Source organism: Oryctolagus cuniculus, chromosome 13, assembly GCF_964237555.1.
Source record: "Oryctolagus cuniculus chromosome 13, mOryCun1.1, whole genome shotgun sequence".
Taxonomy (NCBI): domain Eukaryota; kingdom Metazoa; phylum Chordata; class Mammalia; order Lagomorpha; family Leporidae; genus Oryctolagus; species Oryctolagus cuniculus.
In genome coordinates, this window is record NC_091444.1 from 83,495,670 (window position 1) to 83,784,027 (window position 288,358).

A 288,358-nucleotide genomic window follows, 5' to 3' on the forward strand; every position below is an offset into this window, starting at 1 on the left:
GGAGTCAGGCCTTTGGAGCTTCTTCTGGGTCTCCTACGTGGGTGGCAGAGGACAAAACAGTAAGGCCATCTTCCACTGCTTTCCCAGGTCTTTGGCAGGGAGCTGGATCTGAACGGGAACAGCCAGCATACAAACCAGCACCCATATGGAATGCCAACATTATAGGTAGTGGTGTAACCCACTGCACCACAATGCCAGACCCTCCATCACATCTTTCCTTGAGTGTCCATCTGTGCCTGCATCCCAAGCCAGCTGTCAGGTCCTCCAGCCCCTCTGCATGAAGCCGTGATCTCCCATCAGTTATCTGCATCTCTACTCCGGAGTATTATCCTGCTACCCTGGAGTGACTTCATAGCCTGAGCCTTCAGCTCATGGCAGCCTTCAGATACCTCTCTGCCCTTTGCTTGAAGTCATTGTCTTCCTTGGGCTTCTAGATCCCCTATGACTTCAGCCTCGGCTTTTTTCTTGTGTCCCCATGCTAAATGCCTGCACCCTAAACATCTCATGTGTCTTCATCTCCTGTTCTCTTCCCAGGGTTTCCATGCACTTTGAAGGTTTGGTTATGTGGTTAACTGTTGAGGAACAATGTGGTTTTCTATGAGATTTAGCCATTGTGAATAAAGCTGCTATATATATTTTCATGTCAGCTTTTATCAAGGCATACGTTTTCACACCAGCTCTGTAAATATATTAGAACATGTATGGTGTATGACACGGTGTTGGATTCCTAATAACATGCCAAGATGTCTGATAAAGCATCTACCCCATGATGCATTCTCACCAGGAATGAATGAGATGTCCTGCTACTCTATCTTTGAAAGCATTTTTAATGTGTGTTTTTAAGTGTAACCATCCTGATACACAGTGTATCCATCTTGTTGCTGTCTAAATGTGCTCTTCCTTTATGTACAGTACATTTCTTTTTCTCAGAATTCTCTAATATTCAGATTGGTTTATATGCTTTTTTATTTATTTGACAGATAGAGTTAGACAGTGAGAAAGAAAGAGAGAGACAGAGAGAAAGGTCTTCCTTCCATTGGTGCATCCTCCAATGGCCACTATGGCTGGAACTATGCTGATCCGAAGCCAGGAGCCAGGTGCTTCCTCCTGGTCTCTGATGTGGGTGCAGAGCCCAAGCACTTGGGCCATCCTCCACTGCACTCCCAGGCCACAACAGAGAGCTGGACTGGAAGAGGAGCAACTGGGACTAGAACCCTGTGCCCATATGGGATGCCAGCACTACAAGTGGAGGATTAACCAAATGAGCCATGGTGCCAGCCCCGTATATGTTTATTTTATTATGCATTTTACGTGTGTCTCTATGTATTCTGGCAGTAGTTAAATTTGAAGGCATTTATTTTCCTGTTACTGAGTTCTCCAAGTTTTTGTTAAATTTGCATACAATTCCTTCAAGTGTGTATTTTTCTTTTTTATACGATTAATTTATTTATTTGAAAGGAACAGTTACAAAGAGGGAGACACATAGTGAGACAGAGAGACAGATCTTTCATCACTGGTTCACTCTACAAATGACCACAATGGCTGGTCTGTGCCAGACTGAAGCCAGAAGCCTGGAACTCCATCTGGGTCTCCCATGTGGATGACAGGGGCCCAAGCACTTGGGTCACCTTCTGCTGCTTCCCCAGACACATTAGCAGGGAGCTGGATGGGATGTGGAGTTGAACTAGTGCTCATATGGGATGCCAGTGTCACAGAGCATGGCTTAACCTGCTGTGTGACAATACCAGCCACTGTTTTGCCTTTGATAATAGGCATTCTAACTGGAGTAACTTGGTGTCTAATTGTGGTTTTGATTTGTATTTGTATTTCCCTGTTAATTAGTGATGCTGAACATTTTTCATGTACTTCTTGGCCATTTGTATGCCTTTCTTTGACAAATGAGCATTTATATCTAATGCCAATTTTAAAATCTGTTCATTTTTCATTGAGTTTTTAAAATGTCTTAAAGGGTGTATACACCTTAATAGGTGTATATTTTCTAAATATTTTCTCCAATTTCATATTCTCTCTTTGTTATGTTGATTATTTTGTTTGCTTTGCAGAAGTTTTTTAATTTGGTAAAATTCCAGGGCCAGTGCCGTGGCTCACTTGCTGCAGTGCCGGCATTCCATATGGGCACTGGGTTCTAGTCCCAGTTGCTCCTCTTCCAGTCCAGCTCTCTGCTGCATCCCAGAATGGCAGTGGAGGATGGCCCAAGTGCTTGGGCCCTGCACCCATATGGGAGACCACAAGGAAGCACCTTGCTCCTGGCTTTGCTCCTGGCACGGCGCCAGCCATAGTGGCCATTTGGGGAGTGAACCAATGGAAGGAAGACCTTTCTCTTTGTCTCTGTCTCTCACTGTCTATAACTCTACCTGTTAAATAAATAAAAAAGTCCATTTGACTATTTTTGCTTTTTTCTTCTAGTGCTTTGTTGTCGTATCCTTCAAATACTTACTCAATCCAATGTCCTGAAGCATTTTTTTCCTAGTACTTTCAGATCTTACATTTAAGTCTTTAAATAATTTTGAATTGAGTGTAAAATTATTTATTTGAGAGCAGATAAACAAAAAGAGAGAGCTCTCATATTGATTGACTCCACAAATGCCCACAAAGGACAGGACTGGGCCAAACAGAAGCCAATAGTGTGGAATTCAACCCAGCTTTCCTGCATGTACTTGAGTTATCCCTACTCCCTCCCAGTATCTGCATTAGCAGGAAACTGGAGTCAGGAGTCAGAGCTGGGTATCTACTAGGTACTTTTATATGAGACACTAGCATCTTAACTGACATCTTAATGCCTAGGGTAAATGAACACCTTTGAGTTCAGTTTTGTATATGATGAGAGATAAAGTTTAAATCTTCTATGTGTGAATATTCAATATTCAAAGCACCATTCGTTGAAAAGACTGTCCTTTCTGCAGTGAATATTCTTAGCATTTCTGCTGAAGATCAGCTCGTAGGAGATGTTTACCTTTAGGCTCTCCAAAATTTTTTATTAATATAAAGAGAACAGATATCATGTATTTTATAAATACAATGCTAAGAAGATATCCATAGTCCCCTCACTCCCTCCATCAATCCCCACTCACCTTTCCTTTTTCTCTATAAGTTTTGCAAAAACATAAATTCAAAAAAACATGATTTCACAATTTTCTTTTGAACCTTGGGTTTAGTGCACCACTAACCATACTATTGAACAAATAAAAAAAAAATCCAAAACCACAGTTTGACTAGAGTATCCACAAGGGCTTAAAACAATAATCAAATCATAAATCCATTTCATTCTTATCTATTCTTGTATCCTATATTAATCAGAACTTATCAGGGAAGAAATGACATTTATCTTTCTTGAATTGCTCATTTCAATAAGCATAATGGTTTGCAGTTGCATTCATGTATTGCAAAGACAGGGTTTCATTCTTTTTTATGACTGAGCAGTATTCCATACTACTCATTTTCTTTTTCCAGACATCAGTTAATGGGAATCTGATTTGATTGCTTATCTTAATTATTGCCAATTGAGGTGCAGTAAACATGGGGGTTATAAATAACTCTTCCAAAGCCTGATTTCATCTTGTTTGGGTAAATTCCCATGGGTGGGATTGCTGGGTCATATAGTAGATCTATTTTCAGATTTCTGAGGAATATCCTTACTGTCTTCCATAATGGTTGTACTACTTTACATTCCTATGAACAGCGTATAAGTGTGCCTTTTCTCCAACATCCTTACCAGCATTTATTATTTTTTTCATTTTTGGATGATAGACATTCTAACTGGGATGAGATGAAACTTTATGGTGTTTTTGCATTTCCCTGATGGTTAGTGATGTTGAGTATCTTTTCATGTGTCTGTAGGCCATTTGTATTGATTGCATCCTTTGAAAATTTTCTGTGCATGTCCTTTGCCCATTTCTTAACTGCATTATTTTATTGAAGTTGAGTCTCTTAAGATCTTTATGAACATCAGATTGTTGTACCTGAGTGAGTGCAAACAAAAGAGCTCCACAGATTGATAAAATTTGGTGGTCCTTTATTGCGGGTGGTGGAGAGTGGGCTCATGCCCTAAAGAACTCTCGACCCTGAAGCCCAAAGCAACAGGGTTTACAAAGGCAAAAACCACAAAATCGGGAGGGGAATTCATGGTTGCTAGGAATAGGGGGGAATACATGGTTACTGGTTACTGGTTACTGACCTAAAACCTATGTGAAACTAGTATCAATTATAATCTAGTATCAATAAGCTAGTATCAATAAGCTAGTATCAATTATAATATTGACAATACCAGTTACAATCTTAACAATTCCAATTATAATCTTGACATTAATCCAGGTATTGGTTTTAATCATACATAGGACTTAGACAAATTACATTTTTTATCATTAACCCAGGTGTAGTCTATCCACTTCCAAGCTTGAGCGATCATGCTAGGGGGTTTCTGTGCTCTGCCAAGTGAGATGTAGTAGACTGCTATTATTCAACTGTTTTAGATCATAGTCTCAGACCAGAGTCTCATGGTGTGGGGGGGGCACCTTCCCAGAATGGAGTCTCAAGTGCTCCAAAATGGAGTCCCTACTGTCAAGGTGTTACTTCAAGATATTAACCCTTTATCAGTTATATAGTTTGCAAATATTTTCTACCACTCTTCACTTTGCTTAGTGTTTCCTTTGCAGCACAAATCTTCTAAGCTTGATGTAATCCCTTTTGTCTCTTTCTGCTTTCATTGCCTGTGCTTCTGGGGTCTTTTCCAAGAAGTCTTTCCTATGCTAATATCTTGCAGTTTTCCCAATATTTTCCTCTAGTAATTTGTTGATATCAGGCCATAGATTTAGAGTCATGATCAGTTGTGAGTTGATTTTTGTATGGGTGTAAGTACAGGTTTTGTTTCATATGTCTGCATGTTGAGATCCAATTTTCCCAACACTATTTGTTGAAGAGACTGTCCTTTCTCCAGGGATTGATTTTAGCTCATTTGTCAAAGACTAGTTGGTTGTAGCTGCATGGATTAATTTTTTTGGTTTATATTTTGTTTCATTGGTATACATGTCTTTTTCTGTTCCAGTCCCAGGCTGTTTTGTTTGTAACTGCCCTGTAGTATGTCTTGAAATCTGGTCTTCTGATACTTCCAACTTTTTCTTGTTTAATGTTGCTTTAGTTATTTGGGGGTCTCTTGTGTTTCTACACAAATTTAAGCATTCTTTTTTTCTAGATCTGAGAAGAATGTTCTTGGAGTTTTGATTGGGGTCTCATTGAATCTATAAATCGCTTTGGGTAGTATGAACATTTTGATGATATTATTTTTTCCAGTGCACAAACATGAAATATTTTTCCATTTTTGTGTGTGTTCTTCTATTTCTTCCTTTAATATTTTGTAATTTTCATTGTGAAGATCTTTCAAATTCTTAGTTAAATTTATTCCAAGGTATTTAATTTTTTAGTAGGTATTATGGTTGGTATTATACTTACAAGTTCTCAGCCTGAATTCATCAAATACAAATATATTTAGCTTATCCAATTCCCAAAGGATTCAAAGTTCACTTTTTTGGTACATTATAAAAATTGTATAAGGAGTTGTTAATTATCCATCCCAGATAATAATTCCTGTCAGATCCTTCATAGAAAGATACAATTATAAATGTGGATGTTAGTTATAAGTGTAGGTGTTGATGAATCTGCCATAGTTTACTGTGGTATTTTTGGTTAAATTTTAAGTCATTCCTGATTACAAACTGATGAGTATCATAACATTTGTGGCAGTGAAGTGTGTTCATAACTTACATTCCTACTTTCTCTGAATTCTGAATGGTTCAAGCTGGACATGGAAAGAAGTCAAAATGTAAGCTTTCTAGCCCACAGAGTTGTTGGTCTTGGTGCTTAGCAACAAAAATTCCTTTCCATTGCCCTAGTACATTACATTGCATCCTTACCTAGTCACTTACAGAGCACAGGTTTTTTGCTAAATTTACAATATAAAAAAGGGCAGACAAGAACCCATGTTCTCATAGGCATCCTAGAAAAGTGCTAAATAAAGAAAAAGGGGGGTGGTAGCTCATTGCCTCTTTCATCTCTCCATTCATGCAAGTCATTCATAAATCCCACATAGAGGAACAAGTGAGCAGGGGTCAGGAGCAGTGCTCTAATGTTTAGGCATTTTACTTTGTGGTGGGGGTTGTATCCTTGTCAGCCTACATTCAAAAAAGATACTCTGTCCCAGGAAAACAAGAAGACTAGGAAAGTCAGCATACCCAAATTGTTTCTTTTAATTTTAAAGACTCTCTTGTGTCCAACTGTGGTCACTATGCTAAAAGGAATATTTCGAAGACTGTGAACATTTTGAATGTTGAGCAAGGAGTTGCTCTCCTATGACATGGGTGAATCTATTGTAAGAACAATATGCATGAGTACATTCTTATAGAATATTTCTGCAGTGGTTTTTGAGTTCTTACAGATTTGAGTTTTATAAAATGATGCCAAATCATTATATTTACTTGTTTACTCAAGAGACACAAATATTTTTCTTTAAAGTGAAGAAACAAATTGTAAATGTTGAGAAGCAATTAATTTTGGGATGTGGTAATTTGCAATAACCAGTAAGGATGGCTAATATATATATATATATATATATATGTATGTACAAATTTAAAATGCAAACCAAGAAGTGAAAAATGTTTTTGTTACTTTAAAAATGAACGTTATAAATTCTCTCCTTAAACTATATTTCACTGGGTACGTGGCTCACAAGGCTAATCCTCCGCCTGCAGTGCTGGCACCCCAGGTTCTAGTCCCGGTTGCTCCTCTTCCAGTCCATCTCTCTGCTGTGGCCCAGGAGAGCAATGGAGGATGGCCCAAGTGCTTGGGCCCTGCACCCACATGGGAGATCAGGAGGCCATGGTGGCCATTTGGTGGGTGAACCAATGGAAGGAAGACCTTTCTCTCTGTCTCTCTCACTGTCTAACTCTGTCTGGCAAAAAATAAATAAATAAATAAATTTTGCCTTGTACACTCTCAGTTCTTATTCTGAAGATGTTAAAGTGTATCACATTTTTATTGAGAAGCAAAGAAAAATGTTCCATTTTAGAATATTGAAAACATACAATTTAAATTTTGCTGAACAGCTTGTAATAGTTGAATTTGTATTTTTAGGCATAAATATGTGTTCTTCTTGATGTATCATGACAGATATATTATTTTCATGGTAGTGGAATGTATGAGGTAAATGATCCAACAGATTTGCTTTCATTAGATCAAACTTTCCATGGGGTACCTAAACTTAGAATGAGTTTGATATCACAACACTATTTACATTCTCTGTAAGAAAAATAAAGGACATTTGTCCCTAGATTTCAAATCACAGAATGAGATAGTCCAATTTATTTTTGGTTCTCAGTGAGGTATTGCTCTGTTTTATAACACCATGCTTTCATGAAAAATAGATTTTTATTCAAAAGTTCACATTTGTACCACATTTTTTTTCTGTAGGTCTAAAATTTTTCTAAAGGTCAATCTTTCTATAAAAAGTTCATATGTGTTGCCTGATGTAATCAATTTCTTTTTTTCTAGATTTATTTTTATTTATTTGAAAGACAGAGTTATATAGAGAGGTAGAGACAGAGAGAAAAGTCTTCAATCTGCTGGTTCACTTCCCAATTGGCTGCAAAAGCCGGAGCTGAGCTGATCTGAAGCCCGGAGCCAGGAGCTTTTCTCAGGTCTCCCACACAGGTGCAGGGGCCCAAGGACTTGAGCCATCCTCTGATGCTTTCCCAGGTGCATTAGCAAGGAGCCAGATCAGAAGTGGAGCAACTGGAACTCAAACCAGCACCCATATGGGATGCTGGCACCCTAGGTTGGGGTTTTAACATGCTGTGCCCTGTAATCAATTTCTAAAGTGTATACACTGACAAGAAGAATTACACAAAGTACACTCATCTAACAAGGCATATCTTTGCTAAATTTAAAGACAATGGCTTTACCTGCTACACATAATGCTAGCCTCAAGTATTTGCTTTGGAGCAATACTCCTCTGCAGTTTTCATAGGTTTTATCAGAAAGTATCATTTGATAGTAAATCCTTTTAGTGAATATATGAAATAGATCAAACATTGAATTTGTGAAAAAAAAATGGCTGCCATTCAGATCATGCCAAGTCTAAGGCTTTGCCACTTCATGATTATATATCCTTGGGCAAACCAGTTACTTACCTCTTCATGCCTCAGTTGCATTTTCTTTAAAGTTAAAATAACAGGAGCTACCTCCATTTTTCTGGAAACATAAAATTCAGGAAACATCACCTGGTATAAAATAAATGTTAGCAATTATTATTATTATCTATTCACATTTTCCTAAATAAAGGTATTTAAATATCTGTGCCTTTATGCTTAATGTTGTAGTGTACACATTTAGATACAACTCAAAATTTATTTGAAATTATATACATTCAAGTTTTGTAAAACTTCATATTTTGCTTGACATGGTAACTCAAACTAGATTCAATTCCTTTTAATTTGATGAGTGAGCCATTTCTTATCTAATTCCCTGGATAATGTAACTTATTCACTCATTTGTGCTTTGTGATGATACCTGCCTCTTTGTCAAAACAATAACTAAACTGCATCATTTTTGGTCAAAAATAAATCAATAGAGTAAATTGGTATTTAAAGAAAGGGACCATTCTTTGGCAGTAATCTTAAACTAGCACATTGATGCACTTTGGTAAATGCATTGGAGACTTGCTGATTGTGTATGTACATTTGTGAATGTATGTATGGTACATGGGTGTGTGTGTGTGTGTGTGTGTGCTCAATTTAAAGCTACAATAAAATTGTAGCATTATCCAAAGAAATAATTCTAGAAAATCATAGTTTGCAATGATTTTTGCTCTTTGGAGATTATGATGTTTAGATGATGCCTAAAGTTTCTGTGAATTTTTTTCAGAATTCTAGTAATATACAACACTGAAATTCATAAAGAAGGGGAAAATAGTTGGGTTCAAAGATATCATTAGACTACAGAACCAATCAGCCATAATTCAGGCCTCCAAATTAAACTACTTGTATGAGAAAATTTAAGTAGTTGTATTGATGTCACATATTGTTTGCAAACAAATGTATCTTTTTAAAAATTATTTATCTATTTACTTATTTATTTGAAAGCCAGAGTTACTCAGAGAGAGAAGAGGCAGAAAGGAGAGAGGGAGGTCTTCCATCTGCTGGTTCACTCCCCAATTGGCTGCAATGACTAGAGCTGCACCGACCCAAAGCCAGGAGCCAGGAGCATCTTCTGGGTCCCCCATGCGAGTTCTGGGGCTCATAGACTTGGACCATCTTCCAGTGCTTTCCCAGGCCTTAGCAGAGAGGTGGCCCAGAAATGGAGCAGCTGGGACTCAAACTGGCATCCATTTGGGATGCTAGCACTGCCAGGCTGCAGCTTTACCCGCTATGCCACAGTGCCAACCCCAAATGTATATTAACATTACTGTATTTGGTAAATACATAACATTAGTGTTGAAAGAATAAATAATTATAAACCTCAGTGAAGGCAATTTGTCATTAGGTAACAAAACCATGCAACGCATTCAATTGATTTCTAGTCTAGATATTTTTTCATAAAGAAATTTTAAACAAAATTATATTGATGCCAAAATATTCACAATAGAATGATTCCCTGAAGTGCAAACATATGGTAATCATTTACATTGGATGATTGCTTGATAAAATACATCGATAAATTTCATGTAGTCTATCATTTAATAAATCCTTTAAATTAATTGAATTAGTTTGAGGATATGCTTTGAAGAGTGTCTATAAAAAGTGTAGGGCAATAATTTATGCTGACAATCATAACTTCCCCCCCACCCATAACCCTCCTATTTCCTGCTCCCTCTCACATCCCGGAATATTACAAAATTGTATGAAGGACATTTGTACAGTAAACAAATATACTGATTTCTAATGCAATATTTGAATACTTGAAGCAGGAAGGCTAAGTACTTCTTTGCCAAAATAACATGTTTTCTCCAGTGTAAAACCCATTTACCATCCCAATACACAAAGAGATCTGGGGCAAGAAGGAAAAAAGAAGTCCACACATGCAGAAATTTTAAGCAAAACAAAATAGAGAATGTATTTAGTTTCATGAAAATCACACAAGAATTAATAGTATTCCACCCATTTCCAACAAATATTTTTACTTTAATGAATGAATGAATTTTCAGTTACATAGCAGAAAACTTCTACCCTCTCCCATAAAACTGAAAGAGAAATTTTTTAAAAGTGAAAACTGATGAAAGAATTCTGCAATACATGTTAATGTTAAGTAGCCCAGCAGAGTTTATTTAGAAATACAAACACAAACACAGAAAATAAATACAATAAAATCTTACTGAATAGGTCAGTAATAGTTCAGGATCCAATATAGTATGCAAAAGATTCTGGATTTCCCAGTCACTTTGTATAGGAAATGATGTGCTTTGCTATGTAGCATGTACCTTTAGATTCCTGAACACCTCCACTTTGCTTCTTACCCTGAGTCCCAGCAAATACAGGAACACCGCTGTTGAATCATTCATTTTCTGGATTTGGGAATATCAAAGAATTAATGAGTACAGAAAGTTGTACAGCAGAGACCAAGAATGTCCAAGGGAGGTCACGTAAATCAATTGAACAAGTCAAACTACTATGAATGTATACTGAATGCTCTGTGTTTAATATGTCTTACTTACCTAAAAAGACATGAGGGCTATTGCTCTCTCTCTTAATACAACTAAGGAGAAGATATCACCAATGCTCGAGAAAAATGAATACACAGCAGAGCTAATACAAAATCCCAAAATTCCAAAATAGAAAAACTGGATATGCACTCTTTACACACACCCTGAAGTGACAATGAAGGAGAACAATTCTAAAATTAGAAAAAAATCTTTTTTTAAAGATTTATTTATTTTAAAGTCAGAATTACACAGAGAGAGGCAGAGAAGAGAGAGGGGTCTTCCATCCACTGGTTCACTCCCCAGTTGGCTGCAATGGCCAGAGTTGTGCCAATCCAAAGCCAGGAGCAAGGAGCTTCTTCCAGGTCTCCCACATGGGTGCAGGGGCCCAGGACTTGGGCCATCTTCTACTGCTTTCCCAGGCTTTAGCAGAGATCTGGATCCATATGAGCTGCCAGCACTGCAAGTGGTGGCTCTACCCACTATGCCACACCACTGGCCCTGAAAATTCTTGTCAAATTAAGAACATTTAACCTTTGTTTTAGAGTGCATTATTAAAATATCTAAACTGGGGGAATACATAATTTCTTTCTTTAGAAATCAGAAGAGAAAAAGAACACTTCAAGCCTACTGTGACACCACACAGAAGGAATGGAGAATCATGACCTCAATTAGCCTAGGGACAGAATAAAACGGAGGGAAATAGGAACAACAGAATTAAGATGAATAAGCTTTGACAGCTGAGAGAATCTGAATCTAAAGAAAAGACATGCAGTTAACTGAAACAATAGAGATAAGTCTGAGAGGAAAAGACATTGTTAAGACATATTAATGGGGCCAGAGCTGTGGCTTAGTAAAGTCAAAAAAAATCTAAAATTTGTTTTTAAATTATATAATTAAAAAAGATAAAAAAGATGTTCAATCTTAAGTCTCTACAGCATAAGATATACATCAATTTTCCCAGGTTCTATTTGCATTAATTTACAAAGTTTCATGGGTATAATCACTAGAGTGGCTCCAATAAGTCTTTTTTATAAAAATTATTTTTTATTTTGACAGGCAGAGTGGACAGTGAGAGAGAGAGACAGAGAGAAAGGTCTTCCTTTTTCTGTTGGTTTACCCCCCAGTGGCCGCTGTGGCCAGTGTGCTGCGGCCGGCACACTGTGCTGATACAAAAGCAGGAGCCAGGTGCTTCCTCCTGATCTCCCATGCAGGTGCAGGGCCCAAGCACTTGGGCCATCCTCCACTGCACTCCTGGGCCATAGCAGAGAGCTGGACTGGAAGAGGAGCAACTGGGACAGAATCTGGCTCTCTCAGCAGGACTAGAACTCGGTGTGCCTGCACCGCTGGTGGAGGATTAGCCTATTGAGCCATGGCACCTGTCTCCAATAAGTCTTAACCTGGGATGCAACTAAATTTAACAAGGATACTCAATAGGAATTTTAGAAGAATTCCAAAATATGTATCAGAATAAAAATAAATACTTTACTTGGTACATCTCATTTTAACTATACTACTGTCTAAATTTCCAAATGTCAGATGTACTAAAAAAATCCCCAAAGCAGCAGAGTTGGTCCGACATGATGAGGAATAAAATAAAGAAAATGAGAATTCGCAGATCCCAGATTAAAATAACCAAGAAGGCCCAATAACAGAAAACTCAATGTCTTCATACACTAACATTTATTACCTCAGATTTATTTAACAAAAAGGTGATTATTCCAGCTACATCCCATTAGGTAGCCCAATTTTACCTGCTAAATCCACCAAAAATAAAAGCACCTCATGATATATTACTAAAATCATATTGCTATATGCCATCCACCATGTCCCCTGTACCTTATACTTAATGTTAACAGATCTGATGAAATCAATAGATAAATGATGTGTCTTAAGCAAGTGTGGCAAATGCATTTTGTTCCAAGTTTTTCCAGAAACCCCTCAGTCTCAGTTTGCCTTCACCTTGAAAAGACACTTGTGAGGTTTACAAATCAGTCCAGCTTTATTGGGCTTCCCTCCAATGAAAGGGGCTAAAATCCATCAAAATAAACTCTAGGCACTGTCCTTGTGCTCCCAGCAGTCATTAGGGGAGTAAATAAGCATATGGAAGACCTTTCTCTGTCTCTTCCTCTCACTGTCTGTAAGTACACCTGTCAAATACATAAATAAATAATTTATATATATATATACATTTATTTATATATTTATGTATATAAATATATTCAATATAAAATATATTATAATTTAACATACAATATATTATATAATATATAATAATTATAAACAGATATTATATAATTTATTATTAATATTATATATATAATATACATATATATTATTGAGAAGACTTCAAAAGCCAGCGTGTGGCCAGTTTGAAACCAGGAGCTTCTCCTCCGCTCTGTGTCACAGTAACCCAGGCACTTGGACCATCTTTCACTGCTTTTTCAATCCATTGGTAAGGAGCTGGATCAGAAATAATTATATATTTTATATAAATAATAAATTCATATATAATTATATATTTATAATAATTATATGTAATTCTATATTATGTATAGAAATATATAATATAATATATATTATAATATATAAATATATATATGATGGACCAAAATGTAGTATTCTCCATTTGGCAGAAGGGACAGGCTCCAACATCTACTGTCTATGTCAGTATGTCAGCATAATGCAGGAGGTAACCCCTCTACCAAATAAGAAAATCTATTTCAGTTCAGCTGGACATCATTCTGCTGACTGTTGACCTTATTACTGTTAGTCTGGATGCTTTCATTGGTTGCAATCCAGAGACCCAATTTTCCCATAGATATAAACATCAGCAAATATGAAAATTTGGTAAGAAAAGCTTAAGCTCAGAGTTATGATTAATAACTATTTTAACAAAATTTCTCAGAACCCATCTAATCCACATCTTGGACAATTGGAAGCTGTTGTACTTGGCCCACCCATAATCGAAATGGATTCTAAATCCTTCAACTGCAAGGAGAGTATCATAGACATTAATGCTCCAAATGGATCCAGTTCCCTGCTAATGTGTCTGGAAAAGCAGCACAGGGTGACTCAAATATTGGGGCTCCTGCACCCATGTGAGAGACCTGGAAGAAGCCCCTGGCTCCTGGTATCAGTCTGGCCTAGCCGCAGCCATTGCAGCCATTTGAGGAGTGAACAAACCAGGAGGAAGATCCATCTCTCCCACTCTCTCTTTCTAGTGCTGCCTTTCAAATTCATAAATAGATCTTTAAGAAAATAGATCACTTCAATAAATTTGCCATTGCTCAGTCATGATGACTTTTACTACCTTAAGTTCTTTTTCAAAAGATTTATTTATTGGAAAGGCAGAAAGAGGAGCTGGTGGTTGTGGTGCAGTGGACAAAGTTGCTATCTGTTACATTGGCATCCTGTATGTGCACCAGTTCAAGTACCAGCTATTCCATTTCTGATCCAGCTCCTTACCAATGGACTGAAAAAGCAGGGAAAGATGGCCCAAGTGGCTGGGATGCTGCCACGCACATCAGAGGAAAAGCTCCTGGCTTCAACCTGGCCACACTCTGGCTATTAAAGTCATCTCAAAAATGAATTAGGTGGTGGAAAATTTCTGTCTCTCCCTCTCTCTGTAACTCTTTCAAATAAGTAATTAAATATTTTAATATGATAAAAAAGGCAGAGAGACACAGAGACAAAGAGAGAAGGAAAGAGAAGCAGAGAGGTCTCCCATCTGCTGGTTCACTTTCTATATGGCTACAACTGTGCAAGACCAGGTTCTCAAGTCCCCATTGAGGTTACACTTCTCCAAATTAGATGACAAGAAGGAAAGAATTTGAGGTATTATCCATTGCTTCCTAGGGGTATTAACATGAAATTGGTTTGGAAGTGGAGTACCCAAAACTCAGATTAGCACTGCAATATAGGATGTGGGTATTTGTTGTGATGGCTAACAAATTGGAAATCCTAGAGGAAAAATCAACAGATTCCTGGACATACACAATATACCAAAATTAAGTCATGAAGACACATAGAAAAGCTAAACAAATCAAAAACCAAGACAGAGATGGGATGAGTAATAAAGACCCTCCCAACAAGGAAAAGTCCAGGATCAGACAGCCTCACTATTGAATTCTACAGGACTTTTAAAGAACTAATTCCAGTATTTCTGAAACTATTCAACTCAATTGAAAGAGAGACAATCCTCTCAAACTCCTTCGATTAATCCTGCATCACCTTAATTCTTCAACTAGAAAAAGATACAGTGGAGAGAGAGTACTATAGAAAAATATCCCTGATGGGGGCCAGTGCTGTGGCACACTGGGTTGATCCTCCACCCATTGAGCTGGCATCCCCTATGGGTGCCAGTTCTGGTCCCGGTTGCTCCTCTTCCAGTCCAGCTTTCTGCTCTGGACTGGGAGGGCAGTGGAGGATGGCCCAAGTGCCTGGGTCCCTGCACCCACTTGGGTGACCAGGGAGATGCTCCTAACTCTGGCTTCCGATTGGACCATCACCACCTGTTGTGCCATATGGAGAATAAACAAGCAGATAAAATACTTATGTCTCTCTGCCTCTGCCTCTGCCTCTCCCTATAAGTAACTCTACCTTTCAAATAAATAATTCTTTGGAAAAAGTCAACAAACAATAAAGGCTGGTGGAGAGGGAGAGAAAAAGGTACCCTAACCCACTGTTGGTGGGAATGAAGCTAGTACAGCCATTATGGAAGGCAGTATCAAAGTTCCTCAGAAATCTGAAAACAAACATACCATATGATCCTGCCATCTGACTCCTAGGAATTTATCCACATGAAATGAAATAGAATATGCATAGGCATGAGTTATCTGTACCTCATGTTTATTACAACTCAATTCACAATAGCTAACATGGAATCAACCCAGAAGTCCATGAACTGGTGACTGGAAAAAGAATATGAGCTATAAATACAGTGTAAAATACTATTCAGCCATAATTGAGAATGAAATCCTATCTTTTGTAACTAAATGGATGAACTGGAAAGAAGTATGCTTCATGAAAGAAGCCAGTCCCCAAAAGACAAATACCATATGTTTTCTCTGACTGGTGGTAATTAATATATAGATAACGAAAAGTAGCATATGAGTTAATATGACATTTTGAGATTTGAGTATTGTTCATAGCACTTTTCTGTACTCTTTGATAGAGTAAACAACATATACTCATTGATATTTCTTCTACTACTTGCTGAATTCTTTATTTTGTAGAGGGTTAAAGCTTGTGATTCTAAAATAAAATCAAAGCATGCAGCTGTCAAAATTAAAAGAAAATAAAACGAGAAGGAGCGAGTTGGAAATATGAGACCAAGGGAAGACAGGATAGGATGTTATCAGTTTGCTCTTCAAACTGTATATGTAAATTACATGAAATTTGTTCACTTTATATGCATTTAAAAATATAAACTTAACACTGGAAGAAAAAGACCTGAGATCAGTGTTTTCTGGATCACCACTAATAAAATTTAGTCTTCATTTATGTCTGACCATATTTAATTTCTTATTTATTTATTTTATAAGAAAATTAACATCACCATTCCTAACAAGTCCATCCTGCTTCATCCATATCTATCAGTTCCCACAATGCTAATAATTTCTCATGAACTTAAATCCAAATCATCTTAAAGAGATGCAATGTGGAGCTGGTGCTGTGGCATAGCAGATAAAGTTGCTGCCTGCAGTGCTGGCAAGCCATATGGGTGCCAGTTCAAGTTGTGGCTGCTCCACTTCTGAAGCAGCTCTCTGCTATGGCCTGGGAAAGCAGTAGAAGGTGGCCCAAGTCCTTGGGGCCTTGCACACATGAGAGATCCAGAAGTAGCTCCTGGCTTCGGATTGACACAGACCAGCCATTGCGGCCAACTGGGAGTAAACCAGCAGATGGAAGACCTCTCTGTCTCTGTCTGTCTGTCTCTCTCTCTCTACCTCTCCTCTATTTGTGCAACTCTTTCAAATAAATAAATTAATATTTAAGAAAAAGGCCTGATTCATGTTATTATTTATGTGTTTTAGAGGCTTTGCAGATGTTGATTACATGTGCCATGAAAACCCATCAAAATACAAATCCTATAAGAGGCAACACACTGTGCCCTAAACTGGTAAAATCCAGTGCATGTGTTGAGAAAAACACACTAGCAATACATTTCAAAAAGCTGTGAAATATTATAAGTGGCTGTCAAAAGCTAAAAATCTGACAATGACTCATTATCTCATTTATTTATACATAATGCTGAGAAAATCAGAAGTATTTGTTAACACTTCTGCTAAAATGCACTAGATTTATAATTTTTAAATGCATCTTTCCTAGATATAATGCAGTCCTGTGCTACTTTAGAGTATCAGAAATTTAAAATGTTGGACTGGTGCTGTGGTGGAGCAGGTTAACACCCTGGACTGAAGTGCCAGCATCCCATATGGGGGCCGGTTCAATACTCAGCTGCTCCACTTCTGATCCTGCTCTCTGCTATGGCCTGGCAAAGTAGTACAAGATGGCCCAAGTCTTTGGGCCCCTGTACCCATCTGGGAGTCCTGGAACTGGCTCCTGGCTCCTGGCTTCAGATCAGCACAGCTCTGGCAGTTGCAATCAATTAGGGAGTGAACATCAGATGGAAGACCTCTCTCTTTCTCTCTGGCTCTCCTCTCTGTAACTCGACTTGTAAATAAATAAATAAATGAATCTTTAAAACAATTAAGAAATTTAAAATGTGAAAGGTTTTTAAAAAATGCATTTATTTATTGTGAGGCAGAGTGACAGATATAGAGAGGAAGAGAAAGAGAGGTCTTCTATCGACTGGTTCACCCCTAACTGGCCAGAATGGCTGGAGCTGGGCTGATCTGAAGCCAGGTGCCAGAGGCCAGGAGTCAGCAGCTTCCTCCAGGTCTCTCACATGGGTGCAGGGGCCCAAGCACTCAGGGCATATTCCACAGCTTTCCTAGGCCATTAGCAAAGAGCTGAATTGGAAATGCAGGAGCAGGGACTCAAACTGGTGCCCATGTGGGATGCTGGTGCTGCAGGTGGATGCTTAATCTACTATGCCACAGAGTGGGCCCAGGGAAAGGTTTTAGGAAAACATCTTTCATGTAGACTAGGCTGCAATATTGCAAGGTAAGGTTTAGCTCTTATTTCCACACATCAGTATTCATCTTTTAGCAACTATAAATACTGAATATCATACATATAGACATAAATATAGGTAACTGCAGATTTTGTTGTCATTCTTTCTAATTCTCTTTTTAATGTCTGCTAATAGGCCATCTTATGGATTATTATATTGATGTTACCTGTACACAACCATCAGGCATTTCCACTGTTGAATGTGTTTATGTGTACAGGTAGTTTTGTTTGTGTGTACATGAATGCACATTTGATGGAGATAGCAGACAGTAATACTGTGAGAACTCCTAATGCTGATTTCAAACTTTCTGTCCTCCGCAGAGATGGCTGTCATTGAAGTAGACCACAGGGACCCTTTTGCTGTTGTGGACTGAAATGTGCCTCCCTAAAACTCAAACACTGAAGTGCTAACCACCAACATGACTCTACCTGAAGAAAGTACTTTTAAGTAGATCAAATGATAGATGTGTCTGTCACATCGGAGAAACGCTTCTGGAAAAATCGAGCCTATTTAAGCACCTTGATCTGATATTTTCAAGCTCTACAACTCTGAGAAGTAAAATTCCATGATTTACATCATATTCTCTGTGGTATTTTCTTAGCAAATTAATATATCCTCATTTCTGCCAGCATTTTCTGCTGTCATCTAGAAGGTCCTTGTGATAGCAGAGAAATATAGAAACTAAAAACTGTGATTTTAGATTACCAAGTATCTACTAACACAAAAAAGATATCCCAGAAGCAACCTACTGGCATCCTCCAGAACCCAGAAAAAAACAGGAATGAGTCAAGATGCAGGGCAGTAGAAAAAAGTGAATAATGAAAGATCACAGCAGAAGTAAATAAGGAAAGGTTTGGTGCTGTGGTGTAGTGGGTTAAAGCCTTGACCTGCTGTGCATGCATCCCATATGTTGCTGCTAGGAGACCAGGTGCTCCACTTCCAATCCAGCTCCCTACTAATGCACCTGGGAAATTGGTGGTAGATGGACTGTGTTCTACGGTTTTGGCACCCACATGAGAGACTTGGAAGAAGCATCTGGCCTTTCCAATAAATAAATAAATCTTAAAAAGAATAGAAGCAGTGTTAGCACTGTTGGAAAAAAAGACACATAGTTCAATGGAAAAGAATAGGCATCTGAAATAAACCGACTTTTCTACAGGCAACTCCTATTTAACAAAGGAAAGAAAACAAACAGGAAAAAGAAAAATCCCTTTAGCAAATGGTTTAAAGGAAAGTGATTATCCATATGTAGAAGCCTGAAAAGATACCCCAACACCTCATACACTATGTAAAAGCAACTCAAGGTGAATTAAAATCTAAATATAAAACCAAAAACTAAGTAAACATATGAGAAACTGTAAAACATTAGCAGAGACAACAGTTTGCGTAAGATTACAAAAGCACAAGTAACAAAATAAAATATACAAATTTGAGCATATCAAATTAAGATACACCTTCACAACAAAGTAATCAACAGAGTGAACATACAATGGACGCAATGGCAGGAAACATTGAAAACTCTGACTATGACAAAAGATTGATAGCCAAAACATACTTATATAGAACTGGAAAAACTCCAAACAAGAAGCAAAATGTACAGTTCAGAAATGGAGAATGATCTGAATAGATGTTTCTCAGAAGAGGAAATCTCAATGGTCAAGACATAGATGAACATGCCCAATATCACTAGCCATTAGGGAAATGTAAATCAAAACCAATAGCAGACTCCATCTGTGGGAGAAGACAATGCTTGGGTTTTCATTTGTGCAACAAGTGGGTTTAGAGGACGCCTTTTAACATTATAGTGCAGAGTCTACATGGAAGTAAGGAAACCTTAATATTTCCTAATGGGCTTGTTAAATTCTTGACCAGTGCCTATTTCCTTTGCAGCAAACTTCCCAGTCTCACTACTTTCCTTCTTCTTCCTCTTCTCTGTGGCTTGTAAAAACAGTATACCTTCTATACACGGAGGATACTTTTGTTTTGTTTTATTCCTTCTGTCTCATGATGTTCCTCTAAGAAATCACAACCCTCCAAGTATTCATTCATTTGTGCAGTCTGCAGTTTTCATGGGCTACTACATGGCAAAGTACTAGGTTAAAGGAAAGGTATAGGTCAGGAACTGAGCAAAGTTCACAATGATGAAGCCATTGGGGAAATGAACCTGATGGAAGACCTCTCTCTCTCTCTCTCTCTCTCTCTCTCTCTGTCTCTCCTTCTCTCTCTGTGAAACTTTGATTTTCAAATACATAAATAAATCTTTAAAAACTAAATATACTAATAACCTGGTGGCAACACCTTTCTATAAGAACATGTGAAGCACTCAAACACAGTTTGTCCCAGAAAGTCAGCCATAGTTTTCAAGGGCACATCTTCTATTCCATTTGTGGACACCTCTGTGTGGCGTAAGGGGTACTTATTTCTTCCATTCTTCTTTCTTACCACTCTCACAGTTATAACTTCCATCGATGCTTCCACAGACCAGTCTCTATGAAATTGTAGAACTAATATCCTCCCATTTCAAAAATGTCATGGGTTTAAACACAGAACCCAAAATAAGACAATTAACTGACCTTCTTAATTACACAGTGTGGAAAGTAAGATTCTCAGTGGATCACTGGGTAACTGTAAAGTACTGCGCAGAGAAAAACTGTAACTTATATGTATTTATGATGCTGTAATTCTCCACTTTATGCATACTCAGATTAAAAGAGCTCCCGTTAGTGGGCAGCACTGTTGCATAGTGGGTAAAGCTACTGCCTGCAGTGTCAGCATCCTATATGGGTGCCGGTTGGGATCCTGGCTGCTGCACTTCCCATCCAGCTCTCTGCTGTGGCCTGGGAAAACAGTAGAAGATGGCCCAAATCCCTCATCTCCTGCACCCACCTATGAGACCTGGACAAAGCTCCTGGCTTCTGGTTTTGGATCCAAACAGCTCCAGCCATTGATCTCTGTTTCTGCCACTCTGTAACTCTGCCTTTCAAATAAATAAATAATTATTTAAAAAAACAGCTTCATCCCAGAAGAAGCTCCTGGCTACTTGCTTCAGACTGGCACAGCTCCAACTGTTGCTACCAATTGGGGAGGGAACAATCGGACGGAAGACGTCTCTCTCTCTCTCTCTCTCTGTCTCTCTCCTCTCTCTGTGTAACTCTTTCAAATGAATAAATAAATCTTTAAAAAAGTAGTTCCAGTTATTGACAACACAGTAGACTTGCATTAATTTTAGTTCCCTTCTCACTTTGCAAAGGGATCAGCGTCAGGTAAAAACAGTTGAGAGCCTTGCTAACAGGAGAAGAAATAGCTGAAGACAGAAAATGAAAAGCAGCCAAATACATCATCAAAGAAAGAGAAGTGGACCTCATCCAACACAAACCTTCAAAAGTGGATGCTCACAATTAACGAGTGAAACAGCTGCCCACTGAAATCTTATCTAGGGAGGGAAGATGTCCTAAGTTCTGCTTCTGTAAACTCCAGTCATAAATCTGTCCTAATAAATCTGTCCCCGGCATCTCTTCTACAAACATACTGGACCCACTGACCATTGGAAATGTGGTCCTGAAGGGTTAAAAAGTTAAAAGCCGCTCCCCCCACCAACCTCCTCTGGTGAACTTTCCTGACCTCCTTAGACTTGCTCTGCATAGCCATTCTCTATAAAGTTAATTAGTCAGTAAATTACCCCAATGTGAGCGTAACCTTAGTTTCACCTAAGTAAGATAGAAGAAGTCACCATATATCTCTTTGCCTCCTGGACCCCTGACCCCACCATGTGTCCCTTATCGCCATTCAGCTGCATTCCTAGGTATCATCAAGGCAGTTCCTGCAACCTTGTTATGTTTGTTGTGTGGCCCTCCCTTTTGGCAATAGGAGGCTTTTTGATACTCCCTGTATAGGCCATATGGTTCTCTGAGGTCTAATCGGTCCCTTACTCGATATCCTGTACTCCCTGTATTCATAAATCAACTGGTTGTAAAATCACTTAACTTGTATCAATTGTTTACTCTATACCTCTGTCTGATCTATGCAATGATTGATTTTCTTTGTTTAAACATGTATAAAAACCCTAACCCAAGACTATTTGGGGCCGCTCGCCTGTACTGGGACGGGGGCCCCGACATGTCAGCTCATCAATAAACCTTACCCTTTGTTAATTGCATGAGAGAAGGTCTCTTGGAGCGTTTTGGGGGTGGCAAGAGCAATCCAACTCTAACAGTCCTAAGTCATGTAGGCTGCCATTTAAACCTACCAATGCTGTAACAGCTAAGAAACTTGAATTTGATGCTCAGTTCTCAGGAAATCATTCCAGCTGAGCCTAGGGCCATTAATAGAGACTCCTTGGATCCTCCCCTGTCTCTGTGCCTGTTTGAAAGAAGGGAGTTTTCCCACCCCAGGTTTCTGTAACAGCTTCAAATTCCACATTGGAAAAGTCTGATAATTAATACTTGAGAGGGATCAATGCGCAAAGCAGCTATTCACGCTTCACACTGCTCCCCACCAGGAAGATGAGGTGCAGGATGAGAGCAGTGGGGCAGATCCTTGTCAGATCCTTCTTCCCACCCCTCTGCTGCCACAGGCTCCCTGCTGAAGGCCATACAGCCCCACCCTGCAGGAACCAACAGCCCAGAAAACATCAAGAGGCCCAGCCCAACTGCATTCTGAGACCACCCACAGTGGGAACCCAGCTTATTTAACTGTGGAGAGTGGGAGTCTTTCCGCCTTCCTTCTCTGCATGTTCAGGTTCCCAGAACGCTGCCCTCTCTCTCCTGTAACCACTAAATAAAGCACATTAGGGACAGTTTGGGTAAGGTTCTGCAGGAGAGAGTCCAGGCACTGGGAGCCTGGGAAGCAGAGGTGGGAGACAGAACAGCCCAGGTCCCAGCCCTGACCTCGGGGGAAACTGCCAAGATCTCTGGTGCCCTGGCACCCACCCTTCTCCCACACATGTTGCCGCCCCTTCCTGCATTCCAAACCTGCAGCAGAAAGTCCCAGAGCAGGTATACTTTCTTCCAGAAACACGGGGAGCAAAGCAGGGAGTGTGGGGAACAGAGTCCCTGGTAACTGGGACCCACAGGTGGACAATGAAGAGGGAAGAAGCAGCAGGAGGCAGGCTCGGGGTGAGCACTCAGAAACTGCCTGGGATTGCACGTGCAGAGCAGGAGATGCAGTAAATGCCAGAGAAGGAGCACCACAGCCCCCAGGGCTGACCCTGATCAGGGAATGAACTCCCTCTGGTCCAACTTAGAGCCCCAGCGACTGGCTGTAGCAGGCGAATGGGCACAGCCATTCAGAAGGCAGAATATGTTGGAGCTCCTGGGAACTCAGGGAAACTGAGTCCAGGCCGCAACATCCATAGAGACACCAGCTGGCCCTCCCCAAAGGCTGCAGTCAGGGGTGGGTGCCCACAACCAGAGGGCCTTTGCTTTTATTCAGTCCCTCCTTCCTTTCCTTCCCAACCCAAAATCTCAGGGATCAGTTGCTGTTCTTCCTTTCCTGAATCAAATCTGAAAGAGTGACACTGACTGCTGCTAACTGACCCCAAATCCTGGCTCCCTCATAACCTCTGTCTCTTCCAGAAAAATCTTATTTACTACTTTGGCCCTAGAAATCATAAATGACTATGATAGAATGTAACTTTTAACAGAGGTGTAGAAGGCATGGTTTAATATCCAGTTTTGAGAATACAATTTTCATTTGTGTTTTATTGATGTTTATAGTTCTTTTAAGATTTATTGATTTATTTGGAAGTCAGAGTTACAGAGAAGGAGAGGCAGAGAGATAGAGAGAGAGAGGTGTTTTCCATCTGCTGGTTCACTCCCCAATTGGCAGCAGCACCACAGTACTGACCCCTTATAGTTCTTTTCAAATCATTTTACACTTTCTTTTTATTTATCTAGTACAGAGACAGAAGAATGGACACAGAGCTAACATAGCTGAGTATTCAAGGAGACAGGTTAAGGGGTTAAATGCCTTATATCATATCATTTATACCTTAGATTAATTCTGGGGACAGTATTATCTGGAATTTACAAAGTAGAAACTGAATGGAAAGAGCTTAGAAAAATACGGTGTTTTTTAATATCATTAAAAAGTCTAAGATAAAGGCTAATCAAGGGTCCAGCACTGTGGCATAGCAGGTAAAGCTACTGCCAGCATGGACATTCCATATGGGTGGAGGTTGAGTCCCGGCTACTCTTCATTTGACCCAACTCTCTGCTATGGCCAGGGAAAGTGGTGGAAGATGGCCCAAGTCCTTGGGCAGCTGCACCTGTGTGGGAGACCCAGAAGAAGTTCCTGGATGCTGGCATTGGAGCAGTACAGCTCCAGCCATTGTGACCAATTGGTGAGTGAACCAAAAGATGGAAGATGTCTCTCTCTCTCTCTCGCCTTCTACTCTGTGTAACTCTGACTTTTAAATAAATAAATAAATCATTTTTAGAGAGCCAATCAACATATAACACTAGCTTAAAAATCTTTCTTTTCTCTTGGGTCTCAGTTTTTAAAATCTGATTTATCAAATGGAAAAATGTGAGAGAGATGAAGTTTACCTACAAAGGTAATTTACTATAGTTACTTACTGTAATAATTTACTGTAATGATGTACTGTAATTTACTGTAATAATTTACTGTATAGAACCACATAGGATTATAACTTGTCTAGAAAACAAAGGAGATTCAAAGTTGCTATTTTTCATGGTTATTTGTTCTTATTTTTAATATCAAGATAGTATATAAATATTATGCACTCCTAGGTATTTGTGTGTTGTTTGATATGTTTTATTTTTTAATCAGAAATTCAAAGAGATAACTGGGTAACATGGAGTTCTGTGTTTCTGATTACTTCTCTCAATTAGAGATCATGGGATTAGAGTTGGTGCTAGATTAAGAATGCTTCAATCTTTATCCACTGGCTTCACACCAGCATTTACTATGTTAAACAATATTCTTTGGGTAGATTGCTCTTTCTTGTCAGACTGTAAACTTCATGGGGTCTAGAAACATATTTGCTTTGACACTAAAACTCAGCATCTTGACAGTCAGTCTTTTAGTTGAATAAATACATGATATACAAAATAAATATTTCTGCCCCTCAAGAACTGCCTAAGAGAGAAGAAAATAGAAATCAATTTGATGACTCTCAGTATTAGGTGAATATATAATTTGTCGTTCTGACATAAGCTTGGTCATAAAAAGGGCATATGAATAATAACACAGAGTTGAAGTGTATGAACACCTAGGGCCAGCGGGTTAAATGTTCACCCTAGCTATGTAAGGCATTCCATGTCAATAGGAGAGGAAGGAGGAAGAGGGGAGAGAGTGTAGGTGGGAAGGTGGTTATGGAGGGAAGAATCACCATGCTCATTACTTAGCAGCAAAGAGAGAATCTGTGATCATTTGTTGCTTAAGAAAGGGTGATAGGCATTCTTTAATTAAAATGCAGGCATCAGTGTTTTCCTCTCTGAAATAGGAAGTCTATAACTCAGAATTCCTTGCTGTTTCATCAAAAACAATTCAAAACAAAAACCTAATTAAGCATAAGAGGAAGTTACGCATTAGAAGTCTATTCCAATCTCTAGGAGGTTCAGGGGTTGGAAAATTCATTCAAAATCTTGCTGAAAAATGTCCCATACATTTTCCATGACCACTATCCATCAGCATAAGCTCTTTTAAAAAAAAGAAAGATTTATTTATTTGAAAGTCAGAGTTACACAGAGAGAGGAGAGGCAGAGAGAGAGAGAGAGAGAGAGAGAGAGAGAGAGAGAGAATCTTCCATCTGCTGGTTTACTCCCCAATTGGATGCAATGGCCAGAGCTGAGCTGATCCAAAGCCAGGAGTTAGGAGCTTCTTCCAGGTCTCCCATGTGGGTTCAGGAGTCCAAGGATGTGGGCAATCTTCTAATGCTGTCTCAGGCCATAGTACAGCTGGATCAGAAATGGAGCAGCAGGACTTGAACCAGTGACCATATGGGATGCTGGCACTGCAGGCGGCAGACTTACCTGCTACACCACAGCACCAGCCCCCATAAGCCCTATCTTCTGCAGAACCAGCACCCCAGACACCAGCCACCACATGGCATCCCATGGCACACTCAACCCTGGCAATGTTCTGCAGCTCTTGCTCCTCTCCACTTTCACTGGAAGAATCTGCAACTCCTTTTTTTCATGCAAGTAATTCTGATTCAGATGATGCCCCTGACACAATTGGCTGGCAAGTGTCATGGCATGTGTCCACGGCCTAGCTAAATGCAAAGCTGGAACATTTTAAACTTTTCACTGCCATGGTGAGACACGGACTCCATCTAATGAAGTAGGGGATTTTTCAGGGAGTCTAGAGAATCAAATATGACAAAATGACAAATCTTAACCAAAGAGTGCCGTGGTACAGATGAAGAGAACCCAAAATGTATTTTTCTATCTTTTCTTTTCTGAGTTAAGTGCCTAAAAACAAAGCCAATGAGGGTTAAACAGACCCATTCTGAAAATTCCTTAACATCTTCATTTTCATCCAAATTAATATATTGCTTGAAGAAAATAAATTTTACATAAATGAAAATGCAGTACCACAGACAAGTGTACAGAACATAGGCCCTCAGCTTCAAACCATCTGGGTCCATTAATGTGTTCTTCCAGAACCCAAGCTGCAGTACAATAGAACCACAGCCTCTGACATTCCTCCTCCACCCTGATGGATCTTGGGTTTTCCTCCCACCTCCCCTCTCCTGTGAATACATCAGTAGCAGGACAAATGGAATCCAAAGATAGGCTGATGTTATTTAACATGGAATAAACATAGTGTTTTAGTCAGTACAATCCTCAATACTACAATAATAATTCCGAGTTCACTGATTATGAAAGTAAGTATATAAAATCTATTCCTAAGTAATCACACCATCGAGAGCTGAATGTAGACTTTCAGAGGGAAAGAAAGAGAGAATTGTGTAGAGATGTGTATCTCTATAATACAGATTTACCGCTGTACTTTATAGACAGTACACCATGTTTGTATTTTTTTTTTTTTGCAGTCTGGCATAGTTTATTACATCCAGCTTTTCACTTTGGAAATTTTATGATTAGACACTAATATACAACAAATTTTGAATCCTTACAGACAATATAGAGCACCCTAGGCCCTCCCAAGGGCAGAAAACAGACCAAGAGCTCACAGATTGGCTGCAACTGCAAGAAGCAGATGAAGATATCATCAGAAAGATACATATTCCTGCATTGTGGCTGCTGAGCAGTTCTGCCCTTATTTATCTCATCTCTGTTTCAGATCGTTAAAGAAAGTTATATGCTTTCTGACATTTCTAAAGATTTCACTAATGAGAATCTAAGATATCTTCACTACCTTAAGAGCCTCAGAACAGCCCAAAGACTTGGGCCATCTTCTACTGCTTTCCCAGGCCATAGCAGAGAGCTGGATCAGAAGAGGAGCAGCTGGGACTAGAACCGGAGCCCATATGGGATGCTGGCACTTCAGGCCAGTGCTTTAACCTACTGTGCCACAGCACTGGCCACAACATAGTATTTCTAATAGAAGAGATGGTTAAGTCATTAACTCCTCTAAAATACAAGTTAAGTATTAGTTTTGAAACTCTGATTCAATCATGAGAAAAACAAAAGGTTAATTTTCTCTCTTTGCTTCTGGGTATGTAAATTTTCTTTTAAGAAATTAATCATGACTTTTACATCTCAGACCCTATTATGAGTAAGTAGAGAATATTGTGGGGTTATACACTCATTTTATCAAAGGAACATTTCTCCAATTAAAGAAAACATTATGGGCATCCCATATGGGCACTGGTTTGAGTCCTTACTGCTCCACTTCTGATCCAGCTACTTGCTATGGCCTGGGAAAGCAGTAGAAAATGTCCCAAGTGCTTGGGCCCATGCACATGCATGGGAGGCCAGAGCTATGGCCCAGCAGATTTACAACCTGGCCTGAAGCACTGGCATCCCATAAGGGTGCTGGTTCAAGACCGGGCTGCTCCACTTGTGATCAAGCTTTCAGCTTATGGCCTGGGAAAGCAGTAGGAGATGGCCCAAGTCCTCGGGCCCCTGCCTAAGTGGGAGACGTGGAAGAAGCTCCTCGTTCCTGGCTTCAGATCAGTGCAGCTCCAGCCATTACAACCAGTTGGGGAGTAAACCATCAGATGGAAGACTTCCCTTTCTCCCTCTCTCTCTCTCTCTCTCTGTGTGTGTGTGTGTGTGTGTGTGTGTAACTCTTTCAAATAAATAAACAAATCTTTAAAAAAAAAGCCAGGAGTCAGGGAAATTTCATCCAGGTCCCAGCTTGGGTGCAGGACCCAAGGATTTGTACCATATTCTGCTGCTTTCCCAGGTATGTTAGCAGGGAGCTGGATCAGAAGTAGAACATGTAATTGGTGCCCATAGAGAATGCTAGTACTGCAGATGTTGGTATAACCCATTTTGCCACAGTGCTGGCCCTGACAATTTTTAATTCCTAGGAATTAACAGGAAAGAAAGAAGTATGGCAGGATACCATTTTTTTTTAAAAATTTATTTTATTTATTTGAAAAAGTTATATAGAGAGGTAGAGAGTGAGGTAGGAGAGAGAGAGAGAGAGAGAGAGAGAGAGAGAGAGAGAGAGAGAATCTTCTGTCTGCTGGTTCACTGCCCAAATGGCTACAATGGACAGAGCTGAGCTGATCTGAAGCCAGGAGCCAGGAGCTTCTTCTGGGTCTCCCACATGAGCAAAATGGTCCTTGGGCCATCCTCTACTGTTTTCCCAGGTGCATTAGCAAGAGGCTGGACTGGAGGTGGAGCAGCTGGAACTCTACCAGCACTCATATGGGATGCCTGTATTTCAGGCCAGGGCTTTAACCTGATGTGCCACAGTGCTGGCTCCAACAGGTGACCTTTTACTCTCAATAATCTCTTCTTGGTATTGGCAGCAGTTTGTAATTTTTTGTTTATTTGCCTTCTTCTTAATCTATATTTTTAAAAAATTACAAAAGGTTCCAGCACCCTGAGAACCTCCATCACAAGGGCATACAATCAGATGTTTGTCCAGAAAAGGGTGGTGTAGATGCAAGGTGGAAAATGCAAGGTGAGTTGATTCATCTTTCTCAGGCTGTGGTTTCCATGGGCAACTTTTACAACCAACTGCCTTATTTGTTCCTCTTCCACAGAGTGGAAAACATGTTAAGTCATCCTATTTAGCCAAAAGCCAGTGGCAGCACTTAAACATGTCATCAATCTAGGGCCAGCATTGTGGTACAAAGAGGTAAGTTGCCAACTGCAACAGCAGCATGCCTTATGGCACTGTTTGAGACTCACCTGCTTCACTTCTCGTCCAGCTCTTTGCTTGGGAAAGCAGCAAAGATTACCCAAGTGTTTGGGTTCCTGCACCCACATGGGGGACTGGGACAGAGTTCCAGGGTCCTGGCTTCAGCCTGGCTCAGCCCCAGCTTTTGTGGCCATCTGGAACTGAGCCAGCAGATGAAAGATAAAGATCTCTCTCTCTCTCTCTTCCTTTTACCTAAGCATACATTACATACATAAATGAAGATGCATCAATGTAGCAACTTTTTGAGGAAAAGTCTTCTGATTATTGCAGGTATTGTCTCAATGCATAAAAATATTCAGACACAAAAATTATAAACTGATTTATATTTATATTTCTCAACCACATACTTTTCAGAAAAAATTGTCTGCCACTCAGCATCAGGTATCAGTCTGAAAGCATTCATTAAAAAATCAAGTAATTTTACTAAGCACAAAAACCTCTAGTATAGACTGCATATAAACCAGTGGCTTCCATGGGTATACACAGATTGATTTTTGTTAATTTACAGGGATCACTGCACTTCCCTGGCACGGAGCTCTCTGAAGAGTTTAAACACTGATGGGTGTGGCATTATTTCTGATATTTGCTTATTATCCGGAGTGCATTTATTCAATATCTATCATGAACTCCACACTCTATAAATCTATTTCGAATATGTAGATATTTAATGGTACTTACACATTTACAAACTGAGCTAATCCTCCTAACTTCTCTCTGGAATAGCTATGCCTTTGACATTGCCTTTTTTCACACATATGGAAATGCATAATATGCTTCTGTATGGTACTTCAGAATTTATAAAAGGCTTTTCAGGTTAGATTTACATAACATCATGTGAAAGTGTCCAAAGGACACAGTCTTCTCATTACAGAGGGGAGAGGTATGAAGTCACTCTCTGAACAGTTACTCAGATTCTGTCAGTCAGGTTCAGAATCTTATTAGGTATCAGATACACATCTAGATTTGTTTCCCTACTGTCTCTTTGTCAGAATTCCCAGCCTATGAGTGAACTTCAGTCTGAATGAATGCTAATATTCAAGGTTCTAAGTGAAAAAATTACTGAGGTTTGTATTGGTGAGTAAAGCATGTATCTAAATGTTACTTGTATTTAATAATAAGTATTGAATCATATGAAACTGAATATAAGATTATGCAAATTTTTAAGATGAAGAGCATATATTTAAAACCACAGTCTTACATTTTGCAAACGTGTTGAAACACCTTACTGGAGCATGTGTTTGGCATAGTGGTAAAGCCTTCCACATCCCAGTCAGAATGCCCAGGCCTCAAGCCCTAGCCCTGCTTCTGCTTCTGGCTTCCTGCTAACAGAACCCTGGGAGGCAGCAGCTGATGGCTCAAGTACTTGAGTCCCTGCCACCTGTGTAGGGGACCCACACTGAGTTCCTGGCTTCAGCCTGACCCAGCTCTGGTTGGTGCAGACATTTGAGGAATGAGCAGTAAATGGAAGGGCTCTCTCTGCCTTGCAAATAAACAAAAATAACTATACAGACCTTTTCTTAAGGTGTCTTGCTCACATCTAAATGATTTCCCTTTTCACAGTAAAATGCCTAACTGTCCTCTTTAGTAACAATGCATGTTTTGCTCTCCATGTCCACTCCTGAGCTCCAAGTACTGGCAGCTCACCCTAACATGCTGACTGGTTCCAATGTTCAAGTACTCATCTCCCATTCTCTTTTGGTGGGTCTACCGGAAAGAAAGGAGAGTATCTACAGTAGTTAATATCTTACTGTTGCTCTTGCTGTCCACTTGCAGGCCTCAAGGATGACCACCTGAATACACATTGTGAAGTTCTGGACGTAGTTTCCAAACTTCAGTCACTTTGCAGTGGAGGGACTCTGTCCTCGTCAATCACTTGAAAGCCTGCAGGAGTAGGGAGAAGCTGTGTTTGAAGAATTCACAAATACAGTGCATTGAAGCCAACCACTACCACCCCCACCACACCCCTACTTCAGGGTTCTGGCAAATCCCAAATCAGGAGTTTGGAACCAGGAGTGGTTCAGGAGGTGACCTCGACTCCTTACTCTGAACAGCTCCAAAGTGCCTGGTGCACCCAGTGGGAGCTCAGCGCCTCGACCTCCCACCCTCCTGCCCTTGCCACCAGGACGCCCAGCTCCCAGAGCCTCCAGGAGGCCTGCAGCAGACCCGCAGGTCCAGGTGACTGGGATATGCATCTAGAACTAACCCAAAAATACAGGCCCAGCTCAAGTGTCACCTCCCCACAAAGTCACTGTCTCCTACTCCCTCCCGGAAGGCTGCAGGCCAGCACCCGGCACCGGGAGTCATGGCATTTGGGGTTTACCCGCTCTCCCACGAAGGAAGATGCCCCCGTGGGAACCCTGCTCCACCTGCGGGCAGGGCTGAGGAAGGAAAGGCCGAGCCATCCTCCACCCTAGGACTGCAGCCTGGGAAAGTCCAGGGCCCCGGTGCCCTTGCCAGGCATAGGGTCTCTCTAAGTGTACTCTGAGCCAGGGCCTCAGCCATCAGCAGCTCTCTTGCTTCCAGAATCTGCTGCAGGGCAGTTCAGGCTCAGTCCAGCAGGGGGCCTCAGGACAATCTTTGCTGCCCTGAGGCAGGAACAGTGCTGCAAGACCCGCCCCATGCCAGGCTGGCTATAAAGTTGGTGGACATTGGTGGGCAGCTGGTAGTTGCAGTGTGTGCGCGTGACATGGGTGGTGTTAGGTTCTTGGCCGTCCCGTTTCGTGCCTTGGGGCTAAAATGCCATCGGTGGCCCCTGAGTCAGGAGGGGCAGGAGAAGAAGAGACAGACCTGGTGAGTGCGACTGCTCACCTCTCCCGCCAGCCCTGCTGGCTGAGGCTTGCAGCACGTGCTGCACATGGGGAAGTAATGAAGGCCAAGTCTCAGCAGGACAACCTAGTGCACAGCGCTAATTTACTCACTGACACAGCATCTGTGTGGTCTGCATGGGCAGACAGGGGGAAGGGTTTGGTAGAAGGGTGCTGGAGGTGCACTGGGCCCTCATGCAGCTGCCTGCTGTAGGCATCCAGGGCAGCAGAGTCCTGCGGGGTCCCTAGGGATTCTGGCCATGTTGTGCCTTCCATCATCCACCCTCCTGCACTGCTGTTGGTGGCAGTGCTTCTGTGGTTGATATCTCATTGGAGTCCATGGTCATTTTCTCATGGTGGGCTGATCTCACACCGTGACAATCATGGAACAAATCACTGTTCTGCGGCATCTGCCTCCCAGGAGCATTGCAGGTGGACAGGGGGAAATGGGTGACTGGTGGCACCTCCTGTGCATGGTCTCTGTCCCATCCTGGACCGAAAGTGGAAAGGGAAGGAGAGGAGCTGGCTCAAAGCAGTCCCGCTGTGGGTTCCATCAGGTGCAAAATGTCTCCCGATTGCGGTTAACCTTGCAGGGAAACTGTCTCCTTTTGTGGGCAAGAGACAGCATCTGCTTTATTAGCTGTGCAGTGTATTGATAATTAAAATTTGGGTATCCCTATCTGTAGTCCTCACAGCGTAGTTACATTCTGAGGAACTGATGAAACTGCTCAGTACTTCGGGGCTGAGTGTAATATTAGGTGGGCAAGCCTGTTGTTGGCTTTTGGTTTATAGCTATTGGGCAACTTTATTTGGTAAAAATGCATTCAGGCTCAGTAGTGTATTCAAGAATGACCACTTAGTGAATTGTCTTTTTTTTTTTTTTTTGTAAGAATAAGAGTATTGAAGACTGGGTTGAGCTACCTATGGCAAAACTCCACCATTCCTGGGAAGGCCACAATTGGCAAGAAAAGCAGGTAGCAAGCTTTCATCAAGTAAGTTGAGATTCCTGTGTTTGCAATCTGAAGAGCTCACTGCTGAGCTGGGAGGGGAACTGCTCTGAGCACAACTCATTAGAGAACTGCTCTTGCAGACCTTCCCTGAAGGAGGCACTGTTGTGGTCAGAAGCATTCCAGGAGCTGCTGGCCAGCAATTGTGAATTAGGCTTGAATTGAATCCATTGCAAATATCACAAGAGTGCAGAAAGGCTGTGTCCTCAAATCAGCAGCTCACCAAGGAGAATTCGACTTAACCTAGAAGGTCTGTTTATCTCCGCTTATTTCGCAGCATATTCATACCAGGTGGGGAAGATAAATCAGCCTTCAGCTCTGCAATGGCAGTGCTCTTGGTTGAGGCTGAGGATGCTTTTCATTGCATGCAGTGTTTGCAAGAGACTTAGTTCCCTGAGGATTTATGCCTCTCCTGTAAATACATTTTTGGCACTAAAACAAACTGAAGTATTTCTGTTTTAGTAGTATGGAACCAACTTAAGTATTTTGCCTACAGGCATCTTTGTCTTTAAAGAGCTAAATCCGCATGATTACAGGACTGAGTAAAAACGAGAATAGCTAATCCTAGTACTAGAAAAGCACAAGGGATTATTTGATCATTAGCTTCCTCATATTCCTCATGTTTCTTTTTATTTTTCTGCCTGCTCTTCCCTACCTACAGATGTTCTGGCTGTATTGGAGGCTTTTCTAAAAACTGAATTCTGTGAAGCAAATATAGGCTACTGGCTAGCTTGTGAAAACTTCCAAAAAAATCCACCCACCCCAGAAGCTATCCTTATATTCAAGAAAAATATATACATTCTGCTTAGAAAAAGGCCCAAAAGAGGTTAGACACAATTCCTCATTTCAGCATAAAGTGTACACTTTTGACATCAAGAAGCAACAAAAGAAGTAAAGACATAAGACTAAAGCAAGGGCCAGGGAATCTGAAAAGCTTCCTCTCCTGGTGTCCTGTCTTTCAAATAAGTCTCCCCAGACCTGGCAGGTGGAGCTCATCACACATTACAGCTTCTGATTTTCACTTTCAAAGAGCAGAGCCCCCTTCTCTAACAAAGGATAATGAGTGATCTTTGTTTCAGATGAACATGCTTTCAAACCAAAACTCTTATTATCCAAAATATACAAGAAGCTATGACTCCCAGCTTTACAACTGCCTGGAAAAGGGTGTATTGCTTGATGGAGAATAACTTTCTGAAGTTGTATTTTTTTGCAAGGCAGAGTTACAGAGAGAAAAAGAGAGGGAAAGACAGCGGTCCATCTGCTGGCTCACTCCCTAAATGGCCACAATGGCCAGGGCTGGGCCAGGCTGAAGCCAGCAGCTTCCTCCAGGTCTCCCATGTGGGGGCAGAGGACCAAGCGCTTGGGCCATTCTCTGCTGCTTTACCCAGCAAGGAGTTGTGGAAGAAGAAGAGCAGCTGGGAGTCAAACCAGCATTCATGTGGGATGTTAGTGCTGCAGGCAGCAGTGTAACTTGCTATGCCACAACACCAGCCCCCAGAAAGAACTCTTATCCCTGGTCTTTCTTTTGAGTCAGAATGTTCCCAGGACTTGTGTTGAAAACCACAGATCACCACAGAACCCCATGAGAAGAAAAAGGAGCCCCAGAGTAGAGGACATGTTCTGTTTCCTAAGGCAGAAGTTTTTGACTGCCAGAGACGAACATTCAGTTCAGCCTGGGTGTTTGGGAAATATACCTCGCAATTGGGGATTCCAGTTCAGGTAGTAAATCAGGAAGCTGGTGACTGTCCAGGAGATGCCTGTATGAGAACAGCTTCCACCACCGTGAAGACACAGGCAGGAAATACGTGGTCTGAGTGGGGTGGGTCTCACTGGAAAAGCAGGACTCTGAGATGGAAGATAATGCAATGGAATGCTGTTGTTCCAGACTCACTTAAAATCAATAGGTCTGGGATTCTGTAGCCTTAGCTACCTAGCTCTACATCTTTCCTTAAATCCATCCATGTTGCCGCATGGTTTTAGTTCTAGTTTTTAAGTCCAAACTAATGTAACATGTTTATTATGTAGAATCATCCATTCTATTGTTGTGTATTGCTGAAGCTGAAGTGATGTTTGAATTGTTAAGTGGTATATAAAATAGTGAGTACTCATGTGTAGAAAACCACAGTGGCTGTTCCAAGTGCCAAACACTCTTGAAGGCAGTTAAGCTTTGAAGTGGTCTTTGAATATTTGAATACATTTATTTTGATAACTAATGTCATTGAATACTCAGAGTCCAGGTGTGAGTTGATTTGATTTTGGTAACTGGAAATATGACCAACATAAGATCTTTGTAGTAGAGAAGAAGCATGCATTACTGAATCTGTGCAGGGAGAACTGACAGCCCCCAGAGCTGAGATGAGGGTGGCAAGGAAGATGCTCTTTTCTAAACCTAAGTCACAGCACATCTTTAGAATGACCCAGGGTTAAAATTACTAACAGAATCTTTAATTAAACATAAAGGTCTTTAATGAGAATAGAACATTGACCTAAAACCCTTCTTGAGGATTAAGAACCAGCTAAAAAGGAGGCTGCGGTGGTGACCTCGAAGGGGTTGGAGCCTGGGGTCAGGGGTCGTGTGTCCCAATGGCTGGTCCAGAATCATCACGGGCTCCCTGGGTCGTGGGCCGGCACCATGGCTCGGGGCTCCAGAGGTCGGGGGAAGCCTGCTGGGCCCCTTCTTGCTTCCTTCTTTGGGCAGAAGTCAGGCATCACAAAGTGACCTAAAGTGACCAGTTTGGTACTGAAATCCCTGAGGCACCACTGGAGCCTGGGCCGGGCCTGCAGGCAGGGCAGAAGCAGAGGGGAGACACCGGGACCTGGGGGCCAAGGCTTCAGGTGTTCCTGTTGGCCCCCAGGCACCCACGGGGCCTCAGCCTCTCTCACAACAGAAACGCACATTCACCTCAGACCATTTTTACCCCTAATTCCACTTTAAAGAAAGGTTTATCGAGGACGGCACCGTGGCATGGAGGTGCAACCACAGCCTGCAGGGCCCGCATCATGGGCACCAGTTCCATTCCATGATGCCCTACTTCCTCTCCCACTCCAGCCAACGAGTGCAGTGGTGATGGACAGGTGGTTGGACCCCACAGGACATGGGAGATGGGAGGGGGCTCATGGGCCTTCAGCCTCACCCAAACATTGGGGAATCAAACCAGCAGATCGAAGACCCCTGTCTCTATGCCTTTCAAATAAATCTCTTAAAATAAATAAAAAAGAAATGCAAATAAAAAGAACCAGCTAAATAGACATGAACTGTATGGAGACAAACACCAATATTACATTACTCAACTCTCCACTGCTCCAATGAACAAAGAAGACAAATAAGAGGGATATAGGCCTCCCCTTTTTTGTTATGCTTCCCTTGGTTCCAACTAGCATGGTCTTGCAGAAAATGCACAAGGAATCCATTCTCTTCTGTGGTCAATACATGATCTCAGAATTTCCCTTATTCATTTGCCTAACAGATTTTGATTATGTTACTCTAGGTAAAGGGAAGGCAACAAAACTGCCCTTTTCCCCCATTTTAAAAATCTATTATTTATTTGAAAGGCAGAGTTATAGAGAAGGGGTAGAGACAGATCTTGCATCTGCTGGTTCACTTCCCAAATTGGCCTCAGCTGAGCCAATCTAAAGCCAGGTGCTTCTGCCAGGCCTCCCACATGAATGCAGTGGTTCAAGCACTTGGGCCACCTTCTGATGCTTTCCCAGGCACATTAGCAGGGAGCTAGATTGGAAGTGGAGCAGCTGGGACTTGAATCAGCACCCATATGGGATGCTGGCACAGCAGGCCATGGCTTTACCCACCATGTTGGTACTGTGTGTGTGTGTGTGTGTGTGTGTGTCTGTGTATGTATGCATGTATTTTTATTTCAAAGACTCATTTATTTATTTGAAAGGCAAGGTTAGAGAGGGAGAGACATAAGAAGAGAGATCTTTCAACCTCTGTTTCACTCCCCAAATGTCCACAACAGCAGAGGCTGGGCCAAGCCAAAGCCTGGAGGCTGAACAGCAGATAATCTTTAGTTGTTAATTTAAAATGAATAGGCTGTAGCTGGTGCTGTTGCATATAAGGTAAAGCCACCACCTGCAGTGCTGGCATCCCCTATGGGCACTGGTTCATGTCCCAGCTGCTCTGCTTCTAATCTAGCTCCCTGCTAATGTGCCTGGGAAAGCAGCAGGAGGTGGCCCAAATACTTTGGCCCCTGAATCCATGTGGGAGACCTGGAAGAAGCACCGGGCTTTGGATTAGCCCAGCTGCAGCTGCTTGCAGCCACGTGGGGATTAAAACAGCAGACAGATCATCTCTATTTATGTGTCACTCTCAATAATGCTGTCTTTCAAATAAATAAATAAATAAATCTTTAAAAAAGGTTTATTAATGTATGCTATAATCCAATCCAGGAACAGTAAGAGAAGCATTAAATATTGCTACCTATATTTTTATTTTTTAATATTTTTAAACTTTTATTTAGTGAATATAATTTTCCAAAGTACAGTGTATGGATTACAAAGGCTTCCCCCCATAACTCCCCTCCCACCAGCACCCCGCCCATCTCCCACTCCCTCTCCCATTCCATTTACATCAAGATTCTTTTTCAATCATCTTTATACAAAGAAGATCGATTTAGTTTATATTAAGTTTTCATCAGTTTGCAGCACACAGAACATAAAGTGTAAAATACTGTTTGAGTACTAGTTATAGCATTACTTCACATTGGACAACACATTAAGGACAGAGATCCCACAAAAGGAGTAAGCACACAGTGATTCCTGTTGTTGACTGAACAATCTGACACTCTTGTTTATGGCATCAGAAATCTCCCTAGGCTCTAGTCATGAGTTGCCAAGGCTATGGAAGCCTCTTGAGTTCACTGACTTCCATCTTATTTAGACAAGGTCATAGTCAAAGTGGAAGTTCTCTCCTCCCTTCAGAGAAAGGTACCTCCTTCTTTGATGGCCCGTTCTTTCTACTGGGATCTCACTCACAGAGATCTTTTATTTAGGTCCTTTTTTTTCTTTTTTGCCAGAGTGGCTTTCCATACCTAAAATACTCTCATGGGCTCTTCAGCTAGATCTGAGTGCCTTAAGGGCTGATTCTGAGGCCAGAGTGCTGTTTAGGACATCTGCCATTCTACAAGACTGCTGTGTATCGCACTTCCCATGCTACCTATATTTTATATAGTCTAAGTATTGTATAAACTAAAATATACAACACTAGGAGTATGCTATCAGTAATTACACTGCCAATCTCAGTGATTATAAATAAGAATTTTAGCAACTATACTGATTCTGAACAGTGATTCAATGATTCTGTTTTTAAATTTAAAAATGCCCATGAACTTGAATGTTTCTGTGTAGCTCCTCATAGAACTACAAGCCTTAGAAGTTCTATGCTGTTTAGCATTTCATCTTCAGTGCCAACTTGATTATTGCACTGCCAGTTTATAAAACACTTCACAGTCATGTGAACCTTACCATAAGATAGGACTGTGTAGAATAAATCCTTTAACTATAAAGACAATCTTCTCTCACAAGGGAGGAAGATCCAGAGGGGTCAAATGACTTGCTATGGTCACTTAGCTCTGTGAGCACAGAAACAAGGAAAGCTCTCAGCTTCCTGCCACCTCCCCTTACACCACCTGCCTCAACTAGATGAGCCTGTAATTTTAAGGACACTCAGGCCCCATGAGTTTAAATGAATTTTTCAAGGTTACATGACAAGTACCAAAACCAGAAGCAAAAATTATTGCTTCCATCTTTCTCTTCCTTGTCCACAATGGAAGTCCGATGTACAGTTATGCATTATTCTAATATCACAACCAAGAATCATTATTTTTCCCCAAATTTAACAATGAAACTCTTTTTTTCCATTGAGGAAGTTATTTTAATGGATGATACAAACATACTTGATTTGTTTTTTAATTTGAGATGCAAAGAAATGAACAAGTAGATAGAGAAGTGGTATTCACCCTCTAGTTCACTGCTGAAATGTCCCCAGTGGCCAGGGCTGTCCCAGGAGTAGGGAACCCAATCATCTGAGCCATTACTTGCTAGCTCCCAGGGTCTATATTATCAGGAATTTGGAGGCAAGTACTGGAACCAGGAATCAAACCAAGAAACTCCAAAGTGGGACATAGGAATTTGAACCACAAGGCTACACCCTGGCTTCCAGACTTGTTTTTTCACAAGTCCTCTGAAAAGGAAAGTTAATTACAACCTGAAATCCAAGACTCTGGAGTCCTCCGGTGTGTGTGTCTATGCAAGTTGATGCATTAGATTTACTTATGTTGCCCAAGAGTCTGCAGTTTAGAGAGAACATAAGAGTGAAACATGTGTCAGAGGACGTCAGCATTGGAGAGGTGGGTGTGCTCTAGTCAGAGGCTGAGGAGGACAAGTCCACAGGGAGCAGCAGCTTGATTTAGTCACAAGGAAACCGGCTGTTTCTGGATTCATCCACCCCTCCCAGCTGACTGGCTGTGGAATTCTGATTGAATTCACCTGAAAATCCCACTCCCACTTGATTTGGAGGGAATTAATATCTGTCCCCTCAGTAAAAGGGTTCCATTTCTTTTTCCAAACCACAAAAACTCATGTTGGTTGCGTTGCCTGTAAATTTCTAAGCATGAAACACCAATTTGTTTTTTTTTTTTTATTTCTTACTAGCTACTCTGTCTGAACTTTTGTTTGTATTGCATCAGAATACAAAATCTGGGGAGGAAGAAGGCAAAACCAAATCAGACCCAGAAAACATTTAGAAAATTGCTGCATAAGAAACCAAAATTAGCAGAGGCACACAAAACAGTGACAGAAAGCCAGAATTGGAGCAAGCCAACAGCTGTGCCCTGATTCAAAAAGACGATTCCTGCTGTACCCTGAACTCCTTATTCCAGCCTCCAAACCAAAGCTCACATCAGAAAATTCATTACAAATCATGATAAATAAGAAAACTGTGAAAAAAGCCAAAGAAATGCAAGAGTCCTTGGTGATATTGGGCTTGATTTAGTCACAAGGAAACCAGCTGTTTCTGGATACATCCACCCCTCCCAGCTGACTGGCTGTGGAATTCTGATGGAATTAACCTGAAAATCGCAGTCAAACTCGATTTGGAGGGAATTAATATCTGTCCCCACAGCAAATTGGTTCCATTTCATTTTCCAAAACACAAAAATTCATCTTGGTCATCCTGCTTGTAGATTTCTAAGCCTGAAAGGCCAATTTATTGTGTTTTTTATTTCATAATGGATCCTCTGTCTAACTTCTTGTTTGTACTGCGTCAGAATACAAAATTTGGGATGGAAGAAGGCAAAAGAAACTCAGACCAAGAAAATATTTAGAAAATTGCTGCTCAAAACCACAAATCGGCTGAGGCACCCAAAACAATGACAGCAAGCCAGAATTGGAGCAAGCCAACATCTGTGCCCTGATTGAAAGAGACCATTCCTCCGGGGCCCTGAACTCCATATTCCAGTCTCAAAACTAAAACTCACATCAGAAAATTTATTACAAATCATGATAAATAAGACAAATGTGAAAAAAGCCAAAGAAATGCAAAAGTCCTTTGTGATATTAGGCTTGATTTAGTCCCATGTAAACTGGCTGTTTCTGGATTCATCCACCCCTCCCAGCTGAATGGCTGTGGAATTCTGATTGAATTCACCTGAAAATCGCACTCACACCTGATTTGGTGGGAATTAATATCTGGTGCTGGTTCTGCGGGCTGGGGCTTTAACCCACTGTGCGATAGCACTGGCCCCTGTAAGTGGTTTTCTTAATTATTCCCAGCTTTCTGTCTGTTTTGTTTTTAGATTTATAATAATTTATTAATGAAAATGGATGTAGGAAGGTAAATTTTATTCTCAGGGAATATATAGAAACAAGATGTATGATGAATTTGTCATGACTATCAATCATTGCATTTATCCAAGAAAAGGCAATGTCATCTCTCATTTTCTGTTGCCATAGCAAAATATATATTTGTTATATGATTTCAATTGAAGTCAAGGACAATATTCTAAATTTTGGGGTCATAATGTCCAACACATTCTTTAGTGTTATACAGATGATGTAGTGGGCAGTGTTTTAGTTCCACCCTGGAAATAAACACTTAGCATTCTGCAAGAGAATTACTTACCTAGGGCTAAACCACAAATCAGTGACATTTATTATTTTTTTTGACAGGCAGAGTGGACAGTGAGAGAGAGAGAGAGACAGAGAGAAAGGTCTTCCTTTGCCGTTGGTTCACCCTCCAATGGCCACCATGGCTGGTGCACTGCAGCTGGCACACTGTGCTGATCTGATGGCAGGAACCAGGTACTTATCCTGGTCTCCCATGGGGTGCACGGCCCAAGGACTTGGGCCATCCTCCACTGCACTCCCTGGTCACAGCAGAGAGCTGGCCTGGAAGAGGGGCAACTGGGACAGAATCTGGCACCCTGACTGGGACTAGAACCAAGTGTGCCAGCGCCACAAGGCGGAGGATTAGCCTAGTGAGCCGTGGGGCCAGCCGCATTTATTTTTTTAATTGTTAGAGTAATGCAGTCCTTAATAGTTTGAGGAGATGAACTTGATTCCCAGCTAGAGTAAGAACACTGTGGGGAAAATAATCTACTGCATGTTCTTTCAGGTTTTAAGATTGTATTTAACAATTTATTTATTTGAAAGAGTTACACAGAGAGAGGAGAGGCAGAGAGAAAGAGAGAGAGGAGAGATCTTTCATTCAACATTTCACTCTCCAATTGGCTGCACTGGCCGGGCTGCACCCATCTAAAGCCAGGAGCCAGGAAGTTTTTCTGGGTCTCCCACACAGCTACAAAGGCCCAAATCCATGGGCCTTCTTCTACTGCTTTCCCAGGTCATAGCAGAGAGCTGGATCAAAAGTAGAGCAGCTGGGTCTTAAAACGGTGCCCATATGGGATGCTGGTGCTTTAGGCCAGGGCATTAGCCTGCTGTGCCACAGTGCCAGCCCCAAGGTTTATTTATTAACTTATTTGAAAGGCAGAGTAATAGAGATAGGGAGAGATGGGTAGTGAGAAAGAGATATCTTCCATCTGCTGGTTCATTCAACAAATGGCCACAATGGTTGGCCAGGCCAAAGCCAGGAGTCTGGAACTCTATCTGGGTCTCCCATATTTGTGGAATTGGCCCAAATACTCAGGCCATCTTTCACTGCTCTTTCAGCCACTTTAGCAGGGAACTCAATTGGAAGTGGAGCACTAAGGACTCAAATTGTCTGTCCACATGGGATGCCTGAATTGCAGGTGGAGACTTACCTGCTGTACCACAATGCTGGTGCCTACTGCAGGTTCTCAAACAAAGCTCTCTGTATTTCCCTCAGTCACAAATGCAGATTACAGTACAGAATTTCTCAGGTTCTGTTCTTGGGTAAATAACTCCATAGCTTTTACTTTAATTTGTTATCATGCTATTTCAGTTCTTTAAATGTTTATGAGTAGAATAATTATAGAAAAAGCAAAAGCTACTTTTTATTCTTTCTTGAATCTCCTCCCTTACTTAAAATATTTATGAGCCTGATAGAGAAAGAAATTGATGCAGTGAGAGAAATCTAGAGAGCTCCCATGCACTTCTTCACTGCCTGAATAAAAATATCAAGCAGAGGTGGGGCACAACTGAAGCCAAGAGTCAGGAATGGAATCTAGGCCTCCCTCTTGGTTGGCATCACCATTGCTTCCCCTGGTCTGCATTAGCTGGGAGCTGGAAACTGGAGCTGGCACTGAAATCCAACTTTGGAAATTTGATGCAGAGAGAGAGTATCTGAGCTGGCATCATAAACACTAAGTTAAATGCCTACTGTCTCTTTTAAAAAAATTTTTTTTCTGCCATAATTGCAAATCCCTGCATAACTTCCCAGATGGTTTCTTGTCTTTTTCCCTGAATACTTCTACATTCTTCTGAACATTGCTCATTCCAGAGTGACTCTTGTCCCCCTTTCAGCCTACTGTGCAATTGCCCTTGATATAGTCTGGCCTTTGTGAACAGAAATTCCTGTTTCCCTCCAGCTTGGGCAATTTTCACAGCCTTTATACCACAGGTTTGATCCCCTGTTGAATGCTTCTGTGTGGCTGCCCAAATGCTCACAAATCTGAAATGAAATGGCATTCTTGCTTCTTCATCCATACCCATGTAGAAGATATACAACTGCCATTGTTTGTTAGGTGACAGAGTTGACATGTTGACCAGGAGTGTTCTGTCACAGGTGATGATAGCATTTGAAGACCTGGCTGTGTACTTTACCTGGGAGGAATGGCAGAACATGAACCAAGCTCAGAAAATCCTGTACAGGGATGTAATGCTGGAGACCTACAGCAGCCTGTTCTCCCTGGGTGAGTGACACTCATCGCATGCCCAATGGTAACATTTTCTTGCTATTTGACAACTAAGTGAGCACTATTCATAAAGTTGAATGAGGGACAGGTATAGAATTTGAGTCCATGAAGAATCTGAATATCTACCACCTGGGAAGGATTTCACATTGGAACATTTGTTGCATAGCTCCTGGACCAAGCTGTACTCCTTTCATTAACCCAAGATAGTGATTTCACAAAGTCTATATTGTTTCCATTAGTAGGGCACTGCAGGACCAAACCTGACTTGATCTTCAAGTTGGAGCAAGGAGCAGAGCCCTGGATGGGGAAATAATGCCTACCAGGTCAGTGTGTACATAACGGGCAGGGAGGCCAAAGTAGAAGCAGTGCAACAGATATTGACTGGTGTTCTTTCCATGAGTTTTTCCCAAGTCTTACTCCTGAAGACAGCTGGTCCTGTGATTCAGACACAGACATTCTACAGTATCTATGGAGATCAGTATCTCTGGTAAAGGCAAAGGAAATGAAGTTTTCTGTGAAAATCAACAACTGATCAAAAACCTCCAGAAACTCAAATTATCACAGAGGAGTGTTTATAGAAAGAAACAAGAGGAGGTAACCAGGGATGACGTCTTCACAATGAGTTAGGAATCAATTTTCAATAATTGAGCAGACTCTGGGTTGCAGAAACAAATTATTTCAACTGGTGAGAATGCATAGCCAAGGTGGTATATTGGGACTTTCTGTAACTGTTGTAGTTCTAAGAAGATTAGGATGTCAGGTTTCCTTAGAAATATGGGGAAACTGTAAGAGTGCAGATAAAACAGAGATTTTCATCAAAAAATCCCACAAATGCTGTTTGCCTGGGAAGACAGAACACAAGACAACCACATATTCAAATCTTGTCCCATGAATGTGATCCTGCTTAGAGTATAGACACATTTCACTCTTTACCTTCAAGGAAATGATCTAGTAAAACTTCCCCATATTTATGGTTGAAATAGCACAGAAGTACAAAACCCACAATTTTTCTAAAAATGAATTGAAAAAGGGGCTGGCGCCATGGCTCACTTGGTTAATCCTTCCCCTGCAGCGCCAGCATCCCATATGGGCCCCGGGTTCTAGTCCTGGTTGCTCCTCTTCCAGTCTAGCTCTCTGCTGTGGCCCAGGAGGGCAGTGGAGGATGGCCCAAATGCTTGGGCCCCTGCACCTACAATGGAGATAAGGAGGAAGCACCTGGCTCCTGGATTTGGATTGGCATAGTTCCAAGCATATTTGCCATTTGAGGGGTGAGCCAATGGAAGGAAGATCTTTGTCTCTGTCTCTCACAGTCTAACTCTCACAAATAAATAAAGAAATAAAAATACATTAAAAATGAACTGAAAAAATGGACAGGGAAAAATTGGTTTCTAGATTACAGGTGAATATATTTATCAAATATTAGTCCATTCTGTGAAGTCTTATTCATTTTAGTGAAAGTAGAAAGTGAGAGAGAAACAGTGAGGAATAGATTTTCTATTAACTCTCTCCCCAAATACTATCAACAGTTATGACTAATCTGAAGCCAGAAGCCTGGAATTTCACCTACTCATCTCTATCACAGGGTCCCAAGCACATGAACCATTATCTGCTGCTTTCCAGTATCTATTATCTCAGAGCTGTATTGGAAGCAGAGTAGCCTCGGCTTAAACTGGCACTGTTTTGAGATACAGGCATCCCAAGCAGTGACTTAAGACATCTTACCACAAAAACCATTCAATCATACTTGGAAAAAATTCTGGTAGTAAACAGGATCATGGATGAACATTGGAAAATCTATGGATACAATTTAATATATTAATGTATAATGGAGAAAACCTGTATATTCATAAATATGTATCTTCTAATCATTTTTTGAAAATCTTATGATGGAATGAGGATATAAGCCTGAGCCATTCTCCCTCATTGCCCAAAGTAGATAAACTTTGGAATGTATTCCTTGCCCTTGAAACTCAATTGGGTCTCACAGCCTATTGCCTTCATACCCCACCCTGCATTATTTTCCAGGTTCCTAAGGCCCCCACCCAGTTCCTGGAATTCCCCTCCACTGCTGCCCCCTACCCTTGTGCCCAGCCTTAGCCCTCCTTAAAAAGGTCTGGCCCCTGGGAATTGGGGCCTTCATGCTCCATCTTGTACAGACAGGCAGTTGGTCACCCACCTCTGTAGATTAATTTTCTCTGAATAAATTCTGTCTGGCTGTAAATTCATACACTTTCTCCTCTATTCTACAACTCTTTTCCTAACATTTTGGTGCCCTGTGTGAGGAGGCACAAATGCAGAACTTTTCCTAACATCTTATCCCTCTTAAATACAAGTAACTTCATTCCTTTTACACGAGTATGCTAGAAGAAACAATTATATTTGATGTAGTGACATCATTTTTTTCCTCACTTCAGTTGCCATGAAACTGGATGAACTGATTAAGACCAACCAGAACAGTCTGGAGAAAAATCTGAATCAGGATGTTATGACTAACATGAATTCAGAAAAACACTTAATTTAAGTATAAGCCATATTCCAAAACTGAGTATCAAAAAGAGAAACTATTCAGGAATAAAACCTGAAGAATGCAGTATATGTCACAATATGTGTCCCCATTGTGGGCCTGATCAACTACAAGCTGGAGAGAAATTTTGTGCTACTAAGGTACCTGGGAACACTCTCCAGTTCTGTGAACCTCTTAATCAACAGCACAATATTCAGACCATGGAGCAGGCACTTGAACAAATTGGACAAGGGAAAGTCTTCAAAAGCAAGAATATATTCTGTGAATCTGAGAAGCTTTTTATGGTAGAAACCTGTAATAAGTCAATTGCCACTATTGGCAAGACAACTCAAATAGTACAAGATTTCCATAAGAATTCTAACCTCAGTATACATCAACAAAGTCCCAAAAGAGAGAACGTTTATAAGTATATTGGGCCTGTGGAACCTGTTATTTACCAATCACATGTTAGACTGAATCATAGACCAAATATAGGGAAGAAATCCTATGCATGTAAACCTTGTGGGAAGTCATTCAGTATTAAATTCTGCCATACCCTCCATCACAGCACTCATATAAGTGGAAAACCCTCATGTGTGTAATGATTGTGGAGAAACCACTCACCAGAAGTCAGATCTCATTAGACATCAGAGAATTCACACAGGGTTGAAATCTTATAAATGTAATGACTGTGGGAAGTTCTTTGGCCAGAAGAAACACCTCATAAATCATCAGAGAATTCACACAGGTGAGAAACCTTATGAATGTAATGACTGTGGAAAATCCTTTGGCCAGAAGGCAAACCTCCTAAATCATCAGAGAATTCACACAGGGGAGAAACCTTATGAGTGTAATCATTGTGGAAAAGCTTTTGGCCAGAAATCAACACTCACAAATCATCAGAGAAGTCACACAGGGGAGAAACCTTATGAATGCAATGACTGTGGAAAAACCTTGGGCCAGAAGTCAAACCTCATAAATCATCAGAGAAGTCACACAGGGGATAAGCGTTTATGAGTGCAATGACTATGTAAAACTCTTTGGCCAGAAGCCACACCTCATAAATCATCAGATAATTCACACAGGGGATATGCCTTATGAATGCAATGACTGTGGAAAAGCCTTTGGCCAGAAGCAAACCTCATAAATAATCAGAGAATTCACACAGGGGAGAAAGCTTATGAATGCAATTACTGTGGAAAAACCTTAGGCCAGAATTCAAACCTCAGAAAGCATCAGAGAATTCACACAGAAGACAAGCATTATGAATGCAATGCCTGCGGAAAAAGCTTTGGCCAGAAATCACAACTCAAAATGCATCAGAGAAGTCACACAGGGGAGAAACCTTATGAATGCAATCATTGTGGAAAAGCCTTTGCTGAGAAGTCAAAACTCACAAAGCATCAGACAATTTGTACTGGGGGGAAACCTTATGAGTGCAATGACTGTGGAAAAACCTTTGCTGAGAAGTCAAACCTCAGAAAGTATCAGAGCCTTCACACCATGGAGAAAGCTTATAAATGAAATGACTGTGGAAAAGCCTTTGGTCCCATCCTCGCATACCAAGGATAAATCCCACTTGGTCTGGGTGGATGATCTTTCTGATGCATTGTTGGATTCAATTGGCCAGAATTCTGTTGCAGATCTTTGCATGTATGTTCATCAGGGAAATTGGTCTATAATTACTTTCTTTGTTGCACTTTTTTCAGGTTTAGGAATGAAGGTGATGTTGGCTTCATAGAAAGAATTTGGGAGAATCGCTTCTCTCTCAATTGTTTTGAATAACTTGAGAAGAATTGCAGTTAGTGCTTTAAATGTCTGTTAGAATTCAGCAGTGAAGCCTTCCAGTTTTGGGGTTTTCTTGCTAGTGATGGTCTTTATTACTGGTATCATTTCCATCTGGTTATGTGTGTGTTTAGGTTTTCTATATCTTTGTTGCTCAATTTAGGTAGGTTTTATGGATGGAAGGATGGTGGAAAGCCTCTTTGCTGTACTTCATAACTCATAAGATATCAGAGAATCCACACAGGGAATTTTCTACTTGACCTTTTTGTGCAAGTTATATCTCATGAAATATTAGAGAATTCACCAAGGGGAGAAATGCATGAATGTAATACATGTGAATAGCCTTTGTGGTGCAAATCAGACCGCATCAAACATAAAAGAATTCTCATGGGGAGCAATTTTATGAATGTAATGACTCAGAGCCTTTTACCATAATTCAGCCCTCATTGTACATCATCAAATTCATATAGGGAAAAACTCCTTTGAAAGTAAAATCCCTTTAATTAGAAGCCATACCTCATACGACAACAGGGAATTCACGTGGGAGAGAAACCTTATGGGTGTAATGAGTGTTGGAAAGCTCTGCCCAAATCTCTCCTTATATCAGAATGCACAACATATATATCTAATGAATGAAATAAATGTGAGAAAGTCATTTCACATAGGTAATGCCTCATAATCCATCATGGAATTTGAACAAGGGAGAGACCTTAACAATATAATGAATGTGGAAGAGCTTTTCTCCAAAATTCATGTAAGTATTGTGACAAAACCTTTTGCTGGAAATCACATCCTATCCAACAGAGACTCATGTAAAGGAGAAAGCTTATAAATATTATTAGTGTGAAAAGGTTGTTTGTCAGAAGTCAATGGTACATCAGAGAATTGACACAGGTGGTTTCTTAGGAGTATACTGATTGTATAAAAACATTTTCTTTGTTTCAGGCTTGTATAGATACAGAATTCACAAAAGGTGGTACTCTTTGCATGCTGTAAATACGATAAAACCTTTAGCCAGAAATTAGACATCAACAGACTTCAGAGAATTCATAAGGAACAAAAGTCTATGCAATGAATTTGGAAAATGTATTTCTGCTATAAATCAGTCTTCAATTCCCATGAATAGACTCACAAATGAGAAAACATGCATGCATAGAAAAGTTTTGTACCATAAATCATCTCTAGATGGTAAACTAATAACTCACACAAAAGAAAAATCATGAGTGTAATGGAATTGGGAATCGCTTTGCTATAAGGCAGATTTCCAGAAAGCTTAGCAAGATTACAGAAAAGTCTCTGAAAATGTAACATGTCTGAAAGATTTGTTGGCATCACAAACTGGAGGATAGCTCAAGTGCATGTGTTTTTGTGACCTTGCATCCAAATTCATATCTCTTTTTCTTTAATGAATTCCTTGTTTATTTATTTAACGGATATAGAGACAAAGGATTCCTGTCCATTGATTTACTACTATATGCCCACAATTGCCATGGTAAGGTCTATGGTAAAAACAGTGCTGAGGGCTGTGAATCTGATTCATCACTGATAACACTGAAGACATTGGTTCCTGGTTCTTATGCTGCTATGCATGGAAATGTTTCTCTAATTTCATTTTCAAATAGTTCATTGTTAATATAAAGAAATGCTTCTAATTTTTAAAATTTCATTGAAATAATTTGTGATTAATGTGTCCTAGTCATGCATTATTACAGGGTGTAGTGCAATATTTGCACACATTTATGCAGTAAAAAGTGATCAAGCTAAGCAACTACAGTTTTATTAATTTTTTAAAGAGTTATTTATTTGAAAGACAGAGTTACAGAGAGAAGTAGCAGCAGAGAGAGAGAGAGGTCTTCCTCTGCTGGTTCACTCCCCAGGTGGCCGCAATGGCCGGAGCTCTGCCAATCTGATGCCAGGAACCAGGAGCTTCTTCCAGATCTCCCACTTGGGTGCCAGGACCCAAACTTGGGCCATCTTCTACTGCTTTCCCAGGCCATGGCAGAGAGTTGGATCAGAAGAGGAGCAGCCAGGACTAGAACTGGTACCCACATGGGATGCTGGTGCTTCAGGCCAGGGCGTAAGCCCACTGTGCCATAATGCTGGCCCCCAAGCAAGTACAGTTTCTAATTCTTCTCCATGATTTGAGACTACCAGCTCCTCTCTTTCAGTTCTTTACACAGAACCTAATATGGTTGAATGTAGTCATCTCATTATATTATGGGACACCAGAAGTTCTTTCTGCCTCTTTGTATTTTGTTACCTATTATCCAATCCCCCTCTATCCCTAGCTGCTTCCCTTCTCAGCCTCTAGTAATCACAGTTCTGTGTTCAGATCCATTATTTTCTCTCACTTCCACATGTGACAAGGACCAGGTGACATTTGTGTTCCTGCTTCTGGCTTATTTCAATTAATTTAATAATATTTTGTTCTTTTTTGTATCTAAATGAAGTTCCCCTGTCCATTTTTTTCATTGATGGACAGCTAGATTGGTTTCAAATCCTGGCTGCAGTGAACTATGTTATGGTAAAATTGATGTATCTTTGATATGCTCTTCTCCTTTCCTTCTAATAAAATTTCCTTATTATATATAGCCAAGAGCAAGATAACTCTCACATGGTAGGTCAATTTTTATCTTATTTGAAATTTTTGTTATTTATTTGAAAGAGTTACAATAGAGGTAGAGACACAGAGAGGTCCTCCATTAGCTGGTTCACTCTACAGATAACTACAAAGGCCAGAGTTATGCCATTCTGAAACCTGGAGACAGGAGCTTCCTCTGGGTCTCCCACATGGGTGCATGGGCCCAAGGACTTGGGCCATCTACTGCTATCCCAGGAGATAGCAGAGAGCTGTATTGGAAGAAGAGCAGCTGGAACTAGAACTGGCACCCAAATGGGATGCTGGCCCTTCAGGCCAGGGCTTTAACTCATTGCACAACAGCGCCGGCCCCAATTTTTATCCTTTTTAAGGAATGACCATACTGTTCTGCATAACATCTGTACTAATTTGTGTTTTCACCCACCATATATGACGGTTTTCTTTTCCCATATGCTCTCTAGCATTTGTTATTTTTGATCATTTTGGCATCAAGATGATATAGTATTGTTCATGTTTTTGTGTATTTTGAAATCAGTTAATTTCTTTATTAAATCTTTATTTGAAAGGTGGATTTAGAGAGAGAGGGAAAGACAGAGATAGCTTTCATCTGCTGGCTCACACCCCAGAGAGTTTCAACAGTTGAGCCTGGGGCATGCTGAAGTCAGGAGCTTCATCCAAGTCTCCCACATCAGTGGCAAGGACCCAAGTCCTTCGTCCATCTTCTGCTGGTTTCCCAGGTGTTTAGCAGTGAGCTAAATTGGAAGTGGAGATTCCTAAGCTCAAAGTGGAACTCACATGATATGCTGGCCTCACAGATTGCAGCTTACCCCACTTAGCCACAATGCCAGCCCCTCTATCAATTTAATTCCTCAAAAATAGGTCAGTAATGTTGGCATCTATCTCATTTTGTTTTTTTCTCTGTTATTATTCAACTTATTGATGTCTTATTTTTCTTCACATTATTCCTCTCAGTTGCTCTACCTGAGGTGAGTAGGGCTGCTGTGTTGCTTAAATGCAGTGTATGCTTTAGATTACTCATTTAATGAGTGCATGTCATTCACATAGCACTTCACTGAAGTTCTACTATGTCCCAAATCCTCTTCTAGGCACAGAATTCAGACCACTTTTCTCTTAGGCCTAGATCTTGCCTTTAACATACTATTTGGAATTTAGTAGCTCATGAAATCTGCAGACTGCATAAATGAATGAATATCTTAAGGGCTGTGCTTTTGTGGAGGAACTTCATAGGAGACTGAAGGAATAAAATAAATCTAAAGTATCCACAGCATACAGAATGTATACTATTTTACAAGTCACAGAGAAGAGGAAGAAGAAGGAAAGTAGTGAGACTAGAAAGTTTGTGGCAAGACTAACAGGCACTGGTCAAGAACTTAATAAGCCCATTAGGAAAGCAGTAAGGTTTCTTTGTCTCCCTGTAGACTCTGCTCTCCAGAGGTGAACAGGGTCCTCTAAACCCACTTGCTGCACACACACCTGAGTGTTGTATTCTCCCACAGGTGTTGGAGACTGATATGGTGTTCTGATTTATATTTACATAATGGCTAGTGACATCGGGCATATTCACATGTTTTGACCATTTACATTTCTTCTGAGAAATGTCTATTCAGATCCTTGCCTGTTTCTTCGCTGTATTTTTTGGAGTTTTTCCAATTCATGTAAATGTTCTGGAAATCTGTAAACATTCAGTGTTTTAATTTTTCCTGCCATCTGTTCATTGTATCTACACTCTGATGTTTACTTTGTTGTGAAGAAGTATCTTAGTTGGATATACTCAAATGTCTCTGTTTTTATTTTTGTGACTATTGCTATTGGAATCTTACCCAAAAGCTATTGTGTGTTGACAATATTTAGAGTTTCCCTATGTTTACTTGGGTTTGGGTCTTATGATTAGATGTTTAATTCACTGTGAGTTCACATTCACATAGTGTAAGAGATGTTGGAGTCTCTTTTCAGGCTTCTACATATGGATAATCAAGTTCCTCTGCACCACTTGTGAAAGAGATTCTTCTTTCTCCAGTTCATTTTAGTTCCTTTGTTAAATATGAGTTGCTGGTAGAAATTTGGGTTTATTTCTATGCTACCTAGTCTTTTCCATTGAACTATGTGTCTGTTATTATGTCAGTGCTAACACTTCTTCTTCATAGGGGCATCAGTTCAAGACCTGGCTGCTCCACTTCCTATCCAGCTCTCTGCTACGGCCTGGGAAAGCACTATAAAATGGTCCAAGTGCTTGGGCCCCTGCACCTGCATAGGAGACCAGGAAGAGGCTCCTGGCTCCTGCCTTCCAGTCGGCACAGCTCCAGCCATGGAGGCCAACTGTGGAGTGAACCAGTGAATGGAAGACCACTCTCTCTGCCTGTCCTTCTCTCTCTGTGTAATTCTGACTTTCAAATAATATAAATAAATCTTCAAAAAATTCTTTTGGCAAATAGATGAAGCTATTTGTTATACATTTCAAATAAATTGCAAACATACTAGAAAAATATATTGAATAAAATTTAAGCAACTCATAGCTATACACAGAAATTTCTCACCATAACAACATAGCAACCACTAAATTTCCAAACTTAATTTTCCACAACTTAGAATCTTTAACTCCAGAAGGAGTACAAAATTGACAGAATAGTGGCCTATGTATCAGGATACCTAATGCTAATACAGAATTATCCCTGCTACAACTTACCTATGTGACCTCGAACAATTCACTTTACTTCTCTGGGCCTTGGCATTTAGCATCCTCATGTGATAAAGGAGGCTTGGATAATATCAGTTGTACTCTAACTTGAGACTTCAACGATCTCTCAGTTACCAAACAGGCACCTTAGGGGAAAGTAAACCTTTAGATCATAGCTTACATTTTTAAATACAAATATATTTTAAACTGTTTCTACAACTAGTACAAAACAACACATTCAAATGTGTACCATGCCACTTTTCAATATTTGGGAATAATTAATGCATCATTTTAGAGCATTGTCTTGAGGCCAGTGCTGTGGTGTAGCCAGTAAAGCCACTGCATGCAGTGTGGGCATCCCATATGGAGACCAGTTCAAGTCCCGGCTTCTCCACTTTCCATCCAGCTCTCTGCTATAGCCTGGGAGAGCAGTAGGAAGTTGGCCCAAGTCCTTGGGCCCCTGAATCTGCATGGGAGACCCTGAAGAGGTCCTGGCTCCTGGCTTCAGATTGGCATATCTCTGACCTTTTAGGCCATCTGGGGAGTGAACCAGCAGATGGAGGACCTCTCTCTCTCTCTCTCTTCCTCTTGTTCACTATCTGTGTAACTCTGACTTCCAAATAAATAAATAAATAAATAAATCTTTTAAAAAATCAAAAGAATATTGTCTGGCACACAGTGAACCACTAAGTACAAGATATTATTAGTAATATTAGATGGAAATGTTGAAATAAACTAGGCAATAAGCCTTAAGATGCAAATTAATACCAAGAAATATAATCTCAAATTTCTGTGTTCAACAAGGTAGTCTCTTTTTCACTACTAACTTTATACTGAATAAGATATTTTGATATTTTGTTAAGAGTAAATTTATTGGGGGCCAGCGCCATGGCTCACTTGGTTAATTCTCCACCTGTGGTGCTGGTATCCCATAAGGGCAAAGGGTTCTAGTCCTGGTTACACCTCTTTCAGTCCAGCTCTCTGCAATGGCCCGGGAAGGCAGTTGAGGATGGCCCAAATGCTTGGGCCCTGCACCCAGATGGGAGACCAGGAGAAAGCACCTGACTCCTGGCTTTGGATGGGCACAGCTCCAACTGTGGCAGCCATTTGGGGAGTGAACCAACGGAAAGAAGACCTTTCTGTCTTTCTCACTGTCTATAACTCTACCTGTCAAATAAAAAAATTATTAGTTTTTCATAAAAACTGCAGTATTGAAAAGGTTCCAAAATCCCTCTAATTCTAAATGTCTGTGACTGCTAACTCATTAGCACATATTGCATTCTTTACATCTGGGTAATCATGATAATTCACTTTTAAATGATTACAGGTCTGCTGTTGTATATAAATACATGCTTTTCCAAAAATCATACAATAAGCAGGCTACATACTGTACTTCAAGTAAAACTGCCATATCCAGTCCTACAATTGTAAATAAGACAGTTTCAATTGTTCAGCATTATCAATTATAAATTCCAATAGCGTAGCAATAGTCATAAGTATTTAGGGGGCTGATGCTGTGGAGTAGCAAGTAAAGCTGTGGTTTGCAGTGCTGACTTTCCACAAGGGTGCCAGTTCAAGTCCTGGCTACTCAAATTATTATCCAGCTTTTTAGGCAAGTATCCAGCAGTAGAGGATGGCCCAGCCCTTGGGCTCCTGCACCTGCATAGGAGACCCAAAAGAAGCTGCTGGCTCCTGGCTTTGTATTGGCAGAGCTCCAGCCATTGTGGCCAAATGGGGAGTGAACCAGTGGTTGGAAGACTGCTCTCCCTCTCTCTCTCTCCTTCTCTGTGCATGTAACTCTGACTTTAAAGAAAAATAAATGAATCTTTTTTAAAAAAGGAAAAAATAAAAAGGAAGATGGAGATTACAAAATTGTTTAACTTTTATTTAATAACTATAAATTTCCAAAGTACAGCTTTTGGATTACAGTGGTTTCCTCTCCCCCCAAACTTCCTTCCCACCCATAAAACTCCTATTTCCTGCTTCCTCTCACATTCCAGAATATTACAAAATTGTATGAAGGACATTTGTACAGTAAACAAATTTACTGATTTCTCATGTAATATTTGAATACTTGAAGCCAGAAGGCTAAGTACTTCTTTGCCAAAATAACATGTTTTCTCCAGTGTAAAACCCATTTGCCATCGCAATACACAAAGGGATTTGGGGCAAGAAGGAAAAAAGAAGTCCACACATGCAGAAATTTTAAGCAAAACAAAATAGAGAATGTATTTAGTTTCATGTAAATCACACAAGAATTAATAGTATTCCACCCATTTCAAACAAATATTTTAAGTTTAATGAATGAATGAATTTTCAGTTACATAGCAGAAAACTTCTACCCTCTCCCATAAAACTGAAAGAGAAACTTTTTAAAAGTAAAAACTGATGAAAGAATTCTGCAATACATGTTAATGTTAAGTAGCCCAGCAGAGTTTATTTAGAAATACAAACACACACACAGAAAATAAATACATTAAAATCTTACTGAATACTCCAGTAATAGTTCAGGATCCAATATGTGTGCAAAAGATTCTGGATTTCCCAGTCACTTTGTATAGGAAATGATGTGCTTTGCTATGTAGCATGTACCTTTAGATTCCTGAACACCTCCATTTTGCTTCTTACCCTGAGTCCCAGCAAATACAGGAACACAGCTGTTGAGTCATTCATTTTCTGGATTTGGGAATATCAAAGAATTAATGAGTATAGAAAGTTGTACAGCAGAGACCAAGAATGTCCAAGGGAGGTCACGTAAATCAATTGAACAAGTCAAACTACTATGAATGTATACTGAATGCTCTGTTTTTAATATGTCTTACTTACCTAAAAAGACATGAGGGCTATTGCTCTCTCTCTTAATACAACTAAGGAGAAGATATCACCAATGCTCGAGAAAAATGAATACACAGCAGAGCTAATACAAAATCCCAAAAATCCAAAATAGAAAAACTGGATATGCACTCTTTACACACACCCTGAAGTGACAATGAAGGAGAACAATTCTAAAATTAGAAAAAATTCTTTTTTTAAAGATTTATTTATTTTAAAGTCAGAATTACACAGAGAGAGGCAGAGAAGAGAGAGGGGTCTTCCATCCACTGGTTCACTCCCCAGTTGGCTGCAATGGCCAGAGTTGTGCCAATCCAAAGCCAGGAGCAAGGAGCTTCTTCCAGGTCTCCCACATGGGTGCAGGGGCCCAGGACTTGGGCCATCTTCTACTGCTTTCCCAGGCTTTAGCAGAGATCTGGATCCATATGAGCTGCCAGCACTGCAAGTGGTGGCTCTACCCACTATGCCACACCACTGGCCCTGAAAATTCTTGTCAAATTAAGAACATTTAACCTTTGTTTTAGAGTGCATTATTAAAATATCTAAACTGGGGGAATACATAATTTCTTTCTTTAGAAATCAGAAGAGAAAAAGAACACTTCAAGCCTACTGTGACACCACACAGAAGGAATGGAGAATCATGACCTCAATTAGCCTAGGGACAGAATAAAACGGAGGGAAATAGGAACAACAGAATTAAGATGAATAAGCTTTGACAGCTGAGAGAATCTGAATCTAAAGAAAAGACATGCAGTTAACTGAAACAATAGAGATAAGTCTGAGAGGAAAAGACATTGTTAAGACATATTAATGGGGCCAGAGCTGTGGCTTAGTAAAGTCAAAAAAAATCTAAAATTTGTTTTTAAATTATATAATTAAAAAAGATAAAAAAGATGTTCAATCTTAAGTCTCTACAGCATAAGATATACATCAATTTTCCCAGGTTCTATTTGCATTAATTTACAAAGTTTCATGGGTATAATCACTAGAGTGGCTCCAATAAGTCTTTTTTATAAAAATTATTTTTTATTTTGACAGGCAGAGTGGACAGTGAGAGAGAGAGACAGAGAGAAAGGTCTTCCTTTTTCTGTTGGTTTACCCCCCAGTGGCCGCTGTGGCCAGTGTGCTGCGGCCGGCACACTGTGCTGATACAAAAGCAGGAGCCAGGTGCTTCCTCCTGATCTCCCATGCAGGTGCAGGGCCCAAGCACTTGGGCCATCCTCCACTGCACTCCTGGGCCATAGCAGAGAGCTGGACTGGAAGAGGAGCAACTGGGACAGAATCTGGTGCTTCCAGCAGGACTAGAACTCGGTGTGCCTGCACTGCAGCTGGAGGATTAGCCTATTGAGCCATGGCGCCTGCCTCCAATAAATCTTAACCTGGGATGCAACTAAATTTAACAAGGATACTCAATAGGAATTTTAGAAGAATTCCAAAATATGTATCAGAATAAATATAAATACTTTATTGGTACATCTCTTTTTAACTATACTATTGTCTAAATTTCCAATTGTCAGATGTACTAAAAATCCCAGAAGCAGCAGAGTTGGTCTGAAATGATGAGGAATAAAATAAAATTTTTCAGTTGCAAATTGCCTAGAGAAAATGAGAATTCGCAGATCCCAGATTAAAATAACCAAGAAGGCCCAATAAAAGAAAACTCAATGTCTTCATTAACTAACATTTGTTACCTCAGATTTATTTAACAAAAAGGTGATTATTCCAGCTATATCCCATTAGGTAGCCCAATTTTACCTGCTAAATCCACTAAAAATAAAAGCACCTCATGATATATTACTAAAATCATATTGTTATATGCCAACCACCATGTCCACTGTACCTTATACCTAATGCTAACAGATCTGATGAAAATCAATAGATAAATGATGTATCTTAACCAAGTGTGGCTAATGCATTTTGTTCAGTTTTTCCAAAAACCCCTCAGTCTAAGTTTGCCTTCATCTTGAAAAGACACTTCTGAGGTTTACAAATCAGTCCAGCTTCTTCAGGCCTCCCTCCAATGAAAGGGGCTAAAATCCATCAAAATAAACTCTAGGCACTGTCCTTGTGCTCCCAGTGACTTTTTCACTCTAGGGGCTCACAAACCTTCTAAATTCTTTAGATCACCTGTGATGTCCAATAGTTCTCAAAGACTAAGATGCAAGTAATTTCCCCTCTTGGAACCTTGTTATTAACTGTGCTGTATGAGAAATGAATTCTCCTACACACCTTGTGCTTACGATTCTCCAAACCATGTTGTCTGCTAGGACTTTGGCCATGAATATAGGACAGCAATACCTGAACATGATTACTGAGATCTCCTTAATAAAGGATAGACTGGGGCCAGCACTGTGGTGCAGTGGTGTAATCCTTTACCTGCAGTGCTGGCACCCCATATGAGTACCAGTTCTGGTCCCCATTTCTCCTTTTCCCATCCAGCTCTCTGCAATAGCCTGGGAAAGCAGTAGAAGCTGTTCCAAGTGCTTCTGTCCCTGCCAAAATGTGGGAGACCTGGAAGCTCCTAGCTCAGATTGGCCCAGCTGCAGACATTGCAGTCATTAGGGGAGTAAATGAGCATATGGAAGACCTTTCTGTGTCTCTTCTTCTCACTCTCTGTAAGTAAACCTGTCAACTACATAAATAAATTCTTTATATATATATATTTACATTTATTTATATATTTATGTATATAAATATAATAATTATAAACAGATAATATTATATAATTTATTGTATTATATATTATATATATATTATTGAGATGACTTCAATAGCCAGAGTGTGTCCAGGTTGAAGCCAGGAGCTTCTCCTCCGATGTGTATCCCAGCAACCCAGGTACTTGGAGCATCTTTCACTGCTTTTTCAATCCATTGGTAAGGAGCTGGATCAGAAATAATTATATATTTTATATAAATAATAAATTCATATATAATAATTATATAATTATATATTTATAATAATTATATGTAATTCTATATTATGTATAGAAATATATAATATAATATATATTATAATATATAAATATATATATGATGAACCAAAATATGGTATTCTCCATTTGGCAGAAGGGACAGGCTCCAACATCTACTGTCTATGTCAGTATGTCAGTATAATGCAGGAGGTAACCCCTCTACCAAATAAGAAAAGCTATTTCAGTTCAGCTGGACATCATTCTGCTGACTGTTGACCTTATTACTGTTAGTCTGGATGCTTTCATTGGTTGCAATCCAGAGACCCAATTTTCCCATAGATATAAACATCAGCAAACACAAAAATTTGGTAAGAAAAGCTTAAACTGAGAGTTATGATTAATAACTATTTTAACAAAATTTCTCAGAACCCATCTAATCCAAACCTTGGACAATTGGGAGCTGTTGTACTTGGCCCACCCATAATCGAAATGGATTCTAAATCCTTCAACTGCAAGGAGAGTATCATAGACATTAATCTCCAAACGGATCCAGTTCCCTGCTAATGTGTCTGGAAAAGCAGCACAGGGTGACTCAAATATTGGGGCTCCTGCACACTTGTGAGAGACCTGAAAGAAGCCCCCGGCTCCTGGTATCAGTCTGGCCTAGCCACACTCATTGCAGCCATTTGAGGAGTGAACAAACCAGGAGGAAGATCCATCTCTCCCACTCTCTCTTTCTAGTGCTGCCTTTCAAATTCATAAATAGATCTTTAAGAAAATAGATCACTTCAATAAATTTGCCATTGCTCAGTCATGATGACTTTTACTACCTTAAGCTCTTTTTCAAAAGATTTATTTATTGGAAAGGCAGAAAGAGGAGCTGGTGGTTGTGGTGCAGTGGACAAAGCTGCTGTCTGTTACATTGGCATCCTGTATGTGCACCAGTTCAAGTACCAGCTATTCCATTTCTGATCCAGCTCCTTACCAATGGACTGAAAAAGCAGGAAAAGATGGCCCAAATGCCTGGGATGCTGCCACGCACATTGGAGGAAAAGTTCCTGGCTTCAACCTGGCCACACTCTGGCTATTAAAGTCATCTCAAAAATGAATTAGGTGGTGGAAGATTTCTGTCTCTCCCTCTCTCTGTAACTCTTTCAAGTAAGTAATTAAATATTTTAATATGATAAAAAAGGCAGAGAGACACAGAGACAAAGAGAGAAGGAAAGAGAAGCAGAGAGATCTCCCATCTGCTGGTTCACTTTCTATATGGCTACAACTGTGCAAGACCAGGTTCTCAAGTCCCCATTGAGGTTGCAGTTCTCCAAATTAGATGACAGGAAAGAAAGAATTTGAGCTATTATCTATTGCTTCCTAGGGATATTAACATGAAATTGATTTGGAAGTGGAGTACCCAAAACTCAGATTAGCACTGCAATATAGGATGTGGGCATCTGTTGTGACTGTTAACAAATTGGAAAACCTAGAGGAAAAATCAACAGATTCCTGGACATACACAATATATCAAAATTGAGTCATGAAGACACATAGAAAAGCTAAACAAATCAAAAACCAAGACAGAGATTGGATGAGTAATAAAGACCCTCCCACCAAAGAACAGTCCAGGATCAGACAGGCTCACTATTGAATTCTACAGGACTTTTAAAGAACTAATCCCAATTCTTCTCAAACTATTCAAAAGAATTGAAAGAGAGACAATCCTCTCAAACTCCTTCGATTAATCCTGCATCACCTTAATTCTTCAACTAGAAAAAGATACAGTGGAGAGAGGGAACTATAGAAAAATATCCCTGATGGGGGCCAGTGCCGTGGCACACTGGCTTGATCCTCCACCCGTGGAGCCGGCATCCCATATGGGTGCCAGTTCTGGTCCCGGTTGCTCCTCTTCCAGTCCAGCTTTATGCACTGGACTGGGAGGGCAGTAGAGGATGGCCCAAGTGCCTGGGTCCCTGCACCCACTTGGGTGACCAGGGAGATGCTCCTAACTCTGGCTTCCGATTGGACCAGCACCACCTGTTGTGCCATATGGAGAATAAACAAGCAGATAAAATACTTATGTCTCTCTGCCTCTGCCTCTGTCTCTCCCTCTCTGTAACTCCACCTTTCAAAAAAATAATTCTTTTGAAAATGTCAACAAACAATAAAGGCTGGTGGAGAGGGAGAGAAAAAGGTACCCTAACCCACTGTTGGTGGGAATGAAGCTAGTACAACCATTATGGAAGGCAGTATCAAAGTTCCTCAGAAATCTGAAAACAAACATACCATATGATCCTGTCATCTGACTCCTGAGAATTTATCCTCATTAAATGAAATAGAATATGCATAGGCATGAGTTATCTGTACCCTTATGTTTATTACAGCTCAATTCACAATAGATAACATGGAATCAACCCAGATATCCATCAACTGGTGACTAGAAAAAAATATGAGCTATATATACAGTGTAAAATACTATTCAGCCATACTTGAGAATGAAATCCCATCTTCTGTAACTAAATGGATGAACTGGAAACAAGTATGCTTCATGAAAAAAGCTAGCCCCCAAAAGACAAATACCATATGTTTTCTCTGACTGGTGGTAATTAATATATAGACAACGAAAAGCAGCATATGAGTTAAATGGACATTTTGAGATTTGAGTATTGTTCATAGCACTTTTCTGTACTCTTTGATAGAGTATACAACATATACTCATTGATATTTCTACTACTACTTGCTGAATTCTTTATTTTGTAGAGGGTTAAAGCTTGTGATTCTAAAATAAAATCAAAGCATGCAGCTGTCAAAATTAAAAGAAAATAAAATGAGAAGGAGCGAGTTGGAAATATGAGACCAAGGGAAGATAGGATAGGATGTTATCAGTTTGCTCTTCAAACTGTATATATAAATTACATGAAATTTGTTCACTTTATATGCCTTTAAAAATATAAACTTAACACTGGAAGAAAAAGACCTGAGATCAGTGTTTTCTGGATCACCACTAATAAAATTTAGTCTTCATTTATGTCTGACCATATTTAATTTCTTATTTATTTATTTTATAAGAAAATTAACATCACCCTTCCTAACAAGTCCATCCTGCTTCATCCATATCTATCAGTTCCCACGATGCTAATAATTTCTCATGAACTTAAATCCATATCATCTTAAAGAGATGCAATGTGGGGCAGGCGCTGTGGCATAGCAGATAAAGTTGCTGCCTGCAGTGCTGGCAAGCCATATGGGTGCCAGTTCAAGTTGTGGCTGCTCCACTTCTGAACCAGCTCTCTGCTATGGCCTGAGAAAGCAGTAGAAGGTGGCCCAAGTCCTTGGGGCCTTGCACACATGTGAGAGACCGGAAGAAGCTCCTAGCTTCGGATCAACACAGACCAGCCATTGCAGCCAACTGGGAGTAAACCAGCAGATGGAAGACCTCTCTGTCTGTCTGTCTCTCTTTCTCTACCTCTCCTCTATTTGTGCAACTCTTTCAAATAAATAAATGAATCTTTAAGAAAAAAGCCTGATTCATGTTATTATTTATGTGTTTTAGAGGCTTTGCAGATGTTGATTACATGTGCCATGAAAACCCATCAAAATACAAATCCTATAAGAGGCAACACACTGTGCCCTAAACTGGTAAAATCCAGTGCATGTGTTGAGAAAAACACACTAGCAATAAATTTCAAAAAGCTGTGAAATATTATAAGTGGCTGTCAAAAGCTAAAAATCTGACAATGACTCATTATCTCATTTATTTATACATAATGCTGAGAAAATCAGAAGTATTTGTTAAAACTGCTGAAATGCACTAGATTTATAATTTTTAAATGCATCTTTCCTAGATGTAATGTAGTCCTGTGCTACCTTAGAGTATCAGAAATTTAAAATGTTGGACTGGTGCTGTGGTGGAGCAGGTTAACTCCCTGGCCTGAAGCTCCAGCATCCCATATGGGGGCCGGTTCAATACTCAGCTGCTCCACTTCTGATCCTGCTCTCCACTATGACCTGGGAAAGTAGTAAAAGATGGCCCAAGCCCTTGGGCCCCTGTACCCATCTGGGAGACCTGGAACTGGCTCCTGGCTCCTGGCTTCAGATCAGCACAGCTCTAGCAGTTGCAATTAGGGAGTGAACATCAGATGGAAGACCTCTTTCTTTCTCTCTAGCTCTCCTCTCTGTCTGTAACTCGACTTGTAAATAAATAAATAAATCTTTAAAACAATTAAGAAATTTAAAATGTGAAAGGTTTTTAAAAAATGTATTTCTTTATTGTGAGGCAGAGTTACAGATATAGAGAGGAAGAGAAAGAGAGGTCTTCTATCGACTGGTTCACCCCTAAATGGCCAGAATGGCTGGAGCTGGGCTCATCTGAAGCCAGGTGCCAGAAGCCAGGAGTCAGCAGCTTCCTCCAGGTCTCTCACATGGGTGCAGGGGCCCAAGCACTCAGGGCATATTCCACTGTTTTCCTAGGCCATTAGCAAAGAGCTGGATTGGAAGTGCAGGAGCAGGGATTCAAACTGGTGCCCATGTGGGATGCTGGTGCTGCAGGTGGATGCTTAATCTACTATGCCACAAAGTGGGCCCAGTGAAAGGTTTTAGGAAGACATCTTTCATATAGACTAGGCTGCAATATTGCAAGGTAAGGTTTAGCTTTTATTCCCACACATCAGTATTCATCTTTTAGCAACTATAAATACTGAATATCATACATATAGACATAAATATAGGTAACTGCAGATTTTGTTGTCATTCTTTCTAATTCTCTTTTTAATGTCTGCTAATAGGCCATCTTATGGATTATTATATTGATGTTACCTGTACACAACCATCAGGCATTTCCACTGTTGAATGTGTTTATGTGTACAGGTAGTTTTGTTTGTGTGTACATGAATGCACATATGATGGAGATAGCACTGACAGTAATACTGTGAGAACTCCTAATGCTGATTTCAAACTTTCTGTCCTCCGCAGAGATGGCTGTCATTGAAGTAGACCACAGGGCCCCTTTGCTGTTGTGGACTGAAATGTGCCTCCCTAAAACTCAAACACTGAAGTGCTAACCACCAACATGACTCTACCTGAAGAAAGTACTTTTAAGCAGATCAAATGATAGATGTTTCTGTCACATCAGAGAAGGGCTTCTGGAAAAATCAAGCCTATTAGGACCTTGATCTGATATTTTCAACCTCTACAACTATGAGAAGTAAAATTCCATGATTTACATCATATTCTCTGTGGTATTTTCTTAGCAAATTAATATATCCTCATTTCTGCCAGCATTTTCTGCTGTCATCTAGAAGGTCCTCATGATTAGCAGAGAAATATAGAAACCAAATCTGTGATTTTAGATTACCAAGTATCTACTAACACAAAAAAGATATCCCAGAAACAACCTACTGGCATCCTCCAGAACCCAGAAAAAAACAGGAATGATTCAAGTTACAGGGCAGTAGAAAAAAGTGAATAATAAAAGATCACAGCAGAAGTAAATAAGGAAGGGTTTGGTTCTGTGGTGTAGTGGGTTAAAGCCTTGACCTGCAGTGCATGCATCCCATATGTTATTGCTAGAAGACCAGGTACTCCACTTCCAATCCAGCTCCCTACTAATGCACCTGGGAAATTGGTGAAAGATGGACCATGTTCTAGGGTGCTGGCACCCACATGAGAGACTTGGAAGAAGCATCTGGCCTTGCAAATAAATAAATAAATCTTAAAAAAATAGAAGCAGTGTTAGCACTGTAGGAAAACAGACACATAGTTCAATGGAAAAGAATAGGCAGCTGAAATTTACCGACTTTTCTACAGGCAACTCCTATTTAACAAAGGAAAGAAAACAAACAGGAAAAAGAAGAATCCCTTTCGCAAATGGTTTAAAGGAAAGTGATTATCCATATGTATAAGCCTGAAAATATACCCAACACCTCATACACTATGTAAAAGCAACTCAAGGTGAATTAAAAGTCTAAATATAAAACCAAAAACTAAGTAAACATATGAGAAACTGTAAAACATTAGCAGAGACAACAGTTTGCGTAAGATTACAAAAGCACAAGTAACAAAAATAAAATATAGAAATTTGAGCATATCAAATTAAGATACATCTTCACAACAAAGTAATCAACAGAGTGAAGATACAATGGGCAGAATGGCAGGAAACATTGAAAACTCCGACTATGACTAAAGATTGATAGCCAGAACATACATATATAGAACTGGAAAAACTCCAAAGAAGAAGCAAAATGTACACGTAAGAAATGGGCAATGATCAGAATAGAGGTTTCTCAGAAGAGGAAATCTCAATGGTCAAGACATAAATGAACATGCCCAATATCACTAGCCATTAGGGAAATGCAAATCAAAACCAATAGCAGACTCCATCTGTGGGAGAAGACAATGATTGGGTTTTCATTTGTGCAACAAGTGGGTTTAGAGGACCCTGTTCACCATAAGAGGGCAGAGTCTACATGGAAGTAAAGAATCCTTAATACTTTCCTAATGGGCTTGTTGAATTCTTGACTAGTGCCTATTACCTTTGCCACAAACTTTCCAGTCTCACTACTTTCCTTCTTCTTCCTCTTCTCTGTGGCTTTCAAAAACAGTGTACCTTCTATACACGGAGGATATTTTTGTTTTGTTTTATTCCTCCTGTCTCATGATGTTCCTCTAAGGAGTCACAACCCTCCAAGTATTCATTCATTTATGCAGTCTGCAGTTTTCATGGGCTACTACATGGCAAAGTACTAGGTTAAAGGAAAGGTATAGGTCAGGAACTGAGCAAAGTTCACAATGATGAAGCCATTGGGGAAATGAACCTGATGGAAGACCTCTCTCTCTCTCTCTCTCTCTCTGCCTCTCCTTCTCTCTCTGTGTAGCTCTGATATTCAAATAAATAAATAAATCTTTAAAAACTAACTAAATAAATATACTAATAACCTGGTGGCAACACCTTTCTATCAGAACATGTGAAGCACTCAAACACAGTTTGTCCCAGAAAGTCAGCCATAGTTTTCAAATGCACATCTACTCCATTTGTGGACATCTCTGTGTGGGGTAAGGGGCACTTATTTCTTCCCCTCTTCTTTCTTACCACTCTCACAGTTATAACTTCTATCGATGCTTCCGCAGACCAGTCTCTATCAAATTGTAGAGCTAATATCCTCCCATTTCAAAAATGTCATGGGTTTAAACGTAGAACCCAAAATAAGACAAGTAACTGGCCTTCTTATTTACACAGTGTGGAAAGTAAGATTCTCAGTGGATCACTGGGTAACTGTAAAGTACTGGGCAGAGAAAAAGATGTTACTTATCTGTATTTATGATGCTGTAATTCTCCACTTTATGCAAACTCAGATTAAAAGAGCTCCAGTTAGTGGGCAGCACTGTTGCATAGTGGGTAAAGCTACTGCCTGCAGTGTCAGCATCCTATATGGGTGCCGGTTGGGATCCTGGCTGCTGCACTTCCCATCCAGCTCTCTGCTGTGGCCTGGGAAAACAGTAGAAGATGGCCCAAATCCCTCATCTCCTGCACCCACCTATGAGACCTGGACAAAGCTCCTGGCTTCTGGTTGTGGATCCAAACAGCTCCAGCCATCTATCTCTGTTTCTGCCACTCTGTAACTCTGCCTTTAAAATAAATAAATAATTATTTAAAAAAAACAGCTTCATCCCAGAAGAAGCTCCTGGCTACTTGCTTCAGACTGGCACAGCTCCAACTGTTGCTACCATTTGGGGAGTGAACCATCCGATGGAAGACGTCTCTCTCTCTTTCTCTCTCTCTCCTCTCTCTGTGTAACTCTTTCAAATGAATAAATAAATCTTTAAAAAAGTAGTTCCAGTTATTGACAACACAGTAGACTTGCATTAATTTTAGTTCCCTTCTCACTTTGCAAAGGGATCAGTGGCAGTTAAAAACATTTGAGAGCCTTGCTAACAGGAGAAGAAATAGCTGAAGACAGAAAATGAAAAGCAGCCAAATACATCATCAAAGAAAGAGAAGTGGACCTCATCCAACACAAACCTTTAAAAGTGGATGCTCACAATTAATGAGTGAAACAGCTGCCCACTGAAATCTTATCTAGGGAGGGAAGATGTCCTCAGTTCTCTTTCTGTAAACTCCTGTCATAAATCTGTCCTAATAAATCTGTCCCCAGCATCTCTTTTACAAACATACTGGACCCACTGACCATTGGAAAAGTGGCCCTAAGTCATGTAGGCTGCCATTTAAACCCACCAATGCTGTAACAGCTAAGAAATTTGAATTTGATGCTCAATTCTCAGGAAATCATTCCAGCTGAGCCTAGGGCCATTAATAGAAACTCCTTGGATCCTCCACTGTCTCTGTGCCTGTTTGAAAGAAGGGAGTTTTCCCACCCCAGGTTTCTGGAACAGCTTCAAATTCCACATTGGAAAAGTCTGATAATTAATACTTGAGAGGGATCAATGCGCAAAGCAGCTATTCACACTTCACACTGCTCCCCACCAGGAAGATGAGGTGCAGGATGAGAGCAGTGGGGCAGATCCTTGTCAGATCCTTCTTCCCACCCCTCTACTGCCCCAGGCTCCCTGCTGAAGGCCATCCAGCCCCACCCTGCAGGAACCAACAGCCCAGAAAACATCAAGAGACCAGGCCAGACTGCATTCTGAAACCACCCACAGTGGGAACCCGGCTTATTTAACTGTGGAGAGCAGGGGTCTTTCTGCCTTCTTTCCCTGTGTGTGCATGTTCCCAGAACGCTGCCCCCTCTCTCCTGTAACCACTAAATAAAGCACATTAGGGACAGTTTGGGTGAGGTTCTGCAGGAGAGAGTCCAGGCACTGGGAGCCTGGGAAGCGGAGGTGGGAGACAGAACAGACCGGGTCCCAGTCCTGACCTCAGGGGAAGCTGCCATGATCACTGGTGCCCTGGCACTCACCCTTCTCCCACACATGTCCCTGCCCCTTCCTGCATGCCAAACCTGTAGCAGAAAGTCCCTGGAATAGGTACCCATTCTTCCGGACACACAGTGAGTGAAGCGGGGAGTGCGGGGAAGAGAGTCCCTGGCACATGGGACCCACAGGAGGACAATGAAGAGGGAAGAAGCAGCAGGAGGCAGGCTCAGGGTGAGCACTCGGAAACTGCCTGGGATTGCACGTGCAGAGCAGGAGATGCAGTAAATGCCAGAGTAGGAGCAGGACAGCCCTCAGGGCTGACCCTGATCAGGGAATGAACTCCCTCTGGTCCAACTCAGACCCCCAGGGACTGGCAGTGGCATGAGCATGCTCACAGGCATTTGGAAGGCAGAATATGTCAGAGCTCCTGGGAACTTTGGGAAATGGAGTCCAGGCCGCAGCAATCCTAGAGACACCAGCTGGCCCTCGCAAAGGCTGCAGTCAGGGGTGGGTGCCCACAACCAGAGGGCCTTTGCTTTTGTTAAGTCCCTCCTTCCTTTCCTTCTCACACCAAAATCTCAGGGATCAGTTGCTGTTCCTTTCCTGCATCAAATCTGAATGAGTGACACTCACTCCTGCTAACTGACCCCAAATCCTGGCTCCCTCATAACCTCGGTCTCTTCCAGAAAAATCTTATTTACTACTTTGGCCCTAGAAATCATAAATGACTATGATAGAATGTAACTTTTAACAGAGGTGTAGAAGGCAACGTTTTAATATCCAGTTTTGAGAATACAATTTTCATTTGTGTTTTATTGATGTTTATAGTTCTTTTAAGATTTATTGATTTATTTGGAAGTCAGAGTTACAGAGAAGGAGAGGCAGAGACAGAGAGAGAGAGAGAGGTTTTCCATTTGTTGGTTCAGTCCCCAATTGGCAGCAGCACCACGGCACCGACTCCTTATAGTTCTTTTCAAATCATTTTACACTGTCTTTTTATTCATCTAGTACAGAGACAGAAGAATGGACACAGAGCTAACATAGCTGAGTATTCAAGGAGACAGGTTAAGGGGTTAAATGCCTTATATCATAGCATTTATACCTTAGATTAATTCTGGGGACAGTATTATCTGGAGTTTACAAAGTAGAAACTGAATGGAAAGAGCTTAGAAAAGCATGGTGTTTTTTAATATCATTAAAAAGTCTAAGTTAAAGGCCAATCAAGGGGCCAGCACTGTGAAATAGCAGGTAAAGCTACCACCAGCTTTGACATTCCATATGGGTGGAGGTTGAGTCCTGGCTACTCTGCTTTCAATCCAACTCTCTGCTATGGCCAGGGAAAGTGGTGGAAGATGGCCCAAGTCCTTGGGCAGCTGCATCTGTGTGGGAGACCCAGAAGAAGCTCCTGGCTGCTGGCATTGGAGCTGTACAGCTCCAGCAATTGTGACCAATTGGTGGGTGAACCAAAAGATGGAAGATGTTTCTCTCTCTCTCTCTCTCTCTCCCCTTCCTCTCTGTGTAACTGTGACTTTCAAATAAATAAACAACTGTTTTTTAGAATGTCAATCAATATATAATACCTGCTTAAAGATATTTCTTTTGTCTTGTGTCTCAGTTTTTAAAATCTGATTTATCAAATGGAAAAATGTGAGAGAGATGAAGAGTACCTACAAAAATAATTTACTGTAATTATTTACTGTAATAATTTACTGTAATGATGTACTGTAATTTACGGTAATAATGTACTGTAAAGAACCACATAGGATTATAACTTGTCTAGAAAACAAAGGAGATTCAAAGTTTTTATTTTTCATGGTTATTTGTTCTTATTTTTAATATCAAGATAGTATATAAATATTATGCACTCCTAGGTATTTGTGTGTTGTTTGATATGTTTTATTTTTAATCAGAAATTCAAAGAGATAACTGAGTAACATGGAGTTCTGTGTTTCTGATTACTTCTCTCAATTAGAGATCATGGGATTAGAGTTGGTGCTAGATTAAGAATGCTTCAATCTTTATCCACTGGCTTCACACCAGCATTTACTATGTTAAACAATATTCTTGGGGTAGATGGCTCTTTCTTGCCAGACTGTAGACTTCATGGGGTCTAGAAACATATTTGCTTTGACACTAAAACTCAGCATCTTGACAGTCAGTCTTTTAGTTGAATAAATACATGATACACAAAATAAATATTTCTGCCCCTCAAGAACTGCCTAAGAGAGAAGAAAATAGAAATCAATTTGATGACTCTCAGTATTAGGTGAATATATAATTTGTCATTCTGACATAAGCTTGGTCATAAAAAGGGCATATGAATAATTACACAGAGTTGAAGTGTATGAACACTTAGGGCCAAGCGGGATAAATGTTCACCCTAGCTATGTAAGGCATTCCATGTCAATAGGAGAGGAAGGAGAAAGAGGGGAGGGAGTGTAGGTGGGAAGGTGGTTACGGTGGGAAGAATCACCATGCTCATTACTTAGCAGCAAAGAGAGAATCTGTGATCATTTGTTGCTTAAGAAAGGGTGATAGGCATTATTTAATTAAAATGCAGGCATCAGTGTTCTCCTATCTCTGAAATAGGAAGTCTATAACTCAGAATTCCTTGCTGTTTCATCAAAAACAATTCAAAACAAAAACCTAATTAAGCATAAGAGGAAGTTACGCATTAGAAGTCTATTCTAATCTCTAGGAGGTTCAGGGGTTGGAAAATTCATCCAAAATCTTGCTGCAAAATGTCCCATACATTTTCCATGACCACTACCCATCAGCATAAGCTCTTTTAAAAAAGATTTATTTATTTGAAAGTCAGAGTTACAGAGAGAGAGGAGAGGCACAGAGAGAGAGAGAGAGAGAGAGAGAGAGAGAGAGAATCTTCCATCTGCTGGTTTACTCCCCAATTGGATGCAATGGGCAGAGTGAGCTGATCCAAAGCCAGGAGCTAGGAGCTTCTTCCAGGTCTCCCGTGTGGTTTCAGGGGTTCAAGGATATGGGCCATCTTCTACTGCTTTCTCAGGCCATAGCACAGCTGGATGGGAAATGGAGCAGCCGGGAATCGAACCGGTGACCATATGGGATGCTGGCACTGCAGGAGGCAGCCTTACCTGCTACACCACAGCACCAGCCCCCATAAGCCCTATCTTCTGCAGAACCAGCACCCCAGACACCAGCCACCACATGGCATCCCATGGCACACTCACCCCTGGCAATGTTCTGCAGCTCCTGCTCCTCTCCACTTTCACTGCAAGAATCTGCAACTCCTTGTTTTCATGCAAGTAATTCTGATTCAGATGATGCCCCTGACACAATTGGCTGGCAAGTGCCATGGCAGGTGTCCATGACCTAGCTAAATGCACAGCTGGGACATTTTAAACTTTTCACTGCCATGGTGAGACACGGACTCCATCTAATGAAGTAGGGGATTTTTCAGGGAGTCTAGAGAATCAAATATGACAAAATGACAAATCTTAACCAGAGAGTCCCGTGGTACAGATGAAGAGAACCCAAAATGTATTTTTCTATCTTTTCTTTTCTGAGTTAAGTGCCTAAAAACAAAGCCAATGAGGGTTAAACAGACCCATTCTGAAAATTCCTTAACATCTTCATTTTCATCCAAATTAATATATTGCTTGAAGAAAATAAATTTTACATAAATGAAAATGCAGTACCACAGACAAGTGTACAGAACATAGGCCCTCAGTTAGCTTCAAACCATCTGGGTCCATTAATGTGTTCTTCCAGAACCCAACCTGCAGTACAATAGAACCACAGCCTCTGACATTCCTCCTCCACCCTGATGGATCTTGGGTTTTCCTCCCACCTCCCCTCTCCTGTGAATACATCAGTAGCAGGACAAATGGAATCCAAAGATAGGCTGATGTTATTTAACATGGAATAAACATAGTGTTTTAGTCAGTACAATCCTTAATACTACAATAATAATTCCGAGTTCACTGATTATGAAAGTAAGTATATAAAATCTATTCCTAAGTAATCACACCATCGAGAGCTGAATGTAGACTTTCAGAGGGAAAGAAAGAGAGAATTGTGTAGAGATGTGTATCTCTATAATACAGATTTACCGCTGTACTTTATAGACAGTACACCATGTTTGTATTTTTTTTTTTTTGCAGTCTGGCATAGTTTATTACATCCAGCTTTTCACTTTGGAAATTTTATGATTAGACACTAATATACAACAAATTTTGAATCCTTACAGACAATATAGAGCACCCTAGGCCCTCCCAAGGGCAGAAAACAGACCAAGAGCTCACAGATTGTTGCAACTGCAAGAAGCAGATGAAGATATCGTCAGAAAGATACATATTCCTGCATTGTGGCTGCTGAGCAGTTCTGCCCTTATGGATCTCATCTCTGTTTCAGATCGTTAAAGAAAGTTACATGCTTTCTGACACTTCTAAAGATTTCACTAATGAGTATCTAAGATATCTTCACTATGCTAAGAGCCTCAGAACAGCCCAAAGACTTGGGCCATCTTCTACTGCTTTCCCAGGCCATAGCAGAGAGCTGGATCAGAAGAGGAGCAGCTGGGACTAGAACCGGAACCCATATGGGATGCTGGCACTTCAGGCCAGTGCTTTAACCCACTGTGCCACAGCACTGGCCACAACATAGTATTTCCAATAGAAGAGTTGGTTAAGTCATTAACTCCTCTAAAATACAAGTTAAGTATTAGTTTTGAAACTCTGATTCATTCATTAGAACAACAAAATTTTCTCTCTTTGCTTGTGGGTATGTAAATTTTCTTCTAAGAAATTAATCATGACTTTTACATCTCAGACCCTATTATGAGTAAGTAGAGAATATTGTGGGGTCATACGCTCATTCTATCAAAGGAACATTTCTCCAATTAAAGAAAACATTATGGGCATCCCATATGGGCACTGGTTTGAGTCTTGCTGCTCCACTTCTTATCTAGCTCCTGGATATGGCCTGGGAAAGCAGTAGAAAATGGCCCAAGTGCTTGGGCCCATGCACATGCATGGGAGACCTTGAAGCTCCTGGCTCTTGGCTTCGGATGAGCCCAGCTCCAGCTGTTGCAGCCAACTGGAAAGTGAACTAGCAGATGGAAGACTTCTCTCTCTCTATGCAACTCTGCCTTTCAAATAAATAAATAAATCTTTGAAAAAAAAAAGATGTCCAAGTCTTACATCAGAGTACTGGGGTTCAGTGCCTAGCTCTGGTTCCTATCTCCAGCTTCCTGCAAATACCGATCCTATAAGGCAGCACTGATGGCTCAAGTATTCAGGTTTCTGCCCACACATGGAAGATTAAGATTGAGTTCATGGGCTGGTGCCATGGCTCACTTGGTTAATCCTCTGCCTGTAGCACCAGCATCCCATTTGGGTGCCGTGTTCTAGTCCTGGTTATTCTTCTTCCAGTCCAGCTCACTGCTGTGGCCCGGAAGGGCAGTGGAGGATGGCCCAAGTGCTTGGGCTCCTGCAACTTCATGGGAGACCAGGAAGAAGCACCTGGCTCCGGGCTTTGAATTGGCATAGTGCCAGCTGTAGTGGCCATTTGGGGAATGAACCAGCAGATGGAAGACCTTTCTTTCTGTTTTTCTCACTATCTTTATCTCTACCTGTCAAATAATTAAAAAAAAATTAAGTTCACACTCCTGGCTTCAGCCTGACCCAGTTCTGGCTGTTGCAGGCATTTTGGGGAGTAAAGTAAATCAGAGTGCATTTTCATTCTCTCTCCCTCTGCCTCCCAATTAAGTAAAAAAAAATTAAAGAAACACCAACTGGACTAAAGGAAATAATATAGGTAAGTGTCCCACTTCTTTCATATGACCAACAACTAGGTACTAAAAGTTTTCAGTTTTTCCACTCACCACATCCTTTGCCCATGGGATTTAATTTCCTAGGTTTTAATTTTTCTTTTCCCTAGGTAAAATGTGACCACTTGGTGCCAGTGCTGTAGCATGAGGTAAGACACTGCCTGCAATGTGGGTATCCCATATGGGTGCTAGCTGAGTCCCAGCAGCTCCCCTTCCAATCCGGCTTCCTGCTAATGGTCCCAGAAAAGCAACAGAAGATAACTGGGGCCCTGCCACCCACATGGGACACCCAGATGAAGTTCCTGTCTTCAGTCTGGCCCAGCCCAGGCCACTGCAGCCACCTGAGGAGTACACCAGCAGATAGATAATCTGTCTCTTCCACTCTGCTACATTTTCAAATACATGCATCAACCTTCCTTTACAAAATAAAAATAAAAACCACTTAATCTGTCAAAGGTATAGAATAAAAAAGCTTACAGGACTGATAAATTCAAGATCTAAAACATCTTCATGATAGAAAACAGCAAAGCAAAGAATGATACTGAGTGGGTTTTTAAAAGCATGTATTTTGGTCCCTAAATTTCTAAACCATGAACATGATTATTACATAAATATATTTATATATTTTTAAGATTTGTTCATTTACATGAGAAAGTTCTTCCATCTGCTGGTTCACTCCCCAAATTACTGAAAACCTGGGGCTGGGCCAGGGTAAAGCAAGGAGTAGGGACCAGTGCAATGCACAGCAGATTAACACCCTGGCCTGAAGCACTGGCATCCCATAAGGGCGCTGGTTCAAGTCCCGGCTGCTCCACTGCTGATCAAGCTTTCAGCTTATGGACTGGGAAAGCAGTAGGAGATGGCCCAAGTCCTTGTACCCCTGCACCTAAGTGGGAGACCTGGAAGAAGCTCCTGGTTCCTGGCCTCAGATCAGCACAGCTCCTGCCATTGCAACAAGTTGGGGAGTAGACCGTCAGATGGAAGACCTCCTCTCTCTCTCTCTCTCTCTCTCTCTCTCTCTCTCTGTGTGTGTGTAACTCTTTCAAATAAATAAACAAATCTTTTAAAAAAAGCCAGGGGTCAGGGAAGTATCATCCAGTTCTCTCGCTTGGCTGCAGGACCCAAGGATTTGTACCATATTCTGCTGCTTTCCCAGGTATGTTAGCAGGGAGCTGGATCAGAAGTAGAACATGCAATTGGTTCCCATAGAGGATGCTAGTGCTGCAGATGTTGGTATAACCCATTTTGCCACAGTGCTGGCCCTGACAATTTTTAATTCCTAGGAATTAACAGGAAAGAAAGAAGTATGGCAGGATACCTTTTTTTTTAAAAAATTATTTTATTTATTTGAAAAAGTTATATAGAGAGGTAGAGAGTGAGGTAGGGAGAGAGAGAGAGAGAGAGAGAATCTTCTGTCTGCTGGTTCACTGCCCAAATGGCTACAATGGACAGAGCTGAGCTGATCTGAAGCCAGGAGCCAGGAGCTTCTTCTGGGTCTCCCACATGAGCAAAATGGTCCTTGGGCCATCCTCTACTGTTTTCCCAGGTGCATTAGCAAGAGGCTGGACTGGAGGTGGAGCAGCTGGAACTCTACCAGCACTCATATGGGATGCCTGTATTTCAGGCCAGGGCTTTAACCTGATGTGCCACAGTGCTGGCTCCAACAGGTGACCTTTTACTCTCAATAATCTCTTCTTGGTATTGGCAGCAGTTTGTAATTTTTTGTTTATTTGCCTTCTTCTTAATCTATATTTTTAAAAAATTACAAAATGTTCCAGCACCCTGAGAACCTCCATCACAAGGGCATACAATCAGATGTTTGTCCAGAAAAGGGTGGTGTAGATGCAAGGTGGAAAATGCAAGGTGAGTTGATTCATCTTTCTCAGGCTGTGGTTTCCATGGGCAACTTTTACAACCAACTGCCTTATTCGTTCCTCTTCCACAGAGTGGAACACATGTTAAGTCATCCTATTTAGCCAAAAGTCAGTGGCAGCACTCAAATATGTCATCAATCCAGGGCCAGCATTGTGGCACAAAGGAGTAAGTTGCCAACTGCAACAGCAGGATGCCTTATGGCACTGCTTTGAGACTCACTTCCTTCACTTCTCATCCAGCTCTTTGCTTGGGAAAGGAGCAAAGATTGCCCAAGAGTTTGGGTTCCTGCACCCACATGGGGGACTGGCTTCAGCCTGGCTCAGCCCCAGCTATTGTGGCCATCTGGAAGTGAGCCAGCAGATGAAAGATAGATCTCTCTCTCTCTCTCTCTCTCTCTTCCTTTTACCTAAACATACATTACATAAATAAATGAAAATGCATCAATATAGCAACTTGTTGAGGAAAAGTCTTCTGATTATTGCAGGTATTGTCTCAATGTATAAAAATATTCAGACACAAAAATTATAAACTGGTTTATATTTATATTTCTCAACCACATACTTTTCAGAAAAAATTGTCTGCCACTCAGCATCAGGTATCAGTCTGAAAGCATTCATTAAAAAATCAAGTTATTTTACTAAACACAAAAACCTCTAGTATAGACTGCATATAAACCAGTGGCTTCCATGGGTATACACAGATTGATTTTTGTTAATTTACAGGGATCACTGCACTTCCCTGGCATGGAGCTGTCTGAAGAGTTTAAACACTGATGGTTGTGGCATTATTTCTGATATTTGCTTATTATCCAGAGTGAATTTATTAAATATCTATCATGAACTCCACACTCTCTATATAAATCTATTTCAAATATGTTGATATTTATGGTACTTACACACTTACTAACTGAGCTAATCCTCCTAACTTCTCTCTGGAAAAGCTATGCCTTTGACATTGCCTTTTTTCACACATATGGAAATGCATAATATGCTTCTGTATGGTACTTCAGAATTTATAAAAGGCTTTTCAGGTAAGATTTACATAGCATCATGTGAAAGTGTCCAAAGGACACAGTCTTCTCATTACAGAGGGGAGAGGTATGAAGTGACTCTCTGAACAGTTACTCAGATTCTGTCAGTCAGGTTCAGAATCTTATTAGGTATCAGATACACATCTAGATTTTTTTCCCTACTGTCTCTTTGTCAGAATTCCCAGCCTATGAGTGAACTTCAGTCTGAATGAATGCTAATATTCAAGGTTCTAAGTGAAAAAATTACTGAGGTTTGTATTGGTGAGGAAAGCATGTGTCTAAATGTTACTTGTATTTAATAATAAGTATTGAATCACATGAAACTGAATATAAGATTATGCAAATTTTAAGATGAAGAGCATATATTTAAAACCGCATTCTTACATTTTGCAAATGTGTTGAAACACCTTACTGCAGCATGCGTTTGGCATAGTGGTAAAGCCTTCCACATCCCAGTCAGAATGCCCAGGCCTCAAGCCCTAGCCCTGCTTCTGCTTCTGGCTTCCTGCTAACAGAACCCTGGGAGGCAGCAGCTGATGGTTCAAGTACTTGAGTCCCTGCCACCTGTGTGGAGACCCATGCTGAGTTCCTGGCTTCAGCCTGACCCAGCTCTGGTTGGTGCAGACATTTGAGGAATGAGCAATAAATGGAAGGGCTCTCTCTGCCTTGCAAATAAACAAAAATAACTATACAGACCTTTTCTTAAGGTGTCTTGCTCACTTCTAAATAATTTCCCTTTTCACAGTAAAATACCTAACTGTCCTCTTTAGTAACAGTGCATGTTTTGCTCTCCATGTTCACTCCTGAGCTCCAAGTACTGGCAGCTCACCCTAGTAAACTGACTGGTTCCAAGTTCAAGTACTCATCTCCCATATTCTTTTGGTGGGTCTACTGGAAAGAAAGGAGAGTATCTACAGTAATTAATATCTTACTGTTGCTCTTGCTGTCCACCTGCAGGCCTGAAGGATGACCACCTGAATACACACTGTGATGTTCTGGACGTAGTTTCCAAACTTCAGTCACTTTGCAGCGGAGGGACTCTGTCCTCGTCAATCACCTGAAAGCCTGCAGGAGTAGGGAGAAGCTGTGTTTGAAGAATTCACAAATACAGTGCATTGAAGCCAACCACTACCACCCCCACCACACCCCTACTTCAGGGTTCTGGCAAATCCCAAACCAGGAGTTTGGGACCAGCAGTGGTTCAGGAGGTGACCTCGACTCCTTACTCTGAACAGCTCCAAAGTGCCTGGTGCACCCAGCGGGAGCTCAGCGCCTTGACCTCCCATCCTCCTGCCCTTGCCACCAGGATGCCCAGCTCCCAGAGCCTCCAGGAGGCCTGCAGCAGACCCGCAGGTTCAGGCGCACTGGGTTGTGCATCCAGAGCTAACCCAAAATACAGGCCCAGCTCAAGTGTCACCTCCCCACAAAGTCTCTGTCTCCTACTCCCTCCCAGAAGGGCGCAGGCCAGCACCTGGCACTGGGAATCACCGCATTTGCGGTAAACCTGCTCTCCCATGAAGGAAGGTGCCCCTGTGGGAACCCCACTCCACCTGTGAGCAGGGCTGGGGAAGAAGGCTGAGCCAGCCTCCACCCTAGGACTGCAGCCTGGGAAAGTCCAGGGCCCCAGCACCCTTGCCGAGCATGGAGTCTCCCTAAGTGTGCTCTGAGCCAGGGCCTCAGCCGTCAGCAGCTCCCTTGCTTCCAGAATCTGCTGCAGGGCAGCTCAGGCTCAGCCAATTGGAGGGCTTCGGGCCAATCCTCGCTTCCCTGGGGCAGGACCAGCGCTGCCAGAACACCAAACGCTGGGCTGATTATAAAGGTGGTGGTCATTGGTGGGCAGCTTGTAGTTGCAGTGTGTGCGGTTGACGTGTGTGCTGTTAGGTTCTTGTCCATTTTGTACCTTGGGGCTAGAATGCAGGTGATGGCCCGAGAGTCAGGAGCTGCAGGAGAAGAAGAGACAGACCTGGTGAGTGCGACCTTCCACCTCTCGCGCCAGCTGAGGCTTGCAGCATGTGCTGCAATTGGGGAAGCAATGAAGGCCGAGTCTCAGCAGGACAACCTAGTGCACAGTGCTTATTTGCTCACTGATGCAGCATCTATGTGGTCTGCATTGGCAGTCAGAAGGAAGGGTTTGGTAGGAGGGTGCTGGAGATGCACTGGGCCCTCATGCAGCTGCCTGCTGTAGGCATCCAGGGCAGCAGAGTCCTGCGGGGTCCCTAGAGATCCTGGCCATGCTGTGCCTCCATCATCCACCCTCCTGCACTGATGCTGGGGACAGTGCTTCTGCGGTTCATATCTCATTGGAATCCATGGTCATTTTCTCATGATGGGCTGATCTCACACAGTGACAATCATGGAACAAATCACTGTTCTGTGGCATCTGCCTCCCAGGAGCATTGCAGGTGGACAGGGGGAAACGGGTGACTGGTGGCACCTCCTGTGCATGGTCTCTGTCCCATCCTGGACCGAAGGTGGAAAGGGAAGGAGAGGAGCTGGCTCAAAGCAGTCCCGCTGCGGGTTCCATCAGGAGCAAAATGTCTCCCGATTGCGGTTCACCTTGCAGAGAAACTGTCTCCTTTTGTGGGCAAGAGACAGCATCTGCTTTATTAGCTGTGCAGTGTATTGATAATTAAAATTTGGGCATCCCTCTCTATAGTCCTCACAGCATAGTTACATTCTGAGGAACTGATGAAACTGCTCAGTACTTCGGGGCTGAGTGTAATATTAGGTGGGCAAGCCTGTTGTTGGCTTTTGGTTTATAGCTATTGGGCAACTTTATTTGGTAAAAATGCATTCAGGCTCAGTAGTGTATTCAAGGATGACCACTTAGTGAATTGTCTTTTTTTTTTTTTTGTAAGAATAAGAGTATTGAAGACTGGGTTGAGCTACCTATGGCAAAACTCCACCATTCCTGGGAAGGCCACAATTGGCAAGAAAAGCAGGTAGCAAGCTTTCATCAAGTAAGTTGAGATTCCTGTGTTTGCAATCTGAAGAGCTCACTGCTGAGCTGGGAGGGGAACTGCTCTGAGCACAACTCATTAGAGAACTGCTCTTGCAGACCTTCCCCGAAGGAAGCACTGTTGTGGTCAGAAGCATTCCAGGAGCTGCTGGCCAGCAATTGTGAATTAGGCTTGAATTGAATCCATTGCAAATATCACAAGAGTACAGAAAGGCTGTGTCCTCAAATCAGCAGCTCACCAGACAGAATTTGACTTAACCTAGAAGGTCTGTTTATCTCTGTTTATTTCTTTTTTTTTTTTAACTTTTATTTAATGAATATAAATTTCCAAAGTACGATTTATGGATTACAATGGGTTCCCCCACATACCGTCCCTCCCACCCACTACCCTCCCCTTTCCCACTCCCTCTCCCCTTCCATTCACATCAAGATTCATTTTCGATTATCTTAATATACAGAAGATCAGCTTAGTATACATTAAGTAAGGATTTCAACAGTTTGCTCTCACACAGAAACATAAAGTGAAAAATAATAGATGATTTTTTTTTATTTTTTTTTTATTTTTTTTTTATCTTTTATTTAATGAATATAAATTTCCAAAGTACGACACATGGGTTACAATGGCTTCCCCTCCCATACCGTCCCTCCCACCAACAACCCTCCCCTTTCCCACTCCCTCTCCCCTTCCATTCACATCAAGATTCATTTTCGATTATCTTAATATACAGAAGATCAGCTTAGTATACCTTAAGTAAGTATTTCAACAGTTTGCTCCCACTCAGAAACATAAAGTGAAAAATAATAGATGATTTTTTTTAAATGATGATGAAATCAGATCAGACCTATTGTCATGTTTAATCCCAGTGAGAGTCAAGTTGGGAATTGAAAATTTCTTTCTTTTTTTTTTTTTTTTTTTTTTACAGAAGATCAGTTTAGTGTACATTAAGTAAAGATTTCAGTCGTTTGCACCCCCATAGAAACACAAAGTGAAATATACTGTTTGAGTACTCGTTGTAGCATTAAGCCTCAGTGTACAGCACGTTAAGGACCGAGATCCTACATGAGGAGTAAGTGCACAGTGACTCCTGTTGTTGACTTTACCAATTGACACTCCTGTTTATGGCATCAGTAATCTCCCTATGCACCAGTTATGAGTTTCCAAGGCTATGGAAGCCCCTTGAGTTCTCCGACTCTTATCTTGTTTAGACACGGTCATAGTAAAAGTGGAGGTTCTCTCCTCCCTTCAGAGAAAGGCACCTCCCTCTTTGAAGACCTGTTCTTTCCACTGGGATCTCACTCACAGAGATCTTTTTGCCAGAGTGTCTTGGCTTTCCATGCCTGAAATACTCTCATGGGCTTTTCAGCCAGATCCGAGTGCCTTTAGGGCTGATTCTGAGGCCAGAGTGCTATTTAGGACATCCGCCATTCTATGAGTCTGCTGAGTATCTCACTTCCCATGTTGGATCACTCTCCCCTTTATTTATTCTATCGGTTGGTGTTAGCAGATACTAGACTTGTTTATGTGCTCCCTTTGACTCTTAGTCCTTTCATTATGATCAATTGTGAACTGAAATTGATCACTTGGAGTAGTGAGATGGCATTGGCACATGCCACCTTGATGGGATTGAATTGGAATCCCCTGGTATGTTTCCAACTCTACCAATTGGGGCAAGTCAGCCCGAGCATGTCCCAAATTATACATCTCTTCCCTCTCTTATTCCCACTCTTATGTTTAACAGGGATCACATTTCAGTTAATTTTCAACACTTAAGAATAACTGTGTGATAATTACAGAATTAAACCAGTCATATTAAGTAGAACAGACAAAAAAAAATACTATGAGGGATAATGTATTAAGTTGTCCATTAGCAGTCAGAGCTATGCTGATCAAGTCACCATTTCTCATAGTGTCCATTTCACTTCAGGAGGTTTCCTTTTTGGTGTTGAGTCAGTTGTCACCGATCAGGGAGAACATATGGTATTTGTCCCGTTGGGACTGGCTTACTTCACTCAGCATGATGTGTTCCAGATTCCTCCATTTTGTTGCAAATGACTGGATTTCGTTGTTTCTTACTGCGGTATAGTACTCTAAAGAATACATATCCCATAATTTCTTTATCCAGTCTACCGTTGATGGGCATTTAGGTTGGTTCCAGGTCTTGGCTATTGTGAATTGTGCTGCAATAAACATTAGGGTGCAGACCGCTTTTTTGTTTATCAATTTAAACTCCTTTGGGTAAATTCCAAGGAGTGGGATGGCTGGGTCGAATGGTAGGGTTATATTCAGGTTTCTGAGGAATCTCCAGACTGATTTCCATAGTGGCTTGACCAGTTTGCATTCCCACCAACAGTGGGTTAGTGTCCCTTTTTCCCCACGTCCTCGCCAGCATCTGTTGTTGGTAGATTTCTGTATGTGAGCCATTCTAACCGGGGTGAGGTGAAACCTCATTGTGGTTTTGATTTGCATTTCCCTGATTGCTAGTGACCTTGAACATTTTTTCATGTGCCTGTTGGCCATTTGGATTTCCTCTTTTGAAAAATGTCTATTGAAGTCCTTGGCCCATCTCTTAAGTGGGTTGTTGGTTTTGTTTTTGTGGAGTTTCTTGATCTCTTTGTAGATTCTGGTTATTAACCCTTTATCTGTTGCATAGTTTGCAAATATTTTTTCCCATTCTGTCGGTTGTCTCTTCACTCTCCTGACTGTTTCTTTTGCAGTACAGAAACTTCTCAATTTGATGCAATCCCAATAGTTGATTTTGGCTTTGACTGTCTGTGCCTCCCGGGTCTTTTCCAGAAATTCTTTGCCTGTGCCAATATCTTGAAGGGTTTCTCCAATGTTCTCTAATAACTTAATGGTTTCAGGACGAAGATTTAGGTCTTTAATCCACGTTGAGTGGATTTTTGTGTAAGGTGTAAGGTAGGGGTCTTGCTTCATGATTCTGCACGTGGAAATCCAGTTTTCCCAGCACCATTTATTGAATAGACTGTCCTTGCTCCAGGAATTAGTTTTAGATCCTTGATCAAATATAAGTTGGCTGTAGATGTTTGGGTTGATTTCTGGTGTTTCAATTCTGTTCCATTGGTCTATCCATCTGTTTCTGTACCAGTACCATGCTGTTTTGATTACAACTGCCCTGTAGTATGTCCTGAAGTCTGGTATTGTGATGCCTCCGGCTTTGTTTTTGTTGTACAAGATTGCTTTAGCTATTCGAGGTCTCTTGTGCCTCCATATGAATTTCAGCATCATTTTTTCTAGATCTGCGAAGAATGTCTTTGGTATCTTGATTGGGATTGCATTGAATCTATAAATTGCTTTTGGGAGAATGGACATTTTGATGATGTTGATTCTTCCAATCCATGAGCATGGAAGATTTTTCCATTTTTTGGTATCCTCTTCTATTTCTTTCTTTAAGGTTTTGTAATTTTCATCGTAGAGATCTTTAACGTCCTTGGTTAAGTTTATTCCAAGGTATTTGATTGTTTTTGTAGCTATTGTGAATGGGATTGACCTTAGCAGCTCTTTCTCAGTCATGGCATTGCTTGTGTATACAAAGGCTGTTGATTTTTGTGCATTGATTTTATATCCTGCCACTTTGCCAAACTCCTCTATGAGTTCCAATAGTCTCTTAGTAGAGTTCTTTGGATCCTCTAAGTACAGAATCATATCGTCTGCAAAGAGGGATAGTTTGACTTCTTCCTTCTTGATTTGTATTCCTTTGATTTCTTTTTCTTGTCTGATGGCTCTGGCTAAAACTTCCAGAACTATGTTAAATAGCAGTGGTGAGAGTGGGCATCCCTGCCTGGTGCCAGATTTCAGTGGAAATGCTTCCAACTTTTCCCCATTCAATAGGATGCTGGCTGTGGGTTTTTTATAAATTGCTTTGATTATATTGAGGAATGTTCCTTCTATACCCAATTTGCTTAGAGTTTTCATCATGAAAGGGTGTTGAATTTTATCAAATGCTTTCTCTGCATCAATTGAGATAATCATATGGTTTTTCTTCTGCAGTCTGTTAATGTGGTGAATCACATTGATTGATTTGCGAATGTTGAACCATCCCTGCATACCAGGGATGAATCCCACTTGGTCTGGGTGGATGATTTTCCTGATGTGTTGTTGTATTCTATTGGCCAGAATTTTATTGAGGATTTTTGCGTCTATGTTCATCAGGGATATTGGTCTGTAATTTTCTTTCAGTGCTGCATCTTTCTCTGGCTTAGGGATTAAGGTGATGCTGGCTTCATAGAAAGAATTTGGGAGGATTCCCTCTTTTTCGATTGTTCTGAATAGTTTGAGAAGAAATGGGATTAGTTCTTCTTTAAATGTCTGGTAGAATTCAGCGGTGAATCCATCTGGTCCTGGGCTTTTCTTTGTTGGGAGGGCCTTTATTACTGTTTCAATTTCTGTTTCAGTTATGGGTCTATTTAGGTTTTCGATGTCTTCATGGTTCAATTTAGGTAGGTTGCATGTGTCCAGGAATCTATCCATTTCTGATAGGTTTTCCTGTTTGCTGGCGTACAGGTCCTTGTAGTAATTTCTGATGATTCTTTTTATTTCTGTGGTGTCTGTTGTTACGTTTCCTTTTTCATCTCTGATTTTATTGATTTGGGTCTTTTCTCTTCTTTTTTTAGTTAGTTGGGCCAATGGGGTGTCAATTTTGTTTATTTTTTCAAAAAACCAGCTTCTCGCTTGGCTGATTTTTTGTAATGTTTTTTTGGATTCAATCCTATTAATTTCTTCTCTGGTTTTAATTATTTCTCTTCTCCTACTAGATTTGGGTTTGGTTTGCTGCAGTTTTTCTAGGTCCTTGAGGTGCGCTGAAAGCTCATTTATTTGGTACCTTTCCAATTTCTTGGTATAGGCACCTATTGCTATAAATTTGCCTCTCAATACTGCTTTTGCTGTATCCCATAAGTTTTGATATGTTGTGTTGTTGTCTTCATTTACTTCCAGAAAGTTTTTGATTTCTCTTTTGATTTCTTGAATGACCCAGTGTTCATTCAGGAGCATGTTGTTCAGTCTCCATGTGTTTGCATACTTTCTGGGGTTTCCTGAGTTGCTAATTTCCAGCTTCATCCCGCTGTGGTCTGAGAAGCTGCATGGTATGATTCTAATTCTTTTAAATTTGCTGAGACTTGCTTTATGGCCTAGTATGTGGTCAATCCTAGAGAAGGTTCCATGCGCTGCTGAGAAGAATGTGAAGTCTGTAGATGTAGGGTTGAAAGTTCTGTATATATCTGTTAGATCCATTTGGGCTATAGTGTCATTTAAATCTGCTGTTTCCTTGTTGATCTTCTGTCCGGATGATCTGTCTATTTCTGAGAGTGGAGTATTGAAGTCCCCCAGTACTATTGTATTGGAATCTAAATCTCCCTTTAAGTCCCTTAACATATCTTTTAAATAGACCGGTGCCCTGTAATTAGGTGCATATACATTTATAATAGTTACATCTTCCTGTTGAATTGAACCCTTAATCATTATATAGTGTCCCTCTTTGTCTCTCTTAACAGTTTTTGTATTAAAGTTTATTTTGTCTGATATTAATATGGCTACACCTGCTTTTTTTTGATTTCTGTTGGCATGGAATATCTTTTTCCAACCTTTCACTTTCAGTCTGCATGCCTCTTTGTTAGAGAGATGTGTTTCTTGTAGGCAACAAATAGTTGGGTTGTGTTCTGTGAGCCAGTCAGCTAAACGGTGTCTTTTAACTGAAGAATTCAGACCATTAATGTTCAATGTGACTATTGATACGTAGTGACTTTGCCCTGCCATTTTCCCGGAAATATTTTCTAGTATATGCTTTGAGCTTCCCATGCTCTTTTACTGGTAGGTGTTCTTCCTTTCCCTTCTTTCATATTGATGGCCGTGTTTCTGTGTTTCTGAGTGTAGCACATCTTTAAGTATCTTTTGCAGGGCCGGACGAGTGGCCACAAAGTCTTTCAATTTCTGTTTGCTATGAAAGGTCTTTATTTCACCTTCATTCACAAATGAGAGCTTGGCAGGATATAATATTCTGGGCTGGCAATTTTTCTCTCTTAGCACCTGTGCTATGTCTCGCCATTCCCTCCTAGCTTGTAGGGTTTCTGATGAGAAGTCAGCTGTGAGTCTGATTGGAGATCCTCTGAGAGTAATCTGACGTTTCTCTCTTGCACATTTTAGGATCTTTTCTTTATGTTTCACTGTGGTAAGTTTAATTACCACGTGTCGTGGTGAGGATCTCTTTTGGTCATGTTTATTGGGGGTTCTATGAGCTTCCTGTACTAGGATATCTCTGTCCTTCTCCAAACCTGGAAAGTTCTCTGCTAGTATCTCACTAAAAAGGCCTTCCAATCCTTTCTCTCTCTCCATGCCTTCAGGAACTCCTAGAACTCGAATGTTGGTTTTTTTGATAGTATCCTGTAGATTCCCAACAATATTTTTTAGGTTTCTAATTTCCTCTTCTTTTCTTTGGTTTGACTGTATGTTTTCCTGTGCTCTATCTTCTAAGTCCGATATTCTCTCTTCTGCTTCACCCATTCTGTTTTTAAGGTTTTCTAATGTGTTTGTCATTTGATCTATTGAGCTCTTCATTTCATTTTGATTTCTCTTCACTATAACACTTTCCTGTTCTACTAGTTTCTGAGTTTCATTTTGACTCTTCCTTAAAATTTCGTTTTCACGAGAGAGATTTTCAATCTTGTCCATAAAGGATTTCTGTAGTTCAAGGATTTGCTTTTGAAAACTTCTAAATGTTCTTATCATAAATTTTTTGAAATCCGTATCTTGCATTTCTTCTATCTCATCATCTTCATACTCTTGGCTTGGGGTGTTTTGCTTATTTGGAGGCATCATAGTGTCATCGTTGATCTTGCTCCCTCTATTTCTGTGTTTGTTACTCGGCATAGTTAATTCTTCTTGAGTCACTGTGCGTTTTTTTTTTTCTTTTTTTTTTTTTTTTTTATTTATACTGTGTCCGTGTTAAGTGGACTGCCTGCTGTTGGAGGAGCCTTGGAGGCTTGAGATGGGTGCGGCCTGAGAGCTCTGCCTGGTTCTTCCAGGATAAGGGTGTGCAAAGGTGACACCCTCAGGTTATGCGTGGTAAATCTCTCTCTTTTTATTTATTTATTTATTTTATTTATTCAGGGGGTAAGTAACACCGCAGGGCACGGCTGTGCAGAATTGATGGTATTTAGCTTCCAGTCTTTGGCTCCTCTGGACTCCCACTGGGTTGCCTAGGCTACTGAATTGTAGTGACTCAGTTCCTTAGCTCTCCCCCATTGATATGTAAAACCAGAGCGCAGGCCTGCTCTTTGTCTCTTGGGGATTCTAGCCTTACCGCCTTGTAACCTTTGCAAGGTTAGGGGGAAGAGAAACCCCGAAGCTTTTTTTTTCCTTCTTTCCGGTAGTGAGTTTGCTGCACTTTCCGGCCCCCCTCTAGATTCTGACCCCCGTTTCCCCACCAATGTCTCGGGTTATTGAGCTCACCTCCCCTTCCAGCGCCGATGTGTGCAGCGTCCCAAGTCTCCCCGCTGTTGTCTGTGTGGCATGCACTCCCCTTGGAGCACTGGGGCTTCTGCGGCTCCGTCCCGCGACTTGGCTTCCGCGCGGTGGGCGACCTTGTTCTCCCAGTAGGTCCTCCGATTCACGATTCCCGTGCAATTTTTTCCTGGTTCTTTTTTCTGCGGCTACCGTAACTCCCCTTTTATTAAACTAAATTTTCCCAGACTATCGGTGTGCGCCCTCACTATTCCCTATCTCTGTTTATTTCTCAGCATATTCACACCAGGTGGGGAAGATAAATCAGCCTTAAGCTCTGTAATGGCAGTGCTCTTGGTTGAGGCTGAGGATGCTTTTCATTGCATGCAGTGTTTGCAAGAGACTTAGTTCCCTGAGGATTTATGCCTCTCCTGTAAATACATTTTTGGCATTAAAACAAACTGAAGTGTTTCTGTTTTAGTAGTATGGAACCAACTTAAGTATTTTGCCTACAGGCATCTTTGTCTTTAAAGAGCTAAATCCGCAGGATTACAGGATTGAGTAAAAACGAGAATAGCTAATCCTAGTACTAGAAAAGCACAAGGGATTATTTGATCATTAGCTTCCTCATATTCCTCATGTTTCTTTTTAGTTTTCTACCTTCTCTTCCCTACCTACAGATGCTCTGGCTGTATTGGAGGCTTTTCTAAAAACTGAATTCTGTGAAGAAGAAAATATAGGCTACTGGATGGCTTGTGAAAACTTCCAAAAAAAAAAATCCACCCACCCCAGAAGCTATCCTTATATCCAAGATAAATATATGCACTCTTCTTAGAAAAAGGCCCAAAAGAGGTTAGACACAATTCCTCATTTCAGCATAAAGTGTACACTCTTGACATCAAGAAGCAACAAAAGAAGTAAAGACATAAGACTAAAGCAAGGGCCAGGGAATCTGAAAAGCTTCCTCTCCTGGTGTCCTGTCTTTCAAATAAGTCTCCCCAGACCTGGCAGGTGGAGCTCATCACACATTACCACTTCTGATTTTCACTTTCCAAGAGCAGAGCCCCCTTCTCTAACAAAGGATAATGAGTGATCTTTGTTTCAGATGAACATGCTTTCAAACCAAAACTCTTATTATCCAAAATATACAAGAAGCCATGACTCCCAGCTTTACACTTGCCTGGAAAATGGTGTATTGCTTGATGGAGAATAACTTTTTGAAGTTGTATTTATTTGCAAGGCAGAGTTACAGAGAGAAAAAGAGAGGGAAAGACCACTTCCTGCTTCCTTCCTTGGGCAGAGGTCAGGGATCACAAAGTGACCTAAAGTGACCAGTTCGAGGCAGAAATCCCAGAGGTGCCACTGGGGCCTGGGCTGGGATGCGGGCGGGGCACAAGCAGATGGGAGATGCCCAGGACCAGTGGGCCAAGGCTGCAGGTGTTTCTGTTGGCCCCCAGGCACCCGCAGGGCCTCAGCTGCTCTCATAATGGAACCGCACATGCACCAAACATTGGGGGATCAAACCAGCAGATGGAGGACTCTATGCCTTTCAAATAAATCTCTTAAAATAAATAAAAAAGAAATGCCAAAAAAAAAGAGCCAGCTAAATACAAGTGAACTGTATGGAGACAAACACCAATATTACATTACTCAACTCTCCACTGCTCCAATGAACAAAGAAGACAAATAAGAGGGATATAGGCCTCCCCTTTTTTGTTATCCTACCCTTGGTTCCAACTAGCATGGGCTTCCAGAAAATGTACAGGGAATACAATCTCTGCTGTGGTCAATACATGATCTCAGAATTTCCCTTATTCATTTGCCTAACAGATTTTGATTATGTTGCTCTAGGTAAAGGGAAGGCAACAAAACTGCCCTTTTCCCCCATTTTTAAAATCTATTATTTATTTGAAAGGCAGAGTTATAGAGAAGGGGTAGAGACAGATATTCCATCTGCTGGTTCACTTCCCAAATTGGCCTCAGCTGAGCCAATCTAAAGCCAGGCGCTTCTGCCAGGCCTCCCACATGAATGCAGTGGTTCAAGCACTTGGGCCACCTTCTGATGCTTTCCCAGGCACATTAGCAGGGAGCTAGATTGGAAGTGGAGCAGCTGGGACTTGAATCAGCACCCATATGGGATGCTGGCACAGCAGGCCATGGCTTTACCCACTGTGTTGGTACCGTGTTTGTGCGTGTGTCTGTGTATGTATGTATTTTTATTGCAAAGACACATTTATTTATTTGAAAGGCAAGGTTAGAGAGGGAGAGACATAAGAAGAGAGATCTTTCAACCTCTGGTTCACTCCCCAAATGTCCACAACAGCAGAGGCTGGGCCAAGCCAAAGCCTTGAGGCTGAACAGCAGATAATCTTTAGTTATTAATTTAAAATGAATAGGCTGTAGCTGGTGCTGTGGCATATAAGGTAAAGCCACCACATGCAGTGCTGGCAAACATTATGGGCACTGGTTCATGTCCCAGCTGCACTGCTTCTAATCTAACTCCCTGCTAATGTGCCTGGGAAAGCAGCAGGAGATGGCCCAAATACTTGGGTGCCTGAATCCATGTGGGAGACCTGGAAGAAGCACCTGGCTTTGGATTAGCCCAACTCCAGCTGCTTGCAGCCACGTGGGGAGTAAAACAGCAGACAGAACATCTCTGTTTATTTATGTGTCTCTCTCTATAATTCTGTCTTTCAAATAAATAAATAAATCTTTAAAAAGGGTTTATTAACGTATACTATAATCCAATCCAGTAAAAGTAAGAGAAGTACTAAATATTACTACCTATATTATTATTTATTTTTTATGTTTTAATTTTTTTAAACTTTTATTTAGTAAATATAATTTTCCAAAGTACAGTTTATGGATTACAAAGGCTTCCCCCCTTAACTTCCCTCCCACCAGCACCCCTCCCATCTCCCACTCCCTCTCCCACTCCATTCACATCAAGATTAATTTTCAATTATCTTTATACACAGAAGATTGATTTAGTATATATTAAGTAAAGATTTCATCAGTTTGCAGCACACAGAACATAAAGTGTAAAATACTGTTTGAGTACTAGTTATAGCATTACTTCACATTGGAAAACATATTAAGGACAGAGATCCCACATACGGAGTAAGCACACAGTGATTCCTGTTGTTGACTGAACAATCTGACACTCTTGTTTATGGCATCAGAAATCTCCCTGGGCTCTAGTCATGAGTTGCCAAGGCTATGGAAGCCTCTTGAGTTCACTGAGTTCGATCTTACTTAGATAAGGTCATAGTCAAAGGGGAAGTTCTCTCCTCCCTTCAGAGAAAGGTACCTCCTTCTTTGATGGCCCGTTCTTTCTACTGGGATCTCACTTACAGAGATCTTTTATTTAGGTCCTTTTTTTTTTCTTTTTTGCCAGAGTGGCTTTCCATACCGAAAATACTCTCATGGGCTCTTCAGCCAGATCTGAGGGCCTTAAGGGCTGATTCTGAGGCCAGAGTGCTGTTTAGGACATCTGCCATTCTACAAGACTGCTGTGTATCGCACTTCCCATGCTACCTATATTTTATATAGTCTAAGTATTGTATAAACTAAAATATACAACACTAGGAGTATACTATCAGTAATTATACTACCAATCTCAGTGATTATAAATAAGAATTTTAGCAACTATACTGATTCTGAACAGTGATTCAATGTTTCTGTTTTTAAATTTAAAAATGCCCCTGAACTTGAATGTTTCTGTGTAGCTCCTCATAGAACTACAAGCCTTAGAAGTTCTATGCTGTTTAGCATTTCATCTTCAGTGCCAACTTGATTATTGCACTGCCAGTTTATAAAACACTTCACAGTCATGTGAACCTTACCATAAGATAGGACTGTGTAGAATAAACCCTTTAACTATAAAGACAATCTTATCTCACAAGGGAGGAAGATCCAGAGGGGTCAGATGACTTGCTAATGTCACTTAGCTCTGTTGGCACAGAAACAAGGAAAGCTCTCAGCTTCCTGCCACCTCCCCTTACACCACCTGCCTCAACTAGATGAGCCTGTAATTTTAAGGACACTCAGGCCCCATGAGTTTAAATGAATTTTTCAAGGTTACATGACAAGTACCAAAGCCAGAAGTAAAAATTATTGCTTCCATCTTTCTCTTCCTTGTCCACAATGGAAGTCTGATGTACAGTTATGCATTATTCATATATCATTTACAACCAAGAAGCATTATTTTTCCCCAAATTTAACAATGAAACTACTTTTTTCCACTGAGGAAGTTATTTTAATGGATGATACAAACATACTTGTTTTGTTTTTTAATTGGAGATGCAAAGAAATGAACAAGGAGACAGAGAAGTGGTATTCACCCTCTAATTCACTGCTGAAATATCCACAGTGGTCAGGGCTGTCCCAGGAGTAGGGAACCCAATCATCTGAGCCATCAGTTACTAGCTCCATGGTCTGCATTATCAGGAAGTTGGAGGCAGGGACTGGAACCAAACCCAAAATCTCCCATGTGGGACACAGGCATCTGAACCACAAGGCTACACCCTGGCTTCCAGACTTGTTTTTTCACCAGTCCTCTGAAAAGGAAAGTTAATTACAACCTGAAATCCAAGACTCTGGAGTCCTCCGGTGTGTGTGTCTATGCAAGTTGATGCATTAGATTTACTTATGTTGCCCAAGAGTCTGCAGTTTAGAGAGAACATAAGAGTGAAACATGTGTCAGAGGATGTCAGCATTGGAGAGGTGGCTGTGCTCTAGTCAGAGGCTGAGGAGGACAAGTCCACAGGGAGCAGCAGCACCAAGGGAGAAAGCTATACTAGCAAGTAAGTAGAAAAATTGTTGAAAAATAAATATGGGAAAAGGATTTATTTATCTAGAAGGCAGAGTTATAAAGAAGGAGAGACAGGGAGGGGGAGGGAGAGATCTTCCATCTGCAGGTCAACCCACCAAATGCTCACAATGGCTGGGTCTGGGTCAGATCAAAGCCAGGATCTGGAACTCCACCCAAGTCTCCCTCATGGGTGGCAAGTGTGGGGAGCAGCTCGGACTAGACTAAGTTACTGGAATTAAGACTTATTCTATGCATCTGCTCTCCCACAATAAGGCGCTGGGAGAGGAGAAAACAGCTTCTACCCAGCTGCCTCCAGTTCAACCAATAAACAGCAGGACTTGCTCCTGATTGGAGGAGAGCAGCGTACTCGGCGTGTGGGCAGCCGAGTTGGGATTGGCAGAGGAGGACTATAAAGGAGGAGAGAGACGGCATGCACCAGGAACATCTAAGGGGAACATCTAAGGGGAACACCTGTGCAGCCCCCCGAGAGAGCCGGCCGGCGGTGTGCCGCTCCCCCACGGAAGTGGGGAATGTGGCCAGGGGGAACTGCCCTTCCACGGAGGTGGAAGGGACAGTAGCCAACCCGGGAAGAACCAGCAGCAAACCCGGGGAGGGCCGAGCAGACCAAAGAACAGCGCAGGGTCCTGTGTCCTTCCTCCACGAAGAGGGGGAGCGACATAATGGTGCCGTGACTCGGATATGAAGCCTAGGCAGGGTTCAGTGTCGTTCCTCCACGAAGAGGGGGAGCGACATAATGGTGCTGTTACTCGGATATGAAGCCTAGGCAGGGTTCAGTGTCGTTCCTCCATGAAGAGGGGGAGCGACAGCAAGGACTCAAGAACTTGTGTTGTCTGCTGCTTTCTCAGATGTATTGGCAGAGAGCTAGATGGGAAGTACAGCAGCTGAGACACAAACAGTGGCCATATGGGATGGGATTAATTTTTAATTTTAATGAATTTTTAATAAATTTTTAAATGAAATTTTTAAGAAATGTATTTTTAGATTTTCTGATGGCAGCCATATTGGAGTCTGGCAAATTCTCGTTCTGATGTCAGCAGCAGAATGTTGGATCCTGGCAAATTCTCATTATGACAGGAATGACAGGCATCTTGGAGGCTGGTAAATTTTTCTGACAGGAGTGGCAGCCATGTTGGAGTCTGGCAGTGTGTTTTCTGATGTCAGTGGTGGCCATCTTGGATTCTGGCAATTGTTTTGACAGGAGCTATAGCCATATTGGATCCTGACAAAATTTCTCTGACAAAACCTCAAGGGAGTCCCTGTAAGAAAAGGTGTCTTTTGGACCCAGGACCAATTTCCTGACAGAAACTTGTATGAGAATTAAAATGTTTTCCTGAGTGACAAGTCTATTCTGAGTGATGGACAGGTATCTTAGTGAAGGACAAGGGTGATGGGTGATGGACAGGTGTCCCCACCAAGAGCCCTGGGACCCCCAGAGATTCTCAGAGAACCCCAGAACCCCCAGAAAACCTGAGACCCCAGAGACCCTCAGAGACCCCCAGAGATGCTGAAAGACACTGAGAGAACCCCAGAGACAACTGGGACCCACAGAGACCCCCAGGGACCAACAGAGACCCTCTGGGAAGTGACTATAAGAACCTGGAAGTACACCAGAAGTACCCAAAAATGGGTATAAACAGAACCAAAGTGACTGAAAATGGGTATACAATGGCCGGAAGTGGACCGGAAGTGACTTAGGAACCCAGAAGTAGACTAAAGTGAGTCTGAGAACCCCGAAGTGACATAAATTAGCTGGAAGTTAGTGACTGTAGGAATCGGGAAGTTGACTGGAATTGACTCTGGGAATGCAGAAGTGGACTGGAAGTGGGTCTAGAATGACCAGAAGTGGGTTTAGGAAATTGAAAGTGGACCAGAAATGAATGCAAAGAGGGGAGGGAAGGAAGGAAGGGATGAGTCATGCTGAGACTCCTGCTGAGTCATCAGGAAATTCTGCTGAATCATCACTAGCACACACCTCGTGAGCCATCATTATACATACCCACTTAATCCTCATTATCCCAGACCTGGTGAGTCATTGAGAAACTTCTGCTGAGTCACCATTTTATACCTGCTGAGTCATCATTACCTACCAGGCATCCTTACCCACAAAGGTAGACAACTACACCTGCCAAGTCATACTCTTAGGCCAGTGAGTCGCACTTCTAAAATTGCCGAATCATGCTTCCAGACCTCCTGAGTCGTGCTTCTAAACTTGGTGAGTCATGCTTCAAACATGAACCCTAACCTGACTCCCATCCCCACCCTAACCTTGACATCAAACCTAACCTGCTGAGTCATGGCACCAGGCCAGCTGAGTCATGCTTCTACCCCTAAATCTAACCCAAGGTTGCAAGGAAGGAAGGAGGGGCCCCTTGCACCTGCTGGGACTGGATGGAGGTCCTGAGGACCCCATGCACCTGCTGGAAACCAGGATGGAGCCCCTGGGGACCCAAATTGAGCTCTGGAGACCCAGATGGAGCACTGGAGAACCAGATGGAGCCATGGAAACCCAGATGAGGCTCCTAGAGACTGTATGGATCCCTGTGCACCTGCTAGAGACCCGGATGGAGCCCTAGAGACCTGGATGGAGGCCCCGGTGCCTGGATGGAGGACCTGGGGACCTGGCTGGAGGCCTGGAGACCCAGATGGAGACCAGATCTGTATGAAGGCCCTAGAGACTGAATGGAGCCCTGGGGACCCAGATGGGGCAATGTATACCTGCTAGAGACCAGGATGGAGTTGCTGGGGACCACCCTATCTCTCAGGACCCCTTGACAGGGCTCAGGTCTCTAAAGAGAACATGTGGGGACCAGGTAGGTGGTAATGATGAGTCAGCAGAAATTTCATGATGACTCAGCATAAATGGATGGTGCTGACTCAGGAGTGAGGAAATGGATGCACAGGAGGAAGTGGTGGCCCTTTGTGAACTTCTGGCTGTGGGAGACCCTGAGGAAGTGTGCTCCCAGCACTGAAGGATGCAGGATCTCTGTACTTGTGAACTCCAGATAGCTGGGTCTGGGGAGAGTGCAGGGGTGACCTGTGCAGGCCCTGCTGCAGCCACCCTGGGACCTTGAGGCCAACCCCGTGGGTGCCACTGGGCCCCTCTGGGTCTCTCCCAGCCAGTGCTGTGCCAATCCTCCCTTCTTATCTGTGGCTCTCAACTGATTCTGGGATTTTTCCAACCTGGAGGTGGGGGCACCAGACCAGAGGTCAGGTAATGGTGGGGGGTAAGGGCCACCAGGTGCTCCGTACACCCTGTGGGAGCCCACCCACGACCCCACCACATGGCTGTGGAGGAAGGCTGGCTGCAGGGTTTCTGGAGGCCCCAGGGCTGGGAGTGAACCCTGGTACACACGCCTGCTGGAGGGCACAGAGAATGCAGCTACTCCCCCTCAGTGTGGGGTGACCCTGACACTTCACTGCCAAGGGTGGAAGCAGATACTGAGCTAGTCTTAGAGCACTGCTCTCTCCAGTCCTGTTATCCATGGGTTCTCAGTCTGGGAAGACAGGTTTCAAAGTGTTTTCAGAAGACTTGGCATCCTAAGAACTGCTGGAAACTCACAGTCAGCAGTCAGTGTCACTCTAGAGCAAAGGTGCATTCGATGTGAATAACCAGGTTTGCGTTTTGAGTCTGCAATCCTTTCAGTCTATATGTTAGGTCCCTATGTTGTTACCTGTTTCCAAGTGATTGCAAGACATTGCTGTGAAAATTTTTAAAAAAAGAATTCATAGGAAATAAATTGAGATATTAAATTTTGTGTTTTTTATTTTTATTTTTTGGCAAAGTTAGACGGTGAGAGAGAGATATAGAGAAAAATCTTCCTTCCATTGGTTCACCACCCAAATGGCTGCTACGGCCGGTGTGCAGCACTGATCCAAATCCAGCTGCCAGGTACCTCCTCATGGCCTCCCATGTGGGTGCAGGGCCCAAGCAGTTGGGCCATCTTCCACTGCCTTCCTGGGCCACAGCGGAGAGCTGGACTGCAAGAGGAGTAGCCAGGACTAGAACCCAGTACCCATATAGGATGCTGGCACTACATGTGGAGGATTAACCAAGTGAGCCATGGCACTGGCCCCAATTTTGTGTTTTTCCACACCCCCTTGTCCCTCAGTCTTCCAGAGGCAGTCACAAATTTTTGTTATGATTATCTGTACTTCTTACTTCTAAAGTAGGCTTTACAGACACATATTAGCCTCAGAGACAAGGAGTCTGTCACGTGGCATCTTTAAATGGTGGTTGCTCAATGGAGGCTTTATCATGACAGACAGTGGAGAAGCAGAATTCTGATGCATGAACGGCCTCCCTAGACACAGTCTTATTCCATGTGCCTTCATAAGTCTCCATCCCCTGTGTCTCCAGCACCTCTTTTTAAAAAAGATTTATTTGAAAATTATATAGAGGGCCAGTGCCATGGCTCACTAGGCTAATCCTCTGGCTGTGGCACTGGCACACTAGGTTCTAGTCCTGGTTGCTCCTCTTCCAGTCCAGTTCTCTGCTGTGGCCCGGGAAGGCAGTGGAGGATGGTTCAACTACTTGGACCCTGCACCCGCATGGAGACCAGGAGGGAACACCTGGCTCCTGGCTTTGGATTGCCACTATGCACTGGCCATGGTAACCATTTGGGGTGTGAATCAATGGAAGGAAGATCTTTATCTCTCTCTCATTGCCTAACTCTGTCCAAAAAAAACCCATGAAATTTAATATCTCAAGTTATTTCCTTATCACATAGAGGGAGAGACAGAGGCATAGAGAGACAGAAAGAGCTTCCATCCTCTGGCTCACTCCCCAATTGGTTGCAATGGCCAGGGTTGGGCCCATCTGAAGCCAGGAGCCAGGCCTTTGGAGCTTCTTCTGGGTCTCCTACGTGGGTGGCAGAGGACAAAAAAGTAAGGCCATCTTCCACTGCTTTCCCAGGTCTTTGGCAGGGAGCTGGATCTGAACGGGAACAGCCAGCATACAAACCAGCACCCATATGGAATGCCAACATTATAGGCAGTGGTGTAACCCACTGCACCACAATGCCAGACCCTCCATCACATCTTTCCTTGAGTGTCCATCTGTGCCTGCATCCCAAGCCAGCTGTCAGGTCCTCCAGCCCCTCTGCATGAAGCCGTGATCTCCCATCAGTTATCTGCATCTCTACTCTGGAGTATTATCCTGCTACCCTAGAGTGACTTCATTGCCTGTGACTTCAGCTCATGGCAGTCTTCAGATACCTCTCTGCCCTTTGCTTGAAGTTGTTGTCTTCCTTAGGCTTCTAGATCCCCTATGACTTCAGCCTCGGCTTTTCTCTTGTGTCCCCATGCTAAATGCCTATACCCTAAGCATCTCATGTGTCTTCATCTCCTGTTCTCTTCCCAGGGTCTCCACGCACTTTGAAGGTTTGGTTATGTGGTTAACTGTTGAGGAACAATGTGGTTTTCTATGAGCTTTAGCCATTGTGAATAAAGCTGCTATATACATTTTCATGTCAGTTTTTATCAAGCCATACATTTTCACACCAGCTCTGTAAATATATTAGAACATGTATGGTGTATGACACGGTGTTGGATTCCTAATAACATGCCAAGATGTCTGATAAAGCATCTGCCCCATGATGCATTCTCACCAGGAATGAATGAGATGTTCTGCTACTCTATCCTGAAAGCATTTGTAATGTGTGTTTTTAAGTGTAACCATCCTGATACACAGTATATCCATCTTGTTGCTGTCTAAATGTGCTCTTCCTTTATGTACAGTACATTTCTTTTTCTCAGAATTCTCTAATATTCAGATTGGTTTATATGCTTTTTTATTTATTTGACAGATAGAGTTAGACAATGAGAAAGAAAGAGAGGGACAGAGAGAAAGGTCTTCCTTCCATTGGTGCACCCCCCAATGGCCACTATGGCTGGAACTATGCTGATCCGAAGCCAGGAGCCAGGTGCTTCCTCCTGGTCTCTGACGTGGGTGCAGAGCCCAAGCACTTGGGCCATCCTCCACTGCACTCCCAGGCCACAACAGAGAGCTGGACTGGAAGAGGAGCAACTGGGACTAGAACCCTGTGCCCATATGGGATGCCAGCACTACAAGTGGAGGATTAACCAAGTGAGCCATGGTGCCAGCCCCGTATATGTTTATTTTATTATGCATTTTACGTGTGTCTCTATGTATTCTGGCAGTAGTTAAATTTGAAGGCATTTATTTTCCTGTTACTGAGTTCTCCAAGTTTTTGTTAAATTTGCATACAATTCCTTCAAGTGTGTATTTTTCTTTTTTATAAGATTAATTTATTTATTTGAAAGGAACAGTTACAAAGAGAGAGACACATAGTGAGACAGAGACAGATCTTTCATCACTGGTTCACTCTACAAATGACCACAATGGCTGGTCTGTGCCAGACTGAAGCCAGAAGCCTGGAACTCCATCTGGGTCTCCCATGTGGATGACAGGGGCCCAAGCACTTGGGTCACCTTCTGCTGCTTCCCCAGACACATTAGCAGGGAGCTGGATGGGATGTGGAGTTGAACTAGTGCTCATATGGGATGCCAGTGTCACAGAGCATGGCTTAACCTGCTGTGTGACAATGCCAGCCACTGTTTTGTCTTTGATAATAAGCATTCTAACTGGAGTAACTTGGTGTCTAATTGTGGTTTTGATTTGTATTTGTATTTCCCTGTTAATTAGTGATGCTGAACATTTTTCATGTACTTCTTGGCCATTTGTATGCCTTTCTTTAAAAAATGAGCATTTAGATCTAATGCCAATTTTAAAATCTGTTCATTTTTCATTGAGTTTTTAAAATGTCTTAAAGGGTGTATACACCTTAGTAGGTGTATATTTTCTAAGTATTTTCTCCAATTTCATATTGTCTCTTTGTTATGTTGATTATTTTGTTTCTTTGCAGAAGTTTTTTAATTTGGTAAAATTCCAGGGCCAGTGCCATGGCTCACTTGCTGCAGTGCCAGCATTCCATATGGGCGCTGGGTTCTAGTCCCAGTGGCTCCTCTTCCAGTCCAGCTCTCTGCTGCATCCCAGAATGGCAGTGGAGGATGGCCCAAGTGCTTGGGCCCTGCACCCATATGGGAGACCACAAGGAAGCACCTTGCTCCTGGCTTTGCATCGGCCCAGCGCCAGCCATAGTGGCCATTTCTGGAGTGAACCAATGGAAGGGAGACCTTTCTCTTTGTCTCTGTCTCTCACTGTCTATAACTCTACCTGTTAAATAAATAAAAAAAGTCCATTTGAATATTTTTGCTTTTTTTCTTCTAGTGCTTTGTTGTCGTATCCTTCAAATACTTACTCAATCCAATGTCCTGAAGCATTTTTTTTCCAGTAGTTTCAGGTCTTACATTTAAGTCTTTAAATAATTTTGAATTGAGTGTAAAATTATTTATTTGAGAGCAGATAAACAAAAAGAGAGAGCTCTCATGTTGATTGACTCCACAAATGCCCACAAACGACAGGACTGGGCCAAACAGAAGCCAATAGTGTGGAATTCAACCCAGCTTTCCTGCATGGTGGAAGGAACCCAGTACTTGAGTTATCCCTACTCCCTCCCAGTATCTGCATTAGCAGGAAACTGGAGTCAGGACTCAGAGCTGGGTATCTACTAGGTACTTTGATATGAGACACTAGCATCTTAACTGACATCTTAATGCCTAGGGTAAATGAACACCTTTGAGTTCAGTTTTGTATATGATGAGAGATAAAGTTTAAATCTTCTATGTGTGAATATTCAATATTCAAAGCACCATTCATTGAAAAGACTGTCCTTTCTGCAGTGAATATTCTTAGCATTTCTGTTGAAGATCAGCTCGTAGGAGATGTTTACCTTTAGGCTCTCCAAAATTTTTTTATTAATATAAAGAGAACAGATATCATGTATTTTATAAATACAATGCTAAGAAGATATCCATAGTCCCCTCACTCCCTCCATCAATCCCCATTCACCTTTCCTTTTTCTCTATAATTTTTGCAAAAAACATAAATTCAAAAAAACATGATTTCACAATTTTCTTTTGAACCTTGGGTTTAGTGCACCACTAACCATACTATTCAACAAATAAAAAAAATCCAAAACCACAGTTTGACTAGAGTATCCACAAGGGCTTAAAACAATAATCAAATCATAAGTCCATTTCATTCTTATCTACTCTTGTATCCTATATTAATCAGAACTTATCAGGGAAGAAATGACATTTATCTTTCTTGAATTGCTCATTTCAATAAGCATAATGGTTTGCAGTTGCATTCATGTATTGCAAAGACAGGGTTTCATTCTTTTTTATGACTGAGCAGTATTCCATACTACTCATTTTCTTTTTCCAGACATCAGTTAATGGGAATCTGATTTGATTGCTTATCTTAATTATTGCCAATTGAGGTGCAGTAAACATGGGGGTTATAAGTAACTCTTTCAAAGCCTGATTTCATCTTGTTTGGGTAAATTCCCATGGGTGGGATGGCTGGGTCATATAGTAGATCTATTTTCAGATTTCTGAGGAATATCCTTACTGTCTTCCATAATGGTTGTACTACTTTACATTCCTATGAATAGCGTATAAGTGTGCCTTTTCTCCAACATCCTTACCAGCATTTATTATTTTTTCATTTTTGGATGATAGACATTCTAACTGGGATGAGATGAAACTTTATGGTTTTCTTTGCATTTCCCTGATGGTTAGTGATGCTGAGTATGTTTTCATTTGTCTGTAGGCCATTTGTATTGATTGCATCCTTTGAAAATTTTCTGTGCATGTCCTTTGCCCATTTCTTAACTGCATTATTTTGTTGAAGTTGAGTCTCTTAAGATCTTTATAAACATCAGATTGCTGTTTGTACCTGAGTGAGTGCGAACAAAAGAGCGCCACAGATTGATAAAATTTGGTGGTCCTTTATTGCAGGTGGTGGAGAGTGTGCTCATGCCCTAAAGAACTCTCGACCCTGAAGCCGAAAGCAACAGGGTTTATAAAGGCAAAAACCACAAAATCGGGAGGGGAATTCATGGTTGCTAGGAATAGGGGGGAACACATGGTTACTGGTTACTGGTTACTGACCTAAAACCTATGTGAAACTAGTATCAATTATAATCTAGTATCAATAAGCTAGTATCAATAAGCTAGTATCAATTATAATATTGACAATACCAGTTACAATCTTAACAATTCCAATTATAATGTTGACATTAATCCAGGTATTGGTTTTAATCATACATAGGACATAGACAAATTACATTTTTATCATTAACCCAGGTGTAGTCTATTCACTTCCAAGCTTGAGCGATCATACTATGGGGTTTCTGTGCTCTGCCAAGTGTGATGTAGTGGACTGCTATTATTCAACTGTTTTAGATCATAGTCTCAGACCAGAGTCTCATGGTGTGGAGTCCCTACTGTCAAGGTGTTACTTCAAGATATTAACCCTTTATCAGTTATATAGTTTGCAAATATTTTCTACCACTCTTCACTTTGCTTAGTGTTTCCTTTGCAGCACAAATCTTCTAAGCTTGATGTAATCCCTTTTGTCTCTTTCTGCTTTCATTGCCTGTGCTTCTGGGGTCTTTTCCAAGAAGTCTTTCCTATGCTAATGTCTTGCAGTTTTCCCAATATTTTCCTCTAGTAATTTGTTGATATCAGGCCATAGATTTAGAGTCATGATCAGTTGTGAGTTGATTTTTGTATGGGTGTAAGTACAGGTTTTGTTTCATATGTCTGCATGTTGAGATCCAATTTTCCCAACACTATTTGTTGAAGAGACTGTCCTTTCTCCAGGGATTGATTTTAGCTCATTTGTCAAAGACTAGTTGGTTGTAGCTGCATGGATTAATTTTTTTGGTTTATATTTTGTTTCATTGGTATACATGTCTTTTTCTGTTCCAGTCCCAGGCTGTTTTGTTTGTAACTGCCCTGTAGTATGTCTTGAAATCTGGTCATCTGATACTTCCAACTTTTTCTTGTTTAATGTTGCTTTAGTTATTTGGGGGTCTCTTGTGTTTCTACACAAATTTAAGCATTCTTTTTTTCTAGATCTGAGAAGAATGTTCTTGGAGTTTTGATTGGGGTCTCATTGAATCTATAAATCGCTTTGGGTAGTATGAACATTTTGATGATATTATTTTTTCCAGTGCACAAACATGAAATATTTTTCCATTTTTGTGTGTGTTCTTCTATTTCTTCCTTTAATGTTTTGTAATTTTCATTGTGAAGATCTTTCAAATTCTTAAATTTATTCCAAGGTATTTAATTTTTCGTAGGTATTATGGTTGGTATTATACTTACAAGTTCTCAGCCTGAATTCAAATATATTTAGCTTATCCAATTCCCAAAGGATTCAAAGTTCACTTTTTTGGTACATTATAAAAATTGTATAAGGAGTTGTTAATTATCCATCCCAGATAATAATTCCTGTCAGATCCTTCATAGAAAGATACAATTATAAATGTGGATGTTAGTTATAAGTGTAGGTGTTGATGAATCTGCCATAGTTTACTGTGGTATTTTTGGTTAAATTTTAAGTCATTCCTGATTACAAACTGATGAGTATCATAACATTTGTGGCAGTGAAGTGTGTTCATAACTTACATTCCTACTTTCTCTGAATTCTGAATGGTTCAAGCTGGACATGGAAAGAAGTCAAAATGTAAGCTTTCTAGCCCACAGAGTTGTTGGTCTTGGTGCTTAGCAACAAAAATTCCTTTCCATTGCCCTAGTACATTACATTGCATCCTTACCTAGTCACTTACAGAGCACAGGTTTTTTGCTAAATTTACAGTATAAAAAAGGGCAGACAAGAACCCATGTTCTCATAGGCATCCTAGAAAAGTGCTAAATAAAGAAAAGGGGGGTTGGTAGCTCATTGCCTCTTTCATCTCTCCATTCATGCAAGTCATTCATAAATCCCACATAGAGGAACAAGTGAGCAGGGGTCAGGAGCAGTGCTCTAATGTTTAGGCATTTTACTTTGTGGTGGGGGTTGTATCCTTGTCAGCCTACATTCAAAAAAGATACTCTGTCCCAGGAAAACAAGAAGACTAGGAAAGTCAGCATACCCAAATTGTTTCTTTTAATTTTAAAGACTCTCTTGTGTCCAACTGTGGTCACTATGCTAAAAGGAATATTTCGAAGACTGTGAACATTTTGAATGTTGAGCAAGGAGTTGCTCTCCTATGACATGGGTGAATCTATTGTAAGAACAATATGCATGAGTACATTCTTATAGAATATTTCTGCAGTGGTTTTTGAGTTCTTACAGATTTGAGTTTTATAAAATGATGCCAAATCATTATATTTACTTGTTTACTCAAGAGACACAAATATTTTTCTTTAAAGTGAAGAAACAAATTGTAAATGTTGAGAAGCAATTAATTTTGGGATGTGGTAATTTGCAATAACCAGTAAGGATGGCTAATATATATATATATATATATATATATATATGTACAAATTTAAAATGCAAACCAAGAAGTGAAAAATGTTTTTGTTACTTTAAAAATGAACGTTATAAATTCTCTCCTTAAACTATATTTCACCGGGTACGTGGCTCACAAGGCTAATCCTCCGCCTGCAGTGCTGGCACCCCAGGTTCTAGTCCCGGTTGCTCCTCTTCCAGTCCATCTCTCTGCTGTGGCCCAGGAGAGCAATGGAGGATGGCCCAAGTGCTTGGGCCCTGCACCCACATGGGAGATCGGGAGGCCATGGTGGCCATTTGGTGGGTGAACCAATGGAAGGAAGACCTTTCTCTCTGTCTCTCTCACTGTCTAACTCTGTCTGGCAAAAAATAAATAAGTAAATAAATAAATTTTGCCTTGTACACTCTCAGTTCTTATTCTGAAGATGTTAAAGTGTATCACATTTTTATTGAGAAGCAAAGAAAAATGTTCCATTTTAGAATATTAAAAACATACAATTTAAATTTTGCTGAACAGCTTGTAATAGTTGAATTTGTATTTTTAGGCATAAATATGTTTTCTTCTTGATGTATCATGACAGATATATTATTTTCATGGTAGTGGAATGTATGAGGTAAATGATCCAACAGATTTGTTTTCATTAGATCAAACTTTCCATGGGGTACCTAAACTTAGAATGAGTTTGATATCACAACACTATTTACATTCTCTGTAAGAAAAATAAAGGACATTTGTCCCTAGATTTCAAATCACAGAATGAGATAGTCCAATTTATTTTTGGTTCTCAGTGAGGTATTGCTCTGTTTTATAACACCATGCTTTCATGAAAAATAGATTTTTATTCAAAAGTTCACATTTGTACCACATTTTTTTTTCTGTAGGTCTAAAATTTTTCTAAAGGTCAATCTTTCTATAAAAAAGTTCATATGTGTTGCCTGATGTAATCAATTTCTTTTTTTCTAGATTTATTTTTATTTATTTGAAAGACAGAGTTATATAGAGAGGTAGAGACAGAGAGAAAAGTCTTCAATCTGCTGGTTCACTTCCCAATTGGCTGCAAAAGCCGGAGCTGAGCTGATCTGAAGCCCGGAGCCAGGAGCTTTTCTCAGGTCTCCCACACGGGTGCAGGAGCGCAAGGACTTGAGCCATCCTCTGATGCTTTCCCAGGTGCATTAGCAAGGAGCCAGATCAGAAGTGGAGCAACTGGAACTCAAACCAGCACCCATATGGGATGCTGGCACCCTAGGTTGGGGTTTTAACATGCTGTGCCACAGCACTGGCCCCTGTAATCAATTTCTAAAGTGTATACACTGACAAGAAGAATTACACAAAGTACACTCATCTAACAAGGCATATCTTTGCTAAATTTAAAGACAATGGCTTTACCTGCTACACGTAATGCTAGCCTCAAGTATTTGCTTTGGAGCAATACTCATCTGCAGTTTTCATAGGTTTTATCAGAAAGTATCATTTGATAGTAAATCCTTTTAGTGAATATATGAAATAGATCAAACATTGAATTTGTGAAAAAAAAATGGCTGCCATTCAGATCATGCCAAGTCTAAGGCTTTGCCACTTCATGATTATATATCCTTGGGCAAACCAGTTACTTACCTCTTCATGCCTCAGTTGCATTTTCTTTAAAGTTAAAATAACAGGAGCTACCTCCATTTTTCTGGAAACATAAAATTCAGGAAACATCACCTGGTATAAAATAAATGTTAGCAATTATTATTATTATCTATTCACATTTTCCTAAATAAAGGTATTTAAATATCTGTGCCTTTATGCTTAATGTTGTAGTGTACACATTTAGATACAACTCAAAATTTATTTGAAATTATATACATTCAAGTTTTGTAAAACTTCATATTTTGCTTGACATGGTAACTCAAACTAGATTCAATTCCTTTTAATTTGATGAGTGAGCCATTTCTTATCTGGATAATGTAACTTATTCACTCATTTGTGCTTTGCGATGATACCTGCCTCTTTGTCAAAACAGTAACTAAACTGCATCATTTTTGGTCAAAAATAAATCAATAGAGTAAATTGGTATTTAAAGAAAGGGACTATTCTTTGGCAGTAATCTTAAACTAGCACATTGATGCACTTTGGTAAATGCATTGGAGACTTGCTGATTGTGTATGTACATTTGTGAATGTATGTATGGTACATGGGTGTGTGTGTGTGTGTGTGTGTGTGCTCAATTTAAAGCTACAATAAAATTGTAGCATTATCCAAAGAAATAATTCTAGAAAATCATAGTTTGCAATGATTTTTGCTCTTTGGAGATTATGATGTTTAGATGATGCCTAAAGTTTCTGTGAATTTTTTTCAGAATTCTAGTAATATACAACACTGAAATTCATAAAGAAGGGGAAAATAGTTGGGTTCAAAGATATCATTAGACTACAGAACCAATCAGCCATAATTCAGGCCTCCAAATTAAACTACTTGTATGAGAAAATTTAAGTAGTTGTATTGATGTCACATATTGTTTGCAAACAAATGTATCTTTTTAAAAATTATTTATCTATTTACTTATTTATTTGAAAGCCAGAGTTACACAGAGAGAGAAGAAGAGGCAGAAAGAAGAGAGATAGGTCTTCCATCTGCTGGTTCACTCCCCAATTGGCTGCAATGACTAGAGCTGCACTGACCCAAAGCCAGGAGCCAGGAGCATCTTCTGGGTCCCCCATGTGAGTTCTGGGGCTCATGGACTTAGACCATCTTCCATTGCTTTCCCAGGCCTTAGCAGAGAGGTGGCTTAGATATGGAGCAGCCGGGACTCAAACCGGCATCCATTTGGGATGCTAGCACTGCCAGGCTGCAGCTTCACCCGCTATGCCACAGTGCCAACCCCAAATGTATATTAATATTACTGTATTTGGTAAACACATAACATTAGTGTTGAAAGAATAAATAATTATAAACCTCAGTGAAGGCAATTTGTCATTAGGTAACAAAACCATGCAATGCATTCAATTGAATTCTAGTCCAGATATTTTTTCATAAAGAAATTTTAAACAAAATTATATTGATGCCAAAATATTCACAATAGAATGATTCACTGAAGTGCAAACATATGGTAATCATTTACATTGGATGATTGCTTGATAAAATACATCGATAAATTTCATGTAGTCTATCATTTAATAAATCCTTTAAATTAATTGAATTAGTTTGAGGATATGCTTTGAAGAGTGTCTATAAAAAGTGTAGGGCAATAATTTATACTGACAATCATAACTTCCCCCACCCACCCATAACCCTCCTATTTCCTGCTCCCTCTCCCATCCCAGAAGATTACAAAATTGTATGAAGGACATTTGTACAGTAAACAAATATACTGATTTCTAATGCAATATTTGAATACTTGAAGCAGGAAGGCTAAGTACTTCTTTGCCAAAATAACATGTTTTCTCCAGTGTAAAACCCATTTGCCATCCCAATACACAAAGGGATTTGGGGCAAGAAGGAAAAAAGAAGTCCACACATGCAGAAATTTTAAGCAAAACAAAATAGAGAATGTATTTAGTTTCATGAAAATCACACAAGAATTAATAGTATTCCACCCATTTCCAACAAATATTTTAAGTTTAATGAATCAATGAATTTTCAGTTACATAGCGGAAAGCTTCTACCCTCTCCCATAAAACTGAAAGAGAAATTTTTTAAAAGTAAAAACTGATGAAAGAATTCTGCAATACATGTTAATGTTAAGTAGCCCAGCAGAGTTTATTTAGAAATACAAACACACACACAGAAAATAAATACATTAAAATCTTACTGAATAGTCCAGTAATAGTTCAGGATCCAATATGTGTGCAAAAGATTCTGGATTTCCCAGTCACTTTGTATAGGAAATGATGTGCTTTGCTATGTAGCATGTACCTTTAGATTCCTGAACACCTCCACTTTGCTTCTTACCCTGAGTCCCAGCAAATACAGGAACACAGCTGTTGAGTCATTCATTTTCTGGATTTGGGAATATCAAAGAATTAATGAGTATAGAAAGTTGTACAGCAGAGACCAAGAATGTCCAAGGGAGGTCACGTAAATCAATTGAACAAGTCAAACTACTATGAATGTATACTGAATGCTCTGTTTTTAATATGTCTTACTTACCTAAAAAGACATGAGGGCTATTGCTCTCTCTCTTAATACAACTAAGGAGAAGATAACACCAATGCTCGAGAAAAATGAATACACAGCAGAGCTAATACAAAATCCCAAAAATCCAAAATAGAAAAACTGGATATGCACTCTTTACACACACCCTGAAGTGACAATGAAGGAGAACAAATCTAAAATTAGAAAAACTTCTTTTTTTAAAGATTTATTTATTTATTTGAAAGTCAGAGTTACACAGAGAGAGGCAGAGAAGAGAGAGGGGTCTTCCATCGACTGGTTCACTCCCCAGTTGGCTGCAATGGCCAGAGTTGTGCCAATCCAAAGCCAGGAGCAAGGAGCTTCTTCCAGGTCTCCCACATGGGTGCAGGGGCCCAGGACTTGGGCCATCTTCTACTGCTTTCCCAGGCTTTAGCAGAGATCTGGATCCATATGAGCTGCCAGCACTACAAGTGGTGGCTCTACCCACTATGCCACACCACTGGCCCTGAAAATTCTTGTCAAATTAAGAACATTTAACCTTTGTTTTAGAATGAATTATTAAAATATCTAAACTGGGGGAATACATAATTTCTTTCTTTAGAAATCAGAAGAGAAAAAGAACACTTCAAGCCTACTGTGACACCACACAGAAGGAATGGAGAATCATGACCTCAATTAGCCTAGGGACAGAATAAAAGGGAGGGAAATAGGAACAACAGAATTAAGATGAATAAGCTTTGACAGCTGAGAGAATCTGAATCTAAAGAAAAGGCATGCAGTTAACTGAACCAATAGAGATAAGTCTGAGAGGAAAAAACATTGTTAAGACATATTAATGGGGCCAGAGCTGTGGCTTAGTAAAGTCAAAAAAAATCTAAAATTTGTTTTTAAATTATATAATTAAAAAAGATTAAAAAAAAATGTTCAATCTTAAGTCTCTACAGCATAAGATATACATCAATTTTCCCAGGTTCTATTTGCATTAATTAACAAAGTTTCATGGGTATAATCACTAGAGTGGCTCCAATAAGTCTTTTTTATAAAAATTATTTTTTATTTTGACAGGCAGAGTGGACAGTGAGAGAGAGACAGAGAAAGGTCTTCCTTTTTCTGTTGGTTTACCCCCAGTGGCCGCTGCGGCCAGTGTGCTGCGGCTGGCACACTGCGCTGATCCAAAGCAGGAGCCAGGTGCTTCCTCCTGATCTCCCATGCAGGTGCAGGGCCCAAGCACTTGTGCATCCTCCACTGCACTCCTGGGCCATAGCAGAGAGCTGGACTGGAAGAGGAGCAACTGGGACAGAATCTGGCTCTCCCAGCAGGACTAGAACTCAGTGTGCCTGTGCCGCAGGTGGAGGATTAGCCTATTGAGCCATGGCACCTGTCTCCAATAAGTCTTAACCTGGGATGCAACTAAATTTAACAAGGATACTCAATAGGAATTTTAGAAAATATGTATCTGAATAAAAATAAGTACTTTACTTGGTACATCTCTTTTTAACTATACTATTGTCTAAATTTCCAATTGTCAGATGTACTAAAAAAATCCCAGAAGCAGCAGAGTTGGTCCAACATGATGAAGAATAAAATAAAATTTTTCAGTTAAAACTTGCCTAGAGAAAATGAGAATTCACAAATCCCAGATTAAAATAACCAAGAAGGCCCAATAAAAGAAAACTCAATGTCATCATATACTAATATTTATTACCTCAGATTTATTTAGTAAAAAGGTGATTATTCCAGCTATATCCCATTAGGTAGCCCAATTTTACCTGCTAAATCCATTAAAAGAAAAAGCACCTCATGATATATTACTAAAATCATATTGCTATATGCCATCCACCATGTCCCCTGTACCTTATACTCAATGTTAACAGATCTGATGAAATCAATAAATAAATGATGTGTCTTAACCAAGTGTGGCAAATGCATTTTGTTCCAAGTTTTTCCAAAAACCCCTCAGTCTCAGTTTGCCTTCACCTTGAAAAGACACTTCTGAGGTTTACAAATCAGTCCAGCTTCATTGGGCCTCCCTCCAATGAAAGGGGCTAAAATCCATCAAAATAAACTCTAGGCACTGTCCTTGTGCTCCCAGCAGTCATTAGGGGAGTAAATGAGCATATGGAAGACCTTTCTCTGTCTCTTCCTCTCACTGTCTGTAAGTACACCTGTCAAATACATAAATAAATAATTTATATATATACATTTATTTATATATTTATGTATATAAATATATTCAATATAAAATATATTATAGTTTAACATACAATATATTATATAATATATAATAATTATAAACAGATATTATATAATTTATTATTAATATTATATATAATATACATATATATTATTGAGATGACTTCAAAAGCCAGCGTGTGGCCAGTTTGAAACCAGGAGCTTCTCCTCCGCTCTTTGTCACAGCAACCCAGGCACTTGAACCATCTTTCACGGCTTTTTCAATCCATTGGTAAGGAGCTGGATCAGAAATAATTATAGATTTATATATAAATAATAAATTCATATATAATTATATATTTATAATAATTATATGTAATTCTATATTATGTATAGAAATATATAATATAATATATATTATAATATATAAATATATATATGATGGACCAAAATGTAGTATTCTCCATTTGGCAGAAGGGACAGGCTCCAACATCTACTGTCTATGTCAGTATGTCAGCATAATGCAGGAGGTAACCCCTCTACCAAATAAGAAAAGCTATTTCAGTTCAGCTGGACATCATTCTGCTGACTGTTGACCTTATTACTGTTAGTCTGGATGCTTTCATTGGTTGCAATCCAGAGACCCAATTTTCCCATAGATATAAACATCAGCAAACATGAAAATTTGGTAAGAAATGCTTAAGCTCAGATTTATGATTAATAACTATTTTAACAAAATTTCTCAGATCCCATCTAATCCAAACCTTGGACAATTGGAAGCTGTTGTACTTGGCCCACCCATAATTGAAACGGATTCTAAATCCTTCAACTGCAAGGAGAGTATCATAGACATTAATCTCCAAATGGATCCAGTTCCCTGCTAATGTGTCTGGAAAAGCAGCACAGGGTGACTCAAATATTGGGGCTCCTGCACCCATGTGAGAGACCTGGAAGAAGCCCCCGGCTCCTGATATCAGTCTTGCCTAGCCACAGTCATTGCAGCCATTTGAGGAGTGAACAAACCAGGAGGAAGATCCATCTCTCCCACTCTCTCTTTCTAGTGCTGCCTTTCAAATTCATAAATAGATCTTTAAGAAAATAGATCACTTCAATAAATTTGCCATTGCTCAGTCATGATGACTTTTACTACCTTAAGCTCTTTTTCAAAAGATTTATTTATTGGAAAGGCAGAAAGAGGAGCTGGTGGTTGTGGTGCAGTGGACAAAGTTGCTATCTGTTACATTGGCATCCTGTATGTGCACCAGTTCAAGTACCAGCTATTCCATTTCTGATCCAGCTCCTTACCAATGGACTGAAAAAGCAGGGAAAGATGGCCCAAGTGCCTGGGATGCTGCCACACACATCGGAGGAAAAGCTCCTGGCTTCAACCTGGCCACACTCTGGCTATTAAAGTCATCTCAAAAATGAATTAGGTGGTGGAAGATTTCTGTCTCTCCCTCTCTCTGTAACTCTTTCAAGTAAGTAATTAAATATTTTAATATGATAAAAAAGGCAGAGAGACACAGAGACAAAGAGAGAAGGAAAGAGAAGCAGAGAGGTCTCCCATCTGCTGGTTCACTTTCTATATGGCTACAACTGTGCAAGACCAGGTTCTCAAGTCCCCATTGAGGTTACACTTCTCCAAATTAGAAGACAAGAAGGAAAGAATTTGAGCTATTATCCATTGCTTCCTAGGGGTATTAACATGAAATTGGTTTGGAAGTGGAGTACCCAAAACTCAGATTAGCACTGCAATATAGGATGTGGGCATCGGTTGTGATGGCTAACAAATTGGAAATCCTAGAGGAAAAATCAACAGATTCCTGGACATACACAATATACCAAAATTGAGTCATGAAGACACATAGAAAAGCTAAACAAACCAAAACCAAGACAGAGATTGGATGAGTAATAAAGACCCTCCCAACAAGGAAAAGTCCAGGATCAGACAGCCTCACTATTGAATTCTACAGGACTTTTAAAGAACTAATTCCAATACTTCTCAAACTATTCAAAAGAATTGAAAGAGAGACAATCCTCTCAAACTCATTCGATTAATCCTGCATCACCTTAATTCTTCAACTAGAAAAAGATACAGTGGATAGAGAGTACTATAGAAAAATATCCCTGATGGGGGCCAGTGCCGTGGCACACTGGGTTGATCCTCCACCCGTGGAGACGGCATTCCATATGGGTGCCAGTTCTGGTCCCGGTTGCTCCTCTTCCAGTCCAGCTTTCTGCTCTGCACTGGGAGGGCAGTGGAGGATGGCCCAAGTGCCTGGGTCCCTGCACCCACTTGGGTGACCAGGGAGATGCTCCTAACTCTGGCTTCCGATTGGACCAGCACCACCTGTTGTGCCATATGGAGAATAAACAGGCAGATAAAATACTTCTGTCTCTCTGCCACTGCCTCTCCCTATAATTAACTCCACCTTTCAAATAAATAATTCTTTTGAAAAAGTCAACAAACAATAAAGGCTGGTGGAGAGGGAGAGAAAAAGGTACCCTAACCCACTGTTGGTGGGAATGAAGCTAGTACAGCCATTATGGAAGGCAGTATCAAAGTTCCTCAGAAATCTGAAAACAAACATACCATATGATCCTGCCATCTGACTCCTAGGAATTTATCCACATGAAATGAAATAGAATATGCATAGGCATGAGTTATCTGTACCTCATGTTTATTACAACTCAATTCACAATAGCTAACATGGAATCAACCCAGAAGTCCATCAACTGGTGACTGGAAAAAGAATATGAGCTATAAATACAGTGTAAAATACTATTCAGCCATAATTGTGAATGAAATCCTATCTTTTGTAACTAAATGGATGAACTGGAAAAAAGTATGCTTCATGAAAAAAGCTAGCCCCCAAAAGACAAATACCATATGTTTTCTCTGACTCGTGGTAATTAATATATAGACAACGAAAAGTAGCATGAGTTAATATGACATTTTGAGATTTGAGTATTGTTCATAGCACTTTTCTGTACTCTTTGATAGAGTAAACAACATATACTCATTGATATTTCTTCTACTACTTGCTGAATTCTTTATTTTGTAGAGGGTTAAAGCTTGTGATTCTAAAATAAAATCAAAGCATGCAGCTGTCAAAATTAAAAGAAAATAAAACGAGAAGGAGCAAGTTGGAAATATGAGACCAAGGGAAGATAGGATAGGATGTTATCAGTTTGCTCTTCAAACTGTATATATAAATTACATGAAATTTGTTCACTTAATATGCATTTAAAAATGTAAACTTAACACTGGAAGAAAAAGACCTGAGATCTGTGTTTTCTGGATCACCACTAATAAAATTTAGTCTTCATTTATGTCTGACCATATTTAATTTCTTATTTATTTATTTTATAAGAAAATTAACATCACCCTTCCTAACAAGTCCATCCTGCTTCATCCATATCTATCAGTTCCCACGATGCTAATAATTTCTCATGAACTTAAATCCATATCATCTTAAAGAGATGCAATGTGGGGCAGGCGCTGTGGCATAGCAGATAAAGTTGCTGCCTGCAGTGCTGGCAAGCCATATGGGTGCCAGTTCAAGTTGTGGCTGCTCCACTTCTGAACCAGCTCTCTGCTATGGCCTGGGAAAGCAGTAGAAGGTGGCCCAAGTCCTTGGGGTCTTGCACACATGAGAGATCCGGAAGTAGCTCCTGGCTAAGGATTGACACAGACCAGCCATTGCGGCTAACTGGAAGTAAACCAGCAGATGGAAGACCTCTCTGTCTCTGTCTGTCTGTCTGTCTCTCTCTCTACCTCTCCTCTATTTGTGCAGCACTTTCAAATAAATAAATAAATCTTTAAGAAAAAAGCCTGATTCATGTTATTATTTATGTGTTTTAGAGGCTTTCCAGATGTTGATTACATGTGCCATGAAAACCCATTAAAATGCAAATCCTATAAGAGGCAACCTTATAGGTAAAATCCAGTGCATGTGTTGAGAAAAACACACTAGCAATACATTTCAAAAAGCTGTGAAATATTATAAGTGGCTGTCAAAAGCTAAAAATCTGACAATGACTCATTATGTCATTTATTTAGTACATAATGCTGAGAAAATCAGAAGTATTTGTTAAAACTGCTGAAATGCACTAGATTTATAATTTTTAAATGCATCTTTCCTAGATATAATGCAGTCCTGTGCTATTTTAGAGTATCAGAAATTTAAAATGTTGGACTGGTGCTGTGGTGGAGCAGGTTAACACCCTGGACTGAAGTGCCAGCATCCCATATGGGGGCCGGTTCAATACTCAGCTGCTCCACTTCTGATCCTGCTCTCTGCTATTGCCTGGCAAAGTAGTAGAAGATGGCCTTGGGCCTTGGGCCCCTGTACCCATCTGGGAGACCTGGAACTAGCTCCTGGCTCCTGGCTTCAGATCAGCACAGCTCTGGCAGTTGCAATCAATTAGGGAGTGAACATCAGATGGAAGACCTCTCTCTTTCTCTCTGGCTCTCCTCTCTGTCTGTAACTCGACTTGTAAATAAATAAATAAATGAATCTTTAAAACAATTAAGAAATTTAAAATGTGAAAGGTTTTTAAAAAATGTATTTCTTTATTGTGAGTTAGAGTTACAGATATAGAGAGGAAGAGAAGAAGAGGTCTTCTATCGACTGGTTCACCCCTAAATGGCCAGAATGGCTGGAGCTGGGCTGATCTGAAGCCAGGTGCCAGAAGCCAGGAGTCAGCAGCTTCCTCCAGGTCTCTCACATGGGTGCAGGGGCCCAAGCACTCAGGGCATATTCCACTGCTTTCCTAGGCCATTAGCAAAGAGCTGGATTGGAAGTGCAGGAGCAGGGACTCAAACTGGTGCCCATGTGGGATGCTGGTGCTGCAGGTGGATGCTTAATCTACTATGCCACAGAGTGGGCCCAGGGAAAGGTTTTAGGAAGACATCTTTCATGTAGACTAGGCTGCAATATTGCAAGGTAAGGTTTATCTTTAATTCCCACACATCAGTATTCATCTTTTAGCAACTATAAATACTGAATATCATACATATAGCCATAAATATAGGTAATTGCAGATTTTGTTGTCATTCTTTCTAATTCTTTTTTTAATGTCTGCTAATAGGCCATCTTATGGATTATTATATTGATGTTACCTGTACATAACCATCAGGCATTTCCACTGTTGAATGTGTTTATGTGTACAGGTAGTTTTGTTTGTGTGTACATGAATGCACATTTGATGGAGATAGCAGACATTAATACTGTGAGAATTCCTAACGCTGATTTTAAACTTTCTGTCCTCCGCAGAGATGGCTGTCATTGAAGTAGACCACAGGGACCCTTTTGCTGTTGTGAACTGAAATGTGCCTCCCTAAAACTCAAACACTGAAGTGCTAACCACCAACATGACTCTACCTGAAGAAAGTGCTTTTAAGTAGATAAAATGATAGATGTGTCTGTCACATCGGAGAAAGGCTTCTGGAAGAATCGAGCCTATTTAAGCCCCTTGATCCACATTTTCAACCTCTACAACTCTGAGAAGTAAAATTCCATGATTTACATCATATTCTCTGTGGTATTTTCTTAGCAAATTAATATATCCTCATTTCTGCCAGCATTTTCTGCTGTCATCTAGAAGGTCCTTGTGATAGCAGAGAAATATAGAAACTAAAAACTGTGATTTTAGATTACCAAGTATCTACTAACACAAAAAAGATATCCCAGAAGCAACCTACTACCATCCTCCAGGACCCAGAAAGAAACAGGAATGAGTCAAGATGCAGGGCAGTAGAAAAAAGTGAATAATGAAAGATCACAGCAGAAGTAAATAAGGAAGGGTTTGGTGCTGTGGTGTAGTGGGTTAAAGCCTTGACCTGCTGTGCATGCATCCCATATGTTGCTGCTAGGAGACCAGGTGCTCCACTTCCAATCCAGCTCCCTACTAATGCACCTGGGAAATTGGTGGAAGATGGACTGTGTTCTACGGTGCTGGCACCCACATGAGAGACTTGGAAGAAGCATCTGGCCTTTCCAATAAATAAATAAATCTTAAAAAAATAGAAGCAGTGTTAGCCCTGTTGCAAAAACAGACACATAGTTCAATGGTAAACAATAGGCAGCTGAAATAAACCGACTTTTCTACAGGTAACTCCTATTTAACAATGGAAAGAAAACAAACAGGAGAAAGAAGAATCCCTTTAGCAAATGGTTTAAAGGAAAGTGATTATCCATATGTAGAAGCCTGAAAAGATACCCCAACACCTTATACACTATATAAAAGCAACTCAAGGTGAATTAAAAGTCTAAATATAAAACCAAAAACTAAGTAAACATATGAGAAACTGTAAAATATTAGCATAGACAACAGTTTTGGGTCAGATTCCAAAAGCACAAGTAACAAAATAAAATATACAAATTTGAGCATATCAAATTAAGATACATCTTCACAACAAAGTATTCAACAGAGTGAAGATACAATGGACAGAATGGCAGGAAACATTGAAAACTCTGACTATGACAAAAGATTGATAGCCAGAACATACATATATAGAACTGGAAAATCTCCAAATAAGAAGCAAAATGTACAGCTAAGAAATGGGCAATGATCAGAATAGATGTTTCTCAGAAGAAGAAATCTCAATGGTCAAGACATATATGAACATGCCCAATATCACTAGCCATTAGGGAAATGTAAATCAAAACCAATAGCAGACTCCATCTGTGGGAGAAGACAATGCTTGGGTTTTCATTTGTGCAACAAGTGGGTTTAGAGGACCCTGTTCACCATAAGAGGGCAGAGTCTACATGGAAGTAAGGAAACCTTAATGTTTTCCTAATGGGCTTGTTAAATTCTTGACCAGTGCCTATTACCTTTGCCACAAACTTTCCAGTCTCACTACTTTCCTGCTTCTTCCTCTTCGCTGTGGCTTGCAAAAACAGTATACCTTCTATATACGGAGGATACTTTTGTTTTGTTTTATTCCTTCTGTCTCATGATGTTCCTCTAAGAAATCACAACCCTCCAAGTATTCATTCATTTATGCAGTCTGCAGTTTTCATGGGCTACTACATGGCAAAGTACTAGGTTAAAGGAAAGGTATAGGTCAGGAACTGAGCAAAGTTCACAATGATGAAGCCATTGGGGAAATGAACCTGATGGAAGACCTCTCTCTCTCTCTCTCTCTCTCTGCCTCTCCTTCTCTCTCTGTGTAGCTCTGATATTCAAATAAATAAATAAATCTTTAAAAACTAACTAAATAAATATACTAAAAACCTGGTGGCAACACCTTTCTATCAGAACATGTGAAGCACTCAAACACAGTTTGTCCCAGAAAGTCAGCCATAGTTTTCAAGGGCACGTCTTCTACTCCATTTGTGGACACCTCTGTGTGGCGTAAGGGGCACTTATTTCTTCCCTTCTTCTTTCTTACCACTCTCACAGTTATAACTTCTATCGATGCTTCCACAGACCAGTCTCTATGAAATTGTAGAACTAATATCCTCCCATGTCAAAAATGTCATGGGTTTAAACACAGAACCCAAAATAAGACAAGTAACTGACCTTCTTATTTACACAGTGTGGAAAGTAAGATTCTCAGTGGATCACTGGGTAACTGTAAAGTACTGCGCAGAGAAAAACTGTAACTTATCTGTATTTATGATGCTGTAATTCTCCACTTTATGCATACTCAGATTAAATGAGCTCCCGTTAGTGGGCAGCACTGTTGCATAGTGGGTAAAGCTACTGCCTGCAGTGTCAGCATCCTATATGGGTGCCGGTTATGATCCTGGCTGCTGCACTTCCCATCCAGCTCTCTGCTGTGGCCTGGGAAAACAGTAGAAGATGGCCCAAATCCCTCATCTCCTGCACCCGCCTATGAGACCTGGACAAAGCTCCTGGCTTCTGGTTTTGGATCCAAACAGCTCCAGCCATTGATCTCTGTTTCTGAAACTCTGTAACTCTGCCTTTCAAATAAATAAATAATTATTTCAAAAAACAGCTTCATCCCAGAAGAAGCTCCTGGCTACAGGCTTCAGACTGGCACAGCTCCAGCTGTTGCTACCAATTGGGGAGGGAACAATCGGATGGAAGATGTCTCTCTCTCTCTCTCTCTCTCTCTCTCTCTCTGTCTCTCTCCTCTCTCTGTGTAACTCTTTCAAATGAATAAATAAATCTTTAAAATAGTAGCTCCAGTTATTGACAACACAGTAGACTTGCATTAATTTTAGTTCCCTTCTCACTTTGCAAAGGGATCAGTGGCAGGTCAAAACAGTTGACAGCCTTGCTAACAGGAGAAGAGATAGCTGAAGACAGAAAATGAAAAGCAGCCAAATACATCATCAAAGAAAGAGAAGTGGACCTCATCCAACACAAACCTTTAAAAGTGGATGCTCACAATTGACGAGTGAAACAGCTGCCCACTGAAATCTTATCTAGGGAGGGAAGATATCCTAAGTTCTGCTTCTGTAAACTCCAGTCATAAATCTGTCCTAATAAATCTGTCCCCAGCATCTCTTTTACAAACATACTGGACCCACTGACCATTGGAAATTGTGGTCCTAAGTCATGTAGGCTGCCATTTAAACCCACCAATGCTGTAACAGCTAAGAAACTTGAATTTGATGCTCAGTTCTCAGGAAATCATTCCAGCTGAGCCTAGGGCCATTAATAGAAACTCCTTGGATCCTCCACTGTCTCTGTGCCTGTTTGAAAGAAGAGAGTTTTCCCACCCCAGGTTTCTGGAACAGCTTCAAATTCCACATTGGAAAAATCTGATAATTAATATGAGAGGGATAAACACACAAAGCAACTATTCACGCTTCACACTGCTCCCCACCAGGAAGATGAGATGCAGGATGAGAGCAGTGGGGCAGATCCTTGTCAGATCCTTCTTCCCACCCCTCTGCTGCCCCAGGCTCCCTGCTGAAGGCCATCCAGCCCCACCCTGCAGGAACCAGCCCAGGAAACATCAAGAGGCCCAGCCCGACTGTATTCTCAGACCACCCACAGTGGGAACCCAGCTTATTTAACTGTGGAGAGTGGGAGTCTTTCCGCCTTCCTTCTCTGCGTGTGCAGGTTCCCAGAACGCTGCCCTCTCTCTCCTGTAACCACTAAATTAAGCACATTAGGCACAGTTTGGGTGAGGTTCTGCAGGAGAGAGTCCAGGCACTGGGAGCCTGAGAAGCAGAGGTGGGAGACAGAACAGCCCAGGTCCCAGCCCTGACCTCGGGGGAAACTGCCAGGATCCCTGGTGCCCTGGCACCCACCCTTCTCCCACACATGTCCCCACCCCTTCCTGCATGCCAAACCTGCAGCAGAAAGTCCCAGAGCAGGTACGCTTTCTTCCAGAAACACGGGGAGCAAAGCAGGGAGTGTGGGGAACAGAGTCCCTGGTAACTGGGTCCCACAGGTGGACAATGAAGAGGGAAGAAGCAGCAGGAGGCAGGCTCGGGTGAGCACTTGGAAACTGCCTGGGATTGCACGTGCAGAGCAGGTGATGCAGTAAATGAGAGAGAAGGAGCACCACAGCCCCCAGGGCTGACCCTGATCAGGGAATGAACTCCCTCTGGTCCAACTCAGAGCCCCAGGGTCTGGCAGTTTTACACACATGTGCACAGGCATTCGGGAAGCAGAATATGTTGGAGCTCCTGGGAACTCTGGGAAATGGAGTCCAGTCCGCAGCATCCCTAGAGACACCAGCTGGGCCTCCCCAAAGGCTGCAGTCGGGGGTGGGTGCCCACAACCAGAGGGCCTTTGCTTTTATTCAGTCCCTCCTTCCTTTCCTTCCCAACCCAAAATCTCAGGGATCAGTTGCTGTTCTTCCTTTCCTGAATCAAATCTGAAAGAGTGACACTCACTGCTGCTAACTGACCCCAAATCCTGGCTCCCTCATAACCTCTGTCTCTTCCAGAAAAATCTTATTTACTACTTTGGCCCTAGAAATCATAAATAACTATGATAGAATGTAACTTTTAACAGAGGTGTAGAAGGCATGGTTTAATATCCAGTTTTGAGAATACAATTTTCATTTGTGTTTTATTGATGTTTATAGTTCTTTTAAGATTTATTGATTTATTTGGAAGTCAGAGTTACAGAGAAGGAGAGGCAGAGACAGAGAGAGAGAGAGAGAGGTGTTTTCCATCTGCTGGTTCACTCCCCAATTGGCAGCAGCACCACAGCGCTGACCCCTTATAGTTCTTTTCAAATCATTTTACACTGTCTTTTTATTCATCTAGTACAGAGACAGAAGAATGGACACAGAGCTAACATAGCTGAGTATTCAAGGAGACAGGTTAAGGGGTTAAATGCCTCATATCATAGCATTTATACCTTAGATTAATTCTGGGGACAGTATTATCTGGAATTTACAAAGTAGAAACTGAATGGAAAGAGCTTAGAAAAGCATGGTGTTTTTTAATATCATTAAAAAGTCTAAGATAAAGTCTAATCAAGGGGCCAGCACTGTGAAATAGCAGGTAAAGCTACTGCCAGCATGGACATTCCATATGGGTGGAGGTTGAGTCCGGGCTACTCTGCTTTTGATCCAACTCTCTGCTATGGCCAGGGAAAGTGGTGGAAGATGGCCGAAGTCCTTGGGAAGCTGCACCTGTGTGGGAGACCCAGAAGAAGCTCCTGGCTGCTGGCATTGCAGCAGTACAGCTCCAGCCATTGTGACCAACTGCTGAGTGAGCCAAAAGATGGAAGATATCTCTCTCTCGCCTTCTACTCTGTGTAACTCTGACTTTCAAATAAATAAATAAATCATTTTTAGAGAGCCAATCAACATATAACACTAGCTTAAAAATCTTTCTTTTCTCTTGGGTCTCAGTTTTTATAATCTGATTTATCAAATGGAAAAATGTGAGAGAGATGAAGTGTACCTACAAAAATAATTTACTATAGTTATTTACTGTAATAATTTACTGTAATATGTACTGTAATTTACTGTAATAATTTACTGTAAAGAACCACATAGGATTATAACTTGTCTAGAAAACAAAGGAGATTCAAAGTTGCTATTTTTCATGGTTATTTGTTCTTATTTTTAATATCAAGATAGTATATAAATATTATGCACTCCTGGGTATTTGTGTGTTGTTTGATATGTTTTATTTTTTAATCAGAAATTCAAAGAGATAACTGGGTAACATGGAGTTCTGTGTTTCTGATTATTTCTCTCAATTAGAGATCATGGGATTAGAGTTGGTGCTAGATTAAGAATGCTTCAATCTTTATCCACTGGCTTCACACCAGCATTTACTATGTTAAACAATATTCTTTGGGTAGATGGCTCTTTCTTGTCAGACTGTAAACTTCATGGGGTCTAGAAACATATTTGCTTTGACACTAAAACTCAGCATCTTGACAGTCAGTCTTTTAGTTGAATAAATACATGATATACAAAATAAATATTTCTGCCCCTCAAGAACTGCCTAAGAGAGAAGAAAATAGAAATCAATTTGATGACTCTCAGTATTAGGTGAATATATAATTTGTCGTTCTGACATAAGCTTGGTCATAAAAAGGGAATATGAATAATTACACACAGTTGAAGTGTATGAACACCTAGGGCCAGCGGGTTAAATGTTCACCCTAGCTATGTAAGGCATTCCATGTCAATAGGAGAGGAAGGAGGAAGAGGGGAGGGAGTGTAGGTGGGAAGGTGGTTATGGAGGGAAGAATCACCATGCTCATTACTTAGCAGCAAAGAGAGAATCTGTGATCATTTGTTGCTTAAGAAAGGGTGATAGGCATTCTTTAATTAAAATGCAGGCATCATATTAAGTAGAACAGATATATATGACTGGTTTAGATCTGTAATTGATGCACAGTTATTCTTAAGTGTTTAAAATTAACTGAAATGTGATCCCTGTTGAACATGGTGGTGGGAATGGGAGAGGGAAGAGATGTATAATTTGGGACATGCTCAGGCTGACTTGCCCCAAGTAGTGGAGTTGGAAGCATACCAGGGGATTCCAATTCAATCCCATCGAGGTGGCATGTACCAATGCCATCTCACTGTTCCAGGTGATCAGTTTCAGTTCACAGCTGGTCATGGTGAAGGGACTGGGAGTCAAAGGGAGCACATAGACAAGTCTAGTACCTGCTAACGCTAACTGATGGAGTAAATAAAGGGGAGAGTGATCCAACATGGGAAGTGAGAATCTCAGCAGACTCATAGAATGGCAGATGTCCTAAATAGCACTCTGGCCTCAGAATCAGCCCTAAAGGCACTCGGATCTGGCTGAAAAGCCCATGAGAGTATTTCAGGCATGGAAAGCCAAGACACGCTGGCAAAAGATCTCTGCGAGTGAGATCCCAGTGGAAAGAACAGGCCATCAAAGAAGGAGGTACCTTTCTCTGAAGGGAGGAGAGAACCTCCACTTTGACTATGAGCTTGTCTAAACAAGATAAGAGTCGGAGAACTCAGAGGGCTTCCATAGCCTTGGAAACTCATGACTGGAGCATAGGGAGATTACTGATGCCATAGACAGGAGTGTCAATTGGTAAAGTCAACAACAGGAGTCACTGTGCACTTACTCCTCATGTAGGATCTCTATCCTTAATGTGCTGTACATTGAGATTTAATGCTATAACGAGTACTCAAACAATATATTTCACTTTGTGTTTCTATGGGGGTGCAAACTGTTGAAATCCTTACTTAATGCATACTAAACTGATCCTCTGTAAAAAAAAAAAAAAAAAAAAAAGAAATTATCAATTCCCAACTTGACTCTCACTGGGATTAAACATGACAATAGGTCTGCTCTGATTTCATCATCATTTTAAAAAATCATCTATTATTTTTCACTTTATGTTTCTGTGTGGGAGCAAACTGTTGAAATCCTTACTTAATGTATACTAAGCCGATCTTCTGTATATTAAGATAATTGAAAATGAATCTTGATGTGAATGGAAGGGGAGAGGGAGTGGGAAAGGGGAGGGTTGTGGGTGGGAGGGACGGTATGGGGGGGAAGCCATTGTAATCCATAAGTTGTACTTTGGAAATTTATATTCATTAAATAAAAGATAAAAAAAAAGAAAAAAAAAATAAAAAAAAAATGCAGGCATCAGTGTTTTCCTCTCTGAAATAGGAAGTCTATAACTCAGAATTCCTTGCTGTTTCATCAAAAACAATTCAAAACAAAAACCTAATTAAGCATAAGAGGAAGTTACGCATTAGAAGTCTATTCCAATCTCTAGGAGGTTCAGGGGTTGGAAAATTCATCCAAAATCTTGCTGCAAAATGTCCCATACATTTTCCATGACCACTACCCATCAGCATAAGCTATTTTAAAAAAAAAGAAAGATTTATTTATTTGAAAGTCAGAGTTACACAGAGAGAGGAGAGGCAGAGAGAGAGAGAGAGAGAGAGAGAGAGGGAGAGAATCTTCCATCTGCTGGTTTACTCCCCAATTGGATGCAATGGCCAGAGCTGAGCTGATCCAAACCCAGGAGTTAGGAGCTTCTTCCAGGTCTCCCATGTGGGTTCAGGAGTCCAAGGATGTGGGCAATCTTCTAATGCTGTCTCAGGCCATAGTAGAGCTGGATCAGAAATGGAGCAGCGGGACTTGAACCAGTGACCATATGGGATGCTGGCACTGCAGGCGGCAGACTTACCTGCTACACCACAGCACCAGCCCCCATAAGCCCTATCTTCTGCAGAACCAGCACCCCAGACACCAGCCACCACATGGCATCCCATGGCACACTCACCCCTGGCAATGTTCTGCAGCTCCTGCTCCTCTCCACTTTCACTGCAAGAATCTGCAACTCCTTGTTTTCATGCAAGTAATTCTGATTCAGATGATGCCCCTGACACAATTGGCTGGCAAGTGCCATGGCAGGTGTCCATGGCCTAGCTAAATGCACAGCTGGAACATTTTAAACTTTTCACTGCCATGGTGAGACACGGACGCCATCTAATGAAGTAGGGGATTTTTCAGGGAGTCTAGAGAATCAAATATGACAAAATGATAAATCTTAACCAGAGAGTCCCGTGGTATAGATGAAGAGAACCCAAAATGTATTTTTCTATCTTTTCTTTTCTGAGTTAAGTGCCTAAAAACAAAGCCAATGAGGGTTAAACAGACCCATTCTGAAAATTCCTTAACATCTTCATTTTCATCCAAATTAATATATTGCTTGAAGAAAATAAATTTTACATAAATGAAAATGCAGTACCACAGACAAGTGTACAGAACATAGGCCCTCAGTTAGCTTCAAACCATCTGGGTCCATTCATGTGTTCTTCCAGAACCCAAGCTGCAGTACAATAGAACCACAGCCTCTGACATTCCTCCTCTACCCTGATGGATCTTGGGTTTTCCTCCCACCTCCCCTCTCCTGTGAATACATCAGTAGCAGGACAAATGGAATCCAAAGATAGGATGATGTTATTTAACATGGAATAAACATAGTGTTTTAGTCAGTACAATCCTCAATACTACAATAATAATTCCGAGTTCACTGATTATGAAAGTAAGTATATGAAATCTATTCCTAAGTAATCACACCATCGAGAGCTGAATGTAGACTTTCAGAGGGAAAGAAAGAGAGAATTGTGTAGAGATGTGTATCTCTATAATAGAGATTTACCGCTGTAATTTATAGACAGTACACCATGTTTGTATTTTTTTTTTGTAGTCCTGCATATTTTATTACATGCAGCTTGTCACTTTGGAAATTTTATGATTAGACACTAATATACAACAAATTTTGAATCCTTACAGATAATATAGAGCACCCTAGGTCCTCCCAAGTGCAGAAAACAGACCAAAGCTCACAGATTGGCTGCAACTGCAAGAAGCAGATGAAGATATCGTCAGAAAGATACATATTCCTGCATTGTGGCTGCTGAGCAGTTCTGCCCTTATGGATCTCATCTCTGTTTCAGATCGTTAAAGAAAGTTACATGCTTTCTGACATTTCTAAAGATTTCACTGATGAGAATCTAAGATATCTTCACTACGCTAAGAGCCTCAGAACAGCCCAAAGACTTGGGCCATCTTCTACTGCTTTCCCAGGCCATAGCAGAGAGCTGGATCAGAAGAGTAGCAGCCGGGACTAGAACCGGAGCCCATATGGGATGCTGGCACTTCAGGCCAGTGCTTTAACCTACTGTGCCACAGCACTGGCCACAACATAGTATTTCTAATAGAAGAGATGGTTAAGTCATTAACTCCTCTAAAATACAAGTTAAGTATTAGTTTTGAAACTCTGATTCAATCATGAGAAAAACAAAAGGTTAATTTTCTCTCTTTGCTTCTGGGTATGTAAATTTTCTTCTAAGAAATTAATCATGACTTTTACATCTCAGACCCTATTATGAGTAAGTAGAGAATATTGTGGGGTCATATGCTCATTCTATCAAAGGAACATTTCTCCAATTAAAGAAAACATTATGGGCATCCCATTTGGGAACTGGTTTGAGTCCTTGCTCCTTGCTGCTCCACTTCTGATCCAGCTACTTGCTATGGCCTGGGAAAGCAGTAGAAAATGCCCCAAGTGCTTGGGCCCATGCACATGCATGGGAGGCCAGAGCTATGGCCCAGCAGATTAACACCCTGGCCTGAAGCACTGGCATCCCATAAGGGCGCTGGTTCAAGACCGGGCTGCTCAACTTCTGATCAAGCTTTCAGCTTATGGCCTGGGAAAGCAGTAGGAGAAGGCCCAAGTCCTTGGGCCCAAGCCTAAGTGGGAGACGTGGAAGAAGTTCCTCGTTCCTGGCTTCAGATCAGTGCAGCTCCAGCCATTACAACCAGTTGGGGAGTAAACCATCAGATGGAAGTCTTCCCTCCCTCTCTCTCTCTTTCTCTCTCTCTCTCTCTCTCTCTGTGTGTGTAACTCTTTCAAATAAATAAACAAATCTTTGAAAAAAAAGCCAGGAGTCAGGGAAATTTCATCCAGGTCCCAGCTTGGGTGCAGGACCCAAGGATTTGTACCATATTCTACTGCTTTCCCAGGTATGTTAGCAGGGAGCTGGATCAGAAGTAGAACATGCAATTGGTGCCCATAGAGGATGCTAGTGCTGCAGTTGTTGGTATAACCCATTTTGCCACAGTGCTGGCCCCATAACAATTTATAATTCCTAGTAATTAACAGGGAAGAAAGAAGTATGGCAGGATACCTTTTTTTAGAAAAATTATTTTATTTATTTGAAAAAGTAATATAGATAGGGAGAGAGAGAGAGAGAGAGAGAGAGAGAGAGAGAGAGAGAGAGAATCTTCTATCTTCTGGTTCACTGCCCAAATGGCTACAATGGACAGAGCTGAGCTGAACTGAAGCCAGGAGCCAGGAGTTTCTTCTGGGTCTCCCACATGTGCAAAAGGTCTCAAGGACTTGGGCCATCCTCTACTGCTTTCCCAGGTGCATTAGCAGAAGGCTGGACTGGAAGTGGTGCAGCCGGAACTCTACCAGCACTCATATGGGATGCCTGTATTTCAGGCCAGGGCTTTAACCTGATGTGCCACAGTGCTGGCTCCAACAGGTGACCTTTTACTCTCAATAATCTCTTCTTGGTATTGGCAGCAGTTTGTAATTTTTTGTTTATTTGCCTTCTTCTTAATCTATATTTTTAAAAAATTACAAAATGTTCCAGCACCCTGAGAACCTCCATCACAAGGGCATACAATCAGATGTTTGTCCAGAAAAGGGTGGTGTAGATGCAAGGTGGAAAATGCAAGGTGAGTTGATTCATCTTTCTCAGGCTGTGGTTTCCATGGGCAACTTTTACAACCAACTGCCTTATTTGTTCCTCTTCCACAGAGTGGAAAACATGTTAAGTCATCCTATTTAGCCAAAAGCCAGTGGCAGCACTTCAATATGTCATCAATCCAGGGACAGCATTGTGGTACAAAGAGGTAAGTTGCCAACTGCAACAGCAGCATGCCTTATGGCACTGCTTTGAGACTCACCACCTTCACTTCTCATCCAGCTCTTTGCTTGGGAAAGGAGCAAAGATTGCCCAAGAGTTTGGGTTCCTGCACCCACATGGGGGACTGGGACAGAGTTCCAGGGTCCTGGCTTCAGCCTGGCTCAGCCCCAGCTTTTGTGGCCATCTGGAAGTGAGCCAGCAGATGGAAGATAGAGATCTCTCTCTCTATTCCTTTTACCTAAGCATACATTACATACATAAATGAAGATGCATCAATATAGCAACTTGTTGAGGAAAAGTCTTCTGATTATTGCAGGTTTTGTTTCAATGCAGAAAAATATTCAGACACAAAAATTATAAACTGATTTATATTTATATTTCTCAACCACATACTTTTCAGAAAAAATTGTCTGCCACTCAGCATCAGGTATCAGTCTGAAAGCATTCATTAAAAAATCAAGTAATTTTACTAAGCACAAAAACCTCTAGTATAGACTGCATATAAACCAGTGGCTTCCATGGGTATACACAGATTGATTTTTGTTAATTTACAGGGATCACTGCACTTCCCTGGCATGGAGCTGTCTGAAGAGTTTAAACACTGATGGGTGTGGCATTATTTCTGATATTTGCTTATTATCCAGAGTGCATTTATTCAATATCTATCTTGAACTCCACACTCTATAAATCTATTTCAAATATGTAGATATTTAATGGTACTTACACATTTACAAACTGAGCTAATCCTCCTAACTTCTCTCTGGAATAGCTATGCCTTTGACATTGCCTTTTTTCACACATATGGAAATGCATAATATGCTTCTGTATGGTACTTCAGAATTTATAAAAGGCTTTTCAGGTTAGATTTACATAACATCATGTGAAAGTGTCCAAAGGACACAGTCTTCTCATTACAGAGGGGAGAGGTATGAAGTGACTCTCTGAACAGTTACTGAGATTCTATCAGTCAGGTTCAGAATCTTATTAGGTATCAGATACACATCTAGATTTTTTTCCCTACTGTCTCTGTCAGAATTCCCAGCCTATGAGTGAACTTCAGTCTGAATGAATGCTAATATTCAAGGTTCTAAGTGAAAAAATTACTGAGGTTTGTATTGGTGAGGAAAGCATGTGTCTAAATGTTACTTGTATTTAATAATAAGTATTGAATCATATGAAACTGAATATAAGATTATGCAAATTTTTAAGATGAAGAGCATATATTTAAAACCACATTCTTACATTTTGCAAATGTGTTGAAACAGCTTACTGGAGCATGTGTTTGGCATAGTGGTAAAGCCTTCCACATCCCAGTCAGAATGCCCAGGCCTCAAGCCCTAGCCCTGCTTCTGCTTCTGGCTTCCTGCTAACAGAACCCTGGGAGGCAGCAGCTGATGGCTCAAGTACTTGAGTCCCTGCCACCTGTGTGGGAGACCCACATTGAGTTCCTGGCTTCAGCCTGACCCAGCTCTGGTTGGTGCAGACATTTGAGGAATGAGCAGTAAATGGAAGGGCTCTCTCTGCCTTGCAAATAAACAAAAATAACTATACAGACCTTTTCTTAAGGTGTCTTGTTCACATCTAAATGATTTCCCTTTTCACAGTAAAATGCCTAACTGTCCTCTTTAGTAACAATGCATGTTTTGCTCTCCATGTCCACTCCTGAGCTCCAAGTACTGGCAGCTCACCCAGCATGCTGACTGGTTCCAATGTTCAAGTACTCATCTCCCATTCTCTTTTGGTGGGTCTACCGGAAAGAAAGGAGAGTATCTACAGTAATTAATATCTTACTGTGGCTCTTGGTGTCCACCTGCAGGCCTGAAGGATGACCACCTGAATACACATTGTGAAGTTCTGGACGTAGTTTTCAAACTTCAGTCACTTTGCAGCTGAGGGACTCTGTCCTCGTCAATCACTTGAAAGCCTGCAGGAGTAGGGAGAAGCTGTGTTTGAAGAATTCACAAATACAGTGCATTGAAGCCAACCACTACCACCCCCACCACACCCCTACTTCAGGGTTCTGGCAAATCCCAAACCAGGAGTTTGGGACCAGGAGTGGTTCAGGAGGTGACCTCGACTCCTTACTCTGAACAGCTCCAAAGTGTCTGGTGCACCCAGCGGGAGCTCAGCACCTCGAACTCCCACCCTCCTGCCCTTGCCACCAGGATGCCCAGCTCCCAGAGCCTCCAGGAGGCCTGCAGCAGACCCGCAGGTCCAGGTGCACTGGGATGTGCATCCAGAACTAACCCAAAATACAGCCCAGCTTAAGTGTCACCTCCCCACAAAGTCACTGTCACCTACTCCCTCCCGGAAGGCTGCAGGCCAGCACCCGGCCCTGGGAGTCATGGCATTTGGGGTTCACCCGCTCTCCCTCGAAGGAAGATGCCCCCGTGAGAACCCCGCTCCACCTGCGGCAGGGCTGGGGGAGGAAAGGCCAAGCCAGCCTCCACCCTAGGACTGCAGCCTGGGAAAGTCCAGGTCCCCAGTGCCCTTGCCAGGAATAGGGTCTCTCTAAGTGTACTCTGAGCCAGGGCCTCAGCCATCAGCAGCTCTCTTGCTTCCAGAATCTGCTGCAGGGCAGTTCAGGCTCAGTCCAGCAGGGGGCCACAGGACAATCGTTGCTACCCTGAGGCAGGACCAGTGCTGCCAGACCCGCCCCATGCTAGGCTGGCTATAAAGTTGGTGGACATTGGTGGGCAGCTGGTATTTGCAGTGTGTGTGCATGACATGGGTGGTGTTAGGTTCTTGGCCGTCCTGTTTCATGCCTTGGGGCTAAAATGCCGGCGGTGGCCCCTGAGTCAGGAGGGGCAGGAGAAGAAGAGACAGACCTGGTGTGTGCGACTGCCCACCTCTCCTGCCAGCCCTGCTGGCTGAGGCTTGCAGCACGTGCTGCACTTGGGGAAGCAATGAAGGCCAAGTCTCATCAGGAAAACCCAGTGTGTGGTGCTGATTTACTCACTGACACAGCATCTGTGTGGTCTGCATGGGCAGACAGGGGGAAGGGTTTGGTAGAAGGGTGCTGGAGGTGCACTGGGCCTTTGTGCTGCTGCCTGCTGTAGGCATCCAGGGCAGCAGAGTCCTGCGGGGTCCCTAGAGATCCTGGCCATGCTGTGCCTTCCATCATCCACCCTCCTGTACTGATGCTGGGGACAGTGCTTCTGCGGTTCATATCTCATTGGAATCCATGGTCATTTTCTCATGATGGGCTGATCTCACACAGTGACAATCATGGAACAAATCACTGTTTTGTGGCATCTGCCTCCCAGGAGCATTGCAGGTGGACAGGGGGAAACGGGTGACTGGTGGCACCTCCTGTGCATGGTCTCTGTCCCATCCTGGACCGAAGGTGGAAAGGGAAGGAGAGGAGCTGGCTCAAAGCAGTCCCGCTGCGGGTTCCATCAGGTGCAAAATGTCTCCCGATTGCGGTTAACCTTGCAGAGAAACTGTCTCCTTTTGTGGGCAAGAGACAGCATCTGCTTTATTAGCTGTGCAGTGTATTGATAATTAAAATTTGGGTATCCCTATCTGTAGTCCTCACAGCGTAGTTACATTCTGAGGAACTGATGAAACTGCTCAGTACTTCAGGGCTGAGTGTAATATTAGGTGGGCAAGCCTGTTGTTGGCTTTTGGTTTATAGCTATTGGGCAACTTTATTTGGTAAAAATGCATTCAGGCTCAGTAGTGTATTCAAGGATGACCACTTAGTGAATTGTCTTTTTTTTTTTTTTTTGTAAGAATAAGAGTATTGAAGACTGGGTTGATCTACCTATGGCAAAACTCCACCATTCCTGGGAAGGCCACAATTGGCAAGAAAAGCAGGTAGCAAGCTTTCATCAAGTAAGTTGAGATTCCTGTGTTTGCAATCTGAAGAGCTCACTGCTGAGCTGGGAGGGGAACTGCTCTGAGCACAACTCATTAGAGAATTGCTCTTGCAGACCTTCCCCGAAGGAAGCACTGTTGTGGTCAGAAGCATTCCAGGAGCTGCTGGCCAGCAATTGTGAATTAGGCTTGAATTGAATCCATTGCAAATATCACAAGAGTGCAGAAAGGCTGTGTCCTCAAATGAGCAGCTCACCAAGGAGAATTTGACTTAACCTAGAAGGTCTGTTTATCTCCGCTTATTTCTCAACATATTCACACCAGGTGGGGAAGATAAATCAGCCTTCAGCTCTGCAATGGCAGTGCTCTTGGTTGAGGCTGAGGATGCTTTTCATTGCATGCAGTGTTTGCAAGAGACTTAGTTCCCTGAGGATTTATGCCTCTCCTGTAAATACATTTTTGGCACTAAAACAAACTGAAGTATTTCTGTTTTAGTAGCATGGAACCAACTTAAGTATTTTGCCTACTGGCATCTTTGTCTTTAAAGAGCTAAATCCGCAGGATTACAGGATTGAGTAAAAACAAGAGAATAGCTAATCCTAGTACTAGAAAAGCACAAGGGAATGTTTGATCATTAGCTTCCTCATATTCCTCATGTTTCTTTTTATTTTTCTGCCTGCTCTTCCCTACCTACAGATGGTCTGGCTGTATTGGAAGCTTTTTTAAAAACTGAATTCTGTGAAGAAAATATAGGCTACTGGCTAGCTTGTGAAAACTTCCAAAAAAATCCACCCACCCCAGAAGCTATCCTTACATGCAAGAAAAATATATACACTCTTCTTAGAAAAAGGCCCAAAAGAGGTTAGACACAATTCCTCATTTCAGCATAAAGTGTACACTCTTGACATCAAGAAGCAACAAAAGAAGTAAAGACATAAGACTAAAGCAAGGGCCAGGGAATCTGAAAAGCTTCCTCTCCTGATGCCCTGTCTTTCAAATAAGTCTCCCCAGACCTGGCAGGTGGAGCTCATCACACATTACAGCTTCTGATTTTCACTTTCAAAGAGCAGAGTCCCCTTCTCTAACAAAGGATAATGAGTGATCTTTGTTTCAGATGAACATGCTTTCAAAACAAAACTCTTATTATCCAAAATATAAGAGAAGCTATGACTCCCAGCTTTACAACTGCCTGGAAAAGGGTGTATTGCTTGATGGAGAATAACTTTCTGAAGTTGTATTTTTTTGCAAGGCAGAGTTACAGAGAGAAAAAGAGAGGGAAAGACAGCGGTCCATCTGCTGGCTCACTCCCTAAATGGCCACAATGGCCAGGGCTGGGCCAGGCTGAAGCCAGCAGCTTCCTCCAGGTCTCCCATGTGGGGGCAGAGGACCAAGTGCTTGGGCCATTCTCTGCTGCTTTACCCAGCAAGGAGTTGTGGAAGAAGTAGAGCAGCTGGGAGTCAAACCGGCATCCATGTGGGTTGTTAGTGCTGCAGGCAGCAGTGTAACTTGCTATGCCACAACACCAGCCCCCAGAAAGAACTCTTATCCCTGGTCTTTCTTTTGAGTCAGAATGCTCCCAGACTTGTGTTGAAAACCACAGATCACCACAGAACCCCATGAGAAGAAAAAGGAGCCCCAGAGTAGAGGACATGTTCTGTTTCCTAAGGCAGAACTTTTTGACTGCCAGAGACGAACATTCAATTCAGCCTGGGTGTTTGGGAAATATACCTCGCAACTGGGGATTCCAGTTCAGGTAGTAAATCAGGAAGCTGGTGACTGTCCAGGAGATGCCTGTATGAGAACAGCTTCCACCACCGTGAAGACACAGGCAGGAAATACGTGGTCTGAGTGGGGTGGGTCTCACTGGAAAAGCAGGACTCTGAGATGGAAGATAATGCAATGGAATGCTGTTGTTCCAGACTCACTTAAAATCAATAGGTCTGGGATTCTGTAGCCTTAGCTACCTAGCTATACATCTTTCCTTAAATCCATCCATATTACCACATGGTTTTAATTCTAGGTTTTAAGTCCAAACTAATGTAACATGTTTATTATGTAGAATCATCCATTCTATTGTTGTGTATTGCTGAAGCTGAAGTGATGTTTGAATTGTTAAATGGTATATAAAATAGTGAGTGCTCATGTGTAGAAAACCACAGTGGCTGTTCCAAGTGCCAAACACTCTTGAAGGCAGTTAAGCTTTGAAGTGGTCTTCGAATATTTGAATACATTTATTTTGATAACTAATGTCATTGAATACTCAGAGTCCAGGTGTGACTTGATTTGATTTTGGTAACTGGAAATATGACCAACATAAGATCTTTGTAGTAGAGAAGAAGCATGCATTACTGAATCTGTGCAGGGAGAACTGACAGCCCCCAGAGCTGAGATGAGGGTGGCAAGGAAGATGCTCTTTTCTAAACCTAAGTCACAGCACATCTTTAGAACGACCCAGGGTTAAAATTACTAACAGAATCTTTAATTAAACATTAAGGTCTTTGATGAGAATAGAACATTGACCTAAATCCCTTCTTGAGGATTAAGAACCAGCTAAATAGGAGGCTGCGGTGGTGACCTCGAAGGGGTTGGAGCCTGGGGTCAGGGGTCGTGGGTCCCAATGTCTGGTCCAGAATCATCACGGGCTCCCTGGGTCGTGGGCCGGCACCATGGCTCGGGGCTCCAGAGGTCGGGGGAAGCCTGCTGGGCCCCTTCTTGCTTCCTTCTTTGGGCAGAAGTCAGGCATCACAAAGTGACCTAAAGTGACCAGTTTGGTGCCGAAATCCCTGAGGCACCACTGGAGCCCGGGGCCAGGCCTGCAGGCAGGGCAGAAGCAGAGGGGAGAAACTGGGACCTGGGGGCCAAGGCTTCAGGTGTTTCTGTTGGCCCCCAGGCACCCACGGGGCCTCAGCCTCTCTCACAACAGAAACGTGCATGCACCTCAGACAATTTTTACCCCTAATTCCACTTTAAAGAAAGGTTCATCGAGGACGGACTCATGGCATGGGGGTGCAACCACAGCCTGCATGGCCCACATCATGGGCACCAGTTCCATTCCCTGATGCCCTACTTCCTCTCCAACTCCAGCCAACGAGTGCAGTGGTGATGGACAGGTGCTTGGACCCCACACGACATGGAGATGGGAGGGGGCTCATGGGCCTTCAGCCTCACCCAAACATTGGGGAATCAAACCAGCAGATCGAAGACCCCTGTCTCTATGCCTTTCAAATAAATCTCTTAAAATAAATAAAAAAGAAATGCAAATAAAAAGAACCAGCTAAATAGACATGAACTGTATGGAGACAAACACCAATATTACATTACTCAACTCTCCACTGCTCCAATGAACAAAGAAGACAAATAAGAGGGATATAGGCCTCCCCTTTTTTGTTATCCTTCCCTTGGTTCCAACTAGCATGGGCTTCCAGAAAATGCACAAGGAATCCATTCTCTTCTATGGTCAATACATGATCTCAGAATTTCCCTTATTCTTTGCCTAACAGATTTTGATTATGTTACTCTAGGTAAAGGGAAGGCAACAAAACTGCCCTTTTCCCCCATTTTAAAAATCTATTATTTATTTGAAAGGCAGAGTTATAGAGAAGGGGTAGAGACAGATCTTGCATCTGCTGGTTCACTTCCCAAATTGGCCTCAGCTGAGCCAATCTAAAGCCAGGCGCTTCTGCCAGGCCTCCCACATGAATGCAGTGGTTCGAGCACTTGGGCCACCTTCTGATGCTTTCCCAGGCACATTAGCAGGGAGCTAGATTGGAAGTGGAGCAGCTGGGACTTGAATCAGCACCCATATGGGATGCTGGCACAGCAGGCCATGGCTTTACCCACCATGTTGGTACCGTGTGTGTGTGTGTATGTGTGTGTGTGTATTTATGCATGTATTTTTATTTCAAAGACTCATTTATTTATTTGAAAGGCAAGGTTAGAGAGGGAGAGACATAAGAAGAGAGATCTTTCAACCTCTGGTTCACTCCCCAAATGTCCACAACAGCAGAGGCTGGGCCAAGCCAAAGCCTTGAGGCTGAACAGCAGATAATCTTTAGTTATTAATTTAAAATGAATAGGCTGTAGATGGTGCTGTGGCATATAAGGTAAAGCCACCACCTGCAGTGCTGGCATTCCCTATGGGCACTAGTTCATGTCCCAGCTGCTCTGCTTCTAATCTAGCTCCCTGCTAATGTGCCTGGGAAAGCAGCAGGAGATGGCCCAAATACTTGGGTGCCTGAATCCATGTGAGAGAGCTGGAAGAAGCACCTGGCTTTGGATTAGCCCAGCTCCAGCTGCTTGCAGCCACGTGGGGATTAAAACAGCAGACAGATCATCTCTATTTATGTGTCACTCTCTATAATGCTGTCTTTCAAATAAATAAATAAATAAATCTTTAAAAAAGGTTTATTAATGTATGCTATAATCCAATCCAGGAACAGTAAGAGAAGCATTAAATATTGCTACCTATATTTTTATTTTTTAATATTTTTAAACTTTTATTTAGTGAATATAATTTTCCAAAGTACAGTGTATGGATTACAAAGGCTTCCCCCCATAACTCCCCTCCCACCAGCACCCCGCCCATCTCCCACTCCCTCTCCCATTCCATTTACATCAAGATTCTTTTTCAATCATCTTTATACAAAGAAGATCGATTTAGTTTATATTAAGTTTTCATCAGTTTGCAGCACACAGAACATAAAGTGTAAAATACTGTTTGAGTACTAGTTATAGCATTACTTCACATTGGACAACACATTAAGGACAGAGATCCCACAAAAGGAGTAAGCACACAGTGATTCCTGTTGTTGACTGAACAATCTGACACTCTTGTTTATGGCATCAGAAATCTCCCTGGGCTCTAGTCATGAGTTGCCAAGGCTATGGAAGCCTCTTGAGTTCACTGACTTCCATCTTATTTAGACAAGGTCATAGTCAAAGTGGAAGTTCTCTCCTCCCTTCAGAGAAAGGTACCTCCTTCTTTGATGGCCCGTTCTTTCTACTGGGATCTCACTCACAGAGATCTTTTATTTAGGTCCTTTTTTTTCTTTTTTGCCAGAGTGGCTTTCCATACCTAAAATACTCTCATGGGCTCTTCAGCTAGATCTGAGTGCCTTAAGGGCTGATTCTGAGGCCAGAGTGCTGTTTAGGACATCTGCCATTCTACAAGACTGCTGAGTATCGCACTTCCCATGCTACCTATATTTTATATAGTCTAAGTATTGTATAAACTAAAATATACAACACTAGGAGTATGCTATCAGTAATTACACTGCCAATCTCAGTGATTATAAATAAGAATTTTAGCAACTATACTGATTCTGAACAGTGATTCAATGTTTCTGTTTTTAAATTTAAAAATGCCCATGAACTTGAATGTTTCTGTGTAGCTCCTCATAGAACTACAAGCCTTAGAAGTTCTATGCTGTTTAGCATTTCATCTTCAGTGCCAACTTGATTATTACACTGCCAGTTTATAAAACACTTCACAGTCATGTGAGCCTAACCATAAGATAGGACTGTGTAGAATAAATCCTTTAACTATAAAGACAATCTTATCTCACAAGGGAGGAAGATCCAGAGGGGTCAAATGACTTGCTATGGTCACTTAGCTCTGTGAGCACAGAAACAAGGAAAGCTCTCAGCTTCCTGCCACCTCCCCTTACACCACCTGCCTCAACTAGATGAGCCTGTAATTTTAAGGACACTCAGGCACCATGAGTTTAAATGAATTTTTCAAGGTTACATGACAAGTACCAAAGCCAGAAATAAAAATTATTGCTTCCATCTTTCTCTTCCTTGTCCACAATGGATGTCCGATGTACAGTTATGCATTATTCTAATATCACAACCAAGAAGCATTATTTTTCCCCAATTTAACAATGAAACTCTTTTTTTCCATTGAGGAAGTTATTTTAATGGATGATACAAACATACTTTTTTGTTTTTTAATTGGAGATGCAAAGAAATGAACAAGTAGACAGAGAAGTAGTATTCACCCTCTAGTTCACTGCTGAAATGTCCCCAGTGGCCAGGGCTGTCCCAGGAGTAGGGAACCCAATCATCTGAGCCATTTCTTGCTAGCTCCCAGGGTCTACATTATCAGGAATTTGGAGGCAGGTACTGGAACCAGGAATCAAACCAAGAAACTCCAATATGAGACATAGGCATTTGAACCACAAGGCTACACCCTGGCTTCCAGACTTGTTTTTTCACCAGTCCTCTGAAAAGGAAAGTTAATTACAACCTGAAATCCAAGACTCTGGAGTCCTCAGGTGTGTGCTTCTATGCAAGTTGATGCATTAGAGTTACATATGTTGCCCAAGAGTCTGCAGTTTAGAGAGAACAGAAGAGTGAAACATGTGTCAGAGGATGTCAACATTGGAGAGGTGGCTGTGCTCTAGTCAGAGGCTGAGGAGGACAAGTCCACAGGGAGCAGCAGCTTGATTTAGTCACAAGGAAACCGGCTGTTTCTGGATTCATCCACCCCTCCCAGCTGACTGGCTGTGGAATTCTGATTGAATTCACCTGAAAATCCCACTCCCACTCGATTTGGAGGGAATTAATATCTGTCCCCTAAGTAAAAGGGTTCCATTTCTTTTTCCAAACCACAAAAACTCATGTTGGTTGCGTTGCCTGTAAATTTCTAAGCATGAAACACCAATTTTTTTTTTTTTTATTTCATAATAGCTACTCTGTCTGAACTCTTGTTTGTATTGCATCAGAATACAAAATTTTGGGAGGAAGAAGGCAAAACCAACTCAGACCCAGAAAACATTTAGAAAATTGCTGCTTAAGTACCAAAATTAGCAGAGGCACACAAAACTGTGACAGAAAGCCAGAATTGGAGCAAGCCAACAGCTATGCCCTGATTCAAAAAGACGATTCCTGCTGTACCCTGAACTCCTTATTCCAGCCTCCAAACCAAAGCTAACATCATAAAATTCATTACAAACCATGATAAATAAGAAAACTGTGAAAAAAGCCAAAGAAATGCAAGAGTCCTTAGTGATATTGGGCTTGATTTAGTCACAAGGAAACCGGCTGTTTCTGGATACATCCACCCCTCCCAGCTGACTTGCTGTGGAATTCTGATTGAATATTCCTGAAAATCACAGTCAAACTCGATTTGGAGGGAATTAATATCTGTCCCCACAGCAAATTGGTTCCATTTCATTTTCCAAAACACAAAAATTCATCTTAGTCATCCTGCCTGTAGATTTCTAAGCCTGAAAAGCCAATTTATTGTGTTTTTTTTTTTTATTTCATAATGGATCCTCTGTCTAACTTCTTGTTTGTACTGCGTCAGAATACAAAATTTGGGATGGAAGAAGGCAAAAGAAACTCAGACCAAGAAAACATTTAGAAAATTGCTGCTCAAAACCAAAAATTGGCTGAGGCACCCAAAACAATGACAGCAAGCCAGAATTGGAGCAAGCCAACATCTGTGCCCTGAATGAAAAAGACCATTCCTCCCGTGCCCTGGGCTCCATATTCCAGTCTGAAAACTAAAGCTCACATCAGAAAATTCATTACAAATCATGATAAATAAGACAAATGTGAAAAAAGCCAAAGAAATGCAAGAGTCCTTTGTGATATTAGGCTTGATTTAGTCCCATGTAAACTGGCTGTTTCTGGATTCATCCACCCCTCCCAGCTGAATGGCTGTGGAATTCTGATTGAATTCACCTGAAAATCGCACTCACACCTGATTTGGTGGGAATTAATATCTGGTGGTGGTTCTGCAGACTGTGGCTTTAACCCACCGTGCGATAGCACTGGCCCCTGTAAGTGGTTTTCTTAATTATTCCCAGCTTTCTGTCTGTTTTGTTTTTAGATTTATAATAATTTATTAATGAAAATGGATGTAGGAAGGTAAATTTTATTCTCAGGGAATATATAGAAACAAGATGTATGATGAATTTGTCATGACTATCAATCATTGCATTTATCCAAGAAAAGGCAATGTCATCTCTCATTTTCTGTTGCCATAGCAAAATATATATTTGTTATATGATTTCAATTGAAGTCAAGGACAATATTCTAAATTTTGGGGTCATAATGTCCAACACATTCTTTAGTGTTATACAGATGATGTAGTGGGCAGTGTTTTAGTTCCACCCTGGAAATAAACACTTAGCATTCTGCAAGAGAATTACTTACCTAGGGCTAAACCACAAATCAGTGACATTTATTATTTTTTTTGACAGGCAGAGTGGACAGTGAGAGAGAGAGAGACAGAGAGAAAGGTCTTCCTTTGCCGTTGGTTCACCCTCCAATGGCCACCATGGCTGGTGCACTGCAGCCGGCCCACTGTGCTGATCTGATGGCAGGAACCAGGTACTTATCCTGGTCTCCCATGGGGTGCAGGGCCCAAGGACTTGGGCCATCCTCCACTGCACTCCCTGGTCACAGCAGAGAGCTGGCCTGGAAGAGGGGCAACTGGGACAGAATCTGGCAACCCGACTGGGACTAGAATGAAGTGTGCCAGCGCCACAAGGCGGAGGATTAGCCTAGTGAGCCACGGAGCTGGCTGCATTTATTTTTTTAATTGTTAGAGTAATGCAGTCCTTAATAGTTTGAGGAGATGAACTTGATTCCCAGCTAGAGTAAGAACACAGTGGGGAAAATAATCTACTGCATGTTCTTTCAGGTTTTAAGATTGTATTTAACAATTTATTTATTTATTTAAAAGAGTTACACAGAGAGAGGAGAGGCAGAGAGAAAGAGAGAGAGGAGAGATCTTTCATTCAACATTTCACTCTCCAATTGGCTGCACTGGCCGGGCTGCACCCATCTAAAGCCAGGAGCCAGGAGGTTTTTCTGGGTCTCCCACACAGCTACAAAGGCCCAAATCCGTGGGCCTTCTTCTACTGCTTTCCCAGGTCATAGCAGAGAGCTGGATCAAAATTAGAGCAGCTGGGTCTTGAAACGGTGCCCATATGGGATGCTGGTGCTTTAGGCCAGGACATTAACCCACTGTGCCACAGTGCCAGCCCCAAGGTTTATTTATTAACTTATTTGAAAGGCAGAGTAATAGAGATAGGGAGAGATGGGTAGTGAGAAAGAGATATCTTCCATCTGCTGGTTCATTCAACAAATGGCCACAATGGTTGGCCAGGCCAAAGCCAGGAGTCTGGAACTCTATCTGGGTCTCCCATATTTGTGGAATTGGCCCAAATACTCAGGCCATCTTTCACTGCTCTTTCAGCCACTTTAGCAGGGAACTCAATTGGAAGTGGAGCACTAAGGACTCAAATTGTCTGTCCACATGGGATGCCTGAATTGCAGGTGGAGACTTACCTGCTGTACCACAATGCTGGTGCCTACTGCAGGTTCTCAAACCAAGCTCTCTGTATTTCCCTCAGTCACAAATGCAGATTACAGTACAGAATTTCTCAGGTTCTGTTCTTGGGTAAATAACTCCATAGCTTTTACTTTAATTTGTTATCATGCTATTTCAGTTCTTTAAATGTTTATGAGTAGAATAATTATAGAAAAAGCAAAAGCTACTTTCTATTCTTTCTTGAATCTCCTCCCTTACTTAAAATATTTATGAGCCTGATAGAGAAAGAAATTGATGGAGTGAGAGAAAGCTAGAAAGCTCCCATGCACTTCTTCACTGCCTAAATAAAAATATCAAGCAGAGGTGGGGCACAACTGAAGCCAAGAGTCAGGAATGGAATCTAGGCCTCCCTCTTGGTTGGCATCACCATTGCTTCCCCTGGTCTGCATTAGCTGGGAGCTGGAAACTGGAGCTGGCACTGAAATCCAACTTTGGAAATTTGATGCAGAGAGAGAGTATCTGAGCTGGCATCATAAACACTAAGTTAAATGCCTACTGTCTCTTTTAAAAATTTTTTTCTCTGCCATAATTGCATTGACTGTGTACAGTGTTTTTCTGGAAATTCTTCGCTGTTCAATCCCTTCATAACTTCCCTGATGGTTTCTTGTCTTTTTTCCTGAATACTTCTACATTCTTCTGAACACTGCTCATTCCAGAGTGACTCTTGTTCCCCTTTCAGCCTACTGTGCAATTGCCCTTGACATAGTCTGGCCTTTGTGAACAGAAATTCCTGTTTCCCTCCAGCTTGGGCAATTTTCACAGCCTTTATACCACAGGTTTGATCCCCTGTTGAATGCTTCTGTGTGGCTGCCCAAATGCTCACAAATCTGAAATGAAATGGCATTCTTGCTTCTTCATCCATACCCATGTAGAAGATATACAACTGCCATTGTTTGTTAGGTGACAGAGTTGACATGTTGACCAGGAGTGTTCTGTCACAGGTGATGATAGCATTTGAAGACCTGGCTGTGTACTTTACCTGGGAGGAATGGCAGAACATGAACCAAGCTCAGAAAATCCTGTACAGGGATGTGATGCTGGAGACCTACAGCAGCCTGTTCTCCCTGGGTGAGTGACACTCATCACATGCCCAATGGTAACATTTTCTTGCTATTTGACAACTAAGTGAGCACTATTCATAAAGTTGAATGAGGGACAGGTATAGAATTTGAGTCCATGAAGAATCTGAATATCTACCACCTGGGAAGGATTTCACATTGGAACATTTGTTGCATAGCTCCTGGACCAAGCTGTACTCCTTTCATTAACCCAAGATAGTGATTTCACAAAGTCTATATTGTTTCCATTAGTAGGGCACTGCAGGACCAAACCTGACTTGATCTTCAAGTTGGAGCAAGGAGCAGAGCCATGGATGGGGGAAGAATGCCTACATCAGAGCCTTCCATATCAGTGTGTACATAACGGGCAGGGAGGCCAAAGCAGAAGCAGTGCAACAGATATTGACTGGTGTTCTTTCCATGAGTTTTTCCCAAGTCTTACTCCTGAAGACAGCTGGTCCTGTGATTCAGACACAGACATTCTACAGTATCTATGGAGATCAGTATCTCTGGTAAAGGCAAAGGAAATGAAGTTTTCTGTGAAAATCAACAAACCTCCAGAAACTCAAATTATCATAGAGGAGTGTTTATAGAAAGAAACAAGAGGAGGTAACCAGGGCTGACCTCTTCACAATGAGTTAGAAATCAATTTTCAATAATTGAGCAGACTCTGGGTTGCAGGAATAAATTATTTCAACTGGTGGGAATGTATAGCCAAGGTGGTATATTGGAACTTTCTGTAACTGTTGTAGTTCTAAGAAGATTAGGATGTCAGGTTTCCTTAGAAATATGGGGAAACTATAATAGTGCAGATAAAACAGAGATTTTCATTAGAAAAATCCCACAAATGCTGTTTGCCTGGGAAGACAGAACACAAGACAACCACATATTCAAATCTTGTCCCATGAATGTGATCCTGCTTAGAGTATAGACACATTTCACTCTTTACCTTCAAGGAAATGATCTAGTAAAACTTCCCCATATTTATGGTTGAAATAGCACAGAAGTACAAAACCCACAATTTTTTAAAAATGAATTGAAAAAGGGGCTGGCGCCGTGGCTCACATGGTTAATCCTCCCCCTGCAGCACCAGCATCCCATATGGGCCCCGGGTTCTAGTCCTGGTTGCTCCTCTTCCAGTCCAGCTCTCTGCTGTGGCCCGGGAGGGCAGTGGAGGATGGCCCAAATGCTTGGGCCCCTGCACCTACAATGGAGATAAGGAGGAAGCACCTGGCTCCTGGATTTGGATTGGCATAGATCCAAATGTATTTGCCATTTGAGGGGTGAGCCAATGGAAGGAAGATCTTTGTCTCTGTCTCTCACAGTCTAACTCTCACAAATAAAGAAATAAAAATACATTAAAAAATGAACTGAAGAAGTGGCAGGGAAAAATTGGTTTCTAGATTACAGGTGAATATATTTATCAAATATTAGTCCATTCTGTGAAGCCTTATTCATTTTTGTGAAAGTAGAAAGTGAGAGAGAAACAGTGAGGAATAGATTTTCTATTAACTCTCTCCCCAAATACTATCAACAGTTATGACTAATCTGAAGCCAGAAGCCTGGAATTTCACCTACTCATCTCTATCACAGGGTCCCAAGCACATGAACCATTATCTGCTGCTTTCCAGTATCTATTATCTCAGAGCTGTATTGGAAGCAGAGTAGCCTCGGCTTAAACTGGCACTGTTTTGAGATACAGGCATCCCAAGCAGTGACTTAAGACATCTTACCACAAAAACCATTCAATCATACTTGGAAAAAATTCTGGTAGTAAACAGGATCATGGATGAACATTGGAAAATCTATGGATACAATTTAATATATTAATGTATAATGGAGAAAACCTGTATATTCATAAATATGTATCTTCTAATCATTTTTTGAAAATCTTATGATGGAATGAGGATATAAGCCTGAGCCATTCTCCCTCATTGCCCAAAGTAGATAAACTTTGGAATGTATTCCTTGCCCTTGAAACTCAATTGGGTCTCACAGCCTATTGCCTTCATACCCCACCCTGCATTATTTTCCAGGTTCCTAAGGCCCCCACCCAGTTCCTGGAATTCCCCTCCACTGCTGCCCCCTACCCTCATGCCCAGCCTTAGCCCTCCTCAAAAAGGTCTGGCCCCTGGGAATTGGGGCCTTCATGCTCCATCTTGTACAGACAGGCAGTTGGTCACCCACCTCTGTGGATTAATTTTCTCTGAATAAATTCTGTCTGGCTGTAAATTCATACACTTTCTCCTCTATTCTACAACTCTTTTCCTAACATTTTGGTGCCCTGTGTGAGGAGGCACAAATGCAGAACTTTTCCTAACATCTTATCCCTCTTAAATACAAGTAACTTCATTCCTTTTACACGAGTATGCTAGAAGAAACAATTATATTTGATGTAGTGACATCATTTTTTTCCTCACTTCAGTTGCCATGAAACTGGATGAACTGATTAAGACCAACCAGAACAGTCTGGAGAAAAATCTGAATCAGGATGTTATGACTAACATGAATTCAGAAAAACACTTAATTTAAGTATAAGCCATATTCCAAAACTGAGTATCAAAAAGAGAAACTATTCAGGAATAAAACCTGAAGAATGCAGTATATGTCACAATATGTGTCCCCATTGTGGGCCTGATCAACTACAAGCTGGAGAGAAATTTTGTGCTACTAAGGTACCTGGGAACACTCTCCAGTTCTGTGAACCTCTTAATCAACAGCACAATATTCAGACCATGGAGCAGGCACTTGAACAAATTGGACAAGGGAAAGTCTTCAAAAGCAAGAATATAGGCCGGCGCCGTGGCTCAATAGGCTAATCCTCCACCTTGCGGCGCCGGCACACCGGGTTCTAGTCCCGGTCGGGGCGCCGGATTCTGTCCCGGTTGCCCCTCTTCCAGGCCAGCTCTCTGCTATGGCCAGGGAGTGCAGTGGAGGATGGCCCAGGTGCTTGGGCCCTGCACCCCATGGGAGACCAGGAAAAAGCACCTGGCTCCTGGCTCCTGCCATCAGATCAGCGCGGTGCGCCGGCTGCAGCGGTGGCCATTGGAGGGTGAACCAACGGCAAAGGAAGACCTGTCTCTCTCTCTCACTGTCCACTCTGCCTGTAAAAAAAAAAAAAAAAAAAAAAAAAAAAAAAAAGAAGCAAGAATATATTCTGTGAATCTGAGAAGCTTTTTATGGTAGAAACCTGTAATAAGTCAATTGCCACTATTGGCAAGACAACTCAAATAGTACAAGATTTCCATAAGAATTCTAACCTCAGTATACATCAACAAAGTCCCAAAAGAGAGAACGTTTATAAGTATATTGGGCCTGTGGAACCTGTTATTTACCAATCACATGTTAGACTGAATCATAGACCAAATATAGGGAAGAAATCCTATGCATGTAAACCTTGTGGGAAGTCATTCAGTATTAAATTCTGCCATACCCTCCATCACAGCACTCATATAAGTGGAAAACCCTCATGTGTGTAATGATTGTGGAGAAACCACTCACCAGAAGTCAGATCTCATTAGACATCAGAGAATTCACACAGGGTTGAAATCTTATAAATGTAATGACTGTGGGAAGTTCTTTGGCCAGAAGAAACACCTCATAAATCATCAGAGAATTCACACAGGTGAGAAACCTTATGAATGTAATGACTGTGGAAAATCCTTTGGCCAGAAGGCAAACCTCCTAAATCATCAGAGAATTCACACAGGGGAGAAACCTTATGAGTGTAATCATTGTGGAAAAGCTTTTGGCCAGAAATCAACACTCACAAATCATCAGAGAAGTCACACAGGGGAGAAACCTTATGAATGCAATGACTGTGGAAAAACCTTGGGCCAGAAGTCAAACCTCATAAATCATCAGAGAAGTCACACAGGGGATAAGCGTTTATGAGTGCAATGACTATGTAAAACTCTTTGGCCAGAAGCCACACCTCATAAATCATCAGATAATTCACACAGGGGATATGCCTTATGAATGCAATGACTGTGGAAAAGCCTTTGGCCAGAAGGCAAACCTCAGAAAGCATCAGAGAATTCACACAGGGGAGAAAGCTTATGAATGCAATGACTGTGGAAAAACCTTAGGCCAGAATTCAAACCTCAGAAAGCATCAGAGAATTCACACAGAAGACAAGCATTATGAATGCAATGCCTGCGGAAAAAGCTTTGGCCAGAAATCACAACTCAAAATGCATCAGAGAAGTCACACAGGGGAGAAACCTTATGAATGCAATCATTGTGGAAATGCCTTTGCTGAGAAGTCAAAGCTCACAAAGCATCAGACAATTTGTACTGGGGGAAACCTTATGAGTGCAATGACTGTGGAAAAACCTTTGCTGAGAAGTCAAACCTCAGAAAGTATCAGAGCCTTCACACCATGGAGAAAGCTTATAAAGGAAATGACTGTGGAAATGCCTTTGGTCCCATCCTTGCATACCAAGGATAAATCCCACTTGGTCTGGGTGGATGATCTTTCTGATGCATTGTTGGATTCAATTGGCCAGAATTCTGTTGCAGATCTTTGCATGTATGTTCATCAGGGAAGTTGGTCTATAATTACTTTCTTTGTTGCACTTTTTTCAGGTTTAGGAATGAAGGTGATGCTGGCTTCATAGAAAGAATTTGGGAGAATCGCCTCTCTCTCAATTGTTTTGAATAACTTGAGAAGAATTGCAGTTAGTGCTTTAAATGTCTGTTAGAATTCAGCAGTGAAGCCATCCAGTCCTGGGGTTTTCTTGGCGGCGAGGGTCTTTATTACTGATATCATTTCCATCCGGTTATGTGTGTGTTTACGTTTTCTATATCTTTGTTGCTCAATTTAGGTAGGTTTTATGGATGGAAGGATGGTGGAAAGCCTCTTTGCTCTACTTCATAACTCATAAGATATCAGAGAATCCACACAAGGAATTTTCTACATGACCTTTTTGTGCAAGTTATATCTCATGAAATATTAGAGAATTCACCAAGGGGAGAAATGCATGAATGTAATACATGTGAATAAGCCTTTGTGGTGCAAATCAGACCGCATCAAACATAAAAGAATTCTCATGGGGAGCAATTTTATGAATGTAATGACTCAGAGCCTTTTACCATAATTCAGCCCTCATTGTACATCATCAAATTCATATAGGGAAAAACTCCTTTGAAAGTAAAATCCCTTTAATTAGAAGCCATACCTCATACGACAACAGGGAATTCACGTGGGAGAGAAACCTTATGGGTGTAATGAGTGTTGGAAAGCTCTGCCCAAATCTCTCCTTATATCAGAATGCACAACATATATATCTAATGAATGAAATAAATGTGAGAAAGTCATTTCACATAGGTAATGCCTCATAATCCATCATGGAATTTGAACAAGGGAGAGACCTTAACAATATAATGAATGTGGAAGAGCTTTTCTCCAAAATTCATGTAAGTATTGTGACAAAACCTTTTGCTGGAAATCACATCCTATCCAACAGAGACTCATGTAAAGGAGAAAGCTTATAAATATTATTAGTGTGAAAAGGTTGTTTGTCAGAAGTCAATGGTACATCAGAGAATTGACACAGGTGGTTTCTTAGGAGTATACTGATTGTATAAAAACATTTTCTTTGTTTCAGGCTTGTATAGATACAGAATTCACAAAAGGTGGTACTCTTTGCATGCTGTAAATACGATAAAACCTTTAGCCAGAAATTAGACATCAACAGACTTCAGAGAATTCATAAGGAACAAAAGTCTATGCAATGAATTTGGAAAATGTATTTCTGCTATAAATCAGTCTTCAATTCCCATGAATAGACTCACAAATGAGAAAACATGCATGCATAGAAAAGTTTTGTACCATAAATTATCTCTAGATGGTAAACTAATATATCACACAAAAGAAAAATCATGAGTGTAATGGAATTGGGAATCACTTTGCTATAAGGCAGATTTCCAGAAAGCTTAGCAAGATTACAGAAAAGTCTCTGAAAATGTAACATGTCTGAAAGATTTGTTGGCATCACAAACTGGAGGATAGCTCAAGTGCATGTGTTTTTGTGACCTGGCATCCAAATTGATATCTCTTTTTCTTTGATGAATTCCTTGTTTATTTATTTAACAGATATAGAGACAAAGGATTCCTGTCCATTGATTTACTACTATATGCCCACAATTGCCATGGTAAGGTCTATGGCAAAAACTGAGTGCTGGGGTCTGTGAATCTGATTCATCACTGATAACATTGAAGACATTGGTTCCTGGTTCTTATGCTGCTATGCATGGAAATGTTTCTCTAATTTCATTTTCAAATAGTTCATTGTTAATATAAAGAAATGCTTCTAATTTTTAAAATTTCATTGAAATAATTTGTGATTAATGTGTCCTAGTCATGCATTATTACAGGGTGTAGTGCAATATTTGCACACATTTATGCAGTAAAAAGTGATCAAGCTAAGCAACTACAGTTTTATTAAGTTTTTAAAGAGTTATTTATTTGAAAGACAGAGTTACAGAGAGAAGTAGCAGCAGAGAGAGAGAGAGGTCTTCCTCTGCTGGTTCACTCCCCAGGTGGCCGCAATGGCCGGAGCTCTGCCAATCTGATGCCAGGAACCAGGAGCTTCTTCCAGATCTCCCACTTGGGTGCAGGGACCCAAGGACTTGGGCCATCTTCTACTGCTTTCCCAGGCCATAGCAGAGAGTTGGATCAGAAGAGGAGCAGCCAGGACTAGAACTGGTACCCACAGGGGATGCTGGTGCTTCAGGCCAGGGCGTTAGCCCACTGTGCCATAATGCTGGCCCCCAAGCAAGTACAGTTTCTAATTCTTCTCCATGATTTGAGACTACCAGCTCCTCTCTTTCAGTTCTTTACACAGAACCTAATATGGTTGAATGTAGTCATCTCATTATATTATGGGACACCAGAAGTTCTTTCTGCCTCTTTGTATTTTGTTACCTATTATCCAATCCCCCTCTATCCCTAGCTGCTTCCCTTCTCAGCCTCTAGTAATCACAGTTCTGTGTTCAGATCCATTATTTTCTTTCACTTCCACATGTGACAAGGACCAGGTGACATTTGTGTTCCTGCTTCTGGCTTATTTCAATTAATTTAATAATATTTTGTTCTTTTTTGTATCTAAATGAAGTTCCCCTGTCCATTTTTTTCATTGATGGATAGCTAGATTGGTTTCAAATCCTGGCTGCAGTGAACTGTGTTATAGTGGCTGTGTTATGGGAAAATTGCTGTATCTTTGATATGCTCTTCTCCTTTCCTGCTAATAAAAGTTCCTTATTCTATATAGCCAAGAGCAAGATAACTCTCAAATGGTAGGTCAATTTTTATCTTATTTGAAATTTTTGTTATTTATTTGAAAGAGTTACAATAGAGATAGGGACACAGAGAGGTCCTCCATTAGCTGGTTCGCTCTACAGATGACTACAAAGGCCAGAGTTATGCCATTCTGAAACCTGGAGACAGGAGCTTCCTCTGGGTCTCCCACATGGGTGCATGGGCCCAAGGACTTGGGCCATCTTCTACTGCTATCCCAGGAGATAGCAGAGAGCTGTATTGGAAGAAGAGCAGCTGGAACTAGAACTGGCACCCAAATGGGATGCTGGCCCCTCAGGCGCTGCACAACAGCGCCAGCCCAATTTTTATCCTTTTTAAGGAATGGCCATACTGTTCTGCATAACATCTGTACTAACTTGTGTTTTCATCCACCATATATGACGGTTTTCTTTTCCCATGTGCTCTCTAGCATTTGTTATTTTTTATCAGTTTGGCATCAAGATGATATAGTATTGTTCATGTTTTTGTGTATTTTGAAATCAGTTAATTTGTTTATTAAATCTTTGTTTATTTGAAAAGTGGATTTAGAGAGAGGGGGAAAGACAGAGATAGCTTTCATCTGCTGGCTCACACCCCAGAGAGTTTCAACAGTTGAGCCTGGGGCATGCTGAAGTCAGGAGCTTCATCCAAGTCTCCCACATCAGTGGCAAGGACCCAAGTCCTTCGTTCATCTTCTGCTGGTTTCCCAGGTGTTTAGCAGTGAGCTAAATTGGAAGTGGAGATTCCTAAGCTCAAAGTGGAACTCACATGATATGCTGGCCTCACAGATTGCAGCTTACCCCACTTAGCCACAATGCCAGCCCCTCTATCAATTTAATTCCTCAAAAATAGGTCAGTAATGTTGGCATCTATCTCATTTTGTTTTTTCTCTGTTATTATTCAACTTATTGATGTCTTATTTTTGTTCACATTATTCCTCTCAATTGCTCTACCTGAGGTGAGTAGGGCTGCTGTGTTGCTTGAATGCAGTGTATGCTTTAGATTACTCATTTACTGAGTGCATGTCATTCACATAGCACTTCACCGAAATTCTACTATGTCCCAAATCCTCTTCTAGGCACAGAATTCAGACCACTTTTCTCTTAGGCCTAGATCTTGCCTTTAATATACTATTTGGAATTTAGTAGCTCATGAAATCTGCAGACTGCATAAATGAATGAATATTTTGAGGGCTGTGCTTTTGTGGAGGAACTTCATAGGAGACCGAAGGAATAAAATAAATCTAAAGTATCCACAGCATACAGAATGTATACTATTTTACAAGTCACAGAGAAGAGGAAGAAGAAGGAAAGTAGTGAGACTAGAAAGTTTGTGGGAAGACTAACAGGCACTGGTCAAGAACTTAATAAGCCCATTAGGAAAGCAGTAAGGTTTCTTTGTCTCCCCGTAGACTCTGCTCTCCAGAGGTGAACAGGGTCCTCTAAACCCACTTGCTGCACACACAAACACCTGAGTGTTGTATTCTCCCACAGGTGTTGGAGACTGATATGGTGTTCTGATTTATATTTACATAATGGCTAGTGACATCGGGCATATTCACATGTTTTGACCATTTACATTTCTTCTGAGAAATGTCTATTCAGATCCTTGCCTGTTTCTTCACTGTATTTTTTGGAGTTTTTCCAATTCATGTAAATGTTCTGGAAATCTGTAAACATTCAGAGTTTTAATTTTTCCTGCCATCTGTTCATTGTATCTACACTTTGATGTTTACTTTGTTGTGAAGAAGTATCTTAGTTGGATATACTCAGATGTCTCTGTTTTTATTTTTGTGACTATTGCTATTGGAATCTTACCCAAAAGCTATTGTGTGTTGACAATATTTAGAGTTTCCCTATGTTTACTTGGGTTTGGGTCTTATGATTAGATTTTTCATTCACTGTGAGTTCACTTTCACATAGTGTAAGTGATGTTGGAGTTTATTTTCAGGCTTCTACATTTGGATCATCAAGTTCCTCTGCACCACTTGTGAAAGAGATTCTTCTTTCTCCAGTTCATTTTAGTTCCTTTGTTAAATATGAGTTGCTGGTAGAAATTTGGGTTTATTTCTATGCTACCTAGTTTTTTCCATTGAACTATGTGTCTGTTATTATATCATTGCTAACACTTCTTCTTTTTGTGGTTTTTTTTTTTTGCAGTTTATTTATTTATTTGAAAGGCAGGGTCACAGAGAGGTAGAGGCAGAGAGAGAGAGAGGTCTTCCATCCACTGGTTTACTCCCCAAATGGCCACAATGGCCAGAGCTCTGTTGATCTGAATCCAAGTGTCAGGAGCTTCTTCCAGGTCTCTATGCAGGTGCAGGGGCCCAAAGACTTTGGCCATTTTCTACTTTTTTCTCAGGCTATACCAGAGAGGGGTATAAGAAGTGGAGCAGCTGGGAAACATACTGGCACCCATATGAGATGTCGGCACTGCAGACGGTGACTTTACCTGCTTTGTCATAGTGCTGACCCCTGTAATATGTCTTAAAATATGGTGTGATGTCTCCAGCTTTTTTTTTTGTTTTATAACATTTCTTTAGATGTTAAGCATCTCTCATGTTTCTATATGAATTTTAGCATCATTTTTTCTAGCTCTGAGAACATCGTTGGTATGTTGATTGGAATTGCATTGAATTTGCAAATTGCTTTTGGTAGTATGGACATTTTGATATTATTCTTCCCATTCACAAACACAAGTTTTCTGTGAGACTGTCAAAAAGCCTTGACAATAATTGGACTTTATTACACAAAAATTACCACTTTTTGGGATCATTTAAATCCATATATTTGCACTAATATTTGATAAATAATGAAAGACTTTCTCTGAGCATTTTAGTAGGAGAAATTAAAATATTTATTTTATCAATTTCTTCAAATATTGTTTAGATGTGATATTCAAATATTGTTTAGAGCCATTGTCTGTATTCCCTCTAAATTACGATCTTTCTGCTTTTTGCCTGTTAAACTTGTCCCTTGATTCAACACCCTTTTTTAATGTAATGTAAATGGAAAATGTCATATCATAAGCTAAAAAAAAATGACAAAGAAGGAAAAAGAAGGGAGGGAGGTTGAGTATATAATTATGTTCTCTTAATTTTTTCTATAAACCGTGCTGAATCTTTTAAAAGCTAATGAAAATTAAAACTCTAAATTGGACCATTATGACTAATATTTAAAAGAAGTGATTAAAAACTGTAGATGTCTTCAATTTTGATTATCATTCTTATTTAGAATATCTGAAAGAAATCCGGTTTCTCACTTAAAATATACCAGTGTTTTAGAATTCAGTATTAAATGACTTTGTTTAAAAGTGTTATTTAATCTATTGCTTTAAGTGGTAATACTATGGCCATTGTAAAACAAAATCCTTATCATTTTTCATAAAACAGAAAGGGCCTTTAAAACATCATCACTAAAAATATTAAGAGACCTAAAATATAACATTCTTAAAACCCAAGTGATACCATTCAAAATTTTCAAATATGCAGGGATAGTTCGTGTCAAGTAACTAAATAATTGTGAAGTGTATATATGGAATAGCTTCTATAAATTCTTTTGGCAAGGGCTGGCACTGTGCCATAGTGGGTGAGGCTGCCACATGCAGTGCTGGTATTCCATAGGGGCATCAGTTCAAGACCTGGCTGCTCCACTTCCTATCCAGCTCTCTGCTACAGCCTGGGAAAGCACTATAAAATGGTCCAAATCCTTGGGCCCCTGCACCTGCATAGGAGACCAGGAAGAGGCTCCTGGCTCCTGCCTTCCAGTCGGCACAGCTCCAGCCATGGAGGCCAACTGTGGAGTGAACCAGTGAATGGAAGACCACTCTCTCTGCCTGTCCTTCTCTCTCTGTGTAATTCTGACTTTCAAATAATATAAATAAATCTTCAAAAAATTCTTTTGGCAAATAGATGAAGCTAGTTGTTATACATTTCAAATAAATTGCAAACATACTAGAAAAATATATTGAATAAAATTTAAGCAACTCATAGCTATACACAGAAATTTCTCACCATAACAACATAGCAACCACTAAATTTCCAAACTTAATTTTCCACAACTTAGAATCTTTAACTCCAGAAGGAGTATGAAATTGACAGAACAGTGGCCTATGTATTAGGATACCTAATGCTAATACAGAATTATCCCTGCTACAACTTACCTATGTGACCTTGAACAATTCACTTTACTTCTCTGGGCCTTGGCATTTAGCATCCTCATGTGATAAAGAAGGCTTGGATAAGATCAGTTGTACTCTATCTTGAGACTTCAACGATCTCTCAGTTTCCGAACAGGCACCTTAGGGGAAAGTAAACCTTTAGATCAAAGCTTACATTTTTAAATCTAAATGTATTTTAAACTCTTTCTACAACTAGTACAAAACAACACATTCAAATGTGTACCATGCCACTTTTCAATATTTGGGAATAATTAATGCATCATTTTAGAGCATTGTCTTGATGCCAGTGCTGTGGTGTAGCCAGTAAAGCCACTGCATGCAGTGGGGGCATCCCATATGGAGGCTGGTTCAAGTCCCAGCTGCTCCACTTTCCATCCAGCTCTCTGCTATAGCCTGGGAGAGCAGTAGGAAGTTGGCCCAAGTCCTTGGGCCCCTGAATCTGCATGGGAGACCCTGAAGAGATCCTGGCTCCTGGCTTCAGATTGGCATATCTCTGACCTTTTAGGCCATCTGGGGAGTGAACCAGCAGATGGAGGACCTCTCTCTCTCTCTTCCTCTTGTTCACTATCTGTGTAACTCTGACTTCCAAATAAATAAATAAATCCTTTAAAAAATCAAAAGAATATTGTCTGGCACACAGTGAACCACTAAGTACAAGATATTATTAGTAATATTAGATTAAAATGTTGAAATAAACTAGGCAATAAGCCTTAAGATGCAAATTAATACCAAGAAATATAATCTCAAATTTCTGTGTTCAACAAGGTAGTCTCTTTTTCACTACTAACTTTATACTGAATAAGATATTTTGATATTTTGTTAAAAGTAAATTTATCGGAGGCCAGCGCCATGGCTCACTTGGTTAATTCTCCGCCTGTAGTGCGGGTATCCCATATGGGCAAAGGGTTCTAGTCCTGGTTGCTCCTCTTTCAGTCCAGCTCTCTGCTATGGCCCAGGAAGGCAGTGGAGGATGGCCCAAGTGCTTGGGCCCTGCACCCAGATGGGAGACCAGGAGAAAGCACCTGACTCCTGGCTTTGGATGGGCACAGCTCCAACTGTGGCAGCCATTTGGGGAGTGAACCAACGGAAGGAAGACCTTTCTGTCTTTCTCACTGTCTATAACTCTACCTGTCAAATAAAAAAATTATTAGTTTTTCATAAAAACTGCAGTATTGAAAAGGTTCCAAAATCCCTCTAATTCTAAATGTCTGTGACTGCTAACTCATTAGCACATATTGCATTCTTTACATCTGGGTAATCATGATAATTCACTTTTAAATGATTAACAGATCTGCTGTTATATATAAATACATGCTTTTCCAAAAATCATACAATAAGCAGGCTACATACTGTACTTCAAGTAAAATTGCCATATCCAGTCCTACAATTGTAAATAAGACAGTTTCAATTGTTCAGCATTATCAATTATAAATTCCAATAGTGTAGCAATAGTCATAAGAATAAAGGATCCGATGCTGTGGTGTAGCAAGTAAAGCTGTGGCTTGCAGTGCTGACATCCCACATGGGTGCCAGTTCAAGTCCTGGCTACTCAAATTACTATCCATCTTTTTATGCAAGTAAGACTTACTATCCAGCAGTAGAGGATGGCCCAGGCCCTTGGGCTCCTGCACCTGCATAGGAGACCCAAAAGATGCTGCTAGCTCCTGGCTATGGATCGGCACAGCTCCAGCCATTGTGGCCAAATGGGGAGTGAACTAGTGGTTGGAAGACTGCTCTCTCTCTCTCTCTCCTTCTCTGTGTGTGTAACACTGACTTTCAAGGAAAATAAATGAATCTTTTTTTAAAAAAAGGACGAAATAAAAAGGAAGATGAATATTATAAAATTGTTTAATAAATATAAATTTCCAAAGTACAGCTTTTGGATTACAGTAGGTTCCCCTACCCAATAACTTCCCTCCCACCCATAACCCTCCTATTTCCTGCTCCCTCTCATATCCCAGAAGATTACAAAATTGTATAAAAGACATTTGTACAGTAAACAAATTTACTGATTTCTAATGTAATATTTGAATACTTGAAGCAGGAAGGCTAAGTACTTCTTTGCCAAAATAACATGTTTTCTCCAGTGTAAAACCCATTTGCCATCCCAATACACAAAGGGATTTGGGGCAAGAAGGAAAAAAGAAGTCCACACATGCAGAAATTTTAAGCAAAACAAAATAGAGAATGTATTTAGTTTCATGAAAATCACACAAGAATTAATAGTATTCCACTCATTTCCAACAAATATTTTTAAGTTTAATGAATGAATGTTCAGTTACATAGCAGAAAACTTCTACCCTCTCCCATAAAACTGAAAGAGAAACTTTTTAAAAGTAAAAGCTGATGAAAGAATTCTGCAATACATGTTAATGTTAAGTAGCCCAGCAGAGTTTATTTAGAAATACAAACACACACACAGAAAATAAATACATTAAAATCTTACTGAATAGTCCAGTAATAGTTCAGGATCCAATATAGTGTGCAAAAGATTCTGGATTTCCCAGTCACTTTGTATAGGAAATGATGTGCTTTGCTATGTAGCATGTACCTGTAGATTCCTGAACACCTCCACTTTGCTTCTTACCCTGAGTCCTAGCAAATACAGGAACACAGCTGTTGAATCATTCATTTTCTGGATTTGGAAATATCAAAGAATTAATCAGTATAGAAAATTGTACAGCAGAGACCAAATATCCAAGGGAGTTCAGGAAAATCAATTGAACAAGTCAAACTACTATGAATGTATACTGAATGCTCTGTTTTTAATATGTCTTACTTACCTAAAAAGACATGAGGGCTATTGCTCTCTCTCTCTTAATACAACTAAGGAGAAGATATCACCAATGCTCAAGAAAAATTAATAGACAGCAGAGCTAATACAAAATCCCAAAAATCTAAAATAGAAAAACTGGATATACACTCTTTACACACACCCTGAAGTGACAATGAAGTAGAACAAATCTAAAATTAGAAAAACTTCTTTTTTTAAAGATTTATTTATTTATTTGAAAGTCAGAGTTACACAGAGAGAGGCAGAGAAGAGAGAGGGGTCTTCCATTCACTGGTTTACTGCCCAGTTGGCTGCAATGGCCAGAGTTGTGCCAATCCAAAGCCAGGAGCAAGGAGCTTCTTCCAGGTCTCCCACATGGGTGCAGGGGCCCAGGACTTGGGCCATCTTCTACTGCTTTCCCAGGCTTTAGCAGAGATCTGGATCCATATGAGCTGCCAGCACTGCAAGTGGTGGCTCTACCCACTACGCCACACCGCTGGCCCTAAAAATTCTTGTCAAATTAAGAACATTTAACCTTTGTTTTGGAATGAATTATTAAAATATCTAAACTGGGTGAATACATAATTTCTTTCTTTAGAAATCAGAAGAGAAAAAGAACACTTCAAGCCTACTGTGACACCACACAGAAGGAATGGAGAATCATGACCTCAATTAGCCTAGGGACAGAATAAAAGGGAGGGAAATAGGAACAACAGAATTAAGATGAATAAGCTTTGACAGCTGAGAGAATCTGAATCTAAAGAAAAGACATGCAGTTAACTGAACCAATAGAGATAAGTCTGAGAGGAAAAAACATTGTTAAGACATATTAATGGGGCCAGAGCTGTGACTTAGTAAAGTCAAAAAAAATCAAAAATTTGTTTTTAAATTATATAATTAAAAAAGATAAAAAAAGATGTTCAATCTTAAGTCTCTATAGCATAAGATATACATCAATTTTCCCAGGTTCTATTTGCATTTATTAACAAAGTTACATGGGTATAATCACTACAGTGACTCCAATAAGTCTTTTTATAAAAATTATTTTTTATTTTGACAGGCAGAATGGATAGTGAGAGAGACAGAGAGAAAGGTCTTCCTTTTTCTGTTGGTTTACCCCCCAGTGGCTGCTGCAGCCAGTTTGCTGGACTTGAAGAGGAGCAACTGGGACAGAATCTGGCACTCCCAGCAGGACTAGAACTCGGTGTGCCTGTGCTGCAGGTGGAGGATTAGCCTATTGAGCCATGGCGCCAGCCTCCAATAACTCTTAACCTGAGATGCAACTAAATTTAACAAGGATACTCAATAGGAATTTTAGAAGAATTCAAAAATATGTATCAGAATAAAAATAAATACTTTACTTGGTACATCTCTTTTTAACTATACTATTGTCCAAATTTCCAATTGTCAGATGTACTAAAAAAATCCCAGAAGCAGCAGAGTTGGTCCGACATGATGAGGAATACAATTAAGTTTTTCAGTTACAACTTACCTAGAGAAAATGAGAATTCTCAGATCCCAGATTAAAATAACCAAGAAGACCCAATAAAAGAAAACTCAATGTCTTCATACACTAACATTTATTACCTCAGATGTGTTTAACAAAAAGGTGATTATTCCAGCTATATCCCATTAGGTAACCCAATTTTAGCTGCTAAATCCAATTAAAAAAAAAGCACCTCATGATATATTACTAAAATCATACTGCTATATACCATCCACAATGTCCACTGAACCTTATACCTAATGTTAACAGATCTGATGAAAATCAATAGATAAATGATGTGTCTTAACCAAGTGTGGCAAATGCGTTTTGTTCAAAGTTTTTCCAAAAATCCTGAGTCTCAGTTTGCCTTCACCTTGAAAAGACACTTTTGAGGTTTACAAATCAGTCTAGCTTCTTCGGGCCTCCCTCCAATGCAAGGGGCTAAAATCCATCAAAATAAACTCTAGGCACTGTCCTTGTGCTCCCAGTGACTTTTTCACTCTAGGGGCTCACAAACCTTCTAAATTCTTTAGATCACCTGTGATGTCAATTAGTTCTCAAAGACTAAGATGCAAGTAATTTCCCCTCTTGGAACCTTGTTATTAACTGTGCTGTATGAGAAATGAAGTCTCCTACACACCTTGTGCTTACGATTCTCCAAACCATGTTGTCTGCTAGGACTTTGGCCATGAATATAGGACAGCAATACCTGAACATGATTACTGAGATCTCCTTAATAAAGGATAGACTGGGGCCAGCACTGTGGTGCAGTGGTGTAATCCTTTACCTGCAGTGCTGGCACCCCATATGAGCACCAGTTCTAGTCCCCATTTCTCCTTTTCCCATCCAGCTCTCTGCAATAGCCTGGGAAAACAGTAGAAGCTGTTCCAAGTGCTTTGGTCCCTGCCGAAATATGGGAGACCTGGAAGCTCCTAGCTCAGATTGGCCCAGCTGCAGACATTGCAGTCATTAGGGGAGTAAATGAGCATATGGAAGACCTTTCTCTCTGTCTCTTCCTCTCACTGTCTGTAAGTACACCTGTCAAATACATAAATAAATTCTTTATATATATATTTACATTTATTCATATATATTTATGTATATAAATATATTCATATATAAAATATATTATAATTTAGCATATAATATATTATATATGTTAGTTAAAAACAGATAATATTATATAATTTATTATAAGTATTATATATAATATATATTTTTTAATAACTATTTTAACAAAATTTATCAGAACCCATCTAATCCAAACCTAGGACAATTGGAAGACATTGTACTTGGCCCACCCATAATTGAAATGGATTCTAAATCCTTCAACTGCAAGGAGAGTATCATAGACATTAATGCTCCAAATGGATCCAGTTCCCTGCTAATGTGTCTGGAAAAGCAGCACAGGGTGACTCAAATATTGGGGCTCCTGCACCCATGTGAGAGACCTGGAAGAAGCCCCTGGCTCCTGATATCAGTCTGTCCTAGCCACAGTCATTGCAGCCATTTGAGGAGTGAACAAACCAGGAGGAAGATCCATCTCTCCCACTCTCTCTTTCTAGTGCTGCCTTTCAAATTCATAAATAGATCTTTAAGAAAATAGATCACTTCAATAAATTTGCCATTGCTCAGTCATGATGACTTTTACTATCTTCAGTTCTTTTTCAAAAGATTTATTTATTGGAAAGGCAGATAGAGGAGCTGGTGGTTGTGGTGCAGTGGACAAAGCTGCTATCTGTTATATTGCCATCCTCTCCGTGCACCAGTTGAAGTACCAGCTATTCCATATTTGATCCATCTCCTTACCAATGGACTGAAAAAGCAGGGGAAGATGGCCCAAGTGCCTGGGATGCTGCCACACACATCAGAGGAAAAGCTCCTGGCTTCAACCTGGCCACACTCTGGCTATTAAAGTCATCTCAAAAATGAATTAGGTGGTGGAAGATTTCTGTCCATCCCTCTCTCTGTAACTCTTTCAAATAAGTAATTAAATATTTTAATATGATTAAAAAAAAGGCAGAGAGACACATAGATAAAGAAAGAAGGAAAGAGAAGCAGAGAGATATCCCATCTGCTGGTTCACTTTCTATATGGCTACAACTGTGCAAGACCAGGTTTCAAGTCCCCATTGAGGTTACAGTTCTCCAAATTAGATGACAAGAAGGAAAGAATTTGAGGTATTATCCATTGCTTCCTAGGGGTATTAACATGAAATTGGTTTGGAAGTGGAGTACCCAAAACTCAGATTAGCACTGCAATATAGGATGTGGGCATCTGTTGTGACTGCTAACAAATTGGAAATCCTAGAGGAAAAATCAACAGATTCCTGGACATACACAATATACCAAAATTGAGTCATGAAGACACATAGAAAAGCTAAACAAATCAAAAACCAAGACAGAGATTGGATGAGTAATAAAGACCCTCCCAACAAGGAAAAGTCCAGGATCAGACAGCCTCACTATTGAATTCTACAGGACTTTTAAAGAACTAATGCTTCTCAAACTATTCAACACAATTGAAAGAGAGACAATCCTCTCAAACTCCTTCGATTAATCCTGCATCACCCTAATTCTTCAACTAGAAAAAGATACAGTGGATAGAGAGTACTATAGAAAAATATCCCTGATGGGGGCCAGTGCTGTGGCACACTGGGTTGATCCTCCACCCATGGAGACGGCATCCCATATGGGTGCCAGTTCTGGTCCCGGTTGCTCCTCTTCCAGTCCAGCTTTCTGCTCTGCACTGGGAGGGCAGTGGAGGATGGCCCAAGTGCCTGGGTCCCTGCACCCACTTGGGTGACCAGGGAGATGCTCCTAACTCTGGCTTCCGATTGGACCAGCACCACCTGTTGTGCCATATGGAGAATAAACAAGCAGATAAAATACTTATGTCTCTCTGCCACTGCCTCTCCCTATAATTAACTCCACCTTTCAAATAAATAATTCTTTGGAAAAAGTCAACAAACAATAAAGGCTGGTGGAGAGGGAGAGAAAAAGGTACCCTAACCCACTGTTGGTGGGAATGAAGCCATTATGGAAGGCAGTATCAAAGTTCCTCAGAAATCTGAAAACAAACATACCATATGATCCTGCCATCTGACTCCTAGGAATTTATCCACATGAAATGAAATAGAATATGCATAGGCATGAGTTATCTGTACCCTCATGTTTATTACAGCTCAATTCATAATAGCTAACATGGAATCAACCCAGAAGTCCATCAACTGGTGACTGGAAAAAGAATATGAGCTATATATACAGTGTAAAATACTATTCAGCCATAATTGTGAATGAAATCCCATCTTCTGTAACTAAATGGATGAACTGGAAACAAGTATGCTTCATGAAAGAAGCCAGTCCCCAAAAGACAAATACCATATGTTTTCTCTGACTGGTGGTAATTAAGATATAGACAACAAAAAGTAGTATATGAGTTAAATTGATATTTTGAGATTTGAGTATTGTTCATAGCACTTTTCTGAACTCTTTGATAGAGTATACAACATATACTCATTGATATTTCTGCTACTACTTGCTGAATTCTTTATTTTGTAGAGGGTTAAAGCTTGTGATTCTAAAATAAAATCAAAGCATGCAGCTGTCAAAATTAAAAGAAAATAAAACGAGAAGGAGGGAGTTGGAAATATGAGACCAAGGGAAGTTAGGGTAGGATGTTATCAGTTAGCTCTTCAATCTGTATATATAAATTACATGAAGTTTGTTCACTTAATATGCATTTAAAAATATAAACTTAACACTGGAAGAAAAAGACCTGAGATCAGTGTTTTCTGGATCACCATTAAAAAAATTTAGTCTTCATTTATGTCTGATCATATTTAATTTCTTATTTATTTATTTTATAAGAAAATTAACATCACCATTCCTAACAAGTCCATCCTACTTCATCCATGTCTATCAGTTCCCACTATGCTAATAATTTCTCATGAACTTAAATCCATATCATCTTAAAAAGATGCAATGTGGGGCAGGCGCTGTGGCATAGCAGATAAAGTTGCTTCCTGCAATGCTGGCAAGCCATGTGGGTGCCAGTTCAAGACGTGGCTGCTCCACTTCTGAACCATCTCTCTGCTATGGCCTTGGAAAGCAGTAGAAGGTGGCCCAAGTCCTTGGGGCCTTGCACACATGAGAGATCTGGAAGTAGCTCCTGGCTTCGGATCGACACAGACCACCCATTGCGGCCAACTGGGAGTAAACCAGCAGATGGAAGACCTCTCTGTTTCTGTCTGTCTCTCTCTCTCTCTACCTCTCCCCTATTTGTGCAACTCTTTCAAATAAATAAATCTTTAAGAAAAAAGCCTGAATCATGTCATTATTTATGTGTTTTAGAGGCTTTGCAGATGTTGATTACATGTGCCATGAAAACCCATCAAAATGCAAATCCTATAAGAGGCAACTCCATGTGCACTAAACTGATAAAATCCAGTGTGTGTTGAGAAAAACACACTAGCAATACATTTCAAAAAGCTGTGAAATATTATAAGTGGCTGTCAAAAGCTAAAAATCTGACAATGACTCATTATGTCATTTATTTATACATAATGCTGAGAAAATCAGAAGTATTTGTTAAAACTGCTGAAATGCACTAGATTTATAATTTTTAAATGCATCTTTCCTAGATGTAATGCAGTGCTGTGCTATTTTAGAGTATCAGAAATTTAAAATGCTGGACTTGTGCTGGGGTGGAGCAGGTTAACTCCCTTGCCTGAAGCACCAGCATCCCATATGGGGGCCGGTTCAATACTCAGCTGCTCCACTTCAGATCCTGCTCTCTGCTATGGACTGGGAAAGTAGTAGAAGGTGGCCCAAGTTTTTGGGCCCCTGTACCGATCTGGGAGACCTGGAACTAGCTCCTGGCTCCTGGCTTCGGATCAGCACAGCTCTGGCAGTTGCAATCAATTAGGGAGTGAACATCAGATGGAAGACCTCTCTCTTTCTCTCTGGCTCTCCTCTCTGTCTGTAACTCGACTTGTAAATAAATAAATAAATAAATCTTTAAAACAATTAAGAAATTTAAAATGTGAAAGGTTTTTAAAAATGTATTTATTTATTGTGAGTTAGAGTTACAGATATAGAGAGGAAGAGAAGGAGAGGTCTTCTATCGACTGGTTCACCCCTAAGTGGCCAGAATGGCTGGAGCTGGGCCGTTTGGAAGCCAGGTGCCAGAAGCCAGGAGTCAGCAGCTTCCTCCAGGTCTCTCACATGGGTGCAGGGGCCCAAGCACTCAGGGCATATTCCACAGCTTTCCTAGGCCATTAGTAAAGAGCTGGATTGGAAGTGCAGGAGCAGGGACTCAAACTGGTGCCCATGTGGGATGCTGGTGCTGCAGGTGGATGCTTAATCTACTATGCCAGTGTGGGCCCAGGGAAAGGTTTTAGGAAGACATCTTTCATGTAGACTAGGCTGCAATATTGCAAGGTAAGGTTTAGCTTTTATTCCCACACATCAGTATTCATCTTTTAGCAACTATAAATACTGAATATCATACATATAGACATAAATATAGGTAACTGCAGATTTTGTTGTCATTCTTTCTAATTCTCTTTTTAATGTCTGCTAATAGGCCATCTTATGGATTATTATATTGATGTTACCTATACACAACCATCAGGCATTTCCACTGTTGAATGTGTTTATGTGTACAGGTAGTTTTGTTTGTGTGTACATGAATGCACATTTGATGGCGATAGCACTGACAGTAATACTGTGAGAATTCCTAACGCTGATTTCAAACTTTCTGTCCTCCGCAGAGATGGCTGTCATTGAAGTAGACCACAGGGCCCCTTTTGCTGTTGTGAACTGAAATGTGCCTCCCTAAAACTCAAACACTGAAGTGCTAATCACCAACATGACTTTACCTGAAGAAAGTAGTTTTAAGCAGATCAAATGATAGATGTGTCTGTCACATCGGAGAAAGGCTTCTGGAAAACTCGAGCCTATTAGCACCTTGATCTGATATTTTCAACCTCTACAACTATGATGTAAATCATATTCTCTGTGGTATTTTCTTAGCAAATTAATATATCCTCATTTCTGCCAGCATTTTCTGCTGTCATCTAGAAGGTCCTCGTGATTAGCAGAGAAATATAGAAACTAATAACTATGATTTTTGATTACCAATTATCTACTAACACAAAAAAGATATCCCAGAAGCAACCTACTACCATCCTCCAGGACCAGAAAAAAAAAAAAAAAAGGAATGAGTCAAGATGCAGGGCAGTAGAAAAAAGTGAATAATGAAAGATCACAGCAGAAGTAAATAAGGAAGGGTTTGGTTCTGTGGTGTAGTGGGTTAAAGCCTTGACCTGCTGTGCATGCATCCCATATGTTGCTGCTAGGAGACCAGGTGCTCCACTTCCAATCCAGCTCCCTACTAATGCACCTCGGAAATTGGTGGAAGATGGACCGTGTTCTACGGTGCTGGCACCCACATGAGAGACTTGGAAGAAGCATCTGGCCTTGCAAATAAATAAATAAATCTTAAAAAAAAATAGAAGCAGTGTTAGCACTATTGGAAAACAGACACATAGTTCAATGGAAAAGAATAGGCAGCTGAAATTTACCGACTTTTCTACAGGCAACTCCTATTTAACAAAGGAAAGAAAACAAACAGGAAAAAGAAGAATCCCTTTAGCAAATGGTTTAAAGGAAAGTGATTATCCATATGTATAAGCCTGAAAATATACCCAATACCTCATACAATATGTAAAAGCAACTCATGGTGAATTAAAAGTCTAAATATAAAACCAAAAACTAAGTGAACATATGAGAAACTGTAAAACATTAGCAGAGACAACAGTTTGCGTAATTTTCCAAAAGCACAAGTAAAAAAAAATAAAATATAGAAATTTGAGCATATCAAATTAAGATACATCTTCACAACAAAGTATTCAACAGAGTGAAGATACAATGGACAGAATGGCAGGAAACATTGAAAACTCTGACTATGACAAAAGATTGATAGCCAGAACATACATATATAGAACTGGAAAATCTCCAAATAAGAAGCAAAATGTACAGCTAAGAAATGGGCAAGGATCAGAATAGATGTTTCTCAGAAGAAGAAATCTCAATGGTCAAGACATAGATGAACATGCCCAATATCACTAGCCATTAGGGAAATGTAAATCAAAACCAATAGCAGACTCCATCTGTGGGAGAAGACAATGCTTGGGTTTTCATTTGTGCAACAAGTGGGTTTAGAGGACCCTGTTCACCATAAGAGGGCAGAGTCTACATGGAAGTAAGGAAACCTTAATGTTTTCCTAATGGGCTTGTTAAATTCTTGACCAGTGCCTATTACCTTTGCCACAAACTTTCCAGTCTTACTACTTTCCTGCTTCTTCCTCTTCGCTGTGGCTTGCAAAAACAGTATACCTTCTATATACGGAGGATACTTTTGTTTTGTTTTATTCCTTCTGTCTCATGATGTTCCTCTAAGAAATCACAACCCTCCAAGTATTCATTCATTTATGCAGTCTGCAGTTTTCATGGGCTACTACATGGCAAAATACTAGGTTAAAAGAAAGGTATAGGTCAGGAACTGAGCAAAGTTCACAATGATGAAGCCATTGGGGAAATGAACCTGATGGAAGACCCCTCTCTCTCTCTCTCTCTCTCTCTCTCTGCCTCTCCTTCTCTCTCTGTGTAGCTCTGATTTTCAAATAAATAAATAAATCTTTAAAAACTAACTAAATAAATATACTAATAACCTGGTGGCAACACCTTTCTATCAGAACATGTGAAGCACTCAAACACAGTTTGTCCCAGAAAGTCAGCCATAGTTTTCAAGGGCACATCTTCTACTCCATTTGTGGACACCTCTGTGTGGCATAAGGGGCACTTATTTCTTCCCTTCTTCTTTCTTACCACTCTCACAGTTATAACTTCTATCGATGCTTCCACAGACCAGTCTCTATGAAATTGTAGAACTAATATCCTCCCATGTCAAAAATGTCATGGGTTTAAACACAGAACCCAAAATAAGACAAGTAACTGACCTTCTTATTTACACAGTGTGGAAAGTAAGATTCTCAGTTGATCACTGGGTAACTGTAAAGTACTGCGCAGAGAAAAACTGTAACTTATCTGTATTTATGATGCTGTAATTCTCCACTTTATGCATACTCAGATTAAATGAGCTCCCGTTAGTGGGCAGCACTGTTGCTTAGTGGGTAAAGCTACTGCCTGCAGTGTCAGCATCCTATATGGGTGCCGGTTGGGATCCTGGCTGCTGCACTTCCCATCCAGCTCTCTGCTGTGGCCTGGGAAAACAGTAGAAGATGGCCCAAATCCCTCATCTCCTGCACCCACCTATGAGACCTGGACAAAGCTCCTGGCTTCTGGTTTTGGATCCAAACAGCTCCAGCCATTGATCTCTGTTTCTGCCACTCTGTAACTCTGCCTTTCAATTAAATAAATAATTATTTCAAAAAGCAGCTTCATCCCAGAAGAAGCTCCTGGCTACAGGCTTCAGACTGGCACAGCTCCAGCTGTTGCTGCCAATTGGGGAGTGAACCATCGGACGGAAGACGTCTCTCTCTCTCTCTCTCTGTCTCTCTCCTCTCTCTGTGTAACTCTTTCAAATGAATAAATAAATCTTTAAAAATGTAGCTCCAGTTATTGACAACACAGTAGACTTGCATTAATTTTAGTTCCCTTCTCACTTTGCAAAGGATCAGTGGCAGGTCAAAACAGTTGATAGCCTTGCTAACAGGAGAAGAGATAGCTGAAGACAGAATATGAAAAGCAGCCAAATACATCATCAAAGAAAGAGAAGTGGACCCCATCCAACACAAACCTTTAAAAGTGGATGCTCACAATTAACGAGTGAAACAGCTGCCCACTGAAATCTTGTCTAGGGAGGGAAGATATCCTAAGTTCTGCTTCTGTAAACTCCAGTCATAAATCTGTCCTAATAAATCTGTCCCTGGCATCTCTTTTACAAACATACTGGACCCACTGACCATTGGAAATTGTGGTCCTAAGTCATGTAGGCTGCCATTTAAACCCACCAATACTGTAACAGCTAAGAAACTTGAATTTGATGCTGAGTTCTCAGGAAATCATTCCAGCTGTGCCTAGGGCCATTAATAGAAACTCCTTGGATCCTCCACTGTCTCTGTGCCTGTTTGAAAGAAGGGAGTTTTCCCACCCCAGGTTTCTGGAACAGCTTCAAATTCCACATTGGAAAAATCTGATAATTAATACTTGAGAGGGATCAATGCACAAAGCAGCTATTCACGCTTCACACTGCTCCCCACCAGGAAGATGAGGTGCAGGATGAGAGCAGTGGGGCAGATCCTTGTCAGATCCTCCTTCCCACCCCTCTGCTGCCCCAGGCTCCCTGCTGAAGACCATCCAGCCCCACCCTGCAGGAACCAGCCCAGGAAACATCAAGAGACCAGGCCAGACTGCATTCTGAAAACACCCACAGTGGGAACCCAGCTTATTTAACTGTAGAGAGTGGGAGTCTTTCTGCCTTTCTGCCCTGCATATGCAGGTTCCCAGAACGCTGCCCTCTCTCTCCTGTAACCACTAAATAAAGCACATTAGGGACAGTTTGGATGAGGTTCTGCAGGAGAGAGTCCAGGCACTGGGAGCCTGAGAAGCAGAGGTGGGAGACAGAACAGCCCAGGTCCCAGCCCTGACCTCAGGGGAAATTGCCAGGATCACTGGTGCCCTGGCACCCACCCTTCTCCCACACATGTCCCCACCCCTTACTGCATGTCAAATCTGCAGCAGAAAGTCCCTGGAGCAGGTACGCTTTCTTCCAGAAACATGGGGAGTGAAGCGGGCAGTGTGGGGAAGAGAGTCCCTGGTACATGGGACCCACAGGCAGAAGATGAAGAGGGAAGAAGCAGCAGGAGGCAGGCTCGGGTGAACACTTGGAAACTGCCTGGGATTGCACGTGCAGAGCAGGAGTTGCAGTAAATGCCAGAGAAGGAGCAGCACAGCCCCTAGGGCTGACCCTGATCAGGGAATGAACTCCCTCTGGTCCAACTCAGACCCCCAGGGACTGGCTGTTAGCAGGCACATGGGCACAGGCATTTGGAAGGCAGAATAGGTTGGAGCTCCTGGGAACTCTGGGAAATGGAGTCCAGGCTGCAGCATTCATAGAGACACCAGCTGGCCCTCCCCAAAGGCTGCAGTCGGGGGTGGGTGCCCACAACCAGAGGGCCTTTGCTTTTGTTAAGTCCCTCCTTCCTTTCCTTCCCAACCCAAAATCTCAGGGATCAGTTGCTATTCTTCCTTTCCTGAATCGAATCTGAAAGAGTGACACTCACTGCTGCTAACTGACCCCAAATCCTGGCTCCCTCATAACCTCTGTCTCTTCCAGAAAAATCTTATTTACTACTTTGGCCCTAGAAATCATAAATGACTATGATAGAATGTAACTTTTAACAGAGGTGTGGAAGGCATGGGTTAATATCCAGTTTTGAGAATACAATTTTCATTTGTATTTTATTGATGTTTATAGTTCTTTTAAGATTTATTGATTTATTTGGAAGTCAGAGTTACAGAGAAGGAGAGGCAGAGAGAGAGAGAGAGAGAGAGGTGTTTTCCATTGGCTGGTTCACTCCCCAATTGGCAGCAGCACCACAGCACTGACTCCTTATAGTTCTTTTCAAATCATTTTACACTGTCTTTTTATTCATCTAGTACAGAGACAGAAGAATGGACACAGAGCTAACATAGCTGAGTATTCAAGGAGACAGGTTAAGGGGTTAAATGCCTCATATCATATCATTTATACCTTAGATTAATTCTGGGGACAGTATTATCTGGAGTTTACAAAGTAGAAACTGAATGGAAAGAGCTTAGAAAAATACGGTGTTTTTTAATATCATTAAAAAGGCCAATCAAGGGGCCAGCACTGTGAAATAGCAGGTAAAGCTACTGCCAGCATGAACATTCCATATGGGTGGAGGTTGAGCCCGGCTACTCTGCTTTCAATCCAACTCTCTGCTATGGCCAGGGAAAGCAGTGGAAGATGGCCCAAGTCCTTGGGCAGCTGCACCTGTGTGAGAGACCCAGAAGAAGCTCCTGGCTGCTGGCATTGGAGCTGTACAGCTCCAGCCATTGTAACCAATTGGTGGGTGAACCAAAAGATGGAAGATGTCTCTCTCTCTCTCTCTCTCCCTTTCTACTCTGTGTAACTCTGACTTTCAAATAAATAAATAAATCTTTTTTAGAGAGCCAATCAACATATAACACTAGCATAAAAATCTTTCTTTTGTCTTGGGTCTCAGTTTTTAAAATCTGATTTCTCAAAGGGAAAAAATGTGAGAGAGATGAAGTATACCGACAAAAATAATTTACTGTAATTATTTACTGTAATTATTTACTGTAATGATGTACTGTAATTTACTGTAATAATTTGCTGTAAAGAACCATATAGGATTATAACTTGTCTAGAAAACAAAGGAGATTCAAAGTTGCTATTATTTCATGGTTATTTTTTCTTATTTTTAATATCAAGATAGTATATAAATATTATGCACTCCTAGGTATTTGTGTGTTGTTTGATATGTTTTATTTTTAAGCAGAAATTCAAAGAGATAACTGGGTAACATGGAGTTCTGTGTTTCTGATTACTTCTCTCAATTAGAGATCATGGGATTAGAGGTGGTGCTAGATTAAGAATGCTTCAATCTTTATCCACTGACTTCACACCAGTATTTACTATGTTAAACAATATTCTTGGGGTAGGTGGCTCTTTCTTGCCAGACTGTAAACTTCATGGGGTCTAGAAACATATTTGCTTTGACACTAAAACTCAGCATCTTGACAGTCAGTCTTTTAGTTGAATAAATACATGATATACAAAATAAATATTTCTGCCCCTCAAGAACTGCCTAAGAGAGAAGAAAATAGAAATCAATTTGATGATTCTCAGTATTAGGTGAATATATAATTTGTCGTTCTGACATAAGCTTGGTCATAAAAAGGGCATATGAATAATTACACAGAGTTGAAGTGTATGAACACCTAGGCCCAAGCGGGATAAATGTTCACCCTAGCTATGTATGGCACTCCATGTCAATAGGAGAGGAAGGAGGAAGAGGGGAGGGAGTGTAGGTGGGGAGGTGGTTACGGAGGGAAGAATCACCATGCTCATTACTTAGCAGCAAAGAGGGAATCTGTGATCATTTGTTGCTTAAGAAACGGTGATAGGCATTATTTAATTATAATGCAGGCATCAGTGTTCTCCTGTCTCTGAAATTGGAAGTCTATAACTCAGAATTCCTTGCTGTTTCATCAAAAACAATTCAAAACAAAAACCTAATTAAGCATAAGAGGAAGTTACGCATTAGAAGTCTATTCTAATCTCTAGGAGGTTCAGGGGTTGGAAAATTCATCCAAAATCTTGCTGAAAAATGTCCCATACATTTTCCATGACCACTATCCATAAGCATAAGCTCTTTAAAAAAAGATTTATTTATTTGAAAGTCAGAGTTACACAGAGAGAGGAGAGGCACAGAGAGAGAGAGAGAGAGAGAGAGAGAGAATCTTCCATCTGCTGGTTTACTCCCCAATTGGATGCAATGGCCAGAGCTGAGCTGATCCAAAGCCAGGAGCTAGGAGTTTCTTCCAGGTCTCCCATGTGGGTTCAGGGGTGCAAAGACGTGGGTCATCTTATATTGCTTTCTCAGGCCATAGCACAGCTGGATCATAAGAGGAGCAGCTGGGACTTGAACCAGTGACCATATGGGATGCTGGCACTGCAGGCGGCAGACTTACCTGCTACACCACAGCACCAGCCCCCATAAGCCCTATCTTCTGCAGAACCAGCACCCCAGACACCAGCCACCACATGGCATCCCATGGCACACTCACCCCTGTCAATGTTCTGCAGCTCCTGCTCCTCTCCACTTTCACTGCAAGAATCTGCAACTCCTTGTTTTCATGCAAGTAATTCTGATTCAGATGATGCCCCTGACACAATTGGCTGGCAAGTGCCATGGCATGTGTCCATGACCTAGCTAAATGCACAGCTGGAACATTTTAAACTTTTCACTGCCATGGTGAGACACGGACTCCATCTAATGAAGTAGGGGATTTTTCAGGGAGTCTAGAGAATCAAATATGACAAAATGACAAATCTTAACCAGAGAGTCCCGTGGTACAGATGAAGAGAACCCAAAATGTATTTTTCTATCTTTTCTTTTCTGAGTTAAGTGCCTAAAAACAAAGCCAATGAGGGTTAAACAGACCCATTCTGAAAATTCCTTAACATCTTCATTTTCATCCAAATTAATATATTGCTTGAAGAAAATAAATTTTACATAAATGAAAATGCAGTACCACAGACAAGTGTACAGAACATAGGCCCTCAGTTAGCTTCAAACCATCTGGGTCCATTCATGTGTTCTTCCAGAACCCAAGCTGCAGTACAATAGAACCACAGCCTCTGACATTCCTCCTCCACCCCGATGGATCTTGGGTTTTCCTCCCACCTCCCCTCTCCTGTGAATACATCAGTAGCAGGACAAATGGAATCCAAAGATACGATGATGTTATTTAACATGGAATAAACATAGTGTTTTAGTCAGTACAATCCTCAATACTACACTAATATTTCGGAGTTCACTGATTATGAAAGTAAGTATAAGAAATCTCTTCCTAAGTAATCATAACATCGAGAGCTGAATGTAGACTTTCAAATTGAAAGAAAGAGAGAATAGTGTAGAGATGTGTATCTCTATAATAGAGATTTACCGCTGTACTTTATAGACAGTACACCATGTTTGTATTTTTTTTTGGCAGTCTGGCATAGTTTATTATATCCAGCTTTTCACTTTGGAAATTTTATGATTAGACACTAATATACAACAAATTTTGAATCCTTACAGATAATATAGAGCACCCTAGGTCCTCCCAAGGGCAGAAAACTGACCAAGAGCTCATAGACTGGCTGCAACTGCAAGAAGCAGATGAAGATATCATCAGAAAGATACATATTCCTGCAGTGTGGCTGCTGAGCAGTTCTGCCCTTATGGATCTCATCTCTGTTTCAGATCATTAAAGAAAGTTGATGCTTTATGAAATTTCTAAAGATTTCACTAATGAGAATCTAAAATATCTTCACTATGCTAAGAGCCTCAGAACAGCCCAAAGACTTGGGCCATCTTCTACTGCTTTCCCAGGCCATAGCAGAGAGCTGGATCAGAAGAGGAGCAGCCGGGACTAGAGCCGGAGCCCATATGGGATGCTGGCACTTCAGGCCAGTGCTTTAACCCACTGTGCCACAGCACTGGCCACAATGTAGTATTTCTAATAGAAGAGTTGGTTAAGTCATTAACTCCTCTAAAATACAAGTTAAGTATTAGTTTTGAAACTCTGATTCATTCATGAGAAAAACAAAAGGTTAATTTTCACTCTTTGCTTCTGGGTATGTAAATTTTCTTCTAAGAAATTAATCATGACTTTTACATCTCAGACCCTATTATGAGTAAGTAGAGAATATTGTGGGGTCATACGCTCATTCTATCAAAGGAACATTTCTCCAATTAAAGAAAACATTATGGGCATCCCATATGGGCACTGGTTGGAGTCCTTGCTGCTCCACTTCTAATGCAGCTCCTTGCTATGGCCTGGGAAAGCAGTAGAAAATGGCCCAAGTGCTTGGGCCCATGCACATGCATGGGAGACCTTGAAGCTCCTGGCTCTTGGCTTCGGATGAGCCCAGCTCCAGCTGTTGCAGCCAACTGGAAAGTGAACCAGCAGATGGAAGACTTCTCTCTCTCTATGCAACTCTGCCTTTCAAATAAATCAATCAATCTTTGGGAAAAAAAAAGATGTCCAAGTCTTACATCAGAGTACTGGGCTTCAGTGCCTAGCTCTGGTTCCTAACTCCAGCTTCATGCAAATACTGATCCTATAAGGCAGCACTGATGGCTCAAGTATTCAGGTTTCTGCCCACACATGGGAGATTAAGAATGAGTTCATGGGCTGGCGCAATGGCTCACTTGGTAAATCCTCTGCCTGCAGCACCAGCATTCCATTTGTGTGCCGTGTTCTAGTCCTGGTTATTCTTCTTCCAGTCCAGCTCTCTGCTGTGGCATGGGAGGGCAGTGGAGGATGGCCCAAGTGCTTGGGCTCCTGCACCTTCATGGAAAACCAGGAAGAAGCACCTGGCTCCGGGCTTTGAATTGGCATAATGCCAGCTGTAGTGGCCATTTGGGGAATGAACCAGCAGATGGAAGGCCTTTCTTTCTGTTTCTCTCACTGTCTTTATCTCTACCTGTCAAATAATCAAAAAAATTGAGTTCACACTCCTGGCTTCAGCCTGACCCAGTTCTGGCTGTTGCAGGCATTTTGGGGAGTAAAGCAGAGAATCAGAGTGCATTTTCATTCTCTCTCCCTCTGCCTCCTAATTAAGTAAAAAAAAAAAAATTAAAGACACTCAAACTGGACTAAAGGAAATAATATAGGTAAGTGTCCCACTTCTTTCATATGACCAACAACTAGGTACTAAAAGTTTTCAGTTTTTCCACTCACCACATCCTTTGCCCATGGCATTTAATTTCCTAGGTTTTAATTTTTCTTTTCCCTAGGTAAAATGTGACCACTTGGTGCCAGTGCTGTAGCATGAGGTAAGACACTGCCTGCAATGTGGGTATCCCATATGGGTGCTAGCTGAGTCCCAGCAGCTCCCCTTCCAATCCGGCTTCCTGCTAATGGTCCCAGAAAAGCAACAGAAGATAACTGGGGCCCTGCCACCCAATGGGACACCCAGATGAAGTTCCTGTCTTCAGTCTGGCCCAGCCCAGGCCACTGCAGCCACCTGAGGAGTACACCAGCAGATAGATAATCTGTCTCTTCCACTCTGCTACATTTTCAAATATATGCATCAATCTTCCTTTAAAAAATAAAAACGAAAACCATTTAAGCTTTCAAAGGTATACAAGAAAGAAGTATACAGCACTGATAAATTCAGGACCTAAACCATCTTCATGAGTGAAAAAAGCAAAGCAAAGAGCAATATACAGAATGATACTGAGTGGGTTTTCAAAAGCATATATTTTGATCCCTAAATTTCTAAACCATGAACATGATTATTACATAAATATATTTATATATTTTTAAGAATTGTTTTATTTACTTGAGAAAGGTCTTCCATCTGTGGCTTCACTCCCCAACTTACTGAAAACCTGGGGCTGGGCCAGGGCAAAGCCAGGAGTAGGGGCCAATGCTATGGCACAGCAGATTTACAACCTTAGCTTGAAGCACTGGCTCCCATAAGGGTGCTGGTGAAAGACGGGGCTGCTCCACTTCTGATCAAGCTTACAGCTTATGGTCTGGGAAAGCAGTAGGAGATGGCCCAAGTCCTTGGGCCCCTGCACCTAAGTGGGAGACCTGGAAGAAGCTCCTGGTTCCTGGCTTCAGAACAGCACAGCTCCAGCCATTGCAACCAGTTGGGGGTAAACCATCAGATGGAAGACCTCTCTCTCTCTCTCTCTCTCTCTCTCTCTCTGTGTGTGTGTGTGTGTGTGTCTGTAACTCTTTCAAATAAATAAACAAATCTTTAAAAAAAAAAGCCAGGAGTCAGGGAAATTTCATCCAGGTCCCTCACTTGGGTGCAGGACCCAAGGATTTGTACCATATTCTGCTGCTTTCCCAGGTATGTTAGCAGGGAGCTGGATCAGAAGTAGAACATGCAATTGGTGCCCATAGAGGATGCTAGTGCTGCAGCTGTTGGTATAACCCATTTTTGCCACAGTGCTGGCCCCGACAATTTTTAATTCCTAGGAATTCACAGGGATGAAAGAAGTATGGCAGGATACCTTTTTATTAGAAAAAATATTTTATTTATTTGAAAATGTTATATAGAGATGTAGAGAGAGAGAGAGAGAAAGAGAGAGAGAATATTCTGTCTGCTGGTTCACTGCCCAAATGGCTACAATGGACAGAGCTGAGCTGCTCTGAAGCCAGGAGCCAGGAGCTTCTTCTGGGTCTCCCACATGAGCAAAAGGGCCCAAGGACTTGGGCCATCCTCTACTGCTTTCCCAGGTGCATTAGCAGGAGGCTGGACTGGAAGTGGAGCAGCCGGAACTCTACCAGCACTCATATGGGATGCCTGTATTTCAGGCCAGGGCTTTAACCTGATGTGCCACAGTGCTGGCTCCAACAGGTGACCTTTTACTCTCAATAATCTCTTCTTGGTATTGGCAGCAGTTTGTAATTTTTTGTATATTTGCCTTCTTCTTAATCTATATTTTTAAAAAATTACAAAATGTTCCAGCACCCTGAGAACCTCCATCACAAGGGCATACCATCAGATGTTTGTCCAGAAAAGGGTGGTGTAGATGCAAGGTGGAAAATGCAAGGTGAGTTGATTCATCTTTCTCAGGCTGTGGTTTCCATGGGCAACTTTTACAACCAACTGCCTTATTTGTTCCTCTTCCACAGAGTGGAACACATGTTAAGTCATCCTATTTAGCCAAAAGCCAGTGGCAGCACTTCAATATGTCATCAATCCAGGGACAGCATTGTGGTACAAAGAGGTAAGTTGCCAACTGCAACAGCAGCATGCCTTATGGCACTGCTTTGAGACTCACCACCTTCACTTCTCATCCAGCTCTTTGCTTGGGAAAGCAGCAAAGATTGCCCAAGAGTTTGGGTTCCTGCACCCACATGGGGGACTGGGACAGAGTTCCAGGGTCCTGGCTTCAGCCTGGCTCAGCCCCAGCTATTGTGGCCATCTGGAAGTGAGCCAGCAGATGAAAGATAGAGATCTCTCTCTCTCCCTCTCTCTCTCTCTCTTCCTTTTACCTAAGCATACATTACATACATAAATGAAGATGCATCAATATAGCAACTTGTTGAGGAAAAGTCTTCTGATTATTGCAGGTATTGTCTCAATGCATAAAAATATTCAGACACAAAAATTATAAACTGATTTATATTTATATTTCTCAACCACATACTTTTCAGAAAAAATTGTCTGCCACTCAGCATCAGGTATCAGTCTGAAAGCATTCATTAAAAAATCAAGTTATTTTACTAAACACAAAAACCTCTAGTATAGGCTGCATATAAACCAGTGGCTTCCATGGATATACACAGATTGATTTTTGTTAATTTACAGGGATCACTGCACTTCCCTGGCATGGAGCTGTCTGAAGAGTTTAAACACTGATGGGTGTGGCATTATTTCTGATATTTGCTTATTATCCAGAGTGCATTTATTCAATATCTATCATGAACTCCACACTCTATAAATCTATTTCAAATATGTAGATATTTAATGGTACTTACACACTTACAAACTGAGCTAATCCTCCTAACTTCTCTCTGGAAAAGCTATGCCTTTGACATTGCTTTTTTTCACTCATATGGAAATGCATAATATGCTTCTGTATGGTACTTCAGAATTTATAAAAGGCTTTTCAGGTAAGATTTACATAACATCGTGTGAAAGTGGCCAAAGGACACAGTCTTCTCATTACAGAGGGGAGAGGTATGAAGTCACTCTCTGAACAGTTACTCAGATTCTGTCAGTCAGGTTCAGAATCTTATTAGGTATCAGATACACATCTAGATTTTTTTTCCCTACTGTCTCTGTCAGAATTCCCAGCCTGTGAGTGAACTTTAGTCTGAATGAATGCTAATATTCAAGGTTCTAAGTGAAAAAATTACTGAGGTTTGTATTGGTGAGGAAAACATGTGTCTAAATGTTACTTGTATTTAATAATAAGTATTGAATCACATGAAACTGAATATAAGATTATGCAAATTTTTAAGATGAAGAGCATATATTTAAAACCACATTCTTACATTTTGCAAACGTGTTGAAACACCTTACTGGAGCATGTGTTTGGCATAGTGGTAAAGCCTTCCACATCCCAGTCAGAATGCCCAGGCCTCAAGCCCTAGCCCTGCTTCTGCTTCTGGCTTCCTGCTAACAGAACCCTGGGAGGCAGCAGCTGATGGCTCAAGTACTTGAGTCTCTGCCACCTGTGTGGGAGACCCACACTGAGTTCCTGGCTTTAGCTTGAACCAGCTCTGGTTGGTGCAGACATTTGAGGAATGAGCAGTAAATGGAAGGGCTCTCTCTGCCTTGCAAATAAACAAAAATAACTATACAGACCTTTTCTTAAGGTGTCTTGCTCACTTCTAAATGATTTCCCTTTTCACAATAAAATACCTAACTGTCCTCTTTAGTAACAGTGCATGTTTTGCTCTCCATGTCCACTCCTGAGCTCCCAGTACTGGCAGCTCACCCTAGCATGCTGACTGGTTCCAATGTTCAAGTACTCATCTCCCATTCTCTTTTGGTGGGTCTACCGGAAAGAAAGGAGTGTATCTACAGTAATAAATATCTTACTGTTGCTCTTGCTGTCCACCTGCATGCCTGAAGGATGACCAGCTGAATACACACTGAAGTTCTGGACGTAGTTTCCAAACTTCAGTCACTTTGCAGCAGAGGGACTCTGTTCTCGTCAATCACCTGAAAGCCTGCAGGAGTAGGGAGAAGCTGTGTTTGAAGAATTCACAAATACAGTGCATTGAAGCCAACCACTACCACCCCCACCACACCCCTACTTCAGGGTTCTGGCAAATCCCAAACCAGGAGTTTGGGACCAGCAGTGGTTCAGGAGGTGACCTCGACTCCTTACTCTGAACAGCTCCAAAGTGCCTGGTGCACCCAGCGGGAGCTCAGCGCCTCGACTTCCCGCCCTCCTGCCCTCCCCACCAGGAATTCGGCTCCCAGAGCCTCCAGGAAGCCTGCAACAGACATGCAGACTGGAATGTGTGTCCAGAGCTAACCCAAAATACAGGCCCAGCTCAAGTGTCACTTCCCCACAAAGTCACTGTCTTCTACTCCCTCCCGGAAGGGTGTAGGCCAGCACCCAGCACTCGCAGTTGCGGCATTTGGGGTTCACCCGTTCTCCCACGAGGGATGATGCCCCCGTGGGAACCCCACTCCACCTGCGGGCAGGGCTGGGGGAAGAAGGGCTGAGCCAGCCTCCACCCTAGGAAAGTCCAGAGCCCCAGCGCCCTTGCCGGTCATGGGTTCTCCCTAAGTGTGCTCTGAGCCAGGGCCACAGCCATCAGCAGCTCTCTTGCTTCCAGAATCTGCTGCAGGGCAGCTCAGGCTCAGCCCAGCAGGGGGCATCAGGCCAATCATTGCTGCCCTGGGGCAGGACCAGAGCTGCAAGACCCACCCCATGATAGGCTGGCTATAAAGGCGGTGGTCATTGGTGGGCAGCTAGTAGTTGTGGTGTGTGTGGGTGATGTGGGTGGTGTTAGGTTCTTGGCCGTCCCATTTTGTACCTTGTGGCTAGAATGCAGGTGGTGGCCCGAGAGTCAGGAGGGGCAGGAGAAGAAGAGAGAAACCTGGTGAGTGCAACTGCCCACCTCTCCCACCAGCCCTGCTGGCTGAGGCTTGCAGCATGTGCTGCAGTTGGGGAAGCAATGAAGGCTGAGTCTCAGCAGGAAAACCAAGTGTGTGGTGCTAATTTGCTCACTGACGCAGCATCTATGTGGTCTGCATGGGCAGACAGGGGGAAGCGTTTGGTAGGAGGGTGCTGGAGGCACATTGGGCCCTTGTGCAGCAGGGGGGTGGTAGCTCATTGCCTCTTTCATCTCTCCATTCATGCAAGTCATTCATAAATCCCACATAGAGGAACAAGTGAGCAGGGGTCAGGAGCAGTGCTCTAATGTTTAGGCATTTTACTTTGTGGAGGGGGTTGTATCCTTGTCAGCCTACATTCAAAAAAGATACTCTGTCCCAGGAAAACAAGAAGACTAGGAAAGTCAGCATACCCAAATTGTTTCTTTTAATTTTAAAGACTCTCTTGTGTCCAACTGTGGTCACTATGCTAAAAGGAATATTTCGAAGACTGTGAACATTTTGAATGTTGAGCAAGGAGTTGCTCTCCTATGACATGGGTGAATCTATTGTAAGAACAATATGCATGAGTACATTCTTATAGAATATTTCTGCAGTGGTTTTTGAGTTCTTACAGATTTGAGTTTTATAAAATGATGCCAAATCATTATATTTACTTGTTTACTCAAGAGACACAAATATTTTTCTTTAAAGTGAAGAAACAAATTGTAAATGTTGAGAAGCAATTAATTTTGGGATGTGGTAATTTGCAATAACCAGTAAGGATGGCTAATATATATATATATATATATATATATGTACAAATTTAAAATGCAAACCAAGAAGTGAAAAATGTTTTTGTTACTTTAAAAATGAACGTTATAAATTCTCTCCTTAAACTATATTTCACAGGGTACGTGGCTCACAAGGCTAATCCTCCGCCTGCAGTGCTGGCACCCCAGGTTCTAGTCCCGGTTGCTCCTCTTCCAGTCCATCTCTCTGCTGTGGCCCAGGAGAGCAATGGAGGATGGCCCAAGTGCTTGGGCCCTGCACCCACATGGGAGATCAGGAGGCCATGGTGGCCATTTGGTGGGTGAACCAATGGAAGGAAGACCTTTCTCTCTGTCTCTCTCACTGTCTAACTCTGCCTGGCAATAAATAAATAAATAAATAAATAAATAAATTTTGCCTTGTACACTCTCAGTTCTTATTCTGAAGATGTTAAAGTGTATCACATTTTTATTGAGAAGCAAAGAAAAATGTTCCATTTTAGAATATTGAAAACATACAATTTAAATTTTGCTGAACAGCTTGTAATAGTTGAATTTGTATTTTTAGGCATAAATATGTGTTCTTCTTGATGTATCATGACAGATATATTATTTTCATGGTAGTGGAATGTATGAGGTAAATGATCCAACAGATTTGTTTTCATTAGATCAAACTTTCCATGGGGTACCTAAACTTAGAATGAGTTTGATATCACAACACTATTTACATTCTCTGTAAGAAAAATAAAGGACATTTGTCCCTAGATTTCAAATCACAGAATGAGATAGTCCAATTTATTTTTGGTTCTCAGTGAGGTATTGCTCTGTTTTATAACACCATGCTTTCATGAAAAATAGATTTTTATTCAAAAGTTCACATTTGTACCACATTTTTTTTTTCTGTAGGTCTAAAATTTTTCTAAAGGTCAATCTTTCTATAAAAAAGTTCATATGTGTTGCCTGATGTAATCAATTTCTTTTTTTCTAGATTTATTTTTATTTATTTGAAAGACAGAGTTATATAGAGAGGTAGAGACAGAGAGAAAAGTCTTCAATCTGCTGGTTCACTTCCCAATTGACTGCAAAAGCCGGAGCTGAGCTGATCTGAAGCCCGGAGCCAGGAGCTTTTCTCAGGTCTCCCACACAGGTGCAGGGGCCCAAGGACTTGAGCCATCCTCTGATGCTTTCCCAGGTGCATTAGCAAGGAGCCAGATCAGAAGTGGAGCAACTGGAACTCAAACCAGCACCCATATGGGATGCTGGCACCCTAGGTTGGGGTTTTAACATGCTGTGCCACAGCACTGGCCCCTGTAATCAATTTCTAAAGTGTATACACTGACAAGAAGAATTACACAAAGTACACTCATCTAACAAGGCATATCTTTGCTAAATTTACAGACAATGGCTTTACCTGCTACACGTAATGCTAGCCTCAAGTATTTGCTTTGGAGCAATACTCATCTGCAGTTTTCATAGGTTTTATCAGAAAGTATCATTTGATAGTAAATCCTTTTAGTGAATATATGAAATAGATCAAACATTGAATTTGTGAAAAAAAATGGCTGCCATTCAGATCATGCCAAGTCTAAGGCTTTGCCACTTCATGATTATATATCCTTGGGCAAACCAGTTACTTACCTCTTCATGCCTCAGTTGCATTTTCTTTAAAGTTAAAATAACAGGAGCTACCTCCATTTTTCTGGAAACATAAAATTCAGGAAACATCACCTGGTATAAAATAAATGTTAGCAATTATTATTATTATCTATTCACATTTTCCTAAATAAAGGTATTTAAATATCTGTGCCTTTATGCTTAATGTTGTAGTGTACACATTTAGATACAACTCAAAATTTATTTGAAATTATATACATTCAAGTTTCGTAAAACTTCATATTTTGCTTGACATGGTAACTCAAACTAGATTCAATTCCTTTTAATTTGATGAGTGAGCCATTTCTTATCTAATTCCCTGGATAATGTAACTTATTCACTCATTTGTGCTTTGCGATGATACCTGCCTCTTTGTCAAAACAGTAACTAAACTGCATCATTTTTGGTCAAAAATAAATCAATAGAGTAAATTGGTATTTAAAGAAAGGGACTATTCTTTGGCAGTAATCTTAAACTAGCACATTGATGCACTTTGGTAAATGCATTGGAGACTTGCTGATTGTGTATGTACATTTGTGAATGTATGTATGGTACATGGGTGTGTGTGTGTGTGTGTGTGTGTGCTCAATTTAAAGCTACAATAAAATTGTAGCATTATCCAAAGAAATAATTCTAGAAAATCATAGTTTGCAATGATTTTTGCTCTTTGGAGATTATGATGTTTAGATGATGCCTAAAGTTTCTGTGAATTTTTTTCAGAATTCTAGTAATATACAACACTGAAATTCATAAAGAAGGGAAAAATAGTTGGGTTCAAAGATATCATTAGACTACAGAACCAATCAGCCATAATTCAGGCCTCCAAATTAAACTACTTGTATGAGAAAATTTAAGTAGTTGTATTGAAGTCACATATTGTTTGCAAACAAATGTATCTTTTTAAAAATTATTTATCTATTTACTTATTTATTTGAAAGCCAGAGTTACACAGAGAGAGAAGAGGCAGAAAGGAGAGAGGGAGGTCTTCCATCTGCTGGTTCACTCCCCAATTGGCTGCAATGACTAGAGCTGCACCGACCCAAAGCCAGGAGCCAGGAGCATCTTCTGGGTCCCCCATGCGAGTTCTGGGGCTCATGGACTTGGACCATCTTCCAGTGCTTTCCCAGGCCTTAGCAGAGAGGTGGCTTAGAAATGGAGCAGCTGGGACTCAAACTGGCATCCATTTGGGATGCTAGCACTGCCAGGCTGCAGCTTTACCTGCTATGCCACAGTGCCAACCCCAAATGTATATTAACATTACTGTATTTGGTAAATACATAACATTAGTGTTGAAAGAATAAATAATTATAAACCTCAGTGAAGGCAATTTGTCATTAGGTAACAAAACCATGCAATGCATTCAATTGAATTCTAGTCCAGATATTTTTTCATAAAGAAATTTTAAACAAAATTATATTGATGCCAAAATATTCACAATAGAATGATTCCCTGAAGTGCAAACATATGGTAATCATTTACATTGGATGATTGCTTGATAAAATACATCGATAAATTTCATGTAGTCTATCATTTAATAAATCCTTTAAATTAATTGAATTAGTTTGAGGATATGCTTTGAAGAGTGTCTATAAAAAGTGTAGGGCAATAATTTATACTGACAATCATAACTTCCCCCCCACCCATAACCCTCCTATTTCCTGCTCCCTCTCCCATCCCAGAAGATTACAAAATTGTATGAAGGACATTTGTACAGTAAACAAATATACTGATTTCTCATGTAATATTTGAATACTTGAAGCAGAAAGGCTAAGTACTTCTTTGCCAAAATAACATGTTTTCTCCAGTGTAAAACCCATTTGCCATCCCAATACACAAAGGGATTTGGGGCAAGAAGGAAAAAAGAAGTCCACACATGCAGAAATTTTAAGCAAAACAAAATAGAGAATGTATTTAGTTTCATGTAAATCACACAAGAATTAATAGTATTCCACCCATTTCAAACAAATATTTTAAGTTTAATGAATTAATGAATTTTCAGTTACATAGCAGAAAACTTCTACCCTCTCCCATAAAACTGAAAGAGAAACTTTTTAAAAGTAAAAACTGATGAAAGAATTCTGCAATACATGTTAATGTTAAGTAGCGCAGCAGAGTTTATTTAGAAATACAAACACACACACAGAAAATAAATACATTAAAATCTTAATGTCCAGTAATAGTTCAGGATCCAATATGTGTGCAAAAGATTCTGGATTTCCCAGTCACTTTGTATAGGAAATGATGTGCTTTGCTATGTAGCATGTACCTTTAGATTCCTGAACACCTCCACTTTGCTTCTTACCCTGAGTCCCAGCAAATACAGGAACACAGCTGTTGAGTCATTTATTTCCTGGATTTGGGAATATCAAAGAATTAATGAGTATACAAACTTGTACAGCAAAAACCAAGAATATCCAAGGGAGTTCAGGAAAATCAATTGAACAAGTCAAACTACTATGAATGTATACTGAATGCTCTGTTTTTAATATGTCTTACTTACCTAAAAAGACATGAGGGCTATTGCTCTCTCTCTTAATACAACTAAGGAGAAGATATCACCAATGCTCAAGAAAAATGAATACACAGCAGAGCTAATACAAAATCCCAAAAATCTAAAATAGAAAAACTGGATATGCACTCTTTACACATACAATGAAGTGGCAATGAATTAGAACAAATCTAAAATTAGAAAAACTTCTTTTTTTAAAGATTTATTTATTTATTTGAAAGTCAGAGTTACGCAGAGAGAGGCAGAGAAGAGAGAGGGGTCTTCCATCCACTGGTTCACTCCCCAGTTGGCTGCAATGGCCAGAGTTGTGCCAATCCAAAGCCAGGAGCAAGGAGCTTCTTCCAGGTCTCCCACATGGGTGCAGGGCCCAAGACTTGGGCCATCTTCTACTGCTTTCCCAGACTTTAGCAGAGAACGGGATGCATATGAGCTGCCAGCACTACAAGTGGTGGCTCTACCCACTATGCCACACCACTGGCCCCAAAAATTCTTGTCAAATTAAGAACATTTAACCTTTGTTTTGGAATGAATTATTAAAATATCTAAACTGGGTGAATACATAATTTCTTTCTTTAGAAATCAGAAGAGAAAAAGAACACTTCAAGGCTACTGTGACACCACACAGAAGGAATGGAGAATCATGACCTCAATTAGCCTAGGGACAGAATAAAAGGGAGGGAAATAGGAACAACAGAATTAAGATGAATAAGCTTTGACAGCTGAGAGAATCTGAATCTAAAGAAAAGGCATGCAGTTAACTGAACCAATAGAGATAAGTCTGAGAGGAAAAAACATTGTTAAGACATATTAATGGGGCCAGAGCTGTGGCTTAGTAAAGTGAAAAAAAATCTCAAATTTGTTTTTAAATTATATAATTAAAAAAGATAAAAAAAGATGTTCAATCTTAAGTCTCTACAGCATAAGATATACATGAATTTTCCCATGTTCTATTTGCATTAATTAACAAAGTTTCATGTGTATAATCACTAGAGTGGCTCCAATAAGTCTTTTTATAAAAATTATTTTTTAGTTTGACAGGCAGAGTGGACAGTGAGAGAGAGAGACAGAGAGAAAGGTCTTCCTTTTTCTGTTGGTTTACCCCCCAGTGGCCGCTGCGGCCAGTGTGCTGCAGCCGGCACACTGCGCTGATCCAAAAGCAGGAGCGGGGTGCTTCCTCCTGATCTCCCATGCAGGTGCAGGGCCCAAGCACTTGGGCCATCCTCCACTGCACTCCTGGGCCATAGCAGAGAGCTGGACTGGAAGAGGAGCAACTGGGACAGAATCTGGTGCTCCCACCAGGACTAGAACTCGGTGTGCCTACACCGCAGGTGGAGGATTAGCCTATTGAGCCATGGCACCTGTCTCCAATAAGTCTTAACCTGGGATGCAACTAAATTTAACAAGGATACTCAATAGGAATTTTAGAAGAATTCAAAAATATGTTATCTGAATAAAAATAAGTACTTTACTTGGTACATCTCATATTAACTATACTATTGTCTAAATTTCCAATTGTCAGGTGTACTAAAAAAATCCCAGAAGCAGCACAGTTGGTCCAACATGATGAAGAATAAAATAAAGATTTTCAGTTACAACTTGCCTAGAGAAAATGAGAATTCGCAGATCCCAGATTAAAATAGCCAAGAAGGCCCAATAAAAGAAAACTCAATGTCTTCATATACTAACATTTATTACCTCAGATTTATTTAACAAAAAGGTGATTATTCCAGCTATATCCCATTAGGTAGCCCAATTTTACCTGCTAAATCCATTAAAAGAAAAAAGCACCTCATGATATGTTACTAAAATCATATTGCTATATGAAATCCACCATGTCCCCTGTACCTTATATTTAATGTTAACAGATCTGATGAAAATCAATAGATAAATGATGTGTCTTAACCAAGTGTGCAAATGCATTTTGCTCCAAGTTTTTCCAAAAACCCCTCAGTCTTAAGTTTGCCTTCACCTTGAAAAGACACTTCTGAGGTTTACAAATCAGTCCAGCTTCTTTGGGCCTCCCTCCAATGAAAGGGGCTAAAATCCATCAAAATAAACTCTAGGCACTGTCCTTGTGCTCCCAGTGACTTTTTCACTCTAGGGGCTCACAAACCTTCTAAATTCTTTAGATCACCTGTGATGTCCATTAGTTCTCAAAGACTAAGATGCAAGTAATTTCCCCTCTTGGAACCTTGTTATTAACTGTGCTGTATGAGAAATGAAGTCTCCTACACACCTTGTGCTTACGATTCTCCAAACCATGTTGTCTGCTAGGACTTTGGCCATGAATATAGGACAGCAATACCTGAACATGATTACTGAGATCTCCTTAATAAAGGATAGACTGGGGCCAGCACTGTGGTGCAGTGGTGTAATCCTTTACCTGCAGTGCTGGCACCCCATATGAGTACCAGTTCTGGTCCCCATTTCTCCTTTTCCCATCCAGCTCTCTGCAATAGCCTGGGAAAGCAGTAGAAGCTGTTCCAAGTGCTTCTGTCCCTGCCAAAATGTGGGAGAACTGGAAGCTCCTAGCTCAGATTGGCCCAGCTGCAGACATTGCAGTCATTAGGGGAGTAAATGAGCATATGGAAGACCTTTCTGTGTCTCTTCTTCTCACTCTCTGTAAGTAAACCTGTCAACTACATAAATAAATTCTTTATATATATATTTACATTTATTTATATATTTATGTATATAAATATAATAATTATAAACAGATAATATTATATAATTTATTGTATTATATATTATATATATATTATTGAGATGACTTCAATAGCCAGAGTGTGTCCAGGTTGAAGCCAGGAGCTTCTCCTCCGATGTGTGTCCCAGCAACCCAGGTACTTGGAGCATCTTTCACTGCTTTTTCAATCCATTGGTAAGGAGCTGGATCAGAAATAATTATATATTTTATATAAATAATAAATTCATATATAATAATTATATAATTATATATTTATAATAATTATATGTAATTCTATATTATGTATAGAAATATATAATATAATATAATATAATATAATATAATATAATATAATATAATATATAAATATATATATGATGAACCAAAATATGGTGTTCTCCATTTGGCAGAAGGGACAGGCTCCAATATCTACTGTCTATGTCAGTATGTCAGTATAATGCAGGAGGTAACCCCTCTACCAAATAAGAAAAGCTATTTCAGTTCAGCTGGACATCATTCTGCTGACTGTTGACCTTATTACTGTTAGTCTGGATGCTTTCATTGGTTGCAATCCAGAGACCCAATTTTCCCATAGATATAAACATCAGCAAACACGAAAATTTGGTAAGAAAAGCTTAAGCTCAGAGTTATGATTAATAACTATTTTAACAAAATTTCTCAGAACCCATCTAATCCAAACCTTGGACAATTGGGAGCTGTTGTACTTGGCCCACCCATAATCGAAATGGATTCTAAATCCTTCAACTGCAAGGAGAGTATCATAGACATTAATGCTCCAAACGGATCCAGTTCCCTGCTAATGTGTCTGGAAAAGCAGCACAGGGTGACTCAAATATTGGGGCTCCTGCACACTTGTGAGAGACCTGAAAGAAGCCCCCGGCTCCTGGTATCAGTCTGGCCTAGCCACACTCATTGCAGCCATTTGAGGAGTGAACAAACCAGGAGGAAGATCCATCTCTCCCACTCTCTCTTTCTAGTGCTGCCTTTCAAATTCATAAAAGGATCTTTAAGAAAATAGATCACTTCAATAAATTTGCCATTGCTCAGTCATGATGACTTTTACTACCTTAAGTTCTTTTTCAAAAGATTTATTTATTGGAAAGGCAGAAAGAGGAGCTGGTGGTTGTGGTGCAGTGGACAAAGCTGCTGTCTGTTACATTGGCATCCTGTATGTGCACCAGTTCAAGTACCAGCTATTCCATTTCTGATCCAGCTCCTTACCAATGGACTGAAAAAGCAGGGAAAGATGGCCCAAATGCCTGGGATGCTGCCACGCACATTGGAGGAAAAGTTCCTGGCTTCAACCTGGCCACACTCTGGCTATTAAAGTCATCTCAAAAATGAATTAGGTGGTGGAAGATTTCTGTCTCTCCCTCTCTCTGTAACTCTTTCAAGTAAGTAATTAAATATTTTAATATGATAAAAAAGGCAGAGAGACACAGAGACAAAGAGAGAAGGAAAGAGAAGCAGAGAGATCTCCCATCTGCTGGTTCACTTTCTATATGGCTACAACTGTGCAAGACCAGGTTTCAAGTCCCCATTGAGGTTACAGTTCTCCAAATTAGATGACAAGAAGGAAAGAATTTGAGCTATTATCTATTGCTTCCTAGGGATATTAACATGAAATTGATTTGGAAGTGGAGTACCCAAAACTCAGATTAGCACTGCAATATAGGATGTGGGCATCTGTTGTGACTGTTAACAAATTGGAAAACCTAGAGGAAAAATCAACAGATTCCTGGACATACACAATATACCAAAATTAAGTCATGAAGACACATAGAAAAGCTAAACAAATCAAAAACCAAGACAGAGATTGGATGAGTAATAAAGACCCTCCCAACAAAGAACAGTCCAGGATCAGACAGGCTCACTATTGAATTCTACAGGATGTTTAAAGAACTAATCCCAATTCTTCTCAAACTATTCAAAAGAATTGAAAGAGAGACAATCCTCTCAAACTCCTTCGATTAATCCTGCATCACCTTAATTCTTCAACTAGAAAAAGATACAGTGGAGAGAGGGAACTATAGAAAAATATCCCTGATGGGGGCCAGTGCCGTGGCACACTGGGTTGATCCTCCACCCATGGAGCCGGCATCCCATATGGGTGCCAGTTCTGGTCCCGGTTGCTCCTCTTCCAGTCCAGCTTTATGCACTGGACTGGGAGGGCAGTAGAGGATGGCCCAAGTGCCTGGGTCCCTGCACCCACTTGGGTGACAAGGGAGATGCTCCTAACTCTGGCTTCCGATTGGACCAGCACCACCTGTTGTGCCATATGGAGAATAAACAAGCAGATAAAATACTTATGTCTCTCTGCCTCTGCCTCTGTCTCTCCCTCTCTGTAACTCCACCTTTCAAAAAAATAATTCTTTTGAAAATGTCAACAAACAATAAAGGCTGGTGGAGAGGGAGAGAAAAAGGTACCCTAACCCACTGTTGGTGGGAATGAAGCTAGTACAACCATTATGGAAGGCAGTATCAAAGTTCCTCAGAAATCTGAAAACAAACATACCATATGATCCTGTCATCTGACTCCTGAGAATTTATCCACATTAAATGAAATAGAATATGCATAGGCATGAGTTATCTGTACCCTTATGTTTATTACAGCTCAATTCACAATAGATAACATGGAATCAACCCAGATATCCATCAACTGGTGACTAGAAAAAAAATATGAGCTATATATACAGTGTAAAATACTATTCAGCCATACTTGAGAATGAAATCCCATCTTCTGTAACTAAATGGATGAACTGGAAACAAGTATGCTTCATGAAAAAAGCTAGCCCCCAAAAGACAAATACCATATGTTTTCTCTGACTGGTGGTAATTAATATATAGACAACGAAAAGCAGCATATGAGTTAAATGGACATTTTGAGATTTGAGTATTGTTCATAGCACTTTTCTGTACTCTTTGATAGAGTATACAACATATACTCATTGATATTTCTACTACTACTTGCTGAATTCTTTATTTTGTAGAGGGTTAAAGCTTGTGATTCTAAAATAAAATCAAAGCATGCAGCTGTCAAAATTAAAAGAAAATAAAATGAGAAGGAGCGAGTTGGAAATATGAGACCAAGGGAAGATAGGATAGGATGTTATCAGTTTGCTCTTCAAACTGTATATATAAATTACATGAAATTTGTTCACTTTATATGCCTTTAAAAATATAAACTTAACACTGGAAGAAAAAGACCTGAGATCAGTGTTTTCTGGATCACCACTAATAAAATTTAGTCTTCATTTATGTCTGACCATATTTAATTTCTTATTTATTTATTTTATAAGAAAATTAACATCACCCTTCCTAACAAGTCCATCCTGCTTCATCCATATCTATCAGTTCCCACGATGCTAATAATTTCTCATGAACTTAAATCCATATCATCTTAAAGAGATGCAATGTGGGGCAGGCGCTGTGGCATAGCAGATAAAGTTGCTGCCTGCAGTGCTGGCAAGCCATATGGGTGCCAGTTCAAGTTGTGGCTGCTCCACTTCTGAACCAGCTCTCTGCTATGGCCTGAGAAAGCAGTAGAAGGTGGCCCAAGTCCTTGGGGCCTTGCACACATGTGAGAGACCGGAAGAAGCTCCTAGCTTCGGATCAACACAGACCAGCCATTGCAGCCAACTGGGAGTAAACCAGCAGATGGAAGACCTCTCTGTCTGTCTGTCTCTCTTTCTCTACCTCTCCTCTATTTGTGCAACTCTTTCAAATAAATAAATGAATCTTTAAGAAAAAAGCCTGATTCATGTTATTATTTATGTGTTTTTGAGGCTTTGCAGATGTTGATTACATGTGCCATGAAAACCCATCAAAATACAAATCCTATAAGAGGCAACACACTGTGCCCTAAACTGGTAAAATCCAGTGCATGTGTTGAGAAAAACACACTAGCAATAAATTTCAAAAAGCTGTGAAATATCATAAGTGGCTGTCAAAAGCTAAAAATCTGACAATGACTCATTATCTCATTTATTTATACATAATGCTGAGAAAATCAGAAGTATTTGTTAAAACTGCTGAAATGCACTAGATTTATAATTATTAAATGCATCTTTCCTAGATGTAATGTAGTCCTGTGCTACCTTAGAGTATCAGAAATTTAAAATGTTGGACTGGTGCTGTGGTGGAGCAGGTTAACACCCTGGCCTGAAGCTCCAGCATCCCATATGGGGGCCGGTTCAATACTCAGCTGCTCCACTTCTGATCCTGCTCTCCACTATGACCTGGGAAAGTAGTAAAAGATGGCCCAAGCCCTTGGGCCCCTGTACCCATCTGGGAGACCTGGAACTGGCTCCTTGCTCCTGGCTTCAGATCAGCACAGCTCTAGCAGTTGCAATTAGGGAGTGAACATCAGATGGAAGACCTCTTTCTTTCTCTCTGGCTCTCCTCTCTGTCTGTAACTCGACTTGTAAATAAATAAATAAATAAATCTTTAAAACAATTAAGAAATTTAAAATGTGAAAGATTTTTAAAAAATGTATTTCTTTATTGTGAGGCAGAGTTACAGATATAGAGAGGAAGAGAAAGAGAGGTCTTCTATCGACTGGTTCACCCCTAAATGGCCAGAATGGCTGGAGCTGGGCTGATCTGAAGCCAGGTGCCAGAAGCCAGGAGTCAGCAGCTTCCTCCAGGTCTCTCACATGGGTGCAGGGGCCCAAGCACTCAGGGCATATTCCACTGTTTTCCTAGGCCATTAGCAAAGAGCTGGATTGGAAGTGCAGGAGCAGGGACTCAAACTGGTGCCCATGTGGGATGCTGGTGCTGCAGGTGGATGCTTAATCTACTATGCCACAAAGTGGGCCCAGTGAAAGGTTTTAGGAAGACATCTTTCATATAGACTAGGCTGCAATATTGCAAGGTAAGGTTTAGCTTTTATTCCCACACATCAGTATTCATCTTTTAGCAACTATAAATACTGAATATCATACATATAGCCATAAATATAGGTAACTGCAGATTTTGTTGTCATTCTTTCTAATTCTCTTTTTAATGTCTGCTAATAGGCCATCTTATGGATTATTATATTGATGTTACCTGTACACAACCATCAGGCATTTCCACTGTTGAATGTGTTTATGTGTACAGGTAGTTTTGTTTGTGTGTACATGAATGCACATTTGATGGAGATAGCACTGACAGTAATACTGTGAGAACTCCTAATGCTGATTTCAAACTTTCTGTCCTCCACAGAGATGGCTGTCATTGAAGTAGACCACAGGGCCCCTTTGCTGTTGTGGACTGAAATGTGCCTCCCTAAAACTCAAACACTGAAGTGCTAACCACCAACATGACTCTACCTGAAGAAAGTACTTTTAAGCAGATCAAATGATAGATGTTTCTGTCACATCAGAGAAGGGCTTCTGGAAAAATCAAGCCTATTAGGACCTTGATCTGATATTTTCAACCTCTACAACTATGAGAAGTAAAATTCCATGATTTACATCATATTCTCTGTGGTATTTTCTTAGCAAATTAATATATCCTCATTTCTGCCAGCATTTTCTGCTGTCATCTAGAAGGTCCTCATGATAAGCAGAGAAATATAGAAACCAAATCTGTGATTTTAGATTACCAAGTATCTACTAACACAAAAAAGATATCCCAGAAACAACCTACTGGCATCCTCCAGAACGCAGAAAAAAACAGGAATGATTCAAGTTACAGGGCAGTAGAAAAAAGTGAATAATGAAAGATCACAGCAGAAGTAAATAAGGAAGGGTTTGGTTCTGTGGTGTAGTGGGTTAAAGCCTTGACCTGCTGTGCATGCATCCCATATGTTATTGCTAGAAGACCAGGTACTCCACTTCCAATCCAGCTCCCTACTAATGCACCTGGGAAATTGGTGAAAGATGGACCATGTTCTAGGGTGCTGGCACCCACATGAGAGACTTGGAAGAAGCATCTGGCCTTGCAAATAAATAAATAAATCTTAAAAAAATAGAAGCAGTGTTAGCACTGTAGGAAAACAGACACATAGTTCAATGGAAAAGAATAGGCAGCTGAAATTTACCGACTTTTCTACAGGCAACTCCTATTTAACAAAGGAAAGAAAACAAACAGGAAAAAGAAGAATCCCTTTCGCAAATGGTTTAAAGGAAAGTGATTATCCATATGTATAAGCCTGAAAATACACCCAACACCTCATACACTATGTAAAAGCAACTCAAGGTGAATTAAAAGTCTAAATATAAAACCAAAAACTAAGTAAACATATGAGAAACTGTAAAACATTAGCAGAGACAACAGTTTGCGTAAGATTACAAAAGCACAAGTAACAAAAATAAAATATAGAAATTTGAGCATATCAAATTAAGATACATCTTCACAACAAAGTAATCAACAGAGTGAAGATACAATGGACAGAATGGCAGGAAACATTGAAAACTCCGACTATGACTAAAGATTGATAGCCAGAACATACATATATAGAACTGGAAAAACTCCAAACAAGAAGCAAAATGTACACGTAAGAAATGGGCAATGATCAGAATAGAGGTTTCTCAGAAGAGGAAATCTCAATGGTCAAGACATAAATGAACATGCCCAATATCACTAGCCATTAGGGAAATGCAAATCAAAACCAATAGCAGACTCCATCTGTGGGAGAAGACAATGATTGGGTTTTCATTTGTGCAACAAGTGGGTTTAGAGGACCCTGTTCACCATAAGAGGGCAGAGTCTACATGGAAGTAAAGAATCCTTAATACTTTCCTAATGGGCTTGTTGAATTCTTGACTAGTGCCTATTACCTTTGCCACAAACTTTCCAGTCTCACTACTTTCCTTCTTCTTCCTCTTCTCTGTGGCTTTCAAAAACAGTGTACCTTCTATACACGGAGGATATTTTTGTTTTGTTTTATTCCTCCTGTTTCATGATGTTCCTCTAAGGAGTCACAACCCTCCAAGTATTCATTTATTTATGCAGTCTGCAGTTTTCATGGGCTACTACATGGCAAAGTACTAGGTTAAAGGAAAGGTATAGGTCAGGAACTGAGCAAAGTTCACAATGATGAAGCCATTGGGGAAATGAACCTGATGGAAGACCTCTCTCTCTCTCTCTCTCTCTCTCTGCCTCTCCTTCTCTCTCTGTGTAGCTCTGATTTTCAAATAAATAAATAAATCTTTAAAAACTAACTAAATAAATATACTAATAACCTGGTGGCAACACCTTTCTATCAGAACATGTGAAGCACTCAAACACAGTTTGTCCCAGAAAGTCAGCCATAGTTTTCAAATGCACATCTACTCCATTTGTGGACATCTCTGTGTGGGGTAAGGGGCACTTATTTCTTCCCCTCTTCTTTCTTACCACTCTCACAGTTATAACTTCTATCGATGCTTCCACAGACCAGTCTCTATCAAATTGTAGAGCTAATATCCTCTCATTTCAAAAATGTCATGGGTTTAAACATAGAACCCAAAATAAGACAAGTAACTGGCCTTCTTAATTTCACAGTGTGGAATGTTAGATTCTCAGTGGATCACTGGGTAACTGTAAAGTACTGGGCAGAGAAAAAGATGTTACTTATCTGTATTTATGATGCTGTAATTCTCCACTTTATGCAAATTCAGATTAAAAGAGCTCCAGTTAGTGGGCAGCACTGTTGCATAGTGGGTAAAGCTACTGCCTGCAGTGTCAGCATCCTATATGGGTGCCGGTTGGGATCCTGGCTGCTGCACTTCCCATCCAGCTCTCTGCTGTGGCCTGGGAAAACAGTAGAAGATGGCCCAAATCCCTCATCTCCTGCACCCACCTATGAGACCTGGACAAAGCTCCTGGCTTCTGGTTGTGGATCCAAACAGCTCCAGCCATCTATCTCTGTTTCTGCCACTCTGTAACTCTGCCTTTAAAATAAATAAATAATTATTTAAAAAAACAGCTTCATCCCAGAAGAAGCTCCTGGCTACTTGCTTCAGACTGGCACAGCTACACCTGTTGCTACCAATTGGGGAGTGAACCATCGGAGAGAAGACGTCTCTCTCTCTTTCTCTCTCTCTCCTCTCTCTGTGTAACTCTTTCAAATGAATAAATAAATCTTTAAAAAAGTAGTTCCAGTTATTGACAACACAGTAGACTTGCATTAATTTTAGTTCCCTTCTCACTTTGCAAAGGGATCAGTGGCAGTTAAAAACATTTGAGAGCCTTGCTAACAGGAGAAGAAATAGCTGAAGACAGAAAATGAAAAGCAGCCAAATACATCATCAAAGAAAGAGAAGTGGACCTCATCCAACACAAACCTTTAAAAGTGGATGCTCACAATTAATGAGTGAAACAGCTGCCCACTGAAATCTTATCTAGGGAGGGAAGATGTCCTAAGTTCTGTTTCTGTAAACTCCTGTCATAAATCTGTCCTAATAAATCTGTCCCCAGCATCTCTTTTACAAACATACTGGACCCACTGACCATTGGAAAAGTGGCCCTAAGTCATGTAGGCTGCCATTTAAACCCACCAATGCTGTAACAGCTAAGAAATTTGAATTTGATGCTCAATTCTCAGGAAAACATTCCAGCTGTGCCTGGGGCCTTTAATAGAAACTCCTTGGATCCTCCACTGTCTCTGTGCCTGTTTGAAAGAAGGGAGTTTTCCCACCCCAGGTTTCTGTAACAGCTTCAAATTCCGCATTGGAAAAGTCTGATAATTAATACTTGAGAGGGATCAATGCGCAAAGCAGTTATTCACGCTTCACACTGCTCCCCACCAGGAAGATGAGGTGCAGGATGAGAGCAGTGGGGCAGATCCTTGTCAGATCCTTCTTCCCACCCCTCTGCTGCCACAGGCTCCCTGCTGAAGGCCATACAGCCCCACCCTGCAGGAACCAACAGCCCAGAAAACATCAAGAGACCAGGCCAGACTGCATTCTGAAACCACCCACAGTGGGAACCCGGCTTATTTAACTGTGGAGAGCAGGGGTCTTTCTGCCTTCTTTCCCTGTGTGTGCATGTTCCCAGAACGCTGCCCCCTCTCTCCTGTAACCACTAAATAAAGCACATTAGGGACAGTTTGGGTGAGGTTCTGCAGGAGAGAGTCCAGGCACTGGGAGCCTGGGAAGCGGAGGTGGGAGACAGAAAAGACCGGGTCCCAGTCCTGACCTCAGGGGAAGCTGCCATGATCACTGGTGCCCTGGCACTCACCCTTCTCCCACACATGTCCCTGCCCCTTCCTGCATGCCAAACCTGTAGCAGAAAGTCCCTGGAATAGGTACCCATTCTTCCGGACACACAGTGAGTGAAGCGGGGAGTGCGGGGAAGAGAGTCCCTGGCACATGGGACCCACAGGAGGACAATGAAGAGGGAAGAAGCAGCAGGAGGCAGGCTCAGGGTGAGCACTTGGAAACTGCCTGGGATTGCACGTGCAGAGCAGGAGATGCATTAAATGCCAGAGTAGGAGCAGGACAGCCCTCAGGGCTGACCCTGATCAGGGAATGAACTCCCTCTGGTCCAACTCAGACCCCCAGGGACTGGCAGTGGCATGAGCATGCTCACAGGCATTTGGAAGGCAGAATATGTCAGAGCTCCTGGGAACTTTGGGAAATGGAGTCCAGGCCGCAGCAATCCTAGAGACACCAGCTGGCCCTCGCAAAGGCTGCAGTCAGGGGTGGGTGCCCACAACCAGAGGGCCTTTGCTTTTGTTAAGTCCCTCCTTCCTTTCCTTCTCACACCAAAATCTCAGGGATCAGTTGCTGTTCCTTTCCTGCATCAAATCTGAAAGAGTGACACTCACTCCTGCTAACTGACCCCAAATCCTGGCTCCCTCATAACCTCGGTCTCTTCCAGAAAAATCTTATTTACTACTTTGGCCCTAGAAATCATAAATGACTATGATAGAATGTAACTTTTAACAGAGGTGTAGAAGGCATGGTTTAATATCCAGTTTTGAGAATACAATTTTCATTTGTGTTTTATTGATGTTTATAGTTCTTTTAAGATTTATTGATTTATTTGGAAGTCAGAGTTACAGAGAAGGAGAGGCAGAGACAGAGAGAGAGAGAGAGGTTTTCCATTTGTTGGTTCAGTCCCCAATTGGCAGCAGCACCACGGCACCGACTCCTTATAGTTCTTTTCAAATCATTTTACACTGTCTTTTTATTCATCTAGTACAGAGACAGAAGAATGGACACAGAGCTAACATAGCTGAGTATTCAAGGAGACAGGTTAAGGGGTTAAATGCCTTATATCATAGCATTTATACCTTAGATTAATTCTAGGGACAGTATTATCTGGAGTTTACAAAGTAGAAACTGAATGGAAAGAGCTTAGAAAAGCATGGTGTTTTTTAATATCATTAAAAAGTCTAAGTTAAAGGCCAATCAAGGGGCCAGCACTGTGAAATAGCAGGTAAAGCTACCACCAGCTTTGACATTCCATATGGGTGGAGGTTGAGTCCTGGCTACTCTGCTTTCAATCCAACTCTCTGCTATGGCCAGGGAAAGTGGTGGAAGATGGCCCAAGTCCTTGGGCAGCTGCATCAGTGTGGGAGACCCAGAAGAAACTCCTGGCTGCTGGCATTGGAGCTGTACAGCTCCAGCAATTGTGACCAATTGGTGGGTGAACCAAAAGATGGAAGATGTTTCTCTCTCTCTCTCTCTCTCTCTCTCTCCCCTTCCTCTCTGTGTAATTGTGACTTTCAAATAAATAAATAACTGTTTTTTAGAATGTCAATCAATATATAATACCTGCTTAAAGATATTTCTTTTGTCTTGTGTCTCAGTTTTTAAAATCTGATTTATCAAATGGAAAAATGTGAGAGAGATGAAGAGTACCTACAAAAATAATTTACTGTAATTATTTACTGTAATAATTTACTGTAATGATGTACTGTAATTTACGGTAATAATGTACTGTAAAGAACCACATAGGATTATAACTTGTCTAGAAAACAAAGGAGATTCAAAGTTTTTATTTTTCATGGTTATTTGTTCTTATTTTTAATATCAAGATAGTATATAAATATTATGCACTCCTAGGTATTTGTGTGTTGTTTGATATGTTTTATTTTTAATCAGAAATTCAAAGAGATAACTGAGTAACATGGAGTTCTGTGTTTCTGATTACTTCTCTCAATTAGAGATCATGGGATTAGAGGTGGTGCTAGATTAAGAATGCTTCAATCTTTATCCACTGGCTTCACACCAGCATTTACTATGTTAAACAATATTCTTGGGGTAGATGGCTCTTTCTTGCCAGACTGTAGACTTCATGGGGTCTAGAAACATATTTGCTTTGACACTAAAACTCAGCATCTTGACAGTCAGTCTTTTAGTTGAATAAATACATGATACACAAAATAAATATTTCTGCCCCTCAAGAACTGCCTAAGAGAGAAGAAAATAGAAATCAATTTGATGACTCTCAGTATTAGGTGAATATATAATTTGTCATTCTGACATAAGCTTGGTCATAAAAAGGGCATATGAATAATTACACAGAGTTGAAGTGTATGAACACTTAGGACCAAGCGGGATAAATGTTCACCCTAGCTATGTAAGGCATTCCATGTCAATAGGAGAGGAAGGAGAAAGAGGGGAGGGAGTGTAGGTGGGAAGGTGGTTACGGTGGGAAGAATCACCATGCTCATTACTTAGCAGCAAAGAGAGAATCTGTGATCATTTGTTGCTTAAGAAAGGGTGATAGGCATTATTTAATTAAAATGCAGGCATCAGTGTTCTCCTATCTCTGAAATAGGAAGTCTATAACTCAGAATTCCTTGCTGTTTCATCAAAAACAATTCAAAACAAAAACCTAATTAAGCATAAGAGGAAGTTACACATTAGAAGTCTATTCTAATCTCTAGGAGGTTCAGGGGTTGGAAAATTCATCCAAAATCTTGCTGAAAAATGTCCCATACATTTTCCATGACCACTATCCATCAGCATAAGCTCTTTTAAAAAAGATTTATTTATTTGAAAGTCAGAGTTACAGAGAGAGAGGAGAGGCACAGAGAGAGAGAGAGAGAGAGAGAGAATCTTCCATCTGCTGGTTTACTCCCCAATTGGATGCAATGGGCAGAGCTGAGCTGATCCAAAGCCAGGAACTAGGAGCTTCTTCCAGGTCTCCCATGTGGTTTCAGGGGTTCAAGGATATGGGCCATCTTCTACTGCTTTCTCAGGCCATAGCACAGCTGGATGGGAAATGGAGCAGCCGGGAATCGAACCGGTGACCATATGGGATGCTGGCACTGCAGGAGGCAGCCTTACCTGCTACACCACAGCACCAGCCCCCATAAGCCCTATCTTCTGCAGAACCAGCACCCCAGACACCAGCCACCACATGGCATCCCATGGCACACTCACCCCTGGCAATGTTCTGCAGCTCCTGCTCCTCTCCACTTTCACTGCAAGAATCTGCAACTCCTTGTTTTCATGCAAGTAATTCTGATTCAGATGATGCCCCTGACACAATTGTCTGGCAAGTGCCATGGCAGGTGTCCATGACCTAGCTAAATGCACAGCTGGGACATTTTAAACTTTTCACTGCCATGGTGAGACACGGACTCCATCTAATAAAGTAGGGGATTTTTCAGGGAGTCCAGAGAATCAAATATGACAAAATGACAAATCTTAACCAAAGAGTGCCGTGGTACAGATGAAGAGAACCCAAAATGTATTTTTCTATCTTTTCTTTTCTGAGTTAAGTGCCTAAAAGCAAAGCCAATGAGGGTTAAACAGACCCATTCTGAAAATTCCTTAACATCTTCATTTTCATCCAAATTAATATATTGCTTGAAGAAAATAAATTTTACATAAATGAAAATGCAGTACCACAGACAAGTGTACAGAACATAGGCCCTCAGTTAGCTTCAAACCATCTGGGTCCATTAATGTGTTCTTCCAGAACCCAAGCTGCAGTACAATAGAACCACAGCCTCTGACATTCCTCCTCCACCCTGATGGATCTTGGGTTTTCCTCCCACCTCCCCTCTCCTGTGAATACATCAGTAGCAGGACAAATGGAATCCAAAGATACGATGATGTTATTTAACATGGAATAAACATAGTGTTTTAGTCAGTACAATCCTCAATACTACAATAATAATTCCGAGTTCACTGATTATGAAAGTAAGTATAAGAAATCTCTTCCTAAGTAATCATAACATCGAGAGCTGAATGTAGACTTTCAGAGGGAAAGAAAGAGAGAATTGTGTAGAGATGTGTATCTCTATAATACAGATTTACCGCTGTACTTTATAGACAGTACACCATGTTTGTCTTTTTTTTTTGGCATTCTGGCATAGTTTATTACATCCAGCTTTTCACTTTGGAAATTTTATGATTAGACACTAATATACAACAAATTTTGAATCCTTACAGACAATATAGAGCACCCTAGGCCCTCCCAAGGGCAGAAAACAGACCAAGAGCTCACAGATTGTTGCAACTGCAAGAAGCAGATGAAGATATCGTCAGAAAGATACATATTCCTGCAGTGTGGCTGCTGAGCAGTTCTGCCCTTATGGATCTCATCTCTGTTTCAGATCGTTAAAGAAAGTTACATGCTTTCTGACACTTCTAAAGATTTCACTAATGAGTATCTAAGATATCTTCACTATGCTAAGAGCCTCAGAACAGCCCAAAGACTTGGGCCATCTTCTACTGCTTTCCCAGGCCATAGCAGAGAGCTGGATCAGAAGAGGAGCAGCTGGGACTAGAACCGGAACCCATATGGGATGCTGGCACTTCAGGCCAGTGCTTTAACCTGCTGTGCCACAGCACTGGCCACAATGTAGTATTTCCAATAGAAGAGTTGGTTAAGTCATTAACTCCTCTAAAATACAAGTTAAGTATTAGTTTTGAAACTCTGATTCATTCATTAGAACAACAAAATTTTCTCTCTTTGCTTGTGGGTATGTAAATTTTCTTCTAAGAAATTAATCATGACTTTTACATCTCAGACCCTATTATGAGTAAGTAGAGAATATTGTGGGGTCATACGCTCATTCTATCAAAGGAACATTTCTCCAATTAAAGAAAACATTATGGGCATCCCATATGGGCACTGGTTTGAGTCTTGCTGCTCCACTTCTTATCTAGCTCCTGGCTATGGCCTGGGAAAGCAGTAGAAAATGGCCCAAGTGCTTGGGCCCATGCACATGCATGGGAGACCTTGAAGCTCCTGGCTCTTGGCTTCGGATGAGCCCAGCTCCAGCTGTTGCAGCCAACTAGAAGTGAACTAGCAGATGGAAGACTTCTCTCTATCTATGCAACTCTGCCTTTCAAATAAATAAATAAATCTTTGAAAAAAAAAAAAAGATGTCCAAGTCTTACATCAGAGTACTGGGGTTCAGTGCCTAGCTCTGGTTCCTAACTCCAGCTTCCTGCAAATACCGATCCTATAAGGCAGCACTGATGGCTCAAGTATTCAGGTTTCTGCCCACACATGGAAGATTAAGATTGAGTTCATGGGCTGGTGCCATGGCTCACTTGGTTAATCCTCTGCCTGTAGCACCAGCATCCCATTTGGGTGCCATGTTCTAGTCCTGGTTATTCTTCTTCCAGTCCAGCTCACTGCTGTGGCCCGGAAGGGCAGTGGAGGATGGCCCAAGTGCTTGGGCTCCTGCAACTTCATGGGAGACCAGGAAGAAGCACCTGGCTCCGGGCTTTGAATTGGCATAGTGCCAGCTGTAGTGGCCATTTGGGGAATGAACCAGCAGATGGAAGACCTTTCTTTCTGTTTTTCTCACTATCTTTATCTCTACCTGTCAAATAATTAAAAAAAATTAAGTTCACACTCCTGGCTTCAGCCTGACCCAGTTCTGGCTGTTGCAGGCATTTTGGGGAGTAAAGTAAATCAGAGTGCATTTTCATTCTCTCTCCCTCTGCCTCCCAATTAAGTTAAAAAAAAATTAAAGAAACACCAACTGGACTAAAGGAAATAATATAGGTAAGTGTCCCACTTCTTTCATATGACCAACAACTAGGTACTAAAAGTTTTCAGTTTTTCCACTCACCACATCCTTTGCCCATGGCATTTAATTTCCTAGGTTTTAATTTTTCTTTTCCCTAGGTAAAATGTGACCACTTGGTGCCAGTGCTATAGCATGAGGTAAGACACTGCCTGCAATGTGGGTATCCCATATGGGTGCTAGCTGAGTCCCAGCAGCTCCCCTTCCAATCCGGCTTCCTGCTAATGGTCCCAGAAAAGCAACAGAAGATAACTGGGGCCCTGCCACCCACATGAGACACCCAGATGAAGTTCCTGTCTTCAGTCTGGCCCAGCCCAGGCCACTGCAGCCACCTGAGGAGTACACCAGCAGATAGATAATCTGTCTCTTCCACTCTGCTACATTTTCAAATACATGCATCAACCTTCCTTTACAAAATAAAAATAAAAACCACTTAATCTGTCAAAGGTATAGAATAAAAAAGCTTACAGGACTGATAAATTCAAGATCTAAAACATCTTCATGATAGAAAACAGCAAAGCAAAGAATGATACTGAGTGGGTTTTTAAAAGCATGTATTTTGGTCCCTAAATTTCTAAACCATGAACATGATTATTACATAAATATATTTATATATTTTTAAGATTTGTTCATTTACATGAGAAAGTTCTTCCATCTGCTGGTTCACTCCCCAAATTACTGAAAACCTGGGGCTGGGCCAGGGTAAAGCAAGGAGTAGGGACCAGTGCAATGCACAGCAGATTAACACCCTGGCCTGAAGCACTGGCATCCCATAAGGGCGCTGGTTCAAGTCCCGGCTGCTCCACTGCTGATCAAGCTTTCAGCTTATGGACTGGGAAAGCAGTAGGAGATGGCCCAAGTCCTTGTACCCCTGCACCTAAGTGGGAGACCTGGAAGAAGCTCCTGGTTCCTGGCCTCAGATCAGCACAGCTCCTGCCATTGCAACAAGTTGGGGAGTAGACCGTCAGATGGAAGACCTCCCTCTCTCTCTCTCTCTCTCTCTCTCTCTCTGTGTGTGTGTGTAACTCTTTCAAATAAATAAACAAATCTTTTAAAAAAAGCCAGGGGTCAGGGAAGTATCATCCAGTTCTCTCGCTTGGGTGCAGGACCCAAGGATTTGTACCATATTCTGCTGCTTTCCCAGGTATGTTAGCAGGGAGCTGGATCAGAAGTAGAACATGCAATTGGTTCCCATAGAGGATGCTAGTGCTGCAGATGTTGGTATAACCCATTTTGCCACAGTGCTGGCCCTGACAATTTTTAATTCCTAGGAATTAACAGGAAAGAAAGAAGTATGGTAGGATACCTTTTTTTAAAAAAAAATTATTTTATTTATTTGAAAAAGTTATATAGAGAGGTAGAGAGTGAGGTAGGGAGAGAGAGAGAGAGAGAGAGAGAGAGAGAGAGAGAGAGAATCTTCTGTCTGCTGGTTCACTGCCCAAATGGCTACAATGGACAGAGCTGAGCTGATCTGAAGCCAGGAGCCAGGAGTTTCTTCTGGGTCTCCCACATGAGCAAAATGGTCCTTGGGCCATCCTCTACTGTTTTCCCAGGTGCATTAGCAAGAGGCTGGACTGGAGGTGGAGCAGCTGGAACTCTACCAGCACTCATATGGGATGCCTGTATTTCAGGCCAGGGCTTTAACCTGATGTGCCACAGTGCTGGCTCCAACAGGTGACCTTTTACTCTCAATAATCTCTTCTTGGTATTGGCAGCAGTTTGTAATTTTTTGTTTATTTGCCTTCTTCTTAATCTATATTTTTAAAAAATTACAAAAGGTTCCAGCACCCTGAGAACCTCCATCACAAGGGCATACAATCAGATGTTTGTCCAGAAAAGGGTGGTGTAGATGCAAGGTGGAAAATGCAAGGTGAGTTGATTCATCTTTCTCAGGCTGTGGTTTCCATGGGCAACTTTTACAACCAACTGCCTTATTCGTTCCTCTTCCACAGAGTGGAACACATGTTAAGTCATCCTATTTAGCCAAAAGTCAGTGGCAGCACTCAAATATGTCATCAATCCAGGGCCAGCATTGTGGCACAAAGGAGTAAGTTGCCAACTGCAACAGCAGGATGCCTTATGGCACTGCTTTGAGACTCACTTCCTTCACTTCTCATCCAGCTCTTTGCTTGGGAAAGGAGCAAAGATTGCCCAAGAGTTTGGGTTCCTGCACCCACATGGGGGACTGGCTTCAGCCTGGCTCAGCCCCAGCTATTGTGGCCATCTGGAAGTGAGCCAGCAGATGAAAGATAGATCTCTCTCTCTCTCTCTCTCTCTCTCTCTCTCTCTTCCTTTTACCTAAACATACATTACATAAATAAATGAAAATGCATCAATATAGCAACTTGTTGAGGAAAAGTCTTCCAATTATTGCAGGTATTGTCTCAATGTATAAAAATATTCAGACACAAAAATTATAAACTGGTTTATATTTATATTTCTCAACCACATACTTTTCAGAAAAAATTGTCTGCCACTCAGCATCAGGTATCAGTCTGAAAGCATTCATTAAAAAATCAAGTTATTTTAATAAACACAAAAACCTCTAGTATAGACTGCATATAAACCAGTGGCTTCCATGGGTATACACAGATTGATTTTTGTTAATTTACAGGGATCACTGCACTTCCCTGGCATGGAGCTGTCTGAAGAGTTTAAACACTGATGGTTGTGGCATTATTTCTGATATTTGCTTATTACCCAGAGTGAATTTATTAAATATCTATCATGAACTCCACACTCTCTATATAAATCTATTTCAAATATGTTGATATTTATGGTACTTACACACTTACTAACTGAGCTAATCCTCCTAACTTCTCTCTGGAAAAGCTATGCCTTTGACATTGCCTTTTTTCACACATATGGAAATGCATAATATGCTTCTGTATGGTACTTCAGAATTTATAAAAGGCTTTTCAGGTAAGATTTACATAGCATCATGTGAAAGTGGCCAAAGGACACAGTCTTCTCATTACAGAGGGGAGAGGTATGAAGTGACTCTCTGAACAGTTACTCAGATTCTGTCAGTCAGGTTCAGAATCTTATTAGGTATCAGATACACATCTAGATTTGTTTCCCTACTGTCTCTTTGTCAGAATTCCCAGCCTATGAGTGAACTTCAGTCTGAATGAATGCTAATATTCAAGGTTCTAAGTGAAAAAATTACTGAGGTTTCTATTGGTGAGGAAAGCATGTGTCTAAACATTACTTGTATTTAATAATAAGTATTGAATCACATGAAACTGAATATAAGATTATGCAAATTTTTAAGATGAAGAGCATATATTTAAAACCACATTCTTACATTTTGCAAATGTGTTGAAACACCTTACTGCAGCATGCGTTTGGCATAGTGGTAAAGCCTTCCACATCCCAGTCAGAATGCCCAGGGCTCAAGCCCTAGCCCTGCTTCTGCTTCTGGCTTCCTGCTAACAGAACCCTGGGAGGCAGCAGCTGATGGTTCAAGTACTTGAGTCCCTGCCACCTGTGTGGAGACCCATGCTGAGTTCCTGGCTTCAGCCTGACCCAGCTCTGGTTGGTGCAGACATTTGAGGAATGAGCAATAAATGGAAGGGCTCTCTCTGCCTTGCAAATAAACAAAAATAACTATACAGACCTTTTCTTAAGGTGTCTTGCTCACTTCTAAATAATTTCCCTTTTCACAGTAAAATACCTAACTGTCCTCTTTAGTAACAGTGCATGTTTTGCTCTCCATGTTCACTCCTGAGCTCCAAGTACTGGCAGCTCACCCTAGTAAACTGACTGGTTCCAAGTTCAAGTACTCATCTCCCATATTCTTTTGGTGGGTCTACTGGAAAGAAAGGAGAGTATCTACAGTAATTAATATCTTACTGTTGCTCTTGCTGTCCACCTGCAGGCCTGAAGGATGACCACCTGAATACACACTGTGATGTTCTGGACGTAGTTTCCAAACTTCAGTCACTTTGCAGTGGAGGGACTCTGTCCTCGTCAATCACCTGAAAGCCTGCAGGAGTAGGGAGAAGCTGTGTTTGAAGAATTCACAAATACAGTGCATTGAAGCCAACCACTACCACCCCCACCACACCCCTACTTCAGGGTTCTGGCAAATCCCAAACCAGGAGTTTGGGACCAGGAGTGGTTCAGGAGGTGACCTCGACTCCTTACTCTGAACAGCTCCAAAGTGCCTGTTGCACCCAGCGGGAGCTCAGCGCCTTGACCTCCCATCCTCCTGCCCTTGCCACCAGGATGCCCAGCTCCCAGAGCCTCCAGGAGGCCTGCCGCAGACCCGCAGGTTCAGGCGCACTGGGTTGTGCATCCAGAGCTAACCCAAAATACAGGCCCAGCTCAAGTGTCACCTCCCCACAAAGTCTCTGTCTCCTACTCCCTCTCAGAAGGGCACAGGCCAGCACCTGGCACTGGGAATCTCCGCATTTGCGGTAAACCTGCTCTCCCATGAAGGAAGGTGCCCCTGTGGGAACCCCACTCCACCTGTGAGCAGGGCTGGGGAAGAAGGCTGAGCCAGCCTCCACCCTAGGACTGCAGCCTGGGAAAGTCCAGGGCCCCAGCACCCTTGCCGAGCATGGAGTCTCCCTAAGTGTGCTCTGAGCCAGGGCCTCAGCCGTCAGCAGCTCCCTTGCTTCCAGAATCTGCTGCAGGGCAGCTCAGGCTCAGCCAATTGGAGGGCTTCGGGCCAATCCTCGGTTCCCTGGGGCAGGACCAGCGCTGCCAGAACACCAAACGCTGGGCTGATTATAAAGGTGGTGGTCATTGGTGGGCAGCTTGTAGTTGCAGTGTGTGCGGTTGACGTGTGTGCTGTTAGGTTCTTGTCCATTTTGTACCTTGGGGCTAGAATGCAGGTGATGGCCCGAGAGTCAGGAGGGGCAGGAGAAGAAGAGACAGACCTGGTGAGTGCGACCTTCCACCTCTCCCGCCAGCTGAGGCTTGCAGCACGTGCTGCAATTGGGGAAGCAATGAAGGCCGAGTCTCAGCAGGACAACCTAGTGCACAGTGCTTATTTGCTCACTGATGCAGCATCTATGTGGACTGCATTGGCAGTCAGAAGGAAGGGTTTGGTAGGGGGGTGCTGGAGATGCACTGGGCCCTCATGCAGCTGCCTGCTGTAGGCATCCAGGGCAGCAGAGTCCTGCGGGGTCCCTAGAGATCCTGGCCATGCTGTGCCTCCATCATCCACCCTCCTGCACTGATGCTGGGGACAGTGTTTCTGCGGTTCATATCTCATTGGAATCCATGGTCATTTTCTCATGATGGGCTGATCTCACACAGTGACAATCATGGAACAAATCACTGTTCTGTGGCATCTGCCTCCCAGGAGCATTGCAGGTGGACAGGGGGAAACGGGTGACTGGTGGCACCTCCTGTGCATGGTCTCTGTCCCATCCTGGACCGAAGGTGGAAAGGGAAGGAGAGGAGCTGGCTCAAAGCAGTCCCGCTGCAGGTTCCATCAGGTGCAAAATGTCTCCCGATTGCGGTTAACCTTGCAGAGAAACTGTCTCCTTTTGTGGGCAAGAGACAGCATCTGCTTTATTAGCTGTGCAGTGTATTGATAATTAAAATTTGGGCATCCCTCTCTATAGTCCTCACAGCATAGTTACATTCTGAGGAACTGATGAAACTGCTCAGTACTTCAGGGCTGAGTGTAATATTAGGTGGGCAAGCCTGTTGTTGGCTTTTGGTTTATAGCTATTGGGCAACTTTATTTGGTAAAAATGCATTCAGGCTCAGTAGTGTATTCAAGGATGACCACTTAGTGAATTGTCTTTTTTTTTTTTTTGTAAGAATAAGAGTATTGAAGACTGGGTTGAGCTACCTATGGCAAAACTCCACCATTCCTGGGAAGGCCACAATTGGCAAGAAAAGCAGGTAGCAAGCTTTCATCAAGTAAGTTGAGATTCCTGTGTTTGCAATCTGAAGAGCTCACTGCTGAGCTGGGAGGGGAACTGCTCTGAGCACAACTCATTAGAGAACTGCTCTTGCAGACCTTCCCCGAAGGAAGCACTGTTGTGGTCAGAAGCATTCCAGGAGCTGCTGGCCAGCAATTGTGAATTAGGCTTGAATTGAATCCATTGCAAGTATCACAAGAGTGCAGAAAGGCTGTGTCCTCAAATCAGCAGCTCACCAGGCAGAATTTGACTTAACCTAGAAGGTCTGTTTATCTCTGTTTATTTCTCAGCATATTCACACCAGGTGGGGAAGATAAATCAGCCTTAAGCTCTGTAATGGCAGTGCTCTTGGTTGAGGCTGAGGATGCTTTTCATTGCATGCAGTGTTTGCAAGAGACTTAGTTCCCTGAGGATTTATGCCTCTCCTGTAAATACATTTTTGGCATTAAAACAAACTGAAGTGTTTCTGTTTTAGTAGTATGGAACCAACTTAAGTATTTTGCCTACAGGCATCTTTGTCTTTAAAGAGCTAAATCCGCAGGATTACAGGATTGAGTAAAAACGAGAATAGCTAATCCTAGTACTAGAAAAGCACAAGGGATTATTTGATCATTAGCTTCCTCATATTCCTCATGTTTCTTTTTAGTTTTCTACCTTCTCTTCCCTACCTACAGATGCTCTGGCTGTATTGGAGGCTTTTCTAAAAACTGAATTCTGTGAAGAAGAAAATATAGGCTACTGGATGGCTTGTGAAAACTTCCAAAAAAAAAAATCCACCCACCCCAGAAGCTATCCTTATATCCAAGATAAATATATGCACTCTTCTTAGAAAAAGGCCCAAAAGAGGTTAGACACAATTCCTCATTTCAGCATAAAGTGTACACTCTTGACATCAAGATGCAGCAAAAGAAGTAAAGACATAAGACTAAAGCAAGGGCCAGGGAATCTGAAAAGCTTCCTCTCCTGGTGTCCTGTCTTTCAAATAAGTCTCCCCAGACCTGGCAGGTGGAGCTCATCACACATTACCACTTCTGATTTTCACTTTCCAAGAGCAGAGCCCCCTTCTCTAACAAAGGATAATGAGTGATCTTTGTTTCAGATGAACATGCTTTCAAACCAAAACTCTTATTATCCAAAATATACAAGAAGCCATGACTCCCAGCTTTACACTTGCCTGGAAAATGGTGTATTGCTTGATGGAGAATAACTTTTTGAAGTTGTATTTATTTGCAAGGCAGAGTTACAGAGAGAAAAAGAGAGGGAAAGACCGCTTCCTGCTTCCTTCCTTGGGCAGAGGTCAGGGATCACAAAGTGACCTAAAGTGACCAGTTCGAGGCAGAAATCCCAGAGGTGCCACTGGGGCCTGGGCTGGGATGCGGGCGGGGCACAAGCAGATGGGAGATGCCCAGGACCTGTGGGCCAAGGCTGCAGGTGTTTCTGTTGGCCCCCAGGCACCCGCAGGGCCTCAGCTGCTCTCATAATGGAACCGCACATGCACCAAACATTGGGGGATCAAACCAGCAGATGGAGGACTCTATGCCTTTCAAATAAATCTCTTAAAATAAATAAAAAAGAAATGCAAATAAAAAGAACCAGCTAAATAGACATGAACTGTATGGAGACAAACACCAATATTACATTACTCAACTCTCCACTGCTCCAATGAACAAAGAAGACAAATAAGAGGGATATAGGCCTCCCCTTTTTTGTTATCCTACCCTTGGTTCCAACTAGCATGGGCTTCCAGAAAATGTACAGGGAATACAATCTCTGCTGTGGTCAATACATGATCTCAGAATTTCCCTTATTCATTTGCCTAACAGATTTTGATTATGCTGCTCTAGGTAAAGGGAAGTCAACAAAACTGCCCTTTTCCCCCATTTTTAAAATATATTATTTATTTGAAAGGCAGAGTTATAGAGAAGGGGTAGAGACAGATCTTCCATCTGCTGGTTCACTTCCCAAATTGGCCTCAGCTGAGCCAATCTAAAGCCAGGCGCTTCTTCCAGGCCTCCCACATGAATGCAGTGGTTCAAGCACTTGGGCCACCTTCTGATGCTTTCCCAGGCACATTAGCAGGGAGCTAGATTGGAAGTGGAGCAGCTGGGACTTGAATCAGCACCCATATGGGATGCTGGCACAGCAGGCCATGGCTTTACCCACTGTGTTGGTACCGTGTTTGTGTGTGTGTCTGTGTATGTATGTATTTTTATTGCAAAGACACATTTATTTATTTGAAAGGCAAGGTTAGAGAGGGAGAGACATAAGAAGAGAGATCTTTCAACCTCTGGTTCACTCCCCAAATGTCCACAACAGCAGAGGCTGGGCCAAGCCAAAGCCTTGAGGCTGAACAGCAGATAATCTTTAGTTATTAATTTAAAATGAATAGGCTGTAGCTGGTGCTGTTGCATATAAGGTGAAGCCACCACCTGCAGTGCTGGCAAACATTATGGGCACTGGTTCATGTCCCAGCTGCACTGCTTCTAATCTAACTCCCTGCTAATGTGCCTGGGAAAGCAGCAGGAGATGGCCCAAATACTTGGGTGCCTGAATCCATGTGGGAGACCTGGAAGAAGCACCTGGCTTTGGATTAGCCCAGCTCCAGCTGCTTGCAGCCACGTGGGGAGTAAAACAGCAGACAGAACATCTCTGTTTATTTATGTGTCTCTCTCTATAATTCTTTCAAATAAATAAATAAATCTTTAAAAAGGGTTTATTAACGTATACTATAATCCAATCCAGTAAAAGTAAGAGAAGTACTAAATATTACTACCTATATTATTATTTATTTTTATGTTTTAATTTTTTTAAACTTTTATTTAGTAAATATAATTTTCCAAAGTACAGTTTATGGATTACAAAGGCTTCCCCCCTTAACTTCCCTCCCACCAGCACCCCTCCCATCTCCCACTCCCTCTCCCACTCCATTCACATCAAGATTAATTTTCAATCATCTTTATACACAGAAGATCGATTTAGTATATATTAAGTAAAGATTTCATCAGTTTGCAGCACACAGAACATAAAGTGTAAAATACTGTTTGAGTACTAGTTATAGCATTACTTCACATTGGAAAACATATTAAGGACAGAGATCCCACATAAGGAGTAAGCACACAGTGATTCCTGTTGTTGACTGAACAATCTGACACTCTTGTTTATGGCATCAGAAATATCCCTGGGCTCTAGTCATGAGTTGCCAAGGCTATGGAAGCCTCTTGAGTTCACTGAGTTCGATCTTACTTAGACAAGGTCATAGTCAAAGGGGAAGTTCTCTCCTCCCTTCAGAGAAAGGTACCTCCTTCTTTGATGGCCCGTTCTTTCTACTGGGATCTCACTTACAGAGATCTTTTATTTAGGTCCTTTTTTTTTTCTTTTTTGCCAGAGTGGCTTTCCATACCTAAAATACTCTCATGGGCTCTTCAGCCAGATCTGAGGGCCTTAAGGGCTGATTCTGAGGCCAGAGTGCTGTTTAGGACATCTGCCATTCTACAAGACTGCTGTGTATCGCACTTCCCATGCTACCTATATTTTATATAGTCTAAGTATTGTATAAACTAAAATATACAACACTAGGAGTATACTATCAGTAATTATACTACCAATCTCAGTGATTATAAATAAGAATTTTAGCAACTATACTGATTCTGAACAGTGATTCAATGTTTCTGTTTTTAAATTTAAAAATGCCCCTGAACTTGAATTTTTCTGTGTAGCTCCTCATAGAACTACAAGCCTTAGAAGTTCTATGCTGTTTAGCATTTCATCTTCAGTGCCAACTTGATTATTGCACTGCCAGTTTATAAAACACTTCACAGTCATGTGAACCTTACCATAAGATAGGACTGTGTAGAATAAATCCTTTAACTATAAAGACAATCTTATCTCACAAGGGAGGAAGATCCAGAGGGGTCAAATGACTTGCTACTGTCACTTAGCTCTGTTGGCACAGAAACAAGGAAAGCTCTCAGCTTCCTGCCACCTCCCCTTACACCACCTGCCTCAACTAGATGAGCCTGTAATTTTAAGGACACTCAGGCACCATGAGTTTAAATGAATTTTTCAAGGTTACATGACAAGTACCAAAGCCAGAAGTAAAAATTATTGCTTCCATCTTTCTCTTCCTTGTCCACAATGGAAGTCTGATGTACAGTTATGCATTATTCATATATCATTTACAACCAAGAAGCATTATTTTTCCCCAAATTTAACAATGAAACTACTTTTTTCCACTGAGGAAGTTATTTTAATGGATGATACAAACATACTTGTTTTGTTTTTTAATTGGAGATGCAAAGAAATGAACAAGGAGACAGAGAAGTGGTATTCACCCTCTAGTTCACTGCTGAAATATCCACAGTGGTCAGGGCTGTCCCAGGAGTAGGGAACCCAATCATCTGAGCCATCAGTTACTAGCTCCATGGTCTGCATTATCAGGAAGTTGGAGGCAGGGACTGGAACCAAACCCAAAATCTCCCATGTGGGACACAGGCATCTGAACCACAAGGCTACACCCTGGCTTCCAGACTTGTTTTTTCACCAGTCCTCTGAAAAGGAAAGTTAATTACAACCTGAAATCCAAGACTCTGGAGTCCTCCGGTGTGTGTGTCTATGCAAGTTGATGCATTAGATTTACTTATGTTGCCCAAGAGTCTGCAGTTTAGAGAGAACATAAGAGTGAAACATGTGTCAGAGGATGTCAGCATTGGAGAGGTGGCTGTGCTCTAGTCAGAGGCTGAGGAGGACAAGTCCACAGGGAGCAGCAGCACCAAGGGAGAAAGCTATACTAGCAAGTAAGTAGAAAAATTGTTGAAAAATAAATATGGGAAAAGGATTTATTTATCTAGAAGGCAGAGTTATAAAGAAGGAGAGACAGGGAGGGGGAGGGAGAGATCTTCCATCTGCAGGTCAACCCACCAAATGCTCACAATGGCTGGGTCTGGGTCAGATCAAAGCCAGGATCTGGAACTCCACCCAAGTCTCCCTCATGGGTGGCAAGTGTGGGGAGCAGCTCGGACTAGACTAAGTTACTGGAATTAAGACTTATTCTATGCATCTGCTCTCCCACAATAAGGCGCTGGGAGAGGAGTAAACAGCTTCTACCCAGCTGCCTCCAGTTCAACCAATAAACAGCAGGACTTGCTCCTGATTGGAGGAGAGCAGCGTACTCGGCGTGTGGGCAGCCGAGTTGGGATTGGCAGAGGAGGACTATAAAGGAGGAGAGAGACGGCATGCACCAGGAACATCTAAGGGGAACATCTAAGGGGAACACCTGTGCAGCCCCCCGAGAGAGCCGGCCGGCGGTGTGCCGCTCCCCCACGGAAGTGGGGAATGTGGCCAGGGGGAACTGCCCTTCCACGGAGGTGGAAGGGACAGTAGCCAACCCGGGAAGAACCAGCAGCAAACCCGGGGAGGGCCGAGCAGACCAAAGAACAGCGCAGGGTCCTGTGTCGTTCCTCCACGAAGAGGGGGAGCAACATAATGGTGCCGTGACTCGGATATGAAGCCTAGGCAGGGTTCAGTGTCGTTCCTCCACGAAGAGGGGGAGCGACATAATGGTGCTGTTACTCGGATATGAAGCCTAGGCAGGGTTCAGTGTCGTTCCTCCATGAAGAGGGGGAGCGACAGCAAGGACTCAAGAACTTGTGTTGTCTGCTGCTTTCTCAGATGTATTGGCAGAGAGCTAGATGGGAAGTACAGCAGCTGAGACACAAACAGTGGCCATATGGGATGGGATTAATTTTTAATTTTAATGAATTTTTAATAAATTTTTAAATGAAATTTTTAAGAAATGTATTTTTAGATTTTCTGATGACAGCCATATTGGAGTCTGGCAAATTCTCGTTCTGATGTCAGCAGCAGAATGTTGGATCCTGGCAAATTCTCATTATGACAGGAATGACAGGCATCTTGGAGGCTGGTAAATTTTTCTGACAGGAGTGGCAGCCATGTTGGAGTCTGGCAGTGTGTTTTCTGATGTCAGTGGTGGCCATCTTGGATTCTGGCAATTGTTTTGACAGGAGCTATAGCCATATTGGATCCTGACAAAATTTCTCTGACAAAACCTCAAGGGAGTCCCTGTAAGAAAAGGTGTCTTTTGGACCCAGGACCAATTTCCTGACAGAAACTTGTATGAGAATTAAAATGTTTTCCTGAGTGACAAGTCTATTCTGAGTGATGGACAGGTATCTTAGTGAAGGACAAGGGTGATGGGTGATGGACAGGTGTCCCCACCAAGAGCCCTGGGACCCCCAGAGATTCTCAGAGAACCCCAGAACCCCCAGAAAACCTGAGACCCCAGAGACCCTCAGAGACCCCCAGAGATGCTGAAAGACACTGAGAGAACCCCAGAGACAACTGGGACCCACAGAGACCCCCAGGGACCAACAGAGACCCTCTGGGAAGTGACTATAAGAACCTGGAAGTACACCAGAAGTACCCAAAAGTGGGTATAAACAGAACCAAAGTGACTGAAAATGGGTATACAATGGCCGGAAGTGGACCGGAAGTGACTTAGGAACCCAGAAGTAGACTAAAGTGAGTCTGAGAACCCCGAAGTGACATAAATTAGCTGGAAGTTAGTGACTGTAGGAATCGGGAAGTTGACTGGAATTGACTCTGGGAATGCAGAAGTGGACTGGAAGTGGGTCTAGAATGACCAGAAGTGGGTTTAGGAAATTGAAAGTGGACCAGAAATGAATGCAAAGAGGGGAGGGAAGGAAGGAAGGGATGAGTCATGCTGAGACTCCTGCTGAGTCATCAGGAAATTCTGCTGAATCATCACTAGCACACACCTCGTGAGCCATCATTATACATACCCACTTAATCCTCATTATCCCAGACCTGGTGAGTCATTGAGAAACTTCTGCTGAGTCACCATTTTATACCTGCTGAGTCATCATTACCTACCAGGCATCCTTACCCACAAAGGTAGACAACTACACCTGCCAAGTCATACTCTTAGGCCAGTGAGTCGCACTTCTAAAATTGCCGAATCATGCTTCCAGACCTCCTGAGTCGTGCTTCTAAACTTGGTGAGTCATGCTTCAAACATGAACCCTAACCTGACTCCCATCCCCACCCTAACCGTGACATCAAACCTAACCTGCTGAGTCATGGCACCAGGCCAGCTGAGTCATGCTTCTACCCCTAAATCTAACCCAAGGTTGCAAGGAAGGAAGGAGGGGCCCCTTGCACCTGCTGGGACTGGATGGAGGTCCTGAGGACCCCATGCACCTGCTGGAAACCAGGATGGAGCCCCTGGGGACCCAAATTGAGCTCTGGAGACCCAGATGGAGCACTGGAGAACCAGATGGAGCCATGGAAACCCAGATGAGGCTCCTAGAGACTGTATGGATCCCTGTGCACCTGCTAGAGACCCGGATGGAGCCCTAGAGACCTGGATGGAGGCCCCGGTGCCTGGATGGAGGACCTGGGGACCTGGCTGGAGGCCTGGAGACCCAGATGGAGACCAGATCTGTATGAAGGCCCTAGAGACTGAATGGAGCCCTGGGGACCCAGATGGGGCAATGTATACCTGCTAGAGACCAGGATGGAGTTGCTGGGGACCACCCTATCTCTCAGGACCCCTTGACAGGGCTCAGGTCTCTAAAGAGAACATGTGGGGACCAGGTAGGTGGTAATGATGAGTCAGCAGAAATTTCATGATGACTCAGCATAAATGGATGGTGCTGACTCAGGAGTGAGGAAATGGATGCACAGGAGGAAGTGGTGGCCCTTTGTGAACTTCTGGCTGTGGGAGACCCTGAGGAAGTGTGCTCCCAGCACTGAAGGATGCAGGATCTCTGTACTTGTGAACTCCAGATAGCTGGGTCTGGGGAGAGTGCAGGGGTGACCTGTGCAGGCCCTGCTGCAGCCACCCTGGGACCTTGAGGCCAACCCCGTGGGTGCCACTGGGCCCCTCTGGGTCTCTCCCAGCCAGTGCTGTGCCAATCCTCCCTTCTTATCTGTGGCTCTCAACTGATTCTGGGATTTTTCCAACCTGGAGGTGGGGGCACCAGACCAGAGGTCAGGTAATGGTGGGGGGTAAGGGCCACCAGGTGCTCCGTACACCCTGTGGGAGCCCACCCACGACCCCACCACATGGCTGTGGAGGAAGGCTGGCTGCAGGGTTTCTGGAGGCCCCAGGGCTGGGAGTGAACCCTGGTACACACGCCTGCTGGAGGGCACAGAGAATGCAGCTACTCCCCCTCAGTGTGGGGTGACCCTGACACTTCACTGCCAAGGGTGGAAGCAGATACTGAGCTAGTCTTAGAGCACTGCTCTCTCCAGTCCTGTTATCCATGGGTTCTCAGTCTGGGAAGACAGGTTTCAAAGTGTTTTCAGAAGACTTGGCATCCTAAGAACTGCTGGAAACTCACAGTCAGCAGTCAGTGTCACTCTAGAGCAAAGGTGCATTCGATGTGAATAACCAGGTTTGCGTTTTGAGTCTGCAATCCTTTCAGTCTATATGTTAGGTCCCTATGTTGTTACCTGTTTCCAAGTGATTGCAAGACATTGCTGTGAAAATTTTTAAAAAAAGAATTCATAGGAAATAAATTGAGATATTAAATTTTGTGTTTTTTATTTTTATTTTTTGGCAAAGTTAGACGGTGAGAGAGAGATATAGAGAAAAATCTTCCTTCCATTGGTTCACCACCCAAATGGCTGCTACGGCCGGTGTGCAGCACTGATCCAAATCCAGCTGCCAGGTACCTCCTCATGGCCTCCCATGTGGGTGCAGGGCCCAAGCAGTTGGGCCATCTTCCACTGCCTTCCTGGGCCACAGCGGAGAGCTGGACTGCAAGAGGAGTAGCCAGGACTAGAACCCAGTACCCATATAGGATGCTGGCACTACATGTGGAGGATTAACCAAGTGAGCCATGGCACTGGCCCCAATTTTGTGTTTTTCCACACCCCCTTGTCCCTCAGTCTTCCAGAGGCAGTCACAAATTTTTGTTATGATTATCTGTACTTCTTACTTCTAAAGTAGGCTTTACAGACACATATTAGCCTCAGAGACAAGGACTCTGTCACGTGGCATCTTTAAATGGTGGTTGCTCAATGGAGGCTTTATCATGACAGACAGTGGAGAAGCAGAATTCTGATGCATGAACGGCCTCCCTAGACACAGTCTTATTCCATGTGCCTTCATAAGTCTCCATCCCCTGTGTCTCCAGCACCTCTTTTTAAAAAAGATTTATTTGAAAATTATATAGAGGGCCAGTGCCATGGCTCACTAGGCTAATCCTCTGGCTGTGGCACTGGCACACTAGGTTCTAGTCCTGGTTGCTCCTCTTCCAGTCCAGTTCTCTGCTGTGGCCCGGGAAGGCAGTGGAGGATGGTTCAACTACTTGGACCCTGCACCCGCATGGAGACCAGGAGGGAACACCTGGCTCCTGGCTTTGGATTGCCACTATGCACTGGCCATGGTAACCATTTGGGGTGTGAATCAATGGAAGGAAGATCTTTATCTCTCTCTCATTGCCTAACTCTGTCCAAAAAAAACCCATGAAATTTAATATCTCAAGTTATTTCCTTATCACATAGAGGGAGAGACAGAGGCATAGAGAGACAGAAAGAGCTTCCATCCTCTGGCTCACTCCCCAATTGGTTGCAATGGCCAGGGTTGGGCCCATCTGAAGCCAGGAGCCAGGCCTTTGGAGCTTCTTCTGGGTCTCCTACGTGGGTGGCAGAGGACAAAACAGTAAGGCCATCTTCCACTGCTTTCCCAGGTCTTTGGCAGGGAGCTGGATCTGAACGGGAACAGCCAGCATACAAACCAGCACCCATATGGAATGCCAACATTATAGGCAGTGGTGTAACCCACTGCACCACAATGCCAGACCCTCCATCACATCTTTCCTTGAGTGTCCATCTGTGCCTGCATCCCAAGCCAGCTGTCAGGTCCTCCAGCCCCACTGCATGAAGCCGTGATCTCCCATCAGTTATCTGCATCTCTACTCTGGAGTATTATCCTGCTACCCTAGAGTGACTTCATTGCCTGTGACTTCAGCTCATGGCAGTCTTCAGATACCTCTCTGCCCTTTGCTTGAAGTTGTTGTCTTCCTTAGGCTTCTAGATCCCCTATGACTTCAGCCTCGGCTTTTCTCTTGTGTCCCCATGCTAAATGCCTATACCCTAAGCATCTCATGTGTCTTCATCTCCTGTTCTCTTCCCAGGGTCTCCACGCACTTTGAAGGTTTGGTTATGTGGTTAACTGTTGAGGAACAATGTGGTTTTCTATGAGCTTTAGCCATTGTGAATAAAGCTGCTATATACATTTTCATGTCAGTTTTTATCAAGCCATACATTTTCACACCAGCTCTGTAAATATATTAGAACATGTATGGTGTATGACACGGTGTTGGATTCCTAATAACATGCCAAGATGTCTGATAAAGCATCTGCCCCATGATGCATTCTCACCAGGAATGAATGAGATGTTCTGCTACTCTATCCTGAAAGCATTTGTAATGTGTGTTTTTAAGTGTAACCATCCTGATACACAGTGTATCCATCTTGTTGCTGTCTAAATGTGCTCTTCCTTTATGTACAGTACATTTCTTTTTCTCAGAATTCTCTAATATTCAGATTGGTTTATATGCTTTTTTATTTATTTGACAGATAGAGTTAGACAATGAGAAAGAAAGAGAGGGACAGAGAGAAAGGTCTTCCTTCCATTGGTGCACCCCCCAATGGCCACTATGGCTGGAACTATGCTGATCCGAAGCCAGGAGCCAGGTGCTTCCTCCTGGTCTCTGACGTGGGTGCAGAGCCCAAGCACTTGGGCCATCCTCCACTGCACTCCCAGGCCACAACAGAGAGCTGGACTGGAAGAGGAGCAACTGGGACTAGAACCCTGTGCCCATATGGGATGCCAGCACTACAAGTGGAGGATTAACCAAGTGAGCCATGGTGCCAGCCCCGTATATGTTTATTTTATTATGCATTTTACGTGTGTCTCTATGTATTCTGGCAGTAGTTAAATTTGAAGGCATTTATTTTCCTGTTACTGAGTTCTCCAAGTTTTTGTTAAATTTGCATACAATTCCTTCAAGTGTGTATTTTTCTTTTTTATAAGATTAATTTATTTATTTGAAAGGAACAGTTACAAAGAGAGAGACACATAGTGAGACAGAGACAGATCTTTCATCACTGGTTCACTCTACAAATGACCACAATGGCTGGTCTGTGCCAGACTGAAGCCAGAAGCCTGGAACTCCATCTGGGTCTCCCATGTGGATGACAGGGGCCCAAGCACTTGGGTCACCTTCTGCTGCTTCCCCAGACACATTAGCAGGGAGCTGGATGGGATGTGGAGTTGAACTAGTGCTCATATGGGATGCCAGTGTCACAGAGCATGGCTTAACCTGCTGTGTGACAATGCCAGCCACTGTTTTGTCTTTGATAATAAGCATTCTAACTGGAGTAACTTGGTGTCTAATTGTGGTTTTGATTTGTATTTGTATTTCCCTGTTAATTAGTGATGCTGAACATTTTTCATGTACTTCTTGGCCATTTGTATGCCTTTCTTTAAAAAATGAGCATTTAGATCTAATGCCAATTTTAAAATCTGTTCATTTTTCATTGAGTTTTTAAAATGTCTTAAAGGGTGTATACACCTTAGTAGGTGTATATTTTCTAAGTATTTTCTCCAATTTCATATTGTCTCTTTGTTATGTTGATTATTTTGTTTCTTTGCAGAAGTTTTTTAATTTGGTAAAATTCCAGGGCCAGTGCCATGGCTCACTTGCTGCAGTGCCAGCATTCCATATGGGCGCTGGGTTCTAGTCCCAGTGGCTCCTCTTCCAGTCCAGCTCTCTGCTGCATCCCAGAATGGCAGTGGAGGATGGCCCAAGTGCTTGGGCCCTGCACCCATATGGGAGACCACAAGGAAGCACCTTGCTCCTGGCTTTGCATCGGCCCAGCGCCAGCCATAGTGGCCATTTCTGGAGTGAACCAATGGAAGGGAGACCTTTCTCTTTGTCTCTGTCTCTCACTGTCTATAACTCTACCTGTTAAATAAATAAAAAAAGTCCATTTGAATATTTTTGCTTTTTTTCTTCTAGTGCTTTGTTGTCGTATCCTTCAAATACTTACTCAATCCAATGTCCTGAAGCATTTTTTTTCCAGTAGTTTCAGGTCTTACATTTAAGTCTTTAAATAATTTTGAATTGAGTGTAAAATTATTTATTTGAGAGCAGATAAACAAAAAGAGAGAGCTCTCATGTTGATTGACTCCACAAATGCCCACAAACGACAGGACTGGGCCAAACAGAAGCCAATAGTGTGGAATTCAACCCAGCTTTCCTGCATGGTGGAAGGAACCCAGTACTTGAGTTATCCCTACTCCCTCCCAGTATCTGCATTAGCAGGAAACTGGAGTCAGGACTCAGAGCTGGGTATCTACTAGGTACTTTTATATGAGACACTAGCATCTTAACTGACATCTTAATGCCTAGGGTAAATGAACACCTTTGAGTTCAGTTTTGTATATGATGAGAGATAAAGTTTAAATCTTCTATGTGTGAATATTCAATATTCAAAGCACCATTCATTGAAAAGACTGTCCTTTCTGCAGTGAATATTCTTAGCATTTCTGTTGAAGATCAGCTCGTAGGAGATGTTTACCTTTAGGCTCTCCAAAATTTTTTTATTAATATAAAGAGAACAGATATCATGTATTTTATAAATACAATGCTAAGAAGATATCCATAGTCCCCTCACTCCCTCCATCAATCCCCATTCACCTTTCCTTTTTCTCTATAATTTTTGCAAAAAACATAAATTCAAAAAAACATAATTTCACAATTTTCTTTTGAACCTTGGGTTTAGTGCACCACTAACCATACTATTCAACAAATAAAAAAAATCCAAAACCACAGTTTGACTAGAGTATCCACAAGGGCTTAAAACAATAATCAAATCATAAGTCCATTTCATTCTTATCTACTCTTGTATCCTATATTAATCAGAACTTATCAGGGAAGAAATGACATTTATCTTTCTTGAATTGCTCATTTCAATAAGCATAATGGTTTGCAGTTGCATTCATGTATTGCAAAGACAGGGTTTCATTCTTTTTTATGACTGAGCAGTATTCCATACTACTCATTTTCTTTTTCCAGACATCAGTTAATGGGAATCTGATTTGATTGCTTATCTTAATTATTGCCAATTGAGGTGCAGTAAACATGGGGGTTATAAGTAACTCTTTCAAAGCCTGATTTCATCTTGTTTGGGTAAATTCCCATGGGTGGGATGGCTGGGTCATATAGTAGATCTATTTTCAGATTTCTGAGGAATATCCTTACTGTCTTCCATAATGGTTGTACTACTTTACATTCCTATGAATAGCGTATAAGTGTGCCTTTTCTCCAACATCCTTACCAGCATTTATTATTTTTTCATTTTTGGATGATAGACATTCTAACTGGGATGAGATGAAACTTTATGGTTTTCTTTGCATTTCCCTGATGGTTAGTGATGCTGAGTATGTTTTCATTTGTCTGTAGGCCATTTGTATTGATTGCATCCTTTGAAAATTTTCTGTGCATGTCCTTTGCCCATTTCTTAACTGCATTATTTTGTTGAAGTTGAGTCTCTTAAGATCTTTATAAACATCAGATTGCTGTTTGTACCTGAGTGAGTGCGAACAAAAGAGCGCCACAGATTGATAAAATTTGGTGGTCCTTTATTGCAGGTGGTGGAGAGTGTGCTCATGCCCTAAAGAACTCTCGACCCTGAAGCCGAAAGCAACAGGGTTTATAAAGGCAAAAACCACAAAATCGGGAGGGGAATTCATGGTTGCTAGGAATAGGGGGGAACACATGGTTACTGGTTACTGGTTACTGACCTAAAACCTATGTGAAACTAGTATCAATTATAATCTAGTATCAATAAGCTAGTATCAATAAGCTAGTATCAATTATAATATTGACAATACCAGTTACAATCTTAACAATTCCAATTATAATGTTGACATTAATCCAGGTATTGGTTTTAATCATACATAGGACATAGACAAATTACATTTTTATCATTAACCCAGGTGTAGTCTATTCACTTCCAAGCTTGAGCGATCATACTATGGGGTTTCTGTGCTCTGCCAAGTGTGATGTAGTGGACTGCTATTATTCAACTGTTTTAGATCATAGTCTCAGACCAGAGTCTCATGGTGTGGAGTCCCTACTGTCAAGGTGTTACTTCAAGATATTAACCCTTTATCAGTTATATAGTTTGCAAATATTTTCTACCACTCTTCACTTTGCTTAGTGTTTCCTTTGCAGCACAAATCTTCTAAGCTTGATGTAATCCCTTTTGTCTCTTTCTGCTTTCATTGCCTGTGCTTCTGGGGTCTTTTCCAAGAAGTCTTTCCTATGCTAATGTCTTGCAGTTTTCCCAATATTTTCCTCTAGTAATTTGTTGATATCAGGCCATAGATTTAGAGTCATGATCAGTTGTGAGTTGATTTTTGTATGGGTGTAAGTACAGGTTTTGTTTCATATGTCTGCATGTTGAGATCCAATTTTCCCAACACTATTTGTTGAAGAGACTGTCCTTTCTCCAGGGATTGATTTTAGCTCATTTGTCAAAGACTAGTTGGTTGTAGCTGCATGGATTAATTTTTTTGGTTTATATTTTGTTTCATTGGTATACATGTCTTTTTCTGTTCCAGTCCCAGGCTGTTTTGTTTGTAACTGCCCTGTAGTATGTCTTGAAATCTGGTCATCTGATACTTCCAACTTTTTCTTGTTTAATGTTGCTTTAGTTATTTGGGGGTCTCTTGTGTTTCTACACAAATTTAAGCATTCTTTTTTTCTAGATCTGAGAAGAATGTTCTTGGAGTTTTGATTGGGGTCTCATTGAATCTATAAATCGCTTTGGGTAGTATGAACATTTTGATGATATTATTTTTTCCAGTGCACAAACATGAAATATTTTTCCATTTTTGTGTGTGTTCTTCTATTTCTTCCTTTAATGTTTTGTAATTTTCATTGTGAAGATCTTTCAAATTCTTAAATTTATTCCAAGGTATTTAATTTTTCGTAGGTATTATGGTTGGTATTATACTTACAAGTTCTCAGCCTGAATTCAAATATATTTAGCTTATCCAATTCCCAAAGGATTCAAAGTTCACTTTTTTGGTACATTATAAAAATTGTATAAGGAGTTGTTAATTATCCATCCCAGATAATAATTCCTGTCAGATCCTTCATAGAAAGATACAATTATAAATGTGGATGTTAGTTATAAGTGTAGGTGTTGATGAATCTGCCATAGTTTACTGTGGTATTTTTGGTTAAATTTTAAGTCATTCCTGATTACAAACTGATGAGTATCATAACATTTGTGGCAGTGAAGTGTGTTCATAACTTACATTCCTACTTTCTCTGAATTCTGAATGGTTCAAGCTGGACATGGAAAGAAGTCAAAATGTAAGCTTTCTAGCCCACAGAGTTGTTGGTCTTGGTGCTTAGCAACAAAAATTCCTTTCCATTGCCCTAGTACATTACATTGCATCCTTACCTAGTCACTTACAGAGCACAGGTTTTTTGCTAAATTTACAGTATAAAAAAGGGCAGACAAGAACCCATGTTCTCATAGGCATCCTAGAAAAGTGCTAAATAAAGAAAAGGGGGGTTGGTAGCTCATTGCCTCTTTCATCTCTCCATTCATGCAAGTCATTCATAAATCCCACATAGAGGAACAAGTGAGCAGGGGTCAGGAGCAGTGCTCTAATGTTTAGGCATTTTACTTTGTGGTGGGGGTTGTATCCTTGTCAGCCTACATTCAAAAAAGATACTCTGTCCCAGGAAAACAAGAAGACTAGGAAAGTCAGCATACCCAAATTGTTTCTTTTAATTTTAAAGACTCTCTTGTGTCCAACTGTGGTCACTATGCTAAAAGGAATATTTCGAAGACTGTGAACATTTTGAATGTTGAGCAAGGAGTTGCTCTCCTATGACATGGGTGAATCTATTGTAAGAACAATATGCATGAGTACATTCTTATAGAATATTTCTGCAGTGGTTTTTGAGTTCTTACAGATTTGAGTTTTATAAAATGATGCCAAATCATTATATTTACTTGTTTACTCAAGAGACACAAATATTTTTCTTTAAAGTGAAGAAACAAATTGTAAATGTTGAGAAGCAATTAATTTTGGGATGTGGTAATTTGCAATAACCAGTAAGGATGGCTAATATATATATATATATATATATATATATATATATGTACAAATTTAAAATGCAAACCAAGAAGTGAAAAATGTTTTTGTTACTTTAAAAATGAACGTTATAAATTCTCTCTTTAAACTATATTTCACCGGGTACGTGGCTCACAAGGCTAATCCTCCGCCTGCAGTGCTGGCACCCCAGGTTCTAGTCCCGGTTGCTCCTCTTCCAGTCCATCTCTCTGCTGTGGCCCAGGAGAGCAATGGAGGATGGCCCAAGTGCTTGGGCCCTGCACCCACATGGGAGATCGGGAGGCCATGGTGGCCATTTGGTGGGTGAACCAATGGAAGGAAGACCTTTCTCTCTGTCTCTCTCACTGTCTAACTCTGTCTGGCAAAAAATAAATAAGTAAATAAATAAATTTTGCCTTGTACACTCTCAGTTCTTATTCTGAAGATGTTAAAGTGTATCACATTTTTATTGAGAAGCAAAGAAAAATGTTCCATTTTAGAATATTGAAAACATACAATTTAAATTTTGCTGAACAGCTTGTAATAGTTGAATTTGTATTTTTAGGCATAAATATGTTTTCTTCTTGATGTATCATGACAGATATATTATTTTCATGGTAGTGGAATGTATGAGGTAAATGATCCAACAGATTTGTTTTCATTAGATCAAACTTTCCATGGGGTACCTAAACTTAGAATGAGTTTGATATCACAACACTATTTACATTCTCTGTAAGAAAAATAAAGGACATTTGTCCCTAGATTTCAAATCACAGAATGAGATAGTCCAATTTATTTTTGGTTCTCAGTGAGGTATTGCTCTGTTTTATAACACCATGCTTTCATGAAAAATAGATTTTTATTCAAAAGTTCACATTTGTACCACATTTTTTTTTTCTGTAGGTCTAAAATTTTTCTAAAGGTCAATCTTTCTATAAAAAAGTTCATATGTGTTGCCTGATGTAATCAATTTCTTTTTTTCTAGATTTATTTTTATTTATTTGAAAGACAGAGTTATATAGAGAGGTAGAGACAGAGAGAAAAGTCTTCAATCTGCTGGTTCACTTCCCAATTGGCTGCAAAAGCCGGAGCTGAGCTGATCTGAAGCCCGGAGCCAGGAGCTTTTCTCAGGTCTCCCACACGGGTGCAGGAGCGCAAGGACTTGAGCCATCCTCTGATGCTTTCCCAGGTGCATTAGCAAGGAGCCAGATCAGAAGTGGAGCAACTGGAACTCAAACCAGCACCCATATGGGATGCTGGCACCCTAGGTTGGGGTTTTAACATGCTGTGCCACAGCACTGGCCCCTGTAATCAATTTCTAAAGTGTATACACTGACAAGAAGAATTACACAAAGTACACTCATCTAACAAGGCATATCTTTGCTAAATTTAAAGACAATGGCTTTACCTGCTACACGTAATGCTAGCCTCAAGTATTTGCTTTGGAGCAATACTCATCTGCAGTTTTCATAGGTTTTATCAGAAAGTATCATTTGATAGTAAATCCTTTTAGTGAATATATGAAATAGATCAAACATTGAATTTGTGAAAAAAAAAATGGCTGCCATTCAGATCATGCCAAGTCTAAGGCTTTGCCACTTCATGATTATATATCCTTGGGCAAACCAGTTACTTACCTCTTCATGCCTCAGTTGCATTTTCTTTAAAGTTAAAATAACAGGAGCTACCTCCATTTTTCTGGAAACATAAAATTCAGGAAACATCACCTGGTATAAAATAAATGTTAGCAATTATTATTATTATCTATTCACATTTTCCTAAATAAAGGTATTTAAATATCTGTGCCTTTATGCTTAATGTTGTAGTGTACACATTTAGATACAACTCAAAATTTATTTGAAATTATATACATTCAAGTTTTGTAAAACTTCATATTTTGCTTGACATGGTAACTCAAACTAGATTCAATTCCTTTTAATTTGATGAGTGAGCCATTTCTTATCTGGATAATGTAACTTATTCACTCATTTGTGCTTTGCGATGATACCTGCCTCTTTGTCAAAACAGTAACTAAACTGCATCATTTTTGGTCAAAAATAAATCAATAGAGTAAATTGGTATTTAAAGAAAGGGACTATTCTTTGGCAGTAATCTTAAACTAGCACATTGATGCACTTTGGTAAATGCATTGGAGACTTGCTGATTGTGTATGTACATTTGTGAATGTATGTATGGTACATGGGTGTGTGTGTGTGTGTGTGTGTGCTCAATTTAAAGCTACAATAAAATTGTAGCATTATCCAAAGAAATAATTCTAGAAAATCATAGTTTGCAATGATTTTTGCTCTTTGGAGATTATGATGTTTAGATGATGCCTAAAGTTTCTGTGAATTTTTTTCAGAATTCTAGTAATATACAACACTGAAATTCATAAAGAAGGGGAAAATAGTTGGGTTCAAAGATATCATTAGACTACAGAACCAATCAGCCATAATTCAGGCCTCCAAATTAAACTACTTGTATGAGAAAATTTAAGTAGTTGTATTGATGTCACATATTGTTTGCAAACAAATGTATCTTTTTAAAAATTATTTATCTATTTACTTATTTATTTGAAAGCCAGAGTTACACAGAGAGAGAAGAAGAGGCAGAAAGAAGAGAGATAGGTCTTCCATCTGCTGGTTCACTCCCCAATTGGCTGCAATGACTAGAGCTGCACTGACCCAAAGCCAGGAGCCAGGAGCATCTTCTGGGTCCCCCATGTGAGTTCTGGGGCTCATGGACTTAGACCATCTTCCATTGCTTTCCCAGGCCTTAGCAGAGAGGTGGCTTAGATATGGAGCAGCCGGGACTCAAACCGGCATCCATTTGGGATGCTAGCACTGCCAGGCTGCAGCTTTACCCGCTATGCCACAGTGCCAACCCCAAATGTATATTAATATTACTGTATTTGGTAAACACATAACATTAGTGTTGAAAGAATAAATAATTATAAACCTCAGTGAAGGCAATTTGTCATTAGGTAACAAAACCATGCAATGCATTCAATTGAATTCTAGTCCAGATATTTTTTCATAAAGAAATTTTAAACAAAATTATATTGATGCCAAAATATTCACAATAGAATGATTCCCTGAAGTGCAAACATATGGTAATCATTTACATTGGATGATTGCTTGATAAAATACACCGATAAATTTCATGTAGTCTATCATTTAATAAATCCTTTAAATTAATTGAATTAGTTTGAGGATATGCTTTGAAGAGTGTCTATAAAAAGTGTAGGGCAATAATTTATACTGACAATCATAACTTCCCCCACCCACCCATAACCCTCCTATTTCCTGCTCCCTCTCCCATCCCAGAAGATTACAAAATTGTATGAAGGACATTTGTACAGTAAACAAATATACTGATTTCTAATGCAATATTTGAATACTTGAAGCAGGAAGGCTAAGTACTTCTTTGCCAAAATAACATGTTTTCTCCAGTGTAAAACCCATTTGCCATCCCAATACACAAAGGGATTTGGGGCAAGAAGGAAAAAAGAAGTCCACACATGCAGAAATTTTAAGCAAAACAAAATAGAGAATGTATTTAGTTTCATGAAAATCACACAAGAATTAATAGTATTCCACCCATTTCCAACAAATATTTTTAACTTTAATGAATCAATGAATTTTCAGTTACATAGCGGAAAGCTTCTACCCTCTCCCATAAAACTGAAAGAGAAATTTTTTAAAAGTAAAAACTGATGAAAGAATTCTGCAATACATGTTAATGTTAAGTAGCCCAGCAGAGTTTATTTAGAAATACAAACACACACACAGAAAATAAATACATTAAAATCTTACTGAATAGTCCAGTAATAGTTCAGGATCCAATATGTGTGCAAAAGATTCTGGATTTCCCAGTCACTTTGTATAGGAAATGATGTGCTTTGCTATGTAGCATGTACCTTTAGATTCCTGAACACCTCCACTTTGCTTCTTACCCTGAGTCCCAGCAAATACAGGAACACAGCTGTTGAGTCATTCATTTTCTGGATTTGGGAATATCAAAGAATTAATGAGTATAGAAAGTTGTACAGCAGAGACCAAGAATGTCCAAGGGAGGTCACGTAAATCAATTGAACAAGTCAAACTACTATGAATGTATACTGAATGCTCAGTTTTTAATATGTCTTACTTACCTAAAAAGACATGAGGGCTATTGCTCTCTCTCTTAATACAACTAAGGAGAAGATATCACCAATGCTCGAGAAAAATGAATACACAGCAGAGCTAATACAAAATCCCAAAAATCCAAAATAGAAAAACTGGATATGCACTCTTTACACACACCCTGAAGTGACAATGAAGGAGAACAAATCTAAAATTAGAAAAACTTCTTTTTTTAAAGATTTATTTATTTATTTGAAAGTCAGAGTTACACAGAGAGAGGCAGAGAAGAGAGAGGGGTCTTCCATCGACTGGTTCACTCCCCAGTTGGCTGCAATGGCCAGAGTTGTGCCAATCCAAAGCCAGGAGCAAGGAGCTTCTTCCAGGTCTCCCACATGGGTGCAGGGGCCCAGGACTTGGGCCATCTTCTACTGCTTTCCCAGGCTTTAGCAGAGATCTGGATCCATATGAGCTGCCAGCACTACAAGTGGTGGCTCTACCCACTATGCCACACCACTGGTCCTGAAAATTCTTGTCAAATTAAGAACAATTAACCTTTGTTTTAGAATGAATTATTAAAATATCTAAACTGGGGGAATACATAATTTCTTTCTTTAGAAATCAGAAGAGAAAAAGAACACTTCAAGCCTACTGTGACACCACACAGAAGGAATGGAGAATCATGACCTCAATTAGCCTAGGGACAGAATAAAAGGGAGGAAAATAGGAACAACAGAATTAAGATGAATAAGCTTTGACAGCTGAGAGAATCTGAATCTAAAGAAAAGACATGCAGTTAACTGAACCAATAGAGATAAGTCTGAGAGGAAAAAACATTGTTAAGACATATTAATGGGGCCAGAGCTGTGGCTTAGTAAAGTCAAAAAAAATCTAAAATTTGTTTTTAAATTATATAATTAAAAAAGATAAAAAAGATGTTCAATCTTAAGTCTCTACAGCATAAGATATACATCAATTTTCCCAGGTTCTATTTGCATTAATTAACAAAGTTTCATGGGTATAATCACTAGAGTGGCTCCAATAAGTCTTTTTATAAAAATTATTTTTTAGTTTGACAGGCAGAGTGGACAGTGAGAGAGAGAGACAGAGAGAAAGGTCTTCCTTTTTCTGTTGGTTTACCCCCCAGTGGCCGCTGCGGCCAGTGTGCTGCGGCCGGCACACTGCGCTGATCCAAAAGCAGGAGCGGGGTGCTTCCTCCTGATCTCCCATGCAGGTGCAGGGCCCAAGCACTTGGGCCATCCTCCACTGCACTCCTGGGCCATAGCAGAGAGCTGGACTGGAAGAGGAGCAACTGGGACAGAATCTGGTGCTCCCACCAGGACTAGAACTCGGTGTGCCTACACCGCAGGTGGAGGATTAGCCTATTGAGCCATGGCACCTGTCTCCAATAAGTCTTAACCTGGGATGCAACTAAATTTAACAAGGATACTCATTAGGAATTTTAGAAGAATTCCCAAAATATGTTATCTGAATAAAAATAAGTACGTTACTTGGTACATCTCATATTAACTATACTATTGTCTAAATTTCCAATTGTCAGATGTACTAAAAAAATCCCAGAAGCAGCAGAGTTGGTCCAACATGATGAAGAGTAAAATAAATTTTTTCAGTTAAAACTTGCCTAGAGAAAATGAGAATTCACAAATCCCAGATTAAAATAACCAAGAAGGCCCAATAAAAGAAAACTCAATGTCATCATACACTAATATTTATTACCTCAGATTTATTTAGTAAAAAGGTGATTATTCCAGCTATATCCCATTAGGTAGCCCAATTTTACCTGCTAAATCCATTAAAAGAAAAAGCACCTCATGATATATTACTAAAATCATATTGCTATATGCCATCCACCATGTCCCCTGTACCTTATACTCAATGTTAACAGATCTGATGAAATCAATAAATAAATGATGTGTCTTAACCAAGTGTGGCAAATGCATTTTGTTCCAAGTTTTTCCAAAAACCCCTCAGTCTCAGTTTGCCTTCACCTTGAAAAGACACTTCTGAGGTTTACTAATCAGTCCAGCTTCATTGGGCCTCCCTCCAATGAAAGGGGCTAAAATCCATCAAAATAAACTCTAGGCACTGTCCTTGTGCTCCCAGCAGTCATTAGGGGAGTAAATGAGCATATGGAAGACCTTTCTCTGTCTCTTCCTCTCACTGTCTGTAAGTACACCTGTCAAATACATAAATAAATAATTTATATATATACATTTATTTATATATTTATGTATAGAAATATATTCAATATAAAATATATTATAGTTTAACATACAATATATTATATAATATATAATAATTATAAACAGATATTATATAATTTATTATTAATATTATATATAATATACATATATATTATTGAGATGACTTCAAAAGCCAGCGTGTGGCCAGTTTGAAACCAGGAGCTTCTCCTCCGCTCTTTGTCACAGCAACCCAGGCACTTGAACCATCTTTCACGGCTTTTTCAATCCATTGGTAAGGAGCTGGATCAGAAACAATTATAGATTTATATATAAATAATAAATTCATATATAATTATATATTTATAATAATTATATGTAATTCTATATTATGTATAGAAATATATAATATAATATATATTATAATATATAAATATATATATGATGGACCAAAATGTAGTATTCTCCATTTGGCAGAAGGGACAGGCTCCAACATCTACTGTCTATGTCAGTATGTCAGCATAATGCAGGAGGTAACCCCTCTACCAAATAAGAAAAGCTATTTCAGTTCAGCTGGACATCATTCTGCTGACTGTTGACCTTATTACTGTTAGTCTGGATGCTTTCATTGGTTGCAATCCAGAGACCCAATTTTCCCATAGATATAAACATCAGCAAACACGAAAATTTGGTAAGAAATGCTTAAGCTCAGAGTTATGATTAATAACTATTTTAACAAAATTTCTCAGATCCCATCTAATCCAAACCTTGGACAATTGGAAGCTGTTGTACTTGGCCCACCCATAATTGAAACGGATTCTAAATCCTTCAACTGCAAGGAGAGTATCATAGACATTAATCTCCAAATGGATCCAGTTCCCTGCTAATGTGTCTGGAAAAGCAGCACAGGGTGACTCAAATATTGGGGCTCCTGCACCCATGTGAGAGACCTGGAAGAAGCCCCCGGCTCCTGATATCAGTCTTGCCTAGCCACAGTCATTGCAGCCATTTGAGGAGTGAACAAACCAGGAGGAAGATCCATCTCTCCCACTCTCTCTTTCTAGTGCTGCCTTTCAAATTCATAAATAGATCTTTAAGAAAATAGATCACTTCAATAAATTTGCCATTGCTCAGTCATGATGACTTTTACTACCTTCAGTTCTTTTTCAAAAGATTTATTTATTGGAAAGGCAGAAAGAGGAGCTGGTGGTTGTGGTGCAGTGGACAAAGTTGCTATCTGTTACATTGGCATCCTGTATGTGCACCAGTTCAAGTACCAGCTATTCCATTTCTGATCCAGCTCCTTACCAATGGACTGAAAAAGCAGGGAAAGATGGCCCAAGTGCCTGGGATGCTGCCACACACATCGGAGGAAAAGCTCCTGGCTTCAACCTGGCCACACTCTGGCTATTAAAGTCATCTCAAAAATGAATTAGGTGGTGGAAGATTTCTGTCTCTCCCTCTCTCTGTAACTCTTTCAAGTAAGTAATTAAATATTTTAATATGATAAAAAGGCAGAGAGACACAGAGACAAAGAGAGAAGGAAAGAGAAGCAGAGAGGTCTCCCATCTGCTGGTTCACTTTCTATATGGCTACAACTGTGCAAGACCAGGTTCTCAAGTCCCCATTGAGGTTGCAGTTCTCCAAATTAGATGACAAGAAGGAAAGAATTTGAGCTATTATCCGTTGCTTCCTAGGGGTATTAACATGAAATTGGTTTGGAAGTGGAGTACCCAAAACTCAGATTAGCACTGCAATATAGGATGTGGGCATCGGTTGTGATGGCTAACAAATTGGAAATCCTAGAGGAAAAATCAACAGATTCCTGGACATACACAATATACCAAAATTGAGTCATGAAGACACATAGAAAAGCTAAACAAACCAAAACCAAGACAGAGATTGGATGAGTAATAAAGACCCTCCCAACAAGGAAAAGTCCAGGATCAGACAGCCTCACTATTGAATTCTACAGGATGTTTAAAGAACTAATCCCAATTCTTCTCAAACTATTCAAAAGAATTGAAAGAGAGACAATCCTCTCAAACTCCTTCGATTAATCCTGCATCACCTTAATTCTTCAACTAGAAAAAGATACAGTGGAGAGAGGGAACTATAGAAAAATATCCCTGATGGGGGCCAGTGCCGTGGCACACTGGGTTGATCCTCCACCCGTGGAGACGGCATTCCATATGGGTGCCAGTTCTGGTCCCGGTTGCTCCTCTTCCAGTCCAGCTTTCTGCTCTGCACTGGGAGGGCAGTGGAGGATGGCCCAAGTGCCTGGGTCCCTGCACCCACTTGGGTGACCAGGGAGATGCTCCTAACTCTGGCTTCCGATTGGACCAGCACCACCTGTTGTGCCATATGGAGAATAAACAGGCAGATAAAATACTTCTGTCTCTCTGCCACTGCCTCTCCCTATAATTAACTCCACCTTTCAAATAAATAATTCTTTGGAAAAAGTCAACAAACAATAAAGGCTGGTGGAGAGGGAGAGAAAAAGGTACCCTAACCCACTGTTGGTGGGAATGAAGCTAGTACAGCCATTATGGAAGGCAGTATCAAAGTTCCTCAGAAATCTGAAAACAAACATACCATATGATCCTGCCATCTGACTCCTAGGAATTTATCCACATGAAATGAAATAGAATATGCATAGGCATGAGTTATCTGTACCTCATGTTTATTACAACTCAATTCACAATAGATAACATGGAATCAACCCAGAAGTCCATCAGCTGGTGACTGGAAAAAGAATATGAGCTATAAAAACAGTGTAAAATACTATTCAGCCATAATTGTGAATGAAATCCTATCTTTTGTAACTAAATGGATGAACTGGAAAAAAGTATGCTTCATGAAAGAAGCCAGTCCCCAAAAGACAAATACCATATGTTTTCTCTGACTGGTGGTAATTAATATATAGACAACGAAAAGTAGCATGAGTTAATATGACATTTTGAGATTTGAGTATTGTTCATAGCACTTTTCTGTACTCTTTGATAGAGTAAACAACATATACTCATTGATATTTCTTCTACTACTTGCTGAATTCTTTATTTTGTAGAGGGTTAAAGCTTGTGATTCTAAAATAAAATCAAAGCATGCAGCTGTCAAAATTAAAAGAAAATAAAACGAGAAGGAGCGGCCGGCGCCGTGGCTCAATAGGCTAATCCTCCACCTTGCGGTGCCGGCACACCGGGTTCTAGTCCCGGTCAGGGCGCCGGATTCTGTCCCGGTTGCCCCTCTTCCAGGCCAGCCCTCTGCTGTGGCCAGGGAGTGCAGTGGAGGATGGCCCAGGTGCTTGGGCCCTGCACCCCATGGGAGACCAGGAAAAGCACCTGGATCCTGGCTCTTGCCATTGGATCAGCGCGGTGCGCCGGCTGCAGTGGCGGCCATTGGAGGGTGAACCAACGGCAAAGGAAGACCTTTCTCTCTGTCTCTCTCTCTCTCACTGTCCACTCTGCCTGTCAAAAATAAAAAAAAAAAAAAATAAATAAATAAAACGAGAAGGAGCAAGTTGGAAATATGAGACCAAGGGAAGATAGGATAGGATGTTATCAGTTTGCTCTTCAATCTGTATATATAAATTACATGAAATTTGTTCACTTAATATGCATTTAAAAATGTAAACTTAACACTGGAAGAAAAAGACCTGAGATCTGTGTTTTCTGGATCACCACTAATAAAATTTAGTCTTCATTTATGTCTGACCATATTTAATTTCTTATTTATTTATTTTATAAGAAAATTAACATCACCCTTCCTAACAAGTCCATCCTGCTTCATCCATATCTATCAGTTCCCACGATGCTAATAATTTCTCATGAACTTAAATCCATATCATCTTAAAGAGATGCAATGTGGGGCAGGCGCTGTGGCATAGCAGATAAAGTTGCTGCCTGCAGTGCTGGCAAGCCATATGGGTGCCAGTTCAAGTTGTGGCTGCTCCACTTCTGAACCAGCTCTCTGCTATGGCCTGGGAAAGCAGTAGAAGGTGGCCCAAGTCCTTGGGGCCTTGCACACATGAGAGATCCGGAAGTAGCTCCTGGCTTCGGATTGACACAGACCAGCCATTGTGGCTAACTGGAAGTAAACCAGCAGATGGAAGACCTCTCTGTCTCTGTCTGTCTGTCTGTCTCTCTCTCTACCTCTCCTCTATTTGTGCAGCACTTTCAAATAAATAAATAAATCTTTAAGAAAAAAGCCTGATTCATGTTATTATTTATGTGTTTTAGAGGCTTTCCAGATGTTGATTACATGTGCCATGAAAACCCATTAAAATGCAAATCCTATAAGAGGCAACCTTATAGGTAAAATCCAGTGCATGTGTTGAGAAAAACACACTAGCAATACATTTCAAAAAGCTGTGAAATATTATAAGTGGCTGTCAAAAGCTAAAAATCTGACAATGACTCATTATGTCATTTATTTATACATAATGCTGAGAAAATCAGAAGTATTTGTTAAAACTTCTGCTAAAATGCACTAGATTTATAATTTTTAAATGCATCTTTCCTAGATATAATGCAGTCCTGTGCTATTTTAGAGTATCAGAAATTTAAAATGTTGGACTGGTGCTGTGGTGGAGCAGGTTAACACCCTGGACTGAAGTGCCAGCATCCCATATGGGGGCCGGTTCAATACTCAGCTGCTCCACTTCTGATCCTGCTCTCTGCTATTGCCTGGCAAAGTAGTAGAAGATGGCCTTGGGCCTTGGGCCCCTGTACCCATCTGGGAGACCTGGAACTAGCTCCTGGCTCCTGGCTTCAGATCAGCATAGCTCTGGCAGTTGCAATCAATTAGGGAGTGAACATCAGATGGAAGACCTCTCTCTTTCTCTCTGGCTCTCCTCTCTGTCTGTAACTCAACTTGTAAATAAATAAATAAATGAATCTTTAAAACAATTAAGAAATTTAAAATGTGAAAGGTTTTTAAAAAATGTATTTCTTTATTGTGAGTTAGAGTTACAGATATAGAGAGGAAGAGAAGGAGAGGTCTTCTATCGACTGGTTCACCCCTAAATGGCCAGAATGGCTGGAGCTGGGCCGTTTGGAAGCCAGGTGCCAGAAGCCAGGAGTCAGCAGCTTCCTCTAGGTCTCTCACATGGGTGCAGGGGCCCAAGCACTCAGGGCATATTCCACTGTTTTCCTAGGCCATTAGCAAAGAGCTGGATTGGAAGTGCAGGAGCAGGGACTCAAACTGGTGCCCATGTGGGATGCTGGTGCTGCAGGTGGATGCTTAATCTACTATGCCACAGAGTGGGCCCAGGGAAAGGTTTTAGGAAGACATCTTTCATGTAGACTAGGCTGCAATATTGCAAGGTAAGGTTTATCTTTAATTCCCACACATCAGTATTCATCTTTTAGCAACTATAAATACTGAATATCATACATATAGCCATAAATATAGGTAATTGCAGATTTTGTTGTCATTCTTTCTAATTCTTTTTTTAATGTCTGCTAATAGGCCATCTTATGGATTATTATATTGATGTTACCTATACATAACCATCAGGCATTTCCACTGTTGAATGTGTTTATGTGTACAGGTAGTTTTGTTTGTGTGTACATGAATGCACATTTGATGGAGATAGCAGACATTAATACTGTGAGAATTCCTAACGCTGATTTTAAACTTTCTGTCCTCCGCAGAGATGGCTGTCACTGAAGTAGACCACAGGGACCCTTTTGCTGTTGTGAACTGAAATGTGCCTCCCTAAAACTCAAACACTGAAGTGCTAACCACCAACATGACTCTACCTGAAGAAAGTGCTTTTAAGTAGATAAAATGATAGATGTGTCTGTCACATCGGAGAAAGGCTTCTGGAAGAATTGAGCCTATTTAAGCCCCTTGATCCACATTTTCAACCTCTACAACTCTGAGAAGTAAAATTCCATGATTTACATCATATTCTCTGTGGTATTTTCTTAGCAAATTAATATATCCTCATTTCTGCCAGCATTTTCTGCTGTCATCTAGAAGGTCCTTGTGATAGCAGAGAAATATAGAAACTAAAAACTGTGATTTTAGATTACCAAGTATCTACTAACGCAAAAAAGATATCCCAGAAGCAACCTACTGGCATCCTCCAGAACCCAGAAAAAAACAGGAATGAGTCAAGATGCAGGGCAGTAGAAAAAAGTGAATAATGAAAGATCACAGCAGAAGTAAATAAGGAAAGGTTTGGTGCTGTGGTATAGTGGGTTAAAGCCTTGACCTGCTGTGCATGCATCCCATATGTTGCTGCTAGGAGACCAGGTGCTCCACTTCCAATCCAGCTCCCTACTAATGCACCTGGGAAATTGGTGGAAGATGGACTGTGTTCTACGGTGCTGGCACCCACATGAGAGACTTGGAAGAAGCATCTGGCCTTTCCAATAAATAAATAAATCTTAAAAAAATAGAAGCAGTGTTAGCCCTGTTGCAAAAACAGACACATAGTTCAATGGAAAAGAATAGGCAGCTGAAATTTACCGACTTTTCTACAGGTAACTCCTATTTAACAATGGAAAGAAAACAAACAGGAGAAAGAAGAATCCTTTTAGCAAATGGTTTAAAGGAAAGTGATTATCCATATGTAGAAGCCTGAAAAGATACCCCAACACCTTATACACTATATAAAAGCAACTCAAGGTGAATTAAAAGTCTAAATATAAAACCAAAAACTAAGTAAACATATGAGAAACTGTAAAATATTTGCATAGACAACAGTTTTGGGTCAGATTCCAAAAGCACAAGTAACAAAATAAAATATACAAATTTGAGCATATCAAATTAAGATACATCTTCACAACAAAGTATTCAACAGAGTGAAGATACAATGGACAGAATGGCAGGAAACATTGAAAACTCTGACTATGACAAAAGATTGATAGCCAGAACATACATATATAGAACTGGAAAATCTCCAAATAAGAAGCAAAATGTACAGCTAAGAAATGGGCAATGATCAGAATAGATGTTTCTCAGAAGAAGAAATCTCAATGGTCAAGACATAGATGAACATGCCCAATATCACTAGCCATTAGGGAAATGTAAATCAAAACCAATAGCAGACTCCATCTGTGGGAGAAGACAATGCTTGGGTTTTCATTTGTGCAACAAGTGGGTTTAGAGGACCCTGTTCACCATAAGAGGGCAGAGTCTACATGGAAGTAAGGAAACCTTAATGTTTTCCTAATGGGCTTGTTAAATTCTTGACCAGTGCCTATTACCTTTGCCACAAACTTTCCAGTCTCACTACTTTCCTGCTTCTTCCTCTTCGCTGTGGCTTGCAAAAACAGTATACCTTCTATATACGGAGGATACTTTTGTTTTGTTTTATTCCTTCTGTCTCATGATGTTCCTCTAAGAAATCACAACCCTCCAAGTATTCATTCATTTATGCAGTCTGCAGTTTTCATGGGCTACTACATGGCAAAGTACTAGGTTAAAGGAAAGGTATAGGTCAGGAACTGAGCAAAGTTCACAATGATGAAGCCATTGGGGAAATGAACCTGATGGAAGACCTCTCTCTCTCTCTCTCTCTCTCTCTCTCTCTGCCTCTCCTTCTCTCTCTGTGTAACTCTGATTTTCAAATAAATAAATAAATCTTTAAAAACTAACTAAATAAATATACTAAAAACCTGGTGGCAACACCTTTCTATCAGAACATGTGAAGCACTCAAACACAGTTTGTCCCAGAAAGTCAACCATAAGGCCATATCTTCTACTGCACTTGTGGACATCTCTGTGGGGGGTAAGGGGCACTTATTTCTTCCCCTCTTCTTTCTTACCACTCTCACAGTTATAACTTCTATCGATGCTTCCACAGACCAGTCTCTATGAAATTGTAGAACTAATATCCTCCCATGTCAAAAGTGTCATGGGTTTAAACACAGAACCCAAAATAAGATAAGTAACTGGCCTTCTTCATTACACAGTGTGAAATGTAAGATTCTCAGTGGAGCACTGGGTAATGTAAAGTGCTGGGCAGAGAAAAACTGTTACTTATCTGTATTTATGATGCTGTAATTCTTCTCTTTATGCAAACTCAGATTAAAAGAGCTCCCGTTAGTGGGCAGCACTATTGCATAGTGGGTAAAGCTACTGCCTGCCTTGTCATCATCCTATATGGGTGCCGGTTGGGATCCTGGCTGCTGCACTTCCCATCCAGCTCTCTGCTGTGGACTGGGAAAACAGTAGAAGTTGGCCCAAATCCCTCAATTCCTGCACCCACCTATGAGACCTGGACAAAGTTCTGCCTTTCAAATAAATAAATAATTATTTAAAAAAACAGCTTCATCTCAGAATCCTGGCTACTGGCTTCAAATTGGCATACCTCCAGCTATTGCTGCCAATTGGGGAATGAACCATCGGATGGAAGACCTCTCTCTCTTTCTCTCTCTCTCTCTCTCCTCTCTCTGTGTAACTCTTTCAAATGAATAAATAAATCTTTAAAAAAGTAGCTCCAGTTATTGACAACACAGTAGACTTGCATTAATTTTGGTTCCCTTCTCACTTTGCAAAGGGATCAGTGGCAGGTCAAAACAGTTGACAGCCTTGCTAACAGGAGAAGTGATAGCTGAAGACAGAAAATGAAAAGCAGCCAAATACATCATCAAAGAAAGAGAAGTGGACCCCATCCAACACAAACCTTTAAAAGTGGATGCTCACAATTAATGAGTGAAACAGCTGCCCACTGAAATCTTGTCTAGGGAGGGAAGATGTCCTAAGTTCTGCTTTTGTAAACTCCAGTCATAAATCTGTCCTAATAAATCCATATGTAGAAGCCTGAAAATATACCCAAAACCTCATACACTATGTAAAAGCAACTCAAGGTGAATTAAAAGTCTAAATATAAAACCAGAAACTAAGTAAACATATGAGAAACTATAAAACATAAGCATAGACAACAGTTTTGGGTAAGATTCCAAATCTCTTTTACAAACATACTGGACCCATTGACCATTGGAAATGTGGTTCTAATCATGTAGGCTGCCATTTAAACCCACCAATGCTGTAACAGCTAAGAAACTTGAATTTGATGCTCAGTTCTCAGGAAATCATTCCAGCTGAGCCTAGGTCCATTAATAGAAACTCCTTGGATCCTCCACTGTCTTTGTGCCTGTTTGAAAGAAGGGAGTTTTCCCACCCCAGGTTTCTGGAACAGCTTCAAATTCCACATTGGAAAAATTTGATAATTAATACTTGAGAGGGATCAACACACAAAGCAGCTATTCACGCTTCACACTGATCCCCACCAGGAAGATGAGGTGCAGGATGAGAGCAGTGGGGCAGATCCTAGACAGATCCTCCTGCCCACCCCTCTGCTGCCCCAGGCTCCCTCCTGAGGGCCATCCAGCCCCACCCTGCAGGAACCAGCCCAGGAAACATCAAGAGACCAGGCCAGACTGCATTCTGAGACCACCCACAGTGGGAACCTGGCTTATTTAACTGTGGAGATCAGGAGTCTTTCTGCCTTCCTTCCCTGTGAGTGCAGGTTCCCAGAACGCTGCCCCCTCTCTCCTGTAACCACTAAATAAAGTGCATTAGGGACAGTTTAGGTGAGGTTCTGCAGGAGAGAGTCTGGGCACTTTGAGCCTGGGAAGCGGAGGTGGGAGACAGAGCAGCCTGGGTCCCAGCCCTGACCTTGGGAGAAGCTGCCAGGATCACTGGCACACTTCTCCCACATGTGTCTCCGCCCCTTCCTGCATGCCAAACCTGCAGCAGAAAGTCCCTGGAGCAGGTACCCTTTCTTCCGGACACACGGGGAGTGAAATTGGGAGTGTGGGGAAGAGAGGCCCTGACATGTGGGACCCACAGTTGGTGGATGAAGAGGGAAGAAGCAGCAGGAGGCAGGCTCAGGGTGAGCACTCGGAAACTGCCTGGGATCGCACATGCAGAGCAGGAGTTGCAGTAAATGCCAGAGAAGGAGCAGCACAGCCCCCAGGGCTGACATTGATCAAGGAATGAACTCCCCAGGTCCAACTCTGAGCCCCAGGGACTGGCAGTGGCAGGTGCATGCCCACAGGTATTTGGAAAGCAGAATACCTCGGAGCTACTGGGAACTCTGGGAAATGGAGTCCAGGCTGCAGCATTCATAGAGACACCAGCTGTTCCTCCGAAAAGCTGCAGTCAGGGGTGGGTGCCCACAACCAGAGGGCATTTGCTTTTGTTAAGTCCCTCCTTCCTTTCCTTCCCACACCAAAATCTCAGGGATCAGTTGCTGTTCCTTTCCTGCATCAAATCTGAAAGAGTGACACTCACTTCTGCTAACTGACCCCAAATCCTGGCTCCCTCATAACCTCTTTCTCTTCCAGAAAAATCTTATTTACTACTTTGGCCCTAGAAATCATAAATGACTATGATAGAATGTAACTTTTAACAGAGGTGTAGAAGGCATGGTTTAATATCCACTTTTGAGAATACAATTTTCATTTGTGTTTTATTGATGTTTATACTTCCTTTAAGATTCATTTATTTATTTGGAAGTCAGAGTTACAGGGAAGGAGAGGCACAGAGAGAGAGAGAGAGAGAGAGAGGTGTTTTCCATCTGCTGGTTCACTCCCAAATTGGCAGCAGCACCACAGCGCCGACCCCTTATAGTTCTTTTCAAATCATTTTACATTGTCTTTTTATTCATCTAGTGCAGAAACAGAAGAATGGACACAGAGCTAACTCTATCCAAAATCTTGCTTGTATTGCATCAGAATACAAAATTTGGGAAAGAAGAAGGCAAAACCGACTCAGACCCAGAAAACATGTAGGAAATTGACGCTCAAGAAACCAAAAGTCACCTGAGGCACCCAAAACAATGACAGCAAGCAGAATTGGAGCAAGCCAACAGCTGTGCCCTGATTGAAAAAGACCATTACTCTTGTGCCCTGAACTCAATATTGCCGCCTCAAAACCAAAGCTCACATCAGAAAATTCATTACAAACCATGATACATAAGAAAAAAGAGAAAAAATCCAAAGAAATGCAAGAATCCATAATGTTATTGGGCTTGATTTAGTCGCAGGGAAACCGACCGTTCCCGGATTCATCCACCGCTCCAGCTGACTGCCTGTGGAATTCTGACTGAATTAACCTGAAAATCACAGTGAAACTCAATTTGGAGGCAATTAATATCTGTCACCTCAGCCAAAGTGTTCCATTTGATTTTCCAAAACACAAAAGCTCACCTTGGTCGTGTTACCTGTAGATTCCTAAGCTTCAAATGCCTATTTGTTGTGTTTTTTATTTCATAATGGCTACTCTGTCCAAACTCTTGTTTGTATGGTGTGAGAATACAAAATTTGGGAAGGAAGATGGCAAAACCAACTCAGACCCAGAAAACATTTAGGAAATTGATGCTCAAGAAACCAAAATCAGCTGAGGCACCCAAAACCATGACAGCAAGCCAGAATTGGAGCAAGCCAACAGCTGTGCCCTGTTTGAAAAAGACCATTCCTCCCATGCCCTGTACTCCATATTCCAGCTTCAAAACCAAAGCTCACATCACAAAATTCATTACAAACCATGATAAATAAGGGAAATGTGAAAAAAACCAAAGAAATGCAAGAGTCCTTTGTAATATTTGATTGGATTTAGACACAAGGAAACTGGCTGTTTTCAGATTCGTCCCCCTTCCACAGACTGATTTTGGAATCTGATTGAATTCACCTGAAAATCGCACTCACACTCAATTTGGAGGGTATTAGTATCTGTCCCCTCAGCAGAAGAGTTCCAAGTCATTTTCCAAAACACAGAAACTCATCTTGGTCGTGTTGCCTGTAGATTTCTAATCCTGAAAGGCCAATTTACTGTGTTTTTTTCTTCTTTCCTAATGGCTACTCTGTCCAAAATCTTGCTTGTATTGCATCAGAATACAAAATTTGGGAATAAGAAGGCAAAACCGACTCAGGCCCAGAAAATATGTAGGAAATTGCCACTCAAGAAACCACAAATCGGCTGAGGCACCCAAAACAATGACAGCAACCCAGAATTGGTGTAAGCCAACAGCTGTGCCCTGATTGAAAAAGAACCTTCCTCTTGTGCCCTGAAATCCATATTGCAGCCTCAAAACCAAAGCTCACATCAGAAAATTCATTACAAACCATGATACATAAGAAAAAAGAGAAAAAAGCCATAGAAATCCAAGAATCCATAATGATATTGGACTTGATTTAGTCGCAAGGAAACCAGCCATTCCCGGATTCATCCACCCCTCCGGCTGATTGCCTGTGGAATTCTGACTGAATTAACCTGAAAATCGCAGTGAAACTCAGTTTGGAGGCAATTAATATCTGTCACCTCAGCCAAAGTGTTCCATTTGATTTTCCAAAACACAAAAACTCACCTTGGTTGTGTTACCTGTAGATTTCTAAGCTTCAAACGCCTATTTGTTTTGTTTTTTATTTCATAATGGCTACTCTGCCAAAACTCTTGTTTGTATTGCATCAGAATACAAAATTTGGGAAGGAAGGAGGCAAAACCAACTCAGACCCAGAAAACATTTAGGAAATTGCCGCTCAAGAAACCAATAATCAGCTGAGGCCCACAAAACCATGACAGCAAGCCAGAATTGGAGCAGGCCAACAGCTGTGCCCAGTTTGAAAAAGACCATTCCTCCGGTGCCCTGAACTCAATATGCCAGCCTCAAAACCAAAGCTCACATCAGAAAATTCATTACAAACCATGATACATAAGAATATGAGAAAAAAGCCAAAGAAATGCAAGAATCCATAATGATATTGGGCTGGATTTAGTCGCAAGGAAACTGGCTGTTCCCGGATTCATCCACCCCTCCAGCTGACTGCCTGTGGAATTCTGACTGAATTAACCTGATAATCGCAGTGAAACTCAGTTTGGAGTCAATTACTATCTGTCACCTCAGCCAAAGTGTTCCATTTGATTTTCCAAAACACAAAAACTCACCTTGGTCGTGTTACCTGTAGATTTCTAAGCTTCAAACGCCTATTTGTTGTGTTTTTTATTTCATAAAGGCTACTCTGTCCAAACTCTTGTTTGTATGGTGTGAGAATGCAAAATTTGGGAAGAAAGAAGGCAAAACCAACTCAGACCCAGAAAACATTTAGGAAATTGCCGCTCAAGAAACCACAAATCGGCTGAGGCACTCAAAACAATGACAGCAAGCCAGAATTGGAGCAGGCCAACAGCTGTGCCCTGTTTGAAAAAGACCATTCCCCCGGTGCCCTGAACTCCATATTGCAGCCTCAAAACCAAAACTCACATTAGAAAATTCATTACAAACCATGATAAATAACAAAACGGAGAAAAAAGCCATAGAAATCCAAGAATCCATAATGATATTGGGCTTGATTTAGTCGCAAGGTAACTGGCTGTTCCCAGATTCATCCACCCCTCCAGCTGACTGCCCATAGAATTCCGACTGAATTAACCTGAAAATCGCAGTGAAACTCAGTTTGGAGGAAATTAATATCTGTCACCTCAGCCAAAGTGTTCCATTTGATTTTCCAAAACACAAAAACTCACCTTGGTCGTGTTACCTGTAGATGTATAAGCTTCAAACGCTTATTGGTTGTGTTTTTTATTTCATAATGGAAACTCTGCCCAAACTCTTGTTTGTATTGCGGCAGAATACAAAATTTGGGAAGGAAGAAGGCAAAACCAACTCAGACCCAGAAAACATTTAGGAAATTACCACTCAAGGAAACACAGATCGGCTGAGGCACTCAAAACCATGACAGCAAGCCAGAATTGGAGCAGGGCAACAGCTGTGGCTGTTTGAAAAAGACCATTCCTCCGGTGCCCTGAACTCCATATTGCAGCCTCAAAACCAAAGTTCACATCAGAAAATTCATTACAAACCATGGTAAATAAGAAAAATGAGAAAAGAGCCAAAGAAATGCAAGAATCTATAATGATATTGGGCTTGATTTACTCGAAAGGAAACCGGCTGTTCCCGGATTCATCCACCCCTCCAGCTGACTGCCTGTGGAATTCTGACTGAATTAACCTGATAATCGCAGTGAAACTCAGTTTGGAGTCAATTATTATCTGTCACCTCAGCCAAAGTGTTCCATTTGATTTTCCAAAACACAAAAACTCACCTTGGTTGTGTTACCTGTACATGTATAAGCTTCAAATGCATATTTGTTGTGTTTTTTATTTCATAATGGCTACTGTGTGCAAACGCTTGTTTGTATTGGGTCAGAATACAAAATTAGGGAAGGAAGAAGGTAAAACGAACTCAGAACCAGAAAACATTTAGGAAATTGATGCTCAAGGAACCAGAAGTCAGCTGAGACACCCAAAACAATGACAGCAAGCCAGAATTGGAGCAAGCAAACAGCTGTGCCCTGATGGAAAAAGTGACCTGAACTCAATATGCCTACCTTAAAACCAAAGCTCACATCAGAAAATTCATTCCAAACCATGATAAATAAGAAAACGGAGAAAAAAGAGAAAGAAATGCAAGAAACCATAATGATATTGGCCTTGATTCAGTCGCAAGGAAACCGGCTGTTCCCGGATTCATCCACCCCTCCAGCTAACTGCCTGTGGTATTCGGACAGAATTAACCTGAAAATCACAGTGAAACTAAGTTTGGAGGCAATCAATATCTGTAACCTCAGCCAAAGTGTTCCACTTTATTTTCCAAAACACAAAAACTCACCTAGGTCGTGTTACCTGTAGATTTCAAAGCTTCAAATGCCTATTTGTTGTGTTTTTTATTTCATAATGGCTACTCTGCCGAAACTCTTGTTTGTATGCTGTCAGAATACAAAATTTGGGAAGGAAGAAGGCAAAACCAACTTGGATCCAGAAAACATTTAAAATTTCCACTCAAGAAACCACAAATCGGCTGAGGCACTCAAAACAATGACAGCAAGCCAGAATTGGAGCAGGCCAACAGCTGTGGCTGTTTGAAAAAGACGATTCCTCCGGTGCCCTGAACTCCATATTGCAGCCTCAAAACCAAAGCTCACATCAGAAAATTCATTACAAACCATGATAAATAAGAAAACGGAGAAAAAAGCGAAAGAAATGCAAGCATCCATAATGATATTGGGCTTGATTTAGTCACAAGGAAACTGGCTGTTCCTGGATTCATCCACCCCTCCAGCTGACTGCCCATAGAATTCCGATTGAATTAACCTGAAAATCGCAGTGAAACTCAGTTTGGAGGCAATTAATATCTGTCACCTCAGCCAAAGTTTTCCATTTGATTTTCCAAGACACAAAAACTCACCTTGGTTGTGTATCCTGTAGATTTCTACGCTTCAAACGCCTATTGATTGTGTTTTTTATTTCATAATGGAAACTCTGCCCAAAATCTTGTTTGTATTGCGTCAGAATACAAAATTTGGGAAGGAAGAAGGCAAAACCAACTCAGACCCAGAAAACATTTAGGAAATTGCCACTCAAGAAACCACAAATCGGCTGAGGCACTCAAAACAATGACAGCAAGCCAGAATTGGAGCAGGCCAACAGCTGTGGCTGTTTGAAAAAGACCATTCCTCCGGTGCCCTGAACTCGATATTGCAGCCTCAAAACCAAAGCTCACATCAGAAAATTCATTCCAAACCATGATAAATAAGAAAAAGGAGAAAAAAGCCAAAGAAATGCAAGAATCCATAATGATATTTGGCTTGATTTAGTTACAAGGAAACCAGCTGTTCCCGGATTCATCCACCCCTCCAGCTGACTGCCTGTGGAATTCTGACGGAATTGACCTGAAAATCGCAGTGAAACTCATTTTGGAGGCAATTAATATCTGCAACCTCAGCCAAAGTGTTCCACTTTATTTTCCAAAACACAAAAACTCACCTTGGTCGTGTTACCTGTTGATTTCTAAGCTTCAAACGCCTATTTGTTGTGTTTTTTATTTCATAATGGCTACTCTGCCGAAACTCTTGTTTGTATTGCGTCAGAATACAAAATTTGGGAAGCAAGAAGGCAAAACCAACTCAGACCCAGAAAACATTTAGGAAATTGCTGCTCAAGAAACCAAAAGTCAGCTGAAGCACCCAAAATAATGAGAGCAAGCCAGAATTGGAGCTGGCCAACAGCTGTGCCCTGTTTGAAAAAGACCAATCCCCCGGTACCCTGAACTCCATATTGCAGCCTGAAAACCAAAGCTCACATCAGAAAATTCATTCCAAACCATGATAAATAAGAAAAAGGAGAAAAAAGCCAAAGAAATGCAAGAAACCATAATGATATTGGGCTTGATTCAGTCGCAAGGAAACCGGCTGTTCCCGGATTCATCCACCCCTCCAGCTGACTGCCCGTGGAATTTGGACAGAATTAACCTGAAAATCACAGTGAAACTCAGTTTGGAGGCAATTAATATCTGTCACCTCAGCCAAAGTGTTCCATTTGATTTTCCAAAACACAAAAACTCACCTTGGTCGTGTTACCTGTAGATTTCTAAGCTTCAAATGCCTATTTTTTTTTTTTTATTATTTCATAATGGCTACTCTGCCAAAACTCTTGTTTGTATTGCATCAGAATACAAAATTTGGGAAGGAAGAAGGCAAAACCAACTCAGACCCAGAAAACATTTAGGAAATTGCCGCTCAAGAAACCAATAATCGGCTGAGGCCCACAAAAACATGACAGCAAGCCAGAATTGGAGCAGGCCAACAGCTGTGCCCAGTTTGAAAAAGACCATTCCTCCGGTGCCCTGAACTCAATATGCCAGCCTCAAAACCAAAGCTTACATCAAAAAATTCATTACAAACCATGATACATAAGAATATGAGAAAAAAGCCAAAGAAATGCAAGAATCCATAATGATGTTTGGCTGGATTTAGTCACAAGAAACCTGCTGTTCCCAGATTCATCCACCCCTCCAGCTGACTGCCTGTTGAATTCTGACTGAATTAACCTGAAAATCGCAGTGAAACTCAGTTTCGAGGATATTAATATCTGTCTCCTCAGCCAAAGTGTTCCATTTGATTTTCCAAAACACAAAAACTCACCTTGGTTGTGTTACCTGTAGTTGTATAAGCTTCAAATGCATATTTGTTGTGTTTTGTAATTCATAATGGCTACTGCGTCCAAACTCTTGTTTGTATTGGGTCAGAATACAAAATTTGGGAAGGAAGAAGGTAAAACCAACACAGAACCAGAAAACATTCAGGAAAGTGACACTCAAGGAAGCAGAAGTCAGCTGAGACACCCAAAACAGTGACAGCAAGCCAGAATTGGAGCAAGCAAACAGCTGTGCCCTGATTGAAAAAGTGACCTGAACTCAATATGCCAACCTCAAAACCAAAGCTCACATCAGAAAATTCATTACAAACCATGATAAATAAGAAAGATGAGAAAAAAGCCAAAGAAATGCAAGAATCCATAATGATATTGGGCTGGATGTAGTAGCATGGAAACCGGCTGTTCCCAGATGCATCCACACCTCCCAGCTGACTGCCTGTGGAATTCTGACTGAATTAACCTGATAATCACAGTGAAACTCAGTTTGGAGGCAATTACTATCTGTCACCTCAGCCAAAGTGCTCCATTTGATTTTCGAAAACACAAAAACTCACATTGGTTGTGTTACCTGTAGATTTCTAAGCTTCAAACGCCTATTTGTTGTGTTTTTTATTTCATAATGGCTACTCTGCCGAAACTCTTGTTTGTATTGCGTCAGAATACAAAATTTGGGAAGGAAGAAGGCAAAACCAACTCAGACCCAGAAAACATTTAGGAAATTGCTGCTCTAGAAACCAAAAGTGCTGAAGCACCCAAAAGAATGACAGCAAGCCAGAATTGGAGCAGGCCAACAGCTGTGCCCTGTTTGAAAAAGACCATTCCCCCGGTGCCCTGAACTCCATATTGCAGCCTCAAAACCAAAGCTCACATCAGAAAATTCATTACAAACCATGATAAATAAGAAAAATGAGAAAAAAGAGAAAGAAATGCAAGAAACCATAATGATATTGGCCTTGATTCAGTCGCAAGGAAACTGGCTGTTCCCGGATTCATCCACCCCTCCAGCTGACTGCCTGTGGAATTCGGACAGAATTAACCTGAAAATATTAATTGGAGGCAATTAATATCTGTCACCTCAGCCAAATTGTTACATTTGATTTTCCAAAACACAAAAACTCACCTAGGTCGTGTTACCTGTAGATATCAAAGCTTCAAATGCCTATTTGTTGTGTTTTTTATTTCATAATGGCTACTCTGCAGAAACTCTTGTTTGTATTGCGTCAGAATACAAAATTTGGAAAGGAAGAAGGCAAAACCAACTCGGACCCAGAAAACATTTAAAATTTCCGCTCAAGAAACCAAAAGTCAGCTGAAGCACCCAAAACAATGACAGCAAGCCAGAATTGGAGCAGGCCAACAGCTGTGCCCTGTTTGAAAAAGACCATTCCCCCGGTGCCCTGAACTCCATATTGCAGCCTCAAAACCAAAACTCACATTAGAAAATTCATTACAAACCATGATAAATAACAAAACAGAGAAAAAAGCCAAATAAATTCTAGAATCCATAATGATATTGGGCTTGATTTAGTCGCAAGGTAACTGGCTGTTCCCAGATTCATCCACCCCTCCTGCTGACTGCCCGTAGAATTCCGACTGAATTACCCTGAAAATCGCAGTGAAACTCAGTTTGGAGGAAATTAATATCTGTCACCTCAGCCAAAGTGTTCCATTTGATTTTCCAAAACACAAAAACTCACCTTGGTCGTGTTACCTGTAGATGTATAAGCTTCAAACGCTTATTGGTTGTGTTTTTTATTTCATAATGGAAACTCTGCCCAAACTCTTGTTTGTATTGCGGCAGAATACAAAATTTGGGAAGGAAGAAGGCAAAACCAACTCAGACCCAGAAAACATTTAGGAAATTACCACTCAAGGAAACACAGATCGGCTGAGGCACTCAAAACAATGACAGCAAGCCAGAATTGGAGCAGGCCAACAGCTGTGGCTGTTTGAAAAAGACGATTCCTCCGGTGCCCTGAACTCCATATCGCAGCCTCAAAATCATAGTTCACATCAGAAAATTCATTACAAACCATGGTAAATAAGAAAAATGAGAAAAGAGCCAAAGAAATGCAAGAATCTATAATGATATTGGGCTTGATTTACTCGAAAGGAAACCGGCTGTTCCCGGATTCATCCACCCCTCCAGCTGACTGCCTGTGGAATTCTGACTGAATTAACCTGATAATCGCAGTGAAACTCAGTTTGGAGTCAATTATTATCTGTCACCTCAGCCAAAGTGTTCCATTTGATTTTCCAAAACACAAAAACTCACCTTGGTTGTGTTACCTGTACATGTATAAGCTTCAAATGCATATTTGTTGTGTTTTTTATTTCATAATGACTACTGTGTGCAAACGCTTGTTTGTATTGGGTCAGAATACAAAATTAGGGAAGGAAGAAGGTAAAACGAACTCAGAACCAGAAAACATTTAGGAAATTGATGCTCAAGGAACCAGAAGTCAGCTGAGACACCCAAAACAATGACAGCAAGCCAGAATTGGAGCAAGCAAACAGCTGTGCCCTGATGGAAAAAGTGACCTGAACTCAATATGCCTACCTTAAAACCAAAGCTCACATCAGAAAATTCATTCCAAACCATGATAAATAAGAAAACGGAGAAAAAAGAGAAAGAAATGCAAGAAACCATAATGATATTGGCCTTGATTCAGTCGCAAGGAAACCGGCTGTTCCCGGATTCATCCACCCCTCCAGCTAACTGCCTGTGGTATTCGGACAGAATTAACCTGAAAATCACAGTGAAACTAAGTTTGGAGGCAATCAATATCTGTAACCTCAGCCAAAGTGTTCCACTTTATTTTCCAAAACACAAAAACTCACCTAGGTCGTGTTACCTGTAGATTTCAAAGCTTCAAATGCCTATTTGTTGTGTTTTTTATTTCATAATGGCTACTCTGCCGAAACTCTTGTTTGTATGCTGTCAGAATACAAAATTTGGGAAGGAAGAAGGCAAAACCAACTTGGATCCAGAAAACATTTAAAATTTCCACTCAAGAAACCACAAATCGGCTGAGGCACTCAAAACAATGACAGCAAGCCAGAATTGGAGCAGGCCAACAGCTGTGGCTGTTTGAAAAAGACGATTCCTCCGGTGCCCTGAACTCCATATTGCAGCCTCAAAACCAAAGCTCACATCAGAAAATTCATTAAAAACCATGATAAATAAGAAAACGGAGAAAAAAGCGAAAGAAATGCAAGAATCCATAATGATATTGGGCTTGATTTAGTCACAAGGAAACTGGCTGTTCCTGGATTCATCCACCCCTCCAGCTGACTGCCCATAGAATTCGGATTGAATTAACCTGAAAATCGCAGTGAAACTCAGTTTGGAGGCAATTAATATCTGTCACCTCAGCCAAAGTGTTCCATTTGATTTTCCAAGACACAAAAACTCACCTTGGTTGTGTATCCTGTAGATTTCTACGCTTCAAACGCCTATTGATTGTGTTTTTTATTTCATAATGGAAACTCTGCCCAAAATCTTGTTTGTATTGCGTCAGAATACAAAATTTGGGAAGGAAGAAGGCAAAACCAACTTGGATCCAGAAAACATTTAAAATTTCCACTCAAGAAACCACAAATCGGCTGAGGCACTCAAAACAATGACAGCAAGCCAGAATTGGAGCAGGCCAACAGCTGTGGCTGTTTGAAAAAGACCATTCCTCCGGTGCCCTGAACTCGATATTGCAGCCTCAAAACCAAAGCTCACATCAGAAAATTCATTCCAAACCATGATAAATAAGAAAAAGGAGAAAAAAGCCAAAGAAATGCAAGAATCCATAATGATATTTGGCTTGATTTAGTTACAAGGAAACCAGCTGTTCCCGGATTCATCCACCCCTCCAGCTGACTGCCTGTGGAATTCTGACGGAATTGACCTGAAAATTGCAGTGAAACTCATTTTGGAGGCAATTAATATCTGCAACCTCAGCCAAAGTGTTCCACTTTATTTTCCAAAACACAAAAACTCACCTTGGTCGTGTTACCTGTTGATTTCTAAGCTTCAAACGCCTATTTGTTGTGTTTTTTATTTCATAATGGCTACTCTGCCGAAACTCTTGTTTGTATTGCGTCAGAATACAAAATTTGGGAAGCAAGAAGGCAAAACCAACTCAGACCCAGAAAACATTTAGGAAATTGCTGCTCAAGAAACCAAAAGTCAGCTGAAGCACCCAAAATAATGAGAGCAAGCCAGAATTGGAGCTGGCCAACAGCTGTGCCCTGTTTGAAAAAGACCAATCCCCCGGTACCCTGAACTCCATATTGCAGCCTGAAAACCAAAGCTCACATCAGAAAATTCATTCCAAACCATGATAAATAAGAAAAAGGAGAAAAAAGCCAAAGAAATGCAAGAATCCATAATGATATTGGGCTTGATTCAGTCGCAAGGAAACCGGCTGTTCCCAGATTCATCCACCCCTCCAGCTGACTGCCCGTGGAATTTGGACAGAATTAACCTGAAAATCGCAGTGAAACTCAGTTTGGAGGCAATTACTATCTGTCACCTCAGCCAAAGTGCTCCATTTGATTTTCCAAAACACAAAAACTCACCTTGGTCGTGTTACCTGTAGATTTCTAAGCTTCAAATGCCTATTTGTTTTTTTTTTTTTATTATTTCATAATGGCTACTCTGCCAAAACTCTTGTTTGTATTGCATCAGAATACAAAATTTGGGAAGGAAGAAGGCAAAACCAACTCAGACCCAGAAAACATTTAGGAAATTGCCGCTCAAGAAACCAATAATCGGCTGAGGCCCACAAAAACATGACAGCAAGCCAGAATTGGAGCAGGCCAACAGCTGTGCCCAGTTTGAAAAAGACCATTCCTCCGGTGCCCTGAACTCAATATGCCAGCCTCAAAACCAAAGCTTACATCAAAAAATTCATTACAAACCATGATACATAAGAATATGAGAAAAAAGCCAAAGAAATGCAAGAATCCATAATGATGTTTGGCTGGATTTAGTCACAAGAAACCTGCTGTTCCCAGATTCATCCACCCCTCCAGCTGACTGCCTGTTGAATTCTGACTGAATTAACCTGAAAATCGCAGTGAAACTCAGTTTCGAGGATATTAATATCTGTCTCCTCAGCCAAAGTGTTCCATTTGATTTTCGAAAACACAAAAACTCACCTTGGTTGTGTTACCTGTAGTTGTATAAGCTTCAAATGCATATTTGTTGTGTTTTGTAATTCATAATGGCTACTGCGTCCAAACTCTTGTTTGTATTGGGTCAGAATACAAAATTTGGGAAGGAAGAAGGTAAAACCAACACAGAACCAGAAAACATTCAGGAAAGTGACACTCAAGGAAGCAGAAGTCAGCTGAGACACCCAAAACAGTGACAGCAAGCCAGAATTGGAGCAAGCAAACAGCTGTGCCCTGATTGAAAAAGTGACCTGAACTCAATATGCCAACCTCAAAACCAAAGCTCACATCAGAAAATTCATTACAAACCATGATAAATAAGAAAGATGAGAAAAAAGCCAAAGAAATGCAAGAATCCATAATGATATTGGGCTGGATGTAGTAGCATGGAAACCGGCTGTTCCCAGATGCATCCACACCTCCCAGCTGACTGCCTGTGGAATTCTGACTGAATTAACCTGATAATCGCAGTGAAACTCAGTTTGGAGGCAATTACTATCTGTCACCTCAGCCAAAGTGCTCCATTTGATTTTCGAAAACACAAAAACTCACATTGGTTGTGTTACCTGTAGATTTCTAAGCTTCAAACGCCTATTTGTTGTGTTTTTTATTTCATAATGGCTACTCTGCCGAAACTCTTGTTTGTATTGCGTCAGAATACAAAATTTGGGAAGGAAGAAGGCAAAACCAACTCAGACCCAGAAAACATTTAGGAAATTGCTGCTCTAGAAACCAAAAGTGCTGAAGCACCCAAAAGAATGACAGCAAGCCAGAATTGGAGCAGGCCAACAGCTGTGCCCTGTTTGAAAAAGACCATTCCCCCGGTGCCCTGAACTCCATATTGCAGCCTCAAAACCAAAGCTCACATCAGAAAATTCATTACAAACCATGATAAATAAGAAAAATGAGAAAAAAGAGAAAGAAATGCAAGAAACCATAATGATATTGGCCTTGATTCAGTCGCAAGGAAACTGGCTGTTCCCGGATTCATCCACCCCTCCAGCTGACTGCCTGTGGAATTCGGACAGAATTAACCTGAAAATATTAATTGGAGGCAATTAATATCTGTCACCTCAGCCAAATTGTTACATTTGATTTTCCAAAACACAAAAACTCACCTAGGTCGTGTTACCTGTAGATATCAAAGCTTCAAATGCCTATTTGTTGTGTTTTTTATTTCATAATGGCTACTCTGCAGAAACTCTTGTTTGTATTGCGTCAGAATACAAAATTTGGAAAGGAAGAAGGCAAAACCAACTCGGACCCAGAAAACATTTAAAATTTCCGCTCAAGAAACCAAAAGTCAGCTGAAGCACCCAAAACAATGACAGCAAGCCAGAATTGGAGCAGGCCAACAGCTGTGCCCTGTTTGAAAAAGACCATTCCCCCGGTGCCCTGAACTCCATATTGCAGCCTCAAAACCAAAACTCACATTAGAAAATTCATTACAAACCATGATAAATAACAAAACAGAGAAAAAAGCCAAATAAATTCTAGAATCCATAATGATATTGGGCTTGATTTAGTCGCAAGGTAACTGGCTGTTCCCAGATTCATCCACCTCTCCTGCTGACTGCCCGTAGAATTCCGACTGAATTAACCTGAAAATCGCAGTGAAACTCAGTTTGGAGGAAATTAATATCTGTCACCTCAGCCAAAGTGTTCCATTTGATTTTCCAAAACACAAAAACTCACCTTGGTCGTGTTACCTGTAGATGTATAAGCTTCAAACGCTTATTGGTTGTGTTTTTTATTTCATAATGGAAACTCTGCCCAAACTCTTGTTTGTATTGCGGCAGAATACAAAATTTGGGAAGGAAGAAGGCAAAACCAACTCAGACCCAGAAAACATTTAGGAAATTACCACTCAAGGAAACACAGATCGGCTGAGGCACTCAAAACAATGACAGCAAGCCAGAATTGGAGCAGGCCAACAGCTGTGGCTGTTTGAAAAAGACGATTCCTCCGGTGCCCTGAACTCCATATCGCAGCCTCAAAATCATAGTTCACATCAGAAAATTCATTACAAACCATGGTAAATAAGAAAAATGAGAAAAAAGCCAAAGAAATGCAAGAATCTATAATGATATTGGTCTTGATTTAGTCGCAAGGTAACTGGCTGTTCCCAGATTCATCCACCCCTCCAGCTGACTGCCTGTGGAATTCCGACTGAATTAACCTGAAAATCGCAGTGAAACTCAGTTTGGAGGAAATTAATATCTGTCACCTCAGCCAAAGTGTTCCATTTGATTTTCCAAAACACAAAAACTCACCTTGGTTGTGTTACCTGTAGATGTATAAGCTTCAAACGCTTATTGGTTGTGTTTTTTATTTCATAATGGAAACTCTGCCCAAACTCTTGTTTGTATTGCGGCAGAATACAAAATTTGGGAAGGAAGAAGGCAAAACCAACTCAGACCCAGAAAACATTTAGGAAATTGCTGCTCAACAAACCAAAAGTCAGCTGAGGCACTCAAAACAATGACAGCAAGCCAGAATTGGAGCAAGCCAACAGCTGTGCCCTGATTGAAAAAGACCATTCCCCCGATGCCGTGAACTCCATATTGCAGCCTCAAAACCAATGCTCACATCAGAAAATCCATTACAAACCATGATACATAAGAATATGAGAAAAAAGAGAAAGAAATGCAAGAATCCATAATGATATTTGGCTTCATTTAGTCGCAAGGAAACCGGCTATTCCCGGATTCATCCACCCATCCAGCTGACTGCCTCTGGAATATTGACTGAATTAACCTGAACGGAGGCAGTTAATATCTGTCACCTCAGCCAACGTGTTCCATTTGATTTTCCAAAACACAAAAACTCACTTGGTCGTGTTACCTGTAGATTTCAAAGCTTCAAATGCCTATTTGTTGTGTTTTTTATTTCATAATTGCTACTCTGTCCAAACTCTTGTTTGTATTGCGTGAGAATACAAAATTTGGGAAGGAAGAAGGCAAAACCGACTCAGACCCAGAAAACATTTAGGAAATTGCCGCTCAAGAAACGAATATTCGGCTGAGGCCCACAAAACCATGACAGCAAGCCAGAATTGGAGCAGGCCAACAGCTGTGGCTGTTTGAAAAAGACGATTCCTCCGGTGCCCTGAACTCCATATTGCAGCCTCAAAACCAAAGCTCACATCAGAAAATTCATTACAAACCATGATACATAAGAATATGAGAAAAAAGCCAAAGAAATGCAAGAATCCATAATGATATTGGGCTGGATTTAGTCGCAAGGAAACCGGCTGTTCCCGGATTCATCCACCCCTCCAGCTGACTGCCTGTGGAATTCTGACGGAATTCACCTGAAAATCGCAGTGAAACTCAGTTTGGAGGCAATTAATATCTGTCACCTCAGCCAAAGTGTTCCATTTGATTTTCCAAGACACAAAAACTCACCTTGGTTGTGTATCCTGTAGATTTCTAAGCTTCAAACGCCTATTTGTTGTGTTTTTTATTTCATAATGGCTACTCTGTCCAAACTCTTGTTTGTATGGCGTCAGAATACAAAATTTGGGAAGGAAGAAGGCAAAACCAAATCAGACCCAGAAAACATTTAGGAAATTGCCGCTCAAGAAACCAAAAGTCAGCTGAGGCACCCAAAACCATGACAGCAAGCCAGAATTTGAGCAAGCCAACAGCTGTGCCCTGATTGAAAGAACCTTTCTCTTGTGCCCTGAACTCCATATGCCAGCCTCAAAACCAAAGCTCACATCTGAAAATTCATTACAAACCATGGTAAATAAGAAAAAAGAGAAAAAAGCCAAAGAAATGCAAGAATCCATAATGATGTTAGGTTGGATTTAGTCACAAGAAACCTGCTGTTCCCGGATTCATCCACCCCTCCAGCTGACTGCCTGTGGAATTCTGACTGAATTAACCTGAAAATCGCAGTGAAACTCAGTTTGGAGGCAATTAATATCTGTCACCTCAGCCAAAGTGTTCATTTGATTTTCCAAAACACAAAAACTCACCTTGGTTGTGTTACCTGTAGATGTATAAGCTTCAAATGCTTATTTGTTGTGTTTTTTATTTCTTAATGGCTCCTGTGTCCAAACTCTTGTTTGTATTGGGTCAGAATACAAAATTTGGGAAGGAAGAAGGTAAAACCAACTCAGAACCAGAAAACATTTAGGATATTGACGCTCAAGGAACCAGAAGTCAGCTGAGACATCCAAAACAATGACAGCAAGCCAGAATTGGAGCAAGCCAACAGCTGTGCCCTGATTGAAAAAGAACCTTCCTCTTGTGCACTGAACTCCATATGCCAGCCTCAAAACCAAAGCTCACATCAGAAAATTCATTGCAAACCATGATAAATAAGAAAAAAGAGAAAAAAGACAAAGAAATGCAAGAATCCATAATGATATTGGGCTGGATTTAGTCGCAAGGAAACCGGCTGTTCCCGGATTCATCCACCCCTCCCAGCTGACTGCCTGTGGAATTCTGACTGAATTAACCTGAATAGAGGCAGTTAATATCTGTTACCTCAGCCAACGTGTTCATTTTATTTTCCAAAACGCAAAATGTCACCTTGTTCGTGTTACCTGTAGCTTCAAAAGCCCATTTGATGTTTTTTTTTTTTTTTTCATAATGGCTAGTCTGTCCAAACTCTTGTTTGTATTGGGTCAGAATACAAAATTTGGAAAGGAAAGAAGGCAAAATGAACTGAGACTCAGAAAACGTTTAGGAAATTGCCACTCAAGAAACCTCAAATCGGCGGAGGCACCCAAAACAATGACAGCAAGCCAGAATTGGAGCAAGCCTACAGCTGTGCTCTGATTGAAAAAGGCCATTACTCCGGTGCCCTGAACTCCATATTGCAGCCTCAAAACCAAAGCTCACATCAGAAAATTCATTACAAACCATGATAAATAAGAAAAATCAGAATAAACCCAAAGAAATGCAAGAATCCATAATTATATTGGGCTTGATTTAGTCGAAAGGAAGACGGCTATTCCCAGATTCATCCACCCCTCCAGCTGACTGCCTGTGGAATTCTGACTGAATTAACCTGAACGGAGGCAGTTAATATCTGTCACCACAGAAAACGTGTTCCATTTTATTTTCCAAAACACAAAATGTCACCCTGTTCGTGTTACCTGTAGCTTCAAAAGCCTATTTGTTGTGTTTTTTATTTCATAATGGCTACTCTGTCCAAATTCTTCTTTCTATTGCGTCAGATTACAAAATTTGGGAAGGAAGAAGGAAAACCAACTGAGACTCATAAAATATTTAGCAAATTCATGCTCAAGAAACCGCAAATCAGCGGAGGCACCCAAAACAATGACAGCAAGCCGTATTTGTAGCAAGCTAGCAGCTGTGCCCTGATTGAATAAGAACCTTCCTCTTGTGCCCTGAACTCCATATTCCAGCCTCAAAACCAAAGCTCACATCAGAAAATTCATTACAAACCACGATAAATAAGAAAAATGAGAGAAAAGCCAAAGAAATGCAAGAATCCATAATGATATTGGGATTGATTTAGTCGAAAGGAAGACGGCTATTCCCAGATTCATCCACCCCTCCAGCTGACTGCCTGAGGAATATTGACTGAATTAACCTGAACGGAGGCAGTTAATATCTGTCACCACAGCGAAAGTGTTCCATTTTATTATCCAAAACAAAATCTAACCTTGGTCGTGTTACCTGTAGCTTTCAAAAGCCTATTTGATGTGTTTTTTATTTCATAATGGCTATTCTGCCCAAATTCTTGTTTCTATTGCGTCAGAATACAAAATTTGGGAAGGAAGAGGACAAAACCAACTCAGACTAAGAAAACGTTTAGGAAATTGCCACTCAAGAAACCTCAAATCGGCAGAGGCACCCAAAACAATGACAGCAAGCCAGAATTGGAGCAAGCCAACATCTGTGCCCTGATTGAATAAGAACCTTCCTCTTATGCCCTGAACTCCATATGCCAGCCTCAAATCCAAAGCTCACATCAGAAAATTCATTACAAACCATGATAAAGAAGAAAAATGTGAAAAGAGCTAAAGAAATGCAAGAGTCCTTTTTGATAGTGGGCTTGATTTAGTCACAAGGAAACAGGCTGTTTCCGGATTCATCCACCCCTCCCAGCTGACTGGCTTTGGAAAACTCATTCAATTCACCTGAAAATCGCTGGCAAACTGATTTGGGGGAATTAATGATCGTTCCCCTCTGCAAAAGGCTTCCATTCCTTTGTCCAAAACACAAAAACTCATGTTGGTCGTGCTGCCTCTAGAATTCTAAGCATGACACGCTAATTGGTTTTGTTTTTTTATTATTTCATAATGGATCTGCTGTCTAAACTCGTGTGTGTATTGCGTCAGAATACACAATTTGGAAAGGAAGAAAGCAAAACCAACTCAGACCTAAAAATCATTTAGGAAATTGCCGCTCAAGAAACCCAAATTCGGCTGAGGCACCCAAAACCATGACAGAAAGCCAGAATTGGAGCAAGCCAACAGCTGTGCCCTGATTGAAAAAGACCATTCCTTCCGTGTCTTGAACTCCATATTCCAGCCTCAAAATCAAAGCTCACATCAGAAAATTCATTACAAACCATGATTTAGAAGAAAAATGTAAAAAGAGCCAAAGAAATGGAAGAGTACTTTTTGATAGTGGGCTCGATTTAGTCACAAGGAAACAGGCTGTTTCCGGATTCATCCACCCCTCCCAGCTGACTGGCTTTGGAAAACTCATTCAATTCCCCTGAAAATCGCTGGCAAACTGATTTGGGGAATTAATTATCGTTCCCCTCTGCAAAAGGGTTCCATTTCTTTGTCCAAAACACAAAAACTCATGTTGGTCGTGCTGCCTCTAGAATTCTAAGCATGACACGCTCATTGGTTTTGTTTTTTTTTTTTTTATTTCATAATGGAGCTGCTGTCTAATATCGTGTGTGTATTGCGTCAGAATACAAAATTTGGGAAGGAAGAAGGCAAAACCAACTCAGACCCAGAAATCCTTTAGGAAATTGCCGCTCAGGAAACCAAACCTCGGCTGAGGCACCCAAAACCATGACAGAAAGCCAGAATTGGAGCAAGCCAACAGCTGTGCCCTGATTGAAAAGGACCATTCCTTCCGGGTCTTGAACTCCATATTCCAGCCTCAAAATCAAAGCTCATATCAGAAAGTTCATTACAAACCATGATAAAGAAGAAAAATGTGAAAAGAGCCAAAGCAATGGAAGAGTCCTTTTTGATAGTGGGCTTGATTTAGTCACAAGGAAACAGGCTGTTTCCGCATTCATCCACCCCTCCCAGCTGACTGGCTTTGGAAAACTCATTCAATTCACCTGAAAATCGCTGGCAAACTGATTTGGGGAATTCATTATCGTTCCCCTCTGCAAAAGGGTTCCATTTCTTTGTCCAAAACACAAAAACTCATGTTGGTCGTGCTGCCTCTAGAATTCTAAGCATGACACGCTCATTGGTTTTGTTTTTTTTTTTATTTCATAATGGATGTGCTGTCTAAACTCGTGTTTGTATTGCGTCAGAATACAAAATTTGGGAAGGAAGAAGGCAAAACCAACTCAGACCCAGAAATCCTTTAGGAAATTGCCGCTCAAGAAACCAAAACTCGGCTGAGGCACCCAAAACCATGACAGAAAGCCAGAATTGGAGCAAGCCAACAGCTGTGCCCTGATTGAAAAAGACCATTCCTTCCGTGTCTTGAACTCCATATTCCAGCCTCAAAATCAAAGCTCACATCAGAAAAGTCATTACAAACCATGATAAAGAAGAAAAATGTGAAAAGAGCCAAAGCAATGGAAGAGTCCTTTTTGATAGTGGGCTTGATTTAGTCACAAGGAAACAGGCTGTTTCCGGATTCATCCACCCCTCCCAGCTGACTGGCTTTGGAAAACTCATTCAATTCACCTGAAAATCGCTGGCAAACTGATTTGGGGAATTAATTATCGTTCCCCTCTGCAAAAAGGTTCCATTTCTTTTTCCAAAACACAAAAACTCATGTTGGTCGTGCTGCCTCTAGAATTCTAAGCATGACACGCTCATTGGTTTTGTTTTTTTATTATTTCATAATGGATCTGCTGTCTAAACTCTTGTTTGTATTGCGTCAGAATACAAAATTTGGAAGGCAGCTATGCTCACCACTATACCACCAACGCCTCCCATGAGAGTATTTCAGGCATGAAAGCCAAGACACTCTGGCAAAAGATCTCTGTGAGTGAGATCTCAGTGGAAAGAACAGGTCTTCAAAGAAGGAGGTACCTTTCTCTGAAGGGAGGAGAGAACCTCCACTTTGACTATGACCTTGTCTAAACAAGATAAGAGTCGGAGAACTCAGAGGGCTTCCATAGCCTTGGAAACTCATGACTGGAGCATAGGGAGATTACTGATGCCATAGACAGGAGTGTCAATTGGTAAAGTCAACAACAGGAGTCTCTGTGCACTTACTCCTCATGTAGGATCTCTGTCCTTAATGTGCTCTGCATTGAGATTTAATGCTATAATGAGTACGTAAATAATATATTTCACTTTGTGTTTCTATGGGGGTGCAAACTGTTGAAATCTTTACTTAATGCATACTAAACTGATCCTCTGTAAAAAAAAAAAAAAGAAAAGAAAAGAAAAGAAAAGAAACTATCAACTCCCAACTTGACTCACACTGGGATTAAACATGACAATAGGTCTGATCTGATTTCATCATCATTAAAAAAAAAAAAAAAGAATACAAAATTTGGGAAGGAAGAAGGCAAAACCAACTCAGACCCAGAAATCATTTAGGAAATTGCCGCTCAAGAAACCAAAACTCGGCTGAGGCACCCAAAACCATGACAGAAAGCCTGAATTGGAGCAAGCCAACAGCTGTGCCCTGATTGAAAAACACCATTCCTTCCGTGTCTTGATCTCCATATTCCAGCTTCAAAATCAAACCTCACATCAGAAAATTCATTACAAACCATGATAAAGAGGAAAAATGTGAAAAGAGCCAACGAAATGGAAGAGTCCTTTTTGATAGTGGGCTTGATTTAGTCAAAGGAAACAGGCTGTTTCCGGATTCATCCACCCTCCCAGCTGACTGGATTTGGAAAACTCATTCAATTCCCCTGAAAATCGCTGGCAAACTGATTTGGGGAATTAATGATCGTTCCCCTCTGCAAAAGGCTTCCATTCCTTTGTCCAAAACACAAAAACTCATGTTGGTCGTGCTGCCTCAAGAATTCTAAGCATGACACGCTAATTGGTTTTGTTTTTTTTTTTTTTTTTCATAATGGATCTGCTGTCTAAACTCGTGTGTGTATTGCGTCAGAATACATTATTTAGGAAGGAAGAAGGCAAAACCAACTCAGACCCAGAAATCCTTTAGGAAATTGCCGCTCAAGAAACCAAAACTCGGCTGAGGCACCCAAAACCATGACAGAAAGCCAGAATTGGAGCAAGCCAACAGCTGTGCCCTGATTGAAAAAGACCATGCCTTCCATGTCTTGAACTCCATATTCCAGCCTCAAAATCAAAGCTCACATCAGAAAATTCATTACAAACCATGCTAAAGAAGAAAAATGTGAAAACTGCCAAGGAAATGGAAGACTCCTTTTTGATAGTGGGCTTGATTTAGTCACAAGGAAACAGGCTGTTTCCGGATTCATCCACCCCTCCCAGCTGACTGGCTTTGGAAAACTCATTCAATTCACCTGAAAATTGCTAGCAAACTGATTTGGGGAATTAATTATCATTCCCCTCTGCAAAAGGGTTCCATTTCTTTTTCCAAAACACAAAACATCATGTTGGTCGTGCTGCCTACAGAATTCTAAGAATAACACGCTAATTGGTTTTGTTTTGTTTTTTTTTATTTCATAATGGATCTGCTGTCTAAACTCGTGTGTGTATTGCGTCAGAATACAAAATTTGGGAAGGAAGAAGGCAAAACCAACTCAGACCCAGAAATCCTTTAGGAAATTGCCGCTCAAGAAACCAAAACTCGGCTGAGGCACCCAAAACCATGACAGAAAGCCAGAATTGGAGCAAGCCAACAGCTGTGCCCTGATTGAAAAAGACCATTCCTTCCGGGTCTTGATCTCCATATTCCAGCCTCACAATCAAAGCTCCCATCAGAAAATTCATTACAAACCATGATAACGAAGAAAAATGTGAAAAGAGCCAAAGAAATGCAAGAGTCCTTTTTGATAGTGGGCTTGATTTAGTCACAAGGAAACAGGCTGTTTCCGGATTCATCCACCCCTCCCAGCTGACTGGCTTTGGAAAACTCATTCAATTCCCCTGAGCATCGCTGGCAAACTGATTTGGGGAATTAATTATCGTTCCACTCTGCAAAAGGGTTCCATTTCTTTGTCCAAAACACAAAAACTCATGTTGGTCGTGCTGCCTCTAGAATTCTAAGCATGACACGCTAATTGGTTTTTTTTTTTTTTTCATAATGGATCTGCTGTCTAAACTCGTGTTTGTATTGCGTCAGAATACAAAGTTTGGAAGGCAGCTATGCTCACCACTATACCACCAACGCCTCCCATGAGAGTATTTCAGGCATGGAAAGCCAAGACACTCTGGCAAAAGATCTCTGTGAGTGAGATCTCAGTGGAAAGAACAGGTCTTCAAAGAAGGAGGTACCTTTCTCTGAAGGGAGGAGAGAACCTCCACTTTGACTATGACCTTGTCTAAACAAGATAAGAGTCGGAGAACTCAGAGGGCTTCCATAGCCTTGGAAACTCATGACTGGAGCATAGGGAGATTACTGATGCCATAGACAGGAGTGTCAATTGGTAAAGTCAACAACAGGAGTCTCTGTGCACTTACTCCTCATGTAGGATCTCTGTCCTTAATGTGCTCTGCATTGAGATTTAATGCTATAACGAGTACTTAAATAATATATTTCACTTTGTGTTTCTATGGGGGTGCAAACCGTTGAAATCTTTACTTAATGCATACTAAACTGATCCTCTGTAAAAGAAAAAAAAAAAAAGAAAAGAAAAGAAACTATCAACTCCCAACTTGACTCACACTGGGATTAAACATGACAATAGGTCTGATCTGATTTCATCATCATTAAAAAAAAAAAAAAGAATACAAAATTTGGGAAGGAAGAAGGCAAAACCAACTCAGACCCAGAAATCATTTAGGAAATTGCCGCTCAAGAAACCAAAACTCGGCTGAGGCACCCAAAACCATGACAGAAAGCCAGAATTGGAGCAAGCCAACAGCTGTGCCCTGATTGAAAAAGACCATTCCTTCCGTGTCTTGAACTCCATATTCCAGCCTCAGAATCAAAGCTCACATCAGAAAATTCATTACAAACCATGATAAAAAAGAAAAATGTGAAAAGAGCCAAAGAAATGGAAGAGTCCTTCTTGATAGTGGACTTGATGTAGTCACAAGGAAACAGGCTGTTGCCGGATTCATCCACCCCTCCCAGCTGACTGGCTTTGGAAAACTCATTCAATTCACCTGAAAATCGCTGGCAAACTGATTTGGGGAATTAATTCTCGTTCCCCTCTGCAATAGGGTTCCATTTCTTTGTCCAAAACACAAAAACTCATGTTGGTCGTGCTGCCTCTGGAATTCTAAGCATGACACGCTCATTGGTTTTGTTTTTTCTTTCATAATGGATCTGCTGTCTAAACTCGTGTTTGTATTGCGTCAGAATACAAAATTTGCGAAGGAAGAAGGCAAACCCAACTCAGACCCAGAAATCCTTTAGGAAATTGCCGCTCAAGAAACCAAAACTCGGCTGAGGCACCCAAAACCATGACAGAAAGCCAGAATTGGAGCAAGCCAACAGCTGTGTCCTGATTGAAAAACACCATTGCTTCCGTGTCTTGAACTCCATATTCCAGCCTCAAAATCAAAGCTCACATCAGAAAATTCATTACAAACCATGCTAAAGAAGAAAAATGTGAAAAGAGCCAAAGAAATGGAAGAGTCCTTTTTGAGAGTGGGCTTGATTTAGTCACAAGGAAACAGGCTGTTTCCGCATTCATCCACCCCTCCCAGCTGACTGGCTTTGGAAAACTCATTCAATTCACCTGAAAATCGCTGGCAAACTGATTTGGGGAATTAATTATCGTTCCCCTCTGCAAAAGGGTTCCATTTCTTTGTCCAAAACACAAAAACTCATGTTGGTCGTGCTGCCTCTAGAATTCTAAGCATGACACGCTAATTGGTTTTGTTTTTTTTTTATTTCATAATGGATCTGCTGTCTAAACTCGTGTTTGTATTGCGTCAGAATACAAAATTTGGGAAGGAAGAAGGCAAAACCAACTCAGACCCAGAAATCCTTTAGGAAATTGCCGCTCAAGAAACCAAAACTCGGCTGAGGCACCCAAAACCATGACAGAAAGCCAGAATTGGAGCAAGCCAACAGCTGTGCCCTGATTGAAAAAGACCATTCCTTCCGTGTCTTGAACTCCATATTCCAGCCTCAAAATCAAAGCTCACATCAGAAAATTCATTACAAACCATGCTAAAGAAGAAAAATGTGAAAAGAGCCAAAGAAATGCAAGAGTCCTTTTTGATAGTGGGCTTGATTTAGTCACAAGGAAACAGGCTGTTTCCACATTCATGCACCCCTCCCAGCTGAATGGCTTTGGAAAACTCATTCAATTCACCTGAAAATCGCTGCAAACTGATTTGGGGAATAAATTATCGTGCCCCTCTGCAAAAGGGTTCCATTTCTTTGTCCAAAACACAAAAACTCATGTTGGTCGTGCTGCCTCTAGAATTCTAAGCATGACACGCTAATTGCTTTTGTTTTTTTTATTTCATAATGGATCTGCTGTCTAAACTCGTGTTTGTAGTGCGTCAGAATACAACATTTGGGAAGGAAGAAGGCAAACCCAACTCAGACCCAGAAATCATTTAGGAAATTGCCGCTCAAGAAACCAAAACTCGGCTGAGGCACCCAAAACCATGACAGAAAGCCACAATTCGAGCAAGCCAACAGCTGTGCCCTGACTGAAAACACCATTCCTTCCGTGTCTTGAACTCCATATTCCAGCCTCAAAATCAAAGCTCACATCAGAAAATTCATTACAAACCATGATAAAGAAGAAAAATGTGAAAAGAGCCAAAGCAATGGAAGAGTCCTTTTTGATAGTGGGCTTGATTTAGTCACAAGGAAACAGGCTGTTTCCGGATTCATCCACCCCTCCCAGCTGACTGGCTTTGGAAAACTCATTCAATTCACCTGAAAATCGCTGCAAACTGATTTGGGGAATTAATTATCGTTCCCCTCTGCAAAAGGCTTCCATTTCTTTGTCCAAAACACAAATCTCATGTTGGTCGTGCTGCCTCTAGAATTCTAAGCATGACACGCTAATTGGTTTTGTATTTTTTATTTCATAATGGATCTGCTGTCTAAACTCGTGTTTGTATTGCGTCAGAATACAACATTTGGGAAGGAAGAAGGCAAACCCAACTCAGACCCAGAAATCCTTTAGGAAATTGCCGCTCAAGAAACCAAAACTCGGCTGAGGCACCCAAAACCATGACAGAAAGCCAGAATTGGAGCAAGCCAACAGCTGTGCCCTGACTGAAAACACCATTCCTTCCGTGTCTTGATCTCCATATTCCAGCCTCAAAATCAAAGCTCACATCAGAAAATTCATTACAAACCATGATAAAGAAGAAAAATGTGAAAAGAGCCAAAGAAATGCAAGAGTCCTTTTTGATAGTGGGCTTGATTTAGTCACAAGGAAACAGGCTGTTTCCGGATTCATCCACCCCTCCCAGCTGACTGGCTTTGGAAAACTCATTCAATTCACCTGAAAATCGCTGGCAAACTGATTTGGGGAATTAATTATCATGTCCCTCTGCAAAAGGGTTCCATTTCTTTGTCCAAAACACAAAAACTCATGTTGGTCGTGCTGCCTCTAGAATTCTAAGCATGACACGCTAATTGGTTTTGTATTTTTTCTTTCATAATGGATCTGCTGTCTAAACTCGTGTTTGTATTGCGTCAGAATACAACATTTGGGAAGGAAGAAGGCAAACCCAACTCAGACCCAGAAATCCTTTAGGAAATTGCCGCTCAAGAAACCAAAACTCGGCTGAGGCACCCAAAACCATGACAGAAAGCCAGAATTGGAGCAAGCCAACAGCTGTGCCCTGATTGAAAAAGACCATTCCTTCCGGGTCTTGAACTCCATATTCCAGCCTCAAAATCAAAGCTCACATCAGAAAATTCATTACAAACCATGCTAAAGAAGAAAAATGTGAAAAGAGCCAAAGAAATGCAAGAGTCCTTTTTGATAGTGGGCTTGATTTAGTCACAAGGAAACAGGCTGTTTCCGCATTCATGCACCCCTCCCAGCTGAATGGCTTTGGAAAACTCATTCAATTCACCTGAAAATCGCTGCAAACTGATTTGGGGAATAAATTATCGTGCCCCTCTGCAAAAGGGTTCCATTTCTTTGTCCAAAACACAAAAACTCATGTTGGTCGTGCTGCCTCTAGAATTCTAAGCATGACACGCTAATTGCTTTTGTTTTTTTTATTTCATAATGGATCTGCTGTCTAAACTCGTGTTTGTAGTGCGTCAGAATACAACATTTGGGAAGGAAGAAGGCAAACCCAACTCAGACCCAGAAATCCTTTAGGAAATTGCCGCTCAAGAAACCAAAACTCGGCTGAGGCACCCAAAACCATGACAGAAAGCCAGAATTGGAGCAAGCCAACAGCTGTGCCCTGACTGAAAACACCATTCCTTCCGTGTCTTGATCTCCATATTCCAGCCTCAAAATCAAAGCTCACATCAGAAAATTCATTACAAACCATGATAAAGAAGAAAAATGTGAAAAGAGCCAAAGAAATGCAAGAGTCCTTTTTGATAGTGGGCTTGATTTAGTCACAAGGAAACAGGCTGTTTCCGGATTCATCCACCCCTCCCAGCTGACTGGCTTTGGAAAACTCATTCAATTCACCTGAAAATCGCTGCAAACTGATTTGGGGAATTAATTATCGTTCCCCTCTGCAAAAGGGTTCCATTTCTTTTTCCAAAACACAAATCTCATGTTGGTCGTGCTGCCTCTAGAATTCTAAGCATGACACGCTAATTGGTTTTGTATTTTTTATTTCATAATGGATCTGCTGTCTAAACTCGTGTTTGTATTGCGTCAGAATACAAAATTTGGGAAGGAAGAAGGCAAACCCAACTCAGACCCAGAAATCCTTTAGGAAATTGCCGCTCAAGAAACCAAAACTCGGCTGAGGCACCCAAAACCATGACAGAAAGCCAGAATTGGAGCAAGCCCACAGCTGTGCCCTGATTGAAAAAGACCATTGCTTCCGTGTCTTGAACTCCATAGTCCAGCCTCAAAATCAAAGCTCACATCAGAAAACTCATTACAAACCATGATAAAGAAGAAAAATGTGAGAAGAGCCAAAGAAATGCAAGAGTCCTTTTTGATAGTGGGCTTGATTTAGTCACAAGGAAACAGGCTGTTTCCGGATTCATCCACCCCTCCCAGCTGACTGGCTTTGGATAACTCATTCAATTCACCTGAAAATCGCTGCAAACTGATTTGGGGAATTCATTATCGTTCCCCTCTGCAAAAGGGTTCCATTTCTTTTTCCAAAACACAAAAACTCATGTTTGTCCTGCTGCCTCTAGAATTCTAAGCATGACACGCTAATTGCTTTTGTTTTTTTTTTTTTTTATTTCATAATGGATCTGCTGTCTAAACTCGTGTTTGTATTGCGTCAGAATATAAAATTTGGGAAGGAAGAAGGCAAACCCAACTCAGACCCAGAAATCCTTTAGGAAATTGCCGCTCAAGAAAGCAAAACTCAGCTGAGGCACCCAAAACCATGACAGAAAGCCAGAATTGGAGCAAGCCAACAGCTGTGCCCTGATTGAAAAGACCATTCCTTCCGGGTCTTGAACTCCATATTCCAGCCTCAAAATCAAAGCTCACATCAGAAAATTCATTACAAACCATGATAAAGAAGAAAAATGTGAAAAGAGCCAAAGAAATGGAAGAGTCCTTTTTGATAGTGAGCTTGATTTAGTCACAAGGGAACAGGCTGTTTCCGGATTCATCCACCTCTCCCAGCTGACTGGCTTTGGAAAACCCATTCAATTAACCAGAAAATCACTGGCAAACTGATTTGGGGAATTAATTATCGTGCCCCTCTGCAAAAGGGTTCCATTTCTTTTTCCAAAACACAAAAACTCATGTTGGTCGTGCTGCCTCTAGAATTCTAAGCATGAGAAGCTAATTGGTTTGTTTCTTTTCTTTCATAATGGGTCTGCTGTCTAAACTCGTGTTTGTATTGCGTCAGAATACAAAATTTGGGATGGAAGAAGGCAAACCCAACTCAGACCCAGAAATCCTTTAGGAAATTGCTGCTCAAGAAACCAAAACTCGGCTGAGGCACCCAAAACCATGACAGAAAGCCAGAATTGGAGCAACCCAACAGCTGTGCCCTGATTGAAAAAGACCATTCCTTCCGTGTCTTGAACTCCATATTCTAGCCTCAGAATCAAAGCTCACATCAGAAAATTCATTACAAACCATGATAAAGAAGAAAAATGTGAAAAGAGCCAAAGCAATGGAAGAGTCCTTTTTGATAGTGGGCTTGATTTAGTAACAAGGAAACAGGCTGTTTCCGGATTCATCCACCCCTCCCAGCTGACTGGCTTTGGAAAACTCATTCAATTCACCTGAAAATAGCTGGCAAACTGATTTGGGGAATTAATTATCGTTCCCCTCTGCAAAAGGGTTCCATTTCTTTTTCCAAAACACAAAACATCATGTTGGTCGTGCTGCCTACAGAATTCTAAGAATAACACGCTAATTGGTTTTGTTTTGTTTTTTTTTATTTCATAATGGATCTGCTGTCTAAACTCGTGTTTGTATTGCGTCAGAATACAACATTTGGGAAGGAAGAAGGCAAACCCAACTCAGACCCAGAAATCCTTTAGGAAATTGCCGCTCAAGAAACCAAAACTCGGCTGAGGCACCCAAAACCATGACAGAAAGCCAGAATTGGAGCAAGCCAACAGCTGTGCCCTGACTGAAAACACCATTCCTTCCGTGTCTTGAACTCCATATTCCAGCCTCAAAATCAAAGCTCACATCAGAAAATTCATTACAAACCATGATAAAGAAGAAAAATGTGAAAAGAGCCAAAGAAATGCAAGAGTCCTTTTTGATAGTGGGCTTGATTTAGTCACAAGGAAACAGGCTGTTTCCGGATTCATCCACCCCTCCCAGCTGACTGGCTTTGGAAAACTCATTCAATTCACCTGAAAATCGCTGGCAAACTGATTTGGGGAATTAATTATCATGTCCCTCTGCAAAAGGGTTCCATTTCTTTGTCCAAAACACAAAAACTCATGTTGGTCGTGCTGCCTCTAGAATTCTAAGCATGACACGCTAATTGGTTTTGTATTTTTAATTTCATAATGGATCTGCTGTCTAAACTCGTGTTTGTATTGCGTCAGAATACAACATTTGGGAAGGAAGAAGGCAAACCCAACTCAGACCCAGAAATCGTTTAGGAAATTGCCGCTCAAGAAACCAAAACTCGGCTGAGGCACCCAAAACCATGACAGAAAGCCAGAATTGGAGCAAGCCAACAGCTGTGCCCTGATTGAAAAAGACCATTCCTTCCGGGTCTTGAACTCCATATTCCAGCCTCAAAATCAAAGCTCACATCAGAAAATTCATTACAAACCATGATAAAGAAGAAAAATGTGAAAAGAGCCAAAGCAATAGAAGAGTCCTTTTTGATAGTGGGCTTGATTTAGTCACAAGGAAACAGGCTGTTTCCGGATTCATCCACCCCTCCCAGCTGACTGGCTTTGGAAAACTCATTCAATTCACCTGAAAATCGCTGCAAACTGATTTGGGGAATTAATTATCGTTCCCCTCTGCAAAAGGGTTCCATTTCTTTTTCCAAAACACAAATCTCATGTTGGTCGTGCTGCCTCTAGAATTCTAAGCATGACACGCTAATTGGTTTTGTATTTTTTATTTCATAATGGATCTGCTGTCTAAACTCGTGTTTGTATTGCGTCAGAATACAACATTTGGGAAGGAAGAAGGCAAACCCAACTCAGACCCAGAAATCCTTTAGGAAATTGCCGCTCAAGAAACCAAAACTCGGCTGAGGCACCCAAAACCATGACAGAAAGCCAGAATTGGAGCAAGCCCACAGCTGTGCCCTGATTGAAAAAGACCATTGCTTCCGTGTCTTGAACTCCATAGTCCAGCCTCAAAATCAAAGCTCACATCAGAAAACTCATTACAAACCATGATAAAGAAGAAAAATGTGAGAAGAGCCAAAGAAATGCAAGAGTCCTTTTTGATAGTGGGCTTGATTTAGTCACAAGGAAACAGGCTGTTTCCGGATTCATCCACCCCTCCCAGCTGACTGGCTTTGGATAACTCATTCAATTCACCTGAAAATCGCTGCAAACTGATTTGGGGAATTCATTATCGTGCCCCTCTGCAAAAGGGTTCCATTTCTTTTTCCAAAACACAAAAACTCATGTTGGTAGTGCTGCCTCAAGAATTCTAAGCATGACACGCTAATTGGTTTTGTTTTTTTTCTTTCATAATGGATCTGCTGTCTAAACTCGTGTTTGTATTGCGTCAGAATACAAAATTTGGGAAGGAAGAAGGCAAACCCAACTCAGACCCAGAAATCCTTTAGGAAATTGCCGCTCAAGAAACCAAAACTCGGCTGAGGCACCCAAAACCATGACAGAAAGCCAGAATTGGAGCAAGCCAACAGCTGTGCCCTGATTGAAAAAGACCATTCCTTCCGTGTCTTGAACTCCATATTACAGCCTCAGAATGAAAGCTCACATCACAAAATTCATTACAAACCATGATAAAGAAGAAAAATGTGAAAAGAGCCAAAGAAATGCAAGAGTCCTTTTTGATAGTGGGCTTGATTTAGTCACAAGGAAACAGGCTGTTTCCGGATTCATCCACCCCTCCCAGCTGACTGGCTTTGGAAAACTCATTCAATTCACCTGAAAATCGCTGGCAAACTGATTTGGGGAATTCATTATCGTGCCCCTCTGCAAAAGGGTTCCATTTCTTTTTCCAAAACACAAAAACTCATGTTGGTCGTGCTGCCTCAAGAATTCTAAGCATGACACGCTAATTGGTGTTGTTTTTTTTTTTTCTTTCATAAAGGATCTGCTGTCTAAACTCGTGTTTGTATTGCATCAGAATACAAAATTTGGGAAGGAAGAAGGCAAACCCAACTCAGACCCAGAAATCCTTTAGGAAATTGCCGCTCAAGAAACCAAAACTCGGCTGAGGCACCCAAAACCATGACAGAAAGCCAGAATTGGAGCAAGCCAACAGCTGTGCCCTGACTGAAAAAGACCATTCCTTCCGTGTCTTGAACTCCATATTCCAGCCTCAAAATCAAAGCTCACATCAGAAAATTCATTACAAACCATGATAAAGAAGAAAAATGTGAAAAGAGCCAAAGAAATGCAAGAGTCCTTTTTGATAGTGGGCTTTATTTAGTCACAAGGAAACAGGCTGTTTCCGGATTCATCCACCCCTCCCAGCTGACTGGCTTTGGAAAACTCATTCAATTCACCTGAAAATCGCTGGCAAACTGATTTGGGGAATTCATTATCGTGTCCCTCTGCAAAAGGGTTCCATTTCTTTGTCCAAAACACAAAAACTCATGTTGGTAGTGCTGCCTCAAGAATTCTAAGCATGACACGCTAATTGGTTTTGTTTTTTTTCTTTCATAATGGATCTGCTGTCTAAACTCGTGTTTGTATTGCGTCAGAATACAAAATTTGGGAAGGAAGAAGGCAAACCCAACTCAGACCCAGAAATCCTTTAGGAAATTGCCGCTCAAGAAACCAAAACTCGGCTGAGGCACCCAAAACCATGACAGAAAGCCAGAATTGGAGCAAGCCAACAGCTGTGCCCTGATTGAAAAAGACCATTCCTTCCGTGTCTTGAACTCCATATTACAGCCTCAGAATGAAAGCTCACATCACAAAATTCATTACAAACCATGATAAAGAAGAAAAATGTGAAAAGAGCCAAAGAAATGCAAGAGTCCTTTTTGATAGTGGGCTTGATTTAGTCACAAGGAAACAGGCTGTTTCCGGATTCATCCACCCCTCCCAGCTGACTGGCTTTGGAAAACTCATTCAATTCACCTGAAAATCGCTGGCAAACTGATTTGGGGAATTCATTATCGTGCCCCTCTGCAAAAGGGTTCCATTTCTTTTTCCAAAACACAAAAACTCATGTTGGTCGTGCTGCCTCAAGAATTCTAAGCATGACACGCTAATTGGTGTTGTTTTTTTTTTTTCTTTCATAAAGGATCTGCTGTCTAAACTCGTGTTTGTATTGCATCAGAATACAAAATTTGGGAAGGAAGAAGGCAAACCCAACTCAGACCCAGAAATCCTTTAGGAAATTGCCGCTCAAGAAACCAAAACTCGGCTGAGGCACCCAAAACCATGACAGAAAGCCAGAATTGGAGCAAGCCAACAGCTGTGCCCTGACTGAAAAAGACCATTCCTTCCGTGTCTTGAACTCCATATTCCAGCCTCAAAATCAAAGCTCACATCAGAAAATTCATTACAAACCATGATAAAGAAGAAAAATGTGAAAAGAGCCAAAGAAATGCAAGAGTCCTTTTTGATAGTGGGCTTTATTTAGTCACAAGGAAACAGGCTGTTTCCGGATTCATCCACCCCTCCCAGCTGACTGGCTTTGGAAAACTCATTCAATTCACCTGAAAATCGCTGGCAAACTGATTTGGGGAATTCATTATCGTGTCCCTCTGCAAAAGGGTTCCATTTCTTTGTCCAAAACACAAAAACTCATGTTGGTCGTGCTGTCTCTAGAATTGTAAGCATGACACGCTAATTGGTGTTTTTTTTTTTTTCTTTCATAATGGATCTGCTGTCTAAACTCGTGTTTGTATTGCGTCAGAATACAACATTTGGGAAGGAAGAAGGCAAACCCAACTCAGACCCAGAAATCCTTTAGGAAATTGCCGCTCAAGAAACCAAAACTCGGCTGAGGCACCCAAAACCATGACAGAAAGCCAGAATTGGAGCAAGCCAACAGCTGTGCCCTGATTGAAAAAGACCATTCCTTCCGGGTCTTGAACTCCATATTCCAGCCTCAAAATCAAAGCTCACATCAGAAAATTCATTACAAACCATGAGAAATAAGAAAAATGTGTAAAGAGCCAAAGAAATGGAAGAGTCCTTTTTGATAGTGGGCTTGATTTAGTCACAAGGAAACAGGCTGTTTCCGGATTCATCCACCCCTCCCAGCTGACTGGCTTTGGAAAACTCATTCAATTCACCTGAAAATCGCTGGCAAACTGATTTGGGGAATTAATTATCGTGCCCCTCTGCAAAAGGGCTCCATTTCTTTTTCCAAAACACAAAAACTCATGTTGGTTGTGCTGCCTCAAGAATTCTAAGCATGACACGCTAATTGGTTTTGTTTTTTTTATTTCATAATGGATCTGCTGTCTAAACTCGTGTTTGTATTGCATCAGAATACAAAATTTGGGAAGGAAGAAGGCAAAACCAACTCAGACCCAGAAATCCTTTAGGAAATTGCCGCTCAGGAAACCAAAACTCGGCTGAGGCACCCAAAACCATGACAGAAAGCCAGAATTGGAGCAAGCCAGCAGCTGTGCCCTGATTGAAAAAGACCATTCCTTCCGTGTCTTGAACTCCATATTCCAGCCTCAGAATGAAAGCTCACATCACAAGATTCATTACAAACCATGATAAAGAAGAAAAATGTGAAAAGAGCCAAAGAAATGGAAGAGTCCTTTTTGAGAGTGGGCTTGATTTAGTCACAAGGAAACAGGCTGTTTCCGGATTCATCCACCCCTCCCAGCTGACTGGCTTTGGAAAACTCATTCAATTCACCTGAAAATCGCTGGCAAACTGATTTGGGGAATTCATTATCGTGCCCCTCTGCAAAAGGGTTCCATTTCTTTGTCCAAAACACAAAAACTCATGTTGGTCGTGCTGCCTCAAGAATTCTAAGCATGACACGCTAATTGGTTTTGTTTTTTTTATTTCATAATGGATCTGCTGTCTAAACTCGTGTTTGTATTGCATCAGAATACAAAATTTGGGAAGGAAGAAGGCAAAACCAACTCAGACCCAGAAATCCTTTAGGAAATTGCCGCTCAAGAAACCAAAACTCGGCTGAGGCACCCAAAACCATGACAGAAAGCCAGAATTGGAGCAAGCCAACAGCTGTGCCCTGATTGAAAAAGACCATTCCTTCCGTGTCTTGAACTCCATATTCCAGCCTCAAAATCAAAGCTCACATCAGAAAATTCATTACAAACCATGATAAAGAAGAAAAATGTGAAAAGAGCCAAAGAAATGGAAGAGTCCTTTTTGATAGTGGGCTTGATTTAGTCACAAGGAAACAGGCTGTTTCCGGATTCATCCACCCCTCCCAGCTGACTGGCTTTGGAAAACTCATTCAATTCACCTGAAAATCGCTGGCAAACTGATTTGGGGAATTCATTATCGTGCCCCTCTGCAAAAGGGTTCCATTTCTTTTTCCAAAACACAAAAACTCATGTTGGTAGTGCTGCCTCAAGAATTCTAAGCATGACACGCTAATTGGTTTTGTTTTTTTTCTTTCATAATGGATCTGCTGTCTAAACTCGTGTTTGTATTGCGTCAGAATACAAAATTTGGGAAGGAAGAAGGCAAACCCAACTCAGACCCAGAAATCCTTTAGGAAATTGCCGCTCAAGAAACCAAAACTCGGCTGAGGCACCCAAAACCATGACAGAAAGCCAGAATTGGAGCAAGCCAACAGCTGTGCCCTGATTGAAAAAGACCATTCCTTCCGTGTCTTGAACTCCATATTCCAGCCTCAGAATCAAAGCTCACATCAGAAAATTCATTACAAACCATGATAAAGAAGAAAAAAGTGAGAAGAGAGAAATGAATGCAAGAGTCCTTTTTGATAGTGGGCTTGATTTAGTCACAAGGAAACAGGCTGTTTCCGGATTCATCCACCCCTCCCAGATGACTGGCTTTGGAAAACTCATTCAATTCACCTGAAAATCGCTGGCAAACTGATTTGGGGAATTCATTGTCGTGCCCCTCTGCAAAAGGGTTAAATTTCTTTGTCCAAAACACAAAAACTCATGTTGGTCGTGCTGCCTCTAGAATTCTAAGCATGACACGCTCATTGGTTTTGTTTTTTTTTTTTTTTATTTCATAATGGATCTGCTGTCTAAACTCGTGTTTGTATTGCGTCAGAATACAAAATTTGGGAAGGAAGAAGGCAAACCCAACTCAGACCCAGAAATCCTTTAGGAAATTGCCGCTCAAGAAACCAAAACTCGCCTGAGGCACCCAAAACCATGACAGAAAGCCAGAATTGGAGCAAGCCAACAGCTGTGCCCTGACTGAAAACACCATTCCTTCCGTGTCTTGAACTCCATATTCCAGCCTCAAAATCAAAGCTCACATCAGAAAATTCATTACAAACCATGAGAAATAAGAAAAATGTGAAAAGAGCCAAAGAAATGCAAGAGTCCTTTTTGATAGTGGGCTTGATTTAGTCACAAGGAAACAGGCTGTTTCCGGATTCATCCACCCCTCCCAGCTGACTGGCTTTGGAAAACTCATTCAATTCACCTGAAAATCGCTGGCAAACTGATTTGGGGAATTAATTATCGTGTCCCTCTGCAAAAGGGTTCCATTTCTTTGTCCAAAACACAAAAACTCATGTTGGTCGTGCTGCCTCTAGAATTCTAAGCATGACACGCTCATTGGTGTTTTTTTTTTCTTTCATAATGGATCTGCTGTCTAAACTCGTGTTTGTATTGCGTCAGAATACAAAATTTGGGAAGGAAGAAGGCAAACCCAACTCAGACCCAGAAATCCTTTAGGAAATTGCCGCTCAAGAAACCAAAACTCGGCTGAGGCACCCAAAACCATGACAGAAAGCCAGAATTGGAGCAAGCCAACAGCTGTGCCCTGATTGAAAAAGACCATTCCTTCCGTGTCTTGAACTCCATATTCCAGCCTCAAAATGAAAGCTCACATCAGAAAATTCATTACAAACCATGATAAAGAAGAAAAAAGTGAGAAGAGCCAAAGAAATGGAAGAGTCCTTTTTGATAGTGGGCTTGATTTAGTCACAAGGAAACAGGCTGTTTCCGGATTCATCCACCCCTCCCAGCTGACTGGCTTTGGAAAACTCATTCAATTCACCTGAAAATCGCTGGCAAACTGATTTGGGGAATTCATTATCGTGTCCCTCTGCAAAAGGGTTCCATTTCTTTGTCCAAAACACAAAAACTCATGTTGGTCGTGCTGTCTCTAGAATTCTAAGCATGACACGCTAATTGGTGTTTTTTTTTTCTATCATAATGGATCTGCTGTCTAAACTCGTGTTTGTATTGCGTCAGAATACAAAATTTGGGAAGGAAGAAGGCAAACCCAACTCAGACCCAGAAATCCTTTAGGAAATTGCCGCTCAAGAAACCAAAACTCGGCTGAGGCACCCAAAACCATGACAGAAAGCCAGAATTGGAGCAAGCCAACAGCTGTACCCTGATTGAAAAAGACCATTCCTTCCGTGTCTTGAACTCCATATTCCAGCCTCAAAATCAAAGCTCACATCAGACAATTCATTACAAACCATTATAAAGAAGAAAAATGTGAAAAGAGCCAAAGAAATGCAAGAGTCCTTTTTGATAGTGGGCTTGATTTAGTCACAAGGAAACAGGCTGTTTCCAGATTCATCCACCCCTCCCAGCTGACTGGCTTTGGAAAACTCATTCAATTCACCTGAAAATCGCTGGCAAACTGATTTGGGGAATTCATTATCGTGCCCCTCTGCAAAAGGGTTCCATTTCTTTTTCCAAAACACAAAAACTCATGTTGGTCGCGCTGCCTCAAGAATTCTAAGCATGACACGCTAATTGATTTTGTTTTCTTTTTCTTTCATAATGGATCTGCTGTCTAAACTCGTGTTTGTATTGCATCAGAATACAAAATTTGGGAAGGAAGAAGGCAAACCCAACTCAGACCCAGAAATCCTTTAGGAAATTGCCGCTCAAGAAACCAAAACTCGGCTGAGGCACCCAAAACCATGACAGAAAGCCAGAATTGGAGCAAGCCAACAGCTGTGCCCTGATTGAAAAAGACCATTCCTTCCGTGTCTTGAACTCCATATTCCAGCCTCAGAATCAAAGCTCACATCAGAAAATTCATTACAAACCATGATAAAGAAGAAAAAAGTGAGAAGAGCCAAAGAAATGCAAGAGTCCTTTTTGATAGTGGGCTTGATTTAGTCACAAGGAAACAGGCTGTTTCCGGATTCATCCACCCCTCCCAGCTGACTGGCTTTGGAAAACTCATTCAATTCACCTGAAAATCGCTGGCAAACTGATTTGGGGAATTCATTATCGTGCCCCTCTGCAAAAGGGTTAAATTTCTTTGTCCAAAACACAAAAACTCATGTTGGTCGTGCTGCCTCTAGAATTCTAAGCATGACACGCTCATTGGTTTTGTTTTTTTTTTTTCTTTCATAATGGATCTGCTGTCTAAACTCGTGTTTGTATTGCGTCAGAATACAAAATTTGGGAAGGAAGAAGGCAAACCCAACTCAGACCCAGAAATCCTTTAGGAAATTGCCGCTCAAGAAACCAAAACTCGGCTGAGGCACCCAAAACCATGACAGAAAGCCAGAATTGGAGCAAGCCAACAGCTGTTCCCTAACTGAAAACAGCATTCCTTCCGTGTCTTGAACTCCATATTCCAGCCTCAAAATCAAAGCTCACATCAGAAAATTCATTACAAACCATGAGAAATAAGAAAAATGTGAAAAGAGCCAAAGAAATGCAAGAGTCCTTTTTGATAGTGGGCTTGATTTAGTCACAAGGAAACAGGCTGTTTCCAGATTCATCCACCCCTCCCAGCTGATTGGCTTTGGAAAACTCATTCAATTCACCTGAAAATCGCTGGCAAACTGATTTGGGGAATTAATTATCGTGTCCCTCTGCAAAAGGGTTCCATTTCTTTGTCCAAAACACAATAACTCATGTTGGTAATGCTGTCTCTAGAATTCTAAGCATGACACGCTAATTGGTGTTTTTTTTTTTTCTTTCATAATGGATCTGCTGTCTAAACTCGTGTTTGTATTGCGTCAGAATACAAAATTTGGGAAGGAAGAAGGCAAAACCAACTCAGACCCAGAAATCCTTTAGGAAATTGCCGCTCAAGAAACCAAAACTCAGCTGAGGCACCCAAAACCATGACAGAAAGCCAGAATTGGAGCAAGCCAACAGCTGTGCCCTGATTGAAAAAGACCATTCCTTCCGTGTCTTGAACTCCATATTCCAGCCTCAAAATCAAAGCTCACATCAGAAAATTCATTACAAACCATGACAAAGAAGAAAAATATGAAAAGAGCCAAAGCAATGCAAGAGTCCTTTTTGATAGTGGGCTTGATTTAGTCACAAGGAAACAGGCTGTTTCCAGATTCATCCACCCCTCCCAGCTGATTGGCTTTGGAAAACTCATTCAATTCACCTGAAAATCGCTGGCAAACTGATTTGGGGAATTCATTATCGTGCCCCTCTGCAAAAGGGTTCCATTTCTTTGTCCAAAACACAAAAACTCATGTTGGTCGTGCTGCCTCAAGAATTCTAAGCATGACACGTTCATTGGTTTTGTTTTTTTTATTTCATAGAGGATCTGCTGTCTAAACTCGTGTTTGTATTGCGTCAGAATACAAAATTTGGGAAGGAAGAAGGCAAACCCAACTCAGACCCAGAAATCCTTTAGGAAATTGCCGCTCAAGAAACCAAAACTCGGCTGAGGCACCCAAAACCATGACAGAAAGCCAGAATTGGAGCAAGCCAACAGCTGTGCCCTGATTGAAAAAGACCATTCCTTCCGTGTCTTGAACTCCATATTGCAGCCTCAAAATCAAAGCTCACATCAGAAAATTCATTACAACCCATGAGAAATAAGAAAAATGTGAAAAGAGCCAAAGAAATGCAAGAGTCCTTTTTGATAGTGGGCTTGATTTAGTCACAAGGAAACAGGCTGTTTCCGGATTCATCCACCCCTCCCAGCTGACTGGCTTTGGAAAACTCATTCAATTCACCTGAAAATCACTGGCAAACTTATTTGGGGAATTCATTATCGTGCCCCTCTGCAAAAGGGTTCCATTTCTTTTTCCAAAACACAAAAACTCATGTTGGTCGTGCTGCCTCAAGAATTCTAAGCATGACACGCTAATTGGTTTTGTTTTTTCTCTTTCATAATGGATCTGCTGTCTAAACTCGTGTTTGTATTGCGTCAGAATACAAAATTTGGGAAGGAAGAAGGCAAACCCAACTCAGACCCAGAAATCCTTTAGGAAATTGCCGCTCAAGAAACCAAAACTCGGCTGAGGCACCCAAAACCATGACAGAAAGCCAGAATTGGAGCAAGCCAACAGCTGTGCCCTGATTGAAAAAGACCATTCCTTCCGTGTCTTGAACTCCATATTCCAGCCTCAGAATGAAAGCTCACATCAGAAAATTCATCACAAACCATGATAAAGAAGAAAAGTGTGAAAAGAGCCAAAGAAATGGAAGAGTCCTTTTTGAGAGTGGGCTTGATTTAGTCACAAGGAAACAGGCTGTTTCCGGATTCATCCACCCCTCCCAGCTGACTGGCTTTGGAAAACTCATTCAATTCACCTGAAAATCGCTGGCAAACTGATTTGGGGAATTAATTATCGTTCCCCTCTGCAAAACGGTTCCATTTCTTTTTACAAAACACAAAAACTCATGTTGGTCGTGCTGCCTCTAGAATTCTAAGCATGACACGCTAATTGGTTTTGTTTTTTTTTTTTCATAATGGATCTGCTGTCTAAACTCGTGTTTGTATTGCGTCAGAATACAAAATTTGGGAAGGAAGAAGGCAAACCCAACTCAGACCCAGAAATCATTAAGGAAATTGCCGCTCAAGAAACCAAAACTCGGCTGAGGCACCCAAAACCATGACAGAAAGCCAGAATTGGAGCAAGCCAACAGCTGTGCCCTGATTGAAAAAGACCATTCCTTCCGTGTCTTGAACTCCATATTCCAGCCTCAGAATCAAAGCTCACATCAGAAAATTCATCACAAACCATGATAAAGAAGAAAAATGTGAAAAGAGCCAAAGAAATGCAAGAGTCCTTTTTGATAGTGGGCTTGATTTAGTCACAAGGAAACAGGCTGTTTCCGGATTCATCCACCCCTCCCAGCTGACTGGCTTTGGAAAACTCATTCAATTCACCTGAAAATCGCTGGCAAACTGATTTGGGGAATTAATTATCATTCCCCTCTGCAAAAGGGTTCCATTTCTTTTTCTAAAACACAAAAACTCATGTTGGTCGTGCTGCCTCTAGAATTCTAAGCATAACACGCTAATTCGTTTTGTTTTTTTTTTTTATTTCATAATGGATCTGCTGTCTACACTCGTGTTTGTATTGCGTCAGAATACAAAATTTGGGAAGGAAGAAGGCAAACCCAACTCAGACCCAGAAATCCTTTAGGAAATTGCCGCTCAAGAAACCAAAACTCGGCTGAGGCACCCAAAACCATGACAGAAAGCCAGAATTGGAGCAAGCCAACAGCTGTGCCCTGATTGAAAAAGACCATTCCTTCCGTGTCTTGAACTCCATATTCCAGCCTCAAAATCAAAGCTCACATCAGAAAATTCATTACAAACCATGAGAAAGAAGAAAAATGTGTAAAGAGCCAAAGAAATGCAAGAGTCCTTTTTGATAGTGGGCTTGATTTAGTCACAAGGAAACAGGCTGTTTCCGGATTCATCCACCCCTCCCAGATGACTGGATTTGGAAAACTCATTCAATTCACCTGAAAATCGCAGGCAAACTGATTTGGGGAATTAATTATCATTCCCCTCTGCAAAAGGGTTCCATTTCTTTTTCCAAAACACAAAAACTCATGTTGGTCGCGCTGCCTCTAGAATTCTAAGCATAACACGCTAATTCGTTTTGTTTTTTTTTTTTTTATTTCATAATGGATCTGCTGTCTAAACTCGTGTTTGTATTGCGTCAGAATACAAAATTTGGGAAGGAAGAAGGCAAAACCAACTCAGACCCAGAAATCCTTTAGGAAATTGCCGCTCAAGAAACCAAAACTCGGCTGAGGCACCCAAAACCATGACAGAAAGCCAGAATTGGAGCAAGCCAACAGCTGTGCTCTGATTGAAAAAGACCATTCCTTCTGTGTCTTGAACTCCATATTCCAGCCTCAAAATCAAAGCTCACATCAGAAAATTCATTACAAACCATGAGAAATAAGAAAAATGTGTAAAGAGCCAAAGAAATGCAAGAGTCCTTTTTGATAGTGGGCTTCATTTAGTCACAAGGAAACAGGCTGTTTCCGGATTCTTCCACCCCTCCCAGCTGACTGGCTTTGGAAAACTCATTCAATTCACCTGAAAATCGCTGGCAAACTGATTTGGGGAATTCATTATCGTTGCCCTCTGCAAAAGTGTTCCATTTCTTTGTCCAAAACACAAAAACTCATGTTGGTTGTGCTGCCTCAAGAATTCTAAGCATGAAACGCTCATTGGTTTTGTTTTTTTTATTTCATAATGGATCTGCTGTCTAAACTCGTGTTTGTATTGCGTCAGAATACAAAATTTGGGAAGGAAGAAGGCAAAACCAACTCAGACCCAGAAATCCTTTAGGAAATTGCCGCTCAAGAAACCAAAACTCGGCTGAGGCACCCAAAACCATGACAGAAAGCCAGAATTGGAGCAAGCCAGCAGCTGTGCCCTGATTGAAAAAGACCATTCCTTCCGTGTCTTGAACTCCATATTCCAGCCTCAAAATCAAAGCTCACATCAGAAAATTCATTACAAACCATGATAAAGAAGAAAAATGTGAAAAGAGCCAAAGAAATGGAAGAGTCCTTTTTGAGAGTGGGCTTGATTTAGTCACAAGGAAACAGGCTGTTTCCGCATTCATCCACCCCTCCCAGCTGACTGGCTTTGGAAAACTCATTCAATTCACCTGAAAATCGCTGGCAAACTGATTTGGGGAATTAATTATCGTTCCCCTCTGCAGAAGGGTTCCATTTCTTTGTCCAAAACACAAAACCTCATGTTGGTCGTGCTGCCTCTAGAATTCTAAGCATGACACGCTCATTGCTGTTGTTCTTTTTCATTTCATAATGGATCTGTTGTCTAAACTCATGTTTGTATTGCGTCAGAATACAAAATTTGGGAAGGAAGAAGGCAAAACCAACTCAGACCCAGAAATCATTCAGGAAATTGCCGCTCAAGAAACCAAAACTCGGCTGAGGCACCCAAAACCATGACAGAAAGCCAGAATTGGAGCAAGCCACAGCTGTGCCCTGATGGAAAAAGACCATTCCTTCCGTGTCTTGAACTCCATATTCCAGCCTCAAAATCAAAGCTCACATCAGAAAATTCATTACAAACCATGATAAAGAAGAAAAATGTGAAAAGAGCCAAAGAAATGCAAGAGTCCTTTTTGATAGTGGGCTTGATTTAGTCACAAGGAAACAGGCTGTTTCCGGATTCATCCACCCCTCCCAGCTGACTGGCTTTGGAAAACTCATTCAATTCACCTGAAAATCGCTGGCAAACTGATTTGGGGAATTCATTATCGTTCCCCTCTGCAAAAGGGTTCCATTTCTTTTTCTAAAACACAAAAACTCATGTTGGTCGTGCTGCCTCTAGAATTCTAAGCATGACTCGCTAATTGGTTTTGGTTTTTTTCATTTCATAATGGATCTGCTGTCTAAACTCGTGTTTGTATGGCGTCAGAATACAAAATTTGGGAAGGAAGAAGGCAAAACCAACTCAGACCCAGAAATCATTTAGGAAATTGCCGCTCAAGAAACAAAACTCAGCTGAGGTACCCAAAACCATGACAGAAAGCCTGAATTGGAGGAAGCCAACAGCTGTGCCCTGATTGAAAAAGACCTCATTCCGTTACTTGAACTCCATATTCCAGCCTCAAAATCAAAGCTCACATCAGAAAATTCATTACAAACCATGATAAAGAAGAAAAAAGTGAGAAGAGCCAAAGAAATGCAAGAGTCCTTTTTGATAGTGGGCTTGATTAAGTCACAAGGAAACAGGCTGTTTCCGCATTCATCCACCCCTCCCAGCTGACTGGCTGTGGAAAACTCATTCAATTCACCTAAAAATCGCTGGCAAACTGATTTGGGGAATTAATTATCGTTCCCCTCTGCAAAAGGGTTCCATTTCTTTGTCCAAAACACAAAAACTCATGTTGGTCGTGCTGCCTCTAGAATTCTAAGCATGACACGCTAATTGGTTTTGGTTTTTTTTTCTTTCATAATGGATCTGCTGTCGAAACTCGTGTTTGTATTGCGTCAGAATACAAAATTTGGGAAGGAAGAAGGCAAAACCAACTCAGACCCAGAAATCCTTTAGGAAATTGCCGCTCAAGAAACCAAAACTCGGCTGAGGCACCCAAAACCATGACAGAAAGCCAGAATTGGAGGAAGCCAACAGCTGTGCCCTGATTGAAAAAGACCATTCCTTCCGGGTCTTGAACTCCATATTCCAGCCTCAGAATCAAAGCTCACATCAGAAAATTCATCACAAACCATGATAAAGAAGAAAAATGTGAAAAGAGCCAAAGAAATGCAAGAGTCCTTTTTGATAGTGGGCTTGATTTAGTCACAAGGAAACAGGCTGTTTCCGGATTCATCCACCCCTCCCAGCTGACTGGCTTTGGAAAACTCATTCAATTCACCTGAAAATCGCTGGCAAACTGATTTGGGGAATTAATTATCATTCCCCTCTGCAAAAGGGTTCCATTTCTTTTTCTAAAACACAAAAACTCATGTTGGTCGTGCTGCTTCTAGAATTCTAAGCATAACACGCTAATTCGTTTTGTTTTTTTTTTTTATTTCATAATGGATCTGCTGTCTAAACTCGTGTTTGTATTGCGTCAGAATACAAAATTTGGGAAGGAAGAAGGCAAACCCAACTCAGACCCAGAAATCCTTTAGGAAATTGCCGCTCAAGAAACCAAAACTCGGCTGAGGCACCCAAAACCATGACAGAAAGCCAGAATTGGAGCAAGCCAACAGCTGTGCCCTGATTGAAAAAGACCATTCCTTCCGTGTCTTGAACTCCATATTCCAGCCTCAAAATCAAAGCTCACATCAGAAAATTCATTACAAACCATGAGAAAGAAGAAAAATGTGTAAAGAGCCAAAGAAATGCAAGAGTCCTTTTTGATAGTGGGCTTGATTTAGTCACAAGGAAACAGGCTGTTTCCGGATTCATCCATCCCTCCCAGATGACTGGATTTGGAAAACTCATTCAATTCACCTGAAAATCGCAGGCAAACTGATTTGGGGAATTAATTATCATTCCCCTCTGCAAAAGGGTTCCATTTCTTTTTCCAAAACACAAAAACTCATGTTGGTCGCGCTGCCTCTAGAATTCTAAGCATAACACGCTAATTCGTTTTGTTTTTTTTTTTTTTATTTCATAATGGATCTGCTGTCTAAACTCGTGTTTGTATTGCGTCAGAATACAAAATTTGGGAAGGAAGAAGGCAAAACCAACTCAGACCCAGAAATCCTTTAGGAAATTGCCGCTCAAGAAACCAAAACTCGGCTGAGGCACCCAAAACCATGACAGAAAGCCAGAATTGGAGCAAGCCAACAGCTGTGCCCTGATTGAAAAAGACCATTCCTTCTGTGTCTTGAACTCCATATTCCAGCCTCAAAATCAAAGCTCACATCAGAAAATTCATTACAAACCATGAGAAATAAGAAAAATGTGTAAAGAGCCAAAGAAATGCAAGAGTCCTTTTTGATAGTGGGCTTCATTTAGTCACAAGGAAACAGGCTGTTTCCGGATTCTTCCACCCCTCCCAGCTGACTGGCTTTGGAAAACTCATTCAATTCACCTGAAAATCGCTGGCAAACTGATTTGGGGAATTCATTATCGTTCCCCTCTGCAAAAGTGTTCCATTTCTTTGTCCAAAACACAAAAACTCATGTTGGTTGTGCTGCCTCAAGAATTCTAAGCATGAAACGCTCATTGGTTTTGTTTTTTTTATTTCATAATGGATCTGCTGTCTAAACTCGTGTTTGTATTGCGTCAGAATACAAAATTTGGGAAGGAAGAAGGCAAAACCAACTCAGACCCAGAAATCCTTTAGGAAATTGCCGCTCAAGAAACCAAAACTCGGCTGAGGCACCCAAAACCATGACAGAAAGCCAGAATTGGAGCAAGCCAACAGCTGTGCCCTGATTGAAAAAGACCATTCCTTCCGTGTCTTGAACTCCATATTCCAGCCTCAAAATCAAAGCTCACATCAGAAAATTCATTACAAACCATGATAAAGAAGAAAAATGTGAAAAGAGCCAAAGAAATGGAAGAGTCCTTTTTGAGAGTGGGCTTGATTTAGTCACAAGGAAACAGGCTGTTTCCGCATTCATCCACCCCTCCCAGCTGACTGGCTTTGGAAAACTCATTCAATTCACCTGAAAATCGCTGGCAAACTGATTTGGGGAATTAATTATCGTTCCCCTCTGCAGAAGGGTTCCATTTCTTTGTCCAAAACACAAAACCTCATGTTGGTCGTGCTGCCTCTAGAATTCTAAGCATGACACGCTCATTGCTTTTGTTTTTTTTCATTTCATAATGGATCTGTTGTCTAAACTCATGTTTGTATTGCGTCAGAATACAAAATTTGGGAAGGAAGAAGGCAAAACCAACTCAGACCCAGAAATCATTCAGGAAATTGCCGCTCAAGAAACCAAAACTCGGCTGAGGCACCCAAAACCATGACAGAAAGCCAGAATTGGAGCAAGCCACAGCTGTGCCCTGATGGAAAAAGACCATTCCTTCCGTGTCTTGAACTCCATATTCCAGCCTCAAAATCAAAGCTCACATCAGAAAATTCATTACAAACCATGATAAAGAAGAAAAATGTGAAAAGAGCCAAAGAAATGCAAGAGTCCTTTTTGATAGTGGGCTTGATTTAGTCACAAGGAAACAGGCTGTTTCCGGATTCATCCACCCCTCCCAGCTGACTGGCTTTGGAAAACTCATTCAATTCACCTGAAAATCGCTGGCAAACTGATTTGGGGAATTCATTATCGTTCCCCTCTGCAAAAGGGTTCCATTTCTTTTTCTAAAACACAAAAACTCATGTTGGTCGTGCTGCCTCTAGAATTCTAAGCATGACTCGCTAATTGGTTTTGGTTTTTTTCATTTCATAATGGATCTGCTGTCTAAACTCGTGTTTGTATGGCGTCAGAATACAAAATTTGGGAAGGAAGAAGGCAAAACCAACTCAGACCCAGAAATCATTTAGGAAATTGCCGCTCAAGAAACAAAACTCAGCTGAGGTACCCAAAACCATGACAGAAAGCCTGAATTGGAGCAAGCCAACAGCTGTGCCCTGATTGAAAAAGACCTCATTCCGTGACTTGAACTCCATATTCCAGCCTCAAAATCAAAGCTCACATCAGAAAATTCATTACAAACCATGATAAAGAAGAAAAAAGTGAGAAGAGCCAAAGAAATGCAAGAGTCCTTTTTGATAGTGGGCTTGATTAAGTCACAAGGAAACAGGCTGTTTCCGCATTCATCCACCCCTCCCAGCTGACTGGCTGTGGAAAACTCATTCAATTCACCTGAAAATCGCTGGCAAACTGATTTGGGGAATTAATTATCGTTCCCCTCTGCAAAAGGGTTCCATTTCTTTGTCCAAAACACAAAAACTCATGTTGGTCGTGCTGCCTCTAGAATTCTAAGCATGACACGCTAATTGGTTTTGGTTTTTTTTTCTTTCATAATGGATCTGCTGTCGAAACTCGTGTTTGTATTGCGTCAGAATACAAAATTTGGGAAGGAAGAAGGCAAAACCAACTCAGACCCAGAAATCCTTTAGGAAATTGCCGCTCAAGAAACCAAAACTCGGCTGAGGCACCCAAAACCATGACAGAAAGCCAGAATTGGAGGAAGCCAACAGCTGTGCCCTGATTGAAAAAGACCATTCCTTCCGTGTCTTGAATTCCATATTCCAGCCTCAAAATCAAAGCTCACATCAGAAAATTCATTACAAACCATGACAAAGAAGAAAAATGTGAAAAGAGCTAAGCAAATGCAAGAGTCCTTTTTGATAGTGGGCTTGATTTAGTCACAAGGAAACAGGCTGTTTCCGGATTCATCCACCCCTCCCAGCTGACTGGCTTTGGAAAACTCATTCAATTCACCTGAAAATCGCTGGCAAAGTGATTTGGGGAATTAATTATCGTTCCCCTCTGCAAAAGGGTTCCATTTCTTTTTCCAAAACACAAAAACTCATGTTGGTCGTGCTGCCTCTAGAATTCTAAGCATGACACGCTAATTCATTTTGTTTTTATCTTTCACAATGGATCTGCTGTCTAAACTCGTGTTTGTATTGCGTCAGAATACAAAATTTGGGAAAGAAGAAGGCAAAACCAACTCAGACCCAGAAATCATTTAGGAAATTGCCGCTCAAGAAACCAAATCTCGGCTGAGGCACCCAAAACCATGACAGAAAGCCAGAATTGGAGCAAGCCAACAGCTGTGCCCTGATTGAAAAAGACCATTCCTTCCGTGTCTTGAACTCCATATTCCAGCCTCAAAATCAAAGCTCACATCAGAAAATTCATTACAAACCATGATAAAGAAGAAAAAAGTGAGAAGAGCCAAAGAAATGGAAGATTCCTTTTTGATAGTGGGCTTGATTTAGTCACAAGGAAACAGGCTGTTTCCAGATTCATCCACCCCTCCCAGCTGACTGGCTTTGGAAAACTCATTCAATTCACCTGAAAATCGCTGGCAAACTGATTTGGGGAATTAATTATCGTTCCCCTCTGCAAAAGGGTTCTATTTCTTTTTCTAAAACACAAAAACTCATGTTGGTCGTGCTGCCTCTAGAATTCTAAGCATGACTCGCTAATTGGTTTTGGTTTTTTTCATTTCATAATGGATCTGCTGTCTAAACTCGTGTTTGTATTGCGTCAGAATACAAAATTTGGGAAGGAAGAAGGCAAAACCAACTCAAACCCAGAAATCATTCAGGAAATTGCCGCTCAAGAAACAAAACTCAGCTGAGGTACCCAAAACCATGACAGAAAGCCTGAATTGGAGCAAGCCAACAGCTGTGCCCTGATTGAAAAAGACCTCATTCCGTGTCTTGAACTCCATATTCCAGCCTCAAAATCAAAGCTCACATCAGAAAATTCATTACAAACCATGATAAAGAAGAAAAAAGTGAGAAGAGCCAAAGAAATGCAAGAGTCCTTTTTGATAGTGGGCTTGATTAAGTCACAAGGAAACAGGCTGTTTCCGGATTCATCCACCCCTCCCAGCTGACTGGCTGTGGAAAACTCATTCAATTCACCTGAAAATCGCTGGCAAACTGATTTGGGGAATTAATTATTGTTCCCCTCTGCAAAAGGGTTCCATTTCTTTGTCCAAAACACAAAACCTCATGTTGGTCGTGCTGCCTCTAGAATTCTAAGCATGACACGCTAATTGGTTTTGTTTTTTCTTTCATAATGGATCTGCTGTCTAAACTCGTGTTTGTATTGCGTCAGAATACAAAATTTGGGAAGGAAGAAGGCAAAACCAACTCAGACCCAGAAATCCTTTAGGAAATTGCCGCTCAAGAAACCAAAACTCGGCTGAGGCACCCAAAACCATGACAGAAAGCTAGAATTGGAGGAAGCCAACAGCTGTGCCCTGATTGAAAAAGACCATTCCTTCCGTGTCTTGAATTCCATATTCCAGCCTCAAAATCAAAGCTCACATCAGAAAATTCATTACAAACCATGATAAAGAAGAAAAAAGTGAGAAGAGCCAAAGAAATGGAAGAGTCCTTTTTGATAGTGGGCTTGATTAGTCACAAGGAAACAGGCTGTTTCCGGATTCATCCACCCCTCCCAGCTGACTGGCTTTGGAAAACTCATTCAATTCACCTGAAAATCGCTGGCAAACTGATTTGGGGAATTAATTATCGTTCCCCTCTGCAAAAGGGTTCCATTTCTTTTTCTAAAACACAAAAACTCATGTTGGTCGTGCTGCCTCTAGAATTCTAAGCATGACACGCTAATTCGTTTTTTTTTTTTTTTTATTTCATAATGGATCTGCTGTCTAAACTCGTGTTTGTGTTGCGTCAGAATACAAAATTTGGGAAGGAAGAAGGCAAACCCAACTCAGACCCAGAAATCCTTTAGGAAATTGCCGCTCAAGAAACCAAATCTCGGCTGAGGCACCCAAAACCATGACAGAAAGCCAGAATTGGAGCAAGCCAACAGCTGTGCCCTGATTGAAAAAGACCATTCCTTCCGTGTCTTGAACTCCATATTCCAGCCTCAAAATCAAAGCTCACATCAGAAAATTCATTACAAACCATGATAAAGAAGAAAAATGTGAAAAGAGCCAAAGAAATGGAAGAGTCCTTTTTGATAGTGGGCTTGATTTAGTCACAAGGAAACAGGCTGTTTCCGGATTCATCCACCTCTCCCAGCTGACTGGCTGTGGAAAACTCATTCAATTCACCTGAAAATCGCTGGCAAACTGATTTGGGGAATTAATTATCGTTCCCCTCTGCAAAAGGGTTCCATTTCTTTTTCCAAAACACAAAACCTCATGTTGGTCGTGCTGCCTCTAGAATTCTAAGCATGACACGCTAATTGCTTTTGGTTTTTTTCATTTCATAGTGGATCTGCTATCTAAACTCGTGTTTGTGTTGCGTCAGAATACAAAATTTGGGAAGGAAGAAGGCAAAACCAACTCAGACCCAGAAATCATTTAGGAAATTGCCGCTCAAGAAACCAAAACTCGGCTGAGGCACTCAAAACCATGACAGAAAGCCTGAATTGGAGCAAGCCAACAGCTGTGCCCTGATTGAAAAAGACCATTCCTTCCGTGTCTTGAACTCCATATTCCAGCCTCAAAATCAAAGCTCACATCAGAAAATTCATTACAAACCATGATAAAGAAGAAAAATGTGAAAAGAGCCAAAGAAATGGAAGAGTCCTTTTTGATAGTGGGCTTGATTTAGTCACAAGGAAACAGGCTGTTTCCGCATTCATCCACCCCTCCCAGCTGACTGGCTTTGGAAAACTCATTCAATTCACCTGAAAATCGCTGGCAAACTGATTTGGGGAATTAATGATCGTGCCCCTCTGCAAAAGGGTTCCATTTCTTTTTCCAAAACACAAAAACTCATGTTGGTCGTGCTGCCTCTAGAATTCTAAGCATGACACGCTAATTGGTTTTGTTTTTTTTTTTGTTCATAATGGATCTGCTGTCTAAACTCGTGTTTGTGTTGCGTCAGAATACAAAATTTGGGAAGGAAGAAGGCAAAACCAACTCAGACCCAGAAATCCTTTAGGAAATTGCCGCTCAAGAAACCAAAACTCGGCTGAGGCACCCAAAACCATGACAGAACGCCAGAATTGGAGCAAGCCAACAGCTGTGCCCTGATGGAAAAAGACCATTCCTTCCGTGTCTTGAACTCCATATTCCAGCCTCAAAATCAAAGCTCACATCAGAAAATTCATTACAAACCATGATAAAGAAGAAAAAAGTGAAAAGAGCCAAAGAAATGGAAGAGTCCTTTTTGATAGTGGGCTTTATTTAGTCACAAGGAAACAGGCTGTTTCCGGATTCATCCACCCCTCCCAGCTGACTGGCTTTGGAAAACTCATTCAATTCACCTGAAAATCGCTGGCAAACTGATTTGGGGAATTAATATCGTTCCCCTCTGCAAAAGGATTCCATTTCTTTTTCTAAAACACAAAAACTCATGTTGGTCGTGCTGTCTCTAGAATTCTAAGCATGACTCGCTAATTGGTTTTGGTTTTTTTCATTTCATAATGGATCTGCTGTCTAAACTCGTGTTTGTATGGCGTCAGAATACAAAATTTGGGAAGGAAGAAGGCAAAACCAACTCAAACCCAGAAATCATTCAGGAAATTGCCGCTCAAGAAACAAA